This window comes from Silurus aristotelis (assembly GCF_946808225.1).
Source record: "Silurus aristotelis genome assembly, chromosome: 12".
In the NCBI taxonomy this organism is placed as follows: domain Eukaryota; kingdom Metazoa; phylum Chordata; class Actinopteri; order Siluriformes; family Siluridae; genus Silurus; species Silurus aristotelis.
In genome coordinates, this window is record NC_139585.1 from 19,505,426 (window position 1) to 19,756,814 (window position 251,389).

Consider the following 251,389-nt stretch of genomic DNA (forward strand, 5'->3'; position numbering starts at 1 on the left):
TAGTGTAATGCACTACTGAAACAATGGAAAAAAAGAGAAAAAAAAGAATACATTTCCTTTTATGACCATCTTTTGTTTAAAGACTTATGGTAAATGACAAGATGTGACTCACATTTGCCAGGATCCAGTACACTAATGGCATGGCCACTATGGTTTAATATGGACTTATTGTATACACACAATCCACTTTTTTAGGAACATCTGTCCACCTGCTCATTCATGTCATTAGCAGTACAATGAATAAAATCATGCAACAAAGTTTTTCAGTTCAATGTTATTTGTATTGCACTTTTAACAATGGACATTGCTGCAAATCAGCTTTACAGAAATAAATAGATTAAGTTTTATACATTTGTTACATTTGTACATTTGTTTCTAGAACTTTATTTCTATAAGGTCATTCCTAATGTGTGAACCAGAGGTGATTCAGATTTCAACTCACTGCAATACACTGGATTTTTTTTTGTTTTCTGCACCATTCTGCATAAATTCTAGAAGGTTCTACACGAAAGGAAATCAGCTGGAAGAGAGTCTAAAATATTTAAATCAGCCCTTTTTCCACTTATGTCATGTTTAAAGTCATAAAGATTAACTAGATTTCCACATACTGATGTTTGATGTGAACATTAACTAGCGATCTTGTGACGTATCTGTGTGATTTTATACATGGCACTGCTGCCACACGGCTGATTGGAAAATGTTATTAATAAGAAAATGTACAAGTGTTTCTTATAAAGTATTTCTGAAGTAAGTGCAGATAATGAACAAGCATTTAAATGTTTTCTTTTTTTTAATTGTTTTGTGTATTTATAATTAATTCTAATAGACAATTTTCTCTTTTAGAAGAGTCAAATTCAAGTATAAAATGCAACACATTAACTGGATTGCTCATATTTATAAACATTTCCTTTAGAAGCTGCAAATCATGTACACAATTTAAATCCTACTACAGTCATTTTGATTGTAGTCATTGACTGCTTACTTGTTTCAAAAGCCCTGTATTTAATATCAGTCATAGAAAATTATTTTAGCATGAAAAAAGAAATATATGAACAGCATTAGATGAAACAATTCAAATTGGTTGGTAGAAACAACAAAAGCACTTTCAGGTAGAAAGGATCAGGAACAAGCTGCATCAAACAGTGACATCTGCTGGATCAGAACATTACATCAGCGTCCAACAATTTCATTATAGAAATAATAAAAAGATTTTTAAAGCTTTATAAAAATATTAATAATATTGTTTGTACAGATGTTTTTGTAAGACTTTATGCTGCTCATAAAACGATCTATACAGAAGAAATTAGTAGAATGAAAATTAGTATTTGCGCATCTGGTCCTTGTATGCATCGTTGTAGGGGTTCCTTGTGGCCCTGAACCCGTTATTGGTTCCAGAGGGCGTCTGGCTCCTAAAGCTCCTTGAGTCATCAATATAGTCATTGTCCCACATCTGGAACAGATCATTTAAGCCTTGGATCAGAATGCATGGTGAAATCAGTGTCATCAGTTTTATGCACTAAAATTACCACTTTTTGGTTTAAAAAATGTGGACTACAGCATTTTTAGATTTTCAGATCTTCTCTACTGTAAGGAAATGCATAAGATCCCTGACACATTGACTATAATTAGGTATAAATTTGTCATCCCATTTAGTCATATAGTCATATACTAGTATACTAAACAAATTTTTTCTTTATATTTTTTGTATTGTTATCTAAACAAAGTTTTTATGTGGTGAAACCAGCAAGAGAAGGGTTAATAGATGTAGCGTTTCTGAATGAAAAATAAATATTAATTATTTGAACTGTCTGAATAAAGAAAATGCTGCAGACAGTCCTTACGTCCTTTTTTTCTGCAGAATCCTTTGACACAAGGGCATGTCTGCTTCCACTTTCGGTCATCTCCAGATTGGTTGGTTGCCAGCTAGAATTAGCGTTAGCACGTGGGATCCTGGGAATGCCTACAGGTTTTTTGAAGTCCACACTGTCTTGGAGGGATTGCGTTCTGTCTGAAGATTTGATCGTTTTTCTTGACCTTTTATAAAGAAAGGACAGACATGCAAACAGGAATAACAGATCATTTGTCACATATGGCTTACTCTCTAAGAACATGAGTATAGCTAGGTGATGATTTATATGATTCTTCTCATCAGAGCAGTGTCATGTGATGCTAAAGTGTCACCAATGTCTTTATGCGTAACTGAACAATGTTAGGCTAGTTAGAATGATAAAGACATATGTGAAGACAGATGTGTGTTGAAATATTTGGCTACTCATAGCAAACACATAGAGCCACATTATTTCATTTTCTATGGATTCTGATTAGTAGTTCACCCCCCAATAAAATGGCACTACAGTAAAAGGCCTCGAATCTAAGATTAACTTAGATGAAAAACATAATATAAATTGTAACATTGCAGAAAGTATCTGTTTTTTAATACTATTGACATTTACCTTGAATATAAGACTACAGTGCTTATGAAAGTGCAGAGAAGAAGTGTGCCCAGAACACAGGCAACGACAACCAGGATTAAGATGTACGCTGAAACGGCAGAGGTTTAAGAGGCACATTGTGAATGTCCACACCACTCCTATGCAATGCAACAATGCACTTGGATTTCTTTAAAATATGTGTGTGTGTGTGTGTGTGTATACATTATTTTAACTTACATTCTTTACAGTCGAAACCAGAGTATCCAAAAGGACAACTGACAAAAACGGAAATTTTTTTTTTTACATATTTTAAACAATAATCCTATAATAATAATAATAATAATAATAATAATAATAATAATAATAATAATAATAACCATTTCAAACTATAAAGCCAAGTTGTACCAAAAAAGTCACACTGCAAAATTTGCACCTAGGTTTAGAAATCCTACATTAGAATTTGTATACTAAAAGTTAGTATATGAAAGCCATAATTTACTTTTCACATCTCACAGACTCCACTGCTTTCTGACCACTGGGACAGCCTGGGGTAAAAAGGAGATGCGATCAATGGTTATGTGAATAATGTAATGTCCTGAATAGCAAATATTAAATATTAGAGGAAATGCCACTTACTTGTGCAGGCCTGTTGTGTTACTGTCAACTTTATATATCCTTTTAAGCAACTGCATGAAGCTTGACCATTGTTACTAGTACAATTTGTGCTTGTCGTGTCACAGAATTCTCTATTGCACAAGTTATTTGCTGAAAAGCATGTCAAAAATATATGAGACTTACAGAGCCATCCTCTTGCAAACTAGAGAATATATGAGATTAGTTTTGTATTGGTGGAATAAACAAAAAGTGATACCGGCGACTGTTACATTCATTGCACTTTGTATTCCATTCTTTATTTTATCTTCAGTAACATCTGAGGTGATACTGAAAAAAATGTCTACATTTGCAATCACACTGCCTTGTCTGTAACGTGAACACAGTGATGAAAAAATGAATTAAAATACAACCTCAAAAAAAGTAAATAAAGATTAGTTCTGTTTGTCCTGCACAGTCAGTTCAAACATGATATCTGCCTTAAAGTAACATAATCAAGTTAAGGGTAATTCAAAAAACATTTCCATAAAAGTATTTAAATGAGAATATCTGATAATAGCAGCTAATGATTGCAATAGCAGCTAATGATTGCAAAACGTTAGTTCACCCTAATCCCACCTTAGTTACAATAATGTAGAAATATACTCACTTAAGATTCAAAACTACGGATCCAATATAACCATTAGTAGATTTGAAAGCACCGTTAATCTGTGTTTGAGTTTGGAGACATCAGAGAAGCTCATGTTAACTTGTTTTATCTGATCTCTTCTGAACTATAAAATACCTTAGAACTTTACAAAAGCCACGTTAAACAGCTGTAGAGTTTGACTAAAGATTGCATAATCTTGAATCAGCTAACAAACTGAATTAAAAAAAAACTTTCCAGCACTTACCCTTTGAACAATATCCTCTGCTGTTTTTTTAAATATTTCTGAGTTCTTGTCCTCCATTCCAGTTATATAATTCATCTTAAATTTGAGATCAGTTGGGAAAGTCTTTGCTGGAATGAAATGACGTATAAATAAAAATGTATACTGGTCTGTCTCTTGTATTAGCTATGCAATAAAATTTAATGAACATATTTCTGTACAGTTTGTTAATAAGTCAAGAATTAGCAAACCAACAAACAAAAAAAACAACTCTTAAAATACATGTTTATAGTATTTAAGCTAAATATGAAGCAGACAATTTATGATAGAACAAAGAAGTGCAGTTCTAACATACCTAGAATACAGGTTCTCAATGTTTCATCATAGACCATTCCAGTTTGGCACACACATGTGTAATTAGTCAAGAGTTCAACACATGTGCTGCCTGCTAAACAAGGGCTTGACACGCAGTGACCTGGCAAGTATATTTTATAATAATTAGAAAAACACTTGTTTCCAATGTGAATTAATAAAAAGACCAACAAACAAATTCCATAGTGTGGAGGAAAGTTACTTGGTGTCTCAATTCTGCCTTACCTGGTCTAGGTGTAGTAGGGGCAGGTGTGCTTCCAGCTTGAAAGTTGGTGATGAAGTAAAGCAAAAATGAGAAACAAAAATAGAGATGAACAATGTCAAATAAACAGTGCATGCATCACTTTATTTGTTAGTCAGAACCTTAAGAGGTTATTTTTGAGAACCAAGGGTTTGAAGCATAAGGACCAGACAGGTATTTCATTATTAAGACCCACACTAATGACACAAACACTCCACCATATTCATATTTTTAATTGTGAATAAAGTTAATTTATAAAAACAAAGCCAGCAATAGGGTTGAAGAAAGTTACATGGTGTTACAATTCTGTCTTAATTGGTATAGTCGTATGGAAATCAGGTGTGGTCCCATCTTTAAAGTTAATAAAGGAGAAAGAAAAGTAGATATGATCTGTGTCAAATAAACCATAAATGTAAAAATTTGTTTTTGGTGAGTTCTTAAATATTTCTGTCTCAGTTACAAGGGTTTGTAATGTCTGTTGTGTTATGATTTACCTGGTGGAGATGAAGTAGGTGTGGTTTCACCTTCAAAGGTGACAGCAATGTTGAGCATAAAGGGAGAAGGAAGAAAAAATATTTAGTGTAAATTAATGTAAAACTAGAACTTCTGAATAGACTTCTAGACAGTGATTATATGCAGTCCTAAAGTATTAAGATAGCAACACATTCGTTTTGTCTGTATTACTTGAAACATAGTACCATAGGTACACAAACACGAAAGCAGACTTATGAAAGAAGTACCATGAGGTTTGGTTCAACATCAATACAAAAAGAGAAAAGAAAGAAAAGTAGATATGAACAAGGGGACAGGAATATTAAACATTACAAAAACACTTTCACGTTTCAAATGCTTTCTATTGTCAACACAAAAACATCCAGCAATAATGTCCCATAGTGTTGTCCCCTATGGTGTCTTACCTGAAATAACTGTAGTGACACTGGCTGTGGATGAATCTTCAAAATTAAGAATAAAGATTAGCAAAAAGAGAGGAAATTAATATATATATATATATATATAGCATACTTTCCAATTTTAACAGAAAAGTCGCATGATGTCTGTTGTGTTATGATTTACCTGGTGGAGATGAAGTAGGTGTGGTTTCACCTTCAAAGGTGGCAGCAATGTTGAGCATAAAGGGAGAAGGAAGAAAAAATATTTAGTGTAAATTAATGTAAAACTAGAACTTCTGAATAGACTTCTAGACAGTGATTATATACAGTCCTAAAGTATTAAGATAGCAACACATTCGTTTTGTCTGTATTACTTGAAACATAGTACCATAGGTACACAAACACAAAAGCAGACAAATAAAAGAAGTTCCATGAGGTTTGGCTCAACATCAATACAAAAAGAGAAAAAAATGAAAAATAGATATGAACAAGGGGACAGGAATATTAAACATTACAAAAACACTTTCACGTTTCAAATGCTTTCTATTGTCAACACAAAAACATCCAGCAATAATGTCCCATAGTGTTGTCCCCTATGGTGTCTTACCTGAAATAACTGTAGTGACACTGACTGTGGATGAATCTTCAAAATTAAGAATAAAGATTAGCAAAAAGAGAGGAAATTAATATAAATATATATATATATAGCATACTTTCCAATTTTAACAGAAAAGTCGCATAATGTCTGTTGTGTTATGATTTACCTGGTGGAGATGAAGTAGGTGTGGTTTCACCTTCAAAGGTGACAGCAATGTTGAGCATAAAGGGAGGAGAAAGAAAAAATAGTTAGTGTAAATGAATGTAAAACTAGAATATTGGTGCATTGTTATGGCCATACAGATGAGACTTCTGGCCATACAGATGAGACTTCTGAATAATATCTTTGTTATACACTCACAGACACTGGCATCCATGGTAAATATCACAGAGATGGCAATTTTCTCCATTCTGAAGTTTGGGAGAAACACTAACTAAACCTTTGGCCCTGAATCCTCATGATTTATTACGCAATGTGCTGCTGCTTTAATCTCTGATTGGTTAGAAAATCAGCATAAATGAGATGGTGTGAAGTTGTTCTTAATAAATTGGACAGTGATTATATACAGTCCTAAAGTATTAAGATAGCAACACATTCGTTTTTTGTCTGTATTACTTGAAACATAGTACCATAGGTACACAAACACGCATATATATATATATATATATATATATATATATATATATATATATATATATATATATATATATATATATATATATATATATATATATATATATATAGAGCATACTTTCCAATTTTAACAGAAAAGTCGCATAATGTCTGTTGTGTTATGATTTACCTGGTGGAGATGAAGTAGGTGTGGTTTCACCTTCAAAGGTGACAGCAATGTTGAGCATAAAGGGAGAAGGAAGAAAAAATATTTAGTGTAAATTAATGTAAAACTAGAACTTCTGAATAGACTTCTAGACAGTGATTATATGCAGTCCTAAAGTATTAAGATAGCAACACATTCGTTTTGTCTGTATTACTTGAAACATAGTACCATAGGTACACAAACACGAAAGCAGACTTATGAAAGAAGTACCATGAGGTTTGGTTCAACATCAATACAAAAAGAGAAAAGAAAGAAAAGTAGATATGAACAAGGGGACAGGAATATTAAACATTACAAAAACACTTTCACGTTTCAAATGCTTTCTATTGTCAACACAAAAACATCCAGCAATAATGTCCCATAGTGTTGTCCCCTATGGTGTCTTACCTGAAATAACTGTAGTGACACTGGCTGTGGATGAATCTTCAAAATTAAGAATAAAGATTAGCAAAAAGAGAGGAAATTAATATAAATATATATATATATATATATATATATATATATATATATATATATATATATATATATATATATATATATATATATATAGAGAGAGAGAGAGAGAGAGAGAGAGCGAGAGAGAGAGAGAGCATACTTTCCAATTTTAACAGAAAAGTCGCATAATGTCTGTTGTGTTATGATTTACCTGGTGGAGATGAAGTAGGTGTGGTTTCACCTTCAAAGGTGACAGCAATGTTGAGCATAAAGGGAGGAGGAAGAAAAAATAGTTAGTGTAAATGAATGTAAAACTAGAATATTGGTGCATTGTTATGGCCATACAGATGAGACTTCTGGCCATACAGATGAGACTTCTGAATAATATCTTTGTTATACACTCACAGACACTGGCATCCATGGTAAATATCACAGAGATGGCAATTTTCTCCATTCTGAAGTTTGGGAGGAACAATAACTAAACCTTTGGCCCTGAATCCTCATGATTTATTACGCAATGTGCTGCTGCTTTAATCTCTGATTGGTTAGAAAATCAGCATAAATGAGATGGTGTGAAGTTGTTCTTAATAAATTGGACAGTGATTATATACAGTCCTAAAGTATTAAGATAGCAACACATTCGTTTTTTGTCTGTATTACTTGAAACATGGTACCATAGGTACACAAACATGCATATATATATATATATATATATATATATATATATATATATATATATATATATATATATATATATATATATATATATATATATATATAGAGCATACTTTCCAATTTTAACAGAAAAGTCGCATGATGTCTGTTGTGTTATGATTTACCTGGTGGAGATGAAGTAGGTGTGGTTTCACCTTCAAAGGTGACAGCAATGTTGAGCATAAAGGGAGAAGGAAGAAAAAATATTTAGTGTAAATTAATGTAAAACTAGAACTTCTGAATAGACTTCTAGACAGTGATTATATGCAGTCCTAAAGTATTAAGATAGCAACACATTCGTTTTGTCTGTATTACTTGAAACATAGTACCATAGGTACACAAACACGAAAGCAGACTTATGAAAGAAGTACCATGAGGTTTGGTTCAATATCAATACAAAAAGAGAAAAAAAAGAAAAATAGATATGAACAAGGGGACAGGAATATTAAACATTACAAAAACACTTTCACGTTTCAAATGCTTTCTATTGTCAACACAAAAACATCCAGCAATAATGTCCCATAGTGTTGTCCCCTATGGTGTCTTACCTGAAATAACTGTAGTGACACTGACTGTGGATGAATCTTCAAAATTAAGAATAAAGATTAGCAAAAAGAGAGGAAATAAATATAAATATATATATATAGCATACTTTCCAATTTTAACAGAAAAGTCACATAATGTCTGTTGTGTTATGATTTACCTGGTGGAGATGAAGTAGGTGTGGTTTCACCTTCAAAGGTGACAGCAATGTTGAGCATAAAGGGAGAAGGAAGAAAAAATATTTAGTGTAAATTAATGTAAAACTAGAACTTCTGAATAGACTTCTAGACAGTGATTATATACAGTCCTAAAGTATTAAGATAGCAACACATTCGTTTTGTCTGTATTACTTGAAACATAGTACCATAGGTACACAAACACAAAAGCAGACAAATAAAAGAAGTACCATGAGGTTTGGCTCAACATCAATACAAAAAGAGAAAAAAATGAAAAATAGATATGAACAAGGGGACAGGAATATTAAACATTACAAAAACACTTTCACGTTTCAAATGCTTTCTATTGTCAACACAAAAACATCCAGCAATAATGTCCCATAGTGTTGTCCCCTATGGTGTCTTACCTGAAATAACTGTAGTGACACTGACTGTGGATGAATCTTCAAAATTAAGAATAAAGATTAGCAAAAAGAGAGGAAATTAATATAAATATACAGTGAGGAAAATAAGTATTTGAACACCCTGCTATTTTTCAAGTTCTTCCACTTAGAAATCATGGAGGGGTCTGGAATTGTCATCGTAGGTGCATGTCCACTGTGAGAGACATAATCAAAAAAAAAAAATCCAGAAATTACAATATATGATTTTTAAACTATTAATTTGTGTGATACAGCTGCAAATAAGTATTTGAACACCTGTCTATCAGCTAGAATTCTGACACCCAAAGACCTGTTAGTCTGCCTTTAAAATGTCCACCTCCACTACATTTATTATCCTAAATTAGATGCACCTGTTTGAGGTTGTTAGCTGCATAAAGACACCTGTCCACCCCATACAATCAGTAAGAATCCAACTACTAACATGGCTAAGACCAAAGAGCTGTCCAAAGACACTAGAGACAAAATTTTACACCTCCACAAGGCTGGAAAGGGCTACGGGGAAATTGCCAAGCAGCTTGGTAAAAAAAAGTCCACTGTTGGAGCAATCATTAGAAAATGGAAGAAGCTAAACATGACTGTCAATCTCCCTCGGACTGGGGCTCCATGCAAGATCACACTTTGTGGGGTCTCAATGATCCTAAGAAGGGTGAGAAATCAGTCCAGAACTACACGGGAGGAGCTGGTCAATGACCTGAAAAGAGCTGGGACCACTGTTTCCAAGGTTACTGTTGGTAATACACTAAGACGTCATGGTTTGAAATCATGCATAGTACGGAAGGTTTCCCTGCTTAAACCAGCACATGTCCAGGCACGTCTTAAGTTTGCCAATGACCATTTGGATGATCCAGAGGAGTCATGGGAGAAAGTCATGTGGTCAGATGAGACCAAAATAGAACTTTTGGGTCATAATTCCACTAAACGTGTTTGGAGGAAGAAGAATGATGAGTGCCATCCCAAGAACACCATCCCTACTGTGAAGCATGGGGGTGGTAGCATCATGCTTTGGGGGTGTTTTTCTGCACATGGGACAGGGTGACTGCACTGTATTAAGGAGAGGATGACCGGGGCCATGTATTGCAAGATTTTGGGGAACAACCTCCTTCCCTCAGTTAGAGCATTGAAGATTGGTTGAGGCTGGGTCTTCCAACATGACAATGACCCGAAGCACACAGCCAGGATAACCAAGGAGTGGCTCTGTAAGAAGCATATCAAGGTTATGGCGTGGCCTAGCCAGTCTCCAGACCTAAACCCAATAGAGAATCTTTGGAGGGAGCTCAAACTCTGTGTTTTTAGCAACAGGCCAGAAATCTGACTGATCTAGAGAAGATCTGTGTGGAGGAGTGGGCCAAAATCCCTCCTGCAGTGTGTGCAAACCTGGTGAAAAACTACAGGAAACGTTTGACCTTTGTAATTGCAAACAAAGCCTACTGTACCAAATATTAACATTGACTTTCTCAGGTGTTCAAATACTTATTTGCAGCTGTATCATACAAATAAATAGTTAAAAAATCATACATTGTGATTTCTGAATTATTTTTTTTATAGATTATGTCTCTCACAGTGGACATGCACCTATGATGACAATTTCAGACCCCTCCATGATTTCTAAGTGGGAGAACTTGCAAAATAGCAGAGTGTTCAAATACTTATTTTCCTCACTGTATATATATAGCATACTTTCCAATTTTAACAGAAAAGTCGCATAATGTCTGTTGTGTTATGATTTACCTGGTGGAGATGAAGTAGGTGTGGTTTCACCTTCAAAGGTGACAGCAATGTTGAGCATAAAGGGAGGAGAAAGAAAAAATAGTTAGTGTAAATGAATGTAAAACTAGAATATTGGTGCATTGTTATGGCCATACAGATGAGACTTCTGGCCATACAGATGAGACTTCTGAATAATATCTTTGTTATACACTCACAGACACTGGCATCCATGGTAAATATCACAGAGATGGCAATTTTCTCCATTCTGAAGTTTGGGAGAAACACTAACTAAACCTTTGGCCCTGAATCCTCATGATTTATTACGCAATGTGCTGCTGCTTTAATCTCTGATTGGTTAGAAAATCAGCATAAATGAGATGGTGTGAAGTTGTTCTTAATAAATTGGACAGTGATTATATACAGTCCTAAAGTATTAAGATAGCAACACATTCGTTTTTTGTCTGTATTACTTGAAACATAGTACCATAGGTACACAAACACGCATATATATATATATATATATATATATATATATATATATATATATATATATATATATATATATATATATATATATATATATATATATATAGAGCATACTTTCCAATTTTAACAGAAAAGTCGCATAATGTCTGTTGTGTTATGATTTACCTGGTGGAGATGAAGTAGGTGTGGTTTCACCTTCAAAGGTGACAGCAATGTTGAGCATAAAGGGAGAAGGAAGAAAAAATATTTAGTGTAAATTAATGTAAAACTAGAACTTCTGAATAGACTTCTAGACAGTGATTATATGCAGTCCTAAAGTATTAAGATAGCAACACATTCGTTTTGTCTGTATTACTTGAAACATAGTACCATAGGTACACAAACACGAAAGCAGACTTATGAAAGAAGTACCATGAGGTTTGGTTCAACATCAATACAAAAAGAGAAAAGAAAGAAAAGTAGATATGAACAAGGGGACAGGAATATTAAACATTACAAAAACACTTTCACGTTTCAAATGCTTTCTATTGTCAACACAAAAACATCCAGCAATAATGTCCCATAGTGTTGTCCCCTATGGTGTCTTACCTGAAATAACTGTAGTGACACTGACTGTGGATGAATCTTCAAAATTAAAAATAAAGATTAGCAAAAAGAGAGGAAATTAATATATATATATATATATATATATATATATATATATATATATATATATATATATATATATAGAGAGAGAGAGAGAGAGAGAGAGAGAGAGAGAGAGAGAGAGAGAGAGAGAGAGAGAGCGAGAGAGAGAGAGAGAGCATACTTTCCAATTTTAACAGAAAAGTCGCATAATGTCTGTTGTGTTATGATTTACCTGGTGGAGATGAAGTAGGTGTGGTTTCACCTTCAAAGGTGACAGCAATGTTGAGCATAAAGGGAGGAGAAAGAAAAAATAGTTAGTGTAAATGAATGTAAAACTAGAATATTGGTGCATTGTTATGGCCATACAGATGAGACTTCTGGCCATACAGATGAGACTTCTGAATAATATCTTTGTTATACACTCACAGACACTGGCATCCAAGGTAAATATCACAGAGATGGCAATTTTCTCCATTCTGAAGTTTGGGAGGAACAATAACTAAACCTTTGGCCCTGAATCCTCATGATTTATTACGCAATGTGCTGCTGCTTTAATCTCTGATTGGTTAGAAAATCAGCATAAATGAGATGGTGTGAAGTTGTTCTTAATAAATTGGACAGTGATTATATACAGTCCTAAAGTATTAAGATAGCAACACATTCGTTTTTTGTCTGTATTACTTGAAACATGGTACCATAGGTACACAAACATGCATATATATATATATATATATATATATATATATATATATATATATATATATATATATATATATATATATATATATATATATATATAGAGCATACTTTCCAATTTTAACAGAAAAGTCGCATGATGTCTGTTGTGTTATGATTTACCTGGTGGAGATGAAGTAGGTGTGGTTTCACCTTCAAAGGTGACAGCAATGTTGAGCATAAAGGGAGAAGGAAGAAAAAATATTTAGTGTAAATTAATGTAAAACTAGAACTTCTGAATAGACTTCTAGACAGTGATTATATGCAGTCCTAAAGTATTAAGATAGCAACACATTCGTTTTGTCTGTATTACTTGAAACATAGTACCATAGGTACACAAACACAAAAGCAGACAAATAAAAGAAGTACCATGAGGTTTGGCTCAACATCAATACAAAAAGAGAAAAAAATGAAAAATAGATATGAACAAGGGGACAGGAATATTAAACATTACAAAAACACTTTCACGTTTCAAATGCTTTCTATTGTCAACACAAAAACATCCAGCAATAATGTCCCATAGTGTTGTCCCCTATGGTGTCTTACCTGAAATAACTGTAGTGACACTGACTGTGGATGAATCTTCAAAATTAAGAATAAAGATTAGCAAAAAGAGAGGAAATTAATATAAATATATATATATAGAGCATACTTTCCAATTTTAACAGAAAAGTCGCATAATGTCTGTTGTGTTATGATTTACCTGGTGGAGATGAAGTAGGTGTGGTTTCACCTTCAAAGGTGACAGCAATGTTGAGCATAAAGGGAGGAGGAAGAAAAAATAGTTAGTGTAAATGAATGTAAAACTAGAATATTGGTGCATTGTTATGGCCATACAGATGAGACTTCTGGCCATACAGATGAGACTTCTGAATAATATCTTTGTTATACACTCACAGACACTGGCATCCATGGTAAATATCACAGAGATGGCAATTTTCTCCATTTTGAAGTTTGGGAGAAACACTAACTAAACCTTTGGCCCTGAATCCTCATGATTTATTACGCAATGTGCTGCTGCTTTAATCTCTGATTGGTTAGAAAATCAGCATAAATGAGATGGTGTGAAGTTGTTCTTAATAAATTGGACAGTGATTGAATACAGTCCTAAAGTATTAAAATAGCAACACATTCGTTTTGTCTGTATTACTTTATAATGGATTTAAAACATGGTACCATAGGTACCCAAATACGAAAGCAGACTTATGAAAGAAGTACCATGAGGTTTGGCTCAACATCAATACAAAAAGAGAAAAGAAAGAGATAGAGATATGAACAAGGGGACAGGAATATTAAACATTACAAAAACACTTTCACGTTTTAAATGCTTTCTATTGTCAACACAAAAACATCCAGCAATAATGTCCCATAGTGTTGTCCAAATGATGCCAGTCATACCTACGTTACATTGACAGAACTTGTAGGTAAGTGTCAAAGCAATAGGCAAAAGAATAAATAACCAATATAACTGAAATCGATTATCTGTACCTAACCTTCTTTAGGTTCTGTTTAATTTTACAAATAAACTACTATTTCACATACAAAGCACATTTACTTTATATGTTTTTATTTCAGTGTAGATTAAAAAAAATACATGCGACAATCATTTTCAATTCACATATTTCCAGTTGTACTAGTTATATTTCTCTAGATGATGATAAGACATTACTATTTGTTCAAAATAATCTTGCCCACCTTTGTCAATATATAATATAATTTGTCTTGATGACTTAATTGGCCCTTGTCCCTAAGCAGTGCCAGAGTATGGTACAGACCCGGAAATGCTCTTTAACCCAAGGAAAGACGTTTTCACATTTTTAAATCCTTTACGTGAGCTGAATAAGGGACTAACTGTCATTAGCTTGTTTAAAAGCATGAAAAAAAACTTGAATTAAAGAAAAATAAAATGTGTCTTTTGTTGTAAAGAAAGTAAAAACAAGCCATACTGTAGTAGTCATATTTAAAAACCTATGACATGCTTTTCTCTGTCTCACACAAATCATTAATACTGCCTGAACAATACGTTTACAAATGTTTAACTGAGATTTAGACTGATCAGAGAAACCTTTTAAAGATAGCTTAATCGACGTATTGGTTAATTGTCCCATGCACTATACGAGTATAATAAAGATACTGGATACTTTTATTCCAAACACTACGGTTTTAATACTAAAATGACATAATGAGGATTTGATGGCCTATGGGGACAGACAGAAGCAGAAAACAAAAATAATATCAAATAATATCCTGGTTATTAAGTCATAGTTATTTGTCGAAATAAAATCTTTGCTATCAGACTTCCACAACAAGGAGCATAGTTAATAGGCTATTATTTTATAAAAAAAAAAATAAAAAACATGGTTGAAAATATAAATAAAATCACAATATAAAAAGCTCATTGTTAAAAGTGTTGAGTTAAAATTTGATCAGGCTTTAATTCAAGTAAATAAAAGTTATCGGACAAACTCAGTTGGCATTTTAAATACAATACAATTTTTAATGATTAACCATTTTTATTACTGCTCTCTGCAACTAGAGATTTTAGCATTTTTTATATATTTTTTTCAATAAAAGTCATAAAATAGTTAACAAGAAAGCATTACTCACCCACAAGCAGAAGCAGTAAGCCTAACCTCAAGAGTGACTTAATTACAGCCATAATGCAAGTCTTATTATAAAAAAGAGGAGAGAAGATCTAGCGTTGCTTCTTTAAACACCTTTCTGTGTGTAAGGAGTCTGTTCTGAGAGCTACAATTTTAATGCAGAGAAAGTGAGGGGTGTGGTTACAGCATAAAGCCCCTCCCACAAAATCACAACTATCCAATGTTTCCTGACAAGAAAGTGGTTGAATTTATAAAAATACTGTATGTAGTTTGGGCTATTGAACAATGCGAATTGTGCCATTATACTTTTTAATGAAGAACATAAACTAGATCTCTTAAGACAATAGCAAATACTAAAGGGTCTTTAAAGGTAAAGGGTTTATAAAGTTTTTTTTTTTGTTTTTTTTACACAGTGAAATTCTTTCTTCCCATATTCCCACAATGTTAGGAAGCTGCAGTGAAAATGCAGGGTCAGCCATGATATAGCACTTCGTGTAGAGCAGGTAGAGGAGCACAATTTTAAACCTGGGGATAAATACATGGATTTAGTGTGTGGAAAAATTCAAGCTGCTGACAAAAAAAAAAATTATAATAATAATAAACACATCGCGATACTGTGCGAGATTTAATACATAAATATATCGGTAAGGATAATTATTTAATAAGTTTCTACTTCCCACAACTCGACTCATTGCAGAGGGACATTTTTGAACGCAATTGTGTTTGTATTTTAATGTAATATGGCTATAAATTCATTAAATGGGTTTAGTTTTTTACCAACATTCTTTTATTCCAGCAATTAAAAAATAATTAAAAAAAAATAAATAAAATTACTTGTTCATTTTATTTTCTCTCTCCTATTTAGCATTGCTCTTTAATAAAGAAAAAGTACTTCTTATCCGATTAATCGATGGAATATTGGTTAGACTACTCGATTACTAAAATAATCGATATCAGCAGCCCTAATATGCTGTACATTATGCTGTTGATTTGAGTGTAGCTACTTGTTTTATGATCTGTATATTAAATGAATTTTATTTTACTGACCATCTTTTCATAGGATTGATTTAGATAATGTTTAAATGTGACGAATGAAATTTTTAAGCCCCTTGTTCAGAAAATGAGGGGGCACCCGGATTTGAACCAGGGACCTCTTGATCTGCAGTCAAATGCTCTACCACTGAGCTATACCCCCACATGTGTAATGGGAATCATTTTAAAAGACCTGTCATTTTCTCTCATTTAATTTTGCTGCTTAATAAAGAAAAGTACTTCTTATCCTATTAATCGGTTGAATAATCATTAGAATACACAATTAATAAAAGAGTTTAACAGAAATATTTGAAAAAATCAATTCAACTGACCATAAATGATTAAATACAACATGGATAAAGTTTTAGAATTAGATGTGTTTAATGAAAAGTTGGGTTTTTTTTTCATTTTAAAAGTTAAATTCGTAAAAACAGCATCAGCAGCAAATGATAAAAAAAAAAAAAAAAAAACATTCCCCAATTAGACTCATCTATCTAGAAATTATCTCCAGAGAGTTTGAAGCACATAATCATCTTGATTGTCTTTTGATACTGCAGCATTACAAAATCTTTCCACTGAAACTAAGAAAAAAGATTACCAGCATTACAATGCCACCAGTTAAGTGCCTGTTCAACAATTAGTGTTACCCTAAAGACAGCATACAAATTTTACACTTCTGGCATTTGGCATGAATATAAATGTGTTATTCTTGTATTTGGAGTCTGACACAAATATTGCAACAATTAAACAAGAGAAATAACCAGAGTACAAAGAATAAACTCAAATTCCTGACCAAAGAAATCATGCAGTTCATAAATACACACAGATATTCTATAAGCATATCTAAATCAAGCAGCTGACAATTGTTTAAAATAAAGACTTGAGCTTTTTCATTGTCCCTCCTCATTATGGTGTTATTCATTCTTACAATACATTTATTTGATTATCAAATAATGTATTAATGAGATTTTCCTCATTTAGAGATGACACATGCATATACATAATATTTTTATAGCTGGTTCTTATTTTAGCTTTTATATGACTCGTTAAAAAGTAGCATGGAAAAGGTTAAAGTCAATTCTTTCCTCACATATATTTTTATCACTACATTACCGCCCATTCCATTTGACAGAACCTTTTGCATGGAAGATTCAAATTGTAGCGATTCACCTATTTATGGAGCAAAGTAAAGTATTGTGACTTTCCATTTACTTGTGACATTTGTGTGTACTTGCAGTTTAATGCTACAGTAAAAATAAAAGTTATTTGGGTTTTTTCCCACAGTGAAAACTACTTTTTCAAGAGCACTGCAGTATGAATCTAGTAATCTAATGAAATCTCATAAAATGCTGATTCTAAGAATACACTGCCAAGGTCACTCTAATATGTAAATATAAATAATGCGTATGTCTTGTGCAAATGTTCCAACATCCATTTCAGGCATGACACAAAATAAATCCATACTAATGTCATGAGAATATTAAGAATTTCAGTGTACACATTTTAGTCTATAATTAAACAAAGTTACAGGACTTTGTTTCTCAAAGCAACCTTTGTTAATCAATATCTCAGTATCATTGAGGTAAAACAGATTCCGTCTTCCTAATATCTTAAAAAAATCCCACTTCCTGTTGAACATCGTGTGTTTAGAGCATTTTCTAAATATTTAATAAATAACTTTTTTTAGGTAACAAGGTGCACTAAGTGCTATGGAGACAAATTTAATTTAGATTTCCATGACAAATTCTTATTTGCTGTTATTTACTTTATTTGCTTTTGGTTTATTGTGTTCTATCTTTACCTGTTTTTGCTGACACTGTATATTGAGATTTCAGAATAAACAATAACATTTAAATTTTTGTTTACAAATTTCTTTTGACTAGTGAGAAGAGTGGGTTGAGAAGATGGAGGGAGTATTTTGAGCAGCTGATGAATGAGGAAAATCAGAGAGAGGGAAGGTTGGATGATGTGGTGATGGTGAAGCAAGATGTGGATAGACTTAGTAAGGAGGAAGTGAGAGCAGCAATAAAGAGAATGAAGAGTGGAAAGTCAGTTGGACCAGATAAAATACCTGTAGAAGCGTGGAGATGTTTAGGAGAGATGGCAGTGGAGTTTTTAACCAGATTGTTTAACAAGATTCTGGAAGGTGAGAGGATGCCTGAGGAATGGAGAAAGAGTGTGCTGGTACCGATCTTTAAGCATAAGGGAGATGTGCAGTCTTGCAGTAACTACAGGGGAATTGATCAGTCACACCATGAAGTTTTGTGAAAGAGTAGTGGAAGCCAGGCTGAGAGAAGAGGTGACTATCTGTGAGCAACAGTATGGTTTCATGCCGAGGAAGGGCACCACAGACGCATTATTTGCTTTGAGGATGTTGATGGAGAAGTATAGAGAAGGACAGAAGGAATTGCATTGTGTATTTGTGGATTTAGAGAAAGTGTTCGACAGAGTGCCAAGAGAGGAGTTGCGGTATTGTATGAGGAAGTCAGGTGTGTCAGAGGAGTATGTGAGGGTGGTGCAGGACATGTATGAGGACAGTGTAACAGCAGTGAAGTGTGCAGTAGGAACGACAGACTGGTTCAGGGTGAAGGTTGGACTGCATCAAGGATCGGCCCTGAGCCCTTTCCTGTTTGCAGAGGTGATGGACAGGTTGACGGACGAGGTCAGACAGGAGTCTCCCTGGACTATGATGTTTGCGGATGATATTGTGATTTGTGGTGAGAGTAGTGAGCAGGTTGAGAAGAGCCTGGAGAGGTGGAGATATGCGTTGGAGAGAAGGGGCATGAAAGTCAGTAGGAGTAAGACAGAGTACATGTGTGTGAATGAGAGGGAGGGCAGTGGAGTGGTGCGGTTGCAGGGAGAAGAGGTGGAGAAGGTGGAGGAGTTCAGGTACCTGGGGTCAACAGTGCAAAGTAATGGAGAGTGTGTTAGAGAAGTAAAGAAAAGAGTGCAGGCAGGGTGGAGTGGGTGGAGAAGAGTGACAGGAGTGATTTGTGATAGAAGAGTATCTGCAAGAATGAAAGGGAAAGTTTATAGGACTGTGGTGAGACCTGCGATGTTGTATGGATTAGAGACAGTGGCATTGAGTAAAAGACAGGAGGTGGAGCTGGAGGTAGCAGAACTGAAGATGTTAAGGTTTTCATTGGGAGTGATGAGGATGAACAGAATTAGAAATGAGTTTATTAGAGGGACAGCGCATGTAGGATGTTTTGGTGACAAGGTCAGGGAGGCAAGATTGAGATGGTTTGAACATGTGCAGAGAAGAGACATGAGTTATATTAGTAGAAGAATGCTGAGGATGGTCATTTGTCGTCCAGGGACCAAAGCCGTGGAACGCACTTCCGGCACACCTTTAAAGCATCACTGTGCTGAGTGTTTTTAAATCACAGTTGAAAACATAATTATTTATACAAGCTTTTAACACATAGCCTCTGATTAAACTGTTATTTTATTTTATTGTGTTGTTATATCTTGTTGTCTTTTATTGTTTTTACTGGAAAGCGCCTTGTGCTCCTTTTGGCTGTTGTAAGGCGCTCTATAAATAAAATTTTATTATTATTATTATTATGGGTCCAGTGTTATAAACTAGTTAATATTCACTAATAATTATTAATTATTTGAAATATAAAACATACCCAACATTTATAAGGGTATTTATTTATACCTGGGAAAGTGGTAGCCCAACGGTTAAGGCTTTGAGTTACTGATCATAATGTCAACCCCAGCATCACCAAGCTGCCACTGCTGGGCCTTTAAACAAGGCCCCTTATCTCTCTGCTCTAGGTGTGCTGAATAATGGCTGACCTTGCACTCTGACCTCAGTTTGGATATTTGAAGAAAGAGTTTTACTGTGCTGTAATGTATATGTGACACATAATAGCTTCTTTATTTTTAAGCAGCTCTGATGAGCCTCAGAACTCTTACAACTTTTGAAATGCCCCACTGGAGGGAATGTTAAAAGCTCCTATGCAGAACCCTACAATGTTTTCCCTGACAGAAAGCAGAATACTTTAAATAAGATTAAAAAAAGGTAAACAATAATTAGCAAAGGACACATTAAAGAAATCTTTTCTTTTTTTAATTTTATTTTTTTTAATAAAAAATTACTTAAGAATCGAATAGACACAGTTTATGACTGATTGGGAAAAGTTCATTTAATGCCTCTTGCATTAGGTTTCTTTTCTTGTAAAACATTATTTCCTAACAGTGAGTTGTGCTTTATAGGCCCAGGACTTACAACATCTGTTCTGAAGGACAATCTGAGCCCAATTTGGTTTATCATTAACACAAACGTTAACCTGAAGACAGTTTGGGTAGATATGATGGCGTATATGAGCATATAAAACACGTCACATACTGGAACAGACCATTTTACATTTACTGATAAAGTACAAAGCCTACATTACAGTTACTGATAATTGGGTAGTGTTGTTTTTGATTTATCAAATCAGTCTTTAGTGTCATTTATTACTCAATGATTTGCTATTGAATTAATGGACAGCTAAATTGCAAAGTCATTTTAAAATGCTTACAAAATAATCACTAGTAAAATAAACAACTCCATGATTCCTCAACAAATATTACAGAAAGACAATACAGCCTGTCTGTAAAAAAAAATGCTATACTCTATAGGGATTTTCAGGGACACATGAGGATACATCTATAAACTGTTACATATTAGACTGGATTACTGCATAGAACTCAAAATTGACACATGGCCCAGTTTAGGCAGAGGGCATAAGGATACAAGGAGGTATGTATCTACAGAAGGTGCTTCCTTATTGACGGTGGAATTGTCTGTTACCATGGAGCTGGGTCCAAAGTTTATCAGAATGGTAAAGCCATTGCATATCTTGTGCATGACACTTACATGCAACTGACCAACAATTTATTACTGCACTCAGTTCCTGCCCTGAATATATGACAATTTATTTTTGTCCACCATGTAAACAGCTGTCAGGAATTAGCTGCTGCTTCACAGCTTTTGATTTGTGTTAATAAAAGGATTGTTTTTTTTTGAAGGAACTCATGTTCCAAATCTCCATGTTGGTTGTAATAATGTGCACATAGATACCAGATATTATCTAATCTGATAGTTCTGACCAGGAACCAGGATGTTTCTAACAACTGTGAAGAGTCACACAGCCACTCCTTAGACTTTATAGTAAGCAAGATCATAAACAATATATAGTCCACTTTAAACAAACCCACTATGAATATGCCACGGTTAGACGTCCTGTGAAATTGCTTTGAAAAATGCATTGGCCCTATACAGTTTACTTTGTAAAATAAACCCTGTAAGAACAAATTTACCTTGAACTCACATGACAAGATCTTAAATCTGCAATTTATTATTCAGATTATTTTTAAATAGATCATTAAATACAAAAACATGATTGGAACATTGTCCACCTGAGTGAAAACCTTTTTGGTGATACTGGATTTTAAAGGTTCGATCAAAAAAAGTTTTAAATTGAAATTTAGAGCTCAACAAGACATTTCCTTCAAATTAGCATTATGGACATTCTGAGGCATTTAAACCTTAGATTTTTCCAACAGAGGGCCATTAGAACTTTTAAATTATTGAGGCATATTAATGGATAGGTTTTATACAGATTCAATCTTATTAAACAACTATGAAAATTTGTAACTTAGTAGATTCAGATTGTATGACCAATGCTGTGTTAGCATGAACGTTTCCCTTTTCTTGAACATGTTCCAGCATAGTAATGCCCCTGTGCACAAAGCAGGATCAATGAAGATATGTTTGTGTGTGTTGGAAAAGTTGGAACACCTTTCGAATGAATTGAAATGCTGACTGCACCCCAGGTCTCCTCACCCTACATCAGAACCTGACTTTAGTAACACCCATGTAGATAAATGAGTCTCCAAATGAAAATGGGATGGGGTCAAATTGCACATATCCCAATGATCACAAATGCTGAGCTTATAAAACTAGGAGCTACTAACCATATAGACTGTATAAGACTGCAGAAAGAACATCACTTAGAATCTTATACTCCAGTACTCATGTTAGTTCTCACTCTCCAGTGTTCTGTATTGTTGAAAGATTTATGATCAAACTCTTGATGTCACCCAAATGAGGATGGGTTCCCCTTTTGAGTCTGGTTCCTCTCAAGGTTTCTTCCTCATAACATCTAAGGGAGTTTTTCCTTGCCACAGTCGCCACGGCTGCTCATCAGGGACAAATTCACACCATTCACCTTAACTGTTGATTTGTGTAAAGCTGCTTTGAGACAATGTCTGTTGTGAAAAGCGCTATACAAATAAACTTGACTTGACTTGACTTGACATATAAATCTTATGGTCAGGTGCCCACAACACTTAATAATACTCTTATTTTAGAAGGTACAATAAACCTACTCTGTACTGGTTTTTTACACTCTCATGTAGTAAATATGTTGATCACTTATATCCGTCTATGTTGTGCTTATCCTGGATGCCAATTGCGGGCATTTAGATTCTCATAAAATCAGGTTTATTATTATAAAATATTACCACAACAACAACAACAATAATAATAATAAACACCAATAAAACCAAAAGAGAATAAAGTGATGTATCTATAAGTGATTGTTTATACAAGATTTGAACCCAAATGCAAACAGAACTTTATAATACTGAGGTAATGGAATGCAGCTTATTTACTATTTCACTCATTTTCAGTGTCATTTGTAAAATGTAACTGATTGGACTAGAAGGTAAACACACCCCTATGTGCACTTTTACTGCTGTTTTTAAACTACATTCACTCACTGTACTTCCTGGTTAATATGAAAAAAGGAACCTTGGACCATTTTTCACATACCTCATTTGTTTAATTATTTTACAAAGAGCTGTCACAAATTTTCTTACTTGTATTCAGACAAAAAAATATATAGCCTGAGATAGCAAGCTTCCAAAGAAAGCTTGCAATCAATATGGCTTCAACGGTAAAACTATTTTTGTTTGTTTATTGTTTAACATTCACAAATCTTTTGAAATCAATACATTTTTTTTAATCAATTGTCTCATGTCTAAAGGCGTAAGTATTAATCAATCAATTTAAACCACACCCTTTCTCAGAAAGATACACTACATGAGCAAATGTTTGTGGACACCAGACCATAAGTTTTATATGCGCTTACTTAACATCTAATTTGCATTTAATTCCTGTTTGCCAGTTATAATATTCACAGTTATATTTTTCATTCTTCTGGGATGTTTCACTAGATTTCAACATGTGCTAGAAAATATTTGTGCTCAATCATAAACAAGAGCAATAATAATGTCATGTCTTGGTTTTTAATAGGGTTGAGGTCAGAGCTCTATAGCAGGCCACTCAAGATGTTCCATTCTAAACCATGAATATCAAATCATCATGGGGTTCATTTTGTGCAAAGAGGCACCGTCATGTTGAAACAGGTTTGAGTGTCCTATTTCAAATGAAGGCAGAATTTTATGCAACCACATTCAAGGACATCCTATACAATTGTGTGCCTTTGTGGTTACAGTTTGGGGAAGAACAACATGTGGCAGGAAAAGTCAGGTATCCCAGTACTTCTGTACAGCTAGTGTATATTTGAGAACAGTTTTTACAGGAAATGTCTATTTTTTTTACTTCATTATTATACATTGGCAATGACCAAAGCTGGCACACTGAGGCAAAAATCAAATTTACTGCTATGACAGTGTGCAGTGCTGCTCAACCATAAATACAATATTGTATGATGAAGTTACAAACATTTTCAGAGAACACCAAAAGGCTTTGAAGTGCAGCTGCTGAAATGGTCCTTAGCTCAGAGAAATCAAGGTTGGATTTGGGGAAGACCAGAGTGGGGGGATTCCCACCAGAAACAAACAGGGTGAGAATTACTTGAGAAAGGTAACAAAAATGAGAATCCACATGGGAAGAGACAGGAATGAATCTTTGTATTTGCATATTTCTTTTTTTTACATGGCTGAAGTACATTTCCAGTTTTGTGACTGTAACTAACCCACAGTAATATATAAACCTCATGAATGATGGAAATTAAACAGTAAAGCCACACCATTAGTTGAGTGGTGCGATTAGTTGTTAAGTCTCGTGAATTAGGCAACAAAACACACATTTACAGACAAGCTTTTATAACAAAAGGTTTTATTGGCTTATCTAATCATATATAAAGTCATCTGACATGTTCAGCCCTGTAGAGTCACAAAAAAAGCTTGAAGATGAGGACACATCCGATACAAAACAAAAACATTTGGTGCAATAGTGATCAGAAAAAAATCCATACAAAAAACAAAACAAAACAAAACTTCATATCATGCATCAGACAACAAATCAAATGGGAAAAAAAAAAAATAAAAAAAAACCTTTTTTAGTGTTTTGTATATTATTGTAAACAAAATCTTTCTAGAGATCATATCAAAACACATTATGGCAAGTAACAAAAATAAAACAGGAAGAGACATGAAACAATTTCAAGAAGTCCAAAGGGGAAGAGATCTACAAGGAAACACTGCTTGGCAAAAACAAATTGCTTAACAGACATAAAAAAAAAAAAAAAAAAAAAAAAAGGATTCGAACAGACCAACATGAATGATAATCGTAAACACAGGTGGCATTATTATGGTTCTACAATATGGCTGATGTACACTACAATATTACCACTACATAGGCTACATGAAACACGTCCCTGGTTTTGTCGTGTGTACAGTGATGAGGTATTTTATGGTCAATTGTGTTCTTTTTGCCACTTTTTTTTTTCCATTTTTTTTTTTTTTTTTTTTTAGTATGGGACAGGTTTGGAGTGCAGCATTTAGGTTTTAAGCCCCAACACTAGTGCAGAATCAGCAGTTCTTTGTGAGGGGACTGAGGCCAATAGCTGTGTCCCGTTCATGCTGGATTGGAGCAGGAGACATGGAAGGAAGACAGAGGGAGTCTTCCTGCTCCGTTCACGGGCACAGCAAAGATTGCATTTATGTTAGATTAGGGGAAAAATGATGATCAGATTCACAAGTCTCCTCAGGCTGTGATATTCCTGATTTCATGGCTATCAGATAAAAAATTATTCAACAGGTTCAGGTCCAAAAAAAAAAAAAAGAAAAAAAAAGAAAAAAAAAGTCCACCACTTAGAGGTTCTCCAAGCAAGACCTTGAAAGGGAAGTTTGCATTTTTTTGTCCATTAGGCATCAAATTTGTAATTTGAGAGGTAGAATTCCAAATGCAGCTATTCACGCAAAAACAAAAATATCAACTTAATACTTAAATACACTTTGAATACAAAGAGGCCCTGTTCTTACACTCAAGGCTCCACAGCACAAAACAATTGGTATGGCATCCATGTCGATAGCATTACTAAATCAAATCATGCTAATAACCCTCCCATCCTGCTATATATTTAAAAAAAATGCCCCTATCAATAAACACCCATTTCCATAAAAAAAAAAATCACAGCTTTTCTCTGAACAAAGCATGTATGTATTCGTTATCCAACAGTTTTTGTCTTCAGTGGTAAAAGTGCTAATATGATTCCTTGAGAAATAAAAGGGATGAGAGCTGACACATTTAACAGGGGGGTTATGATTTATGGCTGATTTATACTTCTGTAAACCACTGAGACAAGCCAAAAAGTAAAAGCTTGAGGGTTAAAAAAAAAAAAAAAAAAAAATCGACAACCTCATGATCTGATCTGCGCTGCATGTAAGTGATTGGAGTATACAGTAATATCAGGGATGCAACAAGACCCAAACAACTCTACACCAAATCCAGAACTTGTGGAACAAACTGAGGAAAACTAGTAACATTAGTAACTAGTTGCTTTAAAATAGAGATATGGCAACAACCTGGGGCAATACGTTTTTATTATATGAAAAACCCTGAAGGCAATGCGAGACATATTTCAGAAGAATATTGCCATTAATGAACAAGTACAATGTAAAAACTAATAACAACCGCATTCAATATTATCCTCCTACTTCGTTCCATCATGTCTTCTACAGTGAAAAGTAAGGCTCCACGCTTTGTTTCTCAGTTCACAATGTTCTGGTCTGCTACATGCAACACTGCCCCCTACTGTACACACTAATGCGAATGTTTTTACATGACATGCACGTGTTTACAGATTCAGATGCAGAAGTATAAATCAGCCTGTGTACGACAAACCCTGAGGCCACATTTCAGTAGCTGTAAAGATGCTACCTAAAATCTTCCACGCATGCAGATTTCCATGAGCGTTCGCATGGGACTGGGCGTGTGCAATTGTGTTCATAACCATATCTTATGACTTGTCCTTTAGTGATTAAAGTATGCAAAGTGTTTTCACATTGAGAAAAGTACCGTAATCTCTGCATATGTACAAGTAGTGGAAAGATTCACCAGTGTGATCAGCTAAACAGGTAGACTGAGTGTGGATTTGCTTTTTTTTTCCTCAAGGAATTTCAGAAAACAAGATTCACTGTAGTTTTAAACTATACTAAGAAAAATTCAGTGCTAGTTGCACCTAATTATTAAAAAAATGCTTTTTTTTTCCTGAGTAATACTTTCAATTATTGTAACAGACAATAGGCCAACATTTTCTGCCACTAAATACTGGGCCACACCCTGACAACAGTTATTACTATAGATCATCTTCATCTATTTTACAATTCTATCCTGATTGCTAAAACACAGGGTTTGAGAAAAAGTCAAGCCAGTCTTTACCTACCCTCTAAATCACAGAAATGACTACACTAATAAAAAATGAGAAACTAAAATACATATTAAAAAAAGAAGAGTATCAAAAAAATTGCATTTGAGGTCAGTTAGACCTTCCCTGGTAGAGTATTAACAATTAATGGCAGTGTAATAATTAATATTTTTTTTTCTTGTTTTAAAAAAGGGGAATTGGGGTTGAGGGCATTGGAGAAAGTCCTTGTACCAAACTGCAGGGTTAGGCTGGCTACCAAAACCTTTACCTGTAGCTTTGGCTCGTGGGGGTTTTGGTTCCTGAGCTAGCTGGCTCATTTACTTCAGCTAACAGACTGGTATACCCTGAGAATTCCGACACCGGTGTCCGCGATATTCGGGGGTCAACCTCGACGACGACGATCTGGGGGTCAGAGCTGTACGCCAGGGGGGTCCGACGCTCGGATTTGAACTGGGAGCCGAATGCCTGAGCGAAGTTCTCGATCTGAAATGTGGGTCGCATGTCCACCTCCTTGGATGGCTGCAGGGCCGTCAGATCAGGAGGAGAAGATAGCGAATAGACAGAGCTGGAGCCAGTGCTGGTGCTGTTCGCCGTGGTGACATTGACATTCTTTACCTGCTCCTTCCGTCCGCCACCATTAGCAAGCGCTTGGGTGTCCAACTGCTCAGTGAGCTCTTGAGATGGCGTGAGCTGCTGGTGGGCAGAGGGCTCAAGGGCACTCAGGTGAAAGGCCTGTTGGGAGGAAGGCGAGGTGTGGGAGGGAGATTGGGATCCCACCAGCATGCTGAAGTGAGACTTTGGTACGGATGAGGGACCGTGGGGGAAGGAGACCGACTGGCCGAAGGTACACTCCAGAGGAGACATAGCATACATGTGCTTCTCTGGAAAGAACGTAAAGACGCCACTACCACCATGGCTTGTCCTCTCCAGTGTCTGCAGCAGAAACTTTGAATACTCGTTCATGACGCCGCTTTTGTCAGCTGAGCCATTTGAGGAGCTTTCGTCTGCTCCTAGCTCAGGGGTCGCTGAAGCAGCATGCAGCTCTATGTGATGAGGATCTGAGAGATCAAAAGTCACATCGCTTTTATGGGAGTAGTGATCTAGCAGACTCTGAAGTACCTCATCTGGGATGCCCGACTTGTCATGCTTGTGGTCAACACTGACTAGAGGTGACGTGTCCAGTAACGCAAGCGTGGGTTCACCGATGCCGCCCTGGATCACGGTCTGCTGATGAGGAAGGTGAACTGAGCCGTAGTCACCTCCGCCGCTACTGTTCGTTAAATGTAAATACCTTCTTTTCTTCAGAAACTGCATGGCATCGTCGTAGTTGCTGCTTGTGACACCTTGCTTCGACTCTGAGGAACTCTGGAGGAGGCCTAGACCGTCCATATCTCCCGGTCCAGGCAGATCCATTGGATTGGATTTAGGAGGTAACAGTTTCTGCTCATGGAGCGCTGAGCTTGACTCACCCACTGAGAGCAAGCTCTTGTCCGCACCCTTGCGTCCGCCTTTCTTAAAGCCGAGCTTGGGAGTGCAAACGTGCTGGTTAGCCATGCTGGTATCTGCCATGTTTCCCATCCCTGAAGAGGATGCCCCAGAGCCAGCGGCCATGTCGATGGCATAGTCTTGCAAGCCAACCATCTGGTTTGCCCCTGAAGCAGCTGTTTTTTTCCTCCGTCGCTCTCCACCCTCCCCACTGTTCTTGGACTTGCCTCTCTTGCGTGGTGGTGCACTGGCATTTCCCTGAGTGTGTAGGTAGCTGCCTTGTCCCAGGTCTTCCTCTCCAAGGTCTAGCATACCTGGGTCCAGACCCTTCTTTATGGCTTCTCCACACGTTCTCTTGTGCTTCAGTAAACGATCAGTACGAGAGAAATACTGCAGACAAGTAAGGAAAGGCCAGAGTTTAAGGATGGTACATGAAACAGACAGACACCTAAACATAATTTTTTTCCGCAATTAATAATTATATACATTTGCAGAGGCATTACAAGCAAGATATTTAACGTACCTGTTGGCAAGTATCACATTTATATGGCTTTTCTCCACTGTGTGTCCTTTTGTGTCGCTCCATATGGTATTTCTGAATGAAGCGCATGTTACACTGGTCACAGCTGAATGGTTTTTCCCCTGTTCAATAAAAAAAAAAAAATTCAGTTGTGTACATGTCGCCTGTAGACTGCTAATGTGTGTTTGGTATAAAAAAACAAGGAAAAAAAGACACACCCATAGTTTATAAAGAGTGCGCGCGCGTGTGCGTGTGGGTGGGTGAAATTTGAAATGAGGATCAACCTGCTATGTGTGGAATGATAATGATTGGCTACTTTTATAGATGTACAATGAATGATAAAGCTGAGAATGGGGGATTTATGTCCCAATATAAAACTCACCGCTGTGGATCTTTTCGTGCCGCTGGAGCAGGTACTTCTGGATGAAGCTCATGTTGCACTGACTGCACCTGAAAGGTCTCTCACCTGCACATTCAAAAACAAGGGTTCAGTATTAATAAATCATCTAATTGACCATTTCAGCTTTGAGAGCTGCATCAGCATTGAGCTGCCAGTGAAAAGTCTCACACCTGTGTGGATGAGCACATGTCTGCGCAGGTGGTAGGAGCTGCGGAAAGCGGCGTTGCAGTGTTCACATATGTGCGGCTTGGAGCTGGGAGAAAGGGGACCTCCCTCCCCATCCAGCATCACTGACTGGAAAGAAATACAAGAGGAGACTAATCTGTTAATGTCAGTCATTGTATTATCTTTGCACTTTTCTTCTAGTTTAAATATACCCAAAGGCATCTGTACCTTTGTGGAATCCCCTCTCTTTCTTCTACCTCTGCCTTCTGTTCCCTCCCCATTTGCCCTTCGTCCTTTCCTGTGTGTGGAGTCTTTTGGGTCTTTCCCTAATCTTTGAGGAAGCTGCTGTCAAAAAAAGAATAATACAACTTAGCCTGATGGTGCATAAAGAGACAAGTGCAGTCACAATAGGATCTTGTACATTGAGTACACGCTGTATATCCAGAGCTAAATTAACCATGCACAAGAACGTAATCTACAATACAAACAAGCAAGTCCATGTGCAAAAGTACAATTTCCACCCGACCCTCTGTTTCTCCGAACTTACACTGCTGATGTTGACATCATGCAGGAGCATGTTCTGGTGACTTCCGAGCGAAATGTCCAGCATATCTGAACTCTTTCCGCCTCCTGTCCCCGGACCTGATCCATACAGTGGGATGCGATAATCGAGCTCGTTGAACTTCTCCTGCTTTATACCCATGCTGTGCAGAAAACCGCCACCGTGCTCCGGAGAATCCCTCTCCTTCTTCAGGACCATCTCTTGTGGCAAATCGGTGACCACCGGCTGCGAGGTGAGCCGCGTGAAGCTGGTGACTGGAGGTAAATGGCTGAACATGATCATGCTGGGGGCGAAGTTGGGGTCCATGCTGCCGTTGCGCAGAAACTCGTTACCTAGCTTGTCCTGGATAATACTCATGGCTGGTTCCTCCAATGATCATTCAGCTCAAAAGATGATACACACTGCGGAGATATAAATGATTGTGTAAGATGATTAGAACAAACGTGCAGACTCTAACATCCAGGAGTTAAAAAACTTCATCAGTAAACAGCACCATAACCGACACAGAAAACTAGTACTTTAACCATTTCCTCCTAATATGTTCTGCACATGACTCACAGGAAGTCAGGAAGGGATCCAGAAGCATTGGAGGGAACAGTTTCCGCTCATGAAAAGATGAACTCTACATGGATTCATGGGGATTTTATCAGATGGGAATTAGAAATCGTCTGCAATTGCACTTTATATCTCAATTTTCATTATCAGGACCACTTTATTTTATTAGTAACATCAATTGTCTTTAGGTGAAAAAGTGCAATTTGGGTGAAATGGTCCAAGTTGCTTTGCATAAAGAGGGAACTCGCCCTCATCATCCTCATCTCACCAAATCACAGGCCAATAGATATATCAAAGATGCTCGGATCACCGGGCTCCTTCAACCCTTCATTTAACTTTCATTTTACTGGGTGAAATAAAATATTAACCGACACCAGAGAAGGAATGGGGGGAAAAAGCCAGACTGATGTGGCGAGGACGTGATTTCGCGACACGGCATCTATTGTGGTGAACATTAAGCTAGCGCACCTACGCTAATGCTAACGACCTTTTACATCAATAATGAGGAAGCGCACAGAGATCAACGCCGCTCTGCTGCAGGTTTTACCCCCAGCATGAGGGAGAGGAGAAGCACGGCGGCGAGGCAGCACTCATACCGCGGCTAGCGTTCGCCAAAGCTTATCCGATAAAGCCATTGAATCCGTCGCATGCTAATCCACACATCAATCTCCGTCCAGATAACCAGCTAGCTAAATCACTAGCCGTGCAGCTAGCAAACATTCGCTAGCAAGTCCACCAGCAGAGAACACACACAGGCAGAAATGAATGCGCCATAATATGTATTTCTTTGCAGTTTCATTTCTTTATTAGGGAATACAAATAAACAAATCCAAGTCTAGCGCTCCACGTACCCGCGTTAGCCCAGGTTCATACAAACACTCAGGCTTTTTATCGCCATAAAGGCAGCGTTAGCTATCGAACAAAAAACATTCCCATGATGGTCAACACACTGCTAGCATGGACCGCGCTGTGTCGCCTACACACCTGAATAAACAAAAAAAAAACACGAATACTAATTAACCAGTAAACAAAATCACACAACTTATAACATCATATCGTTAAACTATAAGTTTTTATCATTTTTTTATCACATCGTTCCATGTTTAAACAATAACCGCGTCTTTGCTCCTGCTTTAGCTGTAACGAGCTAATTATAACGCATGATGGTGATGCACAATAATAAAGAAATGTCCTACTTTTAAACGAAAAACGACACGTTAGACGGTTTATTCATGACAGAAAAAAACAGCAATAATATTTTATTTTTATATTAAATTTAAAAAGAAATCAGGCTGAAGCTAATGAAGGGTTAGCATGTGAGCTCGGTGTTAAATGGCCCATGGAGGCAGCGCACACAGAAACAATGATGCTGGTCGAGCAGCAGCGCCGCCGCATCTCCCCGTGAGCGCTCCGGATCCTCGCGTCGCACCGACCCGCTTTTCGAAACCTTCCCGCGATCGCGTTCATGATGCAGGAACACTCACCCGCGCATGTCCACGTCCGCCTCCGGACGTCTGAATGAACCCCAAACACGCAGTTTGTTCAGCGTTCACTGCCAAAACATTGTTCTCCTGCAGCTGTTGCCCTCTTCCATCTTGTGTCGGCGCGGGGGATTATGGGTAAAGCGGACGGGTCGGGAGAGGAGACAGACGAGTCCCAGTGCGGGACAGTGCTGCTGTCTCACTTCCTGCGGCACCGTCTACCATTCTGTCCTCACTTCCAGTTCATCCTGTTTCCTTAAAAATAAAACTAGTGGAAGCCACTACAATACATGTATAAAGCTCATTCATTAGGGTATATTAAGATATATGCAGGGTTACTTTATTATACAGCACACTGACTGAAACAAGCCTGGCTTTGATATAATTCATTTCATGTAATCAATTATATAAAGCAAACATATATATTTATATACACAGTGGTGGGAAAATGTTCCTGGTTTCCTATTTTTTTCCTCATGTTTGTCACACATGTTTTAGATCATCAAACTAATTTAAATATTAGTAAAAGATAACGCAAGTGAATACAACATGCAGTTTTTAAATGAAGGTTTTTATTATTGAGGGAAAACAAAATCCAAAACTACATGTAAAAATGTATTTGCCTCCTAAACCTAATAACTGGCTTTGCCACCCTCAGCAGCAACAACTACATTCAAGCGTTTGTGATAACTTGCTTTGAGTCTGTTACTGCGCTGTGGAGGAATTTTGGTCACTCATCTATGCAGAAATGTTGTAATTCGAGCATAAACCGCCTTTTTAAGGTCATGCCACAGCATCTCAATAGGATTCAGGGCAGGACTTTGACTAGGCCACTCCAACTTCAGCCATTCAGAGGTATACTTGCTGGTGTGTTTTGGATCATTGTCCTGCTGCAGAACCCAAGTTCTCTTCAGTTTGAGGTCACGAACAGATGGTTGAACATTTAGGATTTTTTGGTAAACAGCTGAATTCATGGTTCCACTTATCACAGCAAGTCTTCCAGGTTCTGAAGCAGCAAACAGCCCCAGACCATCACCACCATATTTTACTTTCGGTATGATATTCTTTTTCTGAAATGTGGTGTTACTTTTACACCAGACGTAATGGGACACAACTTTTGTTTCGTCAGTCCACAGAGTATTTTCCCAAAAGTCTTGGGGATCATCATGTTTTCTGGCAAAACTGAGACGAGCCTTTAAGTTCTTTTTGCTCAGCAGAGGTTTTTGACTTGGAACTCTGTTATGCAGACCATTTTTGCCCAGTCTTTTTCTTACGGTGAAGTCGTGAACACTGACCTTAACTGAGGCAAGTGAGGTCTGCAGTTCTTTGGATGTTGTTGTGGGGTCTTTTGTGACCTCTTGGATGAGTCGTCGATGTGCTTTTGGGGTAATTTTGGTCGGCCGGTCACTCCTGGGAAAGTTCTCCACTGTTCCATGTTTCTGCCGTTTTTTAATAATAGCGTTCAATGTGGTTCGCTGGACCCCCAAAGCTTTAGAAATGGCTTTATAACCTTTTCCAGACTGATAGATCTCAATTACTTTCTTTCTTATTTGTTTCTGAATTTCTTTAGATCTCAGCATGATGTCTAGCTTTTGAGGATCTTTTGGTCTACTTGACTTTGCCAGGCAGATCCTATTTAAGAGATTTCTTGATTGTAAACAGGTGTGGCAGTAATCAGGCCTGGGTGTGGCTAGAGAAATTGAACTCAGGTGTGATAAACCACAGTTTGAACATACTTTAAAAAATTTTAACACAGGGCCATGTAGTTTTGGATTTTGTTTTCCCTCAATAATAAAAACCTTCATTTTAAAACTGCATGTTGTATTCACTTGTGTTATCTTTCACTAATATTTAAATTAGTTTGATGATCTAAAACATTAAAGTCTGACAAACGTGAAAAAATAACAAATCAGAAATCAGCTCTCTATGAACATGGGATCCACTGCCTAAATAGCTCATAGACATAATAAACAAAGCCAGCAGCTTGATCCCCATTGCTCTATTATAGACTGCTCTACTGAACTTATTATTATTGTTATTATTATTAGTATTATTATTATTTGACAAAACATGAAATTAAAGTTCAAAGACTTTATGACTGAAAAGTACACAGCAGATAAATTGTAGGATTTTATTTATGTTTGTATATGAATTTCAAGTATGTGAATAGCATATGTCTTGAAAAAAAATGCATGTTTACATTAATTTTACTGTACTTCCAAATAAAGTACATTCTTTAAACAGTAGATGGCAACATATGATCTTGTGTTATCTGTTGTTTTGTTTACAGAGGATCTCTTGTGCCTTTGGTTTTCTCAAAGTATAGTCTGTATGGATAATTTGCTAAAACTGAGTGCAAGGTGGATAGGACACCAGTCCATCACAGGGCACCATGCACTCTCACATTAAACATGAGATTACTGTAGATAGTACCACTTAGAAACCACAGAGATTGCTTTGTGCTGTAATTAATACAGTTTTACTACAATTGTTTTAAAAATTATAATTTCTATAATAAGTTTACAGAACGCAGTTGACACAAACAGTTTTGCAGTTCTTCATAATAGACACAATGGTGAAACTATAATGAATTTCCTTGTTACACAATTACATTTGTTAAACATATAGTATACAACTATTATTAACTATAAAATCTCAATTTATAGTCACTCAAAATGGAGGCTTTTTCCACCTTCATTTTTAGAAAGTTATTAATTTAAAATTCATTTATTAATTTAAAATGTATTGAATTAATCTATATTTTTGTGAAGCTGCAGTGACAATGACCATTATTAAAATCAATATACTAATTAAATGCAATTGATATAAAATTGGACTTGGACAGTGGTAAGAAACCCACATGAGCATCAGGAGCACATGAGGAACTCAAAGTGGACTCTAACCTAAGATCAGACTTCAAAGGTGGAACACTTGGTCTATAGATTGGATTCAACTTCATTGCATACGTTACGGTACAAGGCCACAAAATGCTGTTAGCATCTAACCGGAAGTGCATTGGCAGTAGTGTAAAATATTTACATATTTACATAAGTGAAACATTTCTATGCATGCGCAAAATGATATGGACTGTGCAAAAAAATAAGGCTATTAAATACAGTGTGTGCAACATATGCAACATAAAGGTTATTATAGAGCATTTTTAGTATTAATGTGTGTATAAAGTATATGATGAGCAGTAAAAATTTTATATAAGTAGGATATATAATGTATATAAATCTTCCATAAAACATCCATATGAACATATGTCTATAAAATATATAGATTGTTTCCATCAGATCAGAACAAAGCATTCAGTGTGGCATTTACTCCACAATCACCGGTGATAATGTTATTACATTATAATTAATGTTTAATATCTTTAATGTAAATGTATTCAAATGTGTAGCATTCATGTGACTCCCTTTTTCCTGCATTACACGCTAATACTAATACTGATATAACATTTGGCTTGTAGAGCACAGACTGTTAAACAGCAGGTTGTTAAAGCGCAAGTGATGGAGTGAGATGTAACGCCTTCACTTTATGGCGCTGTTTTTCATCAGGCCACGCCCCCTACTCCCCTTCGCGTCCAATCACAGAGCCGGCTTCAAACAACGATGTAAATTTGTGGAGCTCGAACCACGGGCACGCCGTCACCGATCGCCGCAGTGTGTGTTTGTGTGTGTAGCGGGTCAGTGTGTGTAGTACGGCAGCGCAATGGAGGTGCGCAAATGACACACCGCAGCGCACTGGAACCGAGTCAGGGAAGAGATGCAATAATAATGGAAAGTACATGAAGTAATAATAATAATAATAATAATAATATTAATAATAAAAGAAAGTAAGCAAGGGGCGCTTTGTTCAAGAAGATGATTCAGTGTAAAGTTGTGGACAGGAGCCCAAATGTGCAGCTAATTCAGCATTTGTTCATAAAGGCTTAGGATTGAAAAAACAAAGTCTGAATTGCAGCTCGGAATGAACCAGCAGCATTGAGAGAGGTGCGTAATGCGCAAGTAGCTTTACAGGTAAACTTCAGCTGTACTCCACAGAAACATCATTAAAAGCACCATGTCGGCCATCAGAAGGAAATTCGGTGAGGAATACCAGGTTGTGAACACAACTCGAGCTGCGTCTTTCTCCGCGCCGGCCAAGCGCAAAAGGCAGCGCTTCGTGGAGAAGAACGGACGCTGCAACGTGCAGCACGGGAACCTGGGTGGCGAGACGAGCCGCTACCTCTCGGACCTGTTCACCACGCTGGTGGACCTGAAGTGGCGCTGGAACCTGCTTATCTTCCTGCTCACCTACACGGTGGCGTGGCTCGTCATGGCTTTCATGTGGTGGCTGATCGCGTACGCACGTGGAGACCTCGGCCGTGGCCACGACCCCGACTACACGCCGTGCGTGGCCAACGTGTACAACTTCCCCTCCGCCTTCCTCTTCTTCATCGAGACCGAGGCCACGATCGGCTACGGGTATCGCTACATCACGGAGAAGTGCCCCGAGGGCATCATCCTGTTCCTGTTCCAGTCTCTGCTCGGTTCCATCGTGGACGCCTTCCTCATCGGCTGCATGTTCATCAAGATGTCGCAGCCTAAGAAGCGCGCCGAGACGCTCATGTTCAGCCAGGACGCCGTGATCTCGCAGCGGGACGGAAAACTCTGCCTCATGTTCCGCGTGGGGAACCTCAGGAACAGCCACATGGTGTCGGCTCAGATCAGGTGCAAGCTCATCAAGGTAACGCGGTCCCCAGACGCATGTTCTTTTCCTTCCCTAACCTGTCACTATCTAAAAATACCTGCTGTAATCCATTCTTTAGGATTTCAATTACAGACAAAATCACCCACTAAATTGTTCACATGCATCCATCTGATCTTTAGATTTAATTTAGTTTACATGTTCACTGAGTGTTGATTAAAACATGGTGGCTTTTCTGCGATTATTACATTATTTTAAGATGATATGATAGTAATAGAGCAATAATTCCTCTTACACCATGATGTAAAAGTAACAATTCCTATCCAAAGATGATGAGAAAGTAATAATACCTGTCACACCTGATGCGTAAAAGACCATGAAAGTAAAGCAAAAAAGTTGCTTGCTGAAAAATTAAAACGCCCTTAAAGGTATGCACTTGGTGTCACATATTGTTCTCTCATGTTAACCTGCACCCTGACACATTCTTAATAACTGTGGCATGAACCACTGAGGAGAGCTGCTGTAACTGTGGTTAACACTCCACATTGTTTGAACTCTACCAAGACACAAAACAATGGTTTTTTTTATTCATTTTTGGGTTTGGGGACCCAAGCAACAGCAGTGTATTGATGCAATAGATACAAAGAACAGATCATGTCTTATAATATGTCTTCATTAAACAAACACTAATTGTATAGACTAGCATATCTTAATATAATCATATTGCAGTTATTTATTACATTTTAACGAGGGCACCATATATTGTGTCTGAGCTCAGTTCCAGATATTATAAATCCAAATTATAGATTAGTCAGTATATAAAAAACATGGTATTTTTGAGCACTTCTAGTATTTCCCATGTAAATGCTGGTATAGTACAGTCATGGAGGATACACACCAAGTGTGAATTTCCCACATATTCAAACCAGCGGTGTAAAAGTAATGTTATTTCATCACACGTGCAAAATGGAGCAATAAAACTTTAAACACTACTTTTTGAAATCGTGTTGCTCACCTTTCTCAGCCACATGATTTCACTAAAATCGCTAGTGTGAAAATATTTATTTAACACATGACAATAAATAGATGAGCAGGAAGGTTGGGACTATTTTTCCCCTTTATTGATCTTTGTCGAGAAGAAGAGCTCATGTCGACTTCTAAAGGTATAAATGATCACAGCCCAATTGGATTATACTAATCACATAAGCTTTAAAAAGAAAGTAAACTGATCAGATAATCACTTTTATGCTGCAGTCGATACATACATTAGTTTAAGCACAGAGATAGAGCCAAGGTACTGACATTCTAAGCACCCTTTTCACCCTATAAAACGTTACTGCAGAGCCCATACAGTATATGTCAGCCACAATGGTGATTTTCTCTGTTCTTGGTGAGCTGTCAGAAAATACCAGAGTCCTGTACTTTTTAAAGCTGAGGGAGTGGGTCATTATACCTTTGAAATGTAGCCTAAAGGACTGGGAGTAAAGAGGCTACATCAAGCACTCATCAGAACTACATCTCAAGGTTACTTAAGCTCAGTGTAATCAATCAATGCAACAATAATAAACACTCTACTAACAGACAGGTCACGGCATTTAATATTGAGAAGCAGTTCAAATAAATGCATGTAATATATACATGCAGTTCGAATAATTGCCGGGCCGATCTATCCGTGCCTGCGGCTGTCGTTCTGCCATGCTGTCAGATTAATTTTTCATTAGACAGAGCTGAAGTGTGGACACATACCATTACCTAAATAAAATACAGACTCATGGCCAGTGTAAGTGAGGAGGTTCTCTGTTGTATGTCCTGCCATGACTTTTTAATCGTTTTTGTAGTGGGGAAGAATAATTGATAGAGGGACAAGGGATGAAGGGATTAGTAAAATAGATATAGAGGATGCAATGAAAAAAAAAAGACAAGTGCAGGATTGAAGGACAGATCAGCGGGAGGATAATGTTCAAAACAGGTGTGTGTGTGTGTGTGTGTGTGTGTGTGTGTGTGTGTGTGTGTGTGTGTGTGTGTGGAGGGGGTGGTTTGGGGTTGGAGGGTGTACTCTGAGGCCTCGGGAAAGTAGAAAGTGATTGACAGGCCATTGCTGACAGCAGCAGATGAGAGCAGGTGCATTGCAGAGAAATTGAGTGGATTGATGGCTAACTTTAGGTGCTTCTTCTCTTCTCTCTCTCTCTCTCTCTCTCTCTCTCTCTCTCTCTCTCTCTCTCTCTCTCTCCCTCTCTCTGCTATAATCAACCCTAGAACAATAGATTAGAGGTCCGAGCATCCGCAGCAGTAGCAGCACATCATTGCACCAGATTGTTGTGCAGCGTAAGCACTCTGGCCTTACCTCTGAGATTTACACTCTGACTATCATAGTAGAGTTTTCTATCCGCTCTTAATGTGTTGACTTGTTCCAATGACAGAAACAAAGGAGCCAAGTGTGTAACGCACGACTGAACTTAATTAATTTAACTGAAAAGTAGGAAGTGCCTTCGCCACATTAGAATGATTTGAGTTTTGTAGGAGCCATTACATTGTATAGAGCCAGTTTAAAAAATAGGAAAAGTCAAGGGCACAATGCTGTGTAGCATTGCAGATGATGTCACAGAGCCATAGTTTTTGTTTAATGTTATACTTTCCGATTCTGACAATCTGTTTTGTAGGACTTGTGCATATGTTTATAGTTTTGTTCATAATTTCTCCATTGTTTTAGTCTGGCTAATTTACTATTAAACTGCTTTGAAGGACACATCATACGAATCACCAGACAGACTTTAAACAATGGTATTTTAATAAAAGGTTGTCCTAATGGTGTTGATCCAAATAAACAATAAAGTAATGATGTGCTATCTGTAACTATTCTTTTGAGCAATTGAAAAATTGAAAACTGAAGTCTATGTACAGTAGGGCTGAAACAACTAATCGATAAAATCGTTAATTAGTTGTCAACGAATGTCGTTATCGATTAGTTGGGCTGCTTGAGTTACGGGTTAGCGTGACCAAAAGATAACACACCCACTTGCGAAATAGCGCAGAGTACAGGTCAACCGGCAGCAGGAAAAAAGTGTGTGTCCTAAGTCATCTAAGGCATGGGAGCATTTTTTTATTAAACGCAACAAAGAACTTGCAAGTTATGCAAAGCGGAGATTGTGTGGCATTGAAGTACCACAGTGATGCATGAGCACATTAAAAAGAACACACACTGGTGTCATGGATGAAGGAGAAACATCAGCACAGTAAGCAAAAACGGTGTAATCCTCATTTTGTGAAAATGGTTTAGTTTAATGAAGTGCTATTGTGTAAACTGTTTGTTTGCTAACTTCCGGACAGTCGCACTGTATTTGTTCAGTCGTAACATAGTGATGGATTAAATTAAAACGTTATGAACAAACACTAAATCTAAAAGCAGCAAATAACAGAAGCAGTAAATTATATATATTTAGTCATGGTTGTGGTTTTCAGCGAATGCTTATGCATTTGTACAACAGTGCATATTTTTTTAATTAAGCCTGTTAGCTTGCTGCGTTTTTCTGGTCCATTCTCTCTAAAGCATTTGTCTACTACAACAGTTAACAGTCTGTTTTTTTACATGTGATTTACTGTGGCTATATTACGTTCAAATGCTTGTTTTCAGTGTTTGTATATTTAATTTATGCAAATATCTTGAACAATTATACAAAATTAAATTAATTAAATATTCCAGATGCTTATATCTTCACAACTGAACAAAATATCTGTGTATTTTTTTAACAATAATTGTCAAAATATTTTGTTGTATTATTTTATATATATATATTTTTTTAAGTGTTGAAGACACAAATGCCATAAGGTGATAAATGGTTTGTGTTAGCAAAATTAGCATTAGCTTACAACTTGATTTCTTTTATAATGTCACAAAAAAAAAAAGATGTACTAAATGTACTAAATAGAACAGTTTTTGCAAGAAGAAGACAATACCATCTTATATTAGATTATTATTTTAATATCAGTTCATATAACAGTGTCCCACCTGGAAGTGTGCTGTTTTTTTCTCTCACAAAATTCAATCAAAAGAAAATGCACTTTGATTGGAAAAGGAACTTTTAAAGGAACCCAACCAATCAACACTATGAAATCCGATAATACTGTAATACGCACTGCCAAAATTCTGCCCAGAATACTGTTTTCTTACATTAATTTTAAAACAGTAGTTTTCTATTGTTTGTAACTTATTGTAGATTTTTCTTTACAGCAGCTGTCATGTGCTGCTGTGGCAGTTAATAGCACAATAGCTTCCCACCATAATGATTTAAACACTCAAAACACTTAAGTTAGATGAAAACTTATTGACTAGCTGGGCTGGAACTCTCTGACTAGGTGATTGAATAAGCTCACCCACAAGATACTGCATCATGACATTTTTCCAAACCAATCTTCCACTGCAACAGCTGTCAGAGGTTTCCCTTCAGTTAAAGTGAACCCAAGAAATTTCATTAATATGAACTGACCATTTTATTAATAGCAGAGTCAGAGTTGAAAAATGATACAGCCCCACTTTGAAAGAGATTATTACAAATAATTAATAGTCACACCATTTAAAACTATAACTCGCATTCTGTTGGTAATAAACCTTGTTTTAATAGCAGATGTGCAGAACCAAACCATTGAAGAAATGTATTATTTAGCCATTAAGGAAATCATAAAACGGTAGCAATAGAGAAATGTTATAAAGCTCATTAACAGAGCACTGTTAGGAACACTACTAGTACTGGGTAGAGCTTCCATTTGCTATCAATTCTTAATGGATTGCACAAAATATTGAAAACATTCTTCAACATGACTGCATCAAGCTGCTATCCCTGCAGATTTTCCAGGTGCATTTCACCTTCTGAATCTCCTGTTCTACCACATCCCACAGTGACTGGGAAGGTGACTGAAGAGCACTGAATTTATTGTCATGTTCATGAAACCAGCTTGATTTTTCTTGATTTTTTTTGTGTCATGGTGCATTTTCATGTTAGAAGTAGTCATTAGTCGATGAGTAAATTGTGCCCATGAAGGGATGCACCTAGTGAGCAACAATAAAACTACATTGTGGTATTCATGTTACGATTGATTGGTATTAACAGCCCCAAAGTGTGCCATGAACAACTTCACAACACTATTACACAAACTCCAACAGCCTGGACTGTTGACACAGGGCAGGTTGGGTCTATGGATTCAATCTGTAAATGTCAAAATCTGTCCTTACAATCTGTATGTCCCAGATATCGAGATTCATCAGATCATGCTATATATTTCCTGTCTTCAGCTGTCCAATTTTGACTTCTTGGCTGACAGAAATGAAATCCAATATGGTCTTCTGATGCAGTAGCCCATCCCCCTCAAGGTTTGAGATGTGCATTGGAAAACCTTTCTGCTCAACGCAATTGTACAGTGTTTATTTGAGTTACAGTAGCCGTTCTGTCAGTTTGAACCAATCTGTCCATTTATTTTTGACCTCTCTCCACAAGAAGTTGTTTTTCCATCCACAAAACTGCCACTCACTATGTTTTTTTCTTAGTTACAGCAGGTACAGAAATATGGAATTTGAGAAATGATCAGTGGCGCTTTTACACACACATGCACGCACGCGCACACACAAACACACACACACACACACACACACACACACACACACACACACACACACACACACACAAACAGCTTTTTAAATTCAAACAGAGATAAATGTGGAGTCATTTGGTAGCAAATGGTGGCTTCAAGACCACAAAGCATTACAAGAAATTCACTTTTATCAATACAAACACTTTGATCCGTTCCCCAATGCATTCTACATACTATAGCATGTTGACTTGAGAGACATCTCTGTTCTCTGTTATTTCTTTAGCAAATGCTAGTTCACCACTCAATGTGCTCCACATAAGCAGCTATCCTACAAATATATAAAGAATAAATGATCCAGCCCCCATCTATACAGCCAAAACAGTGCTACAACATGGACACGTCTGACCAAAATAAGATTTCTTGGCAGTAAATGGAAAATTTTGCTACTAGCAAAGAATGAATGAACAGGTGAAATCTAGGATTGGATGGATTGTTTATATGTTATAGTCATTTTGAGTGTTTAGTCCTGTTTAATATAACAAGATGCTGTATCATGTCACAGGTGATGTTTTTTTTTAATTAACTGACAATTACTGAATCAATGATGTTTTGAGAAATTAAATTATTGATTTGACAGAAATAACAGACATGGATAATTGTGTTCTATGCTAAGACTACCACATGATTTCCACTCACAGACCTGTTTTCTACCAGTCAATCAAACCAAGCCCACATATAAACACTTTCTGTTGTGTGCCATATCTATGTGTTTTTATCTGAGACACAAACCTAAATGTCAAATCCAATCCAAAATTTCATGCTGTTACTCCAGCATTGTGAGACGTCAATATTTGGGCAGGTGGTGTTGGGCATGTGCACTATTTAGTCAAACATTCGTTGCCACTTGACCATCACACTTGTATTTAGTTCTTTCTAAAACCGTTGCCATAGTTGTAGACACATTTGAATGGAATGTCTTTGTAGAATGTATAAGTGTCTTTCTTTTTCTGAAACTAAGAGGCCCAAACCTGTTTCAGTATGACTGTGCCCCTGTGCACAAAACAAGGTCCATTAAGATATGGTTTGAAGGGTGAGTGCTGGCAGGTGCTTCCTCCAAGACACATAAAATCAGACATGCTATGTCACAGGGCAGTTGAACACACACATTTTACCATACATGACGGATGGGAGAGCTGGGGTTGGCCGGAACCCCAGCGGGGTCTTTGGTGGCCAACACCTCCATCCAAATCGGTGCTCTATTTCCGCCTCCTCACAAATTTCGCTGCGAATCAAAACGGAAAGACTGACGGCGTCTATCCATCAGAGGATGTACAAATATGCAGCGCAGTCAGTGTGCTTGCTGAACACTGTGACTTTACTGTACGCATACCAGGCAGAGATTTTGGAGGAGATAGGGCGACAGCTCTACAGGGGAGTGCCCAACCCGGCACTCTGGGACAAGATTTGTGTGGTGAGTGACCCAGCTCTGGAAAAAATGAGAGAAACCAGCACTCTCAGGTAACAAGAGGTTGAAGCTTTCAACCTCTGTTTACCTCACAAGCTATCACCGAAACCACCCTCTTAGCCAGCGCGACAGGTCTGCCGCAGCTGCAGGAGGGAGACCAGTTGGTGCGAGGAGTGCGAGACCAGCTCTCAGCAAGCAGCATGCTGGCCAGTGTCCGAGATTAGGCGGCTCGGGACCATGGGGGAAGCATCCGTTTGCGGCGTCTAGAAACTGTCCGCCCCACCCTGAGGTTAAAAAAAAAAGCGTACAGCCTGACACGCTAATGTTCCCCTATATTTCTCTCTCCACCTGCAAAGAGAATGAGGAGGGAACACAGCCCGGTTCTGGGTCCTCTTTTTGCGAGCCTTCTCAACTGGTGCGCATGTGCTGCTCAACCGTGGGTGTTATGCACGATTTCACGGGGGTACAGGCTTCAACCCGCCATGAATCCACCCAGGTTCAACAGGGTGTTAGTCTCGGTGGCCTAACAGCCAAGATCGACTCTTTTTTGAGCAAAAGGGCGATCAAGAGGAAAGCTGTCAGGGCTCTTGCTCCCAGTACTTTGTGATCCCGAGGAGGGGGAGCACATCTCTTAATCTGATCTTAGATCTACGTGTGTTAAACAAGCACCTAAGGAAATACTCATTCAAAATTTTGACACACAAAGTGCTTTGTCAGTCAATCCATCGAAACGATTGGTTTGTAATGATTGATTTATCGGACGCATATGTTCACATAGACGTTAACCCGTCTCACAGAAAATATCTGAGGTTTGCACACAGAGGCACTGCCTACGAGTTTCAAACTATTCCGTTCGGAATGTCTCTAGCTCCGAGAACTTTCAGCAAATATGTATTTTACCGTTAAGGAACCACGTGATGTGATTTTGTCTTATATAAACGATTATCTGATATGTTCCTCATCGAGAGCGCGAGCGATCAGAGATGCAGCTCAGCTATGCAGATAGTCACATTGTCTTGTTCCAGTGTTCAGTGGGAGACATATTATGTTTTCTCCAGCATTTGCTGGACAAAGGAAAAGCTTTCTCTACTTCGAAAAATTATATCTAGCGTCTAGTTCTGCATGTCATGTCGGGTTTGGCAACGAACCTGCAGGTCGGCACCCTTTAATAAGTCGTTTTATGAAAGTAGCACGCCGTAAGAGGCCGGTGTCTAGGCAGATGGTTCCACTGTGGGATCTGTCTATGGTCTTGGAGTCCCTTTTGAGCCATCAAATGGCATAGGGTTGAAATTTCTCTATCATAAGACGGCGCTGCTTGTGGCTCTGGTGACAGCTAAGTGTGTGAGCGAGCTGCAAGCCCTGTCTGTCAGTGCTTCCTGTATACAGTTTGCCCTAGGGCTCTCAAAAGTTTCCTTTTGCCCTAACCCGGCGTTTGTACCTAAAGTAATGGATTCTTCTTATAGATGTCTTATTGCAGAGCTTTCGGCGTTTCCACCCTCCTCCATTCTCTTCTCAGGAGGAGAAGAGGTTGAATTCCTTGTGCCCGGTGCGGGCTCTATACATATGTCAAGAGAACAGCAGGCTTCAGGAAGAATGACCAGCTGTTTGTGTCTTGGGCTGCTCCTCACAAGGGGAAGCCGTTGTCAAGACAGCGGCTGTCCCACTGAATTGTTGAGGCTAAATCTCTAGCCTTTGAATGCAGAGGTTCTCAGGCGCCTGAGGGTCTAAAGGCCCACTCTACTACGGGGGATGGTGACATCATGGGTCCTACTTAAGGGAGTTTCTGTTTAGGAAATTTGTGCGGCAGCTGGTTGGGCTACACCACACATCTTTGTGCAATTTTATGGACTGAATGTGTCTGAGTCATCCTTAGCACATGCAATGCTAGGAGCCAGAAGGTAGAGCCCATGTAATTTGGTATAGTGGGATCACGTGCAATCCGGGAGTGGTCTATATCTCCCATAGTGAAACACCAAGCGAAGTTAGAAAAAAAACAATGGGTTACTTAATGTAATCCTTGGTTCTTTGATAACAGAGTGAGGTGTTTCACTATGGAAATCGCTTTGGGCGTGACTAACTACAAAAGCTCTTGACAGACAGGTCAACCTGAGATCAGGCTCTTCTCTAGCAAATTATTAAATATTACCTGAGAGGGATTTCACACAGTGTATATTAGTATTGCTGTTACCCCTCAATCAATTTGCTTTGCTTCCTAAAAGCTTACCAAGAACCTTGAAGGCAGGTAAACTTCTGATTTACCACTTTTCTTTTATGTGAAATGAGCCTTCACTTTCTTTTATTCAAGTGTTCCAGGAAAAAAGAAAAGTATTTCAGCAAGGACACCAATTTTATGCAGACGTAGCTTTGATTAGTAGCTGTATGACAACAGTACATAACATTTTTCATGTTTTTTTTTAAACCTGACGACAGCCATCCTCTCATTTCGCTGTGATCTGGTTTTAATGTTTTTTTGTTTATGCTTCAGTCATCTGTTGAAAGTAATTTTTAAAGTATAAGCATAAATTACATATATGTCTGCTTAAGTAAGTGTGTCTGGTTGTATTGGGGCTGTTTCTCCTATAGCACAGAGGATAATGTGTGGGTTACTGTGTCTATCCTGTGAAAAGTCTCACCCCTTGGTCTGGGTACACCACCACCAGTGCATCTCAGTCTGTTTACCATCTGGAGCGGCAAGCGCTTGCCGCCAGCTCTGTCCCACTCTCCTGCCAGTCCCTTATGCTCATGTGCAGAGACACAACTCTAAAGACTACACATTGGAATGATTTGAACTAGAAAGGCATCAAAACTGTTTTTTTGTTGTTTTTTTGGACTGAGTACAAGTATGAGAACATTTGTTTTGGTATTCTTTATTACAAATACCGATACTGAATCTGAAATAAATATCATGCACTTGTATTAACACTTGGGAAAATAATTTAGTTCTGTGTATGTTGATTGCTGCCATGTACTTCTAGCTTCAAGAATTCCTGCTAAGTTTTGTGATAGGTGGCACAGAGTGTGGGTCATGAGTATAAACATGGTCAATACAAAAATGAGCGGTGAAAATGCGTCCTGAACAAGTGCTTGCAGAAAGGAACTGTTCTAATGCTCTGAAGATCCTGTGTGCACTTTCTATATTGCACCAGACTTACAGCTCACATTTCATAGCACCTTGCTCTTATTTTTAATGGCCACCATCACTGATACTGCTCTGCATGCTTAGACTGGCTGAAATAGTTTTTAAATGCCATTAGGTGTTTTATTAAGTTATCCAACTGTAGAAAATTATGTAGTACATCCACTTTATATAATCATAGAGCACATTTTGCAGTGTTTCTTTCTCTTTTTTGATGACTCATTGTGGAATGAATCCAGATCACTGTCATTTCATACTGTCTGTCCTTTTGCACCACACAATATCGTATAAACTCTCATGCTGGTATAGGAGTGTTTTCAACAGAAAAAGTACAAGTAAATACTGATCAATGATACCACTTTAGGCAGCGAAGCAGGCCTGATTAAATTAATCTAACATCATGTAAATGTTGCTGCTTAAGTTTACAGCCAGCAAGAAGATCTACTTTAGTGCTGTGTATAGCTATATATTGTTATTCAGTCAGAATTTTCAGCTTGTGTACTGTAAGTGTTCTGTACATTGTGTCAAGCTTACTTATGAAGGCAACAGTGTTTATCTCCTGACTCTTGTAGTGCGAGTCATTCGTTCTTTTATCACATGACTCCCATAGACGCTATTTTTATACTGGAAACAGAATTGAGTAGTTTATCTCATGAGTCCTCTGGTTAGAGTCATTTGTCCCTATAAAAAAATAAATGCACTTTTACACATGTGAAATATAATAATTTTTTTTAAAACCCTCATTTAAAATTTTGAACAAATTTTAAATTTAAATAATTATAAATAAAAATACAAATAATAAATAAATACTGCTACTACTACTTCTTCTTCTTTCGGCTACTCCCATTAAGGGTAACCAAAACAGATCATCCGTCTCCATACTACTATGTACTCTACATCTGTCTCTTAAAACAACTACCTGCATGTCTTTCCTCACTACATCCATAAACCTCCTCTTTGGCCTTCCTTTTTCCTACTTCCTGGAGGCTCCATCCTTCTACCTTCTTCTACCAATTTTGTACGTTGTCCTCAAAACATCCTACATGTGCCATCTGTCTAATGAACTAATTTCTAATCCTGTTCATCCTTGTCACTTCTAATACAAATCTCAGCATCTTCAGCTCTGCTACCTCCAGCTCCACCTTCTGTCTTTCACTCAATGCCACTGTCTCTAAACCATACAACATCGCAGGTCTCACCACAGTAATATAAACTTTCCCTTTCACTCTTGCAGATACCTTCTATTAAAAATCACTCCTGCCACTCTTCTCCAACCACTCCACCCTGCCTGCACTCTTTTCTTCACTTCTCTAACACACTCTCTATTACTTTGCACTGTTGACCCCAGGTACCTGAACTCCTCCACCTAAACCACTTCTCCCTGCACCCGCACCACTCCGCTGCCCTCCCTCTCATTCACACATGTACCCTGTTTTATTCCTACTGGCTTTCAATCTCCTTCTCTCCAGCGCATTCCTCCACCTCTCCAGGCTCTTCTCAACCTCTCCATCATCACTGCAAACAGGAAAGGGCTCAGAGCCGATCCGTGATGCAATCCAACCTCCACCTTGAACCAGTCTGTCGTTTCTACTGCACACTTCACTGCTGTCACACTGTCCTTACATGTCCTGCACCACCCTCACATACTTCTCTGCCACACCTGACTTTCTCATACAGTACCACAACTCCTCTCTCAGCACCCTGTCGTACACGTTCTCTAAATCCACAAACACACAATGCAACTCCTTCTGACCGTCTCTGTACTTCTCTATCAACATTCTCGAAGCAAATAATGCATACTGCATACTGTTGCTCACAGATGGTCACCTTTTCCCCCAGCCTGGCTTCCACTACTCTTTCCCATAACTTTATAGTGTAAATCAGTGGTCCCCAATCCCCAGGGCGCGGACCGGCACCGGTCTGTCGGTCAATTGGTACCGGGCCGCGCAGAAAGAATACATAACTTACATTATTTCCGTTTTATTTATTATCTGAATGTTTTATTTTGGAAAATTACCGGATTCTCTCTGCCACCTCTGTCTATGACTCACTCTTGATGCACATCATGATGCCTCGGTCACATGTCTTAACTCCATCCGCTACCTTCTTAAAGGGGCTGCTCTGGCCGCTAACACATAATACATTACCGCTAAATTAAAACCCCCAAGCTAGCAAAATGCACAAAAAACAACACAGAGGATTCACATTAATTATTATATTTAGAAAATTCCAGTTTTTATGCTGGTCGTATAATTAAATTTTTTTGTATTTATTCGCCACACTTTAATGGTGTCCATGGCACAAAAAAGGCTGGGGACCGCTGGTGTAACTGATAAAATTAATTCCCCTGTAGTTACTGCAGGTCTGCACATCTCCCTTATTCTTAAAAATTGGTACCAGCAAACTATTTCTCCATTCCTCAGGCATCCTCTCACCTTCCAAAATTTTGTTAAACAATCTGGTTAAAAACTCCACTGCCATCTTTCCTGAACATCTCCATGCTTCTACTGGTATGTCATCTGGCCTAATCGACTTTCCACTCTTCATTCTTTTAATCGCTGCTCTCACTTCCTTCTTACTAATGCTATTCACTTCCTGCTTCACCATCTTCACATCATCCAACCATCTCTTTCTTTTTTTTTCCTCATTCATCAGCTGACTTGTGGAGCATAAGCACTGATGACATTTATCATCACCCCTTTGACTTTCAGCTTCATCACCCTATCAGAAACTCTCTTCACCTCCACTCACTCTTACTACACTATTTCTCTTTCTATCCACACCATGATAGAACAGTTTAAACCCACCTCCAATGTTCCTGGCCTTACTCCCTTTCCACTTAATCACCTGGACACACAACATAACTACCTTTCTCCTCTCATCATATCAGCTACCTCTCTCCCTGTACCAGTCATAATGCCAACATTTAAAGTACCAACCCAAACCTCCACTCTCCGCCCACTCTCTTTCCCTGTCGTCTCTGTAGACGTCTTCCTCCTCTCCTTCTCCTCCTTCGGCCAACAGTAGCACAAATTCCATCGGTACCCTGTTGGCTAATGATACCTGTGTTGGTCGTTGGTAACCCAGGTCTCGACCAATCCGGTATGAAATTCTAATTCGCACATGTTGGCCCATTTGGCACATGATTCACGCTGGATGCCCTTCCTAACGCAACCCTCCCCATTTATCCGGGCTTGTGCAACTCTAATGGCTGGGTTACTGCTAATACTACTTCTTATGATAGTAAGGATGATTATAATAGTTATAATGATACTATAATAATAATTATAAAAAACATGCATGCATATTCTAAAGTTTAATGAGAATTTTTAAAAGGGTTATCTCTGTTGCTCTGTTTGATCATGAATTAGTTGAAAATGGTCCAATTAAAGAAATTCCAGTAGCAAGTCCCCACTGAGCTTTAAGCACTTGGCAGTAAAAGCAGATGGTGAAACAGGATGTTAATTATGTTAATTTATGACCTCAAATCTAAATGATAGATTTTCAGTATGTTACATGGGATGTTTAAGATTAATGGGTAAAATCAGCTTTTTTTGTTTCTGTTCAGCTCCCACAGGGTTTCACTCTCTGTTTTGTCTTTATATTGGAGTTAAAGTATTACTCCCAAACAGCACATTAAGATCTCCATTGACTTCATTAATACTTTAATCTCAGTGATTGTTTGGTGCAATTCAACACTGTCAAAAGAGCAAAAGAAAAAACAGAATTAGTCACATGGCATCCGTGTTCATTAAGCAAGTCTGGCACTCATCCAGATACCAGGGGAAAAGCACTTTTGAAAAGGTTCATTACCTGAGCAGCATTTTTATTCTGTTTCCTGCAGTCTCGTCAGACACCTGAGGGGGAGTTTCTACCCTTGGACCAAAGAGAGCTGGACGTTGGGTTTGGGACGGGCGCCGACCAACTCTTCCTCGTCTCTCCTCTCACCATCTGCCACGAGATTAATCCCAAGAGCCCGTTCTTCGACCTCTCACAGCGCTCGCTCATGAGCGAGCAGTTTGAGATTGTTGTTATCCTTGAAGGGATAGTGGAAACCACAGGTTAGCATAGTACTGAGATCACTAGACAAACAAAATGGATTGGGGTCTAAATGATTCATGTCAAGCCATTATGTGGTCAGAGAAAACCATGATAAATATAGATGCACTCAAAGGTAAAAGCAGTGCTTCACTGCTTGTCTGTGCACCGCTATCTTTTTCCATGTTGGATTGATACTGCCTGCTATTTCTCTCTCTTTCTCTCTCTCTCTCTCTCTCTCTTTCTTTCTCTCTTTCTTTCACATTAGATTTTTGTTATCTAACAGTACCTTTGTATCTAATTTAGAGTTCTTATGGATGGAGTCTGTCAGTCCTTGTCCTCTTCTTACTATTTCTCAGCATTAACTTAATTCATTTATCTAACTGATCTCTTTTTAGAATTTTATAGATTAAGTCTCAGCTGAAGTGGACACTGATTTACAAGATGACTTTCAGTGTCTTGTCATTTTAGGTTTAATAATGATTCTCTGCTTAGACCAAGGAGAATTAAAGATGTTTCATAACTAGCAAACATCACACTTTTAGACAAGAGCATTGAAAAAGTGGAGCACAAGTGGTAAATGATAATATCCAAGCGTGTATAAACTTAAAGGTGCCTTAAACAAACTGTCAAACAACAGCAGAGAAAGTTAAGGCTTTGTTTTTCTGTAAAGTAATCTCAGAAGATGCAAATCGAAAAGTATTGTTTAATGCAATCGATTTTGATTTTAACCCTTGGAATCAAGGTGCTATTGTGCTTTCCAATTCGATCATCCACTTAAAGGCTCTCTGTCTGGATTCCTGACTCTTTTTGATCTACTTTCATTAGCACAGTTAGCATTTGTACACTTTAAGATGAAGTGTTCCATTTACAAGCTTGATATATTTTCTCCGTGCCATTTTTTAAAGATAGTTTGAACACTTGTACCCTTGCGACATCTATAAATAAGCTCTTAGGCAAATTCAGTTGTTTCAAGATTTTAACTATTTTTTTTTTTTATATATCATTTTTTAATATCATACATAATCATACAATGTCAAATATAATCTATTAAAGATGCTGGTAAGATCGAATCTTTCATTATTTTAGAGAGAGTTGTCAATTCACAGCTCTACTCCTATCTAAATACATGTAATATTTTACATGCATTTCAGTCTTGCTTCAGACCCCTACATAGCATTGCATCTGCATTAATGAGGGTCCCAGCAATATTTTACTCTCCATGGATCCTGGCACACATGCTATCTTAGTTTTATTTACAGTTTTCTTCTCAATCATCTTGCATGCATGATGGCTGTCCATTATTTTGCCTTCTGTTTAAAATGTTTGCCTTTCATATGCTTTCTTTTTTATTATTCAGAAGTTCAGCATATATAATTATTATTTAACTGCAAATTAAAAATGTTTATTTCCCAGTAAGTTTATTTTTTTACAAGAAGTGTTTAAAATTTTTGATTTTTTAATATATTTTAAACACAAATTTTCTATAATTAAAAAAAAGCAAAAAGCAAAACAAGTTTTAATGTAACCTTATAGAAATAGAAGGTAAAGATTACGTAGAAATAAGTAATAATCCCCTGAAATAAGAATAATGATCTAATTTTCAGTTTATTGTAATCTTATAATCAGAAATACGAGATAAATGTAATTATATTCCTGATAGTTTCACTTGGATTTTATGTGGAAAATTCTGGAACTCTGGAAGAGTCTTCTTGTCAGGTTCGATTCTTCAATAGCCACTTCTTTATAGCAATCTTCTTTAAAAGATATTTGTATTGTTTAGCTTTTGTACAGTTTGAAATAGGTATCTTTTATTGTTATTATTATTGTTATTATTATTATTATTATTATTATTATTATTATTATTATTATTATTATTAATTATTAATAGTTTCTGTTTTTAATGGGCTCTATAAATAGAGGTTGACTTGACTGAACTGATACTTCTCTTTCTTTCACTCTCTCTCTTTTTCTCTCTCTCTGTCTTTTTCAGGTATGACATGCCAGGCTCGGACATCTTACACAGAGGATGAGGTGTTATGGGGGCACCGCTTTCTTCCTGTTATGTCTCTTGAGGAAGGTTTTTTCCGAGTGGACTATTCACAGTTCCACAGCACTTTCGAGGTGCCCACACCTCCCTACAGTGTTAAGGAACAGGAGGAATCATCTTGCCTGCCTTCCCCTGCTCCTCCTCTTACCCCGACTTCAGGAGATCCACGAAGCCGCAGAGAGCGCATCTTTTCCCTTGATTTTGCCTCCAATACTGAAGGAATGGCTTCTAGGTTGCCCAGCAAACTCCAGCGTATGAGCTCGAGAAATGGCAATGAAGCTGGTAAAGGCAGCAGTTCACAAGCAGCTGAAAAAACATCTAACACAGGTGACCCCTTACGCTCATCAGTCAGATTGGAGGAGTCCAACAACCAGATGAAAGCAGAGCCACATATCCTGTCAGTAGGAGAACTGGAGCATCACAGACTGTCTCTAATGCCTACTTCTCTGACAGGGCCCAACCTCAACCAGTTGCCAGTGGGTGGCGGCCGGCCTGAGGACAGCCTACCCGAGAAGCTGCGCAGGATGAATGTGGAGCGCTGAGTTGACCATGAGCTGAAACTGTGGACTTTTAACCAGAACAGACTGATTAACTGAGGTTCTGGAAAGAGAAAGCTAGTTTTGAAACACAAACTTTACTATACAAAATATAAACCTTAGCTGGACTATACTGTGATTCTTTTAAATTATTACAAAAAGGAAACAGCCATGTCTGTCATTGTCGAACTGATTTCATCTTTATCAGACAGCATTCTATTCAGTTTCCAATAAGCCTTATATATCTACAGAATTGAAACTAAGCGAACTGTTTTTGTGGCAGATCTTCATAAGTATCATACGATTCTGTTCATTATTGTATGCTTGACTGATCTAACGCAGTTATGTTCTTGTTTTAGTACTGATTAAGCATGTGTCGATAATCAGTTATACAATAAGGCACCGAATATATATATATATACAGTGAGGAAAATAAGTATTTGAACACCCTGCTATTTTGCAAGTTCTCCCACTTAGAAATCATGGAGGGGTCTGAAATTGTCATCGTAGGTGCATGTCCACTGTGAGAGACATAATCTAAAAAAAAATCCAGAAATCACAATGTATGATTTTTAAACTATTTATTTGTATGATACAGCTGCAAATAAGTATTTGAACACCTGAGAAAGTCAATGTTAATATTTGGTACAGTAGCCTTTGTTTGAGGTCAAACGTTTCCTGTAGTTTTTCACCAGGTTTGCACACACTGCAGGAGGGATTTTGGCCCACTCCTCCACACAGATCTTCTCTAGATCAGTCAGGTTTATATCCTGTCGCTGAGAAACACAGAGTTTGAGCTCCCTCCAAAGATTCTCTATTGGGTTTAGGTCTGGAGACTGGCTAGGCCATGCCAGAACCTTGATATGCTTCTTACAGAGCCACTCCTTGGTTATCCTGGCTGTGTGCTTCGGGTCATTGTCATGTTGGAAGACCCAGCCTTGCCCCATCTTCAATGCTCTAACTGAGGGAAGGAGGTTGTTCCCCAAAATCTCGCAATACATGGCCCCGGTCATCCTCTCCTTAATACAGTGCAGTCGCCCTGTCCCATGTGCAGAAAAACACCCCCAAAGCATGATGCTACCACCCCCATGCTTCACAGTAGTGATGGTGTTTCTGGGATGGTACTCATCATTCTTCTTCCTCCAAACACGTTTAGTGAAATTATGACCCAAAAGTTCTATTTTGGTCGCATCTGACCACATGACTTTCTCCCATGACTCCTCTGGATCATCCAAATGGTCATTGGCAAACATAAGACGTGCCTGGACATATGCTGGTTTAAGCAGGGGAACCTTCCGTGCCATGCATGATTTCAAACCATGACGTCTTAGTGTATTACCATCAGTAACCTTGGAAACGGTGGTCTCAGCTCTTTTCAGGTCATTGACCAGCTCCTCCCGTGTAGTTCTGGGTTGATTTCTCACCTTCCTTAGGATCATTGAGACCCCACGAGGTGAGATCTTGCATGGAGCCCCAGTCCGAGGGAGATTGACAGTCATGTTTAGCTTTTTCCATTTTCTAATGATTGCTCCAACAGTGGACCTTTTTTCACCAAGCTGCTTGGCAATTTCCCCGTAGCCCTTTCCAGCCTTGTGGAGGTGTACAATTTTGTCTCTAGTGTCTTTGGACAGCTCTTTGGTCTTGGCCACGTTAGTAGTTGGATTCTTACTGATTGTATGGGGTGGACAGTTGTCTTTATGCAGCTAACGACCTCAAACAGGTGCATCTAATTTAGGATAATAAATGTAGTGGAGGTGGACATTTTAAAGGCAGACTAACAGGTCTTTGAGGGTCAGAATTCTAGCTGATAGACAGGTGTTCAAATACTTATTTGCAGCTCTATCATACAAATAAATTGTTAAAAAATCATATATTGTGATTTCTGGATTTTTTTTTTTAGATTATGTCTCTCACAGTGGACATGCACCTACGATGAAAATTTCAGACCCCTCCATGATTTCTAAGTGAGAGAACTTGCAAAATAGCAGGGTGTTCAAATACTTATTTTCCTCACTGTATATATATATATATATATATATATATATATATATATATATATATATATATATATATATATATATATATATATAAAAATATATATATATATATATATATATATAAATATATATATATATATATATATATATATATATATATATAATGTATTTACCACACAATCTTGTTAGCCCCATTGGAAAGGCAGAATAAGATATAGCCAAGATATATTGCACAGTTTTGAAGGCAGCATTGCATGTGTATTTCATTGCATAGGCAAATGATTAACAACAAAAAAAAAAAAAACAGAGTGCACTGATTTAGTCATCTTACTTTTCATGCTATAGACCCTATTTTAAACTCTCAGTTGTGCTTTAATCCAAGCCAAGCTGTTAGTGAATGCAACAAAAGTCAAAGGCGCAGCTTGCTTGAAGTGACATATAATGGTGCTGAGCTGAATGCAATGCCTGCTGAGGTTTTGTTTAAAATGCTGCCAGCAACCCAGGGCCCAAGTTTGTAGGTATTTACTGAAATACAATATAGTAAAGATATTTAAACTCTGTTAAAAGCTTAAGCAATTAAGGTGATATGAAAATCTTGATATCTGCACATAACGATTTCTGATAAATTCTATATTTTTATTAAGTTGGATAGAAATGATTTGGTGTGATTAATTATTTATAGGCAAAGGTTTTACAATGTGAAAGGTTAATGTTACATTAAATTTTCTTTCAGTAAGAGGTTACTTCTAAAACTACCAATTAGCTGTTAACCTGACCTTATAAGGCATACATAATGACTTAATTGCTATATACAGATGGGTGACAAGGGAATGGATGGGAATGTGAATGATGTGAATGATGTGTTTTGGCCTTCACAGTGATCATATCAACTTATTCAAAGGAATATCTTTTGAACAAATGGTTCTAGAGACTTTATAAGTAGATTTATGCAGTAAAAAGCTCTTGGTGCCTCAACACCTTTCTAATACTCTTTATGTAGGTTTTTACTTTAATGTGTCACCCACAGTAAGAATGCAGGATTTAGGGATAATGAATAATTATTATAAATGCCTTTATTTCTATATAGATATAAATAGATTTCATCTATTCAAATGTTACAATAAATTATTTCAGTGATCATTTTACTTAATGTTATTTTAGATATGCATCTATAGCAAAGAATGCTGTTTTTTTGGGAGTCTTAAATATGCATAATGTTATGTGCACAACTCCTCACGCTATTTTATTTCAGTGACTGCAGGACACGCATGTGTTACTTACATTACTTTCGGTCTGTGTACAGACAAAGGAGACAATGAGGCATCAGAGATCTAGTTGTAATGATCATTTCTACAGTAAAACTTCCGGCTCTCACCTTAGGCTGTGGGTGGAAGTGAAACTAATTCAGTTAGTCCTCAACAGGACATTAATCACATATATTTACCATGCAGTGTGCGCCTACCACCACAACTTCATTACTATTAATTGTACCCATAAAGCAGGAATTTCCACAATGTTCTTCATTACCAGAGCTATTCAGATCTTGTGGAAAAGAGAGGATATGTTTGACAGATTGACAGCTTGTCCTGCAGTTTAAGCATAGGGCAGTGCACTTAATGTTCCCAAATATACACCAAAGGCACCAGCGCTTTAATGCTGACAGTGCTGCAGCTGTCCAGGAATTCCCCAATCAAAACTGTGCATTTATTTTTATTGCTTGGTTGCCTCAAAAGTTTACAAGATTGCGCCCCAATTTAGAAAATGGAAACCGCACTAATAGCACCCATAAATCATGAGCACTATGATCCGCAATGTGGAGAGCTGCAGATGAATTACAGAGTGCATTCTCTTTAAAGAGGGGGTGTAGCTAACCGTGGCATGGAGGACAAGGTTATTTCTCTGCATTCAAAGACCCTTTTGAGACACTGTATCGATTGCCCTATGCCGCTATACAAGCCTGGACAAATGTTACATCTGAATAATCATGGCTTCTCTACTGCATTGCTGTAGCAGAGCAGCAGCACAGAGTTGTGCTCAGAGATGTGTGTGAGTCACAGACAAACATGGAAAAAAAGGGAAACGAGAAAGAGATCATTTTGGTAAAGGTTCGGCATCCTGCTTCAAGGGACTGCAATGTCTGTCATTGATTTGTGCAGTGAAATCACTCTGGGTTAAATGACACCTTAGTTTCCACATGATGACATTATTTTTCACTTACACTGTTTAACTGCACCAAATAGTCAAGTTGCATGCAGGATATGCGAAAGGGCTGTTCACGTATCTAAAATGTTCACAGTCACGCTCACCATGCTGCCCAGATGCTCATAAATATCTAATGATTTCCAAATAAACAGGATCGACTGCATGGGCATATATGTGCCCACTGTCTGCCCACTGTTCCTGGACAAGCAAGGGATAGTGAGAAGAGACTAAGAATATACACAATGCAGCAATGTTTCATCTGCACATTTTACTTTCACTCCAGGCAGCACAGATGTTGAGGAGAAATATGTCACAGACTGTATGGTTGTCTCCCACATAGGAATAAATGCAGAAACAGTTCTTTGTTCATAAAAATAAATAAATAAATAATAAAAAAAGAAATGACAATGCTTTAAAGATTGTAAATCTGTAGACAATCATTACACAGTGGTCATAATATAAGGAATAATCAGGTTCAAACAGCATCTAAATTGTATTTTACACCGGGACAAAAGACGAACTAGGATAAAGAGCGCTCTGTTGTTCCAAACTTAATTAAATTGTTATGAAAATGTATGAAAAGGCCAAAATGATTCTTACCTTGACTATTAAGGTGTTTCATTTAATGTCATTAATCATAATCTGCTCCCCAGAAGTTGAATCTTTTTTGTTTAAAAAAAAAAGAAAAAAACTATTTTTGTCTTCTCATTTATGGACACACAATACATGTCATATGGTTTACTCTAGCTTACCAATCATAAACATCTTTATTTAAATTAATTCGATTTCAATAACTGCTTTATCCATAGCACAGTTGCAGTGGATCCAGAGCCTATGTTTTTGGACTGCAGAAGGAAACTAAAGAACCCCCAGAAAACCTGTGTGTTCAAGATTTCACATACTAGGTCAGGAAAGAGACCTTGGATCTATGAATAACATTACTCCAAATGGTATGGGAAAAATACTGTATGTGGACACCTGACCATAATATTCTTGTTCTTTTTGAACACCCCATTCCACATTAATTCCCACTTGAGGCCTCCACCCCTCAAGAAAGATGTTGCATTAGATTGTGGAGTGTGCTTGTGGAGATTTGTGAATGCGATTGATTCGGCATTCCAATTCATCCCAAATCTGTTTAATAGGGTCAGAGCTCTACAGCAGACCACTGATGATCTTCCACTACAGGCCATGTATACCATATCTTCATGTTTCCTAGGGAAAATATAACGTGATCACATTCAAAGAATCCCTATACAATTGTGTAATTCCGACTTTGTGGTTACAGTTTGGGGAAAAAAATTAATATGGCTGGAAAAGTCAGTAGTCCAAAAACTTTGGCCATATAGTGTATTTGTGACAGTTTCTAAAATGGAAATGGTTTTTGTGAGGTCAGTGATTTTTTATGCCAGGAACATTTTTATGTTCACATATTTGACCCTGTTTCTGTCACAATGTGGCCACTGCTGATAAATTACTACATATCTGGTCAAAGAAGTTTTTTTTTCTCTGTCCCAGGTTTTAAAAAAGGAGAGTAAATGATATGGATTACCAACATCTAACCAAGCAGGACAAGAAGGTGTCTCCACATAACTGTGAATTCATAAATGTTCCTTTTATGCAGTGTTTGGGAGGCAAAAACTTTGAAAAAAATCGAATGCTGGATATACTGTGTCTTTATTCAGGAGGATGGTTACTCAATGCACTCCCAACCTCATTTGTGTTTTGTCAGAAATAAATAGTTGTTTGTAACATTTTAGCAGCACTGAGAAAATGCACAATCAGCTTTAATCCTGCATAGCAATCAGCATGATTTGTTCTTGCACAGCATTCTATAACTTCACACAAGTTTGAATAAAATGAGGTGGTGTTCATACTGCAGATATTGCAATCTACACACTTTTTTGGCAGAGGCATGTGCTGCCTAGATGGTAATTCTGTAAAGCAATAAGAACAGAGCAACTGTTCTGAAAAAAAAAAAAATCATATAATGATTAGTAAATTGTTTCTCGTCCAAATATCTCATGCATCCTGCCAACGTGTGGCATAATGCAAATCGATCAGTTTTAGAGATAAAGTCTTTTATAAGAGCAGAGCACCTTCACTATGTCAGCACTGATCCATCAACGTGAACTAATCTCATTTCAGCATATTTTCAAAAGGAAGTTTGTAAATCATTACATTCAGTTCATCCTCCATGCCAGAGACCAGACCGACAGACAAACCTAATTAAACAGACAGCTACTATTGCTAAATGAATGCTCATTGTCATGTCCACTAGATAAAATCAAGGCTAACATGAAGCAATTGAAAAAAGAAAAATCAGCCATCACAGTCTGAATCCAATTACACTATGAATCCCCTCACAGAGTATTGGCAAGGCCAAATCTTCAAAGACATTTGTGTTTGAGATTAAAATATGAACATATTTTTTGCTTTCTTTTTTTTAAATTAGCTTTGAATGTTTTACTTATGGATAGAGACCTTGATTTTACCTTTGAAGACTGTACTTGTTAAAAAGAATATAGCAAAATAATAAACATAGAGCTGTCTGTCTGCTAAGAGAAAAGCAAGCCAGTTTTGAACTAAGAAAAATGGGAAATTAAATCAAAGCCATTGCATAAGCATTGGGCATAGCCAGTACAACGATGTCAAATATCCTGAAAAAAAAAGAGAAACTTCTTCTATACTAGTCAAGTCAAGTCAAGTTTATTTCTATAGTGCTTTTCACAACAGACATTGTCTCAAAGCAGCTTTACAGAAATCAACAGTCAAGGTGAACGGTGTGCATTTATCCCTGATAAGCAAGCCTGTGGCAAGGAAAAACTCCCTTAGATGTTATGAGGAAGAAACCTTGAGAGGAACCAGACTTAAAAGGGGAACCCTTCCTCATTTGGGTGACATTAAGAGTTTGATCATAAATCTTTCAACAATACAGAACACTGGAGAGTGAGAACTAACATGAGTACTGGAGTATAAGATTATAAGTAATGTTCTTTCTACAGTCTTATACAGTCTTTATGGTTATAAAACTAGGCGCTACTGAGCTCAACATCTGTGATCATCACTGATCCAGCATCAGCTTCTCCATGCCAAAGCCTTTAAACACTCCAGGAGGTCCAATGTCAAAACTCCACACATGCAGTGGGATTCATTTGGCACTGGTACGTCTCTAGATGGTTCAGGGTGTTTGCGAGTACGGCATCTACTTCTTCAAAGGTCCATAATCTTCATGAGGTGGGACGTGACTGGAGCTGGCCAAACCTCAGGAAGCCTCGGGATGGGGAGAGAAAGAGAAGCAGTGGAGAGAAATTAGCATAGCTGCTGTTCATGATATTAACAGCACAAGTTGATAATGTGATGTGATCAGATGTTTTGGAGCACAAGGTTATGATGTGAGACGTGTTATGTGTAGGTTTTTGCTAAAAAAGATATTTTTTAATCTGCACTTAAACTGGGAGAGTGTGACTGAGCCCTGAACACTTTCAGGAAAACTATTCCAGAGTTTAGGAGCTAAATGTGAGAATGATCTGCCGCCTTTAGTGGACTTTGCTATTCTAGGAACTACTAGAAGCCCAGAGTTTTGAGATCTCAGGGCGCGTGACGGATTGTAGCGTGTTAAAAGACTGGATAGATACATGGGAGCTAAAACATTTAGTGCTTTATAAGTAAAAAGTAGTAGTTTGTAGTCTATTCAAACTTAACAGGAAGCCAATGTAGGTATACTAGTAACCAGACATCATAGATGATAGCCAAAACAAAATCATCATTTGAAGAAAGAAACATTGTGAGAGCTGCAAAGAAAAAGCCAAAAACAACCCTCAATGTCATCACCAACAACCTCCACAGAGTGACAGTATCACAATCCAGCATCCAGAGAATGCTTTGAAAACAGAAATATATAAACCATGCCACAACATTTATATGCAAAACATTTATAAGCAATAAGAATCATAAGTCTAGAGTGGAAATAACAAAGAAATACATAGATTACCCACAAAAGTACTGGGACTGAAATGAACCTCTTTGAAACTGTTGAAAAGACCAAAGTGTGGAGAAATAAAGAAACATTAATCTCATTAGCCAACCAGAGTGAAGGTAATGTCATGGTTTGGGCTTGCAAAGGTGCTTCTGGAAACACCTCACTAATCGTTATTGATGACATAACAAAGTCTGCCAGTAACAAAGTGCTTCTTCGGGGGCAAAAACCCAGATAGACCTAGTCTATAACAACACCTCAACATAAAACTAAACTGAGGAAGAAACAAAACAAAAAAAAATAAACATATATTGTGAATCAGGTATATACACCAAGATAGAAGGTGTTAATTACTTAACTTTAGGATTCTTTGCTTCAATACTTGTATTATAATACTTGAATACTAATAAAAATTGTTGGTCTGCTACATAGATCCCATGTTCTAAGTTTAAAATATCCAGATGCAAAAATCAGTAGATAAATGAAAGCAAAAATTCTGATCTATTGTCATATGTTCATAGTTCAACCCAAATGTGTTTAGAGCCTAGCAAAAAAAAAAAAATAAATAAATAAATTACCTTCCATTTCAATGCTTTTGGTGTGTACTGTATTCATCATCAAAAACTTAACAGGACGTACACTACGTCAATAATATTTTCTTAGACAAGGAAATACAGGTAGAAACAACAATTTTGAATAAACGCAATTCTTAAATTGGATTTATAATGTCTCCACTTAAATTGGAAAGCTTGTTTATTCTGAAAACCAGGTTTATTAAGACCAGTAGTTTGTAAACACTCTGGAAGTTTCCAAAGAATTCTACCCTTTTTTTAAAGGTTTTGATTGGTCATCTGACTGGCTGTTGTCAGGGATTTGTAGTGGAGGGAGATGCAAGTGGCAACAAATATATTATAATAAGGGCAAGCAAAACAACAGAAAAGGTAAGAAACTACAGATTATAAGCAAAGCTGTAACACATGCCACAAACACGACAACAGCAAACACTTGGTAATGAGGTATTAATAAGCTAAAACCTATATAGGGGTGATTATTAGGTAAAATTAAAAGGTCCCCTGGTGGTCTAGTGGTTAAGATGCAGCGCTCCCACCGCACAGGAGGTAGTGATTAGGACCTGTGTGCTTCTGGGGCTGATGGAAAGTGTAGTTCAGCACCTCTTTGGCATTACAATGACTGTGGTATTGTTGTGTATAGTGTGCCTTTTTTTAAATGCATGAGAACATTGAATGTAAGTACTGTACTCAGTTAAAAGTAAAAAAAAAGATTTGAGTATATATAGCCTGTTTGTATGTAGTTTGGTTTTAACTGAATTTTTTTTTTCTTTCATGAAAGAAGAGGAATTTTCTAAGACAAAAATGCTTAAGACTGTTTTAAAAAATATATTTCTTCTTAAAGTGTCTGCAGTAAAATTAACTTTTTATATATTGTTAATTTTAAACCAAATATTAGATTTTTGGTTTTATAAAGTATCCATATTTGCAAATATTTGTATACATGCTTTTTAAAAATGTGCTTTTACATTCACACAAGCACACACACACACACACACACACACACACACACACACACACACACACACACACACACAATTTACACTATTACAGGCACGAGTGTAATACTTTGAGCAATTGTGGAAATTCTGTACTAATATACGATAAACAGTGCAAACCTATAACAATACATCTTCCGTACATATTATACTTTACAAATATGTTGTCCACATAGCTATTTTCACTGTTTATGCTGCTGTTTAAATTGGCTGAGCACATCTCCAAATACCTCCTACTTGTTATGAACATTATAATTTTTTGTAATATATTAGATTTGATATGTCATTGAAAGCCTATTTAATCTATTAGGCTTTATTTTTCTGTTTCTTTTTTTTTCCCTTTGTGGCTTTCCTAAACATTGTCAAAACATTCTCTTTTTACTGATATTTACTGCAATTACATGGCAAACATTCTTTTTTATTCTATTGTTTTAAAAAGGTTACCCTACTTATCTGTAAAATTTTCCTTTAAAAGCCTACAGTTCAGTGTCATGCGGTCGTGTGCATGAGACGGATCAGTGATGAAGTGTGACTAGAACAGTGCAGCATTGGCAAGCTGAGCCAAAATCCCTCTCACTGACAGGTCCAGTAGGAGCTCCCTTGAGAGTGGCAGAAAAAAGAGCAGCTCATGTGCCAAAAACTATAGAAGCCCACTCAGTCAGGCATGAAGTGAAGCCGATTACTTTGGTGTGGAACTGGAACTGGTTTGAAATAATAATAAAAAAACACATTACAACAAAGAATGTCCCACACTGCACTGAATACATTGAATCTATATGCACAAGTCATTTATAACTGACATACACAAAAGAATAGAATGTGCATGTAATTGAAAATAGGAAAAACTGGGTCAGATGCAACAGGGGTCAGTGGTAACACTATCAATTTCTTAAATCAGAATCAAGCTTCAGTGCTGACACTCACCCTGGACATGCTCAGTAAAATCCTCAACCTGCTTGCAAAGGTACAAAGTACAGCGACTTCATTATAGAATTGTGTTGTGTGAAATTCGAGAAATGCCGTTCTCCTCAGGTGGAAAAAACATGTTGTATTTATGTGTTCAGGTTAGATGGAAGCAAATTTGGCCTAATGTTTAGTCAGATCACTTCTTACTAAATTAATTAGATAGTAAGCATATTAGATATTTAAATAGATTTTAGCACTACATTTACATAATTTGGTAGATGCCCTTTTCCTTCCAGTAACTTACAATTACCCTAAGAGGTTAAGGGCCTTGCTCAGGGGCCCAGTAGTGGCAGCTTGTTGGTGCTTGGATTCAAACTCATGACCTAATCAAAAGTCTAACATCTTAACCACTGAGTTACCACTTCTTTTGTAGCTGTGTTACTATATTGCATATACCCTTCTGTCACACTATTGCTAAAAAGTGTTACTGCAAGTTATTAAAAAAATGTATCTCATTTGAAACAAGTTTCCTTTAGAGATTTTTTTGGAATAAGGATTAAAGACTGGGGCATATCTGCTGTTATTCATATGACTTACAGTTAGGAAACAGTAGTTAGAAAAATTAGAGTGGTGGTTATTCTGAACTTAGTCATGTTTAAAAGGGTGATGAAGGGTGGGGCAAACCTGCTCTCTTGAATTGGGTGAAAGTGTGGTTTATTTCCTGTGTGTGTGTGTGTGTGTGTGTGTGTGTGTGTGTGTGTGTGTGTGTGTGTGTGTGTGTGTGTGTGTGTGTGTGTGGTGCCTTGTGATGAACTGGTGTCCTAGGCATTCCTATTTTATGCTCAGTGTTCTTAGTATAGGCTCTGAATATATTTCAATTCTGATCACAAGATTACAAAAAAATTAACAAATATCTCCTTAAATCTCTGATTGTTTATTTTACGTCTTTAATTTTTTTTTCTATATAAACCAAATAAAGCAATAAAGCAGTTAGAGAAGGCTGTCAGAACAAAGTGAAATGTTCAAAGGTTGCCAAAAGCAGTGTCAACAATAACCAGAGGCACTGAAAAATCCTATGAAATCTTAAACACTATGTTCTTTCAGTAAGTACACCCCAAGTTTTTGATATGCAAAACCTGTTTAGAAACGCAAGGATGCTGATTTGCGAAACAACACGTTCAGAGCTTTAATCTTCGGCTTCATCCATTAGTACTCATTGGGTTAGTGAATTATGCTTAAGTGGCCATGCATAAGAACAAGCTTGCCCACAGAGAAACGAATCGTCTATGTGAAGAACAAACTTTCCATTTTACTCCCATGCAACAGACAAAAAGGAGCCTTGGATGGATCTGTACTGATCTACTGGCATTAAATGTATTTGAACACCCAATATTTTAGTTTAAAAGAAGTATTTACCATAAGTATTTAATTGTCCATTACTGACCAATTAGTCCAAGGGCATCCAAACTTATCCAGAAAGAAAGCAGTGTGGGTGCAGAAGCCATCATGCCTGATCGTTTATTGGATATCAAAATCTTCTAATTTAACAGGTGGAATCAGGCATGTGTCTACTGCTTGATTTAAATGAAAGTTATTCTTTCATACAAACACAGACAGTGGACACCCTTGAATTTGTAGCATTCACAGCACACCATTCTTTAATGTGTTACTGTAGATCTTACTGCTTTCAAGTATTTTATCTGTGGCTTAACAGGATAAACTTCCCAGTTTGTCTAACTTTACTAAAGCACTCTTTCAAAGCACATTACAAAAGCAGCCGGTTTCCCAAAGATTTAAATTTCCTTAGTTAAAAGCTGATTATATTCAGTCATTCTTATTCTGTATTTGTTTGACTGGCATATGTTTGCGTGTAATTACATGTAATCAACACAAATGTGCATGTCATCTCTGTAAGTCAAGCTTGTGGTGCACATACTTAATGAAAAACTTGGGATAAAAATAACTTATCATTATGCTGTCCAGGCTGGACCAATATGTCTACGTTTCTTCTGTGCCAAATTTCCTTGTTAGAACAGCTTGGCCTTGGGTTTCGTGCTGGCTACAGGGATGGCAGCATGATGTAGAAGAAGACACCAAGTGGAGACTCTGAAGACTTCTGCCTCCCTCCCTTACTGCCCTGTTTTCAGCCAGTCAATTTAAAACAAGTGCAACACATTTCACTGCAAACAGTTCCTGGGCAAAGCTACTCTAAAACAGGACCTGACACAATATAATTTTTCTAAAAGTTCTCACTGTTTATGTGAAGCTTAAATGTAAGTAAGGTTCTTCTCCTACTGACCTACTTTGTTTCATGATTTATATGAAACCATTTTTATGAAAGAGCTTTCAAAGGTTTATAACTGAATCTCAAGCGGATCTTTCAAAGCATCTCTCTGCATAATAAAGAGCCATTATCAGCCAAGCTGTCACTAATTCAGTGACTGTCAAAGCATCATCTCAAACCCTCTCTCATGGAATCATGAGTCACACTGTGTCCCGCTTGCTCAGTGATTCTGTTCCCGTTTTTACTGCCTGTTCCATTTGCATTTGATTAGATTAAACCTCCCTGTCTGTTAGTGTCTGTCTGAGTTGTGGACATGCCCTTCAAAGGAACCAGAGTCATGGTCACGAATGGAAAACTTGCCGTGTGTGAGAGGTGCGAGACCGCTCCAGGAACACACAGCCAGGGTCGCATTAGTCCTGGCAGTTGCACTTGGCCACCGAAACCAATCTGTAGCCAGGAAGCGAAGTGCTGCTGCACGCTATCAGCATGTTCCCGGAGAGAGAAGGTGATCAAGAGAAGATGGAATAGACCTCATGAAGTAAATCTATATTCAGTGAAGAAAGACTAAAAAATATATTAAAAGCTTCTACTGCTTCAAGAGATAAGCATTTCAAGTACACTAACACGAGTTGATTTAAATGCAGTGTGATGTTAGATGTGCAAAAATGTTTTTTTTTTTTCTTTTTTCAAGTACTCTTGCTTCCACACAACAATGTCCTGCAATCACAGGAAACATGCATAGGTTTAGAAAAAGAAAATGAACACAAACAAGGCCTCAATGTCTTGAGGAATATGTAGAACAATTGAAAGTGCCAGAAATGATCAGTTCCCCCCCCAATTATGTCCCATTTATAAAATCAGTGCACCCCAGTTCATTTGTAAAACCTAATTAGGTCACATATCATAATTTGTTAAATAGCTTTAAGCACTGTCCCCTACCCAAATAAAATAAAACAAAACTTTCTGTTATTGAGGACAGATCAGATGACTTTCCCATTTTTACCAAGATTAATAATCATTTTAAAAAGACACGGTTATATACAGAGAATGAAATAAATAATTCATAGTTCCATTAGGGCAGCCTCAATACTGACAAGACCAGAAAAGTCCATCATTACCGAACTCATAGATAACTTACTGCGGTCTGAATGAGAGGAACATTGTGATAGTGACAGACTAAAAAAGAATCTCATTATGCAAGTAAGTAAAAATAGAACCAAGCATGTCTACAAATGCATTAATCAAGAATTGCTTTTGCAATATTATGTTTAATGGTATACATTATATCAGGGTCACAAATTGAACAGCAATTGCCAACACATATGATATCCTCATGCAAAACACTTTTTTCAATCACTTTAATAATATACTACATTTGTAAATTGTGTGTGTGTGTGTGTGTGTGTGTGTGTGTGTGTGTGTGTGTGTGTGTGTGTGTGTGTGTGTGTGTGTGTGTGTGTGTGTGTGTGTGTGTGCAGGAGTGTGTGATTTAGTAAGTTGTCAAACTATTGATCACTAGAGAGGATCAAGCAGATGGGTTGGCATTATTTCATTCACTCTGAAGGTTGCTGAAGTCCCTCCATATTCCCCACCACAATCCCACGATCTGCTCCACACACACACACACACACACACACACACACACACACACACACACACACACACACACACACACACACACACACACACACACACACACACACAGCCAGCCAGCCTACACTAAAAGCTATGTTCCCACCCCCCCTCCCCTTACAAGGCTTGTGAAATACTACATTGCTTCACTTTCGCCAAATGAAATATCTCTGTAGCAGCATTCACATCTAGTGGTGCATTCTTGTTCATGAAGTGTTTGATCATTTCAAGACAGATAGAAAGGAGAAATAAAGGACTAATACCCTGCAGTTAAACCATTTAAAAAGATATCATTTGTAGGGTGAACAGTGAATTTCTTGAGGGTTTTTTTGTGCTTTCCTTCTTTTAATTTCATTGAAAATGAAAACGTATGTAAGTTATGATTCACTTAGTTTTTTTTTTTACTAGATTGCCCTTTTTTTTCACATTTACATAAACACAGTGTCAGTAGACAGTAGTGATGTTACCACAAACCATGCAAAAGTTAAGCACATTGTGAAGACAAATGTTAAATTACACATTTTCAGATTATTTTTCAACAGCTTGACCCACTTAGAACCTGTTGAAAATGAAAAATCAAACATTATCTTCGAACAAAATAAAACATTTATCCTTAGTTATCACTGCATCTCAGAGGGTTTGAGACCATGAGAGTCGGATTTGGGAGGTGAAGTAGAAGAAAATATGAACCCAAACAGGTCAGGACCAAACCAGGAGCCCTGGAGCTGTAAAACAGCAACATCATTCACTTTATCTGGCAGCGTGTGTGGAAAAATGTCAAATAAAAATATAAAAATCCCTCTGTAATAAATGCCTGGTCATTAGTTTACATTACTAGTAGCTACGTAACTTTAGGTGTCAGAGCCTGTTGATTGAGTATCTGTACAACTATTAATTGTGTGTTATTTGCCAGAAGTTTAATAAAACTAAAAAGCTTGCACAAATCAGCCATGGATGACAAAATCATTAATCATAAAAGCAGTATGAAAGGTATGATCATGAATCATTTTTATTGCAAAAGAGAGATAGGACCATATGGCCTAGAAAATAATCAAATAACTTCTCAAATATAAATAAGCAAAAATATTAAAAGTCAGGACATTCCGCCAGCACTTCCTGCTTCTACATTTACTTTATTGTAATTTTTTTTATTTACATCAACTGTTTAACTGATTATGATCTTTTTCTGATTTGAAGCTGTTCATTAACATGAAGATAAATGACCTTTCCACTACACCAAATCTCATCATGTGTCATTGTTTTATTAATGAGCCAACCTTTATTAAAGACATATTTACGGATATATGGCTCACATCAAGCTTTAATAACTTTAATATACAAACAGGGGCTCTTGTGCCACAGTGAATGGACCATGCAGCAAAACAACAACACAGACAAACACCATCTGCTCTGGAGCAGCTGCAATGAATAAAGAACGCTGAGCTGCTATAGACCTCAGCGTCTAAAGGTCAGTCGAGAAGCACAACAGTAGCACACTGGAATCAGGTGGTACTCTTGCTTTTTGTCTAATTTTAATAATGACTCAGCAACATCAGATAAGAGAAAAACTATCCAAACCATTGTATTTGCCTCCATTTTGTGCCCTTTTTTGATTTATGGCACATTTTGTTGCTATACAATTTAATGGCATATTAAAGAAAAATACAATTATTTTCTTTAAACATGAATGTTCTGTGAAATTGTACTGTATACATAAATGGAAACTGTGCTTAGAAAGAGGAAAAAAGATTTGTTTTACAACAAAAGTTTTATTTACAGTCGTAGTCGTCGACTTACGACCGACAGATGATGCCGGAAGCTGGTACGACAGTCGTAACACGATTTGGTCATAAGTAGAGTAGGCTATATGTACAGTACTGTAAAATGATGCCGGAAGCTGGTACGCACTGTCGTACGCCGCGGCTAGCGATTGTGGTCGTAAAGTCGAATGGTCGTATGTTGGTGTTAACTCGTAAGTCGACGACTACCTGTATTCATTTTTTTTTAAATCATCTTAACACTTATAACTTTTTTGAGTTACAGAATTAGAAAAAGACCTGGTCCTGGAACAGCCTCAATAAACTTACCTGCTGTGTAACTGTTAAACAATCAGCAATGGGTGGTGATATATGGGATGGCTAAACTCTAATATCTCAGTATAGCTTAACAATGAAGTAAGAAAACGGTGAAATATCTGTCATTTCAGGATCAATAAGAATGTACAGAATATACTCGTGCACACACACACACACACACACACACACACACACACACACACACACACCATGCTTTTTCTAATACAAAACAGTAACGTTTGTAAACAAATCTGTCATTTTTTCTGTCATTCGTGCTTTAATTGGATGATGTGCTCCTATATTCATATTTATATTCTACATTCAGCTTCAAAGACAGTGTGAGAGGAAAAAAAAAGGTTAGAGTAAATAATCCAGCTTATTCATGTTCATTACTCTCAGGACTCTGTATCACATGCTCCATCTCACTCCTGATGATGCGTTATGATTGCTTCAGTGGCATAAGCTGAAAAACATCAGCCCAAATTGATATCAACCATGACATCGGTGGTGCACTAAAACCTCTTATTCGTTTTTTTTTTTTCTTTTAACAGCAAATTATCTGATGTTATTGTTTGTTTGTTTTTATCTTTAAACAGCAGTGGGTCTACATGCATCCCTATTTGTGGCAGACGCTCCAGCTAAGCTGTATACATACATGCTAATAACTGATAACACATTTTGTTGTAAATTAGGTAGCAGGATATGATGAGGAGGTACTTGTTTCCTGTTCTGTTGTACAGTGACATGACTCTCTTAAGAACAAAATCTTTGTGTTTTAACATTCTCGTAGTATAGGCATGCAGAAGAAGCAATGCTCCAGGGAGAAAAAAAAGATACGCCCAGTAAAGTCCCAGAGCAATTCAAAGCAAGACCAAAGGAATTATAGATTCTGGATGCTGGTGCAGGGCTGAATCAGTCACTTATTCCACTGGGAGCTAATCTCAATTGCTTCCTTTCTCTTCTGCTGGTCTCTTGATAAAATGGCACCCTAGACTTGAGAAGATGCAGTTTGCAATAATGGCCTGTTCTGCTTAAGTGTCTGAGGCAGGGCAAAGTGTTGGGCAGCTCAAGGTTTTTGCATGATTTAAGTGAGATGGAGCATTAAGGACAAAAGCATAAGCTTATTACTTTATCTTGAAGGATATGACCTTTACTATAAATGCATATCTGCTACTGAATGTAGCTTGGGTGAATAATATACTAGTTGGTGCCATGTGAAAATCTGACCTTTGATTTTCACATGGCACCTACTAGTATATTATTCACCCAAGCTACATTCAGTAGCAGATATGCATTTATAACAGATGCAATTGCAGGTCAAGCAGTTTTAAAAAGTAAAATGTAGACAAATCCAAATCGTGAAAAGGCTCAGGGTCAAGAAACAGGTGATCAGGTGATCAGCAAACAGGACGAAGAGGACAGGATTAAATGAAATCAAACTAAAACAAAACAGATTTTGATATTGTTAGATGTACATTTTATTATATATATATATATATATATATATATATATATATATATATATATATATATATATATATATATATATATATATATATATATATATATATATACATACAGTACAGACCAAAGGTTTGGACACACCTTCTCATTCAAAGAGCTTTCTTTATTTTCATAACTATGAAAATTGTAGAGTCACACTGAAGGCATCAAGGGCTATTTGACCAAGAAGGAGAGTGATGGGGTGCTGCGCCAGATGACCTGGCCTCCACAGTCACCGGACCTGAACCCAATCGAGATGGTTTAGGGGTGAGCTGGACCGCAGAGTGAAGGCAAAAGGGCCAACAAGTGCCAAGCATCTCTCGGGGAACTCCTTCAAGACTGTTGGAAGACCATTTCAGGTGACTACCTCTTGAAGCTCATCAAGAGAATGCCAAGAGTGTGCAAAGCAGTAATCAAAGCAAAAGGTGGCTACTTTGAAGAACCTAGAATATGACATTTTTCAGTTGTTTCACACTTTTTTGTTATGTATATAATTCCATATATAATTCCACATGTGTTAATTCATAGTTTTAAAGCCTTCAGTGTGAATCTACAATTTTCATAGTCATGAAAATAAAGAAAACTCTTTGAATGAGAAGGTGTGTCACAGAGCTTCTGATATATATATATATATCAATCAGAAGCTCTGTGAATGCAACACTGGAGTATGTGTATGGGGAAAGGATTGTACACTGTGGGCTGCTGGGAGTTATAATTTGAAATCTGTTGTAACTTACTACTTGGTGTCTTTTCTATTTAACAGTTTATGACAAAAGGTTTACTTCACTGGCTCGAAAACTTCACATTTGAGCCTTATTATTTTCCTGAAGCCCTATTTTTCAAAACAGAGGTCTATTGGTCAAGTATATTTTGTATTGTGGAACTGGATATACAGTAGCTTGTAATTTAACTTTTGATCAAAGATCTGCTATGCTTAGTTTTTTTTTTCTGCCAAATCTGCTATGCTTTGTTTGTTTTTGTTATGACATTTTAAACAATGTAGACACCTCAACTAGTAATAAATTCAAAAAGCTTATGTCGAGCCTATTGTTTAAATATCACATTTACTTAAATTCCACAAGCCAGACCAAGTACCAATTAGTCTCTTTTATTATTGATTCAATGCCTTAATGACTAAATCAGATCATTCATTTTGAAGGGATTCCATGCTCTTGTAGCCATGCTGTCCTCAGATTCACTGGGGAAACTAACATAGCAGTGAAAGTTTGTTTTGGATTTTTTCCCCCCATGCTCAGTTTCACAGCATGCACTGATGCAAGTCTATTGACATACAAGAGTCACACTTGGCAGAATAAAAAGATAAACATCTGCTTTTGTCTCCAGGAATAAAAGCACTGCGATTACACTTGCTGTGTTTCAGCATTTGAGGGCAGAATTTGTGGAAACATCTTTGATGAGCTGCATATTGAGCTCAAAACTCCTGCTGCACCTTTAAAGAAACGGAAGATTTAATGATGTGCTTACACACACACACACACACACACACACACACACACACACACACACACACACACACACACACACACACACACACACAGACATTCTACAGAATCCTTTTAGTTTAATAGGATTAGAAATTTCCCCACTGTGGGACGAATAAAGGTAAATCTTATCCTGCCTATGTCATACCTTATGTGTGAGTATTGGTATTATGCAAAGATTTAAAGAAATATGCACGTTTTATTGGTGGAGAATCCATTTTGATGGACCTGATCCTTTCAGGCTTCCAGAACAGACATGCAAATGGAAGATGAAGTTTAATATGCTGACTATCTTAAGAAGAATGCGCAAAGATGGGTCAAGTAATCTAAAAGCTCTAGAACAGGTATTACAGGGAAAAATTTGATTACAATATCACAATTGACTATGTGTAATCATTTAACAGTTAAATGTACTAAACCTTAACAGTAAAAGAAATTTGACTATTATATTAGATACTACATTCACCAGCCACTTTAATACAACACCGCGCATTCTCATTCATTCAACATTCATTGTGTTACCATTCTCATTCTCATACTCAGCTCAAACCAGTCTGACCTTTCTTCTCTAATCTCTCTCATCTCTCATAGTGTTTACTGGATGTTTTGTTTTTTGTTTGTATGTTTGTTTGTTTGCATCATTCTGTTATATCTCTTTTGAATAAAAATCTCAGCAGTTTTTGAAATACTTAATTCAGCCCGTCTGGTGCTATCAACCATGCCAAAGCTCTGAGATTGCTTTTTTCCCCATTGTTATTTTGAATAACTGAAAGTCTTTACCTGTAGCTGCTTGGTTTTATGTATAGCTCTGCTCCTGATCAGCTGAATTGGTCATGATTGGTCATGTGTGCTGCTTTTCCTGATAAAGTGCTCATGTGAGAGTATATACAATAATTAGATGTAAAATGTAAAAAAAAAAAAGTACTTTTAGTGGTAAATGGCCCTTAATACAGGAACAGACTAAACATCATTCTCTAAAAATTATATCTCCTCTTTAAACCAATTCTAGAGACAAATATGAGGCCATCTGTGTAACAGCTAAAGCTTGGATGAAATTGGGTCAGCCAACAAGACAATGATCCCAAGCACATCAGAAATATACAGTAAAAGCTGAAAAAGAACAGAATCAAGGTGTTGCAATGGCCTAGTCAATGTCCAGACCTCAACTCAACTAAAATGCTGTGGCAGGAACTTAAGAGATCTGTGCATAAACAAATGCTGGCAAATTTCAATGAACTGAAGCATTGTAAATGTAAATAACAGTAAGCCAAAATTCCTCCACAACAATGTAAAAGATTGATAAAGTCTTACAGAAAATGATTACTTCAAGATACTGCTGAAACTATTGCTTATGGTGATTCTATATGCTTTTGAATCATACGGTGTATATAGATTTTCACACACGTTTTTTTTTATTGCGGCTTGATTTTTCTAAAAATAAACAATTACACTGTGTAATATGTCATGTGTTGTTGTTCATGGGCATATTTACGTAAATTTAAGACAGGCTAAAGACTAAAAAATATTTTATTATATTCTTATGTGTATATGCATAGACTTCAAGGTATACCTTAGAGAGGAATGAGTTTCAAGATCCAGTGAATACAATACATCATCTCTCAACTGGAAGTTATATTAGAGTTACACTTTCTGGCTGTCATGTGGGTTTTTGATGGCCTGCAGCAAATGGCTTTAAAACACAACCAAAGAAATGTTCTAGAAGAAACAATATGGGTAATTCCCTCAATAGCAGCAGGCAGGCAGACCATAGTGACAGATTTTAAAAAGGACTTCTCCTCATCTTCTGGGAGGCTGTTTGGACCAGCATGCAAATGCTCAGTGACCAGATAACTGCTTTATTCACACATCATAAAAGTGCAATTTACATCCAGCCGAGCTTTGCTTTACTGGATTGCTCATCATATCATACTTTCACTATTGTCAAGTCTATATATCTAGCATATATACTGTAAAAAAAAATATATAAATAAAATTATATATATATCTTAGTTATCAAAGGTTTTTCCACTTTGGACTTACTAAAAAAACATACTCTTCAAAACAGGCAGAAAATGGGCACTCTCCTCAAGATTATTTTCTTAGATTTTGTGTGTTTTTTAATGAGTAGTGTAAATATCGGCAATTGTTGACCTACTCTACACTCCAGCTATTTAAGCCAAGCTATAATGTGAGCGAAATTATTATTAACTATGTGTAAACATGCACAAACATACAAAAAGATTTTTATGTTATAGTATGTAGAAGTATCAGGTATTAGTTAGTCACACGCATATTTATCTAGGCCATGGTTTTTTCTGAATATTCAATTATGATTTCCTGGAAGGTGTTTGTTCGTACAGTTGAACTCACAGATAGTTCTCTTCAGGTTTGGTCACCTTTCTATATTAATGTGCAGCTTAATAAACATTTACAACAATACAATAATACGATTACAGTCATATACTGAGTGAGACAGCTATTGTAAAAGTTTTTTAAATTTTTAACACATTTTGTTTTATTTTACTTATAGTGAATATGGCAACTTTGATAAATGCATCAAGGCAATAGATGAATTTAACAAGCTGAAGTATTCAATAAACTAATAAATAAATGTATTAATTCAAATGAGAAATATAATGAAAAACAGCATAAGAATTAATTTGATCTCACTTCTCTATGCATCTGGTTTAAAACAAGCAGAATTCTACATCTAATGATTCATATTAACAACAACTAATAAAAGTAATCCATAGTTTTTTACTGCTAACATCATTGACAGCTTTAAATTGTCACTGCTGGCAAATGACTGTGGTACAAGAGGCATCATTTTAATGCACTCAGCTCCATGCATTAAAAAAATCAATGCATACTTAGCTGTGAATTATCCTTTACATACATTGAAAACTGTTTACATTTTATATAATTTTATATATATAAGTATCTCTTGCATTGCCATAATCATCCAAATAAATAATTTATTCAGAATTTTTTTTTTATAAAAAATGTATATAAAAAAATTTATTCCTTTTGATTCCCACTCTGAACATTGCAAATCACAAGAAGAAACACAGTGAACATCAACAAGATCAATCAAAATTTTACACACCTCCAACCACCCACTCCTTTTCTATTCCACACATTCCTGTACTAAAGTACAATTTGCATTTCCATTTTCTATACTATTTTGTTCACTTTCCTCTACTTTTCTCAAATTTTTAACTTTCCTCTATCCAAATATTTTACTTGCATATTTATTAATTTATATGAATTTGCTTGTATTATATATTCCACCTGGAGAAGTCCAGAGCTGCGAGAACACTGAAACATCTCAGGAATTCTAAAGACATCTATCACCCAAACTCATCTACCATCTATAAGGTGTTTTTGCTGCAGGAAAATATTAAATTTCATACATTTTGTGCCAAAAAATATGTTCTGTGTCGAAGAAATTTATTTAAATGGAATCAAGAATTTTCCATTGGAAGATGGGAACATAAACATACAATGCACACTTTGTACAAATGCAATTTGTAGGCTTTTCATGCAAATGCTATGGCATGGAAGCTAGGAAGTGACAAAAGCTAGATTTTGTGCTATCTAAAAAATAGCTATCAGTTCTTGTGGAAAATATAAAGGCAAGGTATGGTGGAAACAAAGACAAAGAAACTAGATAAATAAACATTTAACAGTGGGCATTGTCTCAAAGCAGATTTACACAGATAATGTGGTAAGAAAGAATGAATAAGATTGGTCTTTATAAATGTAAAAATGTCCCTAATAAGCAAGCCGGTGGCGACTGTGGAAACGATCCCCAGCTGGCCTCCAATCAAAGAGAACACCATACAGAGACAGGCCTGGACAAAGTAGGCAGATCCGAGGAGAGAAGAGGGGCAGAAACAGTGGTCACTGGCACCTTAGGAGCATGTTTAACTCGACCGAGAGAGAGAGAGAGAGAGAGAGAGAGAGAGAGAGAGAGAGAGAGAGAGAGAGAGAGAGAGAGAGAGAGAGAGAGAGTGTGTGTGTGTGTGTGTGTGTGTGTGTGTGTGTGTGTGTGTGTGTGTGTGTGTGTGTGTGTGTGTGTTTGTGTGTGTGTGTGTGTGTGTGTGTGTGTGTGTGTGTGTGTGTGTGTTGGGGACTCCGGCAACACTCGCAATAGCAGCATTACTAAACGTGAGAGCCAGAAGGTAACACAGACATGAAGGATCTCTGGAATAAGAGACGACCCACCACACCCCCATCAACAAACCTGAGTGAACGTGTGAGAGTGAGGGGACGACAGCATACAAATATCACAGTTCACCAAACTCTCTATATCCATGATCCCTCCAGATCTGCACCTTTACCTAAGAATAACATACCAATAAAAGGCTTGACTATATAAATATGTTTTCAGCCTTAAACACTGAAAATTTGTCCCGAACATTAATTGTTGGGCTGTTCCATAACTGTGGGGCTTTATAAGAAAACAATCTGCCCCCTGCTGTAGTCTTTATTATTTGAGGTACCAACAAATAGCCTGCACCATTTGATTTAAGTAGGCGTGGAGGGTCATAATGGTACAGACATTTACTCAGATACTGCAGCACAAAACCATTAAGTGCTTTATACATCAGTAGTAGTATTTTTTGATCAGTGCGAGATTTGATGGGGAGCCGGTGTAGACTGATTAAAACAGGGGTGATGTGGTCATATTTTCTAGATCTAGTAAGGACTCTTGCTGCTGCATTCTGAACTTACTCAAACTTATTTATGCACTTATTCGAACACCCAGACAGTAAAGCGTTACAGTAGTCTAATTTAGATGTAACAAAAGCATAAACTAGTTTTTCTGCACCCTGTAACAACATCATATTTCTAAGTCAAAGAAGGCAATCCTGGTAATGTTATTTACATGAGCCTCACAGGAAAGACTAGAGTCAATAATAACACCAAGGTCTTTGACTGCTGTACACACTGAAACGGAAAGACCATCCAGAGATGCTACATATTCGGAAAGACTGCTTCTATCTGCACGTGGTCCTAGTAAAAGTACTTCCATCTTATCTTAGTTGGGCAGAAGAAAGTTATCAAGTACCCACTGTCTTTATCAAGTACCCACAAATGTCCTTTACACACTCCATTCATTTTTAAGCTGATTTCTCTCATAGCAATAGAAGTTAATGTCATGTTTACGTATAATTTCACCCAAAGGCAGCATATATAAAAAGAAAAGCAGTGGGGTTTAAGACAGATCCTTGCGGAACACCAAACTTTACCTCAGAGAGTGAGGAGAACTCACCATTTACATCAACAAACTGATAGCGATCAGTCAAATAAGACCTAAGCCAGGAAAGAACTGATCCCTTTATTCTAATTTTTTTTTTAGTCTAGCAAGGAGGATATTATGATCAATGGTGTCAAAAGCTGCACTAAGGTTGAGCAAAACAATTAAAGAGACACAATCCTCATCAGAGGCCAATAGCAGGTTATTTACCACATTATCCAGCGCTGTGCTTTGTACTAAATCCTGACTGATAGATTTCGAAAATGTTATTCCTATATAGGTGTCAGCAAAGCTGCTGTGCTACAACCTTTTCTAGAATATTGGAGATAAAGGGGAGGTTTGATATTGGCCTATAGTTGGAAAGCTGTCAAGGGTCAAGGTCGGGTTTCATAATTAGGGGGTTGATAACTGCCAGTTTGAAAGATGTAGATAAATAACCAGTGTTAATAAAATAGTTTGTTATTTTTAAAACAGGTTAAATTACTTCTGTAGTTATCAGTTCAAAGAAACTTGTAGGCAAGGAATGATTTGATGAGGATATTAATAAGATTAAGTCATTCTTATGTCAATAAAAGTAAAACTTTGTATTTGATTGTCTGTTATAAGTATAGTGCTATGTACAGGGTTATTTAAAATTTAAATATTGAAAAGGTTTTAATTATTAAAAAATTCATTACTCCCAATTGATGATTTGCATGTTAGTGCAGTGCTTTTATTCCCTGTTAATTTTGCTATAGTACTGAATAAAAATCTAGGATTATGCTTGTTAGTGTTGAAAAAAAGTGTTGGTAAATTACTAAAAAAAAAAAAAACCACCTTAAGTGTGCAATGTTTTTGGTGATTGTAGTTTTAAAGTCAGTCAAATTTCTGCACTATTTTGAAGTCTTGGATGGATTCTTTGGAACCATCTTGAGTATGCATGAGGCTTGTGCACAGTGTTTTCGATTGTGCCATGTCATTTGTAAGAAAATAGATTAAAAAACCTTTTACACCCCTGGCTAGGTGTAACACTTTTCTTCGTGCTGTCTGTCCCTGAGTAATAATGTGATTTGAGTGTGAGTGAGTGTATTATGCATTCCTGTGGCAAATTTACACAATTGCCATGTTTGTCCTTACTGTCCTTATAAAAATATTATCATCATCATCATTATCATCATTTTCTCCCGCTTATCCGTAATTCAGGTCACGGGGGCAGCAGTCTAAGCAGATTCCCCAGACACTTCTCCGTGTCCAGGGATCGGGCTGTCAAGGCCCCGCCTTCGACTGCTGCCCAATCCTCTCAGCACCGGTCCCTTACGGTCCCTCCTGCAGGTGGTGAGCCCACGGGAAGGCGGCCCCACGTCGCTCCGACGTCACGGTCCTTGATTTATTTTTCTCGTAAGGGTCCCCTGGAGCATAGAGGGTTAAGGGCCTTGTGAAAATATTATATTTACTATTAATAATAAATGCAGCCAATTAGTATTACATCTACACCTAATCTAATCTAATCTAAACAAAAGATAATTTTTTTTTTTTTAAGTGGAAAAATGTCATGACAAAGTCAAAACTCTCAGATATTCCCATCCTTGCATGTACAGTATCTTTTTTTCACTGAGGTATACGCACATAGTCTGGTCGAAAAAATATACTTTCAGCTAACTGAGAACAAAGGAAGAAGGTGCAGTGAACAATTATAATCACACTATTCATGGAAAAACACTTTATAGTCTTCATAATGAGAGCTCTATCAGCAGACAGATAAATAGAGAATTTGTCAGGAGAATAAAACACACATCACCACGCATCACTTATTACAAAGCGTACAGAGCCACTCTGTCACGCTCACCCTGAAACACTGGTAACTTCCTCTTTGTCATGTTTGTTGTTGTTCAGTGTCTAAAACAGTCAGGCTACTTGTCACCTACACAGTTCAGAGCAGAGCAGCTTTTATAATGAAGTCAATTAACTTCATTAGAGTGGGCTCAGGCTTTCAGGCGGGAAATAAAAACAGATAAGTTCATTACCAGCGCACTCCCACACACACACACACACACACACACACACACACACACACACACACACACACACACACACACTCACACACACACACACACACCTACCCTTTGCTGCAAAAAATGGTAACAGTTTCACAATGTTAGATTAATTAATTTATCATTACATCACTTTTTTTCCTGTGTCTCTTTAGCTCATGATGGACTCACTCTCCAGAATGCAGCACTGGTAAACAAAGGTGCTAGAAGAAAATTGTTAAATGTTTAGTGTTGTGTACTTTTTCTCATAATGGTATTTGTTGCACCTAAATTCTACACAATATGCGTTTAATCCAAATGGATAATGTTGATACACTACCCTAGGAAAAGAACTCTGCCTCTAAAACCTTCAATTAATTTTTTATAGTAAAGCTGGGTGTGTTTACATAAACGGATTTTTTTTTCTGCGCACATATGCATTTGTCGATCCCGCTCAAAGTGCAAAGCACATTCTCTCGTTTCCATTTAACAATGCCCAAAAATGATTGGTTTGTTGTAACTCACTTAAAAAAAATCTTCATATTGTTTAATTTATGATAGTAACTGTTCTAAATAACTGTTCTTTGACACTAACCCTCAATATTGCTACACCCAGTCTCTGACCTAGTAAATTAGCAAATACTGGTTACTGATAGAGACTCCAGAGCACTTCTATAAATCTCTCTGAATAAGATAGCATAAATCCATGCAAAAATCTGTTGATTTCAAATTGAGGTTTATATAAATTCATATCCTGCCATCAGTGCTATCATGCTTATCATCTTGTAGATTGCTATTTACCAGAGTCTCTGCTATAAATCAGCATTAGTTTCCTATATAGCTACTTTGGATTCTGGAAATTAAAGTCTAATATTTTTTTAATTCCAACTCTCAAGTTCTTGCTTTCTGTTCATTCTGGTTTTCTTATTCTTGTTAGTGTTCCTGATTTTTGGTCATAGATTATATTTGTTTTGGAAATCCCCTGCATGGATTTCTCACCAAGATTACTGAATTAGCTCTAACAAGCAGTTCTCTGAGTTCCATCATGCATCTACTAATTGCTTCTACTAATACAGCTAGATTTTTCATTAACATAAAATATGACAGAATAATTGACAAAATAAATACAATAAAACCAAACATACAAATGAACAAAGAAACAAAGACCAAACTTGAAGCAAAAAACAAAGGTAACAAAGACGAGCATAAACAGGGACTGAAGTAGGGTAGGGAGGCCTGGGGGCGGGTCACCATTTCATTTTATCCCAAAAGTGCTTAATAGGGTTAAGGTCACAGCTGTACAGCAGGCCACTCAAGATCTTTCATTTTAACCTATGTTTTGTGCACAGGGGCATTGTTATACTGGGACATATTTGGGTCTCCTAGTTCAAATGAAAAATGAAAATTTTTATACTACCACATCTAAAGATCAGATCTAGGCTCCGGATCATGAGCAAATCATCCTTTCATTAACTATAACACACACAACAATGCACCCCTTTTACTAGGATATCTGTATAAATTTGATTCAACACATTGTTTGTGTGTGTGTGTGTGTGTGTGTGTGTGTGTGTGTGTGTGTGTGTGTGTGTGTGTGTGTGTGTGTGTGGTTGTGTAATAAGCCAGGGTCTGGGGGTTAATGATTTGTTTGGAGATACTTCTCCTCAAGGGCACCTTGTGTGCGGACGGCAGTCACCGGGCTGACAGGGTCATTTGTCATACGGCTGGAAATGAATTTAGTCTGTGGAATCCACCGAGCACTGTGCAGCAGCTTAACCCACACACTCCTGTACTTTCAGAGCTCAGGCTGAGCAAGGTCTGCTGGGACGAGCAGAGTAATACAATTTTTTTTTAAAAGCAGCCCGCTCTTTTGCAATCAGAAAATTTGACTATGTGTATCTCTATTTATGAGGAAAAAAATTGGTCTATAAATGATAGGAATATGCAACAAAATAGAACTTGGGAACATCTTATAGTCCAAGTGAAATGTTAACAAAAACAGAGATTTAAAAAATATATACATAAATTACTTCTGTAGGTGTTCAAAAAAAAAAAGTTCAAAAGTAGGGTGGGATTTGGGGTAGGTGTAAGCATACCATTAATCAACTGCATTATTCAATCCTATTTTCTGTCAATCACAAAGGCAATGATACAAGAGACTGTGTTTCTGCTTGTGGAAGTGTGCTTTGTCTCTTCTCTTTGAAGGGCTCTTTGCAGTTAATAGGACTGTAATTGGTAGCAATGAAAATGCTCTTGGAGGTCACAGTGTACAACATAGCGCACGACTAATGCTTTAGAAATGCAACATCAGTCACAAGCTGTAGCAGGATTATAAGACATGCTGATTTGGAAATGATCTGGTCCTTTAAATCAGCAGGTAATGAATTTTTTGGTTGAACAATTTAACCCTTTATCACTGCACACAATATTGTATTAGAAACTAGAACTGTACTTTTACCATTTCGCCAGGCTTCCTACTTAAGGAATCAAGTATTTGGGGTGGAGATAGCAGCATTGTTCTTTGCTTAATAATAGTCATATTGTTTTACATGATATTTGACATAAATAGAGTGTTGAGGGTATTAATGTAATCTTAACCAGTTTAGAGACAAATTTTTCACTTCTGCTAACCAATCCCCTTTAGGGCAAAGCTAATTTCTACACCAGAATGATCCAGAAACCAAGGGCAAGCACACAGGCCAAGTTCAAGTTCAAGTGTATTTCTATAGCACTTTTTACAATGGACATTGTCTCAAAGCAGCTTTACAGAACTTAAGAATTAAAGTGAATTATGTGTACAAGTGCACAAACTGGCAGTATTGTGAACTACAATTTTTATGTATCATAATGCACTTTTAAACATTTTTAACTGCTGGTGATTAAGCTTCACAATGTGTCAAACATGCACTTTGAAGCGTTGACAATAGGTGCAAGCTTTCTGTATTGTTTCCTGTACTTTATTCATCCACATACAAACATATTCAATCTTAAATCTTTAAACTGCCAAAATAGGATACGGAACTGTAACACTTGTGTGATACAACAATACTATTAAGGTAAGTAACAGATAGTAATGTTTGACTTCACCAATTCACAGGGCCTTCAGAAGATTTAGGTGTCACAGGAGGCAGGAAAACACACACACACCGATTTAGAAAAATGTGAATTTATGCAATTGTGTGGCAGAAGAAATCAAATAAAATTTTCTATGTACTGAGGGAAAGAAAAAAATGTAATAAAATAGACATCAATTTCAATGTCAATGCAAATCAAGAATTATGAAACTCAATTAGTACACAGATAATATGCCAAGGATTTTGTAATAACTTGTTTCCCTGAATTTGTTAGATTTTTTTCCCTCTTTTTTAGAGAACAGTTTGCATCAAAATCCGTGAGGATCCGTAATCGTTTCCTTAAGCTCTCAATCCGCACAATGAGCAACTGCTCCAATGCTCCGTTCACTCAATTATGAAGTGAAGTTTTTGCAAAAACTTAAAAAAAAAGGTATATCCAATGTGAATCCAAAGAAACTTCAGTCCGATCCGTTCTGTGGGTGGCTCGCCATCTGTTTAGTCCCACGTAGTGAACTGTCTCAAACCGAGTCTGAAACAACGCAGAAAAATCTCCAAGGTCAAATCTCCAAATGTGGAAAAGAAATATGTTCTCTAAAGTATTATTCATGTACAATATATTATACAATATATTATATTACATTATTTGTACAAACACCAAATCTAGCTAAGTACAGTTCTTTAACAAATTTTTATCTAGATTCTAAATCTAAATGTTATGAAATTTTCTTTCCTTATTTTTGGCTTTCTCAGAATTCTTTTTTCTTTCTTCCTTCTTTTTTTCTCAAGTTCACCCCCACTCGCACTCCCCCTCCTTTTTTTGGGGAAGAGTTACCATCACCTCTAAAATTTAGCTAATTGATTGATCCACCTCAGCAGAGAAATGCTGTCATTTAATTGGGTAAGTATGACTAATCATATTCAAATCAGTATAAATGTAATATTATTGTATGTCAGAAATAAGACCTATTATTTGACCAGTTAAGAAAAGTATATTTGGTTAGCGTCCTGAAATCATGGGTGTTTTAATTAAGGCTTAATTTGGATCTGGGTTACAGAACTGTTAAAGAGCAGAATTTAGGTGCAACAAATACCATTATGAGAAAAAGTACACAAAACTAAACATTCAACACTTTTCTTTCATTTAAAGAATCCCATTATTTGGTTTGACTTACAACAACCAGCCTTCTCTTTCTTTTGAATATTCACAGGTAGAAACATGCAAGCTACCATAACGGGGCCTAATGCTAGCATCAAAGATCGAAGAACATCTGTTCAAATTTGTGAAAGTTTCTCATTCCTGACACTGCAGCAGGTGAGCAGTGGTTAGTGGCATCTTTCTTCTTGAAGGTTTAAGCTGTGTAATGTTGTTTAAATAACGACAAAAAAAAAAAAGGAAAAAAAGTCAAATGATGGACCCAATCCTGTTTACCATCTGTTTGTCATGGTGAGATGTGTGCACACAGGTCCAGATGGAGAGATGATTCGGTTGAAAGTGGAAAAGGCAACCAAAGCCGCACACACACACACACACACACACACACACACACACACACACACACACACACACAGCACCAACTACCGTCCTTTCATCATCCTCCCTGCTGTGTAGTGAGAGAGTGGGCAAATATGGAAAGGGATGGGGGAATAAAGTGAAAGAAAACCCAGTGAAAAAAAGAGAAGTGTTAGGGGAGTGGGACAATGAAGAGAAAACACTGGTCCAGGTAGCAGAAGTCATTATTCACTACATAGAGATGTTCTAGAGACATCCTGTTAATCATTCCTGTAGCATGAAAGCAGCAAAGGGTTCATTCAGTCAGGCACAGCAACTAACTCACCCTCTTCCCTCCTTTCACTGTCTTTTTCTCTCTCTTTTATTCTTTCCCACATTCACATGTCCTCATTTATCTTTTTGTATGATGGATCAAACTTATTACGCCGTAGACAGAATCGCTACCCCCTCTGAAGCTGTGCCTCGTTCTCGCTGTAATCATCCCCTGCTGTTTGGCAGCAAGGTCCGCTGATCACCATTACATCTACTACCAGTTTCATTTAGGCAGGTGGCGGAGTGTGACGAGTGAATCAATCTGTTATAAATCAAATTAAACCCATGAGGGACACATATACCTAGTGGACTAATTAGCAGCAGAGCCTTCATAGGTTATGGCCTGTGAGTCCAATAATGTTAAGAGCAAGGCAGATATCACAAGTTCGCTGTTGTTTTATTATGTGACAAGCATAAACAGCAATGCCTGATTACGACCTTGCTCTGAAGACATGAAGATCAGAATACAGAAGTGACTGTTTTAAGGATCTTTGCAGTGTGTAAGTATGCTTCATTTTCTAGATGTGTGTTAGAATATATGACAGATTAGAGCCAATTATTTTGCTGATCTGCTCCATTACTACTCTGCTCCATTACTGTCAAATAACTATATGTGATAACAGGGACATTCAAACATATCACAGTCAGTAAATCAAATACCCAAAGCACAACAGTAAAAGATGAAGTGCACACATCACATAATCTGCAGACTGAACTAATTTAACTAATGACTGATCTATACAATTTTCCATAGACTACATTTCCTAACAACTTTACCTATTTATATATCGGAAGTAATGTTTTTAAGAAATCTGATTGGCAGGTGTTAATCTTTCTTTGATGGGGTCAGCGCAGCTGATTACTATATTTATAGTAGACAGCATGAAGTGAAGCCAAATGAAATTTCCAGGTTACATGTCCAGTCAGTTTTCATTAACATTTATATTCTGTCAGTCATAATCATTTATATCTCTTTAAAATATCTTATGATTTCCCTTAAGATAAATATGTTTTGTTTATGCAGGATTTGTGTAGGCCATAGGTCTATACATCTCCCATTAGCCACTGCTCCTACAGTCTGAGAGCACAAACTAATTTTTCCTCTTCTTCTTCTTCTTATTTTGTATTATTATTATTAATATTATTATAAATATTATTATTATTATTATTATTATTATTATTATTATTATTATTATTATTATTATTATTATTATTATTGAAAACTAGGAACAGAAAGTTTTAAAGTTTGGAAATATTTCAAACAAAGAAAGTAAATGTTCAGTGTCTTGAATATTTAATAATGTAGATTACCCTCTATTTCTATGTCCCTGTTTAATATATGCAAATGTACAATATTGATCATTATAGCAGCCTTGCACAAAATGTCAGATGCTGATCACTTGTGGATTTCAAGCTGCCCCGAGTGCACACTGGAATGAAAATTGCTGTATTCAATTAGAAAAGAATGGAAAGTAGCATTATTTTCATTAGTGGTCTCAGACCTTTGAATCAAATGATTATTTGATATAAGTGAGAATTTCTGTATTGTGGAAGTGCAGAAACTTCTTTTAACTAATACCATTGAGAATAGATTATAAAGCAAGAAGCTTTTGAGTGCTGGTGCTTTTCAGCTAATAAGGGCTGGTGTAGATATGCATTTACTGGCCTAAACTCTATTTAAAACTATATTTAGTTACAGTGTAAATACAATATTAAAAATAAAACAGGGTTCATGCAAATTTCCTAAAAGTTTTTAAAAAAGTGCTTGAGGCTTTAGATTTATAAGCTAAATATCATGCAATAACAACAACCAAAAAAAAATACTTATTAGTTAGTTTTGTTTATATACTCTGTGTCCACAGAACCTACTGTGCCAAATATTCTTTCTCCATTATGTTAGAGATTAGTAGCCTTGGCATTAACTCAAATGGAAGGTGCATTTATGATTTTCTGAATACTATTATTGCACCATTATGCCCAGCTTCAACTTAAATTAGCTCAATTTAAATTAGCCTGAAGGAAATTAGCTTGAAGGAATTTATAGACAAAACATTACCCACTTTACACACAAGCATATTAAAGAATTCTGCAAGAATTAATCCATTTACAATTTAACCACTTTTCCTATGTTGGCTACAAAGGCCTTATTATACATATAACAATGTTGAAAACAAGCAGATTAAAGTTGATCGCTGGTGTAACTTTAATCTAACCATCTGCTGTATTTAAATGTAATTACTGATCGAAATTATGTTTAGAATATATATAACTATATATATATATATATATATATATATATATATATATATATATATATATATATATATATATATATATATATATATATATATAGTTATATATATAGTTATATATATATACTGTTTTAGCAGAAGATCTTGAGTGGCCTGCTATAGAGCTCTGACCTCAATCCTACTAAAAACTTGGGATAAATTAGTATGCTGACTGCAGAAAGGACCTCCTTACCCCAAATCAGCACTTGACTTTACAAAATCTAGTGAAACATCTTCTCAGAAGAGGGAACATTATTGCAACAATTGGGGACTGAAGGTGAAATGGGCTGTTCAAAAAGGACATAGAATCTTATTGTCAAGTATCCACAAACATTTGTCAATATAGTGTACTTACAAAGGATACTTGAGGCTGCCTAAAGTACAATGTTTAAATTGATGACGTTCATTTAAAGAGAACAATCAACAATGAAACCATAGATTTTAGAGGGTAATTACCAGACTAGCTTTAATCACAACCCCTTAATCTGATACCAGTCGGGTCTGTTTACCTTTATTTGCAGAATTTGCAAACACGCTATTTATGATTAGCTAACATATTTCCATGAGTTAATAACTGTAGTTTCACCATTTTAATGAATACATCTAAACATAAACAACCTTGCTTTTATCAACATAGTTAAGTCTGTGGGAGATATTATCTAAGAGACACTAGCTATGAGTAGGATGTCACGGGTGGACCAGCACGACAGGGCAGAGCATCAGTAATCACAGTGACACAGTTGGAGTCAGTACAGCTTTGCTGTCCACCATGTACACAGTCTCTGACTTAGAGAAGCGACAGTTGGTCAGTTTGGCATTTAGCCATAGTGTTTTTTTTGTCCTGTTAACTGTAATATCTGTCACAGTTCAGCAGATGGGATACTGAGAACCGCAAGCTCTGCTGCAGCTAATTCGATAGCTGAGCGCTAGTTGGCTTTATCTTTCCACTATAGCAGAGAGGAGGAACAAAACAATAAAATAAACACTGTGCTAGCATAAAATATACATGTTATATTTATATATATATATATATATATATATATATATATATATATATATATATATATATATATATATATATATATATATATATAAAAACAGATCAACTATCTGTCAGGGGAACTGTTAAATTCACTTTAGTTCTAAGAGCTTTGTTCATGGACTGAATCCATCTTTGTGTGTGTTGTGTGTGTGTGTGTGTGTGTTTGTGTAGGAATGTTTTTGTCTCAGATTTGTGTAGTAGCCTTTTCAGACTAAACTGCACATGCTAACTTGAATGGGCTGAATGAGTACATACAAGTAAGAATTTCCGCCTCCGTTGCAACACGAATCATTGAGGCAGTACGTAAAGCTTGCATGAGTACAAGGTCAGCCAGCCTGTATAATTCTGTTTTTATGGTGTTGTACTCGCTGCTGTGAGGCACGCTTTGGTGATTCTGCTGCTACAGCATCTTTGCAGTGTACAGCACTTCACTGCAGATTCCCACAGTAAGCTGGATGAAAACTAACCCATGCCTCTCACCCTGAATGATGAATAAAGCAGCAGTTGTGAGTTCAGCAATATCAGCTGCAAGATGCTTCCAATTTTATTTTCAAACTGTAAATCATCCACCAAGTCACACACAAAATTGGATACTTTTATGGCATAAACTAAAAGTAAAATGGAACAGATTAGGATTCGGGGCGTGTGTGTGTGTGTGTGTGTGTGTGTGTGTGTGTGTGTGTGTGTGTGTGTGTGTGCACGTGTGTGTGTGTACACATGCATATATTTGGGTTCGGTAAAAGTCTGCTACATGCTGCTTCTGGATCATTATGGCTTTGCACCAGGCAAACACAGGTAAAATATCTGCTACAATTTTTGCAAGATGCAGATAGCCCCACTTAATGACTCAACACCATTAACAAACACCAAAAAGCATGCGAAAACTTTGCGTTTGCCTAAATGCCAGCAGAAAATGTAATCAAAGTAATAAGGGCCTGGGTTCAGCGATCTGGGGTCTTTCCTCATCCTGGGACAAGCAGCTAGTCCATGCAAGCTCACCATGACTCCTGTGGGATTTCATATCATGTTGGATTCAAGCAAGCTTCTATTTCATGAGAACATCTGCCACATTACACACTGCAGTGTCAGAGTGAATTCACTGCCTCCTGATAAAGCTGTAGAATTTAGAGGCGCTCAATCAAGGAACCAGTTATACTTGTAATGGAGAATTTGCATTATCACAGTCACTCACTTCACTGAAGATTATGTGTGTGCTGGAATGAAGTAAGCAAGTAGACAGGAGAACAAAGGAAAAGAATTTGAGTATCAGACCACAAGCAGTGAGCTGCACAAAGCTTTAGAAGCTTCTGTTCAAAAGCATTGTTTCCATTTTGTCTCTTTGCTAAGCAGTTGCTAAGACAAAGTGTTAATATGATCTGCTTGAGTATACCACAGTATCGGACCCAGCAGACCTCAACCCGAATCCCCCCTGCATTCCTTTCTCTCTCTGCACGTCTCCTCTGCAGTGCAATCACGTTGACCCAGTCCATTGTCAGGATCTCTTTCCCTCACCCATAATCCCAGCAGAGTCCTGCCAAATCCCTGCAATTATCTGCCTGAAGTGTCTATTACCCTTTCCAGGAACAGGAAGGTGGAGGAGATGGAGGTGTCCAGCATACTTCCTTTTTGGCAAATTTAGCCAAAGATTAAATGTGGGCAGGGGAGGCAATGATATGCTGATCATGTTTGTGAACAAGGCAGCATCAGTAGGGATTAGGATGCAACAACAGGAGGTAATGGAGGAGGCTGAATTATTCATATTTTTTGAGCTATTTGTTATCATGCCATCAATCATAAAAATAAATAAATAAATATATATATATATATGTGCGTGTGTGTGTGTGTGTGTGTGTGTGTGTGTGTGTGTGTGTGTGTGTGTGTGTATATAATAATAAGATGGTAATAGTATTTCTATGCAACCTCAGTAGAGTTTCGCACAGTTTCGCACTGTTCAGGAGGTCAGGTGAGCAGGATAGAAGTCGTGTAATTGCTGTAGTTGGTGTAAACAGGGGCAGAAGATGCACATGGATACTTCTGGTACTTTGGTAGGCTTGTCATTACCGCTACCAAATACAAAAAAACTGCAGAAATAAATAGTACAACAGTATTTTGCAGTTGCTGGTAAATTCACAACAAGAGCAATAAAAAAGCTAATTATGAAAATGTGTTTAAAGGTTTTTTTTTCCAATAGGTGGCACATGGAGACTGCACAGTGGGATGCACATTTGAATTATATTTCTCCTGCGGTGAGTGAAAATAACTCGGGCACATTATTTTAAAGAATCGTTGACTCAGAGAGACATAGTGCTGTCGAAAAAAGCTGTCGAAAATGCACGATAAGTGTGAGGTGAATATCATTGTTCGACTGGAGAGAGCACATTCCAGCTCTCTGTGCGCTGGCTCTCAATCAATACAGACTACATCACGCAGGGAAGATGACAGGGAATGGAGAGATGTGAATGCCGGACAGGTAAAGCCCAGGTGAAAACGACTCTAAACACAGCAGGAAGGCCTGGAAGAAGGTGAGCCAAAATAAACAAAGAAATGAGAGTGTGCATCCATCTGTGTGTGCTGGAAATCAATCAGTCATCTCCTATTCCTGTCAGAAGAACGGGCTTAATGTCACGCTCGATACAAATGTACCGCCAGGAACATCAGTGGCGAGAGACGGTGTGAGAGACTGAGAGAAAGAAAAGGACAGATGCAGAAGTCTGACGCTCAGAAGGCCTTCGAGTGCTAGAGCATTTTGCCTTTAGGGGCCTGGCTTGAAGCTTGAAATACTTTAGACTAATTGGTATAGCAGTAATGAAACATTTTCTGAAGATTTGACCGTCAGCTACTTCTTAGACTGTCTTCAGGCTCCAGCTTGTCTTCCTCTAAAGCTTCCTTTAGAATACCTTATAAACATGCTCTGGCTTCTCCTGGAGATAGTGTATGCAGCAGAACTTGGAAAAGTTGCTCTCCAATTCTATGCTATTTAGGGACTGACTACAGCTTCAGTTAATGTTAATCCAATTAGCAGATGCTGTGATGTCCTGTATGTTTTTGATGGAGCCTCATTAAAGGGAGTGAAGCTATTAGTTCAGCTACATTTGGTAACATTGTGGACACAGTGTAAAAAATTTGATCTATATTTTATACCGAGTTCTTTTCATTTTTTTTTTTTCTTTTTTTCAGATTACTGTGTTTAAACTGGTACAGTGATTTAACCGGTATGTTCAGTACCATTCTACAGCACCTATTATAGCAGAAAATATTTATAGTCTTGGCAGACTATGCTGTTACTATATTGTAATGAAAAAGAGTGTCATTAAATTTTCTCTAGAACTGGGTGTCAAAAGCATTTAACTGAAGCACCAAAACGAACCTTGTCTTATTTATCTGTTTTAAATTCTTACACTATTTAGTTTTACCAGGCGAAGTGTAAAACAAGTTTGAAATAGAGGTCACTGTTTGGTAATGCTAGCCTATTCAATAAACAATACATTTAGTCACAGAGCAGTTTTAAAGAAATCTGGATGCACATTTAGATTCCTACATTATTCAAGCAAGATTGTCTACTGAACACCCTTTCTGAAGGAAATATTTTCGGTGAGTGCAAATCTTGACTATTCACAAAGGTAGAAAGTAAATCACTAAGCAGGAGAAAAGCATCAGGATGAATAAGGAAGGTCCAGAGGGTGAGATGTGCCTCAGTAGTAGAAGCGTACCCTAGGCAGCAAGAGAGCACACACACACTACGCTTACAGAAAGAGAGAGAAAAAAAGAGAGTGGGGGGGTTAAACAGGCATGAGAGCACCCTAGGACATTAAGTGGCGTCCAATCATCTAGCCATCACTATTTGGCCCTTGTCAAAGTCACTCAGATCCTTTTTTTAGGCCCATTTTACCTTCACAATGTGAGTGGTCACTTGCAGTTTAATCTATCCCACCGGTGCCATTGTAATGAGGTAATCTATGTTATACACTTCACCTGTAATTGGATTTAATGTCATAGCTGGGCACGGATTACCCAAGTTCAAGGATGTTAGCTGGAAGTTGTTTGAGGCTTTGGCCACGAACCATGAACTGAAAAAAATGACGAATTTAATCTTAGCTGAACTTATGCTGCTTTTGTTCCTGTGTACAATCCACCTCCTCAGCTGCGCCAATGCTCTTGTGTTGCAATATTAGTCAGCTCTACTCATGCAGCCTTCAGATACTGTAATCTCCTGCTGGTATTGCCATGTCCAAAAGAACATCATGAATTATGAAAGCCAATATTATGTTCTTGTGGGGAAATCTTATGTGATGTTATTATTATTAAGATCTAATAATAATAATTATTATTATAATAATAACCTCCATCATTGATAATTTCACCACCATTTTCACTGACGAGGTATATTGTTTTCTTTTATCCTGCTAATGCGCTCAGAAACCACTCCTACACACACACACACACAAACACACACACTCCAGTCTCAAGGCTGCTTCGATTCACTGTACAGCGCTTTTTAATGACTGATTTTCCCTCACAATTGAACACATACTACCCGCAGCCACTTCTCTTCTGATTAGCGCTTCAAGGCTTTCCAACTTTTGTTTACCCTTAAAAACGAAGACCGACTTGACTTGTTCAAAGGCTGCACAGCACTGTCTTATTACAGAGAAGATGAAAATATGGCATCATTCAGGTTTTTTTTTCTCAAACGCAGACTGCTTGACGCAGATTTGCTAAAATGGAGCACTATTTCTTTTGTTGTCATGTATGGCCTTGATGTGCACTGTCAAGAAAAAAGCTATTAATGCCACACAAACTATAGGTACAAAAGAATGGTCCTAATAGCCTCTGATGGATAAGGATTTCATTCCTTGGATAAAAAAAAAACCAGGTTCAGTAATAACTTCAAAACAGGGTTGTTACATTCAAAGCAGTCTCTTATAAATGTAATAATAACAGCAGGCTTCAGACGCTGTAATCTGCTGCTGGCATTGTCATGTTCAAAATTGCCAGCATTAAAGAATCTCTTATGTCCAATTGTATTACTCCTGTGAGTCCAGGACTGAGTCAATCTCCCTGAACGGAATTCTATAAAGCTGTGAAATAAATAAATTAATGCCAGTGTTAATCTTGCATTCTGTTATTTCACAAGCCAAGGCAGTCTCGTGCTCTGCCATCTGTTGCAGCGATGGTTTCACCTTTGTATGTATGTGTGTAAGAAAAAGAGAAAAAATGAGTGAAAGAGAGAGAGATAGAGATACGTAGGAAAATTTTAAGCAGTGGACAAGTGGGATCCAGTAGGTTCTCCAGGGAGACCCAGCTGCTGAGCAGATGTGCACAGTGAATCGAGTTAACTGAGGAACCTGAGATTTGATTAATGATGATGAACGGAAGAGGGTATGTGATGGATATGACAGGAAAAGGCAGAGATGAACGAGAATCAGGGTAACACCGCAGAACCCCCCCCCCCCCCCCCCCCCGGTTCACCTTCATCCTTTGCGTCACTGTGTTATCCGATTATTCTGCACATACTCACTTTGCCTTGTGTATTCTCCTTTCTCCCTCAATACAGACTTGCCTATCTCTCTACAGGCAATTAGTACAGCTTCCCAGAACTCTAATTACGCCTTTCCACACAAGCCTCTAGCACCAGATTACTGGTAATTATGATTGTATCTGGCAAACCCTTTATGGTAGTATTATGTGTGAGCATCAATAGTTTACAGTAGCTGACATGGATTTACATGTACATAAACATGTACTTACAGATTGTATAGCTTCATATAACCACCCGTGACAATCTCATTATAATGACTGGAACAAAAAAACCCTGGAAAAAAAACTTACATTTATGAAAACATATTTATGAAACATATTCATATTACAGATTTACACTTAACACGAAGCAAGACTTCAGGATGCTGTAACATATGGTTACGCCTTTGCAGTTCTGTAAACTGTTGGCTTTAATGACCAAGTGCGCGCTTGAATGTGTGCAAGCCTGACACCTAGTGGTGATATCAGGAATAATCCAATTTTTAGTAAACACACAAAGCACACAAGGTGTTGAATTTCATAAACTCCACATTAATAGTTAGTTGCATTAATATAGGTAGCATATACTGGAAAGTGGCAGTATTAGAGCTAAAAAAAACTCCACATAAAACACCACCAAGACTGGAGAACATGCACACATGCATGTGTAAATTTATATATTTTTTTAAAGCAGTTCATTTTGCTAATAAAAAATAAAAGCAAACGTATGTTTGCTACTGACAAAGAAAGTTATGAAAAGAAAGTTTTAGAAAGTTGCTTTTAAAAATCACAATTTCCTTAAAACAAAGACGGTATTGCCTATATAAATTCAAGCTTGTACATGCTTATGCAAAATTACAATTTTTAAAACTGGTATACTTTTGCTTTCCACTTATGTATAAAGCTTGTTTGCTACAAAAATCACTATTTTGAAAAATTCTCTACAATATTGCCAGGTCAGTTCATTGTTTAAAAAAAAAAAGAAAAAAAAAAGAAATTCACACTGTACATTTGGTACTATACATAGACTGGTTTCCCACTTTAAAACGCAAAAGGGTCCGTCTTTTCTTTTGAGAGTACTCCATTACAAATCTAGAATAGGTCTTTGCTCTTCTTTAATTTGAGCTGTTTCCAGTGGGGGAGAGCACTGAACTCTTCCCGCGTCATCTCCAGAGCAGTCTGCAACAAATAAACAAAAGTTAGGATCTAAACATGGGCGTTTAAATTCTATCTTCCTAACCATCATAAACTTCATGGAGTAATGCATACAACATACACTAAATGGATAAAAGTATTAGGACACATGTCTTTTTCAGCCATATGTGGTTCTTTCCCAAACTGTTACCCACAAACTCAGAGGCACTCAATTGTATACGATGTCTCTAAATGCAGTAGCATTCATTTTTGCTTTTACTTGAACTAAGAAAGCCCAAACATGTCCCAGCATGACAATGCCCCTGTGCTCAAAGCCAGATATGGTGTACATGGTTGAAGTGGAAGATATGAACAACTTTAGGATGAATTGGAACACTGACTGCACACCAGGCCTATACTATATATAGTGGAACGTCTTCCCAGAAGTAAAGATGTTATTATAACAGCAAATTGGAATTAAATGTAAAATGAAACGTTACAAATCATATGGTCAGGTGTCCATCAACCTTTGTCCATATTGTATATTTATGCCAGACTCAAAAATTTGAAGAATTGAAAATAGACATTTATAAAGCCAGGGACATTATACATGGTCACCAAAAATGAAAAAAATACTGAGATGAAGATAAATGCAGATTAGATTTTTTGTATACCTTGAAGTCTTTGTCAGACAGGTAGAGCTCAAGGTGCAGAGGGTCCACTCCCTCAGGCAGAGGTCTGGTGGTCAGCTCTTCCAGAGAGTACTGATTCTTACTCAGTTTGGACAAAGCATCCTCTACTAGAATCACCTTATTCCCCATACTCTAAATCAGCACACACAAGCCCACACACACATATGCACACTTGCATGAACAACTAAATTGAGAATTATATTAAACAAATAAAGAATACTTTGTGGTTTCTTGGATTTAGAACGTGTGTGTGTGTGTGTGTGTGTGTGTGTGTACCTGCACTGGGATGCTGGGATCTTTCTCCCAGTATGGAAAGATGTTAGTGAACGTTAGGGGTTCAGCTCCAGCTAAGATTAGATAGGCTGGCGGGGGTCGCCTGGAGTTCTTTGCTGAAAATATATGCACAGATACTCAGTCATACACTTATTACTCAGTCATTCTCTATAAAAGCAGAGAACAGTGATCGCTTTTTACCACTGGAATGATCTGAAACGATGATTTTTTTTTACATTTGATTTTGGTCCAGTTCTGAAAGTGATTTCTGGCACCTGCTTAAAATGTCCAACAAGGAACGAATGGTACTTAGGGATGGGGTTGTTTATATGGTGTCACGATAAACAGAGAATTGTTTTTTATTTATTCGAGTAATGTCCTTAACTGAAATCAGCCTTTTTCTTGTTTATAAGTACCGTAATTTCCGGACTATAAGCCGCACCCACTCAATTTTAAAAAGATTTTAATTTTGAACATAAATAAGCCGCACCTGTCTATAAGCTGTCTACATTGAAACTAATGAACTTTACACAGGCTTTAACGAAAGACAGTGTCTGCTACACGGCTTGTATCTAAACAGTAGCCTACCAAGAAAGTCATTGTTTACTGTCTTCCTCCTTCCTTTCACAACAATTTCTCTCGAGAGTTTATCTTTTGGCATCGTCGTGCGTTTAAAAAAGCTTTTCTCCCGATGCCGTGCAGCTCAGAACACAGGTGAAGTGTGTTTTTCCATGCCTGGTTGTTTTTAGCGTGATAAATGATTCGCATTTCCTGTAGACAGTCCGAGTGAGCGGCAGGTCAAACGTCAGAGGAACCTCATCCATATTTATGATGTGGTGCGGCCCGATTCAGTGGGAGCGCATCTGATTTAATATAAAGAGTTTCATTGGTTCACCTGAACCCGTTCTGCAATTTTATTGGTCTAATATTATGGGGTTCAGTTTTTTGGCTTGAAGTTTGTGAAACCGGGAAAAAGCCAGGAAAAATCCATAAATTAGCCGCTTCGTTGTTTAAGCCGCGAGGTTCAAAGCGTGAGAAAAAAGTAGCGGCTTATACTCCGGAAAATACGGTAGATGTTTCCTATTATTAAAACATTATTATTATTAAAAACTATGGTCTGCCAGATAAAAGTCCAGCACTCACTTAATTCTATAAAGCAGTGTAATTAGTATTGTACAACCAATGTAGCCTAGTGGCAACAAAATACCCATAAAGCACGGAGTTGTTTACTTTGATTGGAGTACTTCCACATAAAGGAGTACTGCAGGCTTAAATAGTGACATCTGCCCAGAATTCTCCACAGAGTTATTACAAATTTAAGCAGTGGAATAATTGCCTTGTAAAGTAATTTCACAAGTCATGTGTTCGACTGAGATGGATTGAGGAGTTTAAGGGACCGTTTAATAGTTATTAAGGGACTGTTTCTGACACAGTGTATATTAATCCATGCTGTTTTTTATATGGTGGACTTAACAATGTAATGATGATCTGTTTCACGACTAACAGCACAGTTTCAGTTTTCTCTCGAGTGGAAAAATGATTTGGAAAACTACATTCAGCAGGTCTTAATTATTCTTAATTGTTGATAGAAAAAGCATCTATAGTCATGTTTTGTATAGGCACAGATCTGGTAGAAACTTTATTGAAATGCTGTGACTGTTGACCTTTGCAGTACTGCAGGGTCGTCTCCATGGCGCACTTCCTTTCATTGTCCCAGCGGATTTTAGCAGAACCTGTGCACTCTTCATCCTCTGGTTGTTGGCCTTGCCACAGATACACCTCCATCCTGTTATCCAGCAGAAAGAGAGCTATAGACAGAGGTAGGAATCGAGAGATGGAGAGAGAAAGAGAGAGAGAGAAAGAGAGAGAGAGAGAGAGAGAGAGAGCAAGAAAGTCAGAAAGAGAGAGAAAGAAGGTGAGAAAGAAAATGTCAGAAAGTTGGTCGCAGCTGGAAAAGGTTAAAAACTAAAATGGCTGATGAAATATAAACTGTACTTCATACTCAAAACATGAACAAAATTATTAGTTTAAAAAAACCATGAATATGAGATCCTTCATACATTTAAAAGCCAAATGTTTGTGGACACTCGACCATCACAATGTGTTTTAAACCTATTATTTCGGATTCAGTCCACAATCCTAGGAAGGCTTTCCAATAGAGTTCAACGTATGTAAAATTGTCAATATTGGCAAGAGGCTAATGTTAATGTTGGTCTGTTCAAAGTGCAGAAGCTTTTAAATGTTAAAATTAAGCAACTGGAAGGGAACTAATTCAATTGGGCTGCAAGCTACTCAACATGCTTGCTAAAGAGGACACTAACAATGATTTCACCTTGAATTTTATATATATATAATTATATATACTTATTTAGCAACAAGAGCATTAGGAAGGTGAGAACATGATTTTAAGTCAAGTCAAGTTTATTTCTATAGCGCTTTTCACAATGGACATTGTCTCAATGCAGCTTTACAGAATTTAAGAATCAAGGTGAATGATGTGTATTTATTCCTGATGAGCAGCCTGGGTGATTTTAGGTGAGAAGGTCTGGGGTGCACTCAATGTTTTTATTTGTCCCAAAAGTTTTCAGTGAGGTTGAGGTCAGGACCTTGTGCAGGACACACCAAGCTTGAGAAAGCATGTGTTTCTACATTTTTAAACAGAGGAATTGAAGATGATTTCTATTTATCGGATTACTGCAGCAGTAGCATTAGTGTTCTTTGAAGACATCTAGACCAGAGTAGTATTTCTATCAACTAATTAAATGTGTATACTTAGTTTCACCATAGTTCACAAATGTATTAATTTTATCAATTTTTTCTTTCAGAGGAATCTTTTTTAAGGAACTTTAACCATTTATTAATAAGAGGAACCTGTGCCCATTCATGGGGGTTTAAGTGTGTCGTACTCATTAAGGAGAATTACGATGAAGTTTGAACTGCAGCTTAAATACAACTAATTTGTGTGTTATATAAGTGGTCTGTGGGAACCTGGTTGAGGAGTGGAGTAAAGGTTCTCCTGCAGAAAAGGCATTGCCATCACAGAGCCTGTCACTCTTGAAGGACTCAGCTGTTCTTCCCCTTCAAAGGTTCCAGAACTGGCACTGAGGCGGTAAAGACGCGGTGTAAAGTTGTATTTTCCTCGATCTAGACACACACACACACACACACACACACACACACACACACACACACACACACACACACACATACAAAACAATTATGATTTGATTTATGACTTGAAGTTCTGGAAAAAAAGGAGTAATCTGAAGCAAAAAACAATGTTTGACATTTAAAAATGGATCTGCACATGAAAAACATGCTGCAGTTTCAGGCTGGAAAAAAGTTTTCATCAGATAAGTTTACCTTGCAGCATACAGTCATAGGCTTTCCTGTCTTGCTGGCCAAGTGCATCCCAGAACTCTTGCGGCTCACTGTCTTCTTCTATCTCCTGCACTTTCAAATTAAAGTTTCTGTTTAAGCCGAGCTCTGGGGGACAGCTGCACACACACACACACACACACACACACACACACACACACACACACACAGACTTGAGATTTATTAAAATACTGCAACTTCACATTTGATGATTGTGTGTGAGTGGGTAACCTATTATGACTCACGTATTTGTGAGGCCCTCAACAGCCTTCCTGGAGACCTCGTGGGCTATTGGTTGAGCCTTACAGCCCTGCCACAGGTACAGCTGTTTCTGGTGTACACCCAGAAGGAGGAGACATCCCCGAGAGCGCAAGCTAGCACTGCAGCACTCCACCTCGAGAAGAGAAGCCTCCACTGCTGTCTCACCACGTACACTGAACAGCCTCCAGTTACCTGATACACACACACACACACACACACACACACACACACACAAGTACTTTAAAATACTTTTCCTGTGGTATTCCATTATCTGATCAGTAACTGATATAAAATCTTGACAGGAGTGTTTAGCATTTTGGTAATAATAAAAAAAGGTAAATTAGCTGTTCCCCTCATTATCCTGTTTATAATGTGCTATATTTCCTGTAGTGTGCTACACTATTACATATCTGTACACATTAGGGAAATACAAGCCTTTGTCTTTGGATTGTTAGGCTAATTCACAGTCCAAATATAAGATAGGAGGTGTCGATTCATTCATTCCTGACATTATACATTTAGCTATTAAATCTTATTTGGTGCCATAACCTTTTTTATAATTCTACTGTACTGCATGCAAATCAAGTTAGAAAGAACTCATGTGAAACTCCATTTCCGTTTATTCCTTGTTATCTTCCTGCCTGTGTTGTAAAAGTGTAGTAAACTAACCTGCACTTGTCACAAAGAGGAAAGTGAGAGTTCGTTAACAGTGTGCGAAATTGATATATAGATTTTCAATTCTAAAATCTGAACGTAAATTCCAGGGTTATATGACTGAATATTTGAAATGTAAAAAAAGTTTCCATGTAATCAGTCAATTAAAAAAAAAAAAAATTATCTCTCTATGAATTCAAATTTGCAGATTTTTGTAGATTTACCTGTGTTTTTAGCACTGTTGTCTCTGGAGCCTTGGTGAATGATTAGTCCTCCACTGAAAAGTTGGAGGAAGCAGGGTGGTTCTTTGCCCTGTGTAACGAGGACTTGTGCCCCCCGCTGGTTACCCAGCTCCACTGTCATAAGAGCTGACGTGCCCCGCCCACTCACACTTGACTTACGGCCCTGCCAGAAGAAGCAAGCAGTACGCTCTCTGCCAGGCCCTGCAGCACTCAGCTCCCCAGGCTTTTGTCTTTTACCCACTTCACACACACACACACACACACACACACACACACACACACACACACACACACACACACACAGACACACGCACACAGACATATACACACATACATACACACAGGACATTATAAAGAAATTCTCTAAGTGTCCATGCTTTCATATGAAATAAAAACTCAGTTTCGATCGTGACTCACTCACCCACACTGGTGATGGAGTACTTCCAGCGAATGACGTATGTGTCACCCTCATGCAGCTGACCCACGCTCTCGGCTGGGATCTCAAAATCATCAAACTCACGAATGTGCCAGGCGTCTACAGCTACCGTGGCTAATTGAGCCTGGCGTCCATCTTCTGTACTGACCAGTCCATAACCTCTCTGCACATCTACACCCTCTAAAGCCATTTTCAGAGGAATGTCTCCTCCATCCAACAGAGCTTTGACATCACACGGCTTCAGGTCCGAGTCCTGAGTGGCAGCGATGTGCTGGTGCACTGGACTCTGCACGTACACACAAGAAGCACAGACTGCGCATTACACACCCTACATGAGTAACTGTATAGTAATTGTGACCACAGTATTCTTATCTTATTAATTAAACACAAATGAATGAGATAAGTTATACCAGCCATTGTTAGAATTAAATACTGGTGCTGTTAAATACATGCTTAAAAAGTGAAAGTTTCTTGTACTTACAATGAAATAAAAACACAACATAATTATTGAGTGAGTGAAAGAAAATGAAATGAACCGTTCATTATTGGATATTCTTGAGCCGCAGTGAGCCACACTGACAATCCTGTAATAGTCATTTCTCAGTCACCTTTGTGAGAGGTGTGTGAGAATTGGCAGGACGTGTGTACACATACATCATATGCCAGCTCAGATACGTCAAACAACATGACACTTCAGCTTTACGCATGAAAGAAGTCTGACCCCATGGTGACAAGCAGCCAGTCATGAGAGAGAACAAGTGAGAGTGAGTATGAGTCTGTTTGTTCTCTTGCTAAGCAGGTGAGGTGGCCAAGTATTTGTTCTGTAATTTAGATAATGCATGATAGTCACAAATGTTGTACCTTTACTCAGTTTTAAAGCTGTTTCAACTTAAGATAATGATAGTCTGCAAGTGGATAGCTAGTCATGCTTTGTGCTTGAGTGAACTTAAAAATTTGTTATGTCATCAGTGTCCTTAACCTTTAATCGGTCCTTGGGGTCTATATGACCCCAATCGACTTTTCCTTGATTAAAAAAAAGGGTTCCCTTCATCTGAGTGGAATAATATTTTGTGACTTTTCCTACATAATCTATCTATACACACACAAAAAACTGGGCTTGATTCGGTTGTTCTGAAGGTATGTAAAAAAATTTTTTACACTTCTGGTCTTCGGGGTCAATATGACCCCACATTGAAATGAATGGGAAATGTGAAAAAAACTCAATATTTTTTCTTCATTTGTCAAAATTTTTTTATATAAATCCAGCATAAATCGGAAATTTAGATCATCATTTAAGTGATTTTTTCATAAAAAATTAATATTTCATATGCAAGCTTATGGTGTAGTTGAGGAATTGTGTGGTAAATAAGTACAAAAGTACTTCATATCTCCCAAAACACAGCATTAATGAATAGATGAGAAGTAAACAAAAAAATATATATATTATTTGTATAATTAAAAATGTATATTTTTTGTATAATCTCTCTATCAATTGTTGGGGTCATATAGACCCCAAAGACCAGATTTGTAAACAGGAAACGAAGACCTTATGAGGGTTAAGCACCAGATGTGACGGTTTTTCCTGTTTGTTGTATTTTAGCCAGTTAGAGCTAGTGAGACAGCTTTTCATCAGAGATGCATAGACCACAGTATAAAGGAATTTCATCGACACCAGCATGGTGTGGCCAGGATTTTAACTCATATATTCAGGTTATATACGAGCGCTATTTGAATATAGACATATTGCTTTCATCTTTTTATGTTTGCTTATTTAGTCTGAAATGATCACATTTAGCTTAAGCGTTTACCCTCCCTGACTGATATTTGTCATGAAATCTGAAATAATAATGATTTTTCATTAGAGTCAGTACTTTATAGCCCTACACACACTGTGGTGTAATATTCCATTGTGCCTGTGGGTGTAACAGTGTGTGTCATCATTTACAAACCCTCACCTTTACCTCCTCCACTGCTGACTCCTCTTTGATCGATTTACGCTCTGCCCAGTCCAGGAACTTCTCCCGGAACAGAGCTGTCTCGTTATGCTCTGAAAGCCTTCCAAACAGAGCCCAACTTGGCCTGCCCTCACCTTGTCTACAATCACACACAAAGGAGAGACAGCAGGTGATAGCACACAACTAGAAAACAATTTAACCTTTTTTCTGCTCAATGTTATATCTGAAGTCACCAGATGGGGGCAGTACTTTATCAGCAGCATGAGTGATGGGGAAGGTAATGTAATGTTTCGACAAATCTGTTCTCCAGACGTTCCATTGCCGGAATTTGTGAGCTATGCGATACATCTTTCTGTCCCAATGACTCCACAAACTGAACTTCATGCATAATGATAATGATAGTGGTTAGTGGATTTGAAAGGGTAAGTAGTAATCAAGCAGATAAATAAAGTTTTGTCAGTTGGAACACATGCTACAACATGAAACCCAGGAGAAGGATGACTCACCGAGGAAGATCCTTATTGGCTGAGGAGGTGTCTAGGGGGTGGACACTGCATGTGCTGTAATCATAGCCTCCGATCCAGAGCTGTTTGCCCAGCTGCACTGCCACCTTCCTGTCACTCAGAGCCACATCCTTCCCTGTCCACACATACACTTCACTGCCAAAATCAAACACCAAGGCCTGGCTCACACACATACACACACATGCAAAAACACACACACACAATAATCAGTGAAACAAAGCAGTGAAAAAGTCATAGTTGTAAACAATGGGACTGTGAAAAATCATACAGACGCAATGAATTTGCTGAAAGAGACGTCTGACCTCTTTGGAGTTGAGCAATGCAACACTGGGAATGGAAGCCCAGGCTTCATCATAAGGCACCAGCTTGTCTTCCACCACCCTATAGACACCGTTCGCCTCCACGATGCCACTCTCATACAGTTCATCTTCATCTGGATCTCCGGCAGCTACACACACACACACACACACAATTAGTACCGAATTAATACTACAATGGCCTCCTTAAAGCACTTAAAGCACAAATTTACATTATACACTATATGGACAAAGGTTTGTGGACACCTTACCTGAAGATTCGTTGCTTTTGATCTTATTCCACACTTAGTCCATACATGCTGTTACAATAACCTTCATTCTTCTTGATAAAATTTTCTACTAGATTTTCTAGTGTGGTTTTTGAGATTTGTGTGCATTCAACCATAAAAGCGTTAGTAAAGTCAGGTACTGATGTAGGTTGACTAGGCCTGGGGTGCAGTCAGCGTTCTAATTCAACCCAAAGGTGTTCAATATGTTTGAGGTCAGCGCTCTATAGCAAGTCACTTAAGATCTTTCACTCTAACCCATGCAAACCACTGTATATCTTCATGAAACTCGCTTCATTCACAAGGACATCCTATACAATTGCATGCCTCTATCTTTGTGGTAACAGTTTGTGGAAGAACCACCTATGAATGGAAATGTCAGGTGTCCCGAAGGTTTTGTATATATAGTGTATATAGCATAGGAATGACAAACTAGTATCTTTCCCCATTCTGAGAAAAGAAAAACAAACAAGTAATGTAATGTTTGCCAAAGTCCAATTACTAACCATTATAATATGAACCTGTTTAATGCAAAGAAATTTATTGGATATTTCAAACTTTTTTAACAAATAAAAAACTGAAAAATTGGGCGTGCAAAATTATTCAGCCCCTTTACTTTCAGTGCAGCAAACTCTCTCCAGAAGTTCAGTGAGGATCTCTGAATGATCCAATGTTGACCTAAATGACTAATGATGATAAATAGAATCCACCTGTGTGTAATCAAGTCTCCGTATTAATGCACCTGCACTGTGATAGTCTCAGAGGTCCGTTTAAAGCGCAGAGAGCATCATGAAGAACAAGGAACACACCAGGCAGGTCCGAGATACTGTTGTGGAGAAGTTTAAAGCCGGATTTGGATACAAAAAGATTTTCCAAGTCTTAAACATCCCAAGGAGCTCTGTGCAAGCGATAATATTGAAATGGAAGGAGTTTCAGACCACTGCAAATCTACCAAGACCTGGCCGTCCCTCTAAACTTTCAGCTCAAACATGGAGAAGACTGATCAGAGATGCAGCCAAGAGGCCCATGATCACTCTGGATGAACTGCAGAGATCTACAGCTAAGGTGGGAGACTCTGTCCATAGGACAACAATCAGTCGTATACTGCACAAATCTGGCATTTATGGAAGAGTGGCAAGAAGAAAGCCATTTCTTAAAGATATCTATAAAAAGTGTCGTTTAAGATTTGCCATAAGCCACCTGGGAGACACACCAAACATGTGGAAGAAGGTACTCTGGTCAGATGAAACCAAAATCTAACTTTTTGGCAACAATGCAAAACGTTATGTTCGGCGTAAAAGCAACACAGCTCATCACCCTGAACACACCATCCCCACTGTCAAACATGGTGGTGGCATCATCATGGTTTGGGCCTGCTTTTCTTCAGCAGGGACAGGGAAGATGGTTAAAATTGATGGGAAGATGGATGGAGCCAAATACAGGACCATTCTGGAAGAAAACCTGATGGAGTCTGCAAAAGACCTGAGACTGGGACGGAGATTTGTCTTCCAACAAGACAATGATCCAAAACATAAAGCAAAATCTACAATGAAATGGTTCACAAATAAACATATTCAGGTGTTAGAATGGCCAAGTCAAAGTCCAGACCTGAATCCAATCGAGAATCTGTGGAAAGAACTGAAAACTGCTGTTCACAAATGCTCTCCATCCAACCTCACTGAGCTCGAGCTGTTTTGCAAGGAGGAATGGGCAAAGATTTCAGTCTCTCGATGTGCAAAACTGATAGAGAAATACCCCAAGCGACATACAGCTGTAATCGCAGCAAAAGGTGGCGCTACAAAGTATTAACTTAAGGGGGCTGAATAATTTTGCACGCCCAATTGTTTAGTTTTTTATTTGTTAAAAAAGTTTGAAATATCCAATAAATTTCGTTCCACTTCATGATTGTGTCCCACTTGTTGTTGATTCTTCACAAAAAATTACAGTTTTATATCTTTATGTTTGAAGCCTGCAATGTGGCAAAAGGTCGCAAAGTTCAAGGGGGCCGAATACTTTCGCAAGGCACTGTATGTTTGTCTCTCATTATCTTGGCCCCAATTTTTTCTCTCACTGGCTGAATAGATGATTTAGCAACACAAATCCCTCCCTGGTTCTCCATGTGTCTTTGTTTTTGTTATGCTTTGTTTGTTCGTCTCCACCCCACACCCTCTCAATGGTCTCTTGCCTAATTGTGTTCACCTGCTCTATGTCAGTCCGTGTTTACTATGTCTGCGTTTGTGTTTGTGTGCCATAGAGTTTTTCGATTTCAAGATTCATTACATTTATAGATTCCGATATATTATACATTTGAACTATTTTATATGCTATGCATGGGCTGTGCTTAAACCGTTTCAATATACTTCTCCAAAGAGTCCACAAACATTAAAATATGCATTCAATAGCATTTTACACTGAAATAATGGTAAGATAATCAGTATGATGCATTGATTTTCACTTAACTCCACCATGTGTGCCAAAAAGCTCAGCTCTAATGAGATCTTATTGTTGCTGTTACATGCTTTAAGTCGATCAGTCAGCACTTTATACACGTATGACTGAGTGTGTTTACTGAGTGTGTAATGGCTGTTCACAATTCGGCATCTGCGTTCCATATGCACGTTTGCTGTGTCTGTTTGAGTGTGCATGCCTGTTCTTAGCACCTCTGTATTCGGTTTGTCCTCCAAGAAGGTTCCAGAAGTCTTTGGCAGTGCGACTGTTTGTGTTGATGCCCTCCTCCAGAACAGTGACTTGTGGTGCTTTACAGCCGAGGTCTCTTTTAGCCTGGACAAACTGTGCCATCTCTGATGCCTGTTTCACACACACACACACACACACACACACACACACACACACACACACACACACACACACACACACACACACACACACACACACACACACACACACACACACACACACACACACACACACTGTGGGTAAGTGCTAATCTAAAACACCCTTGAAGCTTCTGGTGTGACTGATCCAGATGTAAAATCAGCAAATCAAAGAAAGTAATAAAAAAGACTATGAGCTTCACTTTACCCTTCAAACTCTTTAGGTAGGATTTAGCAGTCTGTTGTGCAGCCCGAAAGTAAAACCTGTTTATCACAACAATGCAATTCAGGCTATGCTAGTACCTTGGCCTTCTCTATAACGTTGGCAAACTCCCCACACCACAGGAAGCAGTGATTTGGGGTGATTAGTAGAAAACAGTCACCGCTGTTGAGAGAGCGGGCTGTGGGCTCCACCAGACGCACCTGGACATGCCTGCGCCCTGCACACACACACACACACACACACACACACACACTTTTTTTAGGTTGCTCTATAAACCTTTGTATTACTCTAGTTGTATACTGACTCTGTTACTTTTTTCAGGAACACATAAACCAAAAAGCAAGTACTTTCAAGATGAATAATTTTACTTTTTTAAATATCTCACATCAGCAACAAGACAAAAAAAGGGAGGTATAATGATTCTGAACAGTCAGTTTGTAAACTATTACATTTTACTGCAATACTGAAAAGTGTATTAAGACTGGATGCTGCTTAAAAAAATGATAATGCTTGCTGTAACAACAGGCAGTAAATATAATTTCTGTAAGCTAGTATTTATTTAATATTTTTTTTATATATAAGAAGAGTGCTGACTGCATCCAACATATGTCGAGTGTTGACTGCATCAGCTTATTTGGCATGGCAGTAGGAATATAAAATACATATGCAAATTAAACTAATTGAAAAAATGACAACATTATGCTTCCTATCAAATATAATCAAGTCCACAGTATATCTGAAAGCATATCTCAGGCATTTATTCAAAGTTAGCCATGTTTTCAACGTTGAAAACATACGTATGCATTTGAAGAGATGTGGAATAAGAGCAGGGAAACAAGAACATATTAACCTTATTTACTGTTCTAAACCTTTTCTTGTATAAACCTGTTTTGTTTACTGGTTAATTCTATTCTTCAAATTCTATTAAAGGTTTTATATATCAGTCACTCCAAATGTCACGGCTGAAGACTTGGCTCTTTTTCATTGTGTTTGGATTTGAGAAAGCCCCAGCTGCTCTATTCTACTCAGTGGAAGCTGAAAGTGAAAGCTAATTTATGTTTAATGGCTCCGCACCGGCCCGAAGGGTGTTGAAAATAGTGCCAATAGTGCTGCTTGTGCTTTTATTCACAGGAATTGCGCAACATTTCCATTGACGTTTGAAATTGAGTCTGTAAAAAAACCTGAACTAGAGTCAAAGAAATCTTTGTGGGGTCACGTTTGTGACAAGTAATGTTATATAACTACATATATCACCTTAATTCAGCTCAAGCTTTATTGTCATTCTTTCACATATACAGTACTCAAAAGAACTAAATGTGAGTGAGTTACTACGGAGCAAAGTGCATAGAGAGTTTTATATACAGTATATATATACAGTATATATATATATATATATATATATATATATATATATATATATATATATATATATATATATATATATAACAATATTACTGGAAAATTACTGGAAAATTCCAGGCAAAATTCCACTACAGCCGTGTTTGTAAAGGATGCACGAAGGCATGCCGCAGTAGCAACCAACGCTTCGTGTCAATTGGTTCTTCATCTTCCAAAACTGACTGAATGAATAAAATAACAACTGCTATAATATTCTGCCCATTGTAATATCACACACAAAAATAAAGAAGTGTAATAAGATTTTATAGATTTTAATGAGGTTTTAATAAATAATTTAAAAAATATATTTCCTTGACTCTGGTTCAAGCTTCTTCTATTTTTTACAGAGAGAGAGATTGTGTGTCAATTACGTGGCTTTGTGTCATGACTTTTCTAATAATTAAGATGTTGGTGGTGATTCATTGTTTAGCTTTTTAATTTAATTTCGCATTCTGCAAATTCAGCTTGTATCTGAGCTCGATTTTTTTAATTGCAATATTAATCATACATGCAAAAATGGTCAAGTAAGCTACTTAAGGTCATTAGGAAATAGAAAGTAGCTGTCTCACCATGTATGCAGATGTAACTGTATTCTACAGCATTCATTTAGAATGGTTATTAAACTGATCAGAACTACCTGTGAGTCCAAAGATCTGAACACATACCATTTAGAATCGAGTATTCAGACAGTCCATTGTATAAATAATTATATATATATATATATATATATATATATATATATATATATATATATATATATATATATATATATATATATATATATATATATATATATATATATATATATATATATATATATATATATATGTGGTATATCAATAATAATATACCACCTTCCATTACCTTCCAGGAATTTACCTGATTTATTTAAATGAGGTATTCTAGACTTAAATTTGGTCTTGACAAAGAGATACAAAACTGAACAAGTACAGTAATCCCCCATAAACAAAAAAACACCCCACGGACGCCACCCCAAAAATGCGAATTTTTTTTATTGTTTAAGCCGTAAATCATCCTCCCACACACTTTAAACACACGCAAAAAACATTTGCAAGAATACAGCATAATGGATTTTGTGTAAATTCGTAAAAATACAGTACACTGTATCTCATTTATAGTGATAGTACTGTACAGTATACAGTTCTGTAGTAGCGTAGCCTATGTGTGGTTTCTCTGCTTGTGTTTTGGTTGAAGTGTCCTATGACGTCAAAAAAGAGGCTGAGTTGAAGATACGTCACCACATTCTTTACTTTCTGTACTGTATTGTATTAACATTTTACTTAATTTTATAATTAATAATTATATTTTTAGGAATAAATTTCAATATTTCAACATAAAAATCCATAAAAACAATTAGCAATACGTTTTTTTGGTCTATCGTGCTATCCGTGAGAGATCAGGAGAATCAGCGGAACAAATTAGTTATGTGGCATAATTAGTTATGTGGCATTATTAGAAGTGTTTGTTGTTTAGTATAGAATCTCAGCTCATGTCTTCCCACTCAGTTATTTAGCTTTTCCCTTCAGTGACACCCACCTTTGATGTGGATGAGCATGAGCTTGTGAAAAGGCACAGCGCTGTTATTGGTCACCACTTCAGTGGACTTAACGCTTCGCAGGTTTACTTTCTTAAAGTTTTCTTTACTTGCCAATCCAGCCAAGGCACAACCAGCCAATCTTGAGTGTTTGGCCACTAAGAACACATAAGCATGAGGAAAAGAAAGATATATTTAACGTTATTAAACAAATTATAATAAATAAATAAATTCATTTAATCTCATGTGGAAAGTATTCAGTGGGTGAAATGTGATTTAAAGTCTCACTCCTCTCCACTTGGATCCTATTGGACTCCACGGTTGCTATGTTGAGTCTCTGCTCAGTGTAAGCCTGTCTCAGGTCATTTCGAGCTGCCAAGGCACGTAGCGGGTTTCTTGAGCCTTTTGTGTTGCGGGAGGGCCTTACTGCCCGTCTGTGCTCTGCTACTGATGTGGTTAACCTGGGTAAAAAAAACCACAAACAACTTGTGAAAAACATTAAAATCAGACAAAACGAGAAGATCAAACAAATGATAAGAAACAGAAGGATTAAGGTAGAATTACCAGAATATATCTAAAAAGATTAAATAAAAGAGACATCACTATGAATGAAGATGTAACTTACTTTGGGGAGTCAAACTGAAGATTACTGAAATCCTCCTCTTCATCCAAAAGCAAATTTGCGCCCAGGCTTGTGGGGGACATGGACTTGAAAAAACGCTGAAACGACTCGTCATCATCCAGGGTCATCACCTCCTTCTCCTTCTCCTCCATCACCTCGATGGTAGAAAGTTTACTGCTCACACCTTCAGGTATATTTACATATGTCAAACATTTGCTTAGATTCTGTCTCTTAATAGAACAATACAATATTGTCTGAGAAATAATTTTATATCACCTTTATTGTGAAGTTTGTCTAAAAAAGACTCCAGTTTGTCAAGCCTCTTGTCGCCCTCAGCATCAGGACGAGTGGAGATCTCTGCGGAAAACATCAATATGCACGGAGATGAGCTATAAGGTCATCCAAACCTTTTTGTTTTCTCTTTGTTCGTATGAGATAAATTAGTTTGTACTCAAATATGATAAAGCAATATAGGCTTAGGGTAAATTAAACAAGTAATTATCCATCTATTCTACTTTGGTCACACAGGGTCTAGGGGAACGATCCAAGGAAAATCAGGACACAGCACATGGGAGAGAGTTCTAACCCATCACCGGGCACATTCGAACACTACAGATACATTTAAAAATGCCAAAGAGTTTACTGCACATGTTTTTGGATGAGGGAAGAAAACCTGAGTACCTTGAGGAAACCCCTAAAACAAAGGGAAAACATTCACATTCTAAGCAAACAGGGTGGTAGCAGATTGAAACCCAACGGTGTGAGGCATACATGGTAAACTCTAAGCCGCCATTCCCCCATATATTAGTTAATATATATACACTATATAATAATATATTATAATATTGCAAATAATTATACAAGTCCTCAGATTTAAACACAAAGTGGGCATGGCTCTAAACCAGACAATTTCCTGTAATTAAACCAGTAGATTGGTTTGCACTTGCACAAAATATTTACAATATTTATAGTACTTTCCTTTTATTATCCAAAATATAAGCAAACTAGCAGTTTTTTATTTAACCCAGAAAATTCCAAACTTCTAATTTAACACTTATATTAATTAACATCATCTTCATAAAAAAATAATAAAATAAAAAAAACACCCACTTTTTGTTTTTGTCTGTACAAAATATATTTTGTATTTGGTTTCATCTCTAATATCAACGTTTTACCTTCTAAGGGTTTGACTGGTGTGCTGTGGCTTGCTTTCTTGCTGAGGATAATAGGCACATCATCTCTATTGGGGGATACAAGACCTAAAAAAAACCAGATGTAATACAGTCAACTAGTGGAAGCAAGATCGGATATGAAATCATCTCAGTGTAGTGTACTGTGGACAAAGTAAACAAAGCCAAGATATCTGCATCTGGATGAGTGTGTACCTTTCTTGGCCATGCGTCCAGCCACAGAGAACTGTGTGGAGTCATTGAAAGCTCCTTTCCCTTTGGATTTCCACTGCTCTTCCTTCTCCTGCAGGATTTTCATCCGTTGGGCTAAGGACATTTTTGTCTCCACTTCATTTGAAGCTTTCTGCATAGAGAGAAAGCCAGAAAGGAAATATATTTACATATAATCAGAATATGTTGTCAGATTTTGTGACACTAAACTGTGCCTCCAATTCACCCCTAGTTAAATATTAAATTTTCTGTACCAAAGAGCACAGCTACAGTTGGAAATTATGCTGCCAGACATACATGCATGTGTTTTAGCTCTGTGACATAAATTTCTCTCAATCATTGCACTAATGAGTGCGCAGAAAAATGATTTGCAGATAAGAAGAGTACTACCACTGAAATTTCATTCTACCATCAAATTGAATTACCATGGATGCATGTACAGTATAATAAATTGAACCCTGACACGCTGTTATAAAGAATGTAAATTCTCGCTTTGGTCTGTTATCCATTATCAGTCATGCAGTCCTACTAATTTAGAGCAAGACATTTCTATTAGCCTTACTTTTTCCGTCTCTTCTTCTCAGTCGTAAAGGCCCCCTTGTGATAATAAATGTCTGTCCAAGGAATTTATGATCCCTACCATGGCAGCGTCTGGACCCATAAGGGAGGAAACCATACAGTGGATATCATCCAGGGGTCATTTTCATTAGTGCAACAATACACTGAGTGGTTAAAACTGTGTCAAATTTTTTTTGGGTTTCAGAAATAATTACTGGTAATACTCAAGGCTCTTTCCCACCTGGTGTAATAAAGGCAAGGGAATTTTTGGGTTAGACTGAATGAGCCAGTGTTCCAATAGACACATGGTAAAACACATTACTTCATATTGACTCTGTGAGAAAAGCCAGATGAGTATGACTGTGACCCAGCAGAAAACCGTAAAACAATTCAATTCACTTCAATTCCCCCAAGAAACTTCATCATGAGCCACAATCCCTCAACAGGAATAAATTACTAGCCTGTCAACATTATTCAGTCACCACCAACATGAATCAGGCCTTTCAGAAATAAGGTCCACATGGAATAATAATCACAGGTAATACACTTCTTGAGACGACCCCTCAGCCCGCAAGCAGGAAAGAGATGGCGCTCCAGGGCCCAAGAAACGCGCGGCCCGTGCCCCTCAACATCTGGAACATTAGAACATGCAGTCATTGCAGGTGTCCTTGGCAATGCCTGAGCGAAAAAAATACATTGAGCTTGTAAATTCTTGTATTTAACAATTCGAGCCTTGGGATGAATTGTATCTGATGAAGTTTGGGGTGCCTTAAACAAGCATAAGTTAGTCTGCGCACATACACATAAAAGTAAAGAGTCGTTCTGGAGTCAATTACACCGGGAAAATTGCTGTTAGTGACTTGTGTGAAAGAGAGTAAAAACAAAAAGCCCCAGAGCCTCACAGGAAGACAGCATTTTCCCTAGAACTCATGCTGAGCCACAACTAAACAATATTCCATTTCCATTCCCAGAGGTGAAGTTATCGTCAAAGAGAGGCATAATAAAAAAGGCTTATGAGGGACATCCAATACCCTTTAAACAATACCTCTCTAAACAAATGGGGATGACCAAACCCTTATGCATGTTGTAATAAATGAAAATATATAAACAAGACTGGGATTATTTTCAACTGAACTCATAACGCAGATCTATGGAAAAGAAAAAGAAAATGGCATGCATCATACTCGTAGACGTGCAAAGAAAAGCTGCGTACAAGCATCAAGACAAAAACATACAGCTAAAAACTCACCTGATGATAAAGAACTATAGTCTAAGCAGAAGCTGAGAGGGAGGAAGAAGAGAGGACAGAAGATTGAAGTAGGGAATGCAGATAAACATAGACTGTAGAGGCAAAGAAAAGACAAAATGTCAGAAAGGCAGCAAAAAGAAAGCAAATGCATTATGTGACATCTTTGAGTAATTCTTAATAGCTTCTAAGAACCCAGTAATTCAGTAAGCAAAGTGGAAAAGCTCAACAGCAGGTGCATGTAGATATCAGGCTGAGCTGTTATGAGGTCACTGTTATGTTTCTGGAGCTGATTTTCTCATAAGATGGTGTTACCTCTGGGCTTTTACTCGACCCTGTTTTAGCTGAGTCGACACTTGTCAAATTCCTCTCTAGAGAGCTTCCACACAGGGAGAATGAGTGTGAGAGAGAAATAAAGAAGACAGATTTTTTTCTGATTAATCTGAAGTGGAAGAAATATTGTGGAGGCATATGGCTCAGACCTCCTGGACTTTGACAATTTTCCAATTACTTGATTCATGTGAAAAGCTGCAACACAATACGTCCTAAGGGAAAAGGCTTCGGAATAGTGATACATCATTTCAGTAAGTCATTTGGTATGAAGTAAATCATGTAACATTCTGTCAAACTGCAAACACTAGTGTATTGCCTCTTGTTTTTGTTTGTTTTGCACTTGATCACATCGAACAGCAACATCAAGCCATTTTCTGTCTGAATGTGAAGTTGTAATCCCTAACACAACTGAAGCTAGCAGATAGACAATGGCGTCTATACAGGAAATGGGTGGCACAGAGACAACATATGCTTTAGAGGAAGCATCTGAATTGTCTTAAAATCTTTTCCAATCAACTCCAATATAATACCTATTCATCCTACTCAGTTTAACACCCAGTGTTTCCCTTTCCAACCTCTTGTATTGTGCACAGACATTTCCTAGTATACACTGTACAGTTTTGTTGCCTGCTTCTAACCCACATGATACAATTATTCCTACTTGATGCTATAACTTGATCAGCCATACATACATCAAGACTATCCATTTAGCATTTTCAACATTGTTGCCAAAGAGATGCACAAATTTCTTAATTCAGTTGACATCAGTTCACGACATTTAGAAACTCTTTTTGTCTGACAGCAAATTGTAAGTAAAAAACGTGCACTGCACAGCAGAATTACATTCAGTAACAAAAGATCATGTCCAATAAGGAAGCTCAGCCACTGCAGCCCCTCGGTCACCATAGACACACACAAACGTTTAATTAATTGTTCTAATTAAAAGGCTACAGAAAGCAATGAATGAGTTTCAAGCCAATCTACAGGCAAGATTTAAAGATCAAGATTCACATTAGTCTCCTTTACTGTATATCTAAATTTGTACCAACTCAGTAACTCTTGTAAATTACAAATACTTCTCCAAACTAATTGGATTTTCATTAGGATCACATTTCTTGTGTGAACTCTCTTGCAAACATTAATGAGTAAATACATTTGTATCCATCTTAATAAACGAGGCCAACCTTGTGGCAGACTACACAAATTTGACCAGATTGTGAAGTCAAATCAGCAATAGTTCAGGCTTCAAATCAGGCTTAAAAACAAGCACATGCTAAACTGATTTCCCAGACCCTAATACATATAAAAATGAATAGTCATGCTGGAGCTAAATTATATTACATAGTAAACATTCAAATGGAAAAATGTTTTTCCAAAACTGCCACTGCCCAAACAATGCAATGTTTTAAGAAGTCTCTATAAACTCCATATACAAACGTTTTTACTGTTGCCATATCTAACATATAGTACATTCCTCATACGGAGATAGATAGTTTCATTTAGTCAGAGATAGCCTCAGCATCAGGCTCAGCCTGGAGAAGAAAGCCAGAGTCTTACTGGCAGGATTACTGGATGAAAAACCATCAGCATTTAGGTTAAAGTTCATCATTCCAGAGTCACCAATGAGTTTGAGATGATAAGAGCTTAAAGTTATGCTTTTGAAGCTGGGACTCAGCCACAAAAGAAGAAAACTGCAAAGACAGATCAAAAAGACTGGGAAAATCAAGTGTTGTTTTGCATGTATAAGCAAGTTTTGGTATATGGAATTTGGGGATCAAAAGTACATGTGGCACAGATTCAAAATATAAGAGTGAATCTTTTTTATGTGTGTGTGTGTGTGTGTGTTACAGGACAGACTGCCAGACATACATGCTGACATTATTACACACAGCTCGTGCACCGGCCTCTTCAGTCATAACTGCACACAATATACTGATGCAATGAAGTAGGATATTTTGTTAGACATACATCAGACCTGCTATCACAGAGAAAATATGTTCTAAGTTCAAGTTATGCTAAAATAATAGCTGGTCTATAGCACGACACCCATCACACATACATTAGTACACTTACTCACACCTAGGGGAAATGCTTCAGAGAAGCAGTGAACCCAAAACTTGAATGAAAAACCACAAGGACCCATGAATCCCATACTCAGAACTATACTTGGGACCTTGCGGATATATAATCTTTTATAGATTTTTTAATGATCATATATTGTGTCACATATTTCATTAGCTGAGTTGGTAATAAAAATAGCTATATATTTCATAATGTGGGATGTAATGTAAGTCTAAAAGGTTATTAAAGAATGTGCAATGTTCCAATAAATTCATTCATTAGCCTCATTCTGGCCAGCTGTGACTAAATTAGAAGGTCATTGAAATCACATGTGTTTCATAGAAATGAATAGAACTATAATGACTGCGGTGTAGAAAGACACTTGTTGCTGTAATGGTTCTCCTTGAGGATTCCTCAATGTGTGTCTCTATAGTAACATTAGCTCCAGTAAATGACCCAGTTTTTTGGATAATTGCAAATCCTCAGCTGTGTGCACGTATGTGTCTACCTTCTTCTTCCATGCCTTCTCAGAATCCTGCAGCTGGCTGAAGCGGTTGGCCAGGGGCGTCTGGACCACGTCGCAGGCTTTGGTTTTCTTCAGTTTACCGCGCCAGTCTTCCTCAATACTGGTCAGCTCAGCCAATCTGGCAGAAAAACAAGAACAAAACAAAAGGTGCAGAGTGAGAATCAAAAGTTTCTGTTGTAAATGTGAATTTTGGCACTGTGACAACAATTCTAACTGGAAAAAATTGAATTAACCTCCCATCATACCTCTGGTTGAAAGACGAGCTCATGCTGCCGTCCAGGCTGCTGTCCAGCTCATCGCCGTCCTCAGACGTACATAGAGAGGGTGAACGAGGATCATCACTGGAGCTGCTGTTTCCCCTCTGTATGACCTTCATCCCACCATCCACCTCTGTTTCCCCTTTCATTTCTTCCGTTTTTTCCTCCTGCTTTTTCTCCTCATTGTCTTTGCCATTAGATTTAACTATCTCTGGCACAGGCTCGGCCTCCAGGCTGGCAGAGTGACTTTTCTTTAAGATACCTCTTAGGCCACGTGAATCCTGCCTTTGCAAGCCTTCTGTGGGAGACTTGAGCTCCTGCTCCTCGGTTTTCACAGTCAGAATTGAGCTTGACTGGGGCTCCTCGCTAACGTCTGTACACATCTTTTCACGAACCTCAAGTTCAGTGACCGAGTCCTGAAAAATGACCAAAAAAATCAAACATGACAATTTTTCAACTTTATTGTGAACTGCTATTCATCATGATTCTCTATGTATATATATTTTTTAGCCTTGTTGATTCATACAGGACTTAAAAAATCTCCAGTAATCCCAAATTAAATTCTTCTATTAAAAAGTAATAAAACCTTATTCTCAGGACCAGATTTGAGTTCCTCCCGCCCATAACTACACCCTTATTAATACAGAGTAGCTACTGATTAATGGAATTTTAGGATGAATAACCCAATAATAACACCGGAGTTTAAATACTTATGGCTTATTACATGTCCACTATCTCTGTACAACACATGTTTTACTGGATATGTTCCTGTGATCTTGTCATGAATGTTCAGTAGGACAAAAAACAGATCCTGCAGTTTAGCTCTCTGTGTCGAGTTAAAGAGTGTGTTATCTGCCAGAAGCACACCCCCCTCTCCATTTCCTCCTTTCAATAGCCCCCAGATTCCCCATCCTGCCCTTCTGCACTAGCCAGAGACAGAAAGAGGAAGAGAAAAACAGAGCTGGGGCCTGTTTTATCAGCAGCTTCACCATACACACACACACACCCTGAGGACAGAGCAAGGAATGCAGGAGCATGGTGACCCTGAGGCAGAGAGAATGAGACATGAGAAGAGACATAGAGGGATAGGGATGAGGGGAAAATACTATTATATGCATTTCTGGCTTCTCTTCAGGTTTTAGCATAATCAAATTTGATCAAATTAATACTTCAGTGTAAAGCCACAAAACCGTGGAAACACAATGTGAATCGTGTAGACAATTCATTTCACTAAACTAGTGGTGAACTGGTAAAAGGGTACGGTTAATATGTGTGTTATGTATATATGAAATCAGTGGCACAATACATCCCATGCAGGGCCAAAAATCAAACTTGATTAAAAGCCATGGACCAAGATTTAATGTTGCATGGTCTGACTCATAATAATTACAAATAAATAAATACATAGGAAACTGCACTGTAAACTGTTGCATTTAAATTTTGAAAGTTTTCTAGGTCAATGAAACATATAGTAGAATGAAAACATATAAACGAGCCTATTTACAGTGCAATAGCAATACAGCCACATACTTGTAAAATCAGTGACCTTTAAGCTGATCCTTGCTTTTGTTTTTGTTTTTTTGTTTTTTTTTCAAAATTAGCCTATCGACAAAGTCAGCATGTTATGTAGGTGTCAATTAGTTGGCACTTGTTCAAGTTTAACAGATCGAACGTCTGTTGACAGAAAGACAATTTTGCAGCTCAAAAATGAAATAAAAAAGAAATTAGAAATAAGAATGTTTGAATTAGTTAAATTAGAAATGAAGATCTGTGTCAATGGCATTTTTAACCCTCATAAATATGATATATGGCATGGCAGGCCAAATCAATGGTCACCCCAGGCCAACTTTGACCCTAGTCTGTTCATCTCTGCATTATATACTAGCTAGCATATTCGACAATTTTAATTTGTATTACAATAATAGAAATAATTAGATAAACGACAGACCATATGCAAGCATATTAACAAAGTTTTTCAGCATCCAAAGTTAGAGATAAAAAGAGAAGACCAATTTAAAATGTAATTTTTGCTGTTAAAGGTTTCACACATAATTTGAGGTAAATGTTGCAAGTGTTGGAGAAAAGCTGCAGGATTTTACTACTTGAACTTTTTTTTCTTGAAAATATTAGTGCCTTTCCTGAGGGGTGCAACAGAAAAGTGATTGGCCCAAAATCAACTCAAACTGCAACAATACGGAAAAAGTATAAGGGAAAATGTAACAGAGTGAAATAATGATAGTAATCTATTATATAGACAATCAAGATGGATCTTGATACATCAATTGTTCTTTTAGAATAGCATCAAAGCACCTCTGCGTCATCCCACCCACACAGTAGAGGGGTCTGATTATTTGGTCTGATTATTGCAGAAACATTTTTATAAAATATTTTGGATGAAGCTACTGTTACAGCACACATACATATTATACACATATCACAGAACCCACTAGTTACTATTGCACTAACTATATGCTGTTTCATGTGTATGTTCTCCAAACATTGGCCTTTAATTATGTGGAAGAACAACAAATATGTTAAAGAGATATGGATGTAATATGGCCAGTATTAGGAATTCTAAATGGATCTTATATGGTTCTTTGGACAGCCAACAATAATTCATCTATGACATTACTATAAGGGAAATTTTTCACATTTGCCTTACAATAGAATATGATGGGTCTTATTGATTCCTGTTCGTGGTTCATGATGAAACCTACCGGTAGCTAAAAATCTGTGTTGTGACACTTGTGTTACATAAACGATAAATCAAACTCACAATCATCTTGAAGTCCAAGCCTTTCTAGTGTACACTCTCACCTTTTTCCCTTCATCCTGTGCTTCCTTCTCACTGCCTTTTTCTCCATCTGGCTCCTCTTCCTCAGTTGATGAAGACAATAGGGGCTTACTGCTACAAAAAACAAAGCAAAATAAAAATAAGCTTTTAGAACAAAACAAATCAGCTCTGTTTTGCTAAAGTAATCTGGTTATCCTAAAGACAGCACTGTTGCATCATTGTATTTTCCCCCATAATTTGTGGTTTACATGAAATGCATAAGTTAACATAAACCACATGCTTATGTCAATCAGCAGAAGAATGAATGAAAACAGACACTTTGTAGTTTCTGTAATGTTTTGGAGAGAAGCTGCTTTGGAGAGACAAGTTAATTAACGTGAATGTTTATACTCATTAAAGTAAGTCATGATGGCATCCACTGCCAATAGAACAAAAGTGAAAAAGAGCACCAGCCCAAGTTCAAGCAAACTCCCCCTTCACATTCACACATGCACACACACACAGCCCAAAACATACATTCTGACAGTATCCTGCCATAATTCACATGATAACAGAACACACCCCACCTGCACATTATTGTCAGCGGTAATGCATATACAGCTGTAGATACACCCACATAATCACTTTATCAACTTTACGGTGTAAAGTAGAATATTATCATAAAAATGACAGACATGGCCGTTTGTGTTTGTCTGAAAAAGTGCAAAAAGGTTTGTTATTTAAACTTAGCTTTATGTTTGACCAAATTTACTGTAGGGTTTACTGAGACAACGAGGGCATCTATTTAAGATATATATTTGTTACATATGCTGTTTGGATTTAGTTTACATTTTTTATAGCCTTTATATGCAGTAAATAAAAAAACACAATGAATAACACATGCAGCACTTTCCCAAAAGTTACCATTTTAAATTTACTACTGAACAACACAGTGGTTTTCAGCTGTTTATAGTTACATTTAATGTCAAGGAACGCCAGAGAGACAAGCTCCTGTTATTGTTTATGTTATAAACAGTGGCCATCATGCACCAGCATCTCTAAGATTCTCTCTCTGAAAGTTAATGAGACAAAAAGAGAAACCAGAGAGAAATCAGTAGGCACAAATTTAACTGTCCTGAAGACCTTTCTGTGTTGACCTTTACAAAGCACTGATATTCGATATTCCTTACAAAATGCTAAATACTCCTAATGGAAAGCATCTCAAAAGTTCATGTTGAGCATCTCCTGTCCAAAGCTACTAACAAGACACTCTGGCTGAAGAGCTATTTTTAGAAATTAATTTAAGTGACTTTAATGACAACTAAATGTATGTGAGTCATTTCGTCTCGTCTGGGAGTTGTTTATGAGTCTTTGACAGAGTCCAAGGCCAATGTACTATCATGTAGTAGATAAGAAAATTTATTCAATGTTCACATTCATCCTTATTACCCAGCAAGCTTTAATCGACTATTGGTTATGAAACTCGAATGTGCAATAAAGCAACATGAAAAACCGCCTGTTTTGGGGACTACAGTTTGCGAGCCCCTTTGCAGACATGACGTAAATGCATAAAATCATAAATATTAGCTTGGATCCTATCTAAAGGTCTCAAAATCATTGGAAGAGCTTAATATTGAAATTAGTTGACAGTTTGGAATGACCTTTTTTATATGGTGCACTGCAGAGCTAAAAACCAGATGCACTGAATTTCAGTTACGGTTATTCTACTAAGTGCCCTAGAGTCCTATGTACTGGAGCCAATCAGGGTAATATTGGCTGGCTCAGGATTTCACATTGCACAGCAGTGAGATAAGCAGAGACGATCTCTTTTCCCTGCAGAGCAATGAGAACCTGACTCGCAAGTGCTCTCTGACTCAGCTTCTGGTATGGCTGCAGACGAGTGAGTGCCAATCATAATTTAAAATGTCATTACCTCACACATCACTGTATCATAAAAGACATCTAGACACACTCAGAGACTCAGACAGAAAAACAGGCTAGATCTGGCTTCAGACAGATACCTATCCTTCAGGAATCCTGCAAGATGCTGCAGTGATTGTAACATATCATTAACCCTGCTCTGCTAAACAGGAAGGACATTAAGGCTAAAGGGGGTAATGGAACATGATTACTCGTATGACTAAAGATTTTATTATTTAGGAAGGATAGGTGGAGTGCTGCAGATTAGCTCTCAGGCCAAAATCCAAAGAAACCAGCAAGAGTGTATGTTTAGTGAATGCACGTACTTGGCTTCAGAGCGCCAGTCCTGAGTGCTGATTGGCTCTCTCTGTCTGTTGGCATGGTGTCCCTCCTGTATGCCTTCCTCTGAGATGGGCTTTGAGCTGGACGAGATTTCAGGTGTCTCTAAAGCCTAAGTGGAGAAACAGAAGGTCAGAAAATGGAAGAAAATAGAAGAAAGGCTGGAACAGAACTATGGGTACTTTCCACATCAAAACAAATCTCCAGAGTCAGGCCATTGAACAGCTCTACAATTAGTCATTCAGTGTAAGGATTTAAAAAAATGGCCCGAGTAATAGCAAGGGGGACACAGCAGGGCTTCCTGGAGATAGAACAACCCCCCAACACACACACACATCATGGGTGGGAAAAAAGTGTTTTACACTAAATAAGAGTAAGCAGCAGTTAGAAAAGAGTAAAAAGGTCACAAGAGTGAATCATGGTTGTGCAAGAGGTAGAGAATTAGAGAAAGATACTCGATTAGAGAACGATCACTTATATGTTTTTAAAGCAGACAGAACATAGAAAAAAAATGATTAAAAAGCACTACTTTATTTGCCAAGTGTGAAACCAATACTAAACAATGTCCAGAGGTTGACAAATGAGATTTCCAAAAGCCCGAGATGGAGATTTTGGCATCATCCAGCTGTAACAGCCAAAATAGTCATCAGGGGTAAACACACATTTCTTTAAACAGGATTTATGGAGCTCTGCAGTGATAATCCAAAAATGCTTTAATAAAGGCCAGACACTGTTCTCAGAAATATCTTTGGAAACACTTATCCTATATACTATATAAAGCATCTATGAAATGATTTTAAATGAACACACATTTCCATCTTTTTTTCAACACAAATGAACACAATGTAGGGACGTGTTTATATGTAAAAAATATAAATTCCCCAGGCAGAAATCACTGAAAAGCTATTATTTACAGATCTGCAGCACATTAAATACAAAACAAATAAAAAAAAAAACATTGCTGCTGTAAACACGCTATCAAAATGTGTATGATAAAAAGATTGACGATGATAAACAGGGTGATCAGAGCAAAAGAATCCTAAGAACCTGGAGAAACAAGCAAGCTCCGCCCACTTACCATACAGCGAGACATCTTGGCAGACACGGTCGTCTTAAAGCTGTCATTGTCTTTATCATCATCTGCAGACACGCAAGTTAAAAAAAAGTAAAGAATGTTATGTTAATTCATTTTATAAGATGCAACCGTATGACATTCTTAGTTAATTTAAATTTTTTAATGCGAATGCAAAACATTTTATGAATTTTTGGATTATATATTATTTATTATATTATTTGCATTAATGCATGACAAAGAGCAGAAATAAGTAAAAAAAGAAGTTCCTTTGAAATAAATATTTTATCCGGTGTTTTTTTGAGGCTGCTACTGCAATGTGCTCAGTATCAAATCCTTTCATTCTTTTTAAATGCATCTTCATACTGACATAATACACCATTTAAGCGTTATCTTTAAGCTGTCTAGTTGTGTATAGCAATCTTGTTCCTCAGTGCCTCCTTTTTTTTTTTTTTACTTTAAATGACTTTCTGGATTTCCGGAAGAAACATGTTTGGTGATTGACCAATCACGGTATTGGAAATATGTCTTTTCCCAAGAAGGTCTCAAAGATTTGACTGGTAAGCTGAGTGAGAAGTGCTCACTGCTCATTAAAGTGAAGTGCTCTCCACTAATCTTTTTCCTATATCGCTACCATTGTGTGCACAATTAATGGTGCCTAGTGCTCATTTTGAATGGCTGTACTTGCTAATACTTCACTGCATGCTTACTTTGTCCTTCCTTTCAGTCAGGATTAAAAGATGCTGTTTATATGGCAAACATAAAATCCAATTTCACTTCGATTTTTAAATTAATTCTAATTGTTAAAAATATCCGACTGGACAATAGATTGTTTTTTTGTCCCCTAGTGTGCTTTTGAAGGTGTTTACACGTATAATAACACATCTAAAAACTATATGGAAAAAATATTGGGACACCTGAATTTACCAGCTATAACGTATGTGGTTCTTCCCCAAATTGGTACCACAAGGTTGGAGGCAACACAATTATACTATCGAAACCCAAACACAATTCAAATAGTAAACCCAAACCTGTTCCTGGATAACAACCCCCCTGATCACAGCGGATTATCTGTCTCCATACCCCCCTGTCCTCTACATCTGCCTTTTTTAACCCAACTACCTGCATGTCTTCCCTCACCACATCCATAAACCTCCTCCTTGGTCTTCCTCTTTTCATCCTTACTGGTGGCTTTATCCTCAGCATTCTCCTACCGATATACCCCATGTCCCTCCTCTCCCCCTGTTCACAAATCAAACTCAATAAAAATATGGTTTACATGGTTTGGACTGGAGGGCTTTGATTGGCTTGTTATAGAGCTCTGACATCAACCCAACCGAACACTTTAGGGATGAACAGAAACACTGACCGCACCTCAGGTCTCCTCACTCTACACCAGTACCTGACTTATTAATGCCCTCGTAGCTAAAAGAGCACAAATCTCGACAACTACACTCCAAAATCTAGTTGACCATCTGTTTGGAAGAGTAAGGACTAATTGTGGAATTGGTTGTTTAAAAAAAAATTAAAAACAGAAACAAAAACCATATAAATCTTATGATCAGAAAACTGAGGGCATGTGTCAAATATAATTTATTTTATAGGTTTTTATGTAGGGTTGCCTGTTGTAATTTGTTTGGGTAAAATAATTTAATTACTGATGGTTGTATTGTTCAGTAGTTGAGTGTAGGAGCCTATATAAGAATAAAGTAGGGGTCCTAAATGAAGAACATCGACACAAGTGACTGTAAGAAAAGCTTCTTTTGAAGTTAAGAAAGTGCTTGTTTTTCAGTAAAGAATAAAAATTGTATTAGCTTCTTATCCAACTCTTACATGATCTCTTACATAAAGTCTGTGAAAGCTGAACACTTGGGAGCACTGTTCAAGGCTTAATAAGCGAGAGAATAAGTGATAAGTGAGGTGAGCGGTTCAATGTGAACCTGGACAGTACATCACACTGGTCATTCCTGTTTGTACTCTTTCCAGCCAAATGAATCTCATCTCCTCCAAAGTTTAAACTTAGAGCAGCATGGAACGGCAGTGGGGGTTCTGTCCGTATTTATGATCATATTTGTAACGTGCGTTAAATGACTTTTTAAACAATACACCATGAACCCAGTGTGAAAACGTCAGACTTCTATTGCAAATGACATACAGACTAAAACTATACAGGACATTTGGAACCAGCTGTAAAAGATTAGGGGGTACAGATCCAGCTGTTTGAATGTGCGTGAGTGTGTTTTGCGTGGGAACGCTCTGACCCACAGCAGATGCCCGTATGTTAGCATGGAAAAGAAGCTGAGGGGTTAGCCTGCATTTCAGTCCCAGGTACTAGGATTAGTCTTGAGTGCTGTGTTTTGCTCCTGCTGAGAGAGCAGACTTGACCGAGGTCTGTTTTGGGAATATCACATCTTGTCCCTAGAGAGGTGAAACATCAGGATTTAATTTCAACCTCTATTCCCTCATAGTTCTCGTTCTGTCTCTGTTGTGAAAATGTATCTGCTGAGTTAGCATTCCCCATCCTGTAGGCAACATTTTCCACCAGTTTTTCTGCAGTGGAACAGATGAGTGGTGTGTGAGTCTTCCATGGGCTTCTGCTTCCAAATTGTCGTGCAGAAATGACTGAACTGACTGGGGATTCCCAAACTAGTATGCAGTGGTATGATATTATCTGGATTGATCTGCATCTACGGACCTCACACAGAAAACAGAACTCAGAGTTTGGGTGAAAAAAGGCTTGACATTCAAAGACAACATTTACCAGCCAAAGATTATATATATATAGAGAACAATGAGTGTGTTTCTGCTGTGTGCTTTAAAAATCAACCGGTTTGCATCATAAACTGCCATTGTATTCTTTGGTTTTGTGGATTAAGCCTACACAGCATGATGTTGTGCTACACTATCATACAAATCCCTCAGATTATGATAGAACAGACTGCTTTTGAAACTTTTTCCATTTGCATTAAACCAGCAGTTTGGAGAGGATTCAAAAATAGCTCTTTAAAACAACCTCCAAGGTGTAACAATGTTAAAACTTACTTTTAACCGATTCACTGATGTTTTATGTCAGTGGAAAAAACATTTTGAAAACAGTACAGCACCAACTGGCAGGCGCATAGCCGTTTCTTATGTTATGTGTTATTAATATGTTAGATTGTCTATTTAAAATTTACATTTTATCACACATTATTTAATTATTGCACCCTCGTGTGCACACTGTGCTGTTCCTCAATGTGCTGCTCTGGAATTATACACCATTCTCTAGGGAGATTTTAGATAAGATCCTGGTGAACATTTTATATCCACATGCATGCTTATGTAGTACCTCATCATCAGCCCACACATATAAATCGTTGAGAAAAGCCTTCTCTGCCATGCAATTTTTTACATTATTCTTGGCATGCTCATGATAATGTTTGCAAATCATTTTGACATTCCTGGGTGGGTGGAGAGAGTTTACAAGAAAGGTAAACAGAATTTTGAAAATGGAGAGGCTTAAAACTGTTTATAAAAATGTCTATATCGAGGCCGTGTTAAAACTTATGAACTCATCACAAAACCATATTTAATAGATTAGCAGAAGAAACAGGAATCCTCAATAATGATATGTACATGTGACAAGAAAATGTCCTAGGATCATCGAGGTATTTGTGACGTATGTGCAGGTGCGTGGACATTCAATTTCATGCAATCCTGAATCATAACTGCTGCCTCACGTTTCAGCTGTGTGCTATGACAGGGATTCTTTGAGTGCACCGGCATTAGAAGAGGAAGAAGAGAATAGAATGACAAAGGACCCATTGAAGGGACTTGGGGAAAGTAACTTACCCTTGGGCGGTTTGACTTCCTCTGTGCCTGGCAGTCTGTGAAAGAGACAGAGGCATAGCGATGAGGAAACAATACATCGTATGACGCAATTCCACCTGAAATCTCTAAATCCCCCCTGGCTTCTTTCTGAGGAATCTGCTCTAGTTAAAGACATGATAAAGCTTGTTTCATACAGTTCATGATAAAAATCTGTCTCTACACAAAAGCATTTGAAGTAAAACTAGTTGCAGATGTGGCCACTGTGAATAAAATTCCATTACAACAAGACTTCGTTACATCTGTTTAGAAGTAGACTGCTAGATCGGTCTCTTAGGGCAGAGAGACATCCAGCACAAATGACACACTATGGAGAGCAGCTGCTTGCTTTAATTAAGAACTTACACATTACATAAGCAAGACAAATTTAACACGGGGGGATAAACTCTGACAAAAAGGCTTTATCATGTGCCGATAACACATGCAAGTCAGGACAGCATAACATTTTCCCCGAATGACAACAGGAAATGCAATTTCATAAACACAAATGCCACATGCCCAGTACAGCACCTACAAACACGATTTAAAACAAAGCATAAAGTAAACTGACTAAACATAGTCATGTCCATTTCCTTTTCCAGAACGGGTAACAGCTCAAGCACTTCCCAGACTTACTGTGAAAGGATTTACCAGAATCTGGCATCTGTACTTGATGATTGTAATTACTGACATGTAAATGTGTAAACATGTTTATGTGTGGGTTTGGAAGAAAGATTAAAAAATATGCATTTCCATCACCAAAGCACTTTCAGAAAAGCATGTTCCTAGAAATCTCTGGAATCCTTGTCACATTTCCACTAAAGAGCACTCATTTCAGTTCCGAGACATAGTATTAAAAACCTTTCAGTTCCTTATGCAGACTAGTTATCTATCTGATGATCCTGTTTTTAAAGTAAGTGTACTGTTTAGTTAATGTTTTCATATATAGAAAAAGAAAAACATTATATATACATGTGTGTGTTTTTCTTATTCTTCTTTCGGCTTTTCCAATTAGGGGTCGCCACAGCAGATCAATCGTCTCCATACCCCCTGTCCTCTACATCTGCCTCTTTCAAACCAACTACCTGCATGTCTTCCCTCACCACATCCATAAACCTCCTCCTTCATCTTCCTCATTTCCTGCTTCCTGGTGGCTCCATCCTCAGCATTCTCCTACTGATATACCCCATGTCCCTCCTCTGCACATGTCCAAACCATCTCAATCTCGCCTCTGTCACCTTGTCCTCAAAACGTCCAAAATGCACTGTTCCTCTAATAAACTAGTTTTTAAACGTGTCCATCCTTCTTACTCCCAACCAAAATCTCAACATCTCCAGCTCTGCTACCTCCAGATCCACCTCCTGTCTTTTACTCAATGCCACTGTCTCTAAACCATACAACATCGCAGGTCTCCCCACAGTCCTATAAACTTTCACTTTTGCAAATACACTTCTATCACAAATCACTCCTGCCACTCTTCTCCACCCACTCCACCCTGCCTGCACTCTTTTCTTCACTTCCCTAAAACACTCTCCATTACTTTGCACTGTTGACCCCAGGTACCTGAACTCCTCCACCTTCACCACCTCTTCTCCCTGCAACCGCACCACTCCACTGCCCTCCCTCTCATTTACACACATGTACATGTATGTCTTACTCTTACTGACTTTCATTCCTTTTCTCTCCAGCACATACCTCCACCTCTCCATGCGCTTCTCAACCTGCTCCCTACTCTCACCACAAACAACAATATAATCCGCAAACATCATAGTCCATGGAGACTCCTGTCTGACCTGCTCCGTCAACCTGTCCATCACCACTGCAAACAGAAAAGGGCTCAGAGCCGATCCTTGATGCAGTCCAACGTCCACCTTGAACCAGTAGGTCGTTTCAACTGGACACTTCACTGCTGTCACACCGTCCTCATACATGTCCTGCATACAATACCACAACTACTCTCTCGGCACCCTGTCGAACGCTTTCTCTAAATCCACAAACACACAATGAAACTCTCTCTGACCTTCTCTATACTTCTCCATCAACATTCTCAAAGCAAATAATGCTTCTGTGGTGCTCTTCCTCAGCATGAAACCATAATGTTGCTCACAGACGGTCACCTCTTCCCTCAGCCTGGCTTCCACTACTTTTTCTCATAACTTCTTGGTGTGACTGATCAACTTAATTCCCCTGTAGTTACTGCAGGTCTGCACATCTCCCTTATGCTTAAAGATCAGTACCAGCACACTTCTCTATTCCTTAGGCATCCTCTCACCTTCCAAAATTTTGTTAAACAACTTGGCTAAAAACTACACTGCCGTCTCTCCTAAACATCTGCATGCTTCTACTGGTATGTCATCTGGTCCAACTGACTTTCCACTCTTCATCCTCTTAATTGTTGCTCTCACTTTCTCCTTACTAATTCTATCCACTTCCTACTTCACCATCTCCACACCATTAAATCTTTTCTCTCTCTTATTTTCCACGTTCATCAGCTGCTTAAAATACTCCCTCCATCTTCTCAACACACTCTCCTCACTAGTCAACACATTTCCATCTCCATCCTTTATTGCTCTAACTTGCAGCACATCCTTCCCAGCTCGGTCCCTCTGCCTGGCCAATCGGTATAAATCCTTTTCTTCATCCTTAGTGTCCAATTTCTTATACAGCTCCTTAAATGCCTTTTCCTTGGTTTTCGCCACATCCCTCTTTACATGCTGCCACATCTCCTTGTACTCCTGCCTACTTTTCTCCTTATGCTTTCCTGCACTTCCTCATTCCACCACCATGTCCCTTTGTCTTCCTTTCTATTTCCAGATGTCACACCAAGTACCTTTTAGCTGTGTCCCTCATCACTTCTGCAGTAGTTGCCTAATCATCCAGCACCGCTTCACCACCACTGAGCCTCTGTCTGACCTCTTCCCTGAACCTCACACTACACTCTTCCTCCTTTAGTTTCCACCATCTTATTCTTTTTTCTGTCCTCACTTTCCTTCTCTTCTTCTTCACCTCCAAAGCCATCCTACAGACCACCATCTGATGCTGTCTAGCTACACTGTCCCCTGCCAACATCTTACAGTCTTCAATCTTCTTCAGGTTGCATCTCCTACATAGAACACAGTCCACCTGTGTGCACCTTCCTCCACTCTTATACGTCACCCTATGATCCTCTTTCTTCTTAAAATACGTATTCACCATATATATATATATATATATATATATATATATATATATATATATATATATATATATATATATATATATATAAGTAGAATATTTATTTTACGCTGCTTTTGTTACACGTTATTGTTACGCACTGCTCAAAGCAAAAAGCAACAGGTGGTGTGAAATTGGGCTTTGTGCTCACACACCTGCTGTTGTTCTCTTACATGCTGAAATTATGTGTTTATTGTGTAGTTATTCTTTATAACAGAGACCGAACTCCTGTATCTGTGTAGCTCTCATTCAGAACAGCTCTTTTATTGAGCAGAAAATGTTGACAGACAAAAGGGATGCGAGTATATAATCTAAAATAAACATAATAATGTGTTGCAAATTGGAACAAATAAAGATGCTAGAGGTCGGAAGCCTGGGATCCCAGGTGATGCATAGAAGAGGCAGTCATATATTAATTTCTCTAGATAAAGAAAGATAACGTCTATGATACAAATGTGTGATGCTGCATTCAGATACTATGTGATCAGGTTCATACTGCTTTATTTATTTATTTTTTGTAAATATAACAAAATTTTTACATTTCTCAGTTACAAAGAAAAATACTTAAATATAATAAAAATGTAAAAGAAAAAAAAAAAAAGACCACACCCATTTCAAATTCATTTGAATACTGATATAAATATGTTAAGATTCAAACAGATAAAGATACATTTAGGGTTATTGTGTTACACTCTTAGAGGACACACAGGCCTATATTTACACATGCATGTGTTCACACTATACAAGTGTGCTTGACCTCTTGACTTGAGTCCCATGAGAGCAGTAAGTGAACCACTGATGAACCTTTAGCCTTGACCTTAAACTGTGACTGTCTGTGAGAGATCTCCAAAAGAGGTCAAAAGTCAACAGCATACACCCTGACTAACCAACCGGGTTAGTTCAAAAAATAAAAAAAAATGGTGAAAGGGGCAGAGGAGAGAAGGGAAACTAATAAATCAGTGCATGCAGAGAATGTGCTAAAAGGACAGAAAAATCACATCCTAGTTACTAATATGTGGTCATTTATGAGTGCAGGATGCGCTTTCAGAATAGGAACCAGAGGGCATGTAGAGTCGCGTGCCCTCGAATTTCATTCCTGTAAATTCACTACAGCTTTGACATCCTTATAATACAACTATGCTTTTGATGCTGCTCTTTCGTGTAGTGGATATGAACCCAGCAGTATGACGGGTCAAAATGTCCTTGCTATCGGTATTGCTTCGCTCAGTCACACCATTGAGAATCTCATAATGCAAGTGAACTGTGTGTTATCGAAGTCATGTGGGCTGGAAAGTTTCCATGAAGCTCAAAAAGGTGTAAACACAACCTGGGGCCTTCACTGTGTAAACACAAAGCAGTTGGGGAAAATAAAAAAAGGCTCGTCTGACGATTAACTGTTTTACCAGCAACTCCAATGCATTAACCGGATCCCTGTGTTATTGCTCTACATGAACAAAAGACTTGTGTATTAAAGCATTAAACTGTACACAAACACTAACTGTAAAAGACAACAATGTGTTATAAACCTGGAGCCTGCTGACCATATGCTAATTGACAAACAATACATATGCATCTTTTGAGCAGTTTTTATTGTAGATGCTGTCTTTCAGCAAATCCTACATAACACTAGCACCAGAAATACGTTGGTTTTTCCGAACTAAACCCAACTCGCCTAAAATGCAAAGAGTGAATAGAAACTTGCGTCACAATGCAGAAGAAACTTGCGTCATACTGCGTGAAAAGCATTCTTCTTGTGTCTTTCTGTGTCACATGACCACAGTACAGTCTAATAGAGCATCACGTGATCACAGTCTTTTGTTAAATGCATCAAAGAGCCTGGGAAATCACCTCGAATTTTACCTTCACTTCACATTCACATATAGTATTTACATATACGTAAGTGATAAAAGATGAAACTGTTAGGGTTGATCACATGGTCTTATTAATGGCAAATAGAACATTGTGAGATAAACTGTAAGTCATGCACACGCTTTAAGGCAGCAATATGTGCATTGTTAAGCCTATCAAGTTTGTAATGCTCCACTGATCTTTTTCCTTTGAAATCCAATCATGAAAAATGATGTAACCCTTTTATTCATGCCAAGAAACACTATCGGTTCTAACATTTGTCAAAGTTGCCTGTTTCTTTGATATGTAGCGTACAGTCATTGGCTTGATGACAGACGGGACCAACATTTTTTTGTACTTATAAAGTTAACAATTGTGAGATTTTGGTTTGAGTTCGGCAAAGAAAGTGGAAAGGTTACAGAAGTTGAAAAGTAATAAACTAGAGAAAACAATCAAGGTCAATACAAAGTTCCTGCTGTTTAATGTTTATTGTTTATAAATACTGTGCATTTTCACTTTACCTTCCATCACCCAATCATTTTCATCCACACCCAGTCCTGAAATCTCTAAAATCCATCTTGTAACCTGAATTTCTCCCCTAATAAATAATATTACCCTGGATTCATTCGCGATCACTGAGAACTCTGAATATTTAAATAAAACCTTTTATGCACATCACTATTGTTGACACCAAACAACTGAAGCAAGCATAATGCTTGTCACTTTTAAGTTAATCAGTCTTAACTGGTAAAAAAAATCAAGATTCTGACCTGGGAATCAACTCAGCTGTTTATGAACAATGCCAAAAAAGGATTGAAAGCCTAATGGCAGGTTGCTCATGTAATGACACCTTGAGCATAAAGAAACAATGGCATGGTTGTCATGTTTATTGTACTCAAGTGACCTCATGTTTATCAAAGCCGCTGAGTGACAATATCTCATATTATATCATCAAATCTCATTAAATGGACTGATAAAGGATACTGGAAATGGGACAGGACGCAGTGTATTGTTTGAACACATTCAAGCACAAGCCTGCAAAGCAATTCCTTTAAAAAAAACTGAAACATGCTCATGGACACAGTCAGGACCGAACAAGTCTGTAATTCTGCAATGTTTGACACATCCTAAGAGCTCCAAACAAGTAAAGAACTGTTTTGCCCCTGAATCTGATCATCTGTAAACAGAGCACATTTTTATATGGCTGATTTATTTCACTTTAGTCTCTTCTCTGCACAAGTGTTTACTTAATATCCCTCTAGAAGTAGTCTCCCAGAAGCGTGAAAAACAGCCAGCAGAGAGCAAACTTAGACCAAAACGGCTCCGATTTCATTTCATTTTAGCAGGACATGCCCTGACCCAACCCTCGTTCTAAACATGACCTGTAGCAACGCAGTAAAATAAAGGATCAGCTCACCCGTGCCGGGATCTTGTTGCAGTTCCCTGTTTCTTGTTAGTTTCACTCTGCACTTCTTTCCCATCCTGATCTTCCTCCTTGTCGTTAGCTTCAGATGGCTGACCCTTTGTACTGACAGTGACCTCTTTAGCTTTTTGCTCTGTGCTAGAGCCCGTGCCTGAGGCATCTGCATTGTCCCGATTTTTCTCCCTCCTGGTGTATTTCGAGGTGAAGTCCTCCAGGTTGGCATATCGCTCCGCCAACTCGCGCCGCCTCTCGGCCTTGTAGCGTGCGATGCGCTCTGCTTTAGAATCCAGCGCAGAGCCTGAGAGAGTCTCTAAACCATCCATCCCGTTACAGAACAGCTACCCGAGCCGGGGTTTTCAGCTCACAATTGAGATTCACCACTCTAAAGAAAAAGCTGGACTTGTAGGTTCAATTCAATGGGTTTATCCGGTGTTGCTCAAAGCATCTCACTGGGAAGAGAGAGAAAAAAAACACACAACATTAGCATCATAATTAACTTTTATCTCTTGTTGTTGGGAGAATTCAATGTTTACAGAGCGATTGCTTGCACACAAAGTCAGAGATCTACAGCACTTAAATCCTCTTTTAGTGCATAAACACAGAAGTTCCAACTGGGCTCTGGGTTTTACCTCACATATTACCTCCAAAACCCTGAGGGAAACAATAGCGAGAGAGAGAGAGAGAGAGAGAGAGAGAGAGAGAGAGAGAGAGAGAGAGAGAGAGAGAGAGAGAGAGAGAGAGAGTGAAAAGAGAAAAGAGAGACTTTCTAAATGCTTTTACTGGCACAATAAATTTCACATTATGCGCAATTAGTCTATAGATATAAAAGCTTCGCCATCATGAGACCATTAAACCCCACCCTGTCCTCACACCAGATAATTAGCTGCTTCAATCTACAAAGAACTTCTACAACCATTTATTAAAAGACAAAAGAAAAGGGAAGAGTCACACATGTATTTCTTCCTACCAATCCTATTAAGCATGGACTGTAGCTAAAATAAGTAGCACTCACAGACACACACTCAGGATCATGTCCCATCAACTCCAACCATTATCAGTCTTTGAGCAAGAGCTTTCAGCACCACTCAGCTGCTTTTGTCTGCATGTCTTCTTTCTTCTTTGACTGGACATGTGATCAAATCTGCACTATGGTCTATATTTCCCTTTTTTACTTCCAAGCAATCTGAGCATGTAGAGGCACGAGTTTGTAAAAGTGTGTGTATTCTGCACCAAGAGCATCGTTAAACGCAGTCTGAAAGGAAGGCGTGTTTGCATTAGTGGGGGTCCAAGGGGGACGGAGTGAGCTCGGCTCGGCTGGATCGCTGCCGCACGGAGCAAGGGTTAATGGGCCACATCTGGGAGCTTGCATTTAATAGTTCACACTACAGGAGACCTGAAGAGCCCAAAAAAGAGAAAAGGGAGAGGAAGGGAGGGGTAAAGAAAGAATGAAGAGAACAGCACGAACCAAGCAAATGTAGCCTGCGAGAAAGGTCCAAAAGACTTGACAAGAATGGTTGAAATAGTAACAGAAAAGTGTTGCAGTGTGAACAAAAATGAAACGGCACATTAGTAAGAAGTTACTGGGCCGAAGGGAAAAGAATAGCATTCTGATGAGAGCAAATATGAGGAGAGGAGTGAGAGAATCACAGAAAGCTGAAAGAGGAGAGGAAGGAATGTGGGTGATCTCAGCTTCAATGAGTGCTTAGAGCAGGCTCCACGGACAAAGCTGAGGCTCGCAAATGGATGATACAACAACGCCAGATCAGAATTGGCATGCTTTCTGCTTAAATCTTTATCCCACTATGTTATCCTTAAGATTATTAATGCTTCTTAAATCTCTGAGCGAGAGTAGTTTTTTCCTATGATAGCAGAAATAAAACTATTAACCAACAGTGTGTCAATGTGTACGTTTGTACATCGCAATGTAGGGCACAACCAGGATTACTACTACGAGCCTGCCTCAAGTCCAGTCCATGTGTCTTGTTCAAAAGATAGAAAATTCAGCAGTATTTTATTATAAGGGCATCATAGTGAATCAGAGATTTTGTGACTCACAAGGGCAACCTAATATGTGTTTTGTGAGATAATACAATGTGACTCAAACACAAACCAGAGGCATTTCACTAAAATCTATGAAGGGCAAGCTATATAAAATTCATCAAAGCCAGTAAAGCATTAACCATGACTAAATTATTACAACTGACTTTAACATTTACTGGTGGCCATTAGTTATTAGTGAATAACTATAAATAAGTAGTCTTGAAGTAGTGTTAAATACACACATACTTCCTCAGCCAATTTTTAGACAAGCCACTTACTAATCAGATTGAAATTAGCAAAAATATAAGACAGGGTGTGAACGCTCTATTCTTTCCTGTTGAGCCGCCTTCTATTGAATCATTTGCATAGAAGTAATTTGCAATAGTTTCACAACAGTTTAAGAAACTAGAGGTGCAGGACCACAGTCAGTTTTCTGCTATTGTGTTTTTTGAATGTGCAGATCCACTGCAATACTTTGTCAATGCCAGACATCTGGTCTCCAGTCGACTTGATGAAACAGAATAACAGCAAAATAACTGCAAAGCTGAATGTACATGTACCTGAAACACCCCCACTCAGGTAATAAATGCCTACTGAAGTCAAGTGAGCATTTGCTCCAAAACTCCACTATATACCAAAGTTTCCAAATCAAGGAAATGCACACAACATTATATTAGAAGTTACACCCTAGGGTTATAAAACTGCATAGTCTATGAGTCTCAACATTTTTTACTGTAACTATAAATGAGTAAGCCAAGTTAGTGACAGGCCCCCAGTAATAACTGCTTTCTGGCATAAAGCCTCAGCATCAGTTAAAAACATATAAAATGCCAACAACAATCCAAAACAAAACTGCACAAATGACCTTACTGAGCAAATCCCGGGAGTAAATCGTACAGTGATTCTGGAACTATGATTAGACAAGAAACATAATTCAAAAAGTCATTTCAAGACCTAATGTGCACTTTCTAGCATTACCTATAAAGGCTGGAATCAGAGCAGCACCATTTCAGACACAGAGAAAGGGACTTGCTTCATTTAGAAACCTATCTTCCTGTTTCTTTCCACCAAACAAGGATAAAAAATCAGACCTATGAGTCATTTGGAAAGCTGGGTATATCAACAAAGGAGTGATCTTTTTTTTTCTCCTTTTTTTTTTTTTTTTTACATAACATTGCTCTACTAGGAGCTTTACAAATCTTGCTACAGCTCAAAGAATACCTAAAAAAGCAGTTCTAGGACTTTAAAAGTAGTACTCCCAAAAGAATTGAGAAGCATATTTGTATTTGTATTTAACACAGCCCACAAATTTGTTTATGGATTATGAGCCTGCAATATAAAAAATATACTGCAATTTGCAACCATAATCTAGAATTTAAGTAAAAAATTATGGATTTTTAGTATCTGCCTTGCTGTTTCTGCTACACAAGAGACAGCAAAGCGGATATTCTGAAGGAGTGTTCATTGTGAATCTTGATGTCCTTGACCTCTGACCCCTGCCTTAAAGAAAGGAGGCTGCAGGACAATAAAGGAGGCTCTGTCTCAGAAAAAAGCCCACTGTGTCATATCCTGAGAGTATACTGTAAATGCATTCATATCTAAAATCATTGTCCATCTGTTTACCGAAATTTGCTCTCACAGACCGAATTCCTGAATGTGTGCTTGTCCTTCACTTATACATAAAATGAAAAACTAAAGCAGGAACAAGTCTATATTTTTTTCTTTATCTGTCAGTTGGAACAAAAAAGAAAAACATTTTGCCTATTGTTTAAATCTTAAATGCCAAAATATGACCATCACACCCCTGTCCATGTGTGCTGGTTGAACATCATATCAGTGTTCCAGTTCACCCCAATAGAGTTTAGTGTGATTGAGGTCAGGAGAGTTGTGGTCTTACACAATGACCAGGTGTTTATGGACCTTTGCTTTGTTCATGCTGGAACATGTTTTGCTTAACCGTCTAGCTTCAGAAATCTTTTGTGTACTTCCAACCTTGTTGCACCATTTGGGAAAAATCCATATATATATGTATATATACAGTAGGTGTGGAAGATTTGTGCAGATACCACAACCATCTATGTCAGAGCAATAGAACATAATTCTCTCTTTGTACTCTGTAGAGCGGAAAGGATGGGAAATGTATGCTTCCCTTAGAGAGTGTTGAGCAGCCCTGTAATGCAGCGTGACTTGCAGCTTTAAAAAGATGCAATGGCTGGCTTCATGTACTGTATCTCACAGGAAGCACATGTTGTATGCTTTGTGACAGACAGTTTTCTGCAGGCATTTCTTTTTTATGTTACCAGCATTGGGTTTTATTTACCTAGCTGGATACAAGCTGGGAAAATGGGTATAAGAGGACGGCATTTTTTTGCCCTCCATTTCCAAGTCAATCCTGTATTTTGAACAGACATTCATATTGGTTTGGCTTATGCTAACATTTACATACAGCTTTACTTTTAAAAAAGCGAGTGCTACAATGCATTTAGTTTATAAATCACATGTGTTGGTGCCTCTTTGTATATGAAGGACCAGAAAATCTAAGCTTTGCCAATGCTCAGCCTAAACATAGCCGGTTCAAGGGCATGCTCTTGAAAACACAAGTTTTCCCCTGACACCGGACATTCAGCCTCACGCCACATTCTTCCTTCCGCTTCCATTGCCCGGCTCAGAATGTCTGCTTTTCTTCCAGTTCCAGACAGTGCTTGGATTAAGTCAAGTCTTATGGGGGGTCCCCAGTTGTTGTGAAATTCATATATTTCTTTAATAAAATAATCTTGGGGAAACCCCCCAAGTCTATTTTTTACTTGTCATGGGGGGACTCTAATGCCTTATGGGGGTCCCGGTTACCCCCAGCCCCCCCTTAATTCGAGCACTGGTTCCAGAGACCACCAGCTATGCCATGTAGTCAACAGTATTCAGTATTATTCCCTTCAGTATTATTTAACATGCATGATGTAAGAGATTTAGTGTGGTGCTGTGAGCTAATACTTATTATTATTATAATACAGTTTTATGAGTTTGAGTAACACATTGGACCTGTTACCTGCTCCTATTAAAATCCATGTGTTTGTCTTACCATAATCTATTGAAATCTACCCTCTGACCAGAGCAGCTGCAGGCATCTGCAGAGCTTTTACAAACTAAGACAACTTGTGTTAGGTTAAAGATGCTGTAATGATAGTAATTAAATTGTTATATGGGCTTTGAAATCATTTTATTGCTCTCTTTTGTTTACTTTTGATATCATTACTCTAACAATACGCTATGGTTCTTATGATCCTAAAAAAAGAATGAGGGGTTATTCTATGTAAATAAATTAATTTATTCACAGACACGGTGTTGCCATGATATGCAAACACGTATTTTGTGCAACAAAGCAGTCTGTAATAAGGCGTGGAGTTCCTTTCTGTAAAACATGCCAAACACATACAAAAGAGTCAAAGCCAGGACACTATGAATCATCACTGCGATGGATGTTCATGAACCAGCAGTTATGAGCTCAACTCTTTCAGAGCCGGAGAAAAGCCTCTTGGATCAACAACAGTGGAGGCACAGAGGTCTAATGACTGCACACAGGCACCCCCTATTTTTATAAATCATTTTCTCAGAGCTTTCCAGACAGCACTGTGAAAAGCCTGGTACACTGTGTAAACACCAAATCATGCCAATTAAGGTTTGGCAATATGATATAAATCTTTCGATTGAATTATTAAATTTTTATGAACATTATTACATTACCATAGTTGGTGTCCACTTTCATCAGTTTATAACTAAAACTCTGTTGCTACTGTTAAAGTAACGATTTCTCTACAAATTGTAGCCATCCGTATTTATTTAATTTTTCTAAATGTGATGATTTAAAGTAACAAGCCTATAGTAGTTCTTTATTAGTGTGAACCCTAACAAAATAATGTTAATACATGCTGTAATATTTTTTACTTAATGCCTGGTGCCATTTTAAAATATATTAAAACAGTATTATACAAAAGCAAGCACTTATTAGCATGTCGGTTTTGGGTACACATTAGCGTCACTAAACCGAAAAAGAAAAACATGCAAACCTTTGCTAACAATAAACCGATAAACAAATGACTAGTGCTGTAAAACTTGCTCTCATCAGACATAATGTTACCCAGTAATAAGGGAGTGAGACCTAGAAGCTAAACATTCTAAATAAAATATGGTCTACAAAACACGATCATTAAGATTTGGCTTTGAACGAAAAGGCAACATGAAATAATCATGAATCAATTTATGATAAAAAGACTCAGGTGTAAAAAAATATTTTTATATATAATATTTAAAAAGGTTTAGATTTTTTTATTTTGAATCTACAGAATCATATTTTATCAGATTCATGTCATACTGAATTGTGTAATTACGATTATAAAACTGTCAACAATAACACCAGTATCATATCGTGTAGAGTTCTGAGGACTACATACACCCCTATACATGAATAAAAAAAAATAAATAATAGTATTTTAATTTAATTAAAAGGCCGATGCCTGAAATGTAATTGTAAATAGTAAAGTATTGGGTTTTTATATAATCCTGAATAGTTTCTCAAATTTTATTCTTATCAGAACTTTACATTTTGGCTTCCTCATGAAGCAGGTTGAGAAGCTCTCAAGCGTGTCCCTAGTTTTATCAAAAAACACTAGGATTTCATTTGTTTAACACTTTTTATGGCTACTGCTAATCTCTAATGTGTCATGTTATGGTGTCATTGTCATTTCTATTATTCAAAATAAAAAAAACCTTCCTACAAGCAAGTAACCAAAAATCTTTCCTCTCTTTGTCAGTTCATAACAACCACCGTAGGCGGTTTAGTTAAAAAGATGCATCATTCAACACTTAACTGCTTTCTAAATGTTCATACCTGCTCTCGGTAACACACGCACACACACCGCTCTCCATCCACACCTTCAGTCTCAGCCTGGAAGCATGGCAAGGTTACAGTGAAGCAAACCAAATGAGCTAATAGCGGATGTATTAAAAACAGAGAGAGACAGAGACAGACGTTTGTGATTGTTGTGGCTCATATGACCAGCCATGGGTAGAGGGGTCTCAGCATGCTTCATCAGCCTGTAATCCAGTAATTCAATCTGTCATTTACATGTGCTAAGCAGTGGCTTAGGCCTAAAGCAGTTCACTATAACAGTCTGGCCAGTACACAGCAGACACCTCTGAACTTATCATACCACGTACAGTAGGCCAGCCACTTAGCGAGGAACACGTGCAAATATGGTTCCCATTAGGGTCCTGTTCTCTTCACCCCGTTCTCCACACTCCTTCCCTATGTGTTAGTGAGTGGGTTTTGTTGCTGTAGAACGGAGCAGAGCACCCAAGTCTGAAGTGGGTAAAAATAGACAAGAATTGATAGCAAGTACTGAATATTTTCTGTACAAGGCTTCTGACATGAAGAATGAAGTACCCAAATTATTCAATTTGTTTTACAAATTAAAGGATCTTAATGTATCTAATTATATAACATGTAGTCAATAAATCACGCAGAGTTATGATCTCTCTCCACAAATGATGCACTCTCTCTAAAATGCCACTAGCTTTGTTAAGCTTTTTGTAAAAGAATCATCAAGATACCAACAAGCATTTGCACACAGACAACAAGAGAGTTCTTAAATTACAAGCATTTCTACCTTTAGCATGTGCCTGGTTCTTTCATATATTTTCCTGCACAAACTCCCATAATGCATTAGCAGTATGTGAATTTTATTCTGTTACAGGGAATACACTGATATACACTATATTAATGAAAGTATTGGGACGCCTGAATTTTCCAGCCATATGTGGTGCCTCCCCAACCTGTTACCACAAAGTTTGAGGTGCACAATTGTATAGGATGTCTTTGGTTGTGGTAGCATTAAATTTTCACTTCACTTGAACTAGGAGACCCAAACCTGTTCCAGCATGACAGGCACCTGTGCACAAAGCAAACGCCATAAACATACGGCTTTCATCGGGTGGAGTGGAATATCTTCAGTGGCCTGCTGCAGGCCTCTGACCTCAACCTCTTCATTCTACATCACTAACTGATTTTACTAATGCCACTGCGGCTGAATGTGCACAAATCTATACTACTACACTTCCATAATATTGTGGAACATCTTCCTGGAGAAGTGGAGGTTATAACAGGGGACTAAATGTGGAATGTGACGTCCAAATACACTCACTGTCAGGTTTTCACAAACATTTTAACGTATGATGAAACTTGAGTTAGAACATCTGCATCGGAAGCGTATATGTTTTTGCTGTCATGCAAAAAAACAGCCTATAATCATTCGCACTGCCCTTTAAATGGTTTCTTGCTGTGAAAGTAAGAGCTTCTTGAGAATGCCATGGCTTATAATCAAAACATATGGCACATCAATATCACATATTCATATGTTTACAAGTTTACAATTCTAGGATGTCATATCACATTTCTGCAGGTTTCACAGTTTCCAATTAGTCTACAATTTATTTTTCTACATCGCCCTGTTAAATGACTGAAGTGTGCAATTTAACTTTATGCGATGGCAGCTAACTATCATCGCTGCTGGAGTAGTACTGGTACCATAAACACACTAACAAGTGTGGCTTATTGCAATTAGACTAATATGTAAATGGAAGGGTTTCACATTCAAAGTCAGATTACCTGCAAAAATGCTTCTAGTCTTAGACAGCAGTATGAAAAAAAAGCTGATGGAGGGGGAAACTTTGCATATTCACACAGAATCGATAACATGCATATTTTACAACTGTGCTTATTTACACCCCAGATGCCTCTGCAAATTTCCCTTTCCCCTAAAGAAAAATCTCTCTTTCTCTACCAAAAGAACTTGCACTACAAGAGGTTAGCCCTCTGAGTTGGGATTATTAAATCTTTTCAATGACCAATTCTTATATATGGGTGCTCATTACAAAAAAGGCATTCATCATCATTTCTAATCAAGTAACAAGACACAAAGCTTAGTGCCAGAGGCCTGTGTCAGCAGAGCCGACGTCTGTTGAAATATTTGTTCCTGAATCAGAGCCTCTGCTCATTCAACTCTTTGTGCATTGCTTCCTGCTGTTTACTCTCTTTAGAACAAGTATAGCCCAAAACACACACAAATTCATGAAACTCCCTTCAATGCTGTAAGCACCAAATCTAAGCTATAAAGTCATAAAACGTAACAGAATAAGCACTCACACTTAGGCAAGAGGGGAACTTAAGAAATGTGTTGCAAAAGCAGGTATTTACTCTCACACCGGGGGTTTTTCACAAGTGCAATGCAAGACTGAGTAAACACACTCACTTAAGCACACACCAGTAAAGCCTTCTGTATTCGAATAACACAAAGAGGAAGGGCGTGGCTGCGGAAGCTCTATCAGGCCAGAGGATCAGATATCTCCTGTCCATTTGGACATTAATAATGTCCAATCTTCTCTGCAGTCTCCTTTGCAGGACAGTCAGCCATGATAAAATGCATCACAGTTTTATGGTTAACCTGTAGTCTTCATAAAGATGGCTCTTTTTGTCACTAATTTACTTCAGAGTGCAGCCATGTTTCTGTCAGAAAGATTCCCAGCATGCTGCACTGTAAAATCTTCATCTCTAACTGGGACAAACAAATAAAATCCCCTCGGTATGGAATTCCATTTCCGAAAGGCAAAGAAATGGCTGTATTAACATTAAACAAAGTCACATTTCTACGCTTTTAATTGGGTTATAAACCCTGCGTGCATATTTGTATTTGCTTTAGTCCATAAACATACGGATGTATATGTTTGTTAAGTCTAGAACACTAGCTGAGAGGGGAAAAATACACATGTCTCATGACTCATGTTTGCTACATTTTTGTTAACAAAAAACAGCATTATATTTGGGACCTGTAAGGACCTGTCATAGACATTAAGGCAGCTAATAAATGCTATGCTACACCTAAACCCAACATTAATCTCAGTAAACTTTTGTCTCTATAAATAAAATCTTTATAAAAATGTAAACAAATTTTAAACAAGCCTCATTTCTGACCAGCCCAATATCGCCAAGGGTCAAAACTTAGCATGGTCAGATTTAGCATATATCGCACACTTATCTAGAGAGATTTTCCTATCCTTGTTATTCCTATTCATCCTGTCCTATTCTTATTGGTCTGGACTTAAGAACAGGTTCAGCTACAGTTCCCTAACCCAGGCATTCCAGCTCATTAGCTTTCAATGATGGTATCAGTCTCAAGAAAATTTGCAGTGTGGGGGGGCTGTGTTTACACGGGGTGTCCTTTTTTCATGGGGTGTCCTGAGACCCAACACCATCTGAAAGAGTGGATATTAAATTACTATACTCTGGTGTAGAAAGAGAGAAAGAGAGAAGGAGAAGGATAAAGGGTGTGGCAGGAGAATGGAAGAGGAGGGTCTGAGCCAAAAATTTTAAAGACTAACAAGGCGCTAGTGTTTTAAAAAAACATCTTGTAAAAGAGTGCAAAATCATTTTGGAGCCATGTACAATTTAACAACAGCTAGTTTTTTGTCATGATGGGCTTGTTAGTTCTTGTTACTTGACATTTTGCTGTTTTTTTTCCCAGTCTGTTTAGATCTTGTTCGGTCAGTGTATGACAAAACCTCCAAAGAGGAAATAAATGTGGTGTAACAGCAAGTTTAATATTAAGGTCACTTACACAGACTTCCCATTTGTTGTTCAATGAACTGTAAAAAAAAACAAAAAAAAAAAAACACAAAAAAAGGGAAGTATGGAATAGGAACATTACTATGTAGCTCCAGCTGTGCTACTACATTCCTCATTCAGTGACCAGCTGTGCAGTGAGAACATCACAGGATGTCAGCGATTATTAAGACTATGACATTAAGCACAGCCCTAACTGATTTAACAGTTCTTATTGGAATCACGCCGCTCTCTACACCCCAAGTTCTTTATCACAGAATCCTGGCGCTGTCATGTTCGTCCTCAGCAGGACCAAATATTTACAGTGTGGGATTTCCCAGCCAAGCCACAATTACTGTCACTGGATACAAAACTCAAGTGGAGGAAGAATGTGAGAGGTGGACAGGGCAGTAGAAAGTGATTTAATACTAGAGCACAGTCTTCCCTTGGTTGCTGTAATGAATTGAATAAATTGTGTCAAATGGCTCATAACCACTGTACAAGACACTGATCTATTCAATAATTAGGTACATTACTTAAAAATGAAACATGACTGTACAGGCCATAATTGAAAATTAAAAACTGATGAGCAGCATGCTTCAAAGTATTTTATAACTCTTATACTACTGTAATTTGCTCCTACTATTTCTCTTTTTAATTACAAAACTTTATATCATACTGTTTTTATCAGCTTATGGCTACCAGTGATTTTGAAGAATATCCCTGAAACAACTGAGGTCCTGTTATCACTTATGTTTTAACTGCTTTAAGCTGTTGTTTCCTGGCCAGTCTTTCTAATATTCTGTATATTTTTTTCTCTATATAAACATAAAAATAATGCAGCTTGTTGTTTTACTTGAAAAAAGCCATCTAGCCAGAAGACTTGTGTCAAAAATGTCAGAAAAACCTAAAGTTACATGTTTACACTGGAGACGCAGTCTAACAGAACACACTTTTTAAAATCACTGCCTAATTCACAAAATAAAAACTTTTGATAACTTTATTTTGAACAGATTACAAAATGAATCTCTAATGTGTTGGTGGCATTTCAGTACTGTTTCAAGCGTTCTGCATAAACAGTACAACACCTTGTATCTATTAGTAACTTTTGCTTCCAGGCTAATTTTTTTGAGTTCTACACTACATGTTAATAATAATAATAATAATAATAATAATAATAATGTATGCGGATGCTGTTTCAGCTATGTTTCAGGATGAGCCTGGGTCTTACGATAAAAGCAAAAGAAGCCTTAAACTCGATCTGAACATAAAAGCATTCCCTTCTTAAGCCACATTGAATGCCATGCTGCTTGTAAACATTCCAGAAGGTTCCAATAGGATGTTTTAACATCTGGAGTGAGATAAATGTCTAGCCGAAGATGCTGCATAACACTGGAGGCAGAAACATGTTTATAAACACGAGTTGCTTGCTCTGCAAAATGCCTAAATACGGACATGGTCCTTGAATTGTGGTCCATCGTTCTGGTGTATCATTTCCCAGTAATCATTAAGTGCAGTCCGAAATTCTGTGGCTTTAGGACACACAAATGAAATCAGGCAGGACACAGAGAATCTACATTTCCACTGTGCGAAATCCAGAATGGCTGAGGTGAAAACGGAAAAGAAGCAGTCACACTGGATTTTCTTCACTGGGGTGGAGCAAAGGCCAGGTGAATGTAGGTGGTTTTGCTGCAATGTGATTATGGAAGGAATGCTTTGTGACAAAATTAGAACAAAGTTTAGTGTGGAAGCATTAACTCCTAAATGGAAGTCAACTCCTTGTTCTATCTTTATTTCAAAAGTAAACTGAAGAACAATGTGTTATGAGGCAACACTGTCAGTGGAACAGCTTTCTGAAAATCACATTGCATCTCTTTTTATTACTAGTTTACGATTATCTGGAATAAGCTGGAGCAACCTCTGAACATGTTAACTTATTCATAGTAAATTAAGTCTGAAAACATAGTGTGGAAGCACATTTCAGCCCAAGTAGATGATTTGTAGCTTCTTTTCTTGTTTTTCATATTTAAGGAGATGCCTCTTAAAATTTGGACTACACTGGAAAATAGAAAGTCTCACAATTATGTCAATTTTCAAAAACATCTCCACAGAGGCATGTGTTTATGACTGCAACAATCCAGCCATCTAACATGAGTTTAGTAATCATGAGTTTATCATGTGTTTATATTCTTAAAACAGAGAAATCATTTTAGCTAGTCCTAGAGCTATGGATTTATCCAACTAATGTGTCAATATTGATTGATTTAAAGTGAATACTGCCATAAACTCTTTAAATGTAGTTGTTGATGTTTTTTTTACTATTGCTTTTAATAGTGTGATCATTCGTGTTGGCATGACATCATGTCATGAACTTCACTTCACTTCACTTCACTTCTTTCATTCATTCATTCATTTTCTCCCGCTTATCCGTAATTCGGGTCGCGCGGGCAGCAGTCTAAGCAGTCCTTCGACTGCTGCCCAATCCTCACAGCACCGTCCCTTACGGTCCCTCCTGCAGGTGGTGAGCCCACGGGAAGGTCACTTCACTTCAGTTCCATTCAATTTTATTTGTATAGTGCTTTTAACAATGGACATTGTCCACTGTTATGGGGATCTTCCCAACTTCAACAGAAGAAAGGAGTTTCCTTTTTTCTAATCGGAGGTCAGAAACATAGAGTTACTAGCTATAATCGAAAGCAGTATAAGTGCCTGTAAAAAGGGGTGTGGCCTTTTTGCATTGAGCATGTCAATGGCATTTAATGATGTTTGGCCTCCAGTTTTTTTAGGTCCTGTTCAATGAGATTTGACCCCCAGCTCCTGTGAAGGTGGCGGTATGGCCACTGAGCTTGTCAGTCAAAATAAGAGACTTATGGCCTCCTACTGCTTAAACAAAATATGCACTAAGTGCACTTTACAAGCTAACTTGTGTTTTTGGTTAAACTGTAATTTTTTGCACAATACTTTTACTTCATGCCAAATTGGCTTCTACATGCATTAAACCAAAATGCTCATCGTATACTCCGAGAACACTGGTGAATACGTCTTCCATTCCTCTGATCCAGGAACCAATGGTGGTGCAATTAACAAAACGAGGAACATCCCTCTCTCTCTACGTCAGCCACTGAGAGACAACACTTTACCCAATTCAGCACAATCACTTAAGCACCCATGACAAAGAGGCTTGTGTGCACATCTTCCGTTACATGGATCAAAATAAACAAGGTGGGTGAGAAGGACTTCGGAATGTTAAACCTTTGGCATCTGTGCTAGGACTTGTCTGAGCTTTTGAGGTATTTAGCAACATGTCTAACAGACAGCAGATTGTTGTGTGCACATACACTATGTGTGCATGGTGCAAGGTCCCCTTTTCAAACCCAGTGCTTTTGTTCATCTGCCCATCTTTTTCTTTTGTAATCATTGCTCACCTAAGGACATGTTTTAATTGAACGTTGTCAAAAGACCTGCACAAACGAACACTATCAGTTCATAGATCACAATCACAAGCCAGACGTGTGCATTCATGCATTACGACAGGCTTACGACACCCTTCATAAGGGAGCTTAATGTTTCCAGTGGTTTCATTTAGTGTTCTGCTTGTTTTAGAGCTGCTTATTAAAAGAAAAAGACCTAAAAGTACAGGAAGAGCACATACTGATTACTTACTGATCTGACACAGAACTCTGACATATGCATACAGTATATGCACACACAAATCCTAAATCCTCCCAAAGAAGCGTGCACAGACGCGCACAGACACACACACACACACACACACACACACACACACACACAAAGTAATAGAGATTTTCAAATATTTTGCTGTGTTCAAAACATCTTCTATTTGTAAAACAATGCAACACTTCCCTGTTGCAACAACTCAATTACCCAATCCACCCATCATTACTTGCTGTGTGATGTGGTGAAGTCATTCCAAACCTTCCTCTTAGTTTTGCATTGCCTGTTGTTTTCGCAGGTGCCTTACAGTGCACTTTCCCAGAAGCTCAGAGGAACACTGTCCAGATGTCGACCATTATAGTGCTTTCACATAACCACAATGTGCATGTTCTCATCATGCATAGGGATCCATATAAAACTGGAAAGACAATATTATGCAAAACACCAGAACAGAACCAATACAGAGCAAAATGTTTATCATGATGTTTAACAAGATGTTCAGAAATCCAGTGATTTACATCAGAAGGGTCAGTGGTGAACCATTAACAGATAAAGAGTTCATGAACTATTATTGACATGAAGTTTCCATATCCAAGCAAATACACTGAGAAAGTCAACAAACACAGCCAGGGATTAGAGAAAGGTCACGCAGCACTTACCTGAGCAGCGTTTATTCCCAATCAGTCTGGAGCTTCTCCATTCCCTTAGAAGTGAACACTTGGGTCTGAGTTTGCACCAGTAAGGAGCAGATCATCAGCGCATTTCCTCCTGACTGCAGTGTCTGGGTTTTCCTGCACGTTAACTCAAAGTGCACTTCTCATATTCAAATTGCAATGGCTTTTGTTTATGGAGAAGCGCTCCAGCTCAGCAGATCGAGCTCCTGCAGCTTAGTGTGGATCCACCAAGAAAGAGAGTCTGCAGTGCAAGTTAATATTGTAAAGACAAGCACGCGTATAACATACAACTGACAGCCGGACTACTGGGAGCACAATGGACCGAAAGTCCCAGCGGTTTGGGGAAAGTTGAAATCCCGCCCTCTGTTCTCCTCTCCGCGCTGCTTTCACTCTGTTCCGCGTTCAGGCTCAACACAAAGCCCGCACACAGGCTCAATCCTAAACCGCTCACTCCGGACACATAGGACACTGGCCAGAATATACAGTATTCCATACCTCAATCTAGTGCACTTACAAAGGGAGCAGAGAGTCATTTGGGATTCAACTCACGTGCACTTACCATTCACTGCGTTCTTCTTCAATGTTTGAGAAGTTAACGTATAGATTTGGTGTAACTGTTATAGACTTGCTTATGTAATTTTATTACAACTAGCCAGTTAGGTTGAGAAATGTTTGTACGCAAATTGGCACGTGTTAATTGTAACGTACAATTATGCATGCATTGTACATGTAATGAACGGCTGAGTAACAGGCTACAAAGTAAGATATACCCAGGAAAAGCAATCCTTATTCAAATAAAGATCTGCAAAATCTGTGGAAACTCTTCTGCTCTCATATGTTTATAACTTGGAAATTGAAAAGAGGAACGTTAATGGAGTCAATGTAGCAAACTTGTATTATTCTGCCCTCTGCTGTTAGTCTTTGGGTATTACATTATTATTTTATAAGCTGTAGCACGACATTATAATGTAATGACGTCGTTATTATAAATAAAAAAATATAAATAATAATAGTATTTATAATGGTATTAGTTGTTATAATGCGAAATGTATTGGTTTGGTTTTTTATGGAAAATGTAATGGTGTAACATTCAGATTCCAAAACATTTTGCAATGCTTCCTCTGGTTTGCTGATAATGATTTACACACTTTTACTGTTCTGGTGTAAACAGTGTCGAAACAAACAATGTGTATTGTCTATTGTAAGAGAGTTGATTCCCAGTTGATACAGAAGGATGAACTGGCTAGTGTAATGGCTTTATAAAGCTGTAAAATTCTACATGGACTGGACAAAGAAGAAAAATATATTAGAAATGCATTAGACATTTATGCTATTCAACAAAATGGCAAATGAACTGTTGTTTTTTAGTTTTTTCATTGTGGTGCCCTCTGTAAATATCACTGGTCTTATAACATTTCAGACCTGCTTTTTGAAAATGAAAAGACATTGAGGTCAACTAAGAATGCACTAAAAACAGCAGACTTTTCTGCCCATCTCTCTCTCTCTCTCTCTCTCTCTCTCTCTCTCTCTCTCTCTCTCTCTCTCTCTCTCGATTCATGCAAGCAGAGCAATACGATAGAACTTCAAATGTACCGGCTTTAAGGCCAAGGCTGCTCTGGATAACTGGAATGAATATTAAGTCCAGTTAAGCAGCCTGTTCTCACATTGTATTCACATGTTCATGGCTGATAATGAATATTTGAAACTTGGGTATTTTTATTAATTTTTTGTATATTTGCGCCATATTTTATCCAGTATTAGTGGCCAAATTCAAGACAAAAAAAACAGCTATAAGTTTCACTATTTGTTTATAAATGTATTTTATTGTTAAAAAAAGAAATAGAAACTCATTCACAATTAAATACTTTTAAAGGGTGCGTATGTAACTAGAACATCTTTATTTTTTTCTAATTATCGATTTGATCGTTAAGGGAAAATTATCCTACATTATTTCTGTCCATGTGTGTCTTTATTCACAAAAATGATTGTAATGAATTTATATATCCACTGTTCATGCAAATAAGCAACAATATACAACGGTAAACATATTTTCATTAGCTTCTTGTTAACTTGATATTTCAAATCAAACGATTGTAATAGATATCATTTGTATTTTATGGTTCATATGTTAACATTCATATCTTATCATTTTCAACCACTCTCATTGACGCTGCTACTCTGGTGTGTTCTTGAGCTTCTTATATGTATCTTGATATCATTTGAGCTGATCAGTTTATTAAACATTACAGAAACAAGAACAGCAAGCAGCAGCATCTCCTCTCCTCTGAAAACTCCTGCGGATATTACTTGAGCACCGTGCCGACCTGAAACAGAAACAAAGACATTTACATCTATGTGATTCGCAACCTCTATTTCATTCTCTGCTTTCACACAGTATATCCTGCAGCTGCATAATGTATTGCTACATGCAGGAAATATCCATCACACAACTATTTGTAATATTGTGGTCACCTTGTCTGGGGTTATGGTAGGGCAGGTCCAGTTGTAAAGGTAGTAATGCATGGTGTTGTCTCCTTGTGTAAACTTCAAAGGTTCGAGAAATGCTTTATTTCTCATAACATCCAGGGCCATAAACACATCATATCCTCTCTGAAAGGTAAAGATGATGGTGACTGGAGTTTCAGTTTCCTTACACTGTTCCACTCCAAAAAGTTTCATAACATATATAGATAGACTTACTGCTTTTGCTATGATGAGGACATCCTCGATGAGCTGCTGTAGTGGGGTAGCAGTAGTGACCGTATATAGAGAGTATGCTGCCTTTAGGGTGTGATGGGTATGATGATTCAAAACAGTGGAGGTCAAGGTATAAAAACTAACCAAATCAGTTACTTCACCACCTAAATCCTGCAAGAACATTATTTCATTATTATCAGCGAATGATGGGAGCATAGAAATAGATGTTTACTCATTTATGTGGTTACATAGTTTCATTGTTATACATGAGAACACATGTTTTGACCACAAATTAATCAGAATGTAGAAGTGAAAATAACATGGAAGAGGTTTAATATATTTTCCTACTCGAAGGTTCCCATGACCTTTGTATGATGTATGTAAACTAACCTCAACTACATACGTATCAATGATTCCATCTCTGGGCAGGAGCCAGTGTTGAGTCTCTTCCTTGTTTAATATGGGGAGAAGATAAAAGTCTTTGAGATAGTCTCTCAGAAGGTCTTGCACTTTGGGTACGTCAGCCAAGGTCATTAGGCGTAGACCAGCAGTTTTGCTTATCTGTCGAAAAGAAATAAACAAATTGCAACAAGGTATTTTTAAATAAAATAAAACTTAGATTAGAAATTAGAATTAGAAATATTACTCTATATAAACAGCATCTTTTATTGCATTGACCAGCCAGAAGAGATCGATATAAAGACTTACCTCTGGCAATCGGTACAGCTTGAGTGCACGCTGTAGGGTCATGTTGCGTGGAAGAGATGAGAAATTTATCTCAATCAACTTGCGTGGGTTCAAGGATCGATACCAGTACCTGTTAACACAAGACAAAAAGAAAGGCAGGGGGGGACATACTGTATATAAATCATATTGAATTAAACTCATATAAAACTACTAGCAAATATCCAAAGGGTTTATTGTGTCTGCTTTAAACAGAAATAAAGCACATTGCTCACAAGTGGTACAATAGAAAGAATAATATAATTACTATTTTTATCTAATTAACATAATAAAAAGGTTTATACCTGCAAGTTGTCACAGGAGTTGGAAGTACAACAGCAGCACTGTAGATGGCCTGGTAGAAACCCTGCTGCTGGACCCACCTTGTTATCTCACGGATAAGGACTGGAGCCATACGCTTAGAGCGAAGCTTTTTATGCACACACAAGAAGTTTACCTCCACCATTTTCTTTTCTCTGTGGAATTTAGGTTTTTTAATTCTTTGGAATATGTTGAGATCTAAGCAAAAACTGAGAGCAAGAATGTGCTTACGTGTCGTATATTTTAAAGGTGGCAGGGACAGCACTAATGAAGCCCACTAGTTTCCTGTTAGAGTTCACCCGCACTCCACAATGCCACTCAGGATGCCAACCAGGGGGACACAGGGCCCTTAAACAATCACAATCAGAATTCAAATTTATGTAAATATATTTTGCGAAGTATTTTCCATATACAACACATTTCTTTTGGTGTATAACCTGTCAAACACAGACATTTATTTTACAGAGATGTAAAATATAACAATAAAAGCAAAAACAAACTTATTATTATTATTATTAATAATAATAATAATAATAATAATAATTATTATTATTATTATTATTATTATTATTATTATTATTATTATTTCATTCATTCATTCATTCATTCATTTTCTCCCGCTTATCCGTAATTCGGGTCGCGGGGGCAGCAGTCTAAGCAGGCCCCCGCCTTCGACTGCTGCCCAATCCTCACAGCACCGTCCCTTACGGTCCCTCCTGCAGGTGGTGAGCCCACGGGAAGGCGGCCCCACGTCACTCCGACGTCACGGACCTTGATATTTCCCTCGTAAGGGACCCCCGGAGCATAGAGGGTTAAGGGCCTTGCTCAAGGGCCCAAGAGTGGCAGCTTGGCGATACGCCTTCCTATTATTATTATTATTATTATTATTATTATTATTATTATTATTATTATTATTATTATTATTATTATTATTATTGTTATTGCTATTATTATTATTAATAAAGAAGCTGCTTGTCATTTTTGGCGCCCTCTGCTGCAAATCTTAATAAAACTAATCTACCTTTCTACATTTTCCTAAACCAATTTCACCACTGAAATTACACTAAAACTATGTATATAGACACATTCACAATTAAATTAGTAATCTTATGTCATTTGCAGCTTCCAATTAGTCATGTTACACATGTGATATACAAATTTCATTCATATATCAGCTTTTTTTTAACACCTGCGCATGCCACTAACCAACTCTCTGGGAATTGTTTTTTTGTCTAAGTAAAATATATAATCTAGCTATTATAAATATAATCTTTTTCAGAATAAAAGTGCTTGAATAAAAGGTGCTTATGCTACTTGATATATTTAAAATGGAGAAGAGAATCCTGTTACAGGACAAAAAAAGTAAACATAGAAATGACTGAGCTCAATTGCATGTTTAATTTTGGCGAATTCCATCCAGTTTTTAAGGTATTATAGTCCAACCTTTTAATTATTCTGCTTTATTTATACTATGACAACAGTGCCAAACAAAGACAACAGTGCCTTTCAGAAGTAATACTCACCATACCAGGAACTCAGGAGAGTAGTAGAAACGAACTGTGTTGTCGTCTCCTTCTGTGTAGTTTTCATTAAGCAATGTGCACAGCTCCCCCAGCTACACACAGACAATGCAAAATACTCGTCATTTAAAAATTGCAGAATAAAATTGAATTGAATGTTAACATTATCTAACCATACTAACTTATATTATTTAACCATTCCTGTATCTCAGACCTGTTCGGAGTTTTTTAGATCCAATTTGTCCCAGCAGAAGCCTTTAGGAAGAGAGTAGCAGGTTTGTCGAATATTCGGCTTCTCTGTCTGTATGGGTCCATGTGACGTCACCTCTTCTCCTTTAAAAGAAGAAATGTCAAAAAAAGGTCAATATCAAATCTAAACATGCATTGCAACATTCCAGGACTCAGAGGGAAAGGCCTTGATTACATGGGAAGATTTTGTTCAAACAGTTTTTAATATCAGCTTTCTATCATCATTCTTTCATCACAACACACTTTCATTTTACCATGTGAGAAGAGAAATACATTCAAAGTAAAAAAAAAAAAAAAGTGTGTGTGTGTGTGTGTGTGTGTGTGTGTGTGTGTGTGTGTGTGTGTGTGTGTGTGTGTGTGTGTGTGTGTTGGGGGGTGTTGCATAAGACAGTAACAAAAAAAAAGCTTAAAAAATGCAAAGTAATACCTTAAACTGTGTCTGAATGTGTGCTGAGAGCTTGAAGAGAGAAGCTAGGATCAGAACTATATACGCCATTGCTATTTAAGGTTTATTTTATCCCTATCATTAGTTTTGTACCTATCTTCATAACTGGCTGGCTGTTCCAGAAGCAGAAGTTGTGCTTGTGGGCATCTTTTAGGCTCTTGGGTGCACCCTGGCCTAAAGAGAAGAGGTGCAGTGCTCTCTGGATCTCCTGCTGCTTCTCTTCAGGTAAGGCGTCCAACTAACAGGTTAGAAAATATCACTGTTTTTTTCTATGTAGTATCTGTAGATGAAAAGGTGGCATAAATGCATTATAAATTTTACTAGAATGCATAATCAAGTACACACCACTTCAAAGGGATCTGGTTGTCCTTCCTTTGCCCATGTTTGACCCTTGTCCTTCTTTGTTTCCTTTTTCTTTTTCCCAGCGACATCACCCTCAGAAGTTTTCTCACTGAAAAAAAAAACAAAATACACCATCATCGAGTTTTACACTATCAAGCACAATGTTTCTCTTGACGCAAAAATACTCTACAGTGTAAAGATTAAAAATAAAAAAGCATTTACAGGCTTTTGTCCTCGGACATATGCATATTTTCAGGCATCGAATAGCCCCCAATGTTGACTCCTTTTTTTGTCTCTGTGTCTATCCTTTGGGTTTATGAGTGTGTATATATATGAGTCAAGGCCTTATCTCACACAACAGCAGCCTTTGGGGAGGGCCTGCCTAACTACTATTTTCTCTTTCCCCACCCTCCTGATACTGATATGCCTTATTATCTAAAAAATATAATTCAGGAGCTTTCTGAACTTCCATTCTGTATACTAGAACCCAGCAGGGTTTAATGTATACCCATTAATAATCTCAATTGATTAGTACATGGGCTTTGTTGTGGATAATGAAGTTAATTTTGTCACTATTAATTAATACATTAAATCTCACCAGTCACTGTGATTTTGCGGTTTGTAAAGCTGTAAGTATATGTATGTATGCAGTAACTAACCACTGATCACAGAACATTTTTACTCCAGTCAATCTCTCAAGGTAGAGAATGTCTGCATCAGAGATCCATAAAAGAAAACCAATACTATGTGTAGTACATGCTGTATAGCCTTTGCAGATATTTTCTACTGCTAAATTCATATAGGTTACTAACTAATACAATTCTATATAAAAAAGGAGACAAAAACCTTTAGCTGGATGTTGATAAACCTAAATGTCCAGATTGCACTAATTAATAATTCTAAAGTAAAAAGCCTTTTTGTTAAATTTATTATTTTTTTTATTAAAACATTTTTTTTTTTAGCTTTTTGAACTTTAAACTCCCAGGGATTTTTACCAGTCCAGTATCTTTAATAATAAAACTTTTTATAGAAAAAAAAATTGCAATAACCTTTGAAAACATGTCTATAGATTAAGGACTATCGTGTTATTCAGTGGAATCAACATTCATGAATACACGTGAATACCTGCACGAGTACATTAGTTTTTGCAGATGAAGAAACGTACAAACATCCACCATCAGAGGGCTCCATTGTCCCCACCATGGATCAAATATATCTTTTTAGCAATAAATAATAACAAAAAACTCTCAAATACTTTATAACAAAAAAGTGTTTATTTGTATATCTAGAGATCCAAATACTTTGGCATTACAGTACATGACAATATCATAGCTTTAACACATATCTCACAAAGGTAACTGTATGGCTTCTGAACAGCGCAAAAGGGACTTTTCCAGTTTTTCACAATTACTGTTACATTTTCCCAAAATAACACTGAGGGTTTCAAATTCTATTTGCTTGAACAAGCAAATGATAACTAAAGAATGAAGTGCTACTTAATTCCAACACATCTGCCAGACAAGGCATTAAAGCACTGAAATTGTTATATAAAATTTAAGAGAGAGAGAGAGAGAGAGAGAGAGAGAGAGAGAGAGAGAGAGAGAGAGAGAGAATAATTGTGTGACAAATATTAACTATGCTATCCACAACACATGCTGGTGTATATGCATGAGTTAACAGAGCCTGACCACTAAAATAAAACATGAAATTATTATGAGGTTGTGGTTATAGAGCTAAAACAACACACGTGCACATAGACTATTATTTTGTCTAACTTACTTTAGCAATGATTGTCAGGTTTGTAAAAGCCATTTAGATTTTTTTAAATACAAGTTCACTCATTTAAAATATACACAAAGCATATACATGGTTCTGTCATAAACAAAAGAAGTGTATACTTTCTATTAACAATGATTCAACTTATATAAATATGAGAAAGAGAGAGAAATATTAGTGCATGATGAAGATCATCTCCATCACAGCAAAATTACATTATTTTTCCTGCCTCAACAGCAGTTTTGTTTTACCTTAAGAGATACAAAATACAATAAATTCATATCAGCACTGAAAAGTTTGTGGTGGATGGTTAATTTTGGAGTCTTTGTATTTTTTCTTTCATTCAGTTTCACTGTTTTCATTGTCAAATTGCTAGCATGCATACTGTACCTCTCTCCCTACAATCAAAAAGAAAAATAGGCTGCATTTTCAATCCATGAGCACAATTCACAAGTTGCATAGACAAGAAGCCCAAAGGCTCTTGATCGATACTGCTACATTTGACACGTTACATGGCAAAAAATATATTGTATTGCTTTGTCATTCTAAAAACATACGTATATTAACATCAATATCTTGACCTGTTTTAATTTCCTTCGTCGATGCATACTGTGTAAGCTCTGGGACAACGCTAGGACCTCAAAAACATCTGGCTTTATTAAGACAAACCTAATTTATATTCTGCAGTGAATGTACTCTTTAGTTTCTAATATTTAGTCTCTATGATTAATTTGGATTGCTTTCAGTGAGTCTCTATTTAAAGATTAAACAATTATACAAATAAAGAATATAAATTAGGTCATTACTAATGTACATCAATATAAACTGCTGTAGCTCAGTTGGTAGTCCAGGCACCACATTATATTCCCTGTGTTTAGCTAGGCTTTGGTTGAGGCAACGTGCTTGGGGCTGCTGTAATTGGGTGTGACCTTGACGTGTATGAAAAGGCTGGCAGGAGAGAGGCTCGAACTGTCTGATCTGAGAAGCCGCACGTGTCTGTAACCTGTAAAACAGATATAGAAACAAGAATTTCACATCAGAGAAATTAGTATTTACAGGCTAACTTTCAACCTAAGCTTTACTTGGAACAATAAATACTGTCAAAAATACTGAACATCTGTAAAAACCCTACTACGTTGGGTTAAGTATAATACTTGCAGACACATAAAGCCATACCAGAAAAGTGCACTTTCTGATGCCCATGCTGCATAACACTCCTTAAGAGTGTTATCCCTAAAAGGGTATATCTTAAGTGAGATATACCCTTTTCCACGTAGACTATAGGAACAAATGTTTGTGGACACCTAATCATAAGATTCATATGTGCTTTTTGAACATCCCATAACACATTTAGATCCCATTAGCTGTTATAATAAACTCCACTCTTATGGAAAGTTTCCCCACTAGATTTTGGAGGATGGTTGTGGAGATTTGTGCTCATTCAGCTTACAAGGGTCTTAGTAAAGTTAGATACTGATGTAGGGTGAGGAGGTCTTTATTGACAAAGGAGGGAGGACACAATTCCTCCATACCAGGGACTACATGCAGCAAGCACTGGCTTTAAATGTCTATTGCACCGTCGTGATTCAAACTTGCAATGTCTGGATGATAGGGTGAATGTTGAAATTTTTATGATGGCACTATGACAGAATGGGTAGATCAGAAACAGTTCTTGGGTTACTGACTGTAATGAGATTCTCTGGGTTTCCAAGTTTTTCCACTACACATGCTGATAGACACAGTATATTGTAATGTATTATAGTACATTCTACCGCCTGCTCGTGTTGAAATATACCTGTGCGCATGCTGGTGAATGGTAGAGTGAACTGGCCGAGGAATTCATTTCGTGCTGTGTAGTCATGATCCTCCACTACAAAACGAACTAGGACCAGCTGTGGCACATGCAACAGAAACTTAAAAGTGCAGTCCCACCTGGGGTTAAAACCTGGGTAAAAGCAGACAGGAGAGAAGATAGAATTAATACACACAATCACACATACACACATACTCTTTCACTTACATACTCACTAAGGTATCTAATCACACCCAGGAGTTAAAAATAACAGCTATTGTGCATGCTCATTAAGAAGTGATGACATGCCGTTATTGTCAATGCGGTGTGTCTTTTTCTTGTTGTTATCTATGGAAGCCCCGTGAGTCTCCACCCAGACCAGAGGGTCTACAATAGAGTTGAGTTTCTCTGTGTCTGGTTTAGGCAGCTGCTGCGCTGAGATGACCTGCAACACAATACACAAATTACACAGACCGAGTGGAGGAAAATTTCTCAAGCTAATTCATTTAATGGCATATTCATAGGTTGTTATCTTGCTCTAGCCTTTTTCTTCGAATGTTCAACCACAAATTTAATTATGTGACCCAGGTGTAAAATGTCCAAGATATCACTTCTGTGTGAAGACATATTTCTGCCAAATGGATCTGGGTGGGTCATAACAACCTCCTGGGAGATTCACATCTAGCCATAACATAGTAGAGTTATTAGCAAAGATGATCTAATACATTATATCTGAGGTGGTAAGAGCATTTAAACAAACAACCTTTATGATGAGGAGTGTAGGGTTGTGTCCTGGCCCTCCCCCAGTGTTTTCAGGATTGAACTCGGAGTCAGGCTGGCACAGGAAGCTGGGCTTTAGTACATATCCGCAGTGTCCATTGGGTAAGAAACGCCCCTGATTTAAATCCATCTGCTCCCCAGGTGTCTGGAAGTTTAGCGCCACTGTAAAAAAAGATGACGAGTAACACATTGGTATGCTTGGATGGATATTGTGTAGAAAATGGTTTATGAAATTTTTTTTATATATTTTCATAATTATAAATATTAAATAATTTTTTTTTACATTTCTAGATTAAACTTTTGTTTTTAAGAATGAATTAAAATTCACCAATCTGGCAGCCAGCATTCCACATGTCCTGTGGGTTGTAGTTGGAGGACTGCAGGCGCTGACCAGACGGGTAGATCCTGCTCAGCTGCCGGCTATTATGCCGAACAAAGTTCTTCCCTGTAAATTGAAATTGATACATGCAATCTGTAACACAAGTTTTCTATAGGAATTTTTTAAGAAACTATTATTAAACTTTACCAACTATTAAACAATTTATACACATATATATTTATGACATTTAATTAAGGAAACTTTAAACATCAATACACACAGACACACAAGTCACCTGAATTTTTTATATGTTTGAGAGCTTTGCTTTCAGAGAAGGAGGAAATCTCAATAGGAGGTCTCTTGGCTGCCTGATCAAAACCTTTAAAAGGAACACTGCAGGTGTACACTACCAGGTCTGAGAGCGCTGGGCTCAGCTTGGACACTTCTGGAGAAGAATCACATGTACACTGGAGAGCAATGGCCAGTCAGGCACACATCAGACACACACACACACACACACACACACACACACACACACACACACACACACACACACACACACACACACAGACAAGCATACAAACGTAAATAACTGGAAGACTTGAAAACAAAAATACAGACATAAAAGGCCTCACATGAGCAGGACAATGAGCAGTGAGTACATACATATATTTTCATAAAAACATACAAGGCAAATAAAATACAATCAGCAAATAACCAGGCAAAAACCTCACTTTCTTGCTCTCTTTCTTTGCTTTGACTTTGCCCTCTGCTTTACTCTCGTCTTCTTCGCAGCTGGACTCAGATGAACTGGAGCTCTCCTGCTCCACTCGCCCCTTCTTTCCCTTCACCAAGATTTTCCCTTTCAGCTCCTAATAATGAACGAGGAATTAGAGAGTCACCAAATTTACATTTTTATTCAAATTAAATGAGTTACTACTATCAGTTGCAAATCCCAATATTTGAAAATGCACAGTCATAGCACATATCCAGCAAGCCATCCAAAAAGGCATAATCGGCCATTTTGTTAACATAATAAAATAATATCAAATCACTCCAGAGACTAAGAATGCGAAATGAATGAACCTCATTTCAGATATAAACTTCTAACCAGGAAAAAGGGTAAAGGTTTGTGCATGAAAACTGCCTGGCTGCTGGACTAACTGGCTGAGAACATGGATACATTTATTTATACAATATGATATAGTGTAAAACTCTACATATTTTTACACACATATGCATGCACACGCACATGCACACATACACACAAACACACACACAAGAAGTTAAATGTACGTAACTGTGATTTCTGACACTGTAACCATAGTATTTTATGACCACAGACAAGATGAGCACAAGGAAGAAAGTCAGAGCAAAACTAAACATGGAATCAAAATCTAACCAAAAATAAATTAAAAAAGGCATAATTACATAGTAGTTAAAAAAGAAAAACGTGTAAATATAAGGAAAACAACAGAGATTCAGCATACAGCTGGACACGAATGTCAGTATGGAAATATATTTTCACAGTACCTCTGGAGAGGGAAGGCTGTCATACTGGTGACTGTTAAGAGGTTTAGTGAGTAGTTTATCCCCTAGGATAGTGTGTAGCTGCTGGGCCATGACTGCCTGCTGTTCCACTGAGCAGTGATTCTCCAGAGACAGTATCAGAGGGTATGGAGAAGCCTGTGCAGTGTCACAGAGCAGTATAATACAGAAATTGCTTAAACATAGGCAGAACACAATTAGAATTATGCTTTATCTATGTTTACCATAAGTAATTTCACTGTACTGTATCAAACATACATTTTAAGTAATACACATACATATCAAATCATAAATATAATAAATAATAAACAAAGCAATACAAAAGCATGCACTATCTTGTATCATTCTTTATGTAATATAATAAACTTTTATCATTTTAACATGATGAGCATTAAGGTAACTATATTTTATTACAATACCCTGTTCCCACCTTAAATGCATACTCAGCAATGGCCTCCACCACCTCCCTGAAGGGCACTTTGGAAGTAAGGGTGTGGCCATGATAAATTACTGGTTCTCTATCTCCATCCCAACAATCGAGCTCAACACAGCGGCAGCCGTTGCTAAGAGCTCTGTACAACACACACACACACACACACACACACACACACACACACACACACACACACACACACAGGAGAAAAAAGAAAAAATGGCCTTAACTTTAAATGTCAACAAGTGCTGTGTTTATGTATAAATGTGGGTGTTTTACCGTATATACGGCTCGGCACTGCTCTCGCTCATGACCTGATCTTTGGTAAGGTAGGTGTTGTGGGAAGCAGAGATGAAATAGTGACTAAGCGGTCGGCTCATATCCTGGTACACTCTGCCATGCTCGGGATTGAACACAACATTTTCCTTTGACAGCATGTACATGGTGAACCCATTGGCTGTCATGAGCTGGTTTTTTCGAGCTGTAAGAGAGAGAACAGATGCAGATGTTGGTTAGGCTTAATCAAATAACATATTAGAATGTTTTACAATATGTAACTTCTTTCTTAATTCCGATCATTCTTAAATCAGACACAAAATCTTGTACATTTTGTATATTTGTGATATAAAACGTCTGATGCTGTATACTCAATTAATAATATATTGATAAATGCCAGTTTCAAACTTTATAAGTCCTGTGTGGCTCACAAGGGGGTCTTACCAAAAAGCTTGTGAAAGCGTGATAAAAAAGTTCTATATAATCTATATAATGAACTTTACATAAATCAACCACTTAATAATATTCCTTTATAAACACACATTTAAACTGAGGTACATTTTCTCCCTTGTTTAACCAACATTTCATTCAATGTATTACATTAAAAAAATATATTATAAATATATAATAAATAATAATAATAATAATAATAATAATAATAATAATTCATTTTCATAAGTCATTTTCTATGCATTTTACTTCAACTGGTTTATACAGTTGTTTTTTTTCTCCATCCGATGGATTTTAGATCATATTTTACCTTTTTTTCACCTTTTATATTATAGTAAGTCGCATCATTGTCTTTGTGCTTAAGGTCACTGGTCGAAATTATGCTACTAATGGACAAAGAACGAGTGATCAAACCCCATTAAATAAAGAGAGCCAACAATAGAGTGTCTCTGAACTCTGAATTGAAGTAAGCAGACACTTGCATTAGTAAATGGACAAACAGCAGCATGAAAGTGGTTGCACTATTTTTTGTGAGTGTATAATAAAAGACATTGTTTTACCCCACTCATTAAGTTCATAAGTAAGGATGAGACTCTGTGCATGGACGAGAGTGTTGTCTTCTCCCTGGTCTTTTAGAAATTCACGCAGGTCCACAGTGGACAGCACACGGCCATTTGAGGAGTATTCCCGAAACACTGCATCTAACTCGGGTCGACGCAACAGCTCACGACAAAACAGCTCGATCTCACTGTGGTCCAGACGATCATCCGCTGACCGGTCACATTTCTGTTACATGTACACAAACATGTGATCAAACAATGTTTAAAGGCTACAGGTGCCCTAGAGTTATAAAATAATATTCACTGGGCCGTAAATTCCCTTAAACTTAAAAAACATGATTTTTTAAATCGAGTATTATAATCAAATGGGTCACTATTAGAGATTGGATTTGGAACATATGTTATAATTCACATTCGCATTTGAATCTTGCTCCATACACAAATCCTGAAATTCCATTTATGCCCCATTTGTGATGAAACTACACGATATGGACAAGGCTTGTGGACACCTGAGCAGATTTGCATATGCTTTTTTGAACATTACATTCCACATTTAGTCCCCATTAGCTGTTATAATAACCTCCCCTTTTCTGAGATGTTCCACTAGATTTTAGCATGTGCGTGTGGAGATTTGTTCTCATTCAGCCACAAGGGCATTAGTAAAGTCCGGTACTGATGTAGGGTGAGGAGGCCTAGGGTTCTGTCAGCGTTCCAAATCATCCCAAAGATATTCAATATGGTTGAGGTCAGAGCTCTATAGCAGACCACTCAAAATCTTACACTTAAAACATATAAAGCATATCTTCATAGAGCTGGATTTTTACATAGGAACACGGTCATGCTGGAACAGGTTTGGGTCTCCTAGAAAAGGGAATGTAATATTACCAAATCCAAAACCAACTTTGTGGTAACAGTTTAGGAAAGAACAACATAATGCTAAAAAACTACAATACTAACCTTAACTATACTACTAAAATACTTTTGGCTATATAGTGTAGCTTAAAGCTGCTTGGAATGGCAGCAGGATATGGTGGTATTTCCAAAGTGTGTATTCATAAATTCTGGCATAGAGATTTTTTTTTTTTCTAAATAAACGACAGCTGAAATTATTCAGGAAAATTAATACTATTACATTTCCATAACACTAATGGACAGGAAAAAATAACATTCAAGTAAAAATAATATAGCATATGGGCATTGGTTCACAAAATGAACAAAATAATGATGGTCACTATACCACAAAAGTCTAAACAATAGAAGTAGGAGTCATGTAACCTTGTACAATCTGAGGGCATATTGCTCATCGAGGTCTATGTTGATCATCTGGAGGAGCCTCTGCACTTCTTCATAAGTCATCTTCCCATCCTGGTTTAAATCTGCCTGCCTCAGGTAGCCATGTATCCAGGTGAGAACAGTTAGGGTTTAATACACAACATAACCATGTTATAAGTTTATGCAGTAGCAGTATAAGACAATATCAAAGCTGAATTGATTGTATCTAAGTTGCATGCAGATAGTGTGATCATATAACCAAACAGATATACACATAATTATGTTCTATTTGTATTCAAGTAGGCCACCATCATGTTCTCTATTAAATTAACTGTATAAAGCTCTGTCAGTCCTATCTGGTTACTTGTTTTGTAGAAGGTTGCAAAAGTTTCAACTCTTGAAAGCTGCATAGAGCACATTTGGCAGAAATGATCAGAAATTGTACAGATTGCTGTCTTTTATGTCACCTGTTCTTAGGCATGACAACATTAACAAAGGCTTATGCCATCAAGAAGGCTTGTGTAGGAATATTTATACAAAAAATAACAGTGTGAGCAACGAAGCAGGACAAACTATATGCTTTTATTGCAAATCAGCACTTTAGTGCTAAAAGTAAATAGTCCACATTAACGGTTTGATGGCAAAAAATGAGTGTCACCCACTCACAGCAATGCTCTAAAGAACGACAGTATATATGGATTTTTTTGTCACTGCAGCAGGATGGACAATCTGCAAGGTTTAATACAAAACAGCCAAACTCAATATTCAGATTTGATAGAGATTAAATACTTGGAGATCTATTGGTTTTAAACGTTCTCTCTATTTGGCCAGTTGAATGCTATAAAGGATATTGGTCAAGTTTCTCAGTATGACTCATGTTGTTTATTCGGTCCTGCAGGGTGCAGATCCCCCGAGCCCAGTGCTGTGCCTCCTCTGCACTTTGACATTGCAAGTCTAAACTCTTCCTCCCTCCCTTAAAGACGATGGTCAGACACTGCTTCTCTGGGACAGAATTAGCCATTCTTCGCAGGGTCTCTGACTGACAGCCCTCACGCACACACTCTACTTCCATTATGGAAACTGAGGACAGAGAACACAGAAATGGTGTAAAAAAAACCTCAAATATACCAAACAAACATTTGCAATCAAACAAATACAAATAATAAAGTAAATTTAGAACGTGTAGAAACCTGTAGAACGTGATGTATTTAAGGAACAAACGTGGAAAAAAATTATAAACCGGACAAACTTCTATATTTGCATATGTGTACTGTATAACCTGGTTTTGATATACAAACACACAAATATGGGCCCAGCTAAACAGCATGTAACCACTGTAACTATAATAAACTGCTCTGTCCAAAGTAGCTGACAGAGAATCTTTCTCCATACCAGCAGAACACTTTGAGGTTATGCAGTGGAAAGGGGATACAGCTCTCCTTTGCATGAATTTTTAAGAGTTCATGGCTTGGACTTAAATATTTCACCTCACTGTTACTTTTGTGTAGTATCCTTTGCTGAGTTTAAGTTTAATCTACTTAAGAAAAAGTATTTCACTATTTTGACCATGCTGTGACATTAAACCTAATGATGGATGCTTATAAAATTACATTTTAATTATTATCTAACAAGTCTTAACATTGTCATAAAAGGGGATCAGTCCAATGATTAGTAATGGAAAAAATATATAAATAAATAAATAAATAAATACATATATATATATATATATATATATATATATATATATATATATATATATATATATATATATATATATATATATATATATACAGTGAGGAAAATAAGTATTTGAACACCCTGCTATTTTGCAAGTTCTCCCACTTAGAAATCATGGAGGGGTCTGAAATTGTCATCGTAGGTGCATGTCCACTGTGAGAGACATAATCTAAAAAAAAAAAAATCCAGAAATCACAATATATGATTTTTAAACTATTTATTTGTATGATACAGCTGCAAATAAGTATTTGAACACCTGTCTATCAGCTAGAATTCTGACCCTCAAAGACCTCCACTACATTTATTATCCTAAATTACATGCACCTGTTTGAGGTCGTTAGCTGCATAAAGACACCTGTCCACCCCATACAATCAGTAAGAATCCAACTACTAACATGGCCAAGACCAAAGAGCTGTCCAAAGACACTAGAGACAAAATTGTACACCTCCACAAGGCTGGAAAGGGCTATGGGGAAATTGCCAAGCAGCTTGGTGAAAAAAGGTCCACTGTTGGAGCAATCATTAGAAAATGGAAGAAGCTAAACATGACTGTCAATCGCCCTCGGACTGGGGCTCCATGCAAGATCTCACCTTGTGGGGTCTCAATGATCCTAGGGAAGGTGAGAAATCAGCCCAGAACTACACAGGAGGAGCTGGTCAATGACCTAAAAAGAGCTGGGACCACCGTTTCCAAGGTTACTGTTGGTAATACACTAAGACGTCATGGTTTGAAATCATGCATGGCACGGAAGGTTCCCCTGCTTAAACCAGCACATGTCCAGGCACGTCTTAAGTTTGCCAATGACCATTTGGATGATCCAGAGGAGTCATGGGAGAAAGTCATGTGGTCAGATGAGACCAAAATAGAACTTTTGGGTCATAATTCCACTAAACGTGTTTGGAGGAAGAAGAATGATGAGTACCATCCCAAGAACACCATCCCTACTGTGAAGCATGGGGGTGGTAGCATCATGCTTTGGGGGTGTTTTTCTGCACATGGTTTTAAGAAGAGGATGACCGAGGCCATGTATTGCGAGATTTTGGGGAACAACCTCCTTCCCTCAGTTAGAGCATTGAAGATGGGTCGAGGCTGGGTCTTCCAAAATGACAATGACCCGAAGCACACAGCCAGGATACCCAAGGAGTGGCTCTGTAAGAAGCATATCAAGGTTCTGGCGTGGCCTAGCCAGTCTCCAGACCTAAACCCAATAGAGAATCTTTGGAGGGAGCTCAAACTCCGTGTTTCTCAGCGACAGGCCAGAATCCTGACTGATCTAGAGAAGATCTGTGTGGAGGAGTGGGCCAAAATCCCTCCTGCAGTGTGTGCAAACCTGGTGAAAAACTACAGGAAACGTTTGACCTCTGTAATTGCAAACAAAGGCTACTGTACCAAATATTAACATTGACTTTCTCAGGTGTTTAAATACTTATTTGCAGCTGTATCATACAAATAAATAGTTTAAAAAAATCATACATTGTGATTTCTGGATTTTTTTTTTTTAGATTATGTCTCTCACAGTGGACATGCACCTACGATGAAAATTTCAGACCCTTCCATGATTTCTAAGTGGGAGAACTTGCAAAATAGCAGGGTGTTCAAATACTTATTTTCCTCACTGTATATATATATATATATATATATATATATATATATATATATATATATATATATATATATATATATATATATATATATATATATAGGGGAAGAAATTAGTTCACTCAAGATTACACAAGATGTTTCGGCAAGATTAAGAAAATGTCTACAAAAAGTGAATTATTAAACGGGGTGGTGTAAAACTCTAATAACTTTTTCTCCGAAATTAGAATAGACACCCTTCATCCTTGTTCCAATTTTTTTATGATTTTTTTAAGAATCCATTTGAATTTTTAATGAAATTAATGAACTGATTAATTGTAACACAATAACTAACAAAAAAAATGGTCTTGATTGCATTCATATTTCATTGATGATTTTTAAAATGCGATTTTCTTTACAATAATAAATTAGAAGAACGTAAATAAAACAAAAAGTACTATGAATTGTACAAAAAAAAGTACAATTACAGAAAATAAACACACCAGAACACTGTAACAATAGAACATATAGTTTGTTACAGTACTTTCTTTCCTGATGTGCATACATACAGTCTGTCCTGCCCACATCACAAAATAACATCACTGACTACAAGCAATTGAAGACCAAGTTTCTATGTACAGGCTGCACTGCCTCCGGGGCAATGATTATCCTTCATATAACCCATATGGAACAAACCACAAAAAGAAAGACCAAACTCTTCCCACCCCATCATAGTCTCTAATTAGTTGAGTGGAACTTACAGGCCTGGTAGAGATACCCCCTTGTTTGAGCTACAAATAGACTAGCCTGTAATAAACAGTCAGCACTGTGGCACAGTAGACCTGCCTATTTCACTGTTTGCACACCCATAATTCAAGATCTTATTTTTAAACCTCCACCTTACTGAAAAAGCTCCCACACTGCAAGCTTACACAGCTGAAGCATCTACCGGTACTTTTATCTTCTCCCCTCTATTAACCACAATCTGGTTCCAGTTAAAGTATCAAACATCAAGAATATTACATTTATAAGACTCCATGAGAATGATCTGGAACTGACCCCTGTACATACAAATCCCACTGCTTTCTAACTCTAGGTAGGTAGACTTACAGGTTTTGGTCTTGCTGAAGGTACCATTGGATTCACAACGCACTGTGATGCCATCATCCTGCAGCTTTAACATGCGTTTCCTCTGCCAGCGAGGGGAACGCAGCTTTAACATAGTGGAGCCTTGCAGCATGGTCTGTACATCTCCGTCATCCTGGAGACCTGAAAAAGAGAAAGACTGAGGGGGATGTGGCTTTTGATCTGGCAACTTTTCCAACCACGTTTTAAAGGGTTGTGAATAACAAAGGCTTTTAAACAACCTTAATTAAATTGCTCCCAAGGCCTGTTACTTGGCATAAGTCCCATGTGCTTACTAAAAGGAATTGCAGCACAGACTAAGAGAACTGATTGCATTGAATAGTGGTCCTCTTCAATTCACTGTGCATCTAAGCAGCATATTAAAAACAGTATGTGCAATTTCAGAAATACAAAAAATAATCCTGACTTTGTCCAGATCTGTTTTATTTACTACAGACATGTCGGTAAACTATTATAAATCCTTTAAATGATAGCATTAAGCAATGTTTTGTCTTTTATCTCGTGCTCCACAGCTTGAGATTATTCAGCTTGAACTTTTCAGAGAGAGGAAAGCCTGTATTCTCGTCTAGGTTAAAAATGTTTAGTGTATTTTTCTATTATATGAAATACAATATCTCTTTCTTGAAAACCTACACTGTAAGAATGAATAGATTGATCTCTGAGGATCATACTGTCAATTTACCCACATGAGATAAGTATTGTACTCCAACATACCTCGTTTTACATGAATAAAAAGCTTAATTGCTTTCCCCCAAACTACACCCTTCTCCACTGCAACCAGATGTGCTTTCACAAAATATTCAGTCTGCTTGTAGAGGTTTTGTTGTTATTGTTTTTCCTGTACTATGTAAACAGCTTTGGGTTACTTCCCTGTATGTGTAATAAATGAATGCACTCTCTCTCTCGTTTTTATCTATGTATATATCACTCCTATAAAGACCAGTGGCTAAAGCACCACTGTAACATTTCTGACACACCTTTAAAATAAACAACTCAATCTGTTATCTTCTAAACATGGCCTCTGGTCAAAGTATTTTCACATCTACCTGTCATTAATCACTACCAACTCTCAACCAATGTGCTTAAAGTTCAGGTATCCTCAAACTACTCCATGCAATGAAATAAAAGGTGCTCTTATATATTAGTTTTATATATTGGTTTAGAATAGGCTGCAAGAAGTTTGCAAGATAACAATAGTGATGCATGCATATAATAACGATGATGATGATAATAATAATAATAATAATAATAATAATAATAATAATAATAATAATAATAATAATAATAATAATAATAAGCATTAGCCATGATACTGGATGTGCATTTGTTTATTCTCTTTTCCTACCTAAATTCCTCAGAGGTTGCTCCGTTTGATGTACAGCGTCCCTCTTCCTGTGCTCGGCCTTTGCATTGTCCTCGCTTTTCAGCATCACACTTTCTGCGGTCTGTGCGCTTTTCAGCAGCGCGTCCTCCTGTTTCAAAGCTTCAGATCCCTTGACCTATATTACTAACAGAATAAACGCCAGTGATTTTCTGTCCTCTGCTTTTGGCACTTACCGCATTTATCCGAAATGAAAGAAGCCCCACCCATCGCCAGTGATGTCACAATCGGAGGCAACACTGCGCAATCCGATTACTGGGAGACACAGAAGAGCGCGCTGGTTTCTATAAGATCTAGTTCACTTATATGCTTTCCCAAGTAACTAATGGCTTCTCTGTTAATAGAAATTATTCATATGATAATTTTACCAGGATGTAAACGACCCAAAGATTGTCATAATCCACAATTTTGGAAACAAGATACACAATTACCCAATATCCTGTGCCACATAAGCATAACAAACACGTAAAGAATATAAAACACAAGCAAATCTTTAAACTATAAGGCTAAAACTTGGCATGTCCGATCATGTATTCCTGATTGATGCATGTCCATAAGAACTAGATAGAGTCATTATCTAGGGAACCAATGTATTTGAATGAAATGTTGCCCCCTCGTGTCCTAATGAAGAACTTCACCAATTAAACCTTGATCTTTTTCTGAAGACATAAAGCTCCCAGGCAATTGCATAGGGCCTAGGGCTTGGAGGCGAGGCCTTCATAACCGTAACAAACCTATACTAGTTCACCAATCAAGACAGGCAGCTTAAGACTAGGCTATTTGTCACTTGGATATAAAATGACTTTTACTCACCTCAATTGGAAACATTTAATATCATAGTTTAAATGTGGGTTCCCATCCTCTGAATACATGAAAAGACTGTATAGTAATTAAAAAATCAAACTTTTCTGCATACAGACCTGATGGTGCCGGAACGAATGCATCCCTCTGAGACTGCTAAAGCTAAACAGGCACACAAAGAAAGCATAGCTCGTGACGCAGCTATGTGAGCTGTCATCATGTATTTTTGATTATAATATATTATTAAAATAAACGTAGCCTTCTGCTGAGTCATGTCAGAGCCATTTGAAGATAGATCATTATTTGCAGAGTTCAAAACTGACACATGACTAGTTAAGACTTCAAGTTCACGTTTGTATGATGCTTTGAATCCGAGCTGATCGACTGTACAGTGATCAAGGGCTGACTTTCAAAATACTAAAAAGAAGTAAAAGTTTGTAAAAAAAAAACATCACCCACAGTTATGTGACCATGGCCATTAAATTAGAAGAAAAGAGGAGCCGGTCCAGATGACCCCAGTCCGTGTACATTCTGGGCATTCAATTTTCATTTTGGAAAGAGAATTTAAAAATGAAAAATGTGTGTAATACTCCAGAACTAAAGAAAAACAAGTCATTTCTGGTTTCTTTATGGATGCAACCAGGAAAAAGTGTGTGTACTTGGTGTGTGAATATAAGAAAACAGTGGGGTTCAGCAAGAAATGCAAAAGGATTTTGTACTGAACATGGAGCAGGACTGAGTTCCATATCCGACTTACAAATGATTGCGAAAGGAATCCACCTGATGACATAACAATGTCTATTTACACCCAATCTGTATTTTAACTTGTATCTTAAGCATTCTCCTTCACAATAGAAATCTATGTAAAATAACTCATACCTACTTAAAGAAATCTGCGGGTATTGGGTAACACAACTACCTATATAGAGTGTATAACTGTATAACTATTAAGACTGTATATAAATAATCTGAAACTGCTGTGACCTATTCACCTGTTCCCTTGGAAACTTCCACTGGAAGTAGTAGGAGCATTGACTGATTTGCTATGGCAATATGTTGTGTTTATTTGCGGTTTGTGTTTCAGGCAGGAAAATGTTAAATGGAATTAAAATTCAGGAACAATTCAGGAACAACATGTGCTGTTTGTGGCTGCACTTATAACCAGACGAAGCTTAGTGTGTGGCTCAAAGAACAATGCTATACACACAAACCTAAAGTTAGAGCTGACTGCACTTGCGAGAGTCTGAAAAATGCCTGTCTTGCCAGTAGTATGACTGCATTCTATACTACAGGTCGAGCGATTAATTGCTGACAGGTTACAACCTCGCTATCGGCATCGGTAAAATCAGTCGACCTTCTATTCTTTCTTCTCTAAACCTTTACAGAAGAAACAGTAGTCTTTCTTGCTTTTTATTTTCTTGCCTTCCTTTATTGTACCTATTAAATGTAAAACACAAGTTAGCTCAGATCATGCTTTTACTACTAGCCTAATACTTATAGTAATACTAATAATATAATTGAATAATCATCATTAATCTCACTTCATATTCAGGTGTCTTTAACAACTATGTGCATATATTAAAAAAAATTTTATTACCATGTTGTGATATTGTTGTATGATACAATATGATACGCTGATACTTACTGTATTCATATATTGCAATACACTTGATGGCACTGAGGTGTGATACGAGTAAGGCTCATACAGGTTTCATGGTATGGGTAGGCTTAAGGGGTTACGGTTAGCAGTGTAATTTTAGATGTAATTACATTCAGTAGAAATGCACAGCGCATTGTAAGAAATTATTAAATTAAATGTTTGTAGATATTCATTAAAACACACTTTATTTAACGTGGGTCCTAATCATCCTCATTTTTTTTTTTTACTGAAGTTACTGACCTTCTACAGAATTGCAGCTGTGTGATTACATGAGCACCCTGCAGTCTTGTATGACACCTGATGCTGACACTAAAACCCAAGCTTTATGGTGTGACACATTCAGGCTTTGACTCAGCTCTACATCAGCTTTTAATTAAATTTCTGTTTTAGTTTCCCTTTCATTTTCTTTTCCGTACATCCACAGAGAAATAGGAGAATTACTTGTTTATCTGTAGTATTAGAAGAAAATAAAAATGATGGTCCTTTTTTGTGTGTGTTGACTTTAGTTTTGTCAGAGAACTACCAGCCACGCCTCCCTCCTTTACTCAACACTCTCGCTCAGCCGCTCCCCCCTACTAATCACCTACACCTGTCCGCTTCCTACTAATAACCTACACCTGTCCGCTTCCTACTAATAACCTACACCTGTCCGCTTCCTACTAATCACCTACACCTGTCCCACATTTACCTGTCCCCTTTATAAGGTGCCCATTCCTCCACACTCACCTTTTGATTTACAGGTTACTATCATAGATCATTCCAGACTACCTACTGCTCTGGTTCCTGTGCATCCATGCTCCTTGGTTATGCTTCGCAGGAAGCACTCAGTTAAGTGTACCATTTGCTTCAGTCACATTTTAAACTCTCCTGTGTTTGTATGTTTAGACAAAATAAAGACATTCTGTTTTACTCCCGGTTTCTGATGCCTGGTCTATCCGTGACAAGTTTATGTTGATTTAATATGCACATTTATGTAAATATGTAAACGTACTGATAGTATGGTTTGTATAAATAAAAATGTTAGAAATTATTTGTTTGTGTTTTTATTTATTATGAAAGGTGGAGGGAAGGAGGCAGTGTGTGTCGGTGTGAGGAGAGGCTCCAATATAAATTGTGCCCAAGACCTCCAAATGTCTAGAACTTGGTCCCCAGGGGACCAAGACCCTAAAAAGCGAACATATTACAGATTTAAACATGTTTCCCAGAATCTAGTTTGCATTAAATTACTCAATATTTTTTACCAACATAGTGTAATGCAGATTATTTACCAATTTTATCTGATACTGAAACAGACACTTAATTCTACATAGTATTATGTTGATCTGGACAAAGAATAGTTACATCTGGATCTTATTAGAGGAAATTTTTTATTTACATAGAAACTGAACCCTTAAGGCTTAACAATTACTCTTACAAACTCAGCATTTATTACTACTTTGGTTATGTCTTTTGGGGAACAGTTTCATAAGGTTGTGTTGGTTAACAAACTCGGTACTGTATTATAAACAGTCTGGAAATTATAAAACACACTCCCTGCCTTGGGTTTTATCACAAATAACCACAAATGATCTACTGACTACACTTTTCTACTAAAGTTAAAGTAACAAAGTATGGGCTCAACATGTTTATTAGGTAAAAAGTAGCCAATACTACTAATTGTTTTAGTATCATTTGTGTTAAACTTAATGAGTGAAAGTAAAAAGTTGTCAGAAAAATAGTGAAGTAAAAGGACTGTTACCAGAAAAATCTACTTAAATAAAGTTATAAAGTATTTGCACTTAATTACTTCTCATCTCTGAAAAAACTAAGATATTTCAAAAGAAAATGACAATCAATAAATATTGTGTATTTACAGTTGCTGCAAAGCAGCATCATGGCGCCATGAAAGTTTGCCTGTCTGTTTGTTTAAAATCACTGTCTGTAATATGAAATGTAACTTTGCATATTTTGCTTTCATGTTTCTCTCTCTCTCTCTCTCTCACACACACACACACACACACACACACACAGGAAATAAAAAATGGCGATTATTTATATGATGCTTAGTAGCATTGTATGTTATGCAACTACATGCCACGATAAAGTTTGTTTGTTGAATAAAGTCACTGAAAGATTTTGCTCCGTAGCGCGCGCAACGCCTTTCTCTGTCACGTGACTGAACCCGGAACTGAACTCCGATTCCACAGCAGGTTTTTTTATTTATTTTTTTTAACCAGCTGTAAGAAGACAGCAGACGCATTCGATCCTTCTGTGAGGTTGATCTCGTGTTTCTACTTACATGTTAATTTTGGCTGTTGTGACACTTCGACATCTCATACAGCATTTTCTAGACCTGGGATTGGTGAGATTTCAGTCTCGGTTGAGTCTGAGAGGGAGACTGAAGGTGAGGTGAGTGGACTATTGCTCACCTCACCCCACCTCACTGGCTAATCAGAAGAGTAGCTGCTTTACCCAGAGTCCGTGCAGGAGAGCTAATAAAAACAACAGTTTTATTCCACTTCATATGTTTGCTCTGGCTGGTATTATCCGCGTGGAGAGCTGACACGACCGAGCCCGAGCCTTCAGGAAAATCCTGCAGGGTAAAACTCTTCCAGTGTAAGTGAGCTGATATTCATATCACCACATTACCGCTCCAGCTGGGTTTAGAGACCCAACAGTTCAGTTCAGTTTTTCTTTTTCTTTCCAGTCGTAAGCCACAGGCTTTGCTTATGGAGATCCATTTAGCACGTTTCCCCCAATCCGAGTCTGATGAGTGTCAGAAGCGCTTTCAGGCGGCTGTGGATGTGATCCAGAACCTGCCCAAAAACGGTAAAGTATCACATACACATTCACTGGAAAACAGAGAAACCTGGTTGTTTGGTCTCATATTCAATGTGTTCGATCTTCTCAACTGTATCAGTGACTAATTTACAGCTCTATTCATTTCTAACATGTGTGTGTGTGTGTGTGTGTGTGTGTGTGTGTGTGTGTGTGTGTGTGTGTGTGTGTGTTGAACACACTCAGGTTCCTACAGGCCTTCATATGAAGTGATGCTGCGTTTCTATAGTCTGTATAAACAGGCTGTGTGTGGACCGTGCACAGCATCTCGCCCAGGCTTCTGGGATCCAGTTGGTCGCTACAAATGGTGAGTGTTATAATGTTTATCATGATATCTCGATTGTCATTGTCATCATAACTTTTTGAATAAACAGGTCTCACATTTTTATGTGGCTTGGCACCAGAACTCTGGTTCTACATACAGTATTCATTACCAGTAGCAAAAAATCTCGTAAAATTGTGCAAGCCTTTTATCGATTATTCTGTCCCACCAATTAAAAAGATTATCTTTATGTCAAAACATGTGCATAGCAAAGATAAAAAGTCACTAACATTTATCTTTTGGCAGGGCAGTGTTTCACCAGGTAGAGTTTGCACTGTCCGTGTCCCAGGTTTTCTTAAGTAACCCTCTAGTTAGAACCAAAAGTCTTTTCTGGTTTTCCTACTACTGCTGAGTTCAATTGCTAAATTCAGTGGTCCATATGGTGGAGACCAATCTCTCTCACAGGTGCTATTGATGTGTGTTAGGTTTTAGGTTAAGTATATAAGAGGAGTTGGATCCTTGCGTTTCATGCCCAATGTTACTGGCTGGTTTATAATTGTTATTTTGTCCAATTGTTTTATATGCTGAAAATAAAGGAACTATGTAATGAATGGCTTTAATTCAGAAATAGTTCATGTAGTATTTTTGTTGAAAACCTTTTGAATTCAATTACTTCTTGATTTCTTTATTTCATATATATTATGGCGAAATTACCATAATCGTGTCTCGGTACATAAACGTTTGCCCTGATTGTATGTGGGGTCTCGTTCTCTGCTTTACTCAAAAATGTGTTACATTTAGAAAAATTTGTTACATTAGAAATTTGTTACATTGTACACATACAATATAAAGTTGTGTGTGTGGTATTTGTAAATAATTTTATTATATTATATTGAAATTCACTTTAGGGTTCGTGTTTGGGGGGAAAAAAGCAAAAAAAAACATTTGGCATCTAATAAACGCAGATATTTTCTCTATGCAGGGATGCTTGGAATCGGCTTGGAGACATGAGTCGTGAGAATGCAATGGCTGCCTATGTTAATGAGATGAAGAAAGTTGCTCAAGAGGTTAATGAAGCTTATTTCTGTTGGATCATCTGTGCAAAACTTTGTTGAACTCGATTTTACCAAGTCTCACATAAACAGCTACAGCTAATGTGTTCTTTTCTCCTGTTGTTGAATTAACACATTCTTTTCATTTATCAGGTTATAGACAATATGCCCATAAATGAGAAGACAGCCTCTTTTTACCATTATTTTGAGCCACTCTACCATGTCATTCATGATCTGCCAAGACCACCAGAGGCACTACTGAGTCTGAGACAAGGTGAGTGCGTTAGTGGCCAAGTTTAGTCAACTACTCGAGCAATCTTTAAGTAACTACCTCGTTTATAAATAAATTTTATTTTTTTATTCTATTGTTTGTATAAAAAAAAATGCTTTTAGGACAAATAAACAAAGCCACAATAAAGGAATCAAATATAGTTAAAAATCACATTAATTATGGCTGTTTTTCTGAAAACAGTTTTCACATTGGTCCCAAGAAGCACAAAACATCTAATCTCATTTATATCAATAACAATGACAAGAACAGATGTTTAAAACTATCAATAATGTTTAGTCAGTATGTGAAAGCAAAGAATGTATAGGCTTATATTATATTTGAATGCAATTCAATGCCAGAGGAATAAAATTCAGTCAGCTGTAAATAATTAAATTGAAGCTAATTTTGAGAACATGACGTGTCATTTTATTTTGTGTCAGATATAAATGCAAATGAATCAACTGAAAATCCAGGGCAGGATGTGGATGGTGTTATACACGAAGAAATTACCCAAGAGCAGGTGCAGAAGTTGGATCCTAAACTTGTCTGTAACAATGTGCCTCAGACTGAAAGTTCAGGTAACACTGCATGTGCCTGAAGTCATTTTTTTAGAACATTTTTCTTTGGGTTTGAGTTAATACTATAATTTCAGCAGTAAAAACTTTACTTAGTTCAGGTGAAAATGAAATATATGCAAACATCCTTAGCCAGATAGAATATCTTTAATATCCAGCGTTCGCTTCTTTCTTCTCACTAGCAATACAAAGATAATATAGAGTAGCTAGATGAAATATTTCAGCTACTAGACGTCTAAAATCTCACAGTAAGACTTGTCGTTTATGAAAGTGTGTTACATTCAGAAATGGACAAAGGTCTATGCAGCGTTTGAGTAGTAACAGACCTGATCAGGTTGTAGAAATACAGTTGGAATTTCATTTGAGTGTTTGACTATGACAACATTTTGACTATTTCTGAGAGTATTTACAAACGTCTGCATTGGTTAAGGTGTGCACTTTTGCAGCACAATAAGCACAATTCAGACCTGACATGCCCTGTCTGGTTTAGTAAATTGTAATTTCCGTTGTTTTAACTTTGGTTTAGTAGGTAGGGAAATATAAGGTCTGTTGAAAAAATGAAAACGGATATGTTTATGTGGTGAAGAGAATCTGCGATGCTACGAAGTACACTGTTACCTCAGGACCCATGTACACATGATTAATTCCATACAAACATGCTACATTGTTTACTCAGTATTAAATCAGAGCTGCTCCCTGTGTGTAGATGTGGCTCTGTTGGATGGTCTGGTGCTGACCAGTGACTCTGAGAGTGAAATTTTCTGTGACTCAGTGGAGCAGCTGGACTACATTAAGGTATGAACTTCTAAGATTGACTTCTACCACGCTTGGCAACACCAGCTTGTGCTATTGTTAGACATGCCGAGCTCACCATGCGCTCACTTTACTTGCCTCTTACAAACAGCCAGTTCCTGAACCGTACAGTGAGCAGAATCGACATGTGAACCGCACACCTGCCCTACAGGTGATCCAGCTGGGTGCTGGGCAGGGTGGAGAGGGGGCTGGAAATGGACCTCCACCGAGGAGGAGGGAAAAAGGAAGAGAAGGAATGAGCCATGGTTGGAGGGAAGCACCTGGTAAGTGAGCTGAAAAAAGCTGCACAAGATGGTTGCCATGATTATACACAGTCAGCCTTAATTATTTCTTTTCCTGTGTTTAGGTGGTGTTCCATATAACAACAGTAGACGAGGAGGGCAGCAAGCCTCGGGTGGAGGAGGAGGAGGAGGAGGACACAACTCTGACAGAGGGATTGAAGGACTTCAGGATACACAGGTGCAGGAGCAGATCATACTGGCACTACAGAGGCTCAGAGAGGACATGCAGAGCATGATGGAGCGACTGGAGGTGGTCGAGGGCTTGGCTGCAGCTAATGTAAGGCTCTGCAGCCTTCTCTACAAAGTAATGAAACAATTGGTGTAGACTGTCATGTAGTGAAAGATGGATCCAAAGAAAAGTGGTGTGTGTGTGTGTGTGTGTGTGTGTGTGTGTGTGTGTGTGTGTGTGTGTGTGTGTGTGTGTGTGTGTGTGTGCGCCTTACAAATGGTTTCAAGTTGATCCGATGTAAAATAATGCTACCACATGGGCCACTAGGATCTCAATGGTGTAGTGCACAAATAAAAATGCATTTTTAAGAACATCAGTATTTGGGAGTAATTATCTATTAATTAAAAAAAGGTATAAAAATGTAAGCAAAGTCTTGGTTGAAGAGCTTTCCTTACACATGTTCTTGCAAAAGCAGTAACTTCAGGCTTTTTAATGCATTAAGAATCTATATTTTTTGTTGTTTTTTGAGGACCATGTCTATTGAAAAGTTTGGATAACTGATATACGGTATTCTGTGTCTAATGTGGAAACTGTTAATTTTGCTGCTTTTTTTTTCCCCCAATACATTTTAGGCTCACAATTGGAGACACGTGCAGTTAACATCACAGACTGAGGTAATGTCTAGACTTTAAACATTTCTGTTCCCTCCTTTAAAGTTTCATATTTTGAGAATGAATAACAGGACGTATAAAATGTGAAATGGAAATTCCCCTTCCGTCTGCAGGTGGAGAAATGGTGGCCATTTGATGTCTCTGGTCGAACGTTGCTGCTGCTTCTGCTCTGGCCTTTCATCGCTCAGGGAATGATATTCTGGCTCCGGCAGAGGAAAAAAAAGCCTCAAAATCTTGTGTCCATAATCTGAATGTATCATATGCAAGGAAATCATAATAATGAACAGTATACTATTTGAGGGTGAGTTCCTGGTGCTTAAATGAAAAACGGGGATTGTTTTAAACAAAAGTTTATTTCAAAACGAACGGCATGAAGAATTGACTCCACAGATTCTTTTTGAAATAAACTCGAGGGACATTTGAAATGTTCTGTAAGATTTTTTTTCTGATTCAGTTAGCACCTGTGTGTGTGCCTGCAGCAAAGCATGGACATGGACTGACTAGAGGTCGAGTGCTACAGTGGAGTCATCCAACATGCAGAAAAACTAGTGATACTTATAGAAAGTGTTTAATGCTTGTTGACTGCAGAAACTATTTTTTAAAACATTTAATGGGGTAAATACGTACTGAATAAAGTTAGTTAGAATGCACCATTTTCCAACCCTGATAAACAGACCTTTTGGTCTGAAAGTCATTGATCCAAGAGGGAAAATGAACACACCAGCATGAAGGGAATGTAAGAGTTGTTCATCAGCAAAGCCTTGAATTACACGACTAGCCTTTATGTGGATTTCAGAGCGAGATCAGAGCTGACTTCCTTCACATCATATAAACACTAAGAAATATTTTACTGCATTAATCCATCTAAAAGTACATGTATTAAAACGAGCTGCAGTTCCTCCATGCAAACGCGTTCAAATGTACAAATTTGCATTGGTGAAAGGGATTTCGTTTTTAATTTGCTCTAACAGTTTGCAGCAGGGTTTTTTTTTTTTTTTTTTTTGCAAACATGGGGATTTTTTCTGCATGTACATGCTTTGTGATGTATCTTACAATGCACACAAATACTGCTATAAACAATGAATAATGCAAAAGATAGCAGGTCATGTCAGTGCATTGTCTGCAATCATCTGCTACACGTGCTGTTTGTATCCACGGGGAGTACGGAGACGAGCTGCTCGTTTTATTTATGAAATAATGCCGTGATCATCAACTAAAACCGAGAACGCCATTTGCGTGGCGTGCAAATCCATCTGGTAGTGAAGCGCCTCGTAGACAGGACGGGCCAGGCACGATGCTGGGCGAAAGCTACTAAACTGTTTGCGTGGGAAAAAAAATTACAGTTGCACATGATTATATGGGTTGATTTCTTATCGTGTGCCGGTGCACAAATAAAAGATGTTTCTCGGACGCCATATCTTGCCGCAAACAGGCCTGGTGTTTTGTTGTGAAGGCGCAGCTGGGGTGAAGCTAACGCTAGTTAAACTTCCCTAGCGAGGAAATGGCTTCTCTGTGAGTCGAGGCAGGCTGGGTTTGGTAACCAGCTACGTAGCTAAACCTATTTAAGGCATTACACCATGAAGATAAACACGCAGCTGTTTTTCTTTTTTTTTTCTACAGGGAAATCTAGTCCAGAGCTTCCATTCCCAATCTAACCTGGTCATGAATGCTAGTTTACCCAAACTAACAAGCTCGCTAGCTAGTTAACCTAGCCGTACCATCTGGATGAACAATCTAGGGTTGTAAAAAAAAAAAAAAAGGCACGGTCGCTATCAGAGCCATTGTATCTCGTGAATATTGTTCGATACAAAATGAGTATTCATGTTGGCGTTCTTGACTAACACGCCGACTCTGTGCGATCTTTGCGTTATTGGTAAGTTAGCTGAACACTGACTAGCTAGCAGGCAAACTACCGCTAACGCCCCGCTCCCTCTTTCTCTCTCCTTTATATTCACGCGTTTGAAAACACGCTTATTAGACGCTTTCGTTTTTTTGTTGTAACGAATTCACGTCAAACTTCGACGTACAAACACCAAGTTGACGGTGAACATTTGAGTCGTCTTCGTGAACTCGACTCGACAGCGCGCACACACGCGTTAGCAGACACTCAATGGCTGAGCTCTGCTGTGAATAACGACTACTTTGTGGATGAAGAGCCTTTAATCACGCCGGAGGCGCGAGGTATGTGTGCCTGATCCAGTGGACCTTAGCGCACAAAAATTGTCAATATTATGAGGTCCTGTTATGAACCACGCACCGGACGTACCTACAATTACTGACTGGTACTTTATTTTTGCTTCAATCGCCCAAAATCCTAATATAATTTTATGCCAAAGAGTACATTCGCCCCCATTTTTAAAACAATTGGTATCGTCTACTAGAACAACCGGGACGGATTTCAGATGGATTGACTGAGCACCCGACCAATCCGTTTGCTCTTTCAGGGAAACGACGACAGGGGAAACTTTTGAACCAATGAAATATTAGAATGGGCGTATCTCTGTGTGGACTGAAAACAATCAGTGAATTGTGGGTAATTTAGTTTTATGTGAGGCTATTCCTTATAGGTCAGTGAAGAGTTGAACTTCAAGTCCCAAGATGCGACAAAAAACGATGACCAGACGCATGCGCACTGTGCGTGTGGGAGGTAATAAATTCACTAGCAACACTCCTCTCCGTAGCAGAAGCGAAAAGGAGTTTACGATGCTTGGAAATTTACTCGGTCGTGTCTGGTAAGCTAGCTTGTTGTAAACGGAACGGAAAGAGTTAAACATCAGGAGTCTGAAGTAGCGTAATAACTAAAACGATAAACTTGAGGTCAACGGTGAGTTTTATTCGCGCGTGACTTTTTTTGGAGTGCATTTCTTGATATGTTTAATAGTTTTGCTTGGAATATTAACATTAATTTACTGTTCACTTTTGGAAAGTGTATTTTTAAAGTTTTTTTTTGTTGTACGGTGACTTTCTTTACAGTGTTATTTATTTATTTTTGTAACGTCTTAATTTTGTTGACTTCAGTTTTTGATGAAATCTGTGCGATCATCACTGATCACAAACTTCTCTCTCCTTCAGGTGGGAGTGTACAGTTATGGAGCTGAGTAAAGACGAGGCTGCGCCGGAGGCTGACGACAGGGGGGGACAGAGAGTCAGCACGGAGAAACAAGTGCAGCGAAATCCACCGGAGTTTTGTCCTGGACTCGTCTCCGGAGACACGCACCCGATGTGCCGCGCAAGGGAGAGGGGCGACCTGGAGCCGAAGGCTGGCGACGCTGCCGGGGACGACGGAGACGCGACTGAAGAGACGTCGAGCAAAGCGCAGGGCGAGCGGGACCCCCGGAATAAGAGAAGGTCCGGCAGCGGCGCCGAGGGCGCACCGGACGCCCGTCAGGGAAAGAAGAAGCACAGGCGGCGGCCGTCCAAGAAGAAGCGGCGCTGGAAGCCGTACTTTAAGCTGACCTGGGAGGAGAAGAAGGAGCTGGACGAGCGTGAGAGCGCGCGCGCGTCGCGGGTCCGCGCCGAGATGTTCGCCAAGGGTCTGCCGGTGGCTCCGTACAACACCACGCAGTTCCTGATGGAGGAGCATGATCGAGAGGAGCCCGACCTGAACACGGAGCGCTGCAACCGCAGGTCTTTCGGCGCAAATCGCTCCGAAGACACAGCCAGCGAGGAGGACTGCTTCGAGCCTGACGACGAGGAGGAGGAGGAAGGCGACGGGGCAGAAGAAGGAGAGAGCGACGGCATGGGCCGAGCCGCTGGCGCAGGCGGAGAGTTTCTGCAGCGGGACTTTTCCGAGACTTACGAGCGGTACCACGTAGAGACACTGCAGAATATGTCCAAACAGGAACTGGTGAGGGAGTACCTGGAGCTGGAGAAGAGCATGTCGCGCCTGGAGGAGGAGAACAACTGGCTGCGGCGCGCGCGGAGGAACCCAGCTCCGGCGGGCGAGAGCGCGCAGCGCGTGCACGAGCTCGAGCGCGAGCTAGAGAGACTGAAAGCGCTGAACGGCGAGCTGCTTTTCCACTGCCGCCGCGCCGCGGGACCCGCCGTGAACGGATCCGCCGCCTCGGAGCCCGAGAGGGTACACGCCGAGGACACGGACACACAGTGACTGGACACTTCGAGTTGTTTCCTTCTTTCTTTCTTTCCATTTTCCCGCTCCCTCTGATTTATTGTCCGCTGATTTTTATCCGGTGTCATACTGTAAAGCTACGGTAGTTAATGTGATGCGCTTTCGGCTCGAAAGGTAACGTTCATGTATTTTTTGGTTGTTTTTTTTCTCCTGGCAAGTTTTAAAATATTGAATTTGTGTGTAAAGTCACATTAAAATGGTCCGTTTGTTGTAATGAAGGTTAGGGGGGTTTTGTTTTTGCACACGTGACTGGATTTATATATATTTTATATATATATATATATATATATATATATATATATATATATATATATATATATATATATATATATATATTAAAAAAAAAAAGAGACTTTTGGTTTTAAAGTTAAATCGTATGGATCAGTTGCGTGTTCATACTGCACGGGGAAAAAACACACACATTGTCATACACACGTTTGTACGTTTACCAGAAAGAGACGTGTTTTTGTTGTCCATCAGTCCGCTAAATAAGCTATTTGGAAATTTTTCTGCTGGTGCACCTGATCTGCTATACACTTATTAATGCATGACCAAGGCAGTATGTGGGCTTATAAACCGTGTGCAAAACTGGCATTTGTTTTCATCCGAATATATTAATTAAATTATTACAAAAAAAAAATTTATCTATTGTGGGGTTTATTTGATACCTTTTTATGAATTTTGGGAAATGGATTTCCAGGACACATTTTTTTATAAAAAGAAAAAACCACCTAGATCACAGTTAATTCTGCTTATGAGCCTGCAGGATTAAAATAAAGAGCACTGTTGACTTTACGAGAATGGACACAATTTAGTAGAGTAGTATGCAGTGTTTATATGCATCCTACTCTATTGTGCCTTATCTTGTCTCATAGTAATGTGATTCTTCATTATATTTAGTCTGACGCAGAGTCGTCTTTTGTTTCTCACTTCCTTTTCTGTCTCTAGTATATGAATGCATCTCTAGATCAAATTCACTTCTGTCATCTCTGTACTCCTTCAGTGATTCGGAGAAAAATGCAGTCATCAAAATGCAGGTCATTTGAATAGGATTTGCATCTGCATCCATTTCTCTGCCTCCACACTTTCCATCATCACTGATTTCATAAAGTACATCGACCTCGGCTCCGGTTGTTAGTAGACTTCATAGAAAACTGTTCTGGAATATAAACACGGTCACTGGCGGCCTTTCTAAACGGTTCGCTTGTTCATTAAACGGGTCTGGGGTTTTTTTTTTTGGTTGTGTAAACTCTATTCAGTGCATCAAAATCTATTTGCAGGATGCTTATCATGAATTTGAATACCAGTCTGTGCTCCTTGTGTATTTTCTTTCATCTCCCTGCTGTGTTCTCTGTTTGAAATGAATACATACATAGAAATAAAGACATCTTTATGTAACAGTCTAAAAAATAAAAAAAGGGACAATTCAGAACAACCATATGTAGCATTTGTACATGCAGGTTAATGTAGCGAGGCATTTGTACAACTGTTACAAAACATTAATTGGTCCAAATGATCAGCCACAGTGTACACACAGGGCAAAGACAATATGACACACAGGACAGACATGTTAGGACATACACAACAAGGCAGTAATAACTGGTCAAACATCATACAAATCTGCAGTGGCTGCTCAAACCACCCGAGGAGAACAAGGATTGTAGATCAAAACACACAATAGAAAGAATGAGATCGATTGGCACACCGGAGCTAAAGGTAAGGAAGGTTATACCGTATTTCAGTGCATCTGCCACAACAACTTCATGTATAATACTGTCAATTTTTCCACTCGTGCCAGGGAAGACTTTAATTGGGGGATGGGTGTAGGAGACCAAGACACATTTGTAAATCACACCAAACCTTTTTCTTTCTTTAGCAATGTATGTACATGGTGTGTGTGAGTTACGAATGAGTGGCAGCATGTATAGTTCTGGCTGCCCCACAGCTTTCTGTTCTTGCACCTGAGGTTGGAAGCCATTTTATGTTTGGTGTTGCTAATAAGGTGCAGTGCAAAGTCTTGCGAATGTGCAGTGATGATCCTGCTCTTTCAGCTGAAGTGCCATCCTCCAGTGATAAAGGAGGTGAGATGGAAAGGAAGTTTTTTTTTTTTGCACTGGTGCAGAATGCCGAAAGGCCTTAAGCCTTTATTGCACAAATGTTACATGGAACACTTGCTTTCGGCATTGTGCAAATATGCAATTAATAAATGAAATGGATTCATCTCAGGCCATCTCAGGTTCCTTCATTATAACACTTAATCTAAACCTTCTGGCTTCGTGCTTGATATTTGAGTAGTGTGCTTTATTTCTGTTCAGTATGTTAATGCATTAGGATTCAGAATGTTGAGATGCTCTTGCTTAGATTTCCCCACTATTTCCCACCACTGTATGGCGTCTCCAGTCTCTCCGCCTGCGGCGCGTCTCCGGGGAAGCATGACGCCGCTGAGTCCCTGACCTCCACAAATCGTTGGCAGAGGAAAGGAAGTTGGCATGTACCTGACTTAGCCAACTTGGCTGGACAGATGGGTCTCTGCTGGGGGACATGGCCTGACGCAGCCTCTCCTGGCCACGAACAAGTGAGGCTTTGACTCGGGCCAGACCCGCAGCCCGCTCCAGACCTGGTTCCTCATATAACGAGCGAGGACGAGCCCTCTCCCCACGCAGCTTCTTGCGGCTTGCTGAGTTGACCTGGCTGAGTCTGTGGGCATCACTGGAGCACGGGGATGTGGGAGAGCTGGCTGATTGGTCTGTGACACTCTGCCCTGTAGAACTCTGGTGGGAATAGAGGAAGCTACGGGGCCGCTGTGGTTGCTCTTGCCCTAACTGTGCTCTCATGTTGACGCTCACTCGTATACCGTCATCCTCTTGCTGGCTACTTCCACTCTCCCTCCCTCCAACCTCCTGTTCTCTTTCCTCTTGTGGCTCCATCATCTGTTTTCCTTCTACATCCTTCTCGTCTACTTCTTTTGTCTGACTTTCCTCACTTTGGGCAGCACACCCCATCTTGCTCTCCTCATCCTCCTCATCTTGCTGACCTCCACCCCTCTCATTACCCCCATTCTCACTCAGTTCGCCATAGTTACTGGCTTTCACCGGCTCATGTTCTGAGTCCTCATCGCTACTGCTGTCTGTAGGGCAGGCACTCCGATGCTTCTTTCTCTTCCGGGTCACAGCAGATATGATGGAAAGGGGAAGGAAATCCTTGGCGCTTACATCTTTCTTTGAAATCGTAGACCCCTACCACGAAGAATCAACAAAGTTTAGGCTTCAGAGCTCACTGTAATGTCACACAGTGCTGATGTTTAACTAACGAATGTAGAACGTTACCTTGGATTTAGCTGAATCACTGTTAGTGGAATCTGTGCAGGAGGAGAATAAAGAGGAGTCAGGCGTTTTCAGATCTGGATAAACAAATGTTAGCTGTCTGTTCATTATACTCCATCAGCTTGACTAAAACATACTTCGATAAAAATGAATGAAAAACTGCACTATGGAATTTATTCATGTTTTTAGATTTCTTTATCACTGCAAAAATGATAGTAAATAAAAAAAGTGTATATTTATTGTCACGGTCTATTTATTAGATTTTTAAAAATAAATTTGAAACAAATATATAAATATTATGCCTATTACTAGCTATCTCTTACTAATTTCAAGCATGAAATTGCCATCTTATGTCAAGCATTAAATTATTAAAAGAAGATTTTTTATCTACCAAAAAGAAAAAAAAAACAATTGTAAGCTATTTAAACTATGACTTTAAACAGTCCTCATGGTCTTGCATCTTTTATAATTCGATAATAATATATCATATTATAAGAATATCATAATAAGAAGAATTTGATAACTTTTCGTACTTTTCACGTGCAATGATGTCGTTTTTGCAGTGACAAATGCCTGATGTGAGTGTGAATGTTTTCATGCATATCATGGCTAACCAAAAGGTTTAATATACACAAATACTGGATACTGAGGAGTGTTAAAGCATCCCAAACACACAAACACAGTGTCAGGTGTAAATCCTGCTCCTACCGCAGAGTTTGCTCCACTGGCACAGCTAGGATCAGAATTAAGAGAGGTCCGAAAATAAGGTAGAAAAAGAGACAGAGAAGACGTTGGCAAAGGAAAGTTTATAACGAAGGGGGTTAAATAAAACTAGTAAGGTAAAGTACAAAAAAGCCAAAGCTGGAAAAGCGGTCTACAGGGTCTATGGAATAGTAAATAGTAAAAAATCTATGATTTATAAGTTTGCTTTTATATATATTTCTTTGACAACCTGAAGCTCCGAACAAAGACTAAAGTAAACTATAGGATGATTTCACCTGAGGCGTCCCCCAGTGGTGCTGTTCGGCCAATGTTGGAGAGGAGATGGTCGATATTTGGAATGGGCTGCTCATCCCGTTGGTCTTCAGGGGTCTGCAAAACAGATAGAGCTCACTCAGATATTAACCTCAATTCTGAAGAACACTGACATTATTGTGTTAAATTCTAACAATAGCCTAATTTGATAAAGCTGTCTTAAAATGGCTTTTCCTCACAGCTGTTCCTGAGAGCTGGTAATATTATAACCAAGCACTTTCATTATAATCAAGATGCACATCATGCTGTCATAATTCTCACAATACAACAGTTTTTGAGAAACTATTAGTCTCCTTCTATTAGATAAGAGCTCATTAGGGAAATCAATGATAATTAATCGAGAAAATAGTCAGAACATAAGCCAGAGATAAAATCCCAGAAAGATGTGATGAGATCTAGTACATTTACCAACTGACACTTTTTTTTAGATGACTGATTAGCACCTCAAAGAGGCAGCATTAAAAAAAATCAAACAAAGATGAAGAAATAAAGGAGCAATTAACCATTTATGCTATGAATGATACACTCTTAGATTGGGCCATGAACGATCAAATCAGCAGCGACTCTAAGCATGCGGCATTACCAGAGGAAGATTTAGGCATTTGACAGATGTAAGTGTTTGTTCTATGTGGAATTTGTTGTACACCAATCACACGATGTGTAAATCCTGATAAATTACTGAATGATTCAAAGATTAAACATTACAGATAAAGGTATGCTAAATTACCCTACATCTAGCTGTGAGGACATTTGGGAGATCTGGTTTCCTTTTCCTGACTGGTAGATCAGAAATTAAATACAGTTAAACATGCCTATCTGCAAGATAAATGCACAAAACAGACAGTACCTTCTCATCTTTATCCATCAGCTCATCAGTGAAGAACCATGCATGCTGCAAGAAAGAGAGTCAAGTATAATTCAATAGATGCATCTGTATTTTGATTAGATTTGTTCAGAGCAAACAAATAGTTATTAAAAAATATATATGGCCATTTGGAAATGCAGTGAATGCAGTGAATGCAGTGAGAAACATCAAGGCATATAGCGCTTACATGGAGAATAAGAGTCTCCACAATCTTATAGCGGTCAGGCATGTGAGTAACCATGTCCGTCATATTGTCCTCTGAGGTACGCACAAGCGTGGGACCAAACACAAGAGCGAGGTTTCTTGGCTCCATCTAAGAGAAAAAAAATGAAGGGTGCTATAAAGAAAATGCATGAGGCTAAAAAAATACAATTTGGGGATTTTTTTTGGTAAACCGGACAGATATTTGTATGTATTATTATGCTTTTTTATCACATGTTCCACCAGGAGGCGGTGTCGCACCAATTTTTCCCACCTCCTATTAGGTCTACGTGAATTTATTCAAGGCATGCAGAGTACTATAAATTAAATCGCAAACTATCACACAAAGTTTTAGGTTCAAATTGGCATGCAGATATGTCTACACACTGTTTATTGTAGACAAATAAAGTAAACATTTAAATAATACAAACACAGTTGGTGGAAACAGCATGCAATTAAATTATACAAGCCATAAACAAGGCGTACATCCTACATGCTATATCTGATCTGTCTCACTGTTTTGATTAATGAAATAAAATAAAACGAAATAAAAGATCTCTGTGTAGGCAGCTCATTAGTGCTACACTAGAGCTTCCTCTTCAAATGGTAAATGATTTGTAGCTCAGCTAAATTTGTACATCTCTCCTGACAGCACTGTCCTTTGAGAGCCTCTCCAGCCTCAGGCTGATGATGTGTAGCTGCAGATGTATCCAGAGACGGATTAAAGCACAGACTAGCCAAGGATTCAGTCAACAACAATAATCAGGGCATGTAAAAATTATTACTGGACCAGAACTCATTTGGTCCAAAATACTCCATGATTGGTTGAGTTTAATAACTAGAAATTAGACTTAATTTTGACTTGGCCTCTAACTCTGATTTTCACACTGGATGTGTTGCAGCACAATGTCATGCTTCATTTATTTTAAGGAAATCAGATGCAAAAATATATTGTCCATAAATGTTTCATGTAATATTTTGGCCAGCTGTGACTAGGCATAAATCATTGCTAGGATAATCTGTTTGTTATGCAAAAAAAAACTAACTACAGTTTACAAATTTATAACATTTGTGTAGCTGATGATTAAACATGAACTGAAACTGTGTGTTTTCAATAGATTTTAATGGCGCACTTTTCTCAGTTACAAGTACAAGTTACAAGTCTAACTAAAATGTTCTGTTTAAAATAAGCAGATATAGTTTTCTTTTATTTCTATTAAAATAACTGGTTAAGAGTCTGCTTGGTTTAATGTTGGAGATAACCAGAGCCATAAAAATATCCAAGATTAATATCCACTACAATAATGACAACAATAGCTTGGTTTCTTTCGACTTGTATGGTTATCAATGAAAATCGCACCTTATTCTTCTCTGAGTGATCAGCTACTCGCTTAAGATGGCTGATCACAAACTTAAGTGTGTGGTAGCAATGATCTGGTAAGTCACGAATCTGTAAAAACGATAAGAAAACACAAAAAGACAGCATTATCAGGCATGCACACATTTTAAATATGCCAGTGAACAATGTTATGCATGTTAAAGCAAAATATTTATTTTTAATTACAAACTGTATCTATATACCAGTTTTCTCATTGTCTTTAACCGAACAATGTTATGCATGTTAAAGCAAAATATTTATTTTTAATTACAAACTGTATCTATATACCAGTTTTCTCATTGTCTTTAACCGGTCTCCAGCATCCTCTAATCGATTGGCATAGATGAAATCATTGTATTTGTCTGAAAGCAGATGGCAGCAGTGAGCAATGTATACAGACACACTTCTATTCACAGTGAAAGAAGCACTGAAATATTTCTGTAGGGAAATCATTTACCATCCGTGAAAAGAGGTTCTGGAAGCTTCCTAAAGAATGACTTAAGGAGGCTGCTGATTACGTTCAGATCCTGCCACCTCTGTGGAGAAAAAACATGTGAGATTGGAGCTCTTTCTCTGGCTTTTACTCTGCAATGTCTGTCTATGTTTCTCACCTCTTCAGTAGTGTTAATCTCCATGCCCTTGTTGAGTTGGTCCTGTAGGGTGGACACCATGGCATTGTTCCCTGGCACTCTGTAGATCCCTGTATATTCCAAACCCATCTCTTCCACCAGGCTGCAGCAGGTCTCCACAATCAGAGGCACAAACTATAAAAACAAAATATATTCAATACACTGTGAAATTTACAACGCTACACTGTTCAAATTTAGCTACCAAAGTCTATATTTCATTTTCTAAAATACAATTTAGACACAGAAATCCAGATACAGATAACGCTCCACAATGATCAGGTCAGAGGGAAATGAGAAAGGTGATACCCATGATGGAATAATAGAGAAAGAGTAAGAGAAACCAGACTCAGACGGTCTTCTTAATAATCAGAGTACTTCACTATTGCACATCAACTTACCTTATTAGTAGCTCCCGGAGGGCAGTCCTCTAGTCTAACGCCAAAAGCCTTAGGCCCTGCTTTCTTTCCTTTTTTCATAATGTTGATGCTCCATGAAGCCTTAGGAGGACTGTTCTCCTCTAATAGAAAGTGACAGTGTTGTTAGGGACACATTTGGCTGGTCAGTTCTTTGTTGTGCTCTTTAATATGGCTGTATAAGTCTAACCTTTGCTCTCTGCTTTTGGGGATCGGTTTACTCCTGAGCTGCTGTCAGTCTTGGAGAGGAGAAATGGTTGCATCATTCGGTGGACTCTGGGAGAAGTGTCTGGCTTAGTACCCGTTAGGCTGTTATGGATGTCAGAAAGACACAATGATAAGAGATGATGTGCATGACAGAAACACACTGCACAATGTGCTGGGTGATATGACCATATATTATAAATATTGCACATGTCTGAAAACTATTTTCTGATATATTACAGGTATCTTTACTTCTAAAACACTGACCAATTGCATTGTTGCTGACAGTAACAAACGACTGATGAAATGTTGCATAATATATTTATCGACTAAATGTTTTGCCTGCTTGTTCATATAAAATGATTTATTTTTCCCGATGTTCAAAATCATCAATCTTTAAAAATAGGATTTTAAAATTTAATACATTACAAATTGTGAAAATACTGTCAGGCAGGCAGATATGATTGTTCTGTCATATATCTATCATTTCCCTTTGGTGTGTACATCTAGTAATTGGCTACTTCTATAAGATATATACACTATATGAGTTTACCTTTGTTTCTTGTAATCGTTTAGTTTCTTATTGATGAGGGCCTGTCTGGAAAAACCAAGCTCCTATTAAAAGAAAAAGAAAATGTTAACTCATTCTAATCATTACCACAAAATGTTCACAAAATGTTTACATGCCGTCTTTGCACATATTTCGGGATTTGTTCTTTTGCACAATATTCTGTCCACTGTTCACATAATTTTGATTGCTGCTATTGTTGAATTGCCCAATTCTGTTTACATTTTTATCTTTCCACTAGTTCTTGGCCCTGTGTTTTTCTGTTTCTGTGATTGTTGTTTTATGTAGCACCTGGGTTCGCGTTGTTTCATTTCACTGTGTACTGCATCAGCTATATATGGTTGAAATGACAATAAAAGCTTCTTGACTTGACTTGACTTGACTTGAATATGCATGTACAGTCATTAGAAAGAAAAACATTAACCATCAGTTTTCTATTGGACATGTACTTTTACTGAGCATTTTATTAGGAACATTATACCAAGACTAGGTAGAATTAAGGCATTTTGTTCCAAAACAACCTCAAGTCTTTATGTCATAACTTCCACAAGATGTTGAAAACATTCTGAGATTCTGGTCCATGTTGACATAATTGCATCATGCAGTTCCTGCAGATTTTTCAGGTGCACATTATCATTTCACCACATTGTGAGCAACAATACTCAAATATCTTGTGGCATTCGAGAAATGATTGACTGGTATTAGCAGGCACCAAAGTATGCGATGAAAACATTCCCTACACCATTACATCAACTCCATCTGTTGACACAAGGCAGATTGGGTCACTGGAGTCATTCTGTTGGTGCCAAATTCTGACCCTACCATCTGTTATAATTCATCAGACCAGACTACAGATTTTCAGCCTTCAACTGTCCAGTCTTGGTGAGATTTTAGCTGTCATATGTGAATGTGGTCTTCTGCTGTCATATCATGCTAACGTCAAAATCACTGAGATGACATAAGCTGATTAGATAATTGAACAAGTAAGTTCTTAATAAATGAATTAGCATGTAAGCAATGTAGCATTGACTTGCCTCATTGTCGGTCTTGCTGTTCTCACGAATGATGCGGATCCAGCTCAACATGTCGTCCCGATCCTCTGCCTGCAGCAAGTACTCACAGAAGTCCTGTGTGGTAAGTCGTAGTGTGTTTTTCCTCTTCGTCTCACTGTAGGCTATGTCAATCAAGCAGCCACGGACACTGATGGGCTGCTCATCCTCCCCACCACCTCCGTGGCCTAATGACCCAGCTCCATGGAGCACTGCCTCACGCTTGTCTTTGTACAGAAAGAGTGAATGAGAGCGCAGCACAGAGAAAACCCGTTTCCATGGCCGCATACCACCACCAACTTTCTGTATGGAAAAGACAGAATCACAGAAACCCTGATAAGATGTGCCTCATAAGTATTTTTTCCACATTATCTCAGAGTGCATGCTTTGTAATGTAAATGTGGCTTCTGTCTTTCTCACAGGTGCTCTTAAGCTCTTCAGTATCAGCTGAACTTTCCATATCAGGTTAAAGTCCAATGAATCAAAACTATTCTCTGAGGCACCTTTATTAAAAATATTCTGTCTTTATAAGCAGGTTATTGCATGGTCAGTAATTTTATGTGGACATGGATGACTGTTACCATCATTTAGAAAGTTAATATTTCAATAACAAATAATCCTTTTTCTTCATAAAGGACAAATGTAGAAAGAAATTAAGCCGTCAGATTATTAAACTAAATTGGGAGAAGAAAGCATGAGTCAGACCTTGCCCTTCTCTGTAAGGATCTGTTTGTAGTGCAGCCAGCCCTCTTTTCTGATATCCGTTAGCGTGATGTTGCCAAGCTCAGAGGTGGAGTGGCGTTTGGAACGGGCTTCCTCTGCCGCTCGCAGACTCTCGAGGGACTGAACAAACAGAGACCCACAATTATCAACAGGATAAACTTATATTCTGGGCAAAACAAACCTCCTATATAGTGAAGGACATGGAAGAACTTACACCCTCTGTAAAAAAGCTTTTCACTCTTTTTGGTAATCTCCTATAGAGGAAATACAAAATTAGAAAAAGAAAACAGCAGATCTTTTTACATCATGTACAGTATACTGTGAACATTTTTGAAAGTTAATGTAAAGGAGAATGTATTATTATTATTATTATTATTATTATTATTATTATTATTATATAGTAATTACTGTAAAGTACACTGGAAAACAGTGCAATATATGCTATTAACACATTTAAATTTAGACAGCAGGCAAACCAGACCATAAACCATAACATACCAACTGTACTACCTATGATTCTAATACTAGCATAATGTGTCAAACACTTACATAAACATGCGGCCTTCATCTCTGAATGTGTTCAGACCTTCATCACAAGATTTGGACCGCTCAGTTGTGATGGCCAGCAGGTAGGAAGAGCGACGGCTGTTTTTGACAGTGCCTGTTTAGTACATGAAAAAAAATAGAATGAGGATCTACGAGGTAAATGTACACCTAAATATAATAAATAGAGACAGGAATGAGGCTGATGAATGAAAAAGAGCCAGAAATGATTTTATCAAGCATTTAGTCATTTAATAAATGTGATTTAATGCGAAATGCATCAGGGAGGTCTGGTGAACGTGACTTACCAGTCATTAGCAATATTTGCCAATGTTTGAATGAATGCCTGTTAAATTTGTACCCTGTAATGGCAACAATATGAAATGGAGGAAACAGATGATAGATGTTAGAAAGGGAAATGAAAAAGGAAATAATCAGCAGATGGTGAGCATAAAGCATGACAGGAGCGAAACAGACACATGACATTGACAATAAGGGACACGTTCAGTCTGAAGAGTCTTGTGACATACAGCAGTGTCAAAAAAGACAAGTGGAACAATTGATGGAGGCATGGACACAACTGATGCTCAGGACACAGATAATAGGGGAAGGCACCGGTGGAAAACAGGGACACAATTAAAGATGAGATGGAAGAGTGAAAGGAACACAGGAAGAAGTAAGTCAGATGCAAACAGTTAAACTGATATGGTGGACTTAATAGGAAATAGCTGGACTCAAATAAACATTAATGTTGGGACAGCAATTATCAGAGAATGTGTTAGTTGAGGAGGCACTCACTGCAGTCTGTGTCGAGGAGATGTGTAAGAGGGGAGGTAAGGGAGGGAGGGACAGGGCTGCTGGACAGGGTAGGTGCCTGGCACAAGCTGCTGGACACCACAGAGGAGGCAGGCACGTGCTGGGCAAGCAGATCTACACTGGGGCTGGTTGGCTCATCTGTGAGGAAGGGGTGAGAGTTATAAGGATGAAGGGATTTATGGATGACAGGGTGAGGTATGGTAAGGAGCCAGACCCATCCACTCCAAAAAAATCTATATCTTTTAACATATTATATCAATACATAGCTTACATTTTCACATTGTATGTGAGGAACAACCAAAGCTACACTAGTTGAATTTCTACAAATAATTAATATTCTTTTTTTTTTTTTATAAGGCCCATTTCTTTAATAATACTGTAAGAGACGCTTACATGACTTTAAAATCCTCCAAAAGTGTACTTAACAATTGTGTATACATTCAGAATTTCTGTTCTGAGATGCTGATCTATAAATATGTAGTGGCAATAGGAGACATGGAGTGTAGGCAAAAGCACAGTAATGGATAAACCCACATCATTTTTGTTTGTTTGCTGTCAATCATCTGACCATGACCTTTATTAAAAATCGTACATTCACAGAGCTTTTGAATTAGAATTGGTATAGACATATAAGCAATCACTGAGAAATTGGTTCTCCCATACTGACCTATAAAGGGAATGGAAGCCAGGGAGTCCTGCTCCACAGGCAGAGGTTGCAGGTTACCATTGGACCGCCCAGGGGCAAAGGCAACAGGAGGTTCGAGTAGATCCACAGGCACAGCATAATTTGGGTGGCGCATTCCAAGGGGGGTACATTTGGCACCAGGAAGCTTTTGTCTTAGCACTACCTCTTGCATCTGTGCTTGTACAGACTCCTCCAGTGTGGGTCCACTACCTGAGCTTTCCTTTGCAGAGCTCTGTGTCTCAGCAGTGGAAGACATAGACAGAGGTGATGAATCCCTGCCTGTGGAAGGTGCGCTATCTGGAGGGCTGGTTTTAGGTGTGGTAGTCCAGCTGAGGTGAGGACCAGTGTAGGAAGAATCTCTAAAGGAGTGAGCCTGCTGCATGAGGTGACCTGCTTTGCGACAGAAAGAGGGACTATAGCTGCGGTAGCCTACCATCTGGTCATCAACTGTCTGCGTGGGCAGACATCGGGACTGTGCTGACTCTTGGGCATGGCTGGATCCCCGATCCAGAGGTAACACATCTGCACAAGTTACTGCACGTTGATTGGCCAAGCAAGGCTGCTCTTCTTTCCAGACTGACTGACTGCTCTGCGAGGCACAGGTTGACTTTTCATAGCAGCGTGAAACCAGAGAGGCTGCCTTGTCCAATTTCTCCTGTGAGTGCCCATGGCTCTTCTCGTATTCTGCACAAGTAGCAAGTAAATTTTCGGAGCAGGATCGGTTTGATTGCTGAGCCCCAGTCATGCCCCATCTACCCATCCAACAGGAGTCGATGTAAGGGGACTGATTGACTCCTGTGGCAGTTCCATAGTGGCAAAGCAGCGTGTCCTGAGAGATGCTGCGATGGTGGTGGGACATGCCTGGGCGCTCGGTTGTCTGGCTGTAGTACCATTTAGATAGTGCTTGGTGACAAAGCTCACTCTGTGACAGTGGAAGGCTACCCTTCCGTGGGTGGGGCAGGGAGGCTGAGGAGATAGCCTCATTGTGGTTGGCAAAGTGAAAGTCCAGAGGGCTGATGGCTAAGGTTGAAGAGCGGGCACGCTGGTTACAAAGTCGGCCAGGGGTATCTGAACGCCGGCCTGTACCCCCTGTACTATCTCCCATTGGGCGGCTGTCTAAGAGACCAGCTGACCCACGCCTGCAGTTTAGGTTGCCAGGCATAACGGAGGAAGTGGGTTTACTGCGAGGGTAGCAAATCGGAGGAGGCTCTGGAAGGTTTTGAGCCCCTCCAGTGTATGGTTGATTCCCTTTCAGATAAGCGTCATGAGAGTATGCCTGTGAGAGTGAAAAATATACATTACGAAAATATGATAAGATGGAGCAGAAGGAGAAAAAAGGGTAGAACTGAGGAAGGAAGCCAAACCCATTTTTTTAAACTGCAGCATTAACATACAACAGGACTAACTAATCAAAAAGTAGTTTTCAGTATCTAATTTATCCCAAAGACACAAATGGCAGCTCATCAATAATTGTTATGGTAAGTTGAAATAAATGTGGCAGGTATCTAAGAAAGGAACATGAAAGGAGGAGAAACAGCAGAAAGTCATACTCACACTTACCAACTGGAGTACATCCTCATCTTTAGGCATAATGGAAAGCTCCAGTAAACTCTTACTACACAAAAACAAATATATTTTATTATATATATATATATATATATATATATATATATATATATATATATATATATATATATTATATATATATATTATATATATATATATATATATATATATATATATATATATATATATATATATATATATAAAATTAAATATTCACAAAGGCATAATTGAAAAATGTTTTATGTACAAATACAACAGGCAAGCAAAATCAGGCTGTAAAACCCATGCACTTTTCCCTACCTGTTTTGGATTAGTGCTATAACCTGCGAGTAGGTTTTTCCCAGAATACTCTCCCCATTTACTTTTACTAGTCGGTCTCCTACACACACACACGCACACACACACACACACACACACACACACACACACACACACACACACACACACACACACCAAAAGAACACGCAATTAATACAAACAGTGCACTCAATCTTGGGTGTTACTAAATATTCCTTCAATTTCTCCTACCTGTGCAGAGTCCAGCCTGGTGTGCAGGACCTGACTCCTTTACACTTTTTACGAAAATAGTGTCCATTGGCTCCATGCGGCCCCTATGATTCCCTAGGTATGAACAGAAATCAAATTTAGAGGTACATATGTACACAATTTGTACGCAATTTTTAAATGCTATGTTGATATGAAAAAAAATTTATCATTAAAGAAACTAACCTTTTCCATTGCCATTATCTACATCCTAGAGTAAAAACAAAAAAGAGAAAACAGAGGTATGAGCTGTTAATGTAGTATGATTTATGCACCACTAGAGGGAGCCCCTGTCCATTGCCAAGTGGTAAGGCCATGAACATGAGCTAGAGTTTGCGTATGACTTAGCCATTGACAATGGCACTGTAAACACCCATCCACACTAATAATCACATGCACAAAAAATAATTGATGGTGGCAAATATACCATTCAATCCCTTTATCTTCAGAACACATAAACCAGTGGTGGGAGATCAGGGCCAGCAAAGCTTTCTCTGCTGACCTAAACACTATCAGAAGCACTGACCTACATTTACAACCTAAATTCTAATATTTGTTCCATGAAATTGTATTAATTTATTCCCAACAGTTTATTCTCTTCATTTCGTAGTGTTTTTCTTGGCTGCACTGCCTCCAGTGCATGTATGTGGATGTTAGATTTTTTGTCCAATCAGATTTCAGCCTTTATGTGCTGCCATGTCAATCTAATCTGCCCAGGGCCTGCAAAGTCTGTCCTGCCGATCCAGTTACCAATGAGAATATTACCAACGTGTCTATTTATTTAACCAATCAGATTTCATACTCGCCTCACAGGGCAAGCTAGGTGGCCCATTTTTCCGTCCTCTGACTGATTGGTCAGAGAGAAACTGTTACAGCCAAGTTCGACTGGCAAAACACATGTGTAGCTCTGCACACATTAATACATCTGAGTTAAACTTTTTTATGCCTACAGTGGAAGAGAAATTAAACTGGTCTCGGACATACTTAAAAATAAATGTTCAAGAAAAGCTAGACATCGTGAGGAGGTCGGCCAACTCCAAAGCTAGCGAGCTTGTCTCAGCCCGGGAAATGGTTTGCTTACCACTTCCAGACCAGTGAATACGAGCAGTACCACTGGTTTACAGCCTCTAAGGAGCGGTGCATCTCTGGTGAGTAGGTTGTAATATATTTACATTTCAATGTTTTTGTCATTTTATTAAACAAATATTGATTCTGAACTGCTCCAGATGATTTGTAGGTTGCACAGGTGTGGTTGTAGTGTGGAGGTTTGGAGTTGTCTTAACTGGGTTTCTTGCTTTAGTAAAATGGTTTTCACCCTCCATATGTAAATATGCTCTCTATGTAATGCTACGCGTTGTTATATTGTTATAACGCGTACTATATTATATATTGTTTCTATAATCGCGACATGATAGTGGTGGTATTCGGAGTTGGATTAAGTCAGGTAAGTCCTCACTGAAGGTCCAGGTACCAAATGAGGGGTCGGTCTGGCTGTATATGGCTGTGTGCAGGATTTGAGGCTTTTGCTGATAGGGCTCATTCCTGACACACGCACAAAAGCAGAAGGTGTTAGTCCGTCTGTCTGTCCTGACCCCTTCTCTGCTACTGTTTATGCGAGACAGGAGCACACACCGCAGGACACAGAAGTGAGGGCACAGTTTACAGAGAGAGGATTAATGTTTTTTTCTGAGATTGCCCCAAAATTAATGAACTGCATACTAATTTAATGACTGCCTGAAAGACAACTTATTTTAAGATAGAAGCAAGTAATAGAAGCAACATAATTTGCAACAGTAGGAAAAGGAAAATTACAAAATGAATGTCCCCTAAGATGGACTACAGAAGTGCCTTGGTATGAAACAGGCCTTTTGCAGATGCAATGTGGTGAATAGTTATAGTACGTTCCAACCTGCAATATTGCCCAAAAGATTGATTTAAGTAAAACACACTCATACCCTGTGTCTAAATTTAAATTGCATGTCATTATAAGCTTTACCACTAAATTTAAATACAAAAATAGCAAACAGTTTAAAATGGTTTACTCTTATTTTTAATTTCGCAACAGTCCATTCTCCTATTGAGTGGCAATCCAAGAGTGCTTATATTTAGTATTGCTGTACTGGAAAGTTTCAGAAAAGTTTTTCTAAAAAAGAACAAATAAATATAAATATTGTGGTATTTACGCAATATCACAATAGCATTTAGGTATAAAAGAGTTTCAGGTAAAGGGCATGTAACATTATACAACAAATACCTTATTCTCAACAGATTTTGTGTGGACTTTTGTTTTATTACCTTCACAGAGGTGTGGAGGGCAGATTCGGGCGGGTAAACTATGAAGTGCCGCAGTGTAAACCCAAAGCCCTGAGAGTTCTTCTGCAGGACCACCGTACGAGGACCTTTCCATGCCACACCTTCCCTGGACACTGGACACGCATTTTCATTGGACAGCAGAACTCCATCTCTTGGCCCTTTTGCCTACAACACAGCAGCACAGAAATCAGTTTCTGAAACAATTAACAACAAACTTGGGATCATCTCCAAGAGTGTATAATGATCTGTATTAGTTATAGGAGCTATAGGACTTTCTGTGCCGACAAATATTTGACATGTCTAAATGAGCTTTAGAGGTGGGTTCAAGAATACATTGAGGTGTTAGTACTCTCCCCCGCCCAGTGTGAGGGCATGAGATCAACCCCCTTCCTTTTCACGCTTGAATGAGGAATGTCTCAGGAATGTCTATTTTAAACATTGATGCTATAATCAACCACCGCATGGGACTTACCAACAATGGCATGGGGCAAAAGTAAATACAGTGGTTCCTGATGTGGAACAACAGGAGCATTAAAACATTACACACTCGCACGCATTCTCACTCTCACACAGACAAAAATGTATAAAGTGTGAACAAAGGTTAGCCTATTCTATGGGTCAGGTAGGGAGAAAGGTGGAAACACTGGAACAACAAGAGCCCATTAAATTCCAAAAATACACATCACTCCAAACAGGGCAGATGTATTTGACAGATGGGCTGCTGATCTGGCCTATTCATAGTTTTCATAAGGGATGTACCAGATTAAGTTGCTAAGCAGTAGAGCTAAATTAAGTCTGGAGTGGACAAACTATAGACGAAACAGGCCATGGGTCTTTTGAATTTTTATAAATAAAGAAAACATAGACCTACTTGATTACCTTCACTGATACCTATGTTTTAATTTAACAATTTTAATTTATAACAATTTGTCATTTTAACTTGTAACAATTTTTAACCCACTGTGAGTTTATACCAGTGCATGATGAACTGCTGTCAACTTATTCTAAAGTCTTATTGTGGAGATTTGAAGCACATTGAAGAGGTAACCGTCAGCTTTCTTGGATCTCGGCTGGCTCTTGTTTATTGTGATTTGAGAGAATTGTTTATCACATACATGCATACATATACTAGGGCAAAAATTAACACCTGAGCTGTGTCTATGGAATCTGTACACTCAGCAAATTTGACTAAATAAAAACTACCTGCATATGTTTGTTTGATATTTGCAACAATAGGCTGGTAAACAAATGTCTTTAAATTTGTGCATCTTTACTTTAAGGCACTCGTTAATATTGTCGTTTAAAGAAAATTTATTAGGGATATTTTTGTGCATTAGCTTACTTTTTTTAAATGGTTATTTAAAAAATTAACCTCATTGGCCTTTGGATTTTCCATACTTCTTAACATCAGCAGCAGCGAAAAGATAGTGGTTAAGAAGGAAAGATAGTGGTTAAGAAGGAAAGATAGTGGTTAAGAAGGCCTGATCAGAATTATATTTATATTTATATTATAAGTTCAAATCCCAGCTCTGCCACTGATGGATTCCTGCATAGGACCCTTAATCCTCAGCTGCTCACTTGTATACTTTCTTCGTTTTAGTAACCGATGTAAATGCATTGGTAGTGGTTAGTGTTTCTCCTAAAACTCACTCATTTGTCTCATGCACCCACCCTCTTCTCTGGGCTCCAATCACACAGCAGCTCACCCCACCATTCCATCACCCACACGCTGTACTAAGCCGTGCTGCCCGGAAAACAACAACAGGAAGTGGAAACATTGAAGCAGGAAGCGCAGTACCTCCCTTAGTTAGCCATTAAGGGGATCCTTTACTCTCTAAAAATACGCCTGACTAATAGGTAAAACCTCCCCGTTTTCTGCTATACAGTAAGTCTGGTAAAAAAGACTTCCTAGAAGAATTGTCCCACCACTTCCTTAATCCTTCCCTGCCTATTCTCTCTTTATCACTTCTTCCTGCGCTAATTTCTCCGAAATCTGTCCCAGACTCTGTGTTTTAATTAATTCCTGCATCCATAGATAAATAGATCTTTACCAAATAAATAAACACAGCTTCAAGAAATACATGTGAAAGAGAGCAGAGGAACAGAAATACTTAACAACCAAAGAGAATAGATAATTTGTTGAAAAGAAGCCTGAATAAAGGATATAAGAGGGCAGAAATCTGTGCAATGCCTACATACTGGACCTGATGACACACAGGCAGAAGTATAAGCAGAACTGAAAGTGAGGTAGGTGCCGAGTAAAAAAGACTGGATTCCTCTCTCAATTCCACCGCTGGGCATGTCACACTAAGGTGTGGATAAACATACACACGAGTGCAAGATTCCCGGAACACAACAACACTTACACACGTGGACACAGTGTCACACACACAAAATATGCAAAAAGGGGTTGGGAATTGACATCACAGTGCACTAAATTAAATAGTGGAAGGGTTAGTCATTCGTTAGAATGCTACGCACTTAAGTAGGGGTTGTAGCCTGTCACACATCAGTACATATCTGACATGGAGATGGAGCTCCTCATTGTTCTTCACAGCAAATTGAATGATTCTTAATGTTCTGTATATTTTAGCATTCTGTATACTTTACATTTTTCCACAAAAAAAATACAATTTACCACTCTACAGCTCTACAGAAAGTGATATAATCTCTATGTGACATAAAATTTTGAATAGTAAACTTTTAGAGACTAATGGCATTAGATGCATAAAGTTTTAATTTGCATTAGCATAGCAAAATATATGCCAAATGTAAGGACATTTTCGAAACAGAACAGTTTTGTATTACAACAGAATGTTCATTCAGATATCAATTATATATTAAAAGTTTTATGTAACATTGTTCCAGTTATAGAATTGCACTGTCAGGAATATTGATGCAAGAGGGTTGCCTACGCTATATCATTCACACTGCATTATGACTTCACATTAGCAATCCTCATAACCCACACAACTGTCAATTCTTAATTTCTAAAACATTTGGCAATTGGCTAAATTTGCCTTTAAATCAAATTTAAAAGATTTTTGTTCTCAATTAAATTGTAGCATTATGAACCGATGTAAACCTTTTTTTTTTTCTTAACCTTTACCTAACCAGTGATATCTGACAAGGGCAGGGTACTGTCCATGACTCACACAGACACATATATAACAAGCACACAAATATATTCTGATTTTCCTTCTTTCTATATATCAGTAGTGTCCCTCCAAGCAGCTTTCCTTATGTAAGACAATGGAGGTGGACACATCCCCAACAGAGCAAAAAAGAAAAAAGAAAGACAAGCCAGCACAGACCCTACAGCTACACAGCACTCAGATCTGTCCTAAATATCAGTCTGAGATAAAACCACAGACTACTAACAAACAATAGAATACCAGAGTTTCAATTAAAATAACAACATAAACCTGATATAGGCTTATTAACAGATATATTCTATATTATATACTAAATCATGCTCTACATCGTAATAAAATATCATTCAAGTACATATTCATGTTATGATCAGCTTAACAAATTATTAAGGAATAGATAATATATACAAAATATAAGCAAAAACAAATACCACAAAAACGTTTCGGAATTCAGAAAGATTATTTTAATCTTCATTCATATATTTTCAATCATTGAACATATATGATATCTTACCCAATGAAGATGCCAGTACAGCATGTTTCTTCTGCTGAACCGTACATGACTGTGATGGACATTTAAATTCCGCAAAGCTGCCAGCCATATACAGCGAGGCTCAGGGTCACTGCAGTCCACCCCCACCGGGAACTCAAAGCACCATTCCTTACCAGCTGGAGCTGGAACCCCTGACACTAAGCGTCTCATAGCCCAATTCCCCAACTAAAGTCACAACCACCAGTTGACAAAACATACAAGGGTCAGTCCTCCACTGGGGTCATGCCTACCTACAGGTATATGATCACTTTCATTAGGACATGAACGTCTGTTTTGAAATGTAATCTCAAAAAACATTATCTAAAAACATTCCCTAATCATTGTAGAAGAGGGTCCTGTTCTGATTGAATGTTAGTGCTCTTGACAAAACAGACCCATCAAATTAGAAATTTAATAAAATAGCCCTTTGTTCTAAATTCCCTCAATTTTCAAAGTGATCAATAACTTTTTACCATGTTCTGTCCTTTCCAGAACACCCTGAGTTGTATGAAGTTTTTAAACCTGATCTTCACTTCAGACTTGATAGGTGGTCATTTATAAAAGTCAGCTCAAAATAAAATGCTTGTTTAATGCTGTTTTTTGTTATTCTTGGTTCTTGTATAGAAAATAAAGCCTTGCCATGCCCTGGTTTAACCTTTCTTGTCTTACTATGTAGTGTAGATGATTTGACCTAATCCGCTCAAAACCCTGGTAAGGTCTTCACTGGTGCTCTTCACCCTGCAGTTTTCTCCTCCAAGTATGTGTGCAATAGGAAAAAGAGCTACATTCCTCTTCTGCCAAAATCAGTGCCGCCTCTTTTGCCTTTTACAAGCAAAATCCTGTTGTTCTTGGTTTGAACATTATCCATTGATGACATCCAAATCCAGGCATTGAACTGTGAGCTGCAAGTGAACAATATAGAGGCTCCAAAAAGTAGAACATTTAACTTGTTTAAGCTCCTCTCTTAAGTCTCCACCGATGCTCTCTGCCAGTATGCAGTCAATTTACTTCTTCAGAGCTCCTCTTCCAAATCTTGCACATAACAGTAGTCCTTCTATTTGTCAAGCAGGTGTGAACACTGCCACCAAAGTGACTGATATTTCATTATTTTTTTGCAGCCCCTCCTCTGACCCCATCCCTCTATCCCTCCATCTACCTTTTTGTTGCATTTGTCTTTACCATGTCCAACTCAGTGCAGCCTGCTGGTGGTATAATAAGCTGCTCTTTCCATGCTCTCTCTCTCTCTCTCTCTCTCTCTCTCTCTCTCTCTCTCTCTCTCTCTCTCTCTCTCTCTCTCTTTCCACTTACTCTGTATCTCTGCCGAATCATTTCAGACTCAACGACATGGCTGTTTCTGCTAGATTCCTGATATAATAGGAGGAGCACACCCACCATCTAAATTTAGAGCTAAGAGAAAAAAGTCTGTGTTTAGGTGCATAGATGTGCATTGTTTCAGCAACAGCAGTGTGATGGAAATAGATTAAAAAAAGTTTATCTATAGTAGTGAATGCTGAATGTAACAAATATGTTGGAAGAAATGAGAGATTTCAGTGGAACCTTATATAATCTTATAGAAATACATAAGTAAATATAAGTAACAAACCTAATATACTAATTTGCTGATTAATTTAAAAAGGGTGAGAAGAATAGGCAGTGAAGACAGATGAACAGATGAGGACAGAAGATACAGAGCCACTACACAAATATAAGCACTGTGACAATGCAGTCACTGATAGAGAGGAACAATAGGACGTGTAAGTCTAATCCAATCAACCACCAAACACAGAAAAACATAACCGTCACTTTTTCACAAGTTTAAATTAGGATTCTAACATTCATCCTACAAAATCCTATGTTTCATAACTCCCATATTGTATAATTCAAAAGTTCTGTGATTTAATGTGAGGTGACAGATGTTACAGTGTCAGTACAGTGCAGTTACAGTTAACAACCACTGGGGGACATCAGCATTCAGTACTTATTGCACCAAACCGTTACTACTCACTGGTTCTCAGCTAGTATATACATTTTTGACATTTTCTAATGATTTCACAGCTCAGTGTTTGAAATGCTTGAAATGTATCCTGTCTGTAACTTTTATGTTGCTTTGGCTGTAAACGTGAATAAACTGTAAATGCAAACTGGCCAAGTCATTATACACTGTTTAACTTTTAACCTAAAAAAAGAGAGAAATTATGCAAACTACATGTACAAAAGATATCTGTGTCTTTAACAAAATACACACTGTCTACACACTGTAAATTCAATGAAATGAGGCAAAAAGTAAAAAAATAATACTTTTTGTGCCAAAGAATTTATTTAAATAAACATAGCAGTGATTTAGAAAACAATTCACATGGTTGTGTGATGTGTAGGAATAATTGAGACCTTTCCCAGCCATCTTTCACACTCTTGTGAAAATACAGCATACTTTCACACGTGCACACAAACAAGCACAATCGTGTACATATGTCTGAATGACAGGAAAACCCTATAAAACTATGCTGAACTCTCCTGCTGAAGCCCCTGATAACGTTAAGCAAGTATGTAACATATCATATTGTGCTGCGGAGAATACAAGTTCTGTTCAACCTTATAAACATGGACAGAACCAAACAAGATATTTATTTATTGTTAAATCATTGTGATAATTTCTTGGTTCAAGCTTCTTTTTTAAAAGTCCACAATGACCTTTAGCTTTTTATTTAACTGCATAGCACACATAACACACACACACAACTGATCTGTCCTAATTAAAGAGATGATTTGCTGAACAGCAAAGGAAAAAAATTTAACTACATGTTGTTATGTGTCTACAGCTCTACAGTAAGTAAGAGTATCTATTTAAAAAGACGGGTTCAGTTGGACGTTATGTATTATTACATGCTTTGCCTCATCTGATTGATCCTACTGTACTAACATGTATAAAGCAGGTGTGAGGCTTTCTCAATGAACAAAGCAGCAGCAAAAAGAACTGCTTTTTAAGAAAGACACAAGCATAGCAGTTTCCTACACCTGAGCTCATCCATGCTCCATCCGACACCACGTTTCCACTAATCCCACCCTTGATAATTCCATGTGATCACATTCCTTTTCTAGCCCCTGTCTGGGTTGAGAAATTTACCTTCGCTTTCTCTATCTCTCACCTCCCTTTGAGCTCCTGTCAGTCTTCACACCAGGTCCCTTTAAATATATATAACTTACTGTTTCCATCCACCTTAAATTCAAAAAGAGAAACTGAACAGTTGCGGCTGACCTTTCACCTCTGACCTACGTGGGACACCGCTCCTCCCGTGACACAGGAACATGTCTCACCCCACTCTGAGCCTAACAGAGACAGAGGCTCATTGTCACCACTGCATTTCAAAGACAAGACCAAGCCTGCCTTGTACCTCCCACTCTCAGATATGAGCAAAGACCATTCAAAATCCCACACTCATTCTCTCTCTCTCTCTCTCTCTCTCTCTCTCTCTCTCTCTCTCTCTCTCTCTCTCTCTCTCTCTCTCTCTCTCTCTCTCTCTCTCTCTCGCTCTCTGTCACTCTGTACTTTACTTGCTGTTCTCCCTTGAAAAGTATGCCAGTCTGGGTCAGCTTAATTTGCTGCTTGTCACTCCACACACTCACGAGTAGCTCCACTCTCCTGACATGCTTTCTAAAAAGGGTGAAAGGCCAGACACATTAAAAACCTTTATCATAATTAGCTAAAGAGCCTGTCAGTCTGCCCTGGGAAGTAGAGAAATGGGAAGTGGAACAGAGATATGACAGGAGAACTTGAAACATCGATAGACAGTGGATATAGTTTCAGTTTTTATTCAGATCTTACCAAATGTGGATTTAGTTCTATGAAGGTCATGACTGCACTCTGTCAGTTAATAGCTCACTTCTGATGTTTCCGCAAAGAGGAGAGTAGTTTTGTTAGGTCCATAATCTCCCTGACAATAGAAAAGGACATTTCTTACTGAGACTTGGGAAGCTCAATATATTAGCATGATTGTAACAAGAGCTTCGCAAGCCGGAGGTAATATGTGCTGCCTCTGCATGGAAAGCACACGCATGCACACACTATTACACCCAAATCACACACAAGGGCAGGAGGTCAAGTTAATTATTGAGAAAAGTCTGCAATGTACACAGAGATAACAAGCAACTCAAGGCCTCAATCCCATGGGAGAAAATTTGGCCTTCTAAACTGGATGTCAGTCGCTTCACACCTATTGTTTTACAAGCTAAAGCTGGTTCCTGCTGTATGGGTAAATGATTTGAGTCATTCAACTCAAGACATCAACAAAGATTATATAATACCTATTAGAATGTTATGCTAAATTGGGAAGGATATGGAGCGCTATAGTCAGACACTGTTGTGACATGCTGCCCTCACTCTCTTTTACTACATTACACAAATGTCTATAGATAAATCCTTGCTTTTCATTTTAAAGGATTTGTGTGTACTGTTGCTGTCGACTGAATCATGAAGATAAAAGAGGAAATAGAGCACAAGGTCTTTGCCAGTTTATTCAGAAATGTTTCCAGTCAATTAGTCACTCTATCTACATACTGTAAGCAATGCCCCTAATCTATTCTCCAATTGTACATTATTGTTAACTCTCCTTATCTGCCTTTATTGCAGGGTGTTTAATAATGTTATTAAAAGGATGCTCACGCTTCAATGGATGTATATCATGGGTTGGTGTCAAGGAAGAAAATGTATGCTATACTTAGGTCTTATTGCATTTCATTGGCCCTGTGCTTGTACTCTGTACAATGACAATAAAGTTGAATCCAATTTAATTTAATCTAGTCTACATTAGTCACATGTATGAGGTGTTTAGGTCAATGTTTGATCTCAGTGCACTTCTCTCAGGTGATACAAAAGCAACAAAATCTGTCAACAAATATTTGTCTTTAGCTTCAAGTGCTTAAGATTTAATATGATCCATATAATGATGCAAAAATATTTATTGGTTATAAGAGTTATGTGTTGATTAAAAATCGGTTATGTATTGGTTATAGAGCATAAAGGGAATTCAAAGGAAAGTTATTGAATGCTCAGTGGAGTGTATGTAAAGCTCTTTTCCACACTTGGGATAGTGCTGGGCTCTGAACTAGTGTAACACACACTCTAGTGCAATCTCAGCAAAGCCAATAAAAACAGCTGTCTAATGACACTGGGCTGAACTGCAACAAAGCTTTAACCACAGCTCTGCTAAACAGAGAAGGGTTGCGGTCAGGATCCAGCCTTCCCATGCCTCTGAAGTAAACTTGCAAGGTCACGCCCACATGCTGTAAAAGTCTTCTTAATCCACACAAAGAAAGACAGTAAAAATAAACAAAAACAAATAATCTAGGGTGAATGTCTGTGAAGCATAACACTGTTTTCTGAATTCACAAAATATTATTACACTTTTTTAAAACTGGCATGACAAAAAAAAATACCCAGACTTGTTTATGGGTGATATGTCAAAAAGAAAAGTGATTGTATAAAAGTGGAGAACCGCAGACAGCTACACCCTTCTGGATATCTTGTCAATAGTACTTTATTACTCCGGCTGTTGCAATGCATCATCCCACATGCAGTGGGCTTGGAAGGGGAGTTCCAGTGCCTACAGCCTAAGTTTTGAAATATGAAAAGGATGCAGCTGTAAGTGGCACTGTACAGTACAGAACAATAAGCATTGACAAATATCTCCTCCTCCTCTATGGGGGCCTTAGTGATGGCCACAATGTCCCTTCTGTCTGCTTTATGCAAATATACACCACCTTTTTCTTTCACTCTGACTTCTAGAGTACATTATTTGCACAACTTTCAGCTTGTTAACATGCCGTGTGTGCCACAAAAAAACTGAATATTTATATATATATATTTGGTATGGCCATTTCATAGATGTGATGGTCAGCTTCGAAAGGGTTGAGGTGTGTCACGTGATACAACCACAACACAGTTTTACAATGGATACACACAACTCTATCACATGGATAAGGAGTTAGGCGCAATATAGGGTCAAACCCAGCAGTACACAAAGAAAAATAGCTGTATGATACATTTTTAAGTTTTTATAAAGGACTTACTTGACTTTCAGACACCGGAGGTATTCCAACAAGGCAGAAGGCAACTCCATTCATGACATTTGTCGGAGGTTGAACGGTTCAGCACAGACTGGGTTCAGACTTAGAATATCTTTCTGATTTGCAGAAATGTAATAAAATAATAGAACAGACACAACAGTCATCCCTTTTTCTCTCGCCTGACCGTTATGTTCAATAGAAACGCACCAGCAGTCGTGAACTCCGCCGCAGTTTCTAACAAATGGGCGTGGTCACATCCAGCGCGACAGCTCATGTCAGCCAATCAGCACTCGGGACTATATGTTCGCGCGTGTGCGAGGGCGGGGCCTGTGTGAATCGCGGGGCCCCTGGGCAGGTGCAACACATTTCCACTCCATGGAGCGTGTTATTTTTGTAGCCTGTTTCTGAATGGAACACTTCCCAAAAATAGCAGTGGTGAGAAAGAAAGGAGAAAAACAGAGATTCCCAAATGTGCATCTTAAAAAGCTATTCTGAGCAATCAAGTTAAATAATAAAAAAGATGCACACTGAATAAAGTACTGAAAGACTATTGAGAAAGCAGATGGTGCGTATAGGGTACTCCCTACACTTAATTGTCACTGGGGTTTTACACTAAACTGTACAACTTTTTTGGGTTTGTTATTACGATTGATATGCTTTTTCTAACATAAAAAGACACATAAAGTGCATCTGTAAATATTTACTTTGAATAGTAATTACAGTCCAATTACAAACCTTGCTTTTCAAATGGTATATACAGTATATTCACATTTTTCCAACAAATATGTACATCTTAAGGACAGAAAATAATACGAGTGCCACCGCAGCAACCAGGAACTGTACTGTGTATTAATTTATTTTTTTCTGAGATTGTGCACAACTTAAATTTGCACTGCTAAAGCGCAACAAACAAGAAAGTAAAATAAAAAAAAAAAAACAGCTATGTGCACCTTAAAAGCAAGCCAGACATCTGTTAAAGGAGTTGAATTGGGGTGAAAAACGGCCCAATAAAACTTGAAGATGCAAATTCATATGTATTGACTCTAACTGCCAGTCGCAGTGGCTTTTCAATCAGGCACATTTTACCAGTTGCTGCTGGAGCTCAGCTAAACAGCAGGTGGGCATTGTGCACAAATGAATAATACAGTGCCCATGACCTACTGATTAACCCCCCGACACTTACACACACACACACACACACACACACACACACACACACACACACACACACACACACACACACACACAAACACACACACACACACACACACACACACACACACACACACACACACAGGATTACACATGCATACACACATATGCCATTTATACAGAATGCTGGCTATTTTATACACAAGCACTTCTTATTACACAATCACATAACCATAAAATAAAGTCCCAAAGACACGATTCATACAAATTCCATTATCTTTCTATAGACCACCTAAAAAATGGCTCTTGTGTAACTTTCACACTTTCACTTAAGAAAATATATTTGTAAATACTTATAAATACTTGTAAATACTTATACCCTGCTTATATATATATATATATATATATATATATATATATATATATATATATATATATATATATATATGCTTATACCCTTATACCCTATATGCTTATACCCTGTGGCAATGAAATATATAGGATTCCAGTTTCTGTCAAAAGTTCAGAAACACCTAAACTTTTATGGCTTTTGAGAATTACATGCATGTTCTTTTTGTTTATCATTGAAAAATCCTTTTTTAGCATGAATAATAGCTTTACACATTCTTGGCATCCCGGACAGTTAGTTTCTCTAAACAGCTGAAATACTGACTCTTGTAAAACTTGCCAAAGGTGTTATCTGTATTTCCTTCTGACCTTGTGATCCAGATCCACCAAGAACTGTTCAATTAAATTTAGGTGCAGTGACTGCGCAGGCCATTCTATTATAGATAACAATCCAGCCGACTGTTTGCTCTCTAAATAACACTTACAGAATGGATGTATGCTCTGTGTCATTGTCCTGTTGTATAATGAAGTTAGTTCCAATTAGCCGCAGTTCAGACAGAATCACATTGTGTTGAAGTCTGTAATGTCCATGTGGCCATGTCAATTTAGTATTTCTTTCATGCAGAATAAGTCTCCAAACTTCCCTTCTCCAAAACAACCCCAAACCATTATGTTTCCAGCTCCATGCTTGACTGTGGGTGTGAGGCAGCCAAAATATAACATATTCATTCCTGTTTTCGATCTTTCATAAGTTCCTCTGTTGAAGCCAGAAATGTCAAATTTGGACTCATCTGTCCACAGGAACTTTCTTTCAGTCATTCACTGTCTAAACCTTGTGTGATTTCTTTTGTATTTTACCAAATTTGACCATTTTGTATAGTGTGTTGCATGTGAACATTGGGAACATGCATGTGTCTCAGTGCAATAAAAGACTAGTTGTTTCCAAACTTTTGACTTTTTATACAAAATGTAAAAGGAATTAACGCCTTTAATGTATATCAAACACACATTGATTCCCAGGAAAATTAAAATATTTTTAAAATGTTAAAGCAAGTCAATATCAACTGGATAAACACATAGAGAAAGTAAAGGAGATTCTTTGTCCCGCCTGTGTGACTGTGTGCCAGCCACTTCCGTTCTTTCAACCACAGCAGCATCATTGTGGCCTAAGGCTAAAAGATACTGCTCACTGAAGCACGACACCATTTTGAAGTCGACATTAGGTGACGTCCTCCCAAAAGCAAAAAGGCACACAAGCATAGTAATATGTTACATAATAAATGCTGCATGCAATGACATCAATAGAAAAAGGTGTTAAAAGCATGAATGCTTATTGGGGTTTGTCTAGTGAGGTGTGTGCCATGCTGATGTTTTAACAAACTGACTCACACATACTGGGTGTCCTAAATGTCTTCATACATTTAGGTGAAATTAACCATTTGACCATCTTTAATGCATCTTTATTTAAAACACATGCTCTACATGACTGATATTTCTATGACTATACATGGAGAGGCCTCTCCCATGAATGATTACTTGTGCTAATGCTTCTGGTGTAATCGCAACCTTGTGACAGCTTCCAGGCCTGAGAATGATTTCAATGTGTTCTTCTTTGTCTCAGACATTACTAAAGTTTATCTGATCAAATAAACCAAAAACGTATTATGAAATATTTTAGAGGACGTTTTGCTCAAAAAAAATCTTAAAAATACACAAATTATTAATGACAAAGAGACATGAATTCTCTTGTTCTCAGTATTAGACAACTTAGCAATTTGGTATCGAAAGCTTCTTTTTTGACAGCAGTGTATACAGAATAAAAATAAAAACAGTTCACCAGTTATTAAATGATAAGAATAGAATAAATTGTAATTCAGTTGCTGACCCTGGTCACTATCACCCAAAGGAAAGAAATCACACGGGTGATGTTTCTATTTTACCCATGTCCTCCTGGTAAATACTATTGCCCGAACACTAGTCAAAGGAACACTGCTAACGGTATTCATCTCCATAATTGCATGGGCAGGCCCTCTTCAAATCTTTAGGAATTATCTTAGCACCCTTTTGTCTCACACGGGTGGGTTTAGTCTAGACAGAGTTAGAAAGTGATGTTTGTGTGTGTGTGTGTGTGTTTGTTTGTTTTTTTTTGGGGGGGGGGGGGATGGGGTAATCGAGGCATTCCTGACCTGAGACAAATAATTAGCCTACTTGTGTAAATCCCCGCATAACAAAGAAAATGTCTAAATGATCATGTATTAAAGGGTTTACATTAGATGTACTTGTTTCCATAAAACATCATTAAACTGTTAAATAGCACAAGATAAATCCATTTATTTACTGAGAGTCACTTCTGAATTTAATGTAAGTGCATTATGTATGATTTTGTAAGTCTTTTTTCAAGATTTGGTCTCTGTTATGGGTTAGGTTGGCTTAACATTTTAGCCACCCCAGGGCTTACACCAGTAATTAAATTACTGACAAAAAGTGATTCTAAACACAAACAAGCATTCTAGACCAAAAAGTAGGTGTTCTCATTGATTTACTACACCTAATGCCTGGTTTTAATGGATTGTTGTTGTTATTGTTGTTGGTGTTATCAATTTTACAATATCTATGAGGTAATTTATACAAATAATTAAATAACAAAATCAACTATTGCACCTTTAACTGTATGTAGTCACTGAACTGTTTATTATGAGAGAATTCTGATTTAAGCTTACATAAGGTTAAAAGTACATAAAAGGGAAAGGATGTGGTGGTTGTTGTTGTTGTTGTGCAAGAGAAAGGGAACATCTGCCCTGTTCAGGACAGTGAGTGGGCTTCCATCTGTCTATTTACAGAGCGTCTGGATGATGCTTCCAAATATATAATCACTAAACCTGTCAGCATGCCATTCATGTAGATGCACCACCACACTGACCACAAGAGGGCGCCAGAAAGCACAACTCTACTCATTTTAAAAACAAGCACTAAAGTGTTACTGTGTACCTGTTTACTTAGATCACACACAAGTCATACATTTGCTCAAATAAAAAAAGTTATCCTTGTTCTATCTCAAAGTTACAGAATTACAAATGAATCAAATGTTAATATGTGGGCATGTGTTGTGCTTTGCGAAGTGTGTTTTAGTCAAAACCAAGCCCAGCTAACATGTGAGATAGCTCCCATTTCCCGTAAATCAGACACCAGACAACCACAGAATCTCCCAGATCTCTCATACTACACTCTGGTTACACACCACTGACACATGTACAATTGTTCCCATTGAGTTCATTTTGATTAATCCCGTGAGTGTCTAAATACTGCTTTCACTTTCAAAAACATAGTCTATATACATATAGAGATATTGTTAGACCTTAGCTGAAGTTAACCTTTTGCAAAAGAACAAAAATTGTCTTCCTCCAATTGTTTTCTATTGTTCGCTTTACAAAAAAATACAGGTGTGCTATGGTAGAACACCTGAATGCTAATGAGGGAGAGGGAGCCTATTGAATTAACCAACAACACAGAAATGCTTTCATGTCCTTGGTTTCTGGTGATTAGTTGGTTGCTGGTGGTACATCTGTTTTCTCACTCTCTCTCTCTCTCTCTCTCTCTCTCTCTCTCTCTCTCTCTCTCTCTCTCTCTCTCTCTCCTTTAAAAATAATCCATCATTTGAAAGATTGTCCAATAACATGAGCAAAAATAAATAATATTGCTCAATTTAATTCAATCAATTAAATCACTGACTGCCCCTTTACTTGATAATCCATATAAATGAAGGCTTGTCTCTGATTTTATCTTTACTTATGTCCATATCTACTTGGCGATAGCATCCCATAAATCCTCCACCTGCCTTGATACACTATATAAACATATACAATTTTGAGTAAAAATGTGTAGTATGTAGCTTCTACTTCTGCTAATCTTCTCTTACAACAGAGAATAACAGTGAGGCTGAGGAATGCATAACACCGTTATCATCGTAATGGCGTAATACATGAGTTATAAGTTTTAAAATGAATAGTAATAATTCAAAGCTGTATAGCGGGAGAGTACAGCTGTGATTATAGGGGCTGTGTTAGCATATTGATGTAGGAGCACACGCAGATTCCTGTTCACCCCCACAGACCCACAAAGGTTATGCAACAGCTTTAATCCTGCATCCTTAAGATGCACATATCTATATTTATTCCCTGCTTTCACCATCTATCCGATTTATTCTACATTAGATCTAAGCACATACACATAGAAGTCTGGATTAATCCAACTACCCTGCCCCTTAACCTCACTTCTCTCTGCACTGAGCGAATCTGGAAAGGGGTAAAAAACAAACAGCAAAAAACACAATATACTGTGCCATGTTTATATCCAGGAAACAGCTTGCTTTGTTTTCTCAGAGGCTCTGATTATTTTGAAGGGTGAAAGACTGACACCCAAATTTTTTTTCTTATTTTGTAATTCCAAAGAATCGAACACTTCCGAACACCTTGTTTTCTCATCTAATTCAAAGCATAACAAGACTCCTCATTATCCTTACTAAACAATTTTCAAGGCTTTTGATGTACTATGAAAGACTAGACATCCAAAGATTTTCTACACAAAATTTGTAAACATAAACACTGAGCATGATTTAAAAAGCTTAGAGCTTGCACAAGCTTATACATAGTTATACCAGAGTGAAAGGTTGTTTGTTTTGACACAGAAAAAGTCATGTAGACCTAGCAACACTAGACATGTTCCAAAGACTGGACAGACTTAGACTAGACCAGGAGATTAGACCAAGGAGTTAGGTGCCCTTTAGTGTTAATGCATTGCAGAGATGGTTGTTTGACAAAGCAACCGCTTTCAGTGTAAGACTCAAACGCAATCCAAACAAAACATTCCTGAGGATATAAATACGCAGATGCACCTCACCCACTCAGAAGTCAGAGATGCCAAGGCCAAGAGGAAAGTACCATGAATGGCCCAAGAGATGATCACTTCCTAAAAAAACGACTAATTCACACACAAAGTATTGAACACTAAATGAAACTAGTCGTCGACCCGTTTCAATAGTCACAATTAACATTCTGACTCTTTTGTACTGCTTATACAAAAACAGCACTATTTGTCTTTCTATTGCAGTGTTTAGTCATGTGAATGTGTATGAAGGAAACACAGGGAAAGTAAAAATTTTTGTAGAGAGACAGCTGTAGACCAAATCGAGACCCAGGATTTCCCAACTCTTACTTGCTATTTGTTGATCAGTCAATCACACATTAGACAGTTACACAGTGTGTAGGCTTGAACAGTTCTCAAGCACCATTATCGCTCTATTAGGGCAACTGAAACTACATGGAACTGGAACAGAGCAAATGTTTTTGAAACAGGCTCATTTCAGTTTCAGAGTCCAGCCTGCAGGATGTACACAGAGACCATTACAAGAGTAAACAAACAGAGGGCACGCTACTTTGGAAAGCACTTTATTTGGGAAAAGGAAGCTTCGATTTCTAAACCTATTTATACAACCTGAACAGAGGAATCTGAAACAGTGCTACTGAGATGCATATGAGGCAAGCCTGTATTGTTTTGCAAACTCTCATGTCTGTGGTTTAGAAACCAACACAGAGGCTTCTTTAACTTGGTATAATGATGTGTTCTGCCTATGGGGAAAAAAGAGAGCTGGGGAAAAGAGCAGAGAGAAGGAGAGTGAGTCTACTATCGTAGAGACACTGAGAACCCAGTACAGAGATGGGTGGTCTGGGTGTGTTAAGCTACACGCATCTTTTACAGTATTTTTTCAAAAGGAGACCCATTGCCCCAGTCATGTCCAAGATTATTTATGGTGAGAAGAAAGACAGTAATAAACATTAAATTTATGGTAAGATATAAATCGCAAGAGAGCGAGAGGGTGAGAGGGAAAGAGATAATTGGCACAACAGAAGATCTAAGAGACAGGATGAGTTAGATTAGACCCTTAGGGCAGAGAGGACCAAACTACACATAACGACTCAGCCTTCATCTCATATACACATGAATACATAAACACACTTACACACTCACTGCTCACATAATTGCCCTGTTTCTGCACTTAAGTGCATCGTGACTGATGTCTTTTCTTTTCCACCCTGAAGTCTTTCCACTCTATCTGGCTGTCCATTTACTCTCTTGTTCTTTCTGCTTACTTTGACTTACATCTTTTTGCTCTCTCTGTTCTTAAATTACGTCAAACCATATATAATGTTACTGATATTTCACATTTAGAACATCGATATATCACATAGGCAATTAAAAAAAAGATAATTAACTCATGAAAAAAAAAGTTTGAAAACATTAAGTGAAAAGGTCTTGTGTTGCACTGGGATCCTTACCAGATTAAATTAAATCCCTTATTACTTTTACATCTATAAAAAAAATCACCTAATTTGTTAGTTTGCTAATGTGCCCCATTTTATTACACTTATATAATCTAAACTAAAATACAACTGATGACAATCTGCTCAGGAATTCAGCAGTTCCCGGTGATCATAAACACTGTTCACACCAAACGCTAACAACAGGAACACAAAAAAGAGGTGGTACCACACTCAGTGAGCCAAGTTTCCCCAAAGCATCCTTGACCGCAACGCTAATGAAGTTACAACAATCAGTTGTTTTTTTTCCTCGGCATTCACAGCCACTGAGGAAGTTCCTGTCATTTAGGAGCCGGCATGGCTTTACCTTAGAAAGTCTTGAGTTACCGTAACAACTACTGAATCATTATGCCTATGCTATTTTATGAAACATGAGACATGTTCACATTAGTAGGAAATGAGATTGCTGGGAAATGCATATGGCAAACACAGACACACCCATAGATCTACACTCACATGCATATATCTGGACTCACACTCTAGTGCATACAATCCGATTCAGTGGCTTATCTTGCACACTTAAAAAACATATTTTTTCAAAAGCATTTTCACAAATCACTATTTTTTAATTTGCTCCACCTTACACTCAGATAACTATTTAGCATAGCTAAGAGACCAAACACAATCAGTTGGCATTGTGTAGTAATTCCTTTTCCTTTTCCCAGGCCACCCATGTCCCTCCTTCACAGCTGGAAAACACACTGTTGCTCCAGTGACAGACATCAGGGCTCATATGCTCGTATGCCTCTGGAGGACAAGACTGTTAAAGCTGCATCTTCAGATTTACGTGTTTACAATGTGTGACTGTGCGTGCAAATATAATCAAGCAACCTCCACCCTCCTCTGCCACAGCTCCTCACCTGGGCCATGTCTTCAATGAGCTTGTTGAAGCTTCTTAGATGCTGGCATGGCAATGATCCTTGGCTGCTCTCTTCAAACACGAGCTCCAGGTCAGGACACACACACTCATGTTGCTACAATCTCATGTTGCTGCACCTTTCCAAAAGCACCGTGCTCTCCTGTCACCCTTCCTCTGTCTGTCCTCCTTGCTTCCTCCAGCAGCAAAGTCAACGATGTCAGGGGCGATGTGCAGATCTTCCCTCTTACTCTCTCTCTGTTGTCTTTTCTTCTCTATCACTTGTCCATTCAGATGGAAGGAGAAGAGGTTCACGGGTGATCCTTCGTTCTTTTGTCGAGGTCACAGGGAAGTGAAAACAATCGTGCTGCTCTTTCACACACTCCTCTTACTCATTCGCTTGCTCACTCTCACTAAGCTGGTTTCATCTATGTGCTTCAGCTCAACACTCCCTTCTCTCCCTTGCTTCCCCTCCTCCCCACTCTCAGCACCCCTCCCCCTGCCTCCCTCCCTTCCTCTGATGGTACAGTACACACACAGGGCATTACCATCCTGAGAGAGGGGGATAAGCGGGAGAATAAGAGGATGTGTCATGTGACTCAATAGCAATGTATGTATTGGATCCTTCTGCAGCAGGCACACCCATTGCTCCATAGATGGAGAAAGCGGTCACCGTTGACAACCGTTACTACTGATCCTGTTGGTGTTATGGAGCCATATGGCTCCTAGTGGTGCTTTCAGAGCTGAGACATCCTGTAATTACAGCCTGTGGGAGTATGGGTAATGTAGTATTTGGAACATCTCTGAATTGGCCATTTTAGCTTGCCAAAGAAAAAACTGCTTACTAATTATAAAAACACAATATTTGACCTGATTGCATGCACATGCAACGTTCCATTACTCACTCATTTACTCTCTCATTCTCCATTTCGCACACACTTTCTGAGATTTTCAGGACATCCTCTGGCGTTTCCTTCGAGCTCTATGACGGGAAACTCCCAGTCCTCAACAACAGGAAGCTTGCTCCTACTGTGGCCCCATATTTCCCTTCTCTCTACCTTAAGAAAGCTTAATTGCCAGAACAGCATCTCTTATTTGCTAAACCATTTTTATGTGAACATTAAGGCTTATTCATTTACAAAAGATTTAGTTGTTTTTCAAGACACTGAACACAGAATTAGGTTAGAGCTGGGATCATCCTGGTCATGTTACTAAATGGAGAAAATGGAGCAGAAATGGGTGTAATGACACATCTCTCTGCTCCCGTACCCAGGGAACAGTTTCTGGAGCCAAACAGACCTCAAGACTTGATAAGATGGTGACATCTACTGGTCACTTAGCTCGCAGCAGTGTTTCCAGATTGGGCTGTTTTTATGTTAACTGAGTTGTTGGGAAAAAAAAAAAAAGCTTTAGACTCATAATGTGCTTAAGACATTATTAAATTAGTGTAATTGTTTTGGCAGTCGACTATAATGGAAAAAAATTCAATTCACAAACTGTGACAACAATCTTTTATAATCTAACTCTAATAAGCATGGTACTGTTTTTTGTCCATGAAGACCTAGGCAACACTGATGATGATTATGATGACAGTGGGGAGGAAACTAGAATTACGTAGTTTTATGTATGAATATAACTTCTTTTGTTCATTGGTTAGATGGCTCCATGCATTGTGAAGGTCATACATAAGATTTAGTATTGTCATGTGGTCTATCTGTGGCTGATATTAAAATCAGTGACTTTTCACTCTCTGATCACAGACCAGTACTTTAAAAAAAAAAAAAAAAAAAAAAGAAAAAAAAAAAGAAAAAAGTTTCACTCCATCCTTCCAATACTTTACCAATACATGCACAATAGTCTCGCACTTTAACCTTGCACACCCAGGATTTTCTGAACGGTATCTGGAAAAAACTTTAAAAACTCTCTTTTCAACAATTGACTCCGTTCTCAAACCTTCTGTTAATTCCACATTTTTAACTTCTACCTCTGACAGCAATATTTGGGTCCGCAAGATTTCAGCAAGATTTCAGGCAAAATCTAGTTCTTCCTGCTCACAGTGGTGGGATTTTGAGACGGTTTCCCTTCAGACATTTAAGGAAATCACTTTAAAATTAGTCCACCTTTTCTCCTAATGACATCCTACCTTCTCTTTTCTTAAAACAGGATTTTGATACTGTTAGATTGGACATTCTGTGCATCATTATTAATTGTCTTATGACTGCGACTGTACCAGGCTGTTTTAAATTTGCCATTGGGCCTCCTATTCTGAAGAAACCCTCTAAAAAACCTAAAATTCTCTAAAAATCTGTTTTGATACAGGTGCATAATTATCTGCAAACACATTCGATTTCTAATACATTTCAGTCTGGCTTCAAACCATGTCATAGTACTGGGTCAGCTCTTTTAATTTTTTTTATATTTTCATGATCACAGATGCTGGTGACACTGTAGCTTTAGTGCTATTAGATTCAAGCTCAGCTTTTGACTTTGTTTATGTTTAATCTCAAATAGTATCAATGGTACGGTACTTAAGTGGTTCCAGTCCGGTTTTATCTAAGAAGTTTTTCAGTTAATTTAGGTGTCCAACCGTCTTCTGTGATTCACCACATTTGCGGGGTGTCTCACAGATTGATTTTGTCATCTCTATTAATCTTATTATACATTTACCTCTAGAATATATATTGAATAGATTTGGGTGTTACCCAACTCTACATACTTATAAAGAGACTGGAAGATTGTCTTTATAAACTTAAACTTCATCTTACTAACAATTATATGTTGTTGAATAACAATAAAACACAAATTAATCAATTTGGTCCAAATAAATTCTCTAATAAGAATTCGGCTGACCTTGGTACCTTCTCATCATACCTACCCTCCAACATTAAAAACTTTTATCTTGATGGTAGTCTTAAGATAGACAAACAAATCAATAGTTTGTTGCATAAGTTGCCAGGTTGTGTATTGATTTTAAGATCTTAGTTCTTGTCTATAAAGCTCACTGCATACAAGCCCCCAAATAACTCTCTGACCTAATTATTCCTCATAACCCATTTAGATCACTTACATAAAGAGATCGAGATATTTTGTCTGTCCCACAATCTTACCTACAACAAAGGGGTGATCAAGCTTTCGCAGTGGCTGGCCTTAAACTATTGAACAACCTACCATGATGTATTAGACCTGTCACATTTGTTTGTTCTGCAATAAACCAGAAGGTCCGAAATTTTTCATTCGATTTTATTCTGCCACCTCTAGCACACATTCAGTCTAATATGACATGATCTATAGTCTGACTTGCTTTTATGTTTGATGTTTGCATTAAACCTCTGCAATCCCTGTGACTAGTGTAATAGTTATATGATTTTAATAATAAGTACAATGACATTGATAATGATGGATATGATTTTTACCACTGTAACATATGCACTAAAACACCATATTGCAAATGTTGCACATGTTGTGAAAAATGATTAGTGATTATAGAATTATGTATCTTAACGCTAAACAGTTTTTTGCTGATATATTATGCAGTGTTATCAGGTAAGACATTTTCAATATAGCAATATTATTAAACATAAATGAAACTGTGGTGTGGCACGTAGCATTTTAACCTCACAGGTCCAAAAGGGCTCAATTTAATCCTGTGCTTGGGTTACTGCCTGTACAGGTTTCTTCTGGGTTTACGAGTTTCCTCCAACCTCCCAAAAACATGCAAGTAGGTGGTCTGGTAAGTATGGCCCTAGAGTTGAATCACCTAGTGTGTTTGGGAGCGGCAGCCCATCATGCCTTGTTTTTCTTCAGATTAAATTAGACCGTAACACTGAGAAAGATAAAATGGCTCCTGAAATCATAGATTACAGCATAATAATTTTAGGAAAAAGGCACAAGAGCAACACTAACAAACAAAAAGCAAGGTAAGCTGATTTTATGTATTTGAAGCAAATTCATGAACATGATCTGATTTGTGTTAATGCATACGTGCTACTTGATAAACCCAATTAGTTTCATTGTGTTAAGTCATTATTAATTAGTGTTGTCTTGCTGTTATTAAATTATTATTATTATATCTGTTATTAAAAGGAAGGCTGAACCAGACCTCAGTCCACTCCAAAATTGTTATGTGCTTTGAGAGTTGTAGATTTACTTTACATTATTTACATTTCATGAGAGCAGAGGAGCCTCAAGGAAGGAAGAGGAGTTTCCGCATGCAATGTTTGTAATCATTTACTTAAAATTGATTATGTCAGCTGCTTTCCTGTTTGCATCCCATCTTGCCCCCTGTAAAGAGAGGTGGCGTACTGTGTTGACATAACGTTTGAAAGGTAGTATGCGGTTTGTGAGACAGCCGGCGCCTAATTCCTCTTCCTGGTATGCTGGTTTTGTACAGTAGCTCCATTCTCCATGGAGAGCATGATTGAGTTAGAGGAGCGTGAGTCCCGGCTGATGGCGGCTCCTGCGCGGAGCGATCATGTGGCGGTGCTGCTCGGTGATGTGCTGCACGTTTGGGGGGGTTTACAGGTGAGACGCATCACACCTGGACTTTTTGAATTGTATATCTGTCCACTGTAAACGTTAGAAAGGGATGCCAAAAGTCCCCAAAAATGTCGTGTCAGTGCAATCGAGTGTTTTTATTTCCTATTCGAAAACGTTTCTTCTTGTTATGTTGTATGTATTTGCTTTTAATGAATGCCTAAGTTTCCCGATTCGCTGTTGTCAGTATGCGGATGGAGACGAAGTGGTGTTACCGAGTGATGAGATTTGGCTCTACGATCTGGAAAGTGGAATCTGGTGAGATGGAAAACACACCTTTTAAAATTTGTAGCAGCTTGAAAATCTTATATCATTACTTAATCCGAAGTATGGATTTTACTGAGACACCAGTTTTGCACTGAATGCAGTCAGATCTTTAAATGCCACCTAGAAAATTCAGTCTTTCAGACTGGTTATTTAGAAAATGTTTCATTAAGCTTCATAACACATTAACTTCATACATAAGCTGTGGCTTGCATGACTTTTGTACAGCTGTGTGAACAGTGTATATGCCACTGAAAGGCAATAACAACACAACACAAACAAAAATTTTCCCCTAAGATTTCCCTATCTCTCTGTCTTTCTTATCCCCGGGTGTGTGTGTGTGTGTGTGTGTGTGTGTGTGTGTGTTCACAAGGGCTCGCAAGGGAATGGGTGGAGAGTTGCCTCCTTTGCTTTCTCAGACCTGTGGCTCACTTCTCAATGGTATGCTTTATGTCTTTGGAGGCAGAGACAGTGATGACTACACCAACCAGGTGAGCTTTTCAATGCCGGGGGTGGTGTCAGCATTGCCCGAGAGGAGGACAGCTGACTAAGACAGCACCTTATTATAAAAGTGGTCTGACACGTTTTCCAAGGCCAGATTGATAATAGAAAGAGGACAGAATGCTTTTGTGCACTACCCGTTATGCTACATGCTTTAATTTCAGTCAAATATAAAAACAGCTAAGGAATGTAAGAAAGGAATGATAACAATTACACCAGACCAACCAGTTGTTAAAAAAACAAAACAAAACAAAAACAAAAAAACCAAGCCGACATAGTAATACATACAGCACGTTGTTTCATGAAGATTGTTTTCATTTTGTTTGTCTTTTTAAAATTGATAACCATTTTTGAAAATCTTTGTAGATGTATTGCGTAGACTTGCGAGATGGAAAATACACCTGGAGGAAACTGAGTGCTTGTGTAGGAACCCCTCCCACACCGAGAGACCGACAATCCTGCTGGGTCTACAAGGACAGGTGGTGCAAGGACTCCAAGCAAACCATACTTCACTTGGGATTTGCATTCAGATATACGTATACTCAAAAGCATATAGGGATGTGGTCATCTTACATTTCATAGAAGTTTGACTGTTATTTGTTTTCAAACACACAGACACAATTCTGCCTTTGATTAAAAACAAAGCTAAATAAGATTCTAACTGTCTAGTCTGTTGTTTAAGTTTAATAATCAGCTGAGAGATGATCCCAAAGAACAATACAATGTAGTGACCCTTCCCTGATAGAGTCAACCAATTACAGGAAAGAAGAAATGTATCCTTTATTGACTACAGCAAAAATCAAATGCCTAGTAGCCACTCAACTACATCTACTTATTCTGTTTAGAGTATATAGACTTATAATTGTATCCTTGTAATATTTATCTAGGCTGATCTATTTTGGTGGATATGGATGGAAAACGGTTCAAGAGATCAACAACTACAAACATTTCACAGTAGATGAGACATCATGGGTAAGGAGGAACACTGATTCTAGCAATGAATGGATCCGAGTACTTGAAATACCGCATGATTCTACTAAATGTATTTGATTGGAGACATCTCACTTTTTTAATTAGGTGACAAATGGCCGTGTACTTTTCCGCTTTTGGGGTTGGAATAATGAAGTTCATGTATTTGAACCTGATTCAGCCACATGGACTGAACCAAAATCGCAGGTAATGGCTCCCAAGCCAGCAAATACATTACAATTGATATTACATTATTACAAATTATTTATTATGTACTTATCTGTTATTGTTTGTCTTTGGCAGGGCTGTCTACCTGCTCCAAGGGCTTCCCATGCAAGTGCTACTCTTGGTAGCAAAGGATACATCTGTGGTGGCTTGGTAAGTGTATTGTAAAATCACAAATCAATTCTTCACTTATTACATTTTTAATTAAAGATTTTTTTAAATATTAATCCTTATACTAATTTGGTAGTTACATGCCAGTGTGGATTTTACATGTTGGCTAAAGACAATACATTTCATCATGAGTACTAGTTACAAAAAATCTCATGTTTATTCAGGAAACACAGACTATAGACATCCACTGTTTAGACCTGACTACATGGACATGGACACATATGTGAGTACTGTCTTCTCTCTTAAATTTACAGCTGTAGTTCAGGAATATTCTGGAATTTATAATCTGAATAATGAATTTTTTTGCAACAACAAAACAAAAGCTATAAAAACTGCAGAAATCTAAATAGATGTAACTTTACTAGCATTCAAGGTTATCAGCAAACTGGTGGTAGCAGATGTGTATCTTCTTCTGTTCACAATCTGGCCACTGTAACTCCTGCATGTCTCAGCAGGTCACGTCTGCCTGTCTAATTTCTTTTACACTCTTAACACTGAATTTAGTTTTATAGGGATAAGAGCTCCATTCAAATGTTCTGTCATAATTTTGTCAGTCTGAGATTTTTTTGTAATGAAAAATCTTTTCTAATGAACAAAGCAATTGACTAATTTTGCTGTCTCAAAGTAAACAACATGAGTGACCTTCAAGGTTAATACACACATTGAAACCTCAGTTTGTGCTAGATTGCACAATAAAACATTGGGAAAAGTGTAAGAAAATAGCTTCTTTTATAGGAATTCTCAAATTGCAAAAATCTATCCATCATGTCTTTCTCAACCTAATACACCTAATTACATATTTTATATATTTTTGCTGCAATTCCTAATAATTGCCCATAAGGTCATAAATGAGTTTCAAGTAAATAATGTTTGTTGTTCTTTCCCCATTATTAAAACCAGCTCTGTATGCTATAGATAAAGGCTTGGTTGAAAAATCAGAAGTAGTCTTTAAACAGTAAAATAGAAAAAAATCAACATTATTGTAATACATGTTCCTGAGCATTTTATTTGAAATGCTATAGTAATACTTGCTAAATTGTTAACATCGATATTGGCATGTAAATCATTAATTGGCCACATTATGTGGTTTTGGACAAGCTAAATGCAACAAAAAAAGAACTTTCATACATTTCTTCACCATTGTGAACCATTCGAAAGGGAAGAGGACTAAAAATACACTTCTATTGTATGAGTGATGTTACATATGGCTCAGCAGAAGGACCACAAATGTCAATATGTGCGCCACATATACTATTTGCATACAGCTTTTGCCTTGCACAGAGAAAAATGAATGAGTCACTTGTAAAATTCACAAAAGGATAGAAATTTTAACGTTTCCCTGTTTTAATGTCAGCTTAGGTGTCTGTAGTTAGTCTAGAAATAGACGTTGTAGGATTTTGAACCTTTTTAAAATTTAATCTACATGACCTTTGCTTTAATCTATGCTTAGTTGAAAAAAGAAAATTCCAAAAGGTTAGTGTTATACATATGTATAACAAAGGGAATTCAGATACACTTTGGCATTTGGGCAAAAGACCATAAGGACCGAAGTTCTTTGCTTACATTCTGGGCTTCAAGCTGTGCTCGAGGACCCCAGGACTGTGTTATGAAAGATGCAATGCATTTCTTTGTTTGTGTCCTCAGTGAGCCATTGGCCCCTCCCCTCCCGATCGGACGTTCTCTGCACACGCTCACCCCCACTTCACACAACATGCTGTTCCTCTTCGGTGGCCTCAGCATATCTGGGCAGGTTCTCAGTAAGTTCAAAGTTGAAAGGCAAAACTCCTGGGTTGTGACGCTAATATTTTTGGTAACTGGGTAATTAATTCCTGTTCAGGTGATGGCTGGGAATTTGACCCTATAACAAAAGAATGGAGAGAGAGGCCGCATCCATACAAAAATAAACCCAGGTATGAAAGATAGAACATACACAAGCTATCAGTGTTTAGAGCTAGAGTGCTGACACTGTTCATAGGCTCTGTCCAAAAATGTTAATATTAAAAGGTTCAAATATTATATTGTTGAAGGTAAAGATGTTTGCATAGCGTACACATCAGAAAGCCATATCCAATCACGTCCTATGCACTATATGTGAAATCTACATAGGAGCCTATGATAAACAGCATCTCTACTGTAAAATGTGTTAATAGAATCCCCCCCTTGTGGGACCCCCAAGGACTTGCAGCATAACTTAAAAATTGGGTTGATGAAAGGCTTTTATCTTGTCACATATACATTACAGCACAATGAAATTCCTTCTTTGCATATCCCAGTGGTGTAAAGAGGTGTGGTGGTCAGCCTTGATGCAGCAAGTCTGGAACACAGCGGGATGAGGGCCATGCTTGTTTGAAGTGACATGGCCATGGATTTTAATTTGTAAAATAACAAACTTTCCTCAGGTTGTGGCATTCAGCAGTACAAGGGAAGGACAACGATGTAGTGGTGTACGGAGGAAGCAAAGACTACATCTTAGTCATGGATTCGGTATAAATATTTTTCTATTATACATTTTCTTTTACTGGGAATCGGCAGTAAAAAACAATCAGTACTACATCAGAGTAATACGATTATCAGATGAAAGAGAAAATACATCACAAGCAAAATGATTAAAAGGGAATGAATCACAAGGGACAGTTTTAGTGTAGGGTAAAAAAAAAGAGTGAGCACTTTCTGATATGGAAATCAAGTTGGATGAAAGATGGCACAATAAAAAAAAAGAAAAAAAAAAAAGAAAAACAATTCAGCAGCCCAAAGTCCAGTTTCCATTAATAAGGCACCATATTATTGAGAGGCCTGGACTGTTTACTTCCTGTGAGTCAAGCTATTTATAGTTACATATTATAGTTTACTTGGGTTCACTTGGTTTTTATTTTTATTGTCCTATAGTCGAATCAAAACCTTTCTGTGTCAGACATTTGTTTGAAATATGAGGAAGGTGTTGTAGATAGATAAAGTCTAACTCTCAATTTGGACTATGACCAATCAACCCTCATCAGCTATTACATTCTGACGACTGCTGCACTTTTGTCACCTAAAGGTTTGTGCACGCAGCAGCAGAAGGCACTGTATTATGCAACAGGTTATACTGGGACTTACGATTTTCATTAAAAATGCTCTCTGCTTTACATTACAGCTTTAATTTAACCCATGACATTCAACATTAACTGAAACTAATTTCTTCACTCAGGTCGCAGTGCTCAGATCTCCCTCACAGAGTCACTGTGGGGATGTGCTTGTGTTTCAGAGCCAGCCTTATTCACTCACCAGGTAGGTTTAAATCACTGGACTCCAACTATGCAACACTCATGTTACCCTGGATACTAAAAAACCCAACCAAGACCATTTTTCGCTGACTGACATATACACATTCAAAGATATTAAAAAAAGAAATATAAAGATATAAAATAAAAGATCATCAGCACCTGCAGTGTTTTAACATCTTGACCCAGTATGCACTAGAATTAAGCATGCTTTAATAAACTTTTTGGAAGTGTTTGGTCATAAAATTTTTCTTGTCATAGATTATGCGAGGACTGCATAGGAACACATGGATCTCTTTTACGGCAGAAGGTGTCCTCTTTACCACCCAGAGTTCAAGAGATTCTTCTCAAGAGGATGTCATTCTTCAAAACAGAAATGCAGGAGCAGAGTGTTTATACATGAGCTTGCCAACAAGTGTGCACTATCCGCTCAATCATGCGAGAATTTCTGCTCCACTAACGTTCCTTTGTTCCAGAAGGACTACAACACACATTTATCTTTTTTGTTATACAACAGGTTATTAGATATTAATAATGTACAGACCTATAGAAGTGCCTTCAAAACCCTATGGAATATATGTGTGTATATATAATATATAGAGAGTTGCCTTATTTTTAAAAGATCTTTAAATACTCTTTGCATAAAGATAGGTTATTTATGCTTCTTAACCAGACAGCATCTGTTTGACAGTGGGGTAGATTTATGAATCATAATTAATATTAATCATTGGGTATACATTTATACATGTGAAACACTAAACAGAATATTCAAAGAGCGGTTTACATTAAGAATTACTTCATATCCTCTTAAAAGGGTTTCTTTTCTAAGAGACAGACATTTTTAGGGCTATATATTTATCATGTGCTTGTACATTGGAACTCTATAAAGCATACACACCTCCTTTAACTGGTTTAATCATAAGTTTATTATTGAATATATTCAAGAATTGGAATGCTTTCTTACAAAATAACAATGGAATGATATGTCACATTTATGCCAATATATACTAATAAAACCTGGAATTTTCTTCTTCTTTCATGGTGGCATATTTAAGAAATTACTGTACCATATCTAATCTTTTTTTTTTCTTATATAAAACCATAATAATTTTTGGTATTTTTCCCGCAAAGTGCATAAAAAAGATCTCCAAAGGGCTTTACCCTCCCAACTGCAGCGCTTGACATGACAAGCTCATGATTAAGACAATGATTGAGCGAGGAGTGCTGAGTCACCCATCTAACCGTTCAGCTGACTAAAACTGCATATCCCAGCAGCCACTGCAGCACCTAACTTTCTAGATACAAATAATCCTTACAGACATGACAACTCAATCTCAGTCTCATTTCGCCAGTGTCTTTGAAGCTGAAGGTAGAATACAATCTGAGCTATAATTTTCAGCACAAGGGCAAAGCAATGCACAAAACCAACACTGCTCATATGAGAAAAGAAGAAGTAAATAAAATTGAAAAAGGAAAAAAAATAAAATAATGCTCATTCAGCTGATAGGAACTTTTTTTTTCTTCCAAGCATACTAGCATTATGTCTAACAAAGCTAAAGCTTAGATGCCTGATCAAGTTTCTTTCGCATTTAATTAAGAACATGTTAAACCAATAGTGAAATTAACTGGGAGGGAGGTAAAGAAAATTTAAATGAAGATGGCACCAGGGTCGTTCCAAATGTACATCCCTTCCTCCTGTATCCTTCTACTTCTCCAATCATATAGCCTCCACGTAGTTGGCAGGTAGCATGCCCTGCTGGCCTGTGCGTTCCACACGGCCAAACATCCATCCCTCATCTATCTGCTGCACGTCCATGATCACGTCTCCATCAGCAAACGAAACCTCATCCTCGTCGGCTGCTGCATAGTCGTAGATTGCTCTGTAGCGTTTCTGCACACACACACACACAAGCACTGGTTCAGCTATTTGCAGTGTGATTTTAACACATATTGACTTTAATGTTTCGTTATAAAGTACTGCCAGGTTAAACCACTAAAGGACTATACATGATGTGCAAATTAGAAACACCGCATACACACCTGACCTGCAAATATCTAACCAGCTACATCTATTTATATCCATCTTAGCTAACATTTTGTCCTTCCCTAAAATCAGCCGAGTTGACAAACTAGCTTTGTTTGCAATTTCTCTGGTTTTTAATAATTTGCATACCAAACAGGTTTGGGCAGTTCTTTTAGTTATATTTCTCATCATGAACAAAAATTACAGTAAGCTAAGCCCAACACAGGCTCTTGAGGTAAAGATATATTATTGTCTCTGAATGTGTGTGAATGTATGGAACCCTATGGCGGACTGCTGAGCCATCGTGTGCTTGTTCCTGTCTGACATTTAGTATTTTTTCAGCATAACATGTGGTGCAATTCCTCACCCCGCCACTAGGAGGTGGTGGAGCTGCTGCAGAGCGAGCAGGTTGGGGCTCATAGTTGTAATTCTGAGGACTGGTTGGGCTTGTAGGCTGGAAAGCTATGCATGAACAAAAAAGAATAATGCAAAGGTATTAGACCAAGCAGGCACAATCATTATGATAAGAGAAATGGGAAATGAAAAAGGGAGAACTGCAGCTATGCAATTTTTAGGTACCTTTGTTAGCATTGCTCTCAGCGGGCAGAGCCTCACCTCCCATTCGGCCCTTTTCAAACTCCTCATGATACTTGATCTGATGTATGGCACATGACAAACAGCAACACAAACAAAAACACACACCCACACAGAAGGCTACATTACAATAATGAACTTCAAACACAAGATGTCAGTGGCTGCCACTGTGTGGCCACTTGGGCTGGTTTAAGAAGCCTTGAACATACAAGCAGAGGAAATTACACCTTAACTCCTGCCGTGTGAGCTTACTCAATTTTATTTATTATATGTATAGCAGTTTTAATAATGGAGACTTAATGGAAATTAGTTAAATTTATTTTCCTGTTGCTTAGAAACAAGTCATAACATAAGATCATGAAGCACATAGAAAAGAATGAAAGACAGGTAGCAGTAGATAATGACATAAAAAATTCAACATTTAAATTATTTTGAGTCTCGCACAAAACATAAAGCAGTGAAACAACTTGTAGACAGATGGGAAGGATAGGAAGTGGAGCTCGGGACAGGGAGGGGAGGGAGGAGTCTGAAACGGAGTGAAACGTGCGTCAACATGTCTTCCAGCTTTAAGTCATATGCAATAGTTTTTGACTGTGTGAAAATCTCAAATCTAAAGTAAAAAAAGTTCTTTGCCAGTTTGGCATCTTACATTGCTAATCTGGTCCTGGGATTTCTTGATTCTTTGCAGCTCTGGTGTGTCAGCCACCACGCTGAAGCCTTTCCCTTTGTTCTTCTCAAATTCCTCTTTATAGAGCACCTATAGGGGATGATGCACATGAAAGAAACAGAGAGAATTACTCATTTTACAGTTGCTACACTTCTTTAAACACCTAGTGCAAAAAACTAACTCACTCTCAAAGTAACTTGAAGTTTATTTCAGGTTGCTTAGTGACTTAGTGACTAACAAGACAATGGACAAACTTTTGAAAGGTCAAACTATAAATAATGATGTGTGGTTAACATGAAATATTGTGGTTTATGAGGTAAAAAAAATACCTCTGACATACACACACACACACACACACACACACACACACACACACACACACACACACACACCCTCTTGTGCTTTGCCTCAATTCATTCTCCACAAACATTGCTCATGTGCATGCCTGCAAGCACGTTCACACAGACACACACACACGCGAATAATCTTGAATTACAGCCTTTGAGGTATTTAGTGTATTACTATATCTGAGAAATGTCTATAGTCAAACCTCGATACTCAAAAAAGATTTTTAATTGTTCAAGGTTTTGTTCAACAGCTGCATGTTTTTTTACTAAAATAAAACATCCCCACAGTGTCAAATTATTATTATTTTTTTTTCTATGCCACATATTTCTAATAAAGGGATGAAGCACCAATTACAAGCTCAAAGGCAGCACACGGGATGTTCACCAAATGGTGGTCCTTGCATTAAGAAAGGATCTAAAACATGATCTGAAAATACCCCACACTCCACCACAACACAAAACAGCTTGAAAAACAGATGAAAACCCTCCCCCAACCAAACAGGATTAAAATACAAAAGCCATGGTGTCAGTATATTTAATAGTTCCACCTTTTACACCGAACTTACAAAAGGCAGTGTAATGGCAAACAAAAGTGACAGTGTCTGCAGTGGCCTTTACAATCAGACCTGGCAGTTTCAGTTCGGGTGTAATTTACTGCTGGATAAACAGAATGCAATCTCCAGACTCTCTTGACGGAGCTCTGTTCTGCTAGAGATTTTCACTTCGAATGGATTATGCTATAATGACCACACTCTGGTAGCATGCTAGTGAACAGCACGTGTCACAGATAAATTATTAATAAAAACATGCAACCTTGTTGGGTTACCGTGGGCAGTTTGTGAATTGGTTAGCCTTTACATGGGCATGTGCAGAGTTGCAGACAAAGGCATCTGTCACCAAACAGGCCAAGCATCACCATACAAGTTGACCCAAACTGAAACACCGCATTGGCACCCCAACTCACAAGCGATCTAAACTGATCTGAAAAAGGGAGAGGGGGATTGTAACACGCATACATTCATATGGCTGACGTTCCACAGATCAACATCCCCATCCCCCTTTCTTTACTTCTTCATCGTCCCGGAAATTCCCCATAAAGCGTCCAAGCGTGCTGACCCAGAGGGCCTGCTGCACTCCCACAGCCTGTAAACAAAGCCCCTAAATAGAGAGAAAGAAATGAAAGACCCCCTCTGCCACACAACTATGCTAAAAATGATGAGTAATGCCACTGCTATGAGGGCTATGCTTGCTTTGTGACAGTACCAGTACAGTGTTTATGTGCTTTTAATGGCTTGCATTGTTAATAAATGTTTCTGCATATATATATTTTTCAATCAAGGCTAAGGATTTGCACTAATCCACACAGTCCATCCTTACGTCCGTTCAATTCATCATTGTGACTGGTCAGATAGTTATATAATAATATTCCCTGCTCATATCTATAAGTACTGCACAGAACTGTCAGTCATCACATCATCTGTATATGTTGCACACACTATGGCTGCTATATACTGTACAAAGTTTTATAGTAAACTCTCTAATCATACCTGACACACAATACTGTCATTTGCACTACCCTGCACTCTCACACTTTATGTACATTACTGATCTGTATCCCTATTTAATACCCACACTGTCTATACTGTCTCACATTGTCTGTATTGTCTTGTATAGTCTGTTTTTGTCTTGTCTTGTCTGTTTTGTCATGTATAGGTTTAATTTATGTCTGTACTTTTGAGAGTCACTAACAGCTGGAACCAAATTCCTTGTGTGCGTCAACACACTTGGCCAATAAACCTGATTCTGATTCTGATATTAATGCACCAGTTGTATTGTGTTTTCGTTTCTTGTAACAACTTATTTACAAATAAATTGTACGACACCTACAAAATATAAGGCTAACTGTATGCAGATTAACGAAGTAGAATTGCTTATATGCAACGCTTTCTGTAGTGATGTGTTTATTTGACATTTATGGAAAGGAGTCTCCAGTGTGAATGATGTGCAATGTTGAAAATCTTCAAGACAGGGCCTTTTTTGCCTTTATGAGAAAGCAAAAAAGAAAATATGACAAAGAAAGAAAAACTGTCTGTTGTTGGAATAGTTATTTGTAGCTGTTATAATGAAAGCTATAACAGGAACTAATGTGTCTTGAGGACCTTGACTACACACCATCAGATATGTCATATACATCAGGGGGGAAAAAAAAAAATTACAATTGTGTGCAAACCGCATAGGAAAACAAATCCACTTGTGTTTTAGGCCAAACAACCATTGCATTAATCATTCTTTAACAACATCATGCCCTGTAATGTTTTCATACATATTTAAAATTCTGCATCTGTACATTAATGTAATCAAGTCAAGTCAAGTCAAGTTTATTTGTATAGCGCTTTTCACAACAGACATTGTCTCAAAGCATCGTTAATTACTGCGTTAACTCCATATAGCTTTGAAAACTAGTTTTCAGAACCCAATAGTCAGATACCAAAGTCTTTATCAAGGTCTGAAATCACTCGCTATTAAGTCCAAATAAATAAGCCCATGTTTAAGACGTGGTTTTGTTTAAATAGAAGGAAATGTTAAGCCATGTCTATTCATTTTTTTGATAGGACAAGGGACAAAGAAACAGAAAGGTCACAGGGAAACAGGAAAAAGAGGGTGGGGTGGGAGAAAAGCCTGGGGAAAGGTGGGGAAATGGAACGAACGTGGCACAGAACAAGAGCAGATGGTGCTTGTACCATCTACATGGGGAGTGTGACCTCACAGGAAGATCACTAGATATTAACATGTGTATGTTAGGGTCACTTATAGATCTTGCGCATGCTGTTCAATGTTTACTATAATCACTAATGTGTTTTAAATTTTTTTCTTAGTTGACACACTCAGATCTGCCGGACTGTAATACACACAGACCTTACTGTACTCATTTGGAAAGGTCAGTGACTGCCTTTTACAGGCATCAGGTGGTGTGTGCGTGTGTGTGTGTGCGTCTGTATTCTGGATGGTGTGGAGAGTCCGTCTGTTGTAGACTGTTGCCAAGGGGATCCAATTGTCATGACAGCAGGACCTGCTGATCAGTGAGCCATAGAGCGGAGGACGGCCAGAAAGTATTAGAGAAAAGGAAAGAACTTAAAACTGATTAAACAGTTTTAAGCATAGCCAATGCCACTGGATTTGCTGGAAGTGGTTGTCAGGAAGTAGACATGTGGTATTACGGATAGGCGAGGAGGCAGGAAGGGCGAGGTAAAACAAAAAGGATGGGCACTAAGGTTCAAATACCTGGCTTTGCATCTTGCTCTGCTGAGCAAGCCGAAGGTTCTCTGGAGTATCGGCCACACTGGTGAATCCCGTCTTAGGGTAGTGCCTGGAAATAAAAGGATACAAAATAAGAAAACTGCACTCTACTTACTCCAAATGTATATATATATATATATATATATATATATATATATATATATATATATATATATATAAAAAAAAGCAAGGCCACAGTAAAAGAACTGACAGGATAAAATAAAGGCTACAAAGGGGAAAGTGGATATAAATGTGTTTTGCAGCTAAAGACCTGCTTGGACATGTCAGTCACTGCCTTCTACACGTCCTTCTCCAATGGAATTTAGGAGAAAGGGTGGAGATAATTGTCATAATGCTCAGAAACCATTCAGACCCTTAAGGATGAACTCATACTCACCACACAGAGAAAGATTGAAAACCATAAGCCTTGTGATACAGTCAAACCTACTTGAAATTAATGCTTACTCAACTCAGCTTGTATAAAAATAATGGTCCAAATTTCTGTGAAAGTGTCTCATACAGTAACAACATGTCACAACACTGCTTCCTTTAAACTCAGTTTCATCAGCTTTCAGTGCAGACCTGTGGGAGTGACTGAGAGTTTGGACAGCATTTAGTAGCATTCTTGTCTCAGTGTCCAGCTGGGAGGAGGAGTTTGGTCTTCATTCCCAAATGAATCCCACATATTTGCACAAGAGAAAAAGGGAGCATGCATTTCTGCAAACATTCGAGTGCTATAATCGGATTCAAATTATGGTGTTGTGAAGTTGCTCTATATCTAAATTTGCCATTATACCCAAATCAAAATCTCTCTTAAGGTTAGGCAAAGTGATCTTAAGTGATATTAATATTTTGACTTAGTATGTCCAAATAAATTGTAGTATGTTTTCAGAATGTTTTTTTTTTTTAAATATTTATTAATTAAATGTCTGTGTATTATATAAGAAAGCATTGTATAGCGTATCTGTCGTAAGTCCCACTCTCCCTATATTTTCTACAATTTACTAATTTTTTGTTTGTGTCCATGTGTAAACATGTTCTTGTCCTGGTTTAACCTCACGGCCACAAAAATTTGGATTGGTAAGCAAACTACATGAGCACAAAGCCCTTATTCACGAACCATTCAGCTCAGGTTAAATTAAATAGCAGGGATGCGGAAACTGCATTCAGGGGTAACGTTGACATGTTGCATAGCTCCAAGCAACAGTTTCAGGCCAAAGGCTAGGTTCTAGAGGAACATGGGCAGCTAGGGGGGAGGAGGATACAAGTTTGCACATAAGGTCCCTTTCTTGTATACAGAGCCAAACAGACAGGCCGGTTCTGAAATAATGAACTCTCTGTCCATTGTCTCGACACACTATTTTGACAGAAACAGTGTCAAAATATTCAGATGAAGAAAGAGCCTGAATCTAAATTGGATCAGAGGGAAATGAGGTCAGATTAAACCTTATCTAAATAAAGCCCACTGCTTCTTAGATTGAAATCAAGAATGCTGTGTGTCACTTTCTTAAAAATGGTGAATAAATAAATGGCCACATGACTCATACCCAGAGTCAAAGTGCATTTTTCTACAATCAGTTATTAGAACCCCAATATGCTGGTTTAACTAAAGCTATAATGAATGTTTAGTGTTTAAACACCTCAACGCATAGGTTATGTGTTATGGGATTTACCTTCGGTAAAGCTGTCAACACTGGCAACAAAATATAATAGCGGGCTCTTACATCATTACAAACTTGTCTTTTAGGCATACTAGTGACAAAACAAATGACTTATCTGTCAAAAAAGGCACAAAGCTGTGTGGTTTATAAAAAATGTCTATCTTAAGCATACGATAAACACTGAAAATGAATTTTAAATAGTGACAGCACAATTTACAATACGCTTGTATGCGAAAATGCTCACACTTGTTGTTTTCTACTGGCTCGAAAGTCTGAAGTTTCCAAATTCACAGGTCAAAACAAGACCTAAGTAAACTTGGCACCAAACAAAAGGAACAGCAAATGTGTATTTACTATTAAACATTCTCTCCTTGCCAGCGAACTACCTTTCCTAATGACTTCATTTTATTCACGTTCGGACCCACTGCTGTTTCACCAACATATCCTTTCCTAACCACGGCATGTTCCCAAGATGAATGTAAAAAACTACCCAGAAAGCCAAGTAACTGGGCACAAAATGGTCGTTGTGCAGGTTGGTGCAGAAGTGAGATTGGCAACTGCGGGAAGAACCTTGTGAACTATCTATTTTAACACTTCCATGTGAAAGTAGAATTCAGGTGTTCTAGTCAAACACCTTATTATAAATGGTTTGTATATAACTTGGAGGAGTAACGGATAAAATAATACCAGAGTGGTTTAGCCTGAATGAAATGAATCTAACGCCGGTGTAGCGAGTTATGTTTGTGCAGGCTGAGGTGATAACTGACCTCCAACCAAACACATGCCATAGTGTTTTTCACTGTAAAGTGATGTAATAGTGAAATGAGATGTGTGCATATTTGCATGTTAAACAAAATTTACTTTGATCGCATGACTTAATGACACCCACAAACTCTGCATTGTTGTCCAGTGACAAAACAGGCAACTCCCACACATCTACTCTCTGATGTGAGAATTACGCTCAGCACACTGAAACTCAAGGATCTTGCTTTTGCTTGTATGTAACCTCTCACCATACCATTACAGATACTGGGTCGTACTGACGTACAAATACAAGAGATAAAAAAGAAAAGTGCGATCCTTCCCAGAAAATGTTTCTCCAGCATTTCAGGGAGGAACGACAGATTGAGCACACACCCTCAGGAGACACAAGAGCAGGTAGAACAATGAACGCATGAAAGGGTAAAAGTAGTGAGAGCTTACTGGCTGCAGTAGGGTTTCTTTTCGAATCCTTTGTAGTTCTTCATGTTTAGAGTCATTTTGCAGACCTCGCAGCTGAAACATCCTTTGTGCCAATACTGTAACACACAAAATACAGAACAGAGGTTTGGAAACCTGTCTGATATCAACACAAAACACTGTATATATGTTAATGATTGTTATGATTAACCCGTTAAGATAAGAATGTGACCATTAGATAGGAGCATTAAGAGCTTTAGTTCAAACATTGTTTTCAAACATTCCAACTTTTGACCTGTGGTCAATATTCTTTATTTTTACTTATATGTGTCCACTGAAATGGGTGATAGTGTCTCATATCTTTAGTATTTGCAAGATTTCTCAATCTCAAACGTCTTTTGACCTCACCAGCATCACCAATATATAGAGTCATCTATTATAAACTTTCAGGTTCCATAAAAATAATCTTCAAACTAAACAGGCATCAACATGCAGAATATTTTGACCCATAATAGACCCAAATACAGGTAAGGCAATCATTCTGAGCCATGTAGCAGTATGTAAAGTAGGGCTGCCTAAATTCAGGCCACTGCAGAGGAAGTGGAATATAAAGAAACATACATCAGTCTGATGTTTGAGACCATTGTATGTACAGACCACAAAATTACCTCAGTGAATGCCTTTTTTTTACATTCACACAGATGTATTATTCACTGCCCCAAAATACACTCAAGGTCAGAACAGAAACATACGAATGTGGAAAGTCCCTAAAGTAAGATGCAATGACTACTTGATATAACTTAAAAACAAGTGCATTCCCATTTTGTGCAGAATTGTTCTCTCAAATTGTCATATTTCAACATTAGCTTCCTCTGTTTTTCCTGAATTCATGTGACTTATATTGACGTCACAAGTTATCGGTCATTTACCTATCAGACATTTATTACCATACTATTACCACAGAGAAATACAGCCCTAAAGCCATAACGTTCATGCCAACTCGTATACGTTTTTTAATCTTTCTCAAATCTGTTCATTGTCTGACACTTACTTGGTCCAACTTTAGAATGTTTCCTACTTGCTGCCTCTTGTAACTTCTCTCTAACCTGACTTCCTCTTTTTTTTTTTTTTCTTGTTGTCGTCTACATTCAAATGCGACAGCAACTTGCAAAGACATGACTGTAGAAAATTTGCCCATGAGCCGTTGCTCTTCAACCCAGTGCTGCAACACTCAGACCTTTTACGTCTATCACACACAACTCATCCAGCACTGACTCACTCTTATGTGATCTTCCCGAGATGCTGCTGCACACCTCCACAAGCCCTTCACGCAACCTTATGCACAGAACACACCAAAACTGAAAAGCAACAAACATACTAAGAAAAGGATGTGCTATAAAGAAACAAAAAAAAACCTGTAATCGCAGGCTTAAAGTCGGTATCAGTTTATATTCTGAGAAATGCAGAATGTTGTGTCTTGTGGTTAGAAACAGGGATTTAAAAAAAAAAAAAAATTACAGGCATGAAATAACCAAATTTTGGTTGGAAACTATCTGGTGGACCTATGCAAACTATAGCTCTGATGGAAGTGGATTATACCCCATATGGTTGCATTGCCCCTGGTTTGGGCCCACCACAGTAGCTAACACACAAATCTAGTGCTGCCAATGACAACGCCCACATTTTTCTTCAACACAAGGCGCCTTGATGAATAATGCATGCAAAAGTAATTGCACCTAAGTTATTGTGCATTTCGGCCACCATTTCTGTGCATCTTTTTTTTTTAGTTTGTTTCGTCGCTTTAGGATGTGATCTGTGCAAAAACAATCTTGTAACACAAAAAGGTGTTACGCAGTGTCTCCTTTTGTGTGAGACTCACATTCAGAAATGTGCACTTCAACAGGAAGCGAGTGCTCAAGTTGCAAAGTGAAGCCAAAAACTCGGACCGACATGGCCATCAGCTCTTTATTGGACAGGACACGAGAAGTTTTATTTTATGGCCAAACATCTCAAATATATGACAGGCTTCATTAGCATTTTATTACACATTCTAGACTAATAACTTCCAAATATGTGGGCATGAGAAATGCTTACTGCTGCCAGCCCAGCTGGACCTGGTATATGTCACACGGGAAAACAGGAAGGAGAAATGACATAGAGATTGTCCTTGGTTTCCATTTTTTGTTTTAGTAAACATGAGAAAGTGAAAGCATTGCTCACCTTGTCAAGGCAGTTTACTTTTTCCGTGGGATAGACAATCTTGTTACATCTGCTACACGAGGGATTCATGGTGATCTGCCTGGGCTTTTTTTTTTTCCTTTGTAACAGATGAAAGGTTCAGTGAAGTCTTCAGCGCCCTGAACACGCCGCGGGCCGGAACTGATCACTTCTTAACCCACTGAAAGGCTGATGTTCAACGTGGTCAAATGCAATCGACTCGGCGCGTAACTATAAAACCTCTCGCTGCTAAACGACGCGCGGGCACGTACCGCCCTTCGTGCACGCGCTTCTAGAGGAATAAATGGGAGGCGCTTTCGAAGGACGTGGTGGGTGGAGCGCGCAAAGCCGCCAGAAAGCGCTCCAAAGACCATATAAGGACTAAGAACGGGTAAAAGCCAAGAAGTGAAGTAGCAGCGTGTGCGTAACTGGATGGTAACGTATGCGTCACCTGTAACAAGCTGATAGTCATAAAAAAGCTAGAAGGAGGTGTTTTTACACATTGATGGTCCTGATGACATGATAGAAGTTAGAAATTAAAAATCACATCTATAATCAAAAAACAAGATCAGCCTGATCAGGTGTATGGGCAATTCAGGTACAATAGGGCATTTTGTGCCACATTTTTCTTAAGTGAACATTAAAAACTTTTATTTTGGAACTGCTAAAAATGATTTATTCCATTATTATGACCTCATATAATAGGGTGTGGTCATCCTCAGACAGGAAGCTGGCCTCGAAATCTTGGCTGACGCTTGCGTGCTTTGTCAAGCGAGTGTATGACTCACACACACACATTTTGTATTTTTCAATTAATGAAATGTTCAAATTGTCCCAAACTGTGAAACAAAAAGGGCTTCATGTAGTCACTCACTATAAGATTAACAAAAACACCCCTTCCCCCTCAGCCAAATAAATAAATAAATAAATACGTCCTGGTCAGACGAGTAACACGGACGTGTCCACTAGAGGGCAAAACAATAAAATAAAAAAAGAAAAAGAAAATAAAGGATATAAAAGAAAATAAAGACCGCAGTAGAAAATGACCGATAACACTGAGGAACAACTGCACATCTGTGCACACCTGGATCATGTCTTCTGTGGAGTTTGAAGGAGCAAGGACTTGCTCATTATTCCTTAGAATTATTTGCACAAATGTTTGTTTATATGAAAACAAGAACTGTGTCTGAAATGCAATGCCGATTAGTAAATATGAACTATGAAAAGCTACAGCTGTTGTGATCCCACACCTCTGCATGTACAAAGTTTGCTTTTTTAATGACGTCGTGTTACCTGATCCTTCGCTCGTGCACGCTGTTTGCAGCAGTAAAATGCTACTCGATCGCCACCTGTTGTCAGTCTTTGAAATATTAGTTGTTTTGTAATATAAAATATGCACACTTTCCTAAATAGTATATGAAAAATCAACCTTCAACTATCAGTTAAAACGTAGCCGTAATTGTTTTAATAATGTTTTAGCACTTCCGTTGATTTGTTCGAGATAAGTATTAGTAGTAGTATTTCGTCGGCACTGCATGTGGGGGTATAGCTCAGTGGTAGAGCATTTGACTGCAGATCAAGAGGTCCCCGGTTCAAATCCGGGTGCCCCCTCATTTTCTGAACAAGGGGCTTAAAAATTTCATTAATCGCATTTCAACATTATTTGATTTAATCCTATGAATATGTGGTCAGTAAAATTCAATAGTTTAAATATACAGAGAAAACAAGTAAATACAATCAAATCAGTTGTCCATTAATGTACAGCATATCAGGACTGCTGCTATCAATTATTTTAGTAATCGAGTAGGCTAACGAATATTCCATCGATAAATCGGCTAAGTACTTTTTCTTTATTAAAGAACAAAACTAAATAAAATAAAGAAAACTTCTTCTTCTTCTTCTTCTTTCGGCTGCTCCCATTAGGGGTCGCCACAGCGGATCATCCGTCTCCATACCACCCTGTCCTCTATATCTGCCTCTTTTACACCAACTACCTGCATGTCTTCCCTCACCACATCCATGAACCTCCTCCTTGGCCTTCCTCTTTTCCTCCTACCTGGTGGCTCCATCTTCAGCATTTTTCTACCAATATAATTCATGTCCCTTCTCTGCACATGTCCAAACCATCTCAATCTCGCCTCCCTCACCTTGTCACCAAAACATCCTACATGTGCTGTCCCTCTAATAAACTCATTTCTAATCTTGTCCATCCTCGTCACTCCCCACTCCCCTTCTCTCCATCGCATATCTCCACCTCTCCAGGCTCTTCTCAACCTGCTCTCTACTCTCACCACAAATCACAATATCATCTGCAAACATCATAGTCCAGGGAGACTCCTGTCAGACCTCGTCCGTCAACCTGTCCATCACCACTGCAAACAGGAAAGGGCTCAGGGCCGATCCTTGATGCAGTCCAACCTTCACCCTGAACCAGTCTGTCGTACCTACTGCACACTTTACTGCCGTCACACTGTCCTCATACATGTCCTGCACCACCCTCACATACTTCTCTGACACACCTGACTTACTCATACAATACCACAACTCCTCTCTCGGCACCCTATCGTACGCTTTCTCTAAATCCACAAATACACAATGCAGCTCCTTCTGTCCTTCTCTATACTTCTCCATCAACATCCTCAAAGCAAATAAGGCATCTGTGGTGCTCTTCCTCGGCATGAAACCATACTGTTGCTCACAGATGGTCACCTCTTCTCTCAGCCTGGCTTCCACTACTCTTTCCCATAACTTCATGGTGTGACTGATCAACTTAATTCCCCTGTAGTTACTGCAGGTCTGCACATCTCCCTTATGCTTAAAGATCGGAACCAGCACACTCCTTCTCCATTCCTCAGGCATCCTCTCCCCTTCCAGAATCCTGTTAAACAATCTGGTTAAAAACTCCACTGCCATCTCTCCTAAACATCTCCAGGCTTCTACCGGTATGTCATCTGGTCCAACCGACTTTCCATTCTTCATCCTCTTAATCGCTGCTCTCACTTCCTCCTTACTAATCCTATCTACATCCTGCTTCACCAACTCCACCTCCTCCAACCTTCTCTCTCTCTGATTTTCGTCATTCATCAGCTGCTCAAAATACTCCCTCCATCTTCTCAACACACTCTCCTCACTAGTCAACACATTTCCCTCTCCATCCTTTATTGCTCTAACTTGCAGTACATCCTTCCCAGCTCGGTCCCTCTGCTTGGCCAATCGGTATAAATCCTTTTCTCCTTCCTTAGTGTCCAACCTCTTATACAGTTCCTCATATGCCTTTTCCTTGGCTTTCGCCACATCCCTTTTAACCTGCTGCCGCAGCTCCTTGTACTCCTGCCTACTTTTCTCATCACTCTGTCGATACCACTTCTGTTTTGCCAATCTCTTTCCCCTAATGCTCTCCTGCACTTCCTCATTCCACCACCACGTCTCCTTGTCTTGCTTTCTATTTCCAGATGTCACACCAAGTACTTTTCTAGCTGCCTCCCTCATCACTCCTGCAGTAGTTGCCCAATCATCCGGCACCTCTTCACCACCACCAAGCCCCTGTCTGACCTCTTCCCTGAACCTCACACTACACTCTTCCTCCTTCAGTTTCCACCATCTTATTCTTCTTTCAAACCTTACTTTCCTCCTCTTCTTCTTCGCCTCCAAAACCATCCTACAGACCACCATCCGATGCTGTCTAGCTACACTGTCCCCCGCCAACACCTTACAGTCTCCAATCTCCTTCAGGTTGCATCTCCTACACAGAAGATAATCCACCTGTGTGCACCTTCCTCCACTCTTATACGTCACCCTATGATCCTCCTTCTTCTTAAAATACGTGTTCACCACTGCCATTTCCATTCTTTTAGCAAAATCTACCACCATCTGCCCTTCCACATTCCTCTCCTTAAAACCATACCTACCCATCACCTCCTCATCACCTCTGTTCCCTTCACCTACATGGCCATTAAAGTCTGCCCCAATCACCAATCGTTCTTTTCTAGGTACACCATCTACCACTTCATCTAATTCACTCCAGAATCTTTCTTTCTCCTCCATCTCACAGCCAACTTGTGGAGCATAGGCACTGATGACATTTATCATCATCCCTTCAACTTCCACCTTCACGATCATCACCCTATCAGAAACTCTCTTCACCTCCACTACACTCTTACTGTACTCTTCCTTCAGAATCACCCCTACACCATTTCTCTTCCCATCCACACCATGATAAAACAGTTTAAACCCACCTCCAATGTTCCTGGCCTTACTCCCTTTCCACTTGGTCTCCTGAACACACAACACATCTACCTTTCTCCTCTCCATCATATCAGCTATCTCTCTCCCTTTACCCGTCATAGTTCCAACATTTAAAGTACCAACCCGAATCTCTACTCTCCTACACTGCTCCTTTTCCTGCCGTCTCTGTAGACGCCTTCCTCCTCTCCTTCTCCTCCTTCGGCCAACAGTAGCCCAATTTCCACCGGTACCCTGTCGGCTAACGATACCTGTGGCGGTCGTTGTTAACCCGGGCCTCGACCGATCCGGTATAAAATTCTCATTTGTGATCCGCATATTTGATTTGGCACATGTTTTACGCTGGATGCCCTTCCTAACGCAACCCTCCCCATTTACCCGGGCTTGGCACCGGCACTAAGAGTACACTGGTTTGTGCCCCCCTAATGGCTGGGTTAAATAAAATAAAGAAAACAAGATGTATTAAAATGAACAAGTAATGAGTTTTTCTTTTTTTTTATAAAAAATTTTTTTTGACTGCTACATGTGGGGGTATAGCTCAGTGGTAGAGCATTTGACTGCAGATCAAGAGGTCCCTGGTTCAAATCTGGGTGCCCCCTCATTTTCTGAACTTCTTCTTCTGGCTGCTCCTATTAGGGGTCGTCACAGCGGATCATCTGTCTCCATACCCCGCCTGTCCTCCACATCTGCCTCTTTCGAATCAACCACCTGCATGTCTTCCCTCACCACATCCATAAACCTCCTCTTTTCCTCCTTTCTGGTTTCGTTTTCCTCAGAATTCTCCTACCAATATATTCCATGTCCCTCCTCTGCACATGTCCAAACCATCTCAATCGGGCCTCTCTCACTTTGTCCCCAAAACGTCCTACATGCGTGGTCCCTCTAATAAGCTAATTTCTAATTCTGTCCATCCTCGTCACTCCCAACGAAAAGCTCAACGTCTTCAGCTCTGCTACCTCCAGCTCTACCTCCTGTCTCAATGCCACTGTCTTTAATCCATACAACATAGCAGCTCTCACCACAGTCCTATAAACTTTCCCTTTCACTCTTGCAGATACCCTTCTATTAAAAATCACTTCTGCCACTCTTCTCCACCCACTCCTCCCTGCCTGCACTCTTTTCTTTACTTCTTTAACACACTCTCCATTACTTTGCACTGTTGACCCCAGGTGCATTTCTTTGCACTGTTGATCCACCTTCTCCACCTCTTCTCCCTGAAACCGCACCACTCCACTGCCCTTCCTCTCATTCACACACATGTACTCTGTTTTACTCCTACTGTCTTTCATTCCCCTTCTCTCCAGCACATACCTCCACCTCTCCAGGCTCTTCTCAACCTGCTCCTTACTCCCACCACAAATCACAAAAATCATAGTCCACGGAAACTCCTGTCTGACCTTGTCCGTCAACCTGTCCATCACCACTGCAAACAAGAAAGGGCTCAGAATCCTTGATGCAGTCCAACCTCCACCTTAAACCAGTCTGTTGTTCCTACTGCACACTGCACTGCTGTCACACTGTTCTCATACTTCTCTATACTTCTTCATCAACATTCTCAAATCAAATACATTTACATTTACATTTGCGGCATTTAGCAGACGCCCTTGTCCAGAGTGACATACAAAAGTGCTTTGAGTCTCTAGCAATGAATAGATCTACACTGGTTTGCTATATTTTAAACTTAATATAAATATAACTCTTGAATTCTACAAAGCAAACTTGGAAAGTGCTAATTTAAGTGTTTCAGGAAGAGGTAGCTCTTCAACCGTCGCTTGAAGATAGCCAGGTACTCCGCTGTACGTATATCTACGGGAAGTTTGTTCCACCACCTCGGTGCCAGAACAGAGAAGAGCCTTTAAGTACACTTACCTCTCATTCTGAGAGATTGGTGGTACCAGTCGACCAGTGCTGGAGAATCTCAGACAGCATAGTGCAGTGTGAGATGTGATGAAGTCTCTGAGGTAAGATGGCGCTGATCCATTTTTGGCCTTGTAGACAAGCATCAGTGTTTTGAATCTGATACGTGCAGCTACTGGAAGCCAGTGAAGTGAGCGCAGCAGTGGGGTGGTGTGGGAGAACTTGGGCAGATTGAACACAAATCGTGCAGCTGCGTTTTGGATCATTTGCAGTGGATGAATAGCGTTCAGAGGAAGACCTGCCAGCAGAGAGTTGCAGCAGTCCAGGTTTGAAATGACAAGAGACTGAACAAGCACCTGGGCAGCCTGTGTGGACAGAAATGGTTGAATCCTTCGGATGTTGTAGAGAAGAAATCGACAGGAAGGAGCCACATTAGCGACATGTGAAATGAAGGACAGTTGATTGTCCATAGTTACCCCAAGGTTAACGAGCAGTGGCTGAAGGGGAGAGCAGAGAGTCATAAAGAGTTATTTGGAGATCATGACCTGGAGATGAATCACCTGGGATGACCAGCAGTTCTGTTTTGCTGGGGTTGAGTTTTAGTTGATGAGCACTCATCCATGAAGATATGTCTGCCAAGCATGCCGAGATCCGAGTGGAAACTGTGTTATCTGATAGAGGGAAAGAAAAGATGAGTTGAGTGTCATCTGCATAGCAGTGGTAAGAAAACCCATGTGAGGATATGACTTAACCAATGGAGTGAGTATAAAGGGAGAAAAGGATGGGACCAAGTACTGAGCCTTGTGGGACAGATGTGGATCCCCTCCTTGTTACCTGGTATGAGCGACTACTATACTGTTGCTCCCAGATGGTCACCTCTTTTCTCAGCTTCGCTTCCACTACTCTTTCACTACTTCATTGTGTAACTGATCAACTTTATTCCCCTGTATTTATTGCAAGTCTGCACATCTCCCTTATTCTTAAAAACCGGTATCAGCACACTGCTTCTCCATTCCTCAGGCATCCTTTTACCTTCAAAAATTTTGTTGAACATCCTGGCTAAAAACCACACTGCCATCTCTCCTAAACATCTGCATGCTTCTACTGGTATGTCATCTGGTCCAACCGACTTTCCATTCTTCATCCTCTTAATGGCTGTTCTCACTTTCTCTCTACTAATTCTATCCACTTCCTGCTTTACCATCTCCACATCATCCACTCTTCTCTCGCTCTAATTTTTCTCATTCATTAGCTGCTCACAATACTCCCATCACCCTTTCAACACACTCTCCTCACTAGTCAACACATTTCCACCTCCAACTTTTAATGCTCAAACTTGCAGCACATCCTTACCAGCTCAGTCCCTCTGCCTGGCCAATAAAGATGGATGTGGAAGAAGCAAAGGAAAAGGCATATGAGGAGCTGCATGAAAAGTTGGACACTAAGGAGGGATTTTCTCATACAGCTCCTCATATGCCTTTTTCTTTGCTTCTTCCAAGGAAGGGAAAATCCTCCACTAAGGAAGGAGAAAATCCTTTCTTAGTGTCCAACTTCTCATGCAGCCCCTCCATATGCCTTTTTCTTTGCTTCTTCCACATCCATCTTTACCTGCTTCCGCATCTCCTTGTACTCCTGCCTACTTTTCTCATCTCTCTGCCGACCCCATTTGCTTATGCTTTCCTGCACAATTTCTCATCCCACCACCATGTCTCTTTGTCTTCCTTTCTATTTCCAGATGTCACACCAAGTACCTTTCTAGCTCTCTCCATTATCACTTCTGCAGTAGTTGCCCAATCATCCAGCACCACTTCACCACCACCGAGCCCCTGTCTGACCTCTTCCCTGAACCTTACACTACAGTCTTCCTCCTTCAGTTTCTACCATCTTATTCTTTTTTTGGTCCTCAATCTCCTCTTCACTTCTTTTTTACTTCCAAAGCCACCCTACAGACCACCATCCGATGCTGTCTAGCTATACTGTCCCCTGCCAACACCTTACAGTCTCCAATCTCCTTCAGGTTGCATCTTCTACATAGAACAAAGTCCACCTGTGTGCAAGAATAAGATGGTGGAAACTGAAGAAGGAAGACACCTTTTTATACGTTACCCTACGATCATCCTTCTTCTTAAAATAAGTGTTCACCACTGCCATTTCCATCCTTTTAGCAAAATCTACCACCATCTGCCCTTCCACATTCTTCTCCTTAAGGCCACACCTACCCGTCACCTCCTCATCACCTCTGTTCCCTTCACCTACATGCCCGTTAAAGTCTGCCCCAATCACCAATCATTCATTCCTAGGTACACCATCTAACACTTCATCTAACTCACTCCAGAAATTTTTCTTCTCCTCCATCTCACAACCCACTTGTAGAGCATAGGCACTAATGACATTTATCATCACCCCTTCAAATGCCAGCTTCACATTCATCACCCTATCAGAAACTCTCTTCACCTCCACTACACTCTTTCTTCAGGATCACCCCTACACCATTTCTTTTTCCATCCACACCATGAAAGAACAGTTTAAACCCACCTCCAATGTTCCTGGCATTACTCCCTTTCCACTTTGTCTCCTGAACACACAACATATCTACCTTTCTCCTTTCCATCATATCAGCTACCTCTCTCCCTTTATCAGTCATAGTACCAATTTTTTAAATGCCCACCCAAACTTCCAGTCCCCTCCACTTCTCCTTTTCCTGCCGTCTCTGTAGACGTCTTCCTACTCTCCTTCTCCACCTTCGGCCAAATGGGCTTATAATTCATCACATTTGATCATTATCTGATTTAATTCTATGAATATGTGGTCAGTGAAATTTAATTTATTTAATATACAGGTCATAAAACAAGTAACTATACTCAAAAATAAGACGGTCTCTTAAAATGAACAAGTAATTTGTTTTTTCTTTTTAGAAAAAATAAAATTTTTATTACCGAAACTGCGTAAAATTATATCGGTAAAAACTAAACCCATTGCATTTAATAGCCATATTACATCAAAATACAAATAAAGTTGCATTTAAAAAGTCTTAAAAAAACCCTGCAGTGGCCGTGTAGAAAAAGTTATGGGAAAATATTTGTTTAATGAAACTCAATTATTCTCACTGATGTATTTATGTATTAAATCTTGCACAGTATCGCAATGTGGTTTTTTTTGTCTCCGGAAAAGAAGCTTGAAATTTTTCCACACACTTAATCCATGTATTTATCCCCAGCTTTAAAAACGTGCTCCACTACCTGCTCTACACGGCCACTGTGTTTTAGTCTTTATGTTTTAGTTTGAAATTATCCCTAACTTTGGAAACTTTCTCGCATTTCTTTTGACCAGATACTTCTGCGTGCTCCTCACTGTTTTCTCCCTCGTTTCTACATTTTTCATTCTGCAGCGTCTTCTAACCAGAGTGGGTGTTGTGTCAGTAATAATGGTCAAGACAAAACGAAGCATTTTGAATTTATTTTTGTAATCGAATTAATCAAGAAATTATTACAGCATTTGCCTACAGCATATGCAACAGGGATCAGGATAAATAAAGAATAACAGACGTCTTTGAAAGCTTGTGAAATGGTAGCACCTTCATGGCTTTAGGACAGATACTATAGTTAGGCTTAGTTTAGTATATAACTCTGGATCTGCTTGTCAGATGACTGTTGTGTCAAAGATGCCTTGACTGCATTATGACATTTTACATTTTCTGTATAGGTGTAAAAACTGTCTGTGTTACCACCCTTTTCTGATCAACATTAGTGGAGCTGTCACATCAGACTATGATGCAGTTGCTCAGTATTAGTCCCACTATGCCACTTTAGCCATAGTGATGTAAGAAGTTTTACTACCTCCTTATTGGCTTACTTAACATCCTTTTTGGTTTTTACGGTCCATGACGTTTGTGCAATCTGCAAACGAAATTGCTTGTGTATAAAGTCACAGGTTTATGGATTGTAAAATAGACATGAAAGAACACCACCGTATAAAGCATGTGTGTAGTACTGGGGAGGTATAGCCTAATAGTCTGGCAGTCTGGGGTTGCAGAGTGAATATGTCTGAGGTCCATTTGCAGAGTGAATATGTCTTAGGTCCATTTACAAAGTATATCATTAAGACCTAGAGCCTTGAGCTAAATATCTGATGGAAATGCTCAGCTAAAGTGACCTCCCAGGTGGGTTTGTGTTGCGTGGATAGCTAGAGTGACTACATCTTCTATGGAACTAACTTGATGTGAGTTTT

General features: G+C 38.0%; 11 protein-coding genes across 32 annotated transcripts; 4 read left to right on the top strand and 7 right to left on the bottom strand.

Moving 5' to 3' along the window:
- Window positions 1–259: 259 nt before the first annotated feature.
- On the bottom strand, window positions 260–4,749 carry muc13b (mucin 13b, cell surface associated). The gene is made up of 11 exons (XM_083555747.1): window positions 4,511–4,749; window positions 4,269–4,388; window positions 3,938–4,044; window positions 3,694–3,752; window positions 3,304–3,413; window positions 3,069–3,197; window positions 2,932–2,977; window positions 2,670–2,707; window positions 2,454–2,541; window positions 1,842–2,034; window positions 260–1,450 (listed from the first exon to the last, which is right to left on the bottom strand). Exons 1-11 carry the CDS (start codon window positions 4,620–4,622, stop codon window positions 1,319–1,321), a joined length of 1,134 nt encoding a protein of 377 aa, XP_083411873.1. The 5' UTR covers window positions 4,623–4,749; the 3' UTR covers window positions 260–1,318.
- A 19,727-nt stretch (window positions 4,750–24,476) lies between these two features.
- On the bottom strand, window positions 24,477–32,381 carry znf281b (zinc finger protein 281b). Of its 2 annotated transcripts, none has more exons than XM_083556045.1 (7): window positions 32,198–32,381; window positions 30,144–30,559; window positions 29,825–29,941; window positions 29,602–29,725; window positions 29,414–29,497; window positions 29,035–29,153; window positions 24,477–28,901 (listed from the first exon to the last, which is right to left on the bottom strand). In XM_083556045.1, exons 2-7 carry the CDS (start codon window positions 30,513–30,515, stop codon window positions 27,291–27,293), a joined length of 2,427 nt encoding a protein of 808 aa, XP_083412171.1. In that variant the 5' UTR covers window positions 30,516–30,559; window positions 32,198–32,381; the 3' UTR covers window positions 24,477–27,290. The 2 variants fall into 2 exon arrangements, with proteins under 2 accessions (XP_083412171.1, XP_083412172.1); XM_083556046.1 differs by having other exon boundaries at window positions 29,825–29,938; window positions 32,198–32,334.
- A 3,445-nt stretch (window positions 32,382–35,826) lies between these two features.
- kcnj19b (potassium inwardly rectifying channel subfamily J member 19b) lies at window positions 35,827–54,099 on the top strand (the record flags this gene model as incomplete). Of its 2 annotated transcripts, XM_083555728.1 has the most annotated exons (3): window positions 35,827–36,928; window positions 50,918–51,134; window positions 53,105–54,099. In XM_083555728.1, exons 1-3 carry the CDS (start codon window positions 36,263–36,265, stop codon window positions 53,701–53,703), a joined length of 1,482 nt encoding a protein of 493 aa, XP_083411854.1. In that variant the 5' UTR covers window positions 35,827–36,262. The 2 variants fall into 2 exon arrangements, with proteins under 2 accessions (XP_083411854.1, XP_083411855.1); XM_083555729.1 differs by lacking the exon at window positions 53,105–54,099 and having other exon boundaries at window positions 50,918–51,139.
- A 40,571-nt stretch (window positions 54,100–94,670) lies between these two features.
- Window positions 94,671–149,394, bottom strand: svild (supervillin d). Of its 3 annotated transcripts, XM_083555712.1 has the most exons (29): window positions 148,963–149,387; window positions 133,936–134,390; window positions 127,443–127,477; window positions 123,618–123,679; window positions 122,527–122,651; window positions 120,325–120,415; window positions 117,714–117,923; window positions 117,496–117,683; window positions 117,233–117,368; window positions 112,512–112,659; window positions 112,302–112,385; window positions 111,403–111,483; window positions 111,130–111,310; window positions 110,793–110,965; window positions 110,507–110,662; window positions 107,632–107,768; window positions 107,155–107,302; window positions 104,214–104,359; window positions 103,894–104,069; window positions 103,388–103,526; window positions 101,418–101,718; window positions 100,979–101,236; window positions 100,085–100,292; window positions 99,825–99,958; window positions 99,450–99,605; window positions 98,126–98,269; window positions 96,465–96,577; window positions 96,171–96,320; window positions 94,671–95,541 (listed from the first exon to the last, which is right to left on the bottom strand). In XM_083555712.1, exons 2-29 carry the CDS (start codon window positions 134,262–134,264, stop codon window positions 95,455–95,457), a joined length of 4,296 nt encoding a protein of 1,431 aa, XP_083411838.1. In that variant the 5' UTR covers window positions 134,265–134,390; window positions 148,963–149,387; the 3' UTR covers window positions 94,671–95,454. The 3 variants fall into 3 exon arrangements, with proteins under 3 accessions (XP_083411838.1, XP_083411836.1, XP_083411837.1); XM_083555710.1 differs by having other exon boundaries at window positions 117,496–117,923; window positions 148,963–149,394; XM_083555711.1 differs by lacking the exon at window positions 148,963–149,387 and adding an exon at window positions 134,954–135,083 and having other exon boundaries at window positions 117,496–117,923.
- Window positions 149,395–150,780: 1,386 nt separating this feature from the next.
- nmt1b (N-myristoyltransferase 1b) lies at window positions 150,781–155,630 on the bottom strand. The gene is made up of 12 exons (XM_083557655.1): window positions 155,497–155,630; window positions 155,278–155,383; window positions 155,026–155,170; window positions 154,453–154,571; window positions 154,242–154,333; window positions 152,950–153,066; window positions 152,703–152,873; window positions 152,383–152,491; window positions 152,065–152,235; window positions 151,678–151,845; window positions 151,450–151,587; window positions 150,781–151,301 (listed from the first exon to the last, which is right to left on the bottom strand). Exons 1-12 carry the CDS (start codon window positions 155,532–155,534, stop codon window positions 151,281–151,283), a joined length of 1,395 nt encoding a protein of 464 aa, XP_083413781.1. The 5' UTR covers window positions 155,535–155,630; the 3' UTR covers window positions 150,781–151,280.
- An 896-nt stretch (window positions 155,631–156,526) lies between these two features.
- On the bottom strand, window positions 156,527–171,258 carry plcd3b (phospholipase C, delta 3b). 2 transcript variants are annotated; one of them, XM_083557689.1, is made up of 16 exons: window positions 171,244–171,258; window positions 170,288–170,449; window positions 168,907–169,065; window positions 165,332–165,560; window positions 164,484–164,613; window positions 163,209–163,434; window positions 162,202–162,403; window positions 161,920–162,061; window positions 161,475–161,627; window positions 160,676–160,813; window positions 160,237–160,408; window positions 159,951–160,067; window positions 159,606–159,784; window positions 159,152–159,287; window positions 158,846–158,995; window positions 156,527–158,053 (listed from the first exon to the last, which is right to left on the bottom strand). In XM_083557689.1, exons 2-16 carry the CDS (start codon window positions 170,370–170,372, stop codon window positions 157,929–157,931), a joined length of 2,343 nt encoding a protein of 780 aa, XP_083413815.1. In that variant the 5' UTR covers window positions 170,373–170,449; window positions 171,244–171,258; the 3' UTR covers window positions 156,527–157,928. The 2 variants fall into 2 exon arrangements, with proteins under 2 accessions (XP_083413815.1, XP_083413814.1); XM_083557688.1 differs by lacking the exon at window positions 171,244–171,258 and having other exon boundaries at window positions 170,288–170,548.
- Window positions 171,259–174,935: 3,677 nt separating this feature from the next.
- On the top strand, window positions 174,936–180,789 carry acbd4 (acyl-CoA binding domain containing 4). Of its 2 annotated transcripts, none has more exons than XM_083555746.1 (11): window positions 174,936–175,379; window positions 175,471–175,592; window positions 175,798–175,908; window positions 176,846–176,930; window positions 177,069–177,189; window positions 177,627–177,764; window positions 178,468–178,556; window positions 178,666–178,837; window positions 178,921–179,132; window positions 179,657–179,698; window positions 179,809–180,789. In XM_083555746.1, the coding sequence occupies exons 3-11, from the start codon at window positions 175,814–175,816 to the stop codon at window positions 179,944–179,946; spliced, it is 1,092 nt and encodes a 363-aa protein (XP_083411872.1). In that variant the 5' UTR covers window positions 174,936–175,379; window positions 175,471–175,592; window positions 175,798–175,813; the 3' UTR covers window positions 179,947–180,789. The 2 variants fall into 2 exon arrangements, with proteins under 2 accessions (XP_083411872.1, XP_083411871.1); XM_083555745.1 differs by having other exon boundaries at window positions 174,964–175,379; window positions 175,788–175,908.
- Window positions 180,790–181,453: 664 nt separating this feature from the next.
- Window positions 181,454–184,088, top strand: hexim1 (HEXIM P-TEFb complex subunit 1). Of its 3 annotated transcripts, none has more exons than XM_083555752.1 (2): window positions 181,454–181,876; window positions 182,768–184,088. In XM_083555752.1, exon 2 carries the CDS (start codon window positions 182,784–182,786, stop codon window positions 183,801–183,803), a length of 1,020 nt encoding a protein of 339 aa, XP_083411878.1. In that variant the 5' UTR covers window positions 181,454–181,876; window positions 182,768–182,783; the 3' UTR covers window positions 183,804–184,088. The 3 variants fall into 3 exon arrangements, with proteins under 3 accessions (XP_083411878.1, XP_083411877.1, XP_083411876.1); XM_083555751.1 differs by lacking the exon at window positions 181,454–181,876 and adding an exon at window positions 181,942–182,342; XM_083555750.1 differs by lacking the exon at window positions 181,454–181,876 and adding an exon at window positions 182,357–182,519.
- A 1,109-nt stretch (window positions 184,089–185,197) lies between these two features.
- arhgap23b (Rho GTPase activating protein 23b) lies at window positions 185,198–219,669 on the bottom strand. 10 transcript variants are annotated; one of them, XM_083555699.1, is made up of 25 exons: window positions 210,633–210,649; window positions 210,429–210,541; window positions 200,661–200,843; window positions 198,552–198,576; window positions 198,351–198,443; window positions 198,123–198,201; window positions 197,811–197,871; window positions 196,239–197,532; window positions 195,554–195,709; window positions 194,762–194,873; window positions 194,427–194,466; window positions 194,195–194,332; window positions 193,475–193,792; window positions 192,426–192,487; window positions 191,859–191,977; window positions 191,654–191,772; window positions 191,238–191,390; window positions 191,084–191,162; window positions 190,915–190,988; window positions 190,609–190,698; window positions 189,235–189,360; window positions 189,030–189,074; window positions 188,146–188,239; window positions 187,151–187,182; window positions 185,198–187,060 (listed from the first exon to the last, which is right to left on the bottom strand). In XM_083555699.1, exons 2-25 carry the CDS (start codon window positions 210,480–210,482, stop codon window positions 186,182–186,184), a joined length of 4,425 nt encoding a protein of 1,474 aa, XP_083411825.1. In that variant the 5' UTR covers window positions 210,483–210,541; window positions 210,633–210,649; the 3' UTR covers window positions 185,198–186,181. The 10 variants fall into 10 exon arrangements, with proteins under 10 accessions (XP_083411825.1, XP_083411824.1, XP_083411828.1 ...); XM_083555698.1 differs by adding an exon at window positions 187,856–187,880 and having other exon boundaries at window positions 210,429–210,646; XM_083555702.1 differs by lacking the exons at window positions 210,429–210,541; window positions 210,633–210,649 and adding an exon at window positions 219,160–219,669.
- A 3,221-nt stretch (window positions 219,670–222,890) lies between these two features.
- On the top strand, window positions 222,891–230,112 carry LOC310734406 (kelch domain-containing protein 1). Of its 4 annotated transcripts, XM_083556342.1 has the most exons (15): window positions 222,891–223,072; window positions 223,332–223,370; window positions 223,546–223,676; window positions 223,876–223,946; window positions 224,326–224,443; window positions 224,820–224,932; window positions 225,341–225,425; window positions 225,531–225,629; window positions 225,726–225,800; window positions 225,983–226,041; window positions 227,463–227,575; window positions 227,656–227,728; window positions 228,218–228,302; window positions 229,006–229,085; window positions 229,340–230,112. In XM_083556342.1, exons 2-15 carry the CDS (start codon window positions 223,364–223,366, stop codon window positions 229,479–229,481), a joined length of 1,251 nt encoding a protein of 416 aa, XP_083412468.1. In that variant the 5' UTR covers window positions 222,891–223,072; window positions 223,332–223,363; the 3' UTR covers window positions 229,482–230,112. The 4 variants fall into 4 exon arrangements, with proteins under 4 accessions (XP_083412468.1, XP_083412471.1, XP_083412469.1 ...); XM_083556345.1 differs by lacking the exon at window positions 223,332–223,370 and having other exon boundaries at window positions 223,549–223,676; XM_083556343.1 differs by lacking the exon at window positions 223,332–223,370 and having other exon boundaries at window positions 222,892–223,072.
- On the bottom strand, window positions 229,981–242,415 carry LOC310734408 (LIM and SH3 domain protein 1-like). Of its 2 annotated transcripts, XM_083556348.1 has the most exons (8): window positions 242,357–242,386; window positions 241,067–241,444; window positions 238,871–238,965; window positions 235,992–236,076; window positions 232,345–232,452; window positions 231,681–231,756; window positions 231,469–231,563; window positions 229,981–230,969 (listed from the first exon to the last, which is right to left on the bottom strand). In XM_083556348.1, the coding sequence occupies exons 2-8, from the start codon at window positions 241,133–241,135 to the stop codon at window positions 230,796–230,798; spliced, it is 702 nt and encodes a 233-aa protein (XP_083412474.1). In that variant the 5' UTR covers window positions 241,136–241,444; window positions 242,357–242,386; the 3' UTR covers window positions 229,981–230,795. The 2 variants fall into 2 exon arrangements, with proteins under 2 accessions (XP_083412474.1, XP_083412473.1); XM_083556347.1 differs by having other exon boundaries at window positions 241,067–242,415.
- Between the last annotated feature and the right edge of the window lie 8,974 nt (window positions 242,416–251,389).

What these genes read in the sequence shown, in the direction of transcription:
- muc13b (XM_083555747.1), bottom strand. Translation starts at nt 4,622, where the DNA reads ATGCACTGTTTATTTGACATTGTTCATCTCTATTTTTGTTTCTCATTT. An exon ending in GAGTCTGTGAGATGTGAAAA is followed by an intron (nt 2,708 to 2,931) that starts GTAAATTATGGC and finishes CGTTTTTGTCAG; the next exon opens with TTGTCCTTTTGGATACTCTG. An exon ending in ACTGTAGTCTTATATTCAAG is followed by an intron (nt 2,035 to 2,453) that starts GTAAATGTCAAT and finishes TCTTTATAAAAG; the next exon opens with GTCAAGAAAAACGATCAAAT.
- znf281b (XM_083556045.1), bottom strand. Translation starts at nt 30,515, where the DNA reads ATGAGTATTATCCAGGACAAGCTAGGTAACGAGTTTCTGCGCAACGGC. An exon ending in ACATGTGCTCATCCACACAG is followed by an intron (nt 29,498 to 29,601) that starts GTGTGAGACTTT and finishes TTGAATGTGCAG; the next exon opens with GTGAGAGACCTTTCAGGTGC. An exon ending in GCACGAAAAGATCCACAGCG is followed by an intron (nt 29,154 to 29,413) that starts GTGAGTTTTATA and finishes TTTATTGAACAG; the next exon opens with GGGAAAAACCATTCAGCTGT.
- svild (XM_083555710.1), bottom strand. Translation starts at nt 134,264, where the DNA reads ATGGATGGTTTAGAGACTCTCTCAGGCTCTGCGCTGGATTCTAAAGCA. An exon ending in CCAAGATGTCTCGCTGTATG is followed by an intron (nt 122,652 to 123,617) that starts GTAAGTGGGCGG and finishes TTCTCCACTTAG; the next exon opens with GCTTTAGAGACACCTGAAAT. An exon ending in AGCTCGTCTTTCAACCAGAG is followed by an intron (nt 117,369 to 117,495) that starts GTATGATGGGAG and finishes TTTTTCTGCCAG; the next exon opens with ATTGGCTGAGCTGACCAGTA.
- nmt1b (XM_083557655.1), bottom strand. Translation starts at nt 155,534, where the DNA reads ATGCCTGAAAATATGCATATGTCCGAGGACAAAAGCCT. An exon ending in TTGATACGTATGTAGTTGAG is followed by an intron (nt 151,846 to 152,064) that starts GTTAGTTTACAT and finishes ATGTTCTTGCAG; the next exon opens with GATTTAGGTGGTGAAGTAAC. An exon ending in CTACCATAACCCCAGACAAG is followed by an intron (nt 151,302 to 151,449) that starts GTGACCACAATA and finishes TTTCTGTTTCAG; the next exon opens with GTCGGCACGGTGCTCAAGTA.
- plcd3b (XM_083557689.1), bottom strand. Translation starts at nt 170,372, where the DNA reads ATGCTGAAAAGCGAGGACAATGCAAAGGCCGAGCACAGGAAGAGGGAC. An exon ending in CAAACATATAAAAAATTCAG is followed by an intron (nt 160,068 to 160,236) that starts GTGACTTGTGTG and finishes TTCAATTTACAG; the next exon opens with GGAAGAACTTTGTTCGGCAT. An exon ending in CTACACTCCTCATCATAAAG is followed by an intron (nt 159,288 to 159,605) that starts GTTGTTTGTTTA and finishes ATTGTGTTGCAG; the next exon opens with GTCATCTCAGCGCAGCAGCT.
- acbd4 (XM_083555745.1), top strand. Translation starts at nt 175,493, where the DNA reads ATGGAGATCCATTTAGCACGTTTCCCCCAATCCGAGTCTGATGAGTGT. An exon ending in CCAGAACCTGCCCAAAAACG is followed by an intron (nt 175,593 to 175,787) that starts GTAAAGTATCAC and finishes GAACACACTCAG; the next exon opens with GTTCCTACAGGCCTTCATAT. An exon ending in TGGTTGGAGGGAAGCACCTG is followed by an intron (nt 178,838 to 178,920) that starts GTAAGTGAGCTG and finishes TCCTGTGTTTAG; the next exon opens with GTGGTGTTCCATATAACAAC.
- hexim1 (XM_083555752.1), top strand. Translation starts at nt 182,784, where the DNA reads ATGGAGCTGAGTAAAGACGAGGCTGCGCCGGAGGCTGACGACAGGGGG.
- arhgap23b (XM_083555697.1), bottom strand. Translation starts at nt 210,482, where the DNA reads ATGAATGGAGTTGCCTTCTGCCTTGTTGGAATACCTCCGGTGTCTGAA. An exon ending in CTCCGGTGTCTGAAAGTCAA is followed by an intron (nt 200,844 to 210,428) that starts GTAAGTCCTTTA and finishes GCTGTGTTGTAG; the next exon opens with GCAAAAGGGCCAAGAGATGG. An exon ending in ACAGCAAGACCGACAATGAG is followed by an intron (nt 192,488 to 193,474) that starts GCAAGTCAATGC and finishes TTCTTTTAATAG; the next exon opens with GAGCTTGGTTTTTCCAGACA.
- LOC310734406 (XM_083556342.1), top strand. An exon ending in CAGTAGATGAGACATCATGG is followed by an intron (nt 225,426 to 225,530) that starts GTAAGGAGGAAC and finishes TTTTTTAATTAG; the next exon opens with GTGACAAATGGCCGTGTACT. An exon ending in ACATCTTAGTCATGGATTCG is followed by an intron (nt 228,303 to 229,005) that starts GTATAAATATTT and finishes TTCTTCACTCAG; the next exon opens with GTCGCAGTGCTCAGATCTCC.
- LOC310734408 (XM_083556347.1), bottom strand. Translation starts at nt 241,135, where the DNA reads ATGAATCCCTCGTGTAGCAGATGTAACAAGATTGTCTATCCCACGGAA. An exon ending in AAGTAAACTGCCTTGACAAG is followed by an intron (nt 238,966 to 241,066) that starts GTGAGCAATGCT and finishes TGTGTGTTACAG; the next exon opens with TATTGGCACAAAGGATGTTT. An exon ending in AAGAAACCCTACTGCAGCCA is followed by an intron (nt 236,077 to 238,870) that starts GTAAGCTCTCAC and finishes TTTTATTTCCAG; the next exon opens with GCACTACCCTAAGACGGGAT.